Source organism: Vulpes lagopus, chromosome X (genome assembly GCF_018345385.1).
Source record: "Vulpes lagopus strain Blue_001 chromosome X, ASM1834538v1, whole genome shotgun sequence".
NCBI classification, from domain to species: Eukaryota; Metazoa; Chordata; class Mammalia; order Carnivora; family Canidae; genus Vulpes; species Vulpes lagopus.
This window is the reverse complement of record NC_054848.1, coordinates 4,332,755-4,621,112: the sequence shown is the minus strand read 5'-3', so window position 1 is coordinate 4,621,112 and position 288,358 is coordinate 4,332,755. Positions and strand designations below refer to the sequence as shown.

Below are 288,358 nucleotides of genomic sequence, written 5' to 3'. Positions count from 1 at the left end.
ACCGGAGACAGGAGTAGTCTGCTAGTGCACGACACATCTCCTTAATCAGAAACTGGACTGAAAAGCAGCTCAGGTCATAGGACCATAGGACGGCTCAGTTTTAGCTCGAGGAATAGACAAATCAAACTTTCAGCATCTGAGATCACCGTCACTGGATGGAGCTCTAGATCTGTCCCTCCCTCCGCTCACCGGTCTCTTTCAACCCGACTCCAGAGGAACCTGAAGCTGGAAGAAGCTTCACTCTGGAGAACAAGATCCAAGAAGGTAAGCGAGGCGGCCGGAGCACCCCTGAGCAGGACACAGGCTGAGTCTGGAAGTGGAGATTCATACTAATACACCAGAGAGGGGAACCCAGAGTAGTGGGGGAAAGGAACCCAGTTGGGTGTGTTTACACGATCCCACAGAATTTAGTGCACCACGACGACATTTTACTTTAATGGGACATGACCACACTTGGGATAGCCACTCAAATGCAGGCAACTCAGAATCATGTCGATACATTTGGCAAATGCTTAAGCCTTAATATCCCTGGCTTTTTAAAATAACTAGATAAACATTAAGTTTACAGTTTAAAGTAAACAAAAAACAAATTCTATTTCCCAGACTGCTTCCGTTTGAGAGCTTACCCCCAGCCATATCTCAGGAAGGCTTCCATGCGTTTCCTCGGGAGATCACAAACTGTTTAAATTTACTAGTGTTTCGGTATGTCTGAAGAATTTAAGAGTATAGAGCAGGGAGCGGGTAATAAACGTTTTCTCGGAAAATAATCCAACAACGCTTAATGTTCTCGCCTGCTGTGGACAGAGCCCAGAAATAGAATTATATTAGGCGCTCCACTGTGACCTGATTTTACGGAGGGAATGGGTATGCAAATACTCTTTTTTAAGGCATGATACCACTGTGAGTTCGTACCGTATATTTCCTTAAACAGAATCAAAATAGTTTATCCTCTCAAAGATCTTTCAAAGGAGATCCTTCATATATTTGGGATGGGTTGATTGATTGGAGAACCAATCAACTTCCCTCTCTCCCTCCTTTCTCATTGATTTTGCAACCTGAACTCTCTCCCATAAACATTTTGGCTTTCTTGTGAATGCACGGAAGGGAGTTGGAAAAAAAGCAAGATGAAGATCCGTGTTCTTTGAACAAAGCAGTTTAAAAACATATTGGGGATCCCTGGGTGGCGCAGCGGTTTGGCGCCTGCCTTCAGCCCAGGGCGCGATCCTGGAGACCCGGGATCGAATCCCACATCGGGCTCCCAGTGCATGGAGCCTGTTTCTCCCTCTGCCTGTGTCTCTGCCTCTCTCTCTCTCTCTCTGTGACTATCATAAATTAAAAAAAATTAAAAAAAAAATAAAGAAAAAAAAATAAATAAAAACATATTGGATCTCATCTCATTCAACTTGAAACAGAGTCACGAAACGTGCTCTCCATTTACAACTTCTGTGACATTTTGCTGGCATTAAACCATCTGAAACAGATGATCCCTCCCCATTCTTCATGAATCCAGTATACGAGAATTGCTCAGTTTCTTCCTCTGTATGTGGTGAGAAAGTCTAGAATCCCAGGAAACGAGAGCAGCGCATTCTCTCAGGTGGGTGACTCTGTTTCTCCTCCACTGGATCAGACCTAAGGTGAAAAACTTTGGTGATGCACACACGCAATCTGACGTTGGATTAAAAAGCCTAAGTACAGACAGAGGTATAGCTCGGGGTAAAGCACTTGACTGCAAAAACCCAAGTAGAAGAAGAAACAGGAGTTCTCAATCGTAAGTAATCACCCACTCCAGTTTCTCAGTTGGTAAGTCTTATTTCTGTTTTCATACCATGAACCAGCTTATACACTCTTGAATAACCTTCCACTAAACTGTCCATGCACAAGTATATAAAGATACTAGGCAAGACAAAAAAAAGGTGTGAATCTCCTTGACAGACTAAGCAGCAGTGTGTGATGACTTAAACAGATGCTCTATTTTAGCTCACAAGTGAATTTCCAACTTGCAAATCATTTCTGAATGTTAATGATCTCCATCCCTCACAGTGGGTTTCTGGGCAAACGACTCTCTTCTCACTGACCTGAATTCGCGTTGTCTTTGAATTCCAGAAACAGGAGATGATTTATTAAAATACAGCCATGGGGCGCCTGGGTGGCACAGTTGGTTAAGTGTCTGACTCTTGGTTTCGGTTCAGGTCAGGATCTCAAGGTCATGGGACCCAGCCCTGCTTCAGGCTCCAGGCTCAGCATGCAGACTGCACGAGATTCTCTCTCCATCTCTCTCTGCCTCTGCCCCTCTCATTCATGCTCTCTCTCAAATAAATCTTTAAAACAAATAAAACAAAAGGCAGCCTTTTGTAGACATTCCCAAGGACATATAGGATCTACTTTGTGAGACCGTGATCTCGGAACTACGCTTTGAGGGTGGGCACAAGAGGAAGAACGTACGGGATCCAGCAAGTGGAGGGGCAACATGAACAGGTGGGCTCCTTTGCCCACCAGGCAAGCATGATGTAATTTCTTTTCTCTGTAGGCTTTACTCTAAGGAGCTTTCTGCGTAAATACTGGAGGAATAGTTCAGGAGTAGCTTTATCCTCCTAAATGTCTCCTGAACAAAGAGTCTGGTTATGTCTGGGACTCCGCAACAGATAAGGGAAACTAATTTGCTTTCGATCTGTATTTTTGCTCTTCAAACTCACTCAGGAATGTGGGATCTTATGCCAATGTTGGATCAAAGGATCGCTGTAAAGGACAACTGGCTTCCAGGGGTCTCAGTCTGGTGCTTATAAAGTGGGGGAAGCAATGTCTATCCTGTGTTCCTTCACAAGAGATTACGAATACCAAATGAAATATTTTACTTTTTCTTAAATTTTCTTTCTTTTAAGTAATCTTTACAACAAATTTGGGGTTCGAACTCAGAACATTGAGATGATTTGGTCCATATCCTACTTGTTGACCTTATATGGAATCACCAACCAAGCGTCCAGCTTCACTTTCCTAAGACCCACAGGAAATATTTCTTTCCCTCAAGGAAATGAGAATCACGCAAACAGAAACCAAGAGGCCAGTGAGCAACACACTACTGAGGATTTGCAAGTCAGATGTGCCTCAGGATCATGGAAGTTTGAGGCCTTATATAGGTAGGCACTGCTTCCTTACATCTACACTTTCTCTCGATTTGAAAAGGTTTTCTGGTTTTGGGTTTTCAATAGGATATGACGTTGGCATCCATAAGTGCTGTTCCCGTTTGATAAATGAAAGCTTCAAAACATGAAGAGGATACCAGGAGGGGTTGGATCGCTTCTAGACGCTGGTGCCAGACTTGATGAGGAGGGTCTCCTTTGAGCGGGAACATGGGGTATGTGTGCAGAGGCACAGCGGAATAAGCAAATGCTTCCTTTAGAGAGATTTCAGCCAGGAGGGAGGGGTTGACAAAGCACTGAGCAGAGAAGATGGGAACACAAGATTGGAGGAGTCAGGAGGAAGGGAGAAGACGTGAGAGGTGCTTAAAGTCAACCATCCAAAGCACCACCAGTTCCACGTCTCATAGAAATACACGCAGGGCCCTTGTGAGAACGTTGCCATGCACGTCAGAAGTGATTCTGAGAAAATTACTCTAACACTGCATGCTTTGAATCCATATTTTTACACTTTATGCAAAACTACGAAAATGTGGAGGTTATCAGAAACACAGTATCGTTAGCTTTCAGAGGAGAAGAATCATTCATTGCCTACTCTTTGGGGTTTATATTTAAATCTCCCCAATTGCACAGGAGGTTACAGTTTATGAGGCTTTTAAAAATGAGTATTTCGAGGGCGCCTGGGGGAGCTCAGTGGGTTAAGTGTCTGCCTTCGGCTCAGGGCATGATCTAGGGGTCCTGGGATGGAGCCTCACATTGGGCTCCCTGCTCAGCAGGGCGCCCTCCCCCTCTCCCTCTGCTGCTGCTCCCCTGCTCATGCTTTTGCTGTCTCTCAAATAAATACACAAAATCTTAAAAACAACACTGAGGGAAGACCTGGGTTCTTACCATGATCGTAAGCATTCAACAGACCTTAGTTTTGCTGTCATTGCCACCGTACAAGTGGTTGTAGCTTTCGTTTTCAAGACATTTGCTTACCGGTATTACGATCTACTTGAGAAAATGTAAGCAGAGACGAACGTCCTGGGAGATATAGATAGTTACGTCTCCAGAAGGGATGTAAAAATAGAGCCACAGATATATTTGCATGAGAAACTCCTAGAACCACCATGAAGAATTAACTGGCCAGAGGCAGGAGCAGCTCCATTGTCTCAGCAGGAAACAGCTGCCAAAAGCCAACCTCAAAAACCACACCACCACCCAGGCCCACAGAAAACCCAGCTCGCACCTCAACCACGGGAGAGGCTACAAGGGGGTTTCCTTTGCATCGTTTGCTTATCAAGGTCTGGGACACAGAATCAGAACTTCCAACGGGAGGATGTGTAAAATGAAGAGATCATGCTTCAGAGGCTTTAAGCAACCCCGAATGTCACATGTGTTAATACTGCAGGTTAACAATCCGTCACTCACGGCCATTAACTTGATGGCTGTAGACTTAAAGCCAAACAATCGGTGTCTCTCCCCTTGGGGAACCTTCAAAGAGAAAAGATTGGCTGGGATAATCAGGACTGATGACCCTTATTTGTATGTTTGTTGGATAAATTACAGGTCTCAGGGAAGTTTGTGATTTTCGCTTTTGGTATTTGCCCTTGAGAGAAAACTGCTAGATTGATAGCTCAAATCTTAATTGCTAGCCGGGCAATTAAGCTATCCTCGGAAACTCAGACGAGTTTACAAGACAGAGAGGAATTAAAGATGTTTGCGTTGCTCACATAAATAAATTTAATGGGGGTGACCACAGCCATCCTATTGCAGAGAGAGACAAAGGAAGGAGGAGAAAAATGAGAAGGGAGAAAAGGAAAAGGCGGCTTCTTTCATTAACAACAATACAGAGCTTTTTTTTTCTTTTTAAGGAAAACAACTCATTTTGGTTATATAAGGTGCTCTTCTCTCCCAATATTAAGGAAGCAAATTTGCTGTTTTCATAGACAGAGCATGCATTTACCAGAAATCAGACAAAGATGTGCTGGACACAGCTGGAAGCCTGGCACCTTCCGCATTTGCTCCAGAGCACCGTGGCTACCTGGCGACTAGGACACTTGTTCTACTTGGCGACCGGGGAAGCACGGCCTACAGGGTCCGGCGCCAGGCATGTCCTTACACCCAGCACCTGGCATCCTTTTGTAGCCACGGCTGAAAGCAGGAGGCACCTCCTCTTGCTCTCCTGTTTGTCAAACGCGAGTACCCCTGGGTTGCGCTTTTGTTTGCTGTGCTTGGAGGGGAGTGACGTCCTGTGCCCACTTAGGAGGGTTAGGATGTCGCGCAGCACTAGATGCCAGTCACACCCCCTCCTCCTCCTGCAACTTGGAACAACCTGGAAGGTCTCCAGGGGTTGCCTGATGTCCCTCCAGGGGCAACACTGCCCTCCTGCGTGTCAGGATCTGTTTTCTAGACGTGAAGTCAAAGAGAAAATCCTTCATCTTGGTACTACTCTGTTACATCGGAAGAGAGAGAAAAATGAAGAGGTTTTATTTGTTGTTGTTCTTTTTTAGATTTCAAAATCATCACAAAATATCACAAAATATCAACTCATCCCTCTAAGACCTTCCCTTCAAACCGACGAAGACAGAGTCAGATTAATCGGTGGCTTTTCTGGCTGAAGGAGGATGGGGACATTGATATTTTCTCTGCCCTCTGCACCTTGACACGACTTCTTTCCCATTGACAGAGCAGGCAAGCAGCCATAGAGTGTTACCATCTGCTTGCATCTAATTCACACCATTTCCTTCTGTGAAAATTTTCTCCCACATTCAACAAATGTCTAATTTCATTTTTATGATTTTTTTTTTTTAAGGAAGATTGGACTCACTAAAAAATCAGAAGACACATCCACAGTGGCAGATTAGGTACTTTTTTTTTTTTTTTTTCCAAATGACTGTGCCAGATTTCTCATCAGGCAACCAAATTACATATCTCTAACACCCACACAGTTGTTGGGAACATCATGCCATATTACGCGTTATGACGCATAAATCACTAATGCATTTAAATTTTAAATAAACAGTTGCGCCAATGCTAGACGCCTTTGGTTCTGGACGGGTAAGTTTTCCTTCTAGGTCTTGGCTAGAACTGACGATCTGATGAGAGATACAGATTCGATCTGGCCCGAGTGAAACTGCCATTGGAAACAATGCATTTTGTTTGTGTGGCATCTGGAAGGCAAGTGGGACCGGGCAGATTTTATCAGGGAACCTTGTTTTTCCTTTTCCAAAGACTTCACTCCCAGCTCTCTGAAAAGAATGACTCCACACAATACACGACACCCCGGGGATTCCAGCGGCACGTAATTAATTTTCTTGCCCGTGTTATGAGACCATTTGCAAGCTGTTTGGAAGCCAAGTCTCTGTCCTCTGGAATCATTTTTTTAAGACTAGCTTCCAGTTGTCATTCAACATGATGTATACCATGGGAGATACCTATTTGATTTGAAGTATTGGCAGTCGGTTGCAGGGTGGATCAATTTCATGCGCTGCTAATAAGACACAAGACGTATTTGTGAGGGGGGCAATAGTCTCCTTGATTACGTGTAAGCCTTGCTGGGTTGCGCGCAAAGCCAGGACTGCAAGGGGCCCTGGCGATCGGTGGCTCAGCCTCTCAAGATTTCTGATCAGTCTTCACCGGAACACACACAGTTTGTCTTCTCCCACTGGTCAGACTTCAGTGTGTTCCGCCATAGTCCCCATGGTGTGCCTTTTCCTAAGGAGTGGGCCTTGATATCAGTGGAAAGAGGTGATCCTTAGAGCCCACGGTGACCCAACTTGATAGTTCTTGCTATGCTCCAGAGCTTTCTTACCTTGATGGATTTCTTTCCATTTTTTAATTTTTTTAAAAATTTTTTTGCTTTGTGGAATAGTCTAGCAGCCAGCAAAGTACTATATATGATTGAGAAACTGTAGAAAAGGGGCACCTGGGTGGCCCGGTGGTTGAGCGTCCGCCTTTGGCTCAGGTCGTGATCCTAGAGTCCTAAGATCGAGTCCCACATTGGGAAGAAGAAGCCTCTTCTTCTCTGTATCTCATGAATAAATGAATAAAATCTCAAAAAAAAAAAAAAAAGAAAGAAAGAAAGGAAGAAAGAAAGAAAGAAAGAAAGAAAGTGTAGAAGATCTCCAGATTATTGAGATGTTTAGGGCATTTCGCAGCACAAATCATGGATCATACGGTTACATATCATTACATACGCATACGAACCAAGTGTGATTTTGTTAAACTAGATTTTCTAACGTCTGGACCAGAAGAACTTCCTGAATTTTCTCATCCACACTGGAGATATTTCCTCTCAAGACCCACCCCCTTGATCCCAGGGGAAAGATGTTGTTCACATCAAAATCTGGGGCTTAGCCTACAAATCAAAGGAAAATAAAACAAAATACCCATCATCCCTTCATGTTGTTGCAAATTATTTCACTAGCTCTCATGGTTGATTTGTTTATATTTCCTTACATTTATCCATTCTTACACTACGGTTTAGGGGGGAAAATATCACAAAGCTAATGTCTTCCAAGAGAGAGGGTGAGTTCTCCCTTGGATCTATTATGTTGGGGAGAATACTTGTAGGTTCAGTTGTCTTCGTACAGTTAGAGACACAGGACAGGACACCAGCTCCACATCCCTCTGAGTAAGGGACGTGAATAAAGAGATTGAGACAGAAAAGCACAGAAGGGAGAAGGGAATTGCTAATGGGACAACATCCCCACGTGGCGGAACCAGTGTTAGAAACACAGATAATGTCTCTAAAACGATCATACAGTTCACTGGTGCCCCTGGACCCCATCACTAACTTCCCTCCACTACCACTCCCTCCACTTCCCTCCACTACCACTCCCTCCACTTCCCTCCACTCCAGGTTGACTCAACCTGGTATCTCCAGCTGCATATGCTCGTGGTTTCAAAATTATTTACTGAGTATCAACCGGATGTCAGAATCTGTGTGAGACCCAGGGTGAGCTGGACAGCTACAGACCAGGCTTCACACAGTGCAAAGTCTATTGGGTCTTTGCCTTCCATATTTTACCGGGAAGCTGAAAGAAGTTCTATCTACAGCCACGGGCCAATGTTCATTTGAAATGGTCAGCCTGGCTTTCCGGGCTGTCAAAACTCTCCATCCTCTTCCCTGCTCAGGACTCTTCCACTTTTGAACCTATTTTGAGCTACCATTTCTGTTCCTTCGGTCCTTTTTGTCCCCTCTCCCAGAACACCCTTCTGTTGTTATCACATATAGCCATGGATCTAGGCATGTTCCTCCAGCTGCTGGAGAGTGAGTGAGGAAGTGTCTACGGAAATTGTGGCTAAAGAAACTCTGAAAATGAACTGAATAAAGATGAATATGTGACTGGCTAGCCAAAGGTCCCTCTCCTACATTGAATCTTCACCCATCAACTTCAACCTAGACCTTCAGAGCATCCTTTTGTAATGTGAATCATCTGTTCACTTACAAAAAACAGATTTATTTATTTGACGGGGAACGAGCATGAGTGGGGGTGGTGGGAGGGGTAGAGGGACAGAAACCCAAGCAAACTCCATGTCGAGCATGGGGTCTGATGTGGGGCTCAATCCCACAACCCCAAGGTCAGGACCTGAGGCAAAATCAAGAGTCTGGACATCTAAGTGACAGAGCCACCCAGGCATCCTTCACTGCGGAAGGCAGCATGCTATTCATCAGGAGTACCAGGGCTGATGTCCTAAGTGCATGCAGGAAAAATCCGTTCCTACGGAATGGAAAGAACAGAGACTTGGTTCACTTCGATCAGCCTTGAGGGACGCCTGGGTGGCTCTGCCTATCAAGATACAGAAAGAACAAAAATGGTGACACTTCTTTTCAAGACTGATTTTTAAAAAATATATATTTTATTTATTTATTCATGAGAGACACAGAGAGGGAGGCAGAGACACAGAGGGAGAAGCAGGTTTCTCTCAGGGAACCTGATGTGGGACTCCTTCCCAGGACCCTGGGATCACACCATGAGCTGAATAAAATATTTTTTTAAAAAAAAATCAGTCTTGAAAAGAAGTGTTACCATTTGTGTTCTTTCTGTATCCTCAAAGATGGCTTACGTGTATTTCCGGAACTTTAGTGATAATATGGCTTATCAACACTTGGTTTTTTTTAAAAAAATGCCCTTCATTGCATTGGATGGACATTGCCATTACAGTACGGAAATGCCCAAGGTAAGGCGGGGTCTCGGTGGCCTGCTGCTGCCTCTCCTGAGGGGCAGATAAAATCATGGAGAAGGATGGGAGAAAGGAAGGAGAAGAAAGGAAAGGGAAGAGAAGGGGAGGGTGTAGCATTTAGTGATCCCCTCTGTAAGCAAGGCACCGTGCTAGGAAGGAGTCTGGGATACCCCATGCATTACCTAGAGTCCCTGCCTTTGAAGACCATGGTCAATTCTCCCCTGGAATCCAGTATAGTCCATTGATCCACTTGTCTGGAAAAGAAGACACCTAAGTGCATGTGCTTTTCCCATTATTCAAAAAATGTGAAATATTACTAAAGGATGGATCACTCGAAATACTACCTCCAATCAATTTGAGATCGTTGTGTTGGGTAAACCTCTGAACGCGTCTTCTTAGGCATTTTATTGGAAAATCGTGTTCGTATCATTAGATCATTATTGCTTATTCATGCACTCTCTCTGCTTGCAGAGGAGTCAATAATAACTCTACCATGTAGGGTTTATTTATAACGAGCTAGGCTTTTTACATTTCTCAGCTCCTTCTTCCTTAGAACAATTCCCTAGTGTGGTTGATATTATTTTCACCATTTTACAGATGAGAAAACTTAACCTGCTGAGACGTTCAATAAATCGTTCAGCTTGAGAGTGACAGAAGAGGACCCAACACAGGCCTGTGTGTCTACATTCACCGCCTCCATGAATTATTACAGCAAAACATGCCCATCAGTATAACTAGTTCTGCTACTTAGGCACTGGCCTGCTGTTTTATTTTTTTTTTTTTTTTTTTTTTTTGTTTTTAAATATTTTTAAGGTTTAAAAAGTGTTTAAAGTTTGTAATTCCTAGTAGGAAAACATTATCTGAATGAATACCCTAATGGCAAACCACTGTAGAATGTTTCAGTTGCATGTGGGGCAGAGGGGTAGGGATTCTCTTCACAGCACCCCAGCTTTCTTCTTGAGAAGGTCAGAGGTACACTGGTTTGTATTATTGCGACATCCATTAGGTGATCGAAGTTGCTTTTCTTTCAGCAAGGGCTTTGTCAGAAGGGCATTATGCTTGACCTCCAAATTTCGCTGACAATTTACTGATGAGATTCATAACCTTTGGGTTGCTCTGATATTTTGACATATTTGCTGGGTTCTGGGCTACATCCTGGAAGGCCACCATAACTTCTGGATCCTGCATGGCTGCAAGAACCTCTGGGTCACTAAGAATTTCATTGAGCCCAGGCATTCCTGCCATTCCAGGCATCCCCCCTGCCATTCCAGGCATTCCTCCAGGAAAATTACTAGGCATTCCCCCTGGAAAGCCACCTGGGAAAGAGCCATACTGAGCTCCTGATTGTCGTCTGGCTTCTTCCTCCCTCTGGGCTCTTTCATGTTCTTCCCGAGCCTTCTTAACCCTTTCTATTCTTTCTTTGATCTCTCGCTCTTCACGTTTTCGTTCATACTTCCTCCGATGTTCAGCAATTTTCTGGGCCCTGGGTTGAACTTCTTTCAGCATTGCACTAGCATCTTCATCATAATCCAGTTTACAAGCAAGGGCAAGATCATGTGCTGCTTCTTCCCAATGACCCAGAAGTCTATGTGCTTTCCCTCGCCACTTGTAAGGCTGCGCTGAATCAGGATTTATTTCGATAGCTCTGTCACAGTCTCGAATGGCAGCATTTGGCTTCTGTAATTTGATGAAGACACTGGCTCTCTTGGCATACAAAATGGCTAAGCGAGGATTTAGTTTGATGGCATCTGTGAACAAGTCAATGGCTTTCTGTAGTTCACCATCATTTAGGGCATCAATGGCAGCCACTTTTTTATCATTTGCCTGATCCATCATTTCCTCGGTTATCTCTACATTTTCATCTCCCATTTCTTGAGGGGCATCAGTATCTGGTTCAATTACACCTTCATTGTCAATTTCTAGATCACTTTCCTCACTTGATGGTTCGTCTGTCTTTATGTTTTCCTCCGCCTTCTTACTATCTGTTTTTTCTTCCTTGATATTGTCTTCTGATTTAGTTTTATGAGTAGCAGGTGGTATTTTACCCCCCATGCTCTCCACCCACTCCCGCAGGAAACGCATTTCCTCGGTGTGCAGAACGCTCGGATCCTGCTTACACATTTTCACGAAGGCCCGAAGCTCGCTCACTTTGCGGGGGTCCATGATCCAGAGGCGCTGGCGGGCGGCGGGCGGCAGGCGCGGTGAGGCTGCGGCCCAATTCCAGGCGCGGGTACTAGCCCAGCGTGACGGTGTGGAAGGGGGCTGGCCTGCTGTTTTAATTCCTTGGTTAACCAGGTAGTCTGGCAACAACTAGCAGCGATGATGATGATGAAAATGTAACAGGTCAGCCTATGCACCTGACATTCCTCATGCCTGTAATTACATCAAAGGCCAACTGTTTAATAAAAAAGAAAACCAACATTCAAAGAGTCTTCAAATTCCTAACAAGCAAAAACCTAGATCTCAGCCCTAAACATACGATGCATTCCATAAATGTTTGTGAAGAAAATAAAATTCTAGTTGCAAATCAGTCATTATTTCTATCCACCCTACAGAAGAAATCTTTCAGAGACTGAGTGATAACTTTCCCTGATTATTAGGATTCTTTTGAAAAATAAGTCTGTGCTTTTAGGTAGCTATTATTTTTTTTTAAAAAGGGATTTACTGAGTGGGAAATATCAGAGAGGGAGACAGAACATGAGAGACTCCTAACTCTGGGAAACGAACTAGGGGTCGTGGAAGGTGAGGTGGGCGGGGGGTGGGGGTGACTGGGTGACGGGCACTGAGGGGGGCACATGATAGGATGAGCACTGGGTGTTATATGTTGGCAAATTGAACACCAATTAAAAAATTAATTAATTTAAAAAATAAAATAAAAATTAAAAGGTATTTACTTATTAGAGCGTGAGAGAGGGAGCACACACGGGAGGAGCAAGGGGGAGAGGGAGAGAGAATTTCAAGCTGACTTCACGCTGAGCATGGAGCCTGACGTGGGACTCGAACTCATGACCCGAAGATAATGACTAGAGCCAAAACCAAAAGTGGGATGCTTAACCGACGGAGCTAGCCAGGCGCCCCTAGAGAGCTATTCTTTCTGCGTCAAGGTACAGATTCCAGGGTTCTTGTACTCAAATGTATGGTTTTCGTGGTTACGTCCATCATTTCTGTTCTTGCCAGCACCATACGGTGTAGCCCGATACTCATATATATAATGAGTTGAATAGGCATATATTCTGGCTCCAGAGAGATTTACAGATGCTCGTGGGCATACTCCAGGCCTCTTCTCGTATCTCTCCAATACAGGCCAAAGTGTAGGTACCCGGATAACGTGGGTGCGTTAGCATTGAGCCAGTGTGGAAGTACAGAAAGAGCCAATTATCTTGAAAAAGTCACGTAACAACAGCAGCAACAGACCTGAATAGTGGCTGAGGAATACAAGCAGCGCAACGGACAATGGTTTCCATTGTTGCCATTGGTTTTGTCGGCTCCACCCAAACCAAGTTTCCTGGACCAGGAGAGACCTCACGAAGTGCATTAAAGGATGCTGGCTGGAGTCCCTGAGGATGTGGCTTCACTCCTGTGCCCTGCACCTGCTAATTCTACAGACCTATGTGAACCACCAAGTCCTCTGGTCTTTGCCTCATCCCTCAAATCCAACCTGTACTGTCTTCAGTTAGAAAGCCTGATGTAAGTCCAATTCCCATTTAAAAGCCTCTGGCAATTTCTCAGTGCTTCTTGGATGGACCTAGAAATCCGTGACAGTACTGCCCACCTACATCTGGAGTTTGGGCCTTTGCACATGCACTAAGTGCCAGGGCCTTTGCACATGCAGTTTCCTCTGCTGTTACAACTGTCCAGCCGTCATCTCCCAACTAGACTATATGCTCCCAGAGGGCAGGGAGCAGATTGGTTTTCTCCTCAGCTTTGTAATCTTGGTCATTAGATCCTTAGGGCCTGGCACAAGGCAGGTGGGTGGACTTTACACACATACGCGTACAGTAGGAAGTAAGGCTGTGTTTATTTTTTTTCTACTCTGTTCATTTATCACCCACAACAGTGTCTCAGGCATAAGAGAGTTAGATATATGTGCGTGGAACAAACAGTAGCTGTAATTAACATAATTATTTTATTATCGGAGTAAATGGCAAAATCTTACCAAAGGAGTGTGATTGGGTGTCCTCCAAAGAGCCTGAGTGGCTTCCATCATCTATCACTTCACAGCCAAGTGGGACCTGCTATCTTTTTGTCCTCCTTGGACCCATTAATCATGCCAGATCTTGCCAGGGTACGTTGAATACTACAGAAGTGCAATTCCAATTCTGCTCAAAAACACGCAAACCACGGAAGATACTTCCTTGCCAAAGTGGGTCACCCAGCGGTGGCAAAAGTGATGCTCATCACTGTCTGTGTGACATTCGGTGCTGAAATAGCATCCGAAAGGCTCAAGGAGGGGTACTCCCAGCCTCCGCGGAGCCAGCGCCGGGGAAGGGGGTGAGGACCGTGTGGTGCCTGCCCTGTGCATGCAATTTCAGGAGGCACAAAAAAAAACTCAGTCAAAAAGATTTCAGAGTTTAAATCAAAATTCATGACATTAAAATCTTAAAAAATTATTTTTACAAGGAAATGCCTTGAGTAGGCATTCAAAGTACTACTCACGAAAGCAGGCTTCATGCCCGGAGGCCTGCGGAGGACGTATTTTACACACCCAGATGGGACAAATCCTGAGAATAATACAGTTGGAGAGGCAGACTCGAGTCATCTCATACCCTATTTTAATATTCCGTAATTGACTAAATCAGGGCAACCAAAGTTTAACAAAGCTCTCGGATTGCACCGTGTGCCGTCGATGCGATCGCCAACGTTGTACATGTTGAAACCTCGCCAAGTGTCTACCGTGAGATCACTGGCCAAGACCACGCTCCCCGACCGATTCTCAGATGTCCCTACACTTCACGTTTTCGCTTTGTGGGTCAAAGGGTCTTACTAGGGTTAAAGTCCCTCCTCTGACGCACATGATCTCGTCTACACTCCTCGAAACATTATGTTCATTGACGTCTGCAGGCCATAATCGCCATCTATTTTCATGTATGTTGGCCTTGACTCCACAATTAGCTTGAGAGCACTTTGTGCATTAGAACGTTTAAGTGCGTTCATAGCCAAATTACCAATTGGTAATTTGAAAATGAAGCGTTAGCCAAGTGTTTACTGGAATACTAGAGGATGATCCTTAAACATGTCCATTTACTTTCAAGCTGAGAAACCCAGGGGCAGCAGGTTGGCTCAGTTGCTGGCGCCTGTGACTTCTGACCTCGCAGTTGTGAGTTCAAATCCCATGTTGGGTGAAGAGACTAGAAACAAAATCTTAAAAAAACAAAACAAACCAAAACACTGAGAAACCCTGGGTGCAATATTAAAAGCCACGAATTAACAACATTTTGGTTCTCTGTCATCCCGGTTAATGCATAAATCATTCTCGTAGGAATTGTATTGAATCGGAGGAATTTTTTAAAAATCCACTGTGTGTGAAAATTTCACAGATTTTTAACAGAAGGTAAAAGTGAATTTTTTTTTCCCCTTGGCAGCTGAAAGGAATATAAAACAACAGATTGACTTTCTGGGCATGATTCTCAGGATGAGAAAAATATAGAGTCACATATTGTAGATGAGAAGGAAAAAAAAACCCCACAAAATCTCATGAATCATGTGTAATATCCAAATTCTAAACTATTGAGACTTCCTCACTGGAAAATATATAGTAAGTGGAAGTTGCACATTTGATTTTCATGAGTCTCTTTCCCTCGTTGAGCTCAGTAAACACTTTATGTGGAATATGCTGTGGCTTCTACCTGCTTTAATAATATATTTTGTCGTCTATTAGTTGGTTAAATACAACCGGTAATCTGAGCTGATCTGGAAAATGAGCTTCAGGCTGGCATGGTGTCATCTGCTCCTAATTTACGACTGGGACATCCAGTCCCCTTTTGATATACCCGACAATTTTTTGCAGTGATAGAAATTATGTGCACATAGAGAAACACACATTTATGCCGCTGGTGTTGTTTCCAGAGATATTGTCTGATTTATGGCTCAGTTAGGGCTTCCTGGTCTGTCTCTGTCCTTGTAAAGCCCCTGTTGTGTTTCGTGACACAAAGCATAGAACTTTCTTAATTTCACTTTGCTCACTCAAGCACTCAGCCGTTGTGCGTGGCCCACCCTGCACCCCATCTTTACGTGTCTTCACATGCACGACAAACTATGCTACAGCCTCATGAACGTTGCACCCGCATGGAGGTTCCTCTGGGGCAGGAGCAAGGGTGCTGGTGCTAACGCATTTCTGTCGTCTCGCCACATGGCTTCCCAATGTGCCCCGTGGTCCTGACCCTTAAGAGCTCGCCGCAGTGGACAGGTTTATCATCAGCAGATCGCACCCCGTGCGGCTACTCCAGGCAGTGACGGGCTCCGCTCTGATGTCACCAAAATGTATCCACCTTCACGGAGACTCATCGGTCATTGCTGAGGGCCCCTTGGTAGCTCAAGCACTGCCATTTGGGATGACCCAGCCAGAGCACACCGTGATGTCTAGCTGCCACCACGGTCTTCATGCACCGTGTCCACGCAGGCACAGTCATTCTTCGGATACTCGCCTGCACCACACTGCACGCAAGATGGCAGGACTTGCCTGTTCCCCTCGCCTTGCCAAAAGCGCGGCTCCAGCCTGGCTCATCTGGCGTCTTCAGCTACTTACAAGCTAAACCCACTGCCCCTTTGGACTAAGCTTCTGGGCCCCGAAAGTCATGGGCGGGAAGTAAAGCAGACTTTAAGCAACCGAGAACTTAAGGACAAAAGAGAACCTGCATCCCATTTTCCGACCTGTTTGAGACTCAGCCAGTGAGGGGTGAACAATTCATAGCAGGCAGATTAAAGACACAAACAAGTGTCTTGGGTTCTAGGCCGATCTTCCGTCCCGTTTATTCCCAGAATGACAAACAGCAGAAAAAGACAGTTCTGTAGAGAACACGTACAAGATTCATACTCCGCTGTCCTTCTGTGATCTTCTCTTATCTTGTTTCATTTTCCGTATCCTTAAGTTGGACAATTATTTCATTATGTTTAACCTCTTCTAAACGGTCCCTACACATAAATATTTTGAGTCATTCATTTCCCTCTGATTTCATTTTAGTAGAATTTCACATTTTTTCATACATAACACATTTGTTTAGTCCTATTTTCTCGTTTTCCTCTAACATTTCTTCTCTAAACCATTAATATTTAGAATTACATTTTGGGAAGGCCTCGGGGGCACAGTCGCTTAAGCATGTGACTCCAGTTTCGGCTCAGATCATGATCTTGGGGTCATGGGATTGAGCTCTGACTTGGGCTCCCCAGTAGGTACCAGTAGGCTGGAGATTTTTCTCTCCCTCAACTCTTACTCCCACTCACATTCAATCTTGCTCTCAAGTAAATAAATGTTTAAAAAAAGGAATTGCATTTTAATTGTGAAAAATATGGGATTCCAGTTATATTTTAACTTGATTTTCTTTTTTTTTTAAAAAGATTTTATTTATTTATTCATGAGAGACACACAGAGAGAGAGAGGCAGAGACACAGGCAGAGGGAGAAGCAGGCTCCATGCAGGGAGCCCGATGTGGGACTCGATTTCGGGACTCCAGGATCACGCCCTGAGCCGAAGGTGGCGCTAAACCGCCGGGCCACTAAGGCTGCCCTTAACTTGATTTTAAATCTAATTTCATCAAGAACAGGATCTGTATATGCTTCCTATCATATTGACATATGTCATGGCATGTAGCTATTTTTGTCCAGTTTTTTTTAAGATTTTATTTATTTATTCATGAGAGACACACAGAGAGAGGCACAGACGTAGGCAGAGGGAGAAGCAGGCTCCCCGCAGGGAGCTTGGGGTCACGACCTGAGCCAAAGGAAGATGCTCAACCACTGAGCCACTCAGGTGTCCCTTCAGCTTTCTATTCTAACCTTAGATCTATATCATATGCACACACACGCACACACACATAAAGCACGTAATACATTTAAGATTCCATTCTAATAATCTATGATTCGGTCTTAGTTGATTTATACGTATGGTTATTCAATGCAGTAAAACCCAACTATAATGCAATCAGGTAAAGAAACAGGTGTGTCAACAAAAAGAATGGATAATATGACCCAGGCAAGTGCGAGTGGCCCCTAAGCCAAGCTTTACCCCCTCCTGACTGTAGTTCACTCCACTGGGTAGGGATGATCTCCCCCGAATTAAATGACACCGCTCTAGCGATTGGTTGGGGTATTAGCATTTAGTCCAGGAGTGATGGGATTGTTTGTCACGTAGGGGGGACGCCTGGGTGGCTCAGTGGTTGAGCACAGCCTTCTGCTCAGGGCGTGACCCCCGGGGTCCCGGGATCGAGTCCCATGTCGGGCTCCCTGCGAGGGCCCTGCTTCTCCCTCTGCCTGTGTCTCTGCCTCTCTGTGTCTCTCATGAATAAATAAATAAAATTAAACAAACAAAAACAAAGTGGGATGATGGGACCAGGAGAATATTGGCACTTATGCACATTCTCCTATTAATTTTTTGTTCCCGAGTATCCCTGGCAAAGACGTATGTTACAAAATATGGTATATATTTATGTTTTGATATAATTAGTAAAACCCTAGTAACTCAGACAAAGGTGCCAGCATAGGAGTAACTATTGTTCTAGGAATAAAAGTCACCGTTCAGTTTGTACACAAATGTGGTCACTAAGCAAGGATATTGATACAATCAATATTAAAAAAAAATCTATTGTGTTGAGGATAAAATTCTTGGCACAGATGAAACACAAAATATTCATTCAAGAAAGAAAAAATAACAATGTGCATTTTTCAGTTGTTGAAGTGTTTACTTATATAGTTCTAAATGGATAATAGTTGTCAGACCACAATACCCAGATGTAATTGAAAACATTTATAAGAGCGATACACGATTTTTACTTTAATACGTCAACTTTCCACACACCCGAAAGCTGTGCTATTTTCAGATACTGAAATTCATTACGAAAGACTTTACGTTCTAAGTAGAAACGTATGTCAGCGACTCATGAAAAAATGTCAGGGTGATATCAGCTACGGATAGTCATGGTTAAATACTAAACAAAATTCTGTTTTGCAGAACCCACCGCCACATTGAAAAAAGGCCGTGACCAAGCAGGATTCACTAGGAATAAAAAAATGCAAGGACTCAAAATACGTCTCCTGATAGTCACCGTTATGTTAGAGGCGTTTGCTCACGGGAGGAGAAGGAAATAAGCCAATAAATTGGAAGCTTAGGGATTCGAAGAAGAATGAATAAGTTAATCCCAGTGGTTTGGCAGATAATACCTGCAAAAGGCAGAGAATCGATGATGTCACTAACTCAAACTATAGGATAATTCATCAAAGTACCTGTAAGCATCAACATGCAAAGTGACCAATATATCCCAAAACCTGAGTATTTAATGGAGGAGTGAACCAGACACACACAAGATCATATCCTCAGGAATAGGCCTAAAAGGGGATGTGCAAAAAGAAACTCCTAAGGAAAGACTTTATGGATTTCTGGAAAGTACATGGGAGAGACGGAAAGAGGTCAGGTGGGAAGATTCCAACCGTAGAGATTCGCGTGGAAGTCAGCAACCTGGTTTCGTTTCTTTCTTTCTTTTTTTCTTTCTTTCTTTTTTTCTTTCTTTTTTTCTTTCTTTCTTTTTTTCTTTCTTTCTTTTTTTCTTCTTTCTTTCTTTTTTTTCTTTCTTTCTTTTTTTCTTTCTTTTTTTCTTCTTTCTTTCTTTTTTTTCTTTTTTTTCTTCTTTCTTTCTTTCTTTTTTTCTTTCTTTCTTCTTTCTTTCTTTTTTCTTTCTTTCTTTTTTCTTTCTTTTTTTCTTCTTTCTTTCTTTCTTCTTTTCCTTCCTTCCTTCGTTTTCTTTTCCTTTTTTCTTTTCCTTCCTTCTTTCTTTCTTCCTTTCTTTCTTTTTTTTTTTTTCTTTTTTTGTGATGATCTCTGAAGTCCATGGTGGGACACTCCCAAACCAGTCCCGCAGCACGTCCCCAAGTCAGGTGCTGAGTGAGATGCGGGAGGAGGCGCAGCCCCCGAGCAGAGCCCCCGCAGCCCGCCAGCCCGCCCCGGGGGACAGTGGTGTCAGAGGACGGGCCACCCACGTCCACACGCAACCCCACACCCGTGATCCCGGAACCACCTGCAGCCTCCCGGGGCGCCAGACACTCGGGAGACACCGGGCCACGGAGGGAGGACACGGGGTGCAGAGCAACGGCCAGACCCACGGGGCAGCCCAGGACCCCGCACCCACCGCAAGCCGAGCCAAACCCAGGTGCGGGCGCAGCCGGCTTGCCCCGACCAGCACCTTGCGGTGAACACCAACAGTCGGCACCATCCTGGCCTGGGACACGCCCTGCGGGTGCTCGTGCTCAGGGGCGGGCTGGGACGACGCGACTGCGGAGGAACCGATGTGTGTGCCTGTGCATGTGTGTGCGACATACACATACACAGGTGCATGCGCACTGGCCCCAGGACCCTGCTCTCGGCGGCCAGAACCTGGTGCAGCCAGGAAAAGTAGCCGAGCTCAGAGGCGACCCAGGGCACTCTGGGGTAGGGTTGGGTAGGACAGAGTCATCCCAGGAAAAGTAGCCGAGCTCAGAGTCAACTGGGGGGGGGAGGGGAGGGGGGAGGCAGAGTCACTCCAGGAAAAGTAGCCAAGCTCAGAGTCCACTGGGGCACAGGGGTGGGGGGTGGGAGGCAGAGTCATCCCAGGAAAAGGAGCCGAGATCAGAGTTGAGCAGGGCACTGTTGGGGGAGGATAGAGTCACCCCAGGAAAAGTAGCAGAGCTCAGAGTGGACTGGGGCACTGCAGGTGCCAGCAGAATCATTCCAGGAAAAGTAGCCGAGCTTAGAGGTGGCCCAGGGCACTTGGGGGTGGGGTGGGGTGGGGCAGAGTCACCCCAGGAAAAGCAGCCGAGCTCAGAGGTGACAAAGGCATGGCAGGTATGCGGTGCCCCCAGAGTCTACAGGAAGCCTGGCGTGGCTGAGCCACCGCGCAGGGGCTGTCAAGAACTCAGGCGGGCAAAGACAGTCCATGACAGAGGCCGGATCGGGGAAAGAACGGGCGTCCCAGCCATTCCGGGAAGGCTGGCGGGTGACCAGAGTTCCAGGGAGCACAGTCGCCGACCGACCGAGCCACACTAGGAGAAACAGCCGGTCGCCAGGTCGTTCCAGGGAAGGCAGTCGATGACCGAGGCGTTCCAGGAAACACGGGTCAGGGCAGCCCCGGGACACTGATGACCTAGTGACGTCAGGAAGCGCCGAGGGTCACTGAGCCATTCCAGGAACAGCCGGTGACCCCGCCATTGCAGGGAAGACCGCATGGCCGAAACTTCCAGGAAGATGCGTGGATGGCAGAGTCGTTCCGGGAAAAACAGGCAACCACCGGGTTGTCCCAGGAATAACGGTGGATGCCTAAGGCGGCGAAGGATTGAGCCATTCTAGGAAAACCAGCTCAGGATGAAGCCATTCTAGGGAGAGCTGAGGACCGGTCACTCTAGGAAAAGCAGCGGATGACTGAGCCCTTCCAGGAACAGCGGATGACCGAGGCATCCAGGGACGACAAGTCGATGGCTGAGCCATTCCAGGAAAACTAGTCAACCACCAAGTCATTCCAGTAAAAGGAGTCAAAGACCGAACCAATCATTCAAGGAAAACCAGTCGATGACTGAGCCGTCCAAGAGAAGAGAACGAATAATCAAGCAACTCCGGGATACAGAGCGGAGAGCCAAGCCAGCCTAGGAACACTGCAGGCCACGTCACTCCGCACTGCACTCGAGGAAGCACAGGGGACCACCCAGCCCTTCCAGCAAAGGGTGATGACCGCTCATCCCAGGACACACAGTGGATGCCTGACTCACTCCAGGAAAAACAGTAGATGACCAAGTCATCGAGGGAAGACAATTGCATAAATGAGCCATTCCAGGAAAAAGAGCTGATGACAGACTCAGTCGCAGGAAAACAGTCCACGCCTGAGCCATTTTAGGAAAAACAGCTCCTGACTAAGCCATTCCGGGAATACTGATGACCAATCTTTTCAGGGAACACCCTGGAAAACACACTGGATGAGCAGCCAGTTCTAAGAAAACGTGACGACCAAGTCATTCCAGGAAAAGCAGTAGATGACTGAGCCATTCGAGGAAAATAGTGGATGAATGAGTCATCCAGGGAAAACAAGTCAAAAACCGAGTCATTCCAGGGAAAAGTAGTGGATGACTGAACCACTCCAGGAAACATAGGTGATGACCGAATCGTTTAGGGGGAAACAAGTCGATAATCCAGTAGCTCTAGGAAAAACAGTCGATGACTGAGACATTCCAGGAAAAAGAGTCGATGACCGAGTCATCCAGGGAAAACAAGTCACTAAGCCATTGCAGGAAAAATAGTGGATGACGGAGTCATCCAGGGAAACAAGTCAATAACTGAGCCATTCCAGGAAAAGTAGTGGATGACCCAGTCATCCAGGGAAAACAAGTCAATAACCAAGTCATCCCAGGAAAAATATGGCAGTTGATAGGAGTCAACCCAGGGAAAAGAGCTGAGGACTCGGTAGAGGCAGAGTCACCTCCCTAAGAATGGCGGAAACAGCCAAGGAAACCTAGTGTGTGAGCAAATCAGGCCAAAGAAGTAGATGCAAAGATAACGCAGTCACGGCAGGTAGCGAGTGGTCGCCTGAGGCTAAGCGTGATGCTCAAGTCATTGCAAGGCCCAGCGGAGCACTGGGTCAGGACAGAGCGTCCCGGAGCCCTTTAGGGGGAAAGAGTCCGGACACAGCGAGTGGAAGACAATCCCGAGGACTCACTCCAGGAAAAGCAGGGGATGACCGAGTCATGCCAGGAGAAACAGTGGGTGGCCCACTCCCTCCAGGAAAACCAGCCGATGGCCGATGGCCGTCATTCCAGGAGAAACAATGACTCCTTCCAGGAAAAACAGTCAACCACCGAGTCATTCCAGGAAAGCAAGTTGATGACCGAATCATCCCAGGAATGACAGCCCATGCCCATGTCGGCCCAGGGAAAAAGACGGCAGACGGCCAAGGTGGTCCCGGGGCACAATCGCTGAAACACTCCAGGGAGAAGGTCGAGTTGCCGGCATGACTGAAACCTAAACGAAGAAAAAGAGGCTGGTTAACAAAACACAGCAAGGAAAACACAAAACAATTGATGAAAACACGGCAGACAGATTCCTAGGGAATCTCCTAGGCCTGGAAACAGGTGAAGCTGGAGTTGCTGCACAGAAAACTGTCAATAAACATGTCAGGGGGAGAAGGACCCACTGCAAGGAAAACAGGTGAGGATCAAACCAGGTCAGGGAGGACTGTCGATGACCGAGCCACATCGCCCAGACGGATGCAGGCAGGGAGAGGAGTCGATGACCAAGTCCTTCCAGGGGAAAGGCTCTATGACCAAGCCAGGGGACGGGACGTCCTCCATGACTGAGTCCAGGAAAATCAGGCAATGACCTACTCACCGCACGAGGTAGGCCTGGTCACAGGCTCTAGAGAACAGCTGAGGACCGAGGTGGCCCTTTTAGGGGAAACAGTCGATGACCGAGCAAGCACAGGAATAACAGTCGATGACGGAGCAAGCACAGGGATAGCAGTCGATAACCGAACCACCCCAGGGGAAATAGTCGATGACTGAGCCAGCCCAGGGAAAGAAGTGGATAACCGATCCACTGTAAGGAACACCTTGACGACCAAATACTGCGAAAATTCCGTGAGTGAAGAAGGAGAAAATGGTGTGTCACCCCCAGAGAAGCCAGGGAGAAGCCACACCCTCGGGCCCCGCGGCCAGGGACGACTGGAGACACCCGCGCCCCTGCAGGGCACTCAGAGGAGGCGCGGGCATCAGGGCCACGGCGGGTCGGCACCCGGACGCAGCCTGGGAAACAGGGAAACAGCGGGAATGCGCGTCCTTCCGGGTGAGGACCCGGACGCGGCCCCGCCCCCAGGACCACCCGCGGACGCCAGGCAGGCTGGCCGAATGCAGCACAATCGAGTACTGAGCACCACGCCAGGAACAGCCGGTGATCATCGAGTGTGGCGAGCCAGGAGACACAATCGATTACCAGATGTACGGATCTGCCCACGCTCCAGGAAAACCAGTGGATTTCAGAGTAATCGCACAGGAAACACCTGCTCCAGTCGCAGGTGCCACTGCGTCCCTCCAGGGAACCATCTGAGGCTTGGGGAGAGAAGTATGACGTCACTGACCAGCGAGGACGTAGAGCGGCCGGGGGTGCACCACACTCCCGGAGGGGGAAGCGCAAGGGCAGAGCAGGTGGTGCCCAGGGCTCCCCGTGACCTCCCAGTGACCTCGGGGCACCCCTGGGGCAGGACCGCAGGAGGTCGGGGTCCTGCAGGTGCACCTGCCCCGGGGCTCCCCGTGACCTCCCAGTGACCCCGGGGCACCGCCTGGGGCAGGACCGGGGGAGGCCGGGGTCCTGCAGGTGCACTTCTGCCCCGGCTCCCCGCGTGCAGCCCAGGATTTATCAAATCCATCAAAATATGAGGTCTTTCTCCCTACCGAATAAATTCCGCTCTTGCCTCGATTACGTATATATACACACATTATTTGTTACAAAGTTAATATTTGCATGTATCATGCACTCAGATACACATGTATGGATCAGTAATATCTTACGCGATTTTCCCATGGTTCAGCTGTGGTCGTGTGAAAATACTATCTACTTTAATAATTGAAAATATTGAATAGTATCTACATTGATACTTAAAATATTAAATAGCCTCTATTATAATAATTAAAAATATTAAATGGTATGCACATTAAAAATATCTACTTTAATAATTAAAATATTATCTAATTGAGAGGAACTTTACGGTAAGTCTTGATTTCGGGTTAATTTTATTTTCGTGCGCACACAGACATCACTGCGCAAACACTGCTGTTTTTCACAATATCGTTGGCTCTTATTGGAATATGAAGAATGTTTAATCCTTTTCATTTGCTCTTCTCATTCACCTGGATTTTTTTAATCGGGATGCCTTCAATTTGCATATTTGTGTTTTTGTAAAATTAAATATTCAAATCCAAGTCAATGGACTATGTCTATAAACGCTCAGGGTTGGTTTTCTGTACCTAGGATGTTACAGATTTCTGCGTATGCGTTTTAAACCTTGCTTATCCAACTTATTTGTATGAACTGATCATTGTCAACATTATTAGAAGTTGGTAGCTTTTGTTTTGTTTTGTTTTTTTCAATGTTTTCTGGGAGATTATCACCATAGCAGAGAAACAAAAATATTGATTTACGGGGACAGCTGGGTGGCTCGATGGTCGATCATCTGCGTTTGGCCAGGGTGTGACCCTGGGGTCCTGGGATCGAGTCCTGCATCAGGCTCCCCGCAAGGAGCCTGCTTCTCCCTCTGCCTGTGTCTCTGCCTCTCTCTGGGTCTCTCATGAATAAATGAATACAATCTTTAAAAAAATTGATTTGTGTATTTAACTCGTATTGACATTATTTTAGCTGGTTAAGATTTACTTAATTTCAGATTGCTTGTACTCCTCTCAAGTAGACTGCAAATAGCAATAATTTTGTCTCATGCTCTCATATTAAAAGAAGATTTCAGCAACTTCTTTTGTGTTTTATTATCTAAAGTAGACAAAAGGAGTTTAACAAGAGCGATGAAAACTCATTTCATCATCCTGTACTAATTGGAATAGACATTTTCCAGAATCACTATTACACGTGATTGTTATTTTAGGTCAATAATATTTATCACTTATAAGCAGTTTCTTTCTCCATCTGTTTCATTTAGATTTTTTGGGTTTTGTTCGTTTGTTTTTTAAGTAGTCTCCATGCCCTGTGTGAAACCCAACATGGGGCTTCATTCAGATGTTTAACAGACTGAGCCACCCAGGTGCCCCTAGATTTTCTTATTTCTATGGTCTGTGATATTTGTCAACTATCTACATGACGTCAATACATATCCAATTACATCCACGTTGCTGCTCATTTTCAATTTTTATGGTCATTAAATATAGTGATACCATTCCCGAAGTTGAGACTTTGAAAAATGAAATTTTACTCAATTATATTATTCTTTGCAGCTATACCTATAAAATACCTGCCAACACTTTATATAAAATGTGGTCCATGAAGAAACGTGGTCCATAAAGGACACTTTTCTATTTTGTCGTTTTAAATTTCACGATCCACTTCTTTAGTGTTAAACTCGTGTGTAAAATGGAAGGGACAATTTGCATATTTTCTGTTGGAGGGTAGCATATTGGGCAACCCCAAAATACGCCACTTTGACATCAGGATCGTTTTAAATTGAAGGTGACTGAGAAGGAGCTCCCTTCGACCCCCTATTAGGGTAAAAGTAGGACATGAATATGCAAAGACAAAGGCTAATGATCCCTGTAGAGGCCACTGGCCTGAAGAAAGCACCAGAGGAGAAATCTCTAGAAGCTGAAGCCCTGACCGCGGCTTCTCCTTTGCCAGGCTGACCGGGTCCTCCACGAGACACGCTCTTTGTTGAAGATGCTACACGGCTGGAGTCCTAAGTGACCTGAGGGGGAACTCATTTTCCCTCGGTATCTCCCCTGTACACGGGAGCTGTACGTGTTAATAGACTTTTTTTTTTTTGGTTTTCCTCTTGTTGATCTGCCTTTTGTTTCAGGGGTGTCAGCCAAGAGGTCGGAAGGGGAGGCAGAGAGGAAATTATTTTTCCTCCCCTTACACTGCTGTCTACAATATTTTAAACGGGAGCCTCTCTAACTTGAACGTGGGTTAAAGCATCACTCGGAAGCCTTCTTAAATTATAGATTCCTCTTTGCCGCATCTCTGCACCAAATGTGTTCCGTTCGGTAAGACCGATGGGGACCCATTTCCATCAAGCTTCCAGGTGGAGCCCACAGAGCCCATCCCCACTCTTAGAAATGCCGTAGATGGCCCTGGGATTGTTACACGAATAAATATGAATTAGCCATTAAGCCCATTAACTGCAATTTTTAATAGATCAAACATTTTTTTTTAAATTCATGAAAGTTTCCTACATTGTCCACATTAATTTTGAAAGTTTACATCTTCTCAGAAATAATCCATTTCCCCTGTATTCTCCAGTAAGTGGCACTTAATCTGCAATTCACTGAACTCGTGAGATTTTCTTGAATTAACGCACATCTCTGCATTTCCATGATTTTCCAAATGCTTTGGAAGGTCTGTGCTACTTCAGACAGTTCAGAGAAAATTTGGAGGGTTCCTTTTTGTTCCATTTTGCCTTTTTCAATGATTAAAGGCCGTATTTCCCAATCAGTTAAGTCATCGGTTATTATAGAATTATTATTATTATCTGGATAGATGCCACATTCAAGAGTTGGGGAGAGATTTCTCACTGTTCATTAGTAAAAAGGGAATCCATTATTTCCGCAAAGCATGTTTTTGGTCCCAAGAATGGTGAGATACAAATAGATGCATTAAAACCAGAACACCACTGACTGGGAAATCACAACACGAGTTTTGTGCTACCAGAGTCCGATGTGGAATCTCCTGTCTGGATACTAGGATAGAACACCATCGAATCCTTCACGTCAGGAGCCATCAAACGCATCCTGGCGTCACCCCCACTGGCAGAGCTGACCCCCCAACGATCTTCTGCAGAGAGTAGGGACTGTGGCGGCCTGGTGCTCTGCAGCAACGCCACTCAGACGCCTGCTCAGGTTCTGAAATTGAGCATCAACCCGGCCACAGCAGGTGGATTTGCCAGACGTGGTTCGTAGCCTCATCATCGTGAACCGCGTCCCGCTATTTTCTTCCAGGTTAAAACTGGATGCAAACTGCTTCTGTGGATCTTGCCAACGTTCCATGAAATACGCTGTTCTGGGCTGTTCAATGAAATATGCTTCCATGACGAAATGTGGCAAGAGACCACACAGCTGGTCTCCATGAGAAGTTCACCATGAAAATATACTGCGGTTAATGCGCATTTTAAGACGACTCTGGAGCCATTCACGTCCGTCAACCTCACCCTGATTAACACCTACCTGCAAATGCATTTCCTGATTAGTCTGTGAGAAACCGCCAGTCAAGAGTTCCTTCGTTTGCTTCTAACTGGTGAGTGTTCCAAATCGTATGGAACACGTGGGTTCAGGAATTGACAATTCCTGCGTTGCAGCTTTAAAAAAACGATATGCCTCCAGAATCTGCTCCAATTTACCCAAGATGTCCACTGACTCTGCTTCTGTCTCTACAGAGAGGTCGCCAAGATGGCTTTTCGGTGCGATGCTGACTGTTGTCTTTGTCAAAAAAAAATAATAATAATTACATGGCAGGGTGTCTGGGTGGCTCAGTTGGCTGAGTGTCCCACTCTGGTTTGCAGCTCGGGTCACGCACACTCTCAGGGTCGTGGGATCGAGCCCGGAGTCTGGCTCCACGGTCAGCGAGGAGTCTGCTTGAGGATTTCCTCTCTCCCACTGCCCCTCTTCCCCTACCCTCCTCTCTCTCTAAAATAAATATATCTCTTTGAAAATCACAATGCCAATTTGACCCATTTCCTTCTCCTCTTCAGACCTAAAATCCCTCAAATCACTGCTGAAATGACATAACTTGTACCCTCTATTTGCTTTTGTTATTGAATGTGTGATACAACCCCCGATTTTTACCTCTTAATTTGTTTCTGTCACTAACTTCTCCTTGCCAGGACCCTTTGTTCTTAGTTCCCTGAGAAAATGCTACTTTATAATCAACATTTTATAGGACATTTCTAACTGTGCCTGTCTCCAGCTATCTGACCCTGGACTTGAACTTTTTGAAAAAATAAGAAAGCCGCAGTCTATACATCTTTTTGTCATAGTCGTGAGGCAGCTCAAAATTTTTTTTGAATCAAATTGAGCTTTGGTGGATTTTTTTTTTTCCAGGATGTATTTCTGTTTCTCAAAGATCCTTCATTACAAATATTTTCCTCTGGAATTATACCTGAATCATGCTACCAAGTTCTCACCCCACCACGATTCACCATTATTTCACAGCCTTTTTCTAGATTATGAAGCGGACTATCGGGATATGCTCACTTCTCAACTTTCACAGTTTCACGTTAAAGGCAAATAACATAGGAATTATAAAGGAATCATGTCTTTTAAACTGTATTCCATGTTTCCTTTAATTGAAATGACAGATTTTAACAAGCTGTTCTTGTTTACTTGCAACTAGTTTGGTAAATAAGAACATTTGTGTTTCACGCCTGGCTGAGTAAACTGAATGCAGACCAAAACAAGAAAAGAGAGAGAGAGAGAGAATAAAAAAGAAAGGCATTTTATATCCCGAGCATTTGATCCAAGCAACAGGATTGCAAGCCCACAGAAAACATGTGCCATAACATAAAAGACTGATTTCTACAGTTGAAAACATAACTTAGCAACCGAGACCCACGCAAGAGCAATGACCGGGCACATACAGGTTCCCAAAACACAACCATGCCCACTTCTATTTGTCAATCAAAAAACCAGTAGGGGTAGTAGAAAACAAATTGTCGCTTCATTTGAGATTTCAACACATGCCTGGTGCAGGATGTGATTTCAATTTTACCTGCAGAGTTGATCACACGAACCCTAGTTAACTCACTGACCATCACTGGAGTGAAGACCATGACCCAGAAGTAGAGTGTGGAGGAGATGTGGCCCCAGAGTCCATAGGCGTGAAACTCTCCAGCTGATTTTCATAAATATCTTACGTTTCAGGAACACCTCAAAGGGGCGGTTCTCAAACTCACGGCCCCAGGGTTCCTTTATTCTTAAGAGACTACGGAGGATCCCCAGGGAGTAGGCCTCTTGTCATTTCCCAGACTGGAAATTAAAACTGAGACCTTTTCCTACTATTGACTTAGTCATGAGGCTATGTCAAAACATCAGTGACAGATTTGCAGAAAATAAGCATATTTTAGAAAACAAAAAGGTAGAAGGGGGTCATTGTTTTTACAACTCTTGAAAATCCCTGTAATGCCTGTCCTTTGTAAATGGCTGGATTCTAGTATCTGCCCCCGTTTTCAATCCGTGGTCATATGTTGTTTTGGTTGGAGTGTCTGAAAAAATCTACTCTTGTATAGCTATGTGGCTGGAAAACAGAGGAGGTATTTTAATAGCTTTTTCAGATAACTGCGTACGTTTTTTCCTTGACGTATCATCCACATTCTATGAGGAGTAGTTTCTTAAGGATTACTTGAAATTTGGAAATTTGTAGTCAGTAAATGTTTCATATGCTGTTACATATGTTAAAATCCATGGGCATATCTTGCATTTTAAAAGGATCTTTTAGCCATGCATGATTTTGTAACATGATGCATTATTCATGTACAAAATATTGCTTCAGTACGTTTTGCACATCCTCTAAATATTTGTACATTGTACTATATAGCATTAAAAACCCCAATTGTTAAAATCACTACTGATGTCCTCAAAAGAGTGTGTAAGCACTGGAAAGCTGTCAAAGATTCTTGTCACTTGCTGTTCTTCTTGGGAGTGTCTAGGTCACTTTGGTCGCTTAAAAAAAGGAAAAAAAAAGTCGTCCAAACTGTGAACTCCAAAGTGTCTCTGGCAGTCATTCCTTCAAGTAGAAATGGCATTCCGCTTGAGAAAAGTGTCCCAATTAGCACAAAACTCACATAACGGGACGAGTGCTTCCCCTCACGAAAGCCACGACATTCTATTACCAGGAGAACCAGTTTACGCACGCTTCCCATTTTGTCACACTGACTATTGATAAGACCTAATACCCCAGTATTGAGATTTAGTGTCATTAAGACTGTTTCCTGCTTTGTCAAGGGCATCAAGGGAAACAGGATTGTCATAAACCAGCAACGTAGATCACAGGCGAACAACGTGACAATTCACCTGTTTAGCATCACTGCCATTATTTGCACCAAGGTGCCCGCAGTTTTGCCCTGCACTCCTTTTTGTATTATCAGTACAAGGTCGATCCAGCAAAAAAAGGCAAACAGCATTGTCAGTAGAGTAGTTCTGACAACCCTCTGAATTTGGAGATGCCCAGGGGTCTGAGCATCACACCTCAAGAGCCCACAGTTTAGTATCTTAGGGGCTGTTGGTTTCCACCAATATTTTTTCACTCTATTATATAAGGTGTGTGTGTGTATGTGGTTTTTTTTTTCTTTAAAATTACTACCAAATAATTGTTCTTGATTTAACAGATTCTTAAAGGTCCCTGTCTGATGTGTGGAAAGCTGTCTTCAGTTATGCCTGGTCTCCTACCATGTATGGAACATCTGTATTTGCAAAATGTGCTACAATCCCTTCAGGCCGAGAGGAATCTTGGGAAAGCAACACGGTGAGTGCAAAACTGTTGCAACGTATAATCATCTTCCACTCTCCAGAGTGAACAGTGGTAAGCCCTCATGAATTGTTGAGTCATGAATTATAACAAAATGATTGATCTAGAGGAGGTGCTAGGTAGAAAAATTGCTTGCCTGGTGAAATTGAATTAAGTTGGGTTCAGGAAAGCACAGAATGAAGAGAGGCAGCGTTCATGCCAATCCATCACTAGACGTCTGCAGGGAGGCCAATGGTGCCAGGAGAAAATCTTAGAATCAAGTCCTTAAGAGGAATTCAAAAGGCAAGAGAAAAGAGGTTCAGAAAAGAGAAAAATGCAAAGCTAATAACTTGATCTCAGATCACAGGTCAGAACAGCCAAATGACAACTTGCAAGACACACCTATGAAGGCAAGGGAAACAAAAGCAAAAATGAACTATCGGGACTTAAACAGGATAAAAAGCTTCTGCACAGCAAAAGAAACAGTCAACAAAACTAAAAGACAACCCATAGAATGGGAGAAGATATTTGCAAATGACGTATCAGATTTTTGCTGGTGGCAAGGAATACCTGAAAAGAACATTTCCTACTTCCCCATCCCAACGGGAATGTGAGTAGCCAGACTACATCCCTTTCACTTCCCCACTCTCTTGGGGAATAGACCCCACAGATGCTTCCCACCTCGAAACGTCATCCCGTATTGAAGACATAAGCTGGACTGCAAACAAACCTGTAGTGATTGCATGTGCTCTTGGGGGTCTTTTGTGCTGACCATACTATGCTGGTACCTTCTACCTCTAGAAGCCCCTTGGAATAAAAGATCTCATTGGAATAGGGGTGGGTTCTTCCTTCCAAAGAAATAAGTTCCTTTGAGAATTTTAGTGCATTGCTTCTTTATTTTTTATTTATTTATTTTTTTTAATTTTTATTTATGATAGTCAGAGAGAGAGAGAGAGGCAGAGACATAGGCAGAGGGAGAAGCAGGCTCCATGCACCGGGAGCCTGATGTGGGATTCGATCCCGGGTCTCCAGGATCGCGCCCTGGGCCAAAGGCAGGCGCCAAACCGCTGCGCCACCCAGGGATCCCTGCATTGCTTCTTTAAATGCACACCTACATGCACATAATTTTACACCTATCAAGGGATTCTTAGACCCTCTACAGTTTATCCATGATGTCAAGTTAAAAAAAATAAAACAAACAAACCCTATATAAGGGCTATCAGATTGATGTTTATTCCAAAGTTTGATGTCTGTAGAACATTTTCAAAGCATCTTTAATAGAATCATCCTTAACTGAATATGTCGAGATACCGCGGCCCTCTCTTGAGTGCATGAGGATGTTACTTTTAGCTCCTTAAGCTACAATACGTATCCTTCAACTTCTGGAAATTTCAACTTGGAATACCTAATGTAGTTGCTGTGAACTATAGTTTAATCAGAAGGGGCAGCCAAAGCAACTCCGAAGTAGCTCAGCACCTCATTTTCCCTGCCAGTCTTCAGCTCATAATTATGCAAATGAAACCTTGCCTTTTGCTAGAACTCATAATTCACATCCTAAGGGCTATTGGTCGACAACTGTTTATTGAAAAACTGCCACGCATCCAGAGCTCCGCCAGGCTCTCCCAATCCACGGCGTGGTGCACTATCGAGGAATGTGCAATGCAAATGAAAAGTCAAGGCTCATACCAGAAAGGATTAGGGAAAAGGAAAACAGTAGGTGTAATCAAGTCCTGAGCCAGGAATATCAGTTGGAAGTGCTACAGAGTTCAGGGAAGAGGGATGTTTGAGTAAGGCAGGTCACTCCCCTGCAGAAATTGGGTCTAGGGTAAATGGTTGGAGACAGAGTTATGTAACTGGCTAATTTCCATGTCCGGTCCTTTTGGGTGAGGTTGTGTGCCATCCTGGGCCTCTACATAGATACATCATCTGGGGTCTACAGATCATAAGCTTGGTAAATTCAAGGACGTTTGGCATTTCCCCCAAAGTGTGCGTTCTGATAAGGGCAACAGGAAATTCAAGATGAAAAAATAGCAGAATGGCAAGGAAGTTATCTTAAAACTAAGGAATTATCTTACAGATAGCTCTTTTTCTCTGCATCTTTCCCACTGCTCATCCGGACTCAACAAGAGATGGGGCATATTTACACACCTAGCTGGGCCTGTTACTGCTCTTATATCAGATCATAGATAAACATCCAGAGGAAGGGCCACACTCTCTGTCCCTGCCATCATCCAATGGATACTGGGTGTCTTCTACCAGTGGAGAAATGCAGTCAGTATGTATGCAGATCTGTGTATAGGGGCTTGGGGGAAAACAGATGGGAGCAGAAGATGCAAGAATAAATATCCTATGCTCCATTCCCACGCCTAGTTCGCAGGCTAGCCAACAGGGAGCTGCAGAGACGAACCATCATGAAACAGCATCCTTAGGCTACGACGGAGCCATGTGGAAAATGCTGAAGGACACGGATACGCCGTGCGGAAGTGGCAAGCACCCTACTGACACACTACAAATGAGAATTTAATGAAAAAGAAGTGCAGATTGAGAGCCAAAATGCATTCCTGCACTGCAGAAAGTCCCACATCAAGTGGAAATCAATATGGAAGACCATACTGACAAGTTGACGGTGATATAACACTTAACTGACCCTCCGACGCGTCCGACTGCTAATGAACGTGTGTGTGGCGTGTTCCAGGAACGCAGAGTGCTCTACTTTCTTCTTTAATGGCCTCTGTAATTTGGGGAGTACGATATGTCAGTCAATAGTAGAAAATAGGCAAAATACTGCATGTGCTAACAAAACAAGTATAAAATCTGTAAGGCTTTAAACTGACTGCAAGAACAAAACCTAACATATATGAAGTAAGTAAAGGGTTTCATTTATTTTTTTTTTAAGTTTTTATTTATTTATGATAGTCAGAGAGAGAGAGAGAGAGGCAGAGACACAGGCAGAGGGAGAAGCAGGCTCCATGCACCGGGAGCCCGATGTGGGATTCGATCCCAGGTCTCCAGGATCGCGCCCTGGGCCAAAGGTAGGCGCTAAACCGCTGCACCACCCAGGGATCCCAAAGGGTTTCATTTAAAAGGCAAATTAAGCCACACACAGCAAACCAACACACAAGTCTTTTAACTCATTACACACATAGGGTACAGCATTATCTTCCACAACTAGCAGTATGATCTCAAAAGTTGATTTCGCCTCCGCGCTATTGCACGGATATGCAGTCCGCCGTGTTGTTCCCATCTCTAGGTTTCTTGGTGGAAATGCCCTCACGATTACATACCTTGGTCAATACGTAATCCCACTGGAGAGATAATGACTAATGATTCCGTAGCTCTCCTGTACAGCTGACTTGTATTGCTGACCCCATATGCTTATTTAAGGACAATTTTAATGGGACAGTCACTGAAATCAACAGAACATGAAAATGTTCTTGGTGTACAGAAAGTGCTGGAAAAGTGTAGTGGCTAGTGGTTCTCTATACTGTCATTCTGTGAAAGACCAAAGGGCTGAGTTAGTAGAAAATTCCTTTGATCCAGGAAGTAAGTGGGGTTCATGCATTTTTTATTAGTGAATAACTAAAAACCAGCACTTTTTTCCCCCACAAAGCCACTTATGGAATAATGTAACCCAGTCAAAATAAATTCAGTCCACATCTGAGTTTTTAAACTTGTTAATTTCAGGGTTCTCATTAAGGCCCTTCTTACTCTCCAAGATCTGAGTCTGCCATAACCTCAATTTCCACTAAAATAGCATCCTTCTTTCTCCGTTCATTGTCGTCGTCTTTGCCTCTTTTCCTGCCTGGAATGACACAGGATGGCACAGCACGAGAGTGGCACAGTTGTGGCTAATTCGTAATGTTGACGGTTAGCATAATGCTTGTTCTCTTGTAGTACAGAATTCCTGTATTTTATGCCTCCTCATCTACAAAGTCCAGACTTTAGGACTCTGAAATCCAGGCTTCCCACAAGTTCATTGTGCTCATCTTAGGTCTTGGTTTTCATCCTCATGCATCCCGATTGACAAGCCGGATACCTAATTGGCTTAGGAGTGCTCTGCCTTAATGCCCTTCCTCATGACTTTCTCAAACACAGGATGCATTTATCTCGTAGACAGAATGAACCAAATGGGCCTTGTCACTCCCTGGGACCGACACCGCATCCCCTCTTCTCTCCGGATCTCCGGTAGTGGACAGCCCCACACCCGCCATCATCCTAGCCCGCTCTACGGTCTCACTCCACTCCAAGCACCGAGGTTCCTGCCACAAAGTCAACACCCCTCAAATACAGGACTGTGGGAATCACTGGGTCAAGTTCCCTCCACTTCAGATCCTGGTATACCAAAAAATTTTACCAGAAATGTCTCAATGAGCTCTTGTGAGAGGTTGAACAAGTGCCCCCCCCTTTTTTCTGTTCCACTTTTAATATGAAATGGTAATAAGATGGTTAGCTACATGGATACAGGCCTAATGTCCTACTGGCGTTTCTTTTTATAAAGAAACACGAGATTAGTGTGTTTCAGAGGTACCTTTTCTGTAAGCAGTGTTTCAAAGTCAATAGCTGAAGATTTGGGGTGACTTTACATCCAGAGACTGGTTAAATAGGAAAGCAAGCTCCACTATAATCTTGTCTGAAAAAGTGGTTGAAACAGAAATGGAAATTGCCATCAAATGCAGAAGATTGCTTTCGTGCAATTTCCCTGTTTTATGTTCAAACACATTTATTTTCAGAAACATTGTCTCTTCCTTTCCAAGGGATCAAATTCACAACTTATTCTTGAGTCTCTTTGCTTAAATGGCCTCAGAATTAAGCTGTACAATGCCTTGCTTTCTTCAAAGCACCCACATCCTGCTCCAGTGAAATTCCTGGAGAGACCACAGGGTGTCTCTTAGAACAGACAACACCAAAGAGGCTTCAGAGTTCCTCAGTGAAGCCTGGATGGCAGAGCAACATCACACATGTCTAACCGAAGTGCTTCATCTTCTATTCCCTTTCTTACAAACGCCCATAGGTAAGAAAAACCATATTATACAGAGAGAGCCTTCAGAGGTCTGTGCCTAGGATCACAGAATGCAGTAGGATAAAAACCCAGATCAAACAACCTCACAGAAAGAACTCCTGGAGTTAACTACGCTGGATCTTCCATTGGCTTCGCTTAGATGTAGCAAATTGCAGAGAAAAACGTCTATTCAGCTCTACCTACTTTCCCTGAATCTCATCCTTTCTCCAAAACCATCCGATAAATTGCCTTCCAATTGCTCCAATCTCCTCTGCTATCACAGATCACTCTCGGGGTTTGTTTCTACACAAAAATCAACCCTTAAAATGACGGATCATCCACTTCCTGCTTTCCCCTCCAATTCTCAGTATTCAGAACTTGTGTTTACTCTTTGCCTTGTTGACACCAGTTCGGATATGCCAGAGAAAAACAGCAACACTGAAAACCCACCATGATGGGCTTCCTGGGAAAGTGGCTCTCAATTATTAATAAGAAGCAAACAAAATGCAACATCACTCTACTGTTCTTTGAGAAGTTAGCATGGATTCTTCTCATTTTTCACCAAATAGAAACATCCACAGCACAAAACGGAAATAAACTTGCGTCAACTACAACGATGGGGATGTGTTCGGCTTGCACCCGCGGCATCTACCTATATTAGCAGCCGTTATCAAGCTGGTTGGAAATAAACAAAGACGTCCTCCCCTTCCTCGGGTGAAAGCAAGCAGAGGCTGTTTATGCACAACGTGCTATAGATAGGGAGTCAGTCACCACTACTTCTGACAGAGACCCCAAGGCAGGCTTCAGATGCGCAGTGCCTGCAGGCTATTGGCCGGGGGACCTAGGAGCACTCTAAATACAAGTCCTCAGTCTGGGGAGCATATTTCACTTCCTCTAGTTGGTCCTGAGCTAGAAGAGAGGCCAAAGCATTCTGAGGTGATTGCTAAAAAGCCTGGAGTTTGGACTCTAGAGGCAGTTGCTGAAGAGGTGAAGGTCTGGGTATTATGGCCATATATGGTCTGTCCACTGTCCATCTGTACATCCCGTCTCCCCAGTTCATTTGCACAGCCCCACTACTTAAAAAAAAATGTCCAGGGGCACCTGGGTGGCTCAGTTGGTTAAGCTTCTGCCTTCAGCTGAGGTCATGATCTCAGGATCCTGGGATCAAGCCCCAGGTTGGGCTCCCTGCTCAGCAGGATGTCTGTGTCTCCCTCTGCCTGTCCTTGTCCACCCCACAACCTCTTGTGACATCTCTCTCTCAAACAAATATTTTTTAAATGTCCAGTTAGGATTAGTCATGAAACATTTATTTATAAGAACAAAATAGATTTTAAGGAAATTATAAATTGCAAATCATTTGAGGGCCAAACCAACAGAATTTTTATAATGATCATGAATATAAGTTACTAACATGATTTTTATGTATTTTTTTATAAAGATTTTATTTATTCATGAGACACACAGAGAGGGAGGCAGAGACATAGAGGGAGAAGCAGGCTCCGGGCAGGGAGCCCAATGTGAGACTCGATCCCAGGAATCTGGGATCATAGCCTGAGCCGAAGGCAGGCACTCAACTGCTGAGCCACCTGGGTATCCCGATTTTTATGTATTTTTTAAAGATTTTATTTATTTATTTGCCAGAGAGACAGACTGAGTACATACAAGCAGGGGGAACGGCAGGAGAGGGAGAGGCAGGGAAAGTGCCTCAGGGCTCCATCCAAACCCTGGGATCATGACCTGAGCTGAAGGCAGATGCTTAAATGACTGAGCCACCCACGTGCACGCTAACATGATTTTTATTTTTTATTATAATTTTTTTTTTTTTTACTAAGATGATTTTTAAAGGCTTGTAGGCATTGGAAAGGATCCCAACAGTACTTGGGCCCATTCTTTTTCTAAATCAAGAAACCGAAGAATAGAATGACAACTTGTCCAAGGCCATACAGCTGATAAAAGTCATGGTCTGGACCAAGCATTTGATGCTCAGACTGCATCAATGACAATGCGACCTCGAAAGTATTTTCCTGCAGGGTTGTTCGGGGGTGCTTTTGCTTGGCACTTGTTCACTTCACATAAGCTACTTCACTCCTGAAGTAAAATGGCAATGTCCGGTTCTACACGAACCCGCGTTAGAATGGGCCGTTCAACAAATGCACAAACAGGACTTCTTATATGATCAATAACAACACATCTTGACAGGCGTATGGAATGTGCCTGCAAAGGCCCCGACATCAATATTCAATGAAGAGGCCAACAAAGAAAGTATGAATCTGTTATAGCTCATACTTTGAGAAAATTAAGGTGAGCCTGTCTTACAATTACAGACAAGAGCATCTTCAGGTAATTGTCTCTGTGAGGGCGATTCTGTGATTTTTGTCTTAAGCATGATTGCTGCACTGCAGTTTTTCCTTCCCCATCCTTTGATTTAGTGTGCATTTTCAAAGAAGTGAAGTCTATTTCTAGAGAGGGAATCTTGCAAACAATGATCAAAGTGTAAATGTATGCAAATTCAGTGTTTCACCTTAATTACCTCACTAGTGCCTGTCAGCAGCCACTTCCAAGGTTTTGCTGATTAGCAAACGATCCTAAATAATTATTATTTCATCTACAAGTACAATGATTCTGAGCCCTGGCTTCCAGCCCAGCAACTGTACTGCCTTCCCCTCCCCTCCGTCTGCTCCTCTGGAACTAAGCCACATCATATAGCCCAAATTAGCAGCGACCCTACCCCATTTTAAAATAAATGTCCACACACTCCTTCCTTTATGATATTGTAAGCCAGGATCTCTTAGGGAGCGCTACAGGTCACGATGGTGCGCAGAAGTGGCAAATGGGTTCCATGATGTGGTGATAAAGACCTTCTACGTCCCTGTTTGAATTCCACTCCCCACCAAATATACATTTTCCAAAATATAAATTTTTCCAATGCACGCACGTGCTGGCTTTCAAAACTCACATTTGCTGACGAAAACTGGAATTTTCAAAAAACACTCGACGCAGTGTTTCAAGAAAATAATTTCAACTTAATTACACGTTTGAAGTGGCTGGATACACATGATCCGTGTGCTGTTAGCTATGAGGAGGACTGCACTTCTATCTCATACTTGAGAGGAGTAATTCCTAATAGCAGAAACAATATGGCATGTGATTTAAGACCTCGGACACTAATATCAACTAATAATATCAACTAAACGCAGTGAGGTGTGCCACTGTAGCAGAAAATGGGACGTCTTCCATTTAAGGAAAATCTCCCTTTTTAAAAAAAATAGATTTATTTTTTCAAGAGAGACACAGAGAGACAGAGAGAGACAGAGAGAGAGGCAGAGACACAGGCAGAGGGAGAAGCAGGCTCCATGTAGGGAGTCCGACATGGGACTCGATCTCAGGTCTCCAGGACCCGGGCTTCTTCTGGGCTGAAGGCAGAGCCAAACCGCTGCACCACCCGGGATGCCCAGAAAAATCTCCATTTTTAAAAGAAATCCTTGGGGTACCTGGGTGGCTCCATTGGTTGAGCATCTTTGCTCTTTGGCTTTGGCTCAGGTCATGATCCCGGGGTCCTGGGATCCAGCCCCAAGTCAGGCTCCCTGCTCAGAGGGAAGTCTGCTTTTCCTTCTGCCTTTCCCCCTGCTCCGCGGTCTCCATCTCTCACTTACTCTCTCTCAAATAAACAAATAAAACATTTTTAAAAAATCAAAGAAATTGTTGTTTCTATTGCGCTGCAGAAAGACAAAGCTCCTGGGAAGTACACGTTACACACTTGTTGAATGAAGAATGAATGAAGGGTTCCATGAATGCATGAATGGCTCCAATGAGCCTGGAGAAGAAATTCATAAATACCAGACGAATGAGCAGGTCACCAAAAGGAAGGGGTATCTGCATTGGTAACTTCGGTCGGCCAGCTTGTGGCCAAACTTAGAAATCCTTCCACCAACTTTCAAGGATTCGAGTGGTCTATATCCACAACTGACCTTCCCTAAACCACGTCTCCCTGGACAAGGGTGCTTCATATAAGTGGCCACAGAAAACGCCAACAGATGATGTGCGGAGGGTCTTGGGTGAACACCTGCCACTTGCCAGCCCTCCAGCAAATGCCTTCTGTAACGTGAGCATCCATTTTCTTTTGTAAAATCATGTGGTTCAGATTCACCTTGCAGAATACCTGTTAAGGATTTACAGACAATTTTGGTTGAGTCTCTCAGACACAGAGGCTTGCCAACAAAAAAATGGCTATTGGCATTAACGCTGTAGGAATAAATGCCCTTTCTGTTGGCATAGGTGACTTCATGAATCTTGACATCTGGTCTAGGAATCTGCTCTATCTCCCCCACTTAAATGAATAAATGGTTGATAGATAGCACACTCTGAGTCTTGGTTTGCCTTATCCAATTATAGAGCTAAAATATTTTGAGTCACTCTTGAGAATGCACATGAAGCACTTTTTGAATGCGCGAAACATAAATTTTCTGCATTTAATACACCGCTCTATTTGTTCTATTGTTATATGGACAACTTACATGTTTATGAATAGAAAAGTACAAGAACTGTTTCATGTCTCCCCATGCAATTGTAGTTTTGGAAATGTTGAATGCTCGTCAGTATTCTTACATTTGTTTCCACGGAAGATTTTTTTTTTTTAAAGATTTTATTTATTTATTCATGAGAGAGACAGAGAGAGACAGAGACATAGGCAGAGAGAGAAGCAGGCCCCATGCAGGGAGGCCGACGGGGGACTCGATCCCAGGACTCTGGGATCATGCCCTGAGCCAAAGGCAGATGTTCAACCGCTGAGCCACCCAAGCGTCCCTCCATGAAAGAATTTATTAAGACAGAAAGTATCAAATAAACACAGAGTAGGAGATTTCAGGTCACGGAGCAACTTGATTTATAAAATAGACTTTCAGGAATTTCCTTTAAACATTTAAAAAATATTATTTAATGTAAAATTCCAGAGGTTAAATAAGATTATTGACCAAGAAAGTGGACTATGTCCTGGGATAATAGGAAATTATTGATTTCAAAATGATTAAACAAGATTTTTAACTAATTACTTGTGGAGCTGCTTAAAACAAATCGATCCCAGATACGTGCCTCGAGCAGGCTCTAAATGTGGTGCATGAGTCTACTGGAGCTAGCACCTAGGCACGGAAACATGTTTATATTAGCCAAAAATTTTTCTCAGTTCAGAGTTTGGGGGGAAAAAGAAAGTCGCTTGTAGTTTTCAATGCCTTAATTTTACAGATGAGGAGGTACGCTGAAGAGATCGTGTCTCGCCTGAGGTTCTAATAAGGAATGGAAGGCTCTAAATGAGAATCCAAATTATACGAGAAATCCAGGTTCACTTATGACTTGTGTGTCTTTTAATAAGCTATGAGTAGGAAGAAGAGGCACCATAATTAAAACCACTAGACATGAGAATAGGGTTTGGAATCTTTTTCCAACCAAGCTTCGGTGTGGAGCTTTGCTCCCCACCATATGGCATCAAACATTTTATTGTTGTTCCATGGGCTCTGAGCGCCAGCCTTGCTCTACTCAGAGCTGAATTTAGATGCAGGCAAGCTCCTAACCCATTAACTTCTGATCCAAATTATGCTCTTATTTCAGTTCAAAGTAGATTAGTTCCATTCTTTGCTAGATGAGGTATACTGAACTAATTCAAGAAAGTCATAATTTGGGTGAAATGCCTTTTCTGCTAGCACTACCCTTTGGCAAAAGGTACTTATAGTTGTTGAAGACCACCGGTGAGTACATCTCCAAGCGCTGACATCCCAGGTTAAATTAATTCAGAATATTCATCGATGATGGAATAGTTAATAAAGTATTTCTCTTATTGAAATAGTGCCATTTCTAAGAAACTACCATAGTTTCAATATAGTCTATATTTTGCTATTTTTGGGGAAATGCTCTTACTAAGTGGCCATTTACATAAAATGAGATGTGCTTTTAAAGCATTTTTATGAAGATGAATTTGCTTCCAGCTTCATGCCACCTCATAAATGTAATAGGAAAACCTCCTTATACTGTAAATGTCTGCCCTTTTATCTATTTCAAAGTTTCCTAACAAAACTAGGAAATCCAACTGTGAGAAATAGCTCAACATGACAAAGCCATGTTCTTCGTTAAGTGTGAGGAAGGGTAAGAACTTGCAAATGAAGTGATGTTTACGGCACCTTCATTAGTGGAAACAGAATCTGCCCGAACATAACACTTAGGCTTCCTGAGAAAGACAAGGTCGATCTGCTGCTAATAATAATCACACACACCCTGTGTGCATAGTTGGGCTGGTAAAAGAGAAAAAAAAATAGTGAGGTGGAAGGGAGAAAAAGAAATGACAGAGAAAGATTAGTAAAATATTTGAAAGCACAATCTCAGGGTCAGGAGGTCAAAGACTATATTCTAAAATCGAAGTCAGAATGGAATTGGATGAAGGTCAAACTGCTAAAGACGTAAAAAGCACCGAGAAACCTGGCCATTTTCCAATGTGGTCAAACGTGTTTGGGGGCCAACAGATACAAACATTGTTTGACCACATAGAAAATCACAAAACAATCTTTGTAAATCTGGGATATAAAATAAGCTCTGATCATCTAGTTAATGATAAACATTTTATAAAGGAAATTTTAAGAAGCTATATACCATCTGTTTGGCCAGTCTGGAAGTTAGCTAATAGCTTGCAGATGGAATTTCTAGTTCAATATAGTGTCTTAAGCCACACATTAGCCTGCCTCCCTCCTTACCCAGGATGCTACTGAAATGACAGTCAAGTCATAAAAGATATATGCTAACTCCATGATAGGGTCAGAAAGAAGACAGGGTATCTCTAACCCTTTGGAACATTTTTAAATGGAAATGAGACTATATGAGTCTAAAAAATGATAATTGGAGCTTAGAAATTGATGTGTGTTTGATCTGTAGATGGCATGCCTCAAAAATCACGGGGGTAACACACACACGTATATGCAGGTCTACCAGATAGCCCCTCACACCAATGTGGTTATGGATCGGCTGCTGAATCTGGGCCCGGCCAAAGGCCTCAAGGTCTTGCTTTCTAAATAGGGAGAGATTTTCATGGAAGAGCCCTACATATAGCCATGGAATTGAAAAGAGAGAAGATGGACAGAAACCAAGGAGATCTGAGGTCATTCTTTGATGGAAAAAACGAAATGAAAGGAAGGCCTGCCAAGGGACGAAAAGGTCAGGGTCCTCACTTTGCAGGATGAAGGCATCCCTTGCTTTGGTTTCATTGAGACCCCAAGAGTGCCATTGTGAACCCCACATGTCCTCTCAGAAAAACCCATCTGTGGACAGGACCTGTCATCCCCACATCTATGAAGAAAGCCGGTTAGCAACAGAGTCATGTGGCCGGAAGGCATTCGCTCCACCTACCTGAGTCTACTCACTCTTGTATTCAGCACTAGAAACAGTTGAACAAAGACAACCAGCTGGTAGAAAAACAAGCACATAAGCCAAATAAAAAACACCCATAAGTCATCACCAAGATGTCAAAGAACAACTAAAAATAGATGAGACAGGTAGAACAGAAGAAAGAAAATCCTCTTAAAGTCCAATTAGTATCTTAACAGACACTCAAGTGGATGTTCAGTAAGGAAAATGACTTTATGTCACCAAAAGGACAGTACAGGAAACGATAGCTACTAGAAATAAATAAAGTTCATGGAAAACCTCAGGACAGAATGAAGACAGCTGAAGAATAAATTTGTGATCTATAGGATAAAACTAAGCAAATCTTCCAGAACGTAGAACAAAAATTACAGAGAAACAGAAAGTAAATTGAAGAGGGACAGAGAGGTGAGTAAGGAAGTAAATTAATAAGCTCGGAGGATTTCTAGGAGGTGGGAACCCAGAGCAGAGAGAGGCAATATATTAGACGGAGTAATTTAATCATTTGTAGGAGAAATTATTGTACCTTCAGAGTGAATGGCAGTAAGGCAGCCTAATGAAGCCACAGCCACCCCACCCCACATGCCAGTGGATGCCCAGAACCACAGGAGGACAAGAAAAAATTCTGAAAGCGTAAAGAGAAGGAGGGGGTGGAGGTGGTGACCATATTTTTGAAAAACACAGATCTCATCACATCCTTGGAGACTGGAAGGCCTACAGCTAGGACTTCAAAGTTCTGAAAGAAACTGTGTTTGCACCAGGATCTTGTTTAAAGTAAGTTTTACGCCCACCTTGGGGCTGGAACTCATGACACCGAGATCAAGGGTCGTAGGCTCTACCGACCGAGCTGGCCAGGCGCCCCTGGCACCAGGATTTTACGTCCACAAACTACTGCACCGCATGAAGGCCTTTTTTTGAATAATCAAGGTCTCACAATGCTCATGGCACACATGCTTGTTCTTTGAAAAACAAATCCTTAGGATACATCAGGCCACAGAATTAAGGGGAGAGACAAAAGATCCAAAGAACTACGCAGTGGATATGCAGTGAAGCGCTTCACAGCAATAAAAGTGGATGGTCTGCAGGTGTGCTGACCACGGATGAAGCTCAGCCACACCAGGCCGCGTGGAAGCAGCCAGGCCCCTACACACCAGACACACCAAGACTCCTTCCCACCTGAGTCTGCTTTAATAGAAACACGCAGAAGGAATGCACTCGGAGAGACGTCAGCATCCGTTCCCTTGTGGGGGGCGCTGGTTCAGAGCGAGCTTCTCACCTTGGTGGTGGCGACCCACGTCGGTTCATTTTGTGAAAATCCACGAAGCCGGACACGGGCTGCTTGTGCTCCCTTCTGTGTGTTCTTCTCCGAGAAGCAGCTTCACTCCAAACAGCAGTGAGTAAAGTGATTGCCTCTTACGTGCCACGAAACCTCTGAGGCTGTCGGGGTTCACGCGCTCATTTTACAGGGAGAAGGCCAACCACCCAGGCGTGAAGGAAAAGGCGGGCCCAGCACGCACAGCAGCTTTCCCTTCCCTGGTCTACAGGCTGGAAGCCCGCTGGGGGTGGCCAAAGGCTACTGGCCAACACGCAACTGTGCCCCGGCAGCGGGGGAGGGCAAGCTACGTGGGCATCGTGCTGCTCTCTTAGGCCCACAGAAAACAACCCGAAATCGAAAACAAGCAAAGAAAGGGATGCACTGGCAAGAAGGCAGGCATCGAATCCCGCCGTCGGAGGAGATACCTGGCCGAGACCTGTTCCACGGGCTGGGGGGCCAGGGCACCGGGGGCTGGGTGCTGAGACAAGCGGGGGGCTCACCTCATTCCTGCCAGGCTTCAGCTCTGCTAGGACAGGGAACCTTCCTGATCTGCATGATGGCAAACGTTGGGCCAGACCCCAGATATGGGGTCTCCGGAGGCGGACCCCTCAGGAAGGCCGTCACAGGAGCTGGAGTCTGCCCTCCAGAGTCGGCGGGGCTGCATTCACCACCTTGTATTACCTGGACAGGGACGATGCTTTAGATCCGGAGTCTAGTCACTTGGTGATGAGAGTCTCGGACTTTCCTTTTTTTTTTTTTTCTTAAGATTTTATTTATTTATTAATGAGAGACAGAGAGAGAGAGAGAGAGAGAGAGAGAGAGAGAGGCAGAGACCCAGGCAGAGGGAGAAGCAGGCTTCATGCAGGGAGCCCGACGCGGGACTTGATCCCGGGTCTCCAGGATCATGCCCTGGACGGAAGGTGACGACAAACCGCTGAGCCACCCGGGGATCCCCAAGTCTCATACTCTTCCGATGGGCAGATGAGGAGAGAGCCTGTTGTTGTAGGTACGTCTGACACGTGGGCAAAGTGTGCCTGATGGAGTTGGAGTTGCTTAGAGCAGGTGTCTGACCCGGGCACGAGGACTCCAGAGCCCAGTGCCATGAAGGGTCATGATGTGCTGAGTCTGGATGAGAGAAAAGGAAGGGGGCGCGTGGCCGGTGTGCGGGTCTCTAGTTCTCTGCACTGAGGAACAGCCCTCATTCTATTCTACATTGCTCAGGTGAGGCCGTCAGATGTACGTATCCACCTGCCCTCCAGGATAGCCTATCAGCCCCTGCAGGACTCTTGAGCCAAGATATCCCCCCATCTGAGCCCTAACGGGGCTCTCGGGCACAGGTATGCATCTGTCTCCCCCTCATAAGGATGCTCCGAAGAGCTGGCCCTGGCCCATGCTAGTCTCAGTCATCAGATACGTTCATCTGTCCCAGGGGTGAACTGTCACCTAGCAGGTCTGGTCAGTGTCCTTCGGAGTTTTGTGTAAAGCTTGGTGATGGACTAAACCAGAATCCGCCAAAAAAATGGGCCTCTTTGGAATGAGGAATTTTTTGAGCTGATTATTCTGAGCAACAGCAGGCGCCGGAGCAGCTCTGAAAACACAGCGGAAGTTGCTTTGTTGAAAGGGAAATTTACATTTATAAAGGAAACTTCATTTGTGAAGGTGCATTCACCTCAGCACCAAGGAAAGCAGGTGAGCTAACAAGAGAGTCTCACTGTGGAGAAGACGCCTACTTAAATCTGCATTTAAAAAAAAAAAAAAAAGCATCCTGGGAAGCCTGGGTGGCTCACTGGTTGAGCAGCTACCTCTGGCTCAGGTCGGGATCCTGGGGTCCTGGGATCCAGTCTCCAGTCTCTTCTAACCTCTTTTGTTAGAATTAGAAAGTATCAGAGGGGGTACCTGTGACCTGCCAGTGGCCGTCTTTCCAACCAAGTGCAAGAGTTGTGTCTACCGGGGACAGACTGACCAACAGCCTGCAGGTGCAGGACGCAGAAGGGGAAGTCAACACCTGTCGGAGTAATCTGGCCCTGGGAGCACACCTCTCCGTTTCTGGGTAAGCCGCCTTGTGCTAGGTACCCATCCCTGCCCCCCCAACCCCCCCCACCCCCCCCCACCCCGCTGGCCAGGCCACGGTAATGTAAATATGACAAATGAGAACGGGCTACCGCTTGCTCCGTACCCTGGAGGCCTGTTGGACTAGCCGCGTCCTAATCCCGCTTTCGATCGCAGAAATCACGTTTCTCTCTCACAGGGGATACATCTTATTTACTAATCCCATGGAGATATGGAAATTTGAAACTAAAGAAAAACGGTAGAGCGAAAAGAAGATTCAAAGCAGATTCTGAAGCCTGAGCAGGAGTTAACACATGAAAGGAAGCTGTGGTTACCAGCGTCTACAAGCGTCCTGATGAACCCGGGTCAGGGCAGAGCCGCCAAGTAGCTACACACACACAAAAGTCATTTGTGATTATAATCTGTCCCTCTGCGAATAAGATCCTCCTCCACAAACACACAGCGGTATTGGGTCTGGGAGGGATTTTTATCTCCATGTGCGTGATGCACAGTCCCATGCATCTACTCACGTAGTAGGTGCTCAATAAAGGTCATGTCGATGGCATGAATCCTATAGGATTCTCCATGTATTCCGTTTCCCATCCAGTAATTCCCTCACTCTACTTACAAGCCCCCATACTTTGAGTTGTAGGGCCCTAGAACACCCAAATATTGTCATATAGATTATTTGCCACGACAGCAATTTCACCCCCCCCTTTTCTAAAGGAAATTGATAAAGGAAATCTCCATTTGTAAAGATGGAAATCATTCATCAGATATGTTCATCTGTCCCAAAAAGAGAGCCAGTCGGGGAGATACCAGGTGACCACCTGAGAGGCTTATCTGCATCACAAGGCAGCACGTACATACCTTGGATTTCCTCCCTTCCCGTGCCAGAAGCCCCAATCCCTTTCTTTCTTTAAGATGGGAAATAACTCACAAACACGTGGCCACTTCCTTGTGCTGCGTCCATGCTTATGCATGCAATTAAAACCAGACTTTGTCCTGTTAATCTGCTCCATGGACGGGAACCATGTGTCCTGAAGGGGTCTGCTCCACACACGGGCAACGAGGCACACGTCAGGGGCAGCATTTACGCATTTAATCATGCACGGGGTCACCTAGACAAGGCCTTAAAAGCAAGGAGGAAAAAAAAAAAAAAAGGCAAGGAGGGCCTGGTGTGATCCAGCACGGAAGGATTCAGTCTCCAGCCCAAAGAACCCTATGTGCTGTGTTCTCAGAGAGGATGGATTTACGCTGGGGGGGGGGGGGGGGCGAGGGGGGAGTGTAAAGTAAAGCCCTGGATGAAAATTTACAGTAACAGTAACAGAGAGGACATGACAAAGCAGGAAGGAGGGCAGGAGGAAGAAGCAGCAAGAGAAGGGAGAGGAGGAGGAGGAGAAAAGGAGGAAGGGGAGCCGGAGAAGCAGGGGCACTGAGGAAGGAGGTGTGGGAGGGTAAGATGTATTAGGGGAAGAGTGGGAGGAGGAGCAAGAAGAGAAAAAGGAGGAGGAGGAGGAAAAGAACAAAGGAGAAGGAAGAGGAGGAGGTGGAGATGCAGAAGGAGAGACGTGTAGGAGGAGGAAGAGGAGAAGCAGGAGGAAGAGGAGGGCAGGAGGGGAGAGGCAGGAGTTAGAAGACCAGGGGAGAAGAAGTAGATGAAGAAGAGGAGGAAGAAGAGAAGGAGGGGAGGAAGAGGAGAAGCAGGAGGTAGAAGATGAAGGAAGAAGAGGTAGAAGAAGAGGAGGGGAGAAGGAGGAGTAGGAGAGGAACTGAAGGGGAGAAGGAGTGGAAGAGGAAGAGGAGGAGTGGAAGAGGAAGAGGAGGAGGAGTGGAAGAGGAAGAGGAGGAGGAGTGCAAGAGGAGGAGGAGTGCAAGAGGAGGAGGAGTGCAAGAGGAGGAGGAGTGGAAGAGGAAGAGGAGGAGGAGTGCAAGAGGAAGAGGAGGAGGAGTGCAAGAGGAAGAGGAGAAGGAAGAGGAGTAAAAGGAGGAGGAAGGGAGGAGGAGGAGTGGAGGAGGAAGAGGAGAAGGAGTGGAAGAGGAAGAGGAGAAGGAGTGGAAGAGGAAGAGGAGGAGTGGAAGAGGAAGAGGAGAAGGAGTGGAAGAGGAAGAGGAGGAGGAGTGGAAGAGGAAGAGGAGGAGTAGAAGAGGAAGAGGAGGAGGAGTAGAAGAGGAAGAGGAGGAGGAGTGGAAGAGGAGGAGGAGGAGGAGTGGAAGAGGAAGAGGAGCAGGAGGAGTGGAAGAGGAAGAGGAGGAGGAGTGGAAGAGGAGGAGGAGGAGGAGTAAAAGAGGAGGAGGAAGGGAGGAGGAGGAATGGATGAGGCAGAGGAAGAGGAGGAGGAGGAGTGGAAGAGGAGGCGGAAGGGGAGGAGTGGAGGAGGAAGAGGAGGAGGAGTGGAGGAGGAAGAGGAAGTGCAGGAGGAGGCAGCGAGAAGGAAGCGGGGGGGGGGGGGGGGGGGGGGGGGGGGGGGACGAAGGCAGACTTGTAGGGGAGGGAACTGGGCTCCGTCGCCCGAGGGGGACAGCAGGGCACGCGGCCCGGCGTGTCGGGACACCCACCCAGGGCCGCAGGAACCCAAGGAGCGTGGCCCGCGGGCAGGGGCACCGGGTGTGACCGGGGAGGGCACCGTGGTACTTAGCACGCGGAGAGGCCTCCGTGTCCTGCACCCGGCTCCTGTCCTCAGGGCCCCCGGCGGCCAGGAGAGGGGGCTTGGGGCGCCGCGGGCCTGGATGAGGAACAGCCCCAAATATCCACAGCAGAGCTGCACACCGTCCTGTCACTAGGAGGTCACGCTGGGTGGCGGGTGGGCCGTGATGGAGCGCAGGGCCTGGCCGGCCCCCGGGAGCCCCGGCCGCTGCACCTGCCCGGGGTGGGCACCCTCGGGCCCGACCCGCTGGGAGGGCAGCTCGGGAGCAGCAGAGCCCAGGGCGCAGCCCTCCCAGGACGCCAGGCCAGCACCACCGGCCGCGGCCCCTCTGTGCGCCCTTGGTCCCCCGGGGTGAGCGCACCCCACACAGAACCAGCACGCTGCTGGGTGCACCTGCAGCGCCCAAGGGCTCCCCGGTGGACAGTGTGCTGGGTGCCACCTGTGCGCTGAGGCTGTCACCCGGGCCTGCGGCCTTCACTCCTCTGCGAGCTCGGTGACCCTTCTCGACGCTGTCAACGCACAGCTTAGACACGACCCAAAACAATGGAAAATTAATTTCCCTAACAGCCCTTTTGTTTTAGAAAGTTACTTCTACACTTGCCATCCTGGCCGCGTAGGGCAGAATCAATCTAGACCACGGATTATCTCGAGGGCTTCACAGACCTTGGGGAACGCACGGCTTTTAGTCACGTGTTTAGATCAGATATTCGTGTGTACGCGCACACACACAAGCATGGAAAGCATTATACGACGGGACGCCCGGCTGGTGATGCATGTGACCCCGACCCCGGGGTTGTGAGTTCGAGCCCCAATGTTTGATGTAGAGATTACTTAAAAATAAAAAAAATCTTGGGGCACCTGCGTGACTCAGTTGGTTGAGCATCTGCCTTCAGCTCAGGTGATGATCTCAGGGTCCTGGGATCAAGCTCCGCGTCGTGGAGTCTGCTTCTCCCCGTCCCTCTGCCTGTGCCTGCTGCTCCCCCTCCTTGTGCTCTCTCTTTGTGTCAAATAAATAAATAAATGAAATAATAAAAAAAAAAAATTTAGGGACGCCTGGGTGGCTCAGCGGTTGAGTGTCTGCCTTTCGTTCAGGGCATGACCCTGGGGTCCTGAGATCGAGTCCTGCACTGGGCTCCCTGCATGGAGTCAGCTTCTCCCTCTGCCTGTGCCTCTGCCTCTCTCTCTCCCCGTGTCTCTCATGAATAAATAGATAAAATCTTAAAAAAAAAAAAAAAGTTTGAGAATTTCTCTAAGCAGCTGAAAGAGGTTTACCTTCCATTATTCTCTGTACACAGAACCAGTATCTTGTTCTCAGCACTTTGCTAATGGAAGTCACAAAAATGAAGACAAAAATCTAATAAAAATGTCTTCTTTTTACTTTATTGTTTTGGTACTTCCACACTGCAGAAAACTTTAAATCCTCTCCGAAGCACAAGAAATGCTCTGCAGTGGCCTTCCCTGACCTCATCCCCGCCCCCCTTCCCCCCAGTGCTTTCCTTGTTGGATCTGAACAAGCAGAGTTGATACTCTGCACCAAGGGAAAAAAAAAAAGCAATTTATTCGTCTTCCTTGTTCTAAGGACATTCGATGAAATCTCTGGACAAGTTTTAAAAGATTCATATATCCTCGAGGAAGACCTGCTCCTGACAAAATGAAGCAGAGACTTTTTTTTTTTTTTAAGTGAGGAGAGAAGAAAACACAAGCCTGTAAAATTATGTAAATTATGCAAATATCTGTTAAGATTCAGGCAGAGTGAATTCACAGTGTGGATTACTGCGGCTGGAACGTCTAAGGTCTGTAGCCCAATGGGGAGGAAAACCGCTTTTCCTTCCAGGCTGCTAGTTTCGGAGCAGATCCCGAGGCCTTCCATCAGCGGGACTCTGCTGGGCAGCTCTTGGTAAGCTGAGAGATATCTGGACGGGAAGTTTCCACGGAAAGCCAAGGCCAGGGAGTGGCCGCCACATGCCTTTGTCGTGCTCCGTCCACAGCTCTAGGGGAAGTCTGCATCCTGAGTGTGCTTCCTCCAGACAGATGAGGGAGGCGCTGTATCTCCACCACTTCCCTGATGAGACCTGGCTCACCATTTCCCATGGACGAGATGGGAAGAGTAGCAGGCATTTTCAGTGGGGTCTTCTCCCCGGATGCCCCTGCGTAATTTCGTCATTAACGCTCAGATTTACCTGAAAGGATCATATTTGCTCGTCTGCTTGCCTATCAGCTAAAGTCAACTCCCCCCGTAGGACGAATCGGCTTTGGTTTCCGTGACCCAGTCTGACCCTCGCTCCGACGAGTGACCTCGACGTTGGCACCCCACCCGTTCTTTTCTCACCAGCAAGTCAGCTCTGGATTCCGATCCTGGCCACACGTACACTCCCTCTGTAAATCGAAAAACTAACACTTAGCGGGCTCTGGCCCCACGTCCAGGATCGTTCTGTCGGCCATACAACTCCTGTTGCGCGCTTCGGCATCCCCATGACACAGCTGCACCATTTTCACCGATGCCCAAGAGCAGAAACGCAGAGGTTGAGATGGTAAACTGAAGTTGTTGGCTGCTGCTAAATTTGTGATAATTTGGTCTCTCACGGAAGCAACAGAAATCGGACAATCTTAGACAAACTAGAAGCGGAATGATTGCTTGTTGACATGGAAGGTTGTCTGACCTGCCCTTGAAATTGAGAAACACTGAACTTGGCAGGATCACGGTACTCACCTCTCACCTCCTGTCTTTGCTGCAAACTCCCGGCCCTTCTGGGATTCACCCCCTCACCCTCACACACGTCCCCCTTCTACTTCCCGCCTTTCGTAAGGCCAACCCTTTCGGTTCAATGTTTGCAGAGCAAAAGGGAACGTATAAATTCCAAACCCGAGTTGCGATCTCGCTTCCCTTCATCAAGGTGAAGATTAAAACCCTGCACTCAATCATCTTGTCTTCCTGGCCTCTTTGTCCTTGATGTTACCAAAACTGATATATTCCACCGTGAATTTTTATGTTGGTCTTTCAACTGAATCATAACCCAGTGACTCCATTGTCTGAGCATCTCTCCCTTTCTCCGGTTGACGGTTTCCTCCAGTTTTGTGAACAAAACAGAAACACTGGAGATAAATACATAAAAAAAGTTGACAGGGGGATAAATGTATGTGGATCTTATTTCATAGCAGATTCTCCTTCAATTTGTACTAAAATTCAAGCTCCTCTCCATGACCCTAGGGCTCCCCAGAAACCTGCCCCTGCTAACGCCCACCACATCATTCTTGACCCTCTCCCCTTTATCCACCGTTTTCTACACAGAGGACTGGCTTTCCTGGTTAGCCAGTCAACAGCAGCACCCTATAATTACGGAATTAATTCACTAACATAGGAGGGGCACTCCTGGGAATTCCTCACCTCTCCCCCTGGGAATCTACTGGTCTTACAGGGTTCTTGTATTTTTCTAATAGGATCAAAGATGAAATGGGGCCATTATAATATGACACTACTGGGGCTAATACCATGGTCATCAGCATTTGAGCCACAGGCATGCAATATCTGTGCACTAGGAGAGTTTTAGTAGGGCTAGCTGGGTCATCTCCATTTATGTACACTCAATGTGGGAATTTTTTTGAAGATTCTATATTTATTTGAGAGAGAGAGAGAGAGAACGAGTGGGGGTGGGGGGCTGCCACCCCGCTAAGCAGGGAGCCCCATGTGGGGCTTGATTCCACAGCGCTGGGATCATGGCCTGAGCTGAAGGCACACGCTTAACCGACTGAGTCACCCAGGTGCCCCAACATGGGCATGTGTCAAGAAAAATTTTAAAATACCTGGGGAAGAAATCAGTCTGTGAACTGGGTGTAGCAGTTTAACAATGAAATTTTAAGAGTAAACCTACAGGCATACTTCAAGGAAACTATCAATGCCTTTTGACCAGCGTTCGGTCTTTATTCTGGGGACTTGGGCTCTCCCCCGCTCTGGATCCAGAGACCCAGTCATGTGAGTTTTCCGTGTAGGGCGAAGGTGAGGTGGTACCTGGATGATGATGTGAACTGCTATCAAAAGATCCCGCGTCCAAGTGCCCTGGCATGACACGGTTTGACATCTAATGAAATCTAAACGGTAATGGTTTCTACCTCTACATCATACCTTTTGTTACCTTTTCATCATATTTAGTATTCAGGCTAGGTTTACCATAGAATCTGTGAGAATTACAGTTAATATAATCAAATTAAATAATAGCTGTGATGTTCATTTGCAATTATCATTGCAGATTATTAGAACAAGGTCAGTTGTGGATAAAGTAGTTGTTCTTCAACCAACCTCCACTTATCTGGCTCCCCAGGGGTTGATTGTTGGCTCTTTTTCTCTGATAAACGTGCCAGTTTTAGATGCATTGACAAAATCTAGTCTCTGACCTGCTGGCTGAAGACCCCGGCAGGAGAGGGTAATTATATCATGAGATCACCAATCTCAAGGCCCCTTCTGAAGACCCAGACCACTGCATTTTTGTTTATCTTCACATTGGCCCTGTAGCTTACATATTCTACGGCGCCTATGCCACTAGTTCAGTGACAAATCAACCCTATATCCCAGTTAAGCGCTGACCACCAAATGCCAAGGAGCGTTAGTCAGAAAATAACTAGCTAAGGAAATGTTCCAGATAAAAGGAAATCTACATACAATGAGTCATCTTTGGGTGCTGATTGGGAAAGAGAAGTAACATTGGGGGAACTGACAAAAATACGAATGCAGAAGTAGATTAGGGAAGGGCATTGCACGAAGGTCAAATTTCTTTTTTTAAAAAAGATTTCATTTCAAAAATAAAAAAATAAAAAAAATTTAAAAAAGATTTTATTTCATTTTTGGGGAAAGGGAGGGAGACAAAGAGAGCAGAGGGAGGAGGAGAATCTCAAGCAGACCCTGTGCTGAGCACAGAGCCTGAGGTGGAGTTCAATGTCACAACCCTGAGATCACAACCTGAGCCAAAATCAAGAGTCAGATGCTTAACTGATGGAGCCACCCAGGTGCCCCGTGAAGGTCAAATTTCTTGATTGTGACCAAACCTAGTTACATAAGGGGAGGTCTTTGTGCTTAAAAAACATACAGTGAGGGAGCTCCAGGGTGTCTCAGTGGGTTAAGTGTCTGCCTTCAGCTCAACTCATGATCCCAAGGTCCTAGGATCAAATCCCGCATCGGGCTCCCTGCTCAGCGAGGAGCCTGCTTCTGCCTCTCCCTGTGCCCGCTGCTCTCCCTGCTTGTGCTCTGTCAAATAAATAAAACCTCACAAAAAAAAGAAAAAGAAACATACACTGAAATATTTAGGAGTAAGACAGCCTGTAACTTACTTTCAAATGGTCAGGTGAGAAGAGGCAGATAAAATGGAGGCAAATGCATAAAATTGATTATATGTACATAAAATGGATACAAAATTCCGTGTACTCATTTCCCAAGTTTTCTGTAAATTTAAAATAATGTTAAAATATTCCAAGGGATTAAATGGGGACACATATAAGCATTTACCAGCTCAGAAAAGGTGACTCCCAAGGAACAGGATATAAAACCTGGCAATGAGCGTATACAGCAAACATATGAAGTGTTGAGTTGCCATCTTTGAAGGCAGATATGAGCTATGGATCGAATGATGAATACATAAATATTGAATAGACTATACAAACCCATACATATGAGGCTGCAAGACTGCAATGAAAACAAATTTATTTCCATTGCATTTGTTTTAATCTCCAGCTGCCAGTTTTATGAGATTCACTACCCAATGTATTTTCAATTAATTCAACATCCAGAATGCATCTGTAGTGTGTTTACTGTAGTTTAAGACCCTAGTAATCTTCCTGATGGTTTCACCATCCAAAAGAAAAGAACAATAAAGCACAAAAAGCCTCCCTCGGTTGGCTTCGTTGTTTCCTTTTATATGGACACAGACCTCTTAAAAGATTTTTTCACTTAAAAAAATATGTGTTTGAAGAGGACATACACTTACATAAAAAGGGAATGAAATGATGGAATGCAGCATTGATTCTCGTGAAATCAAAAGTTCCGAATGATGGATTCTCAATTTGCACAAGCCCACCACCCCCCCCCCCCCTATTGCCGCACCCATGTCTTTCAATGAATAGAGATTTGGGAGAATCTCACATTTCGCAATCGCTGATAACCACTTTGGAATAAAAACTGTCCAAAGTTAGAAAATGATGCTGTAACTCCCAGCCCAGTGATCCCCCAGCCACGCATCACGTTTCGGGGATTATGTTAGACTCTTGCCTGTTCTCTTTCTTTGCTCCTACACCATGAGGCTGTGGATTAAGAATTATTTAAATTCAAAATCCACTGTCTTTGCTTTTGCTAGTTTATCTTACCGAAGTTCCGTGATGATGTTACATGTTCCCGAGAGTTCTATCTGCTATGTCCTGACTTACCAATGAATAACTAAAATATTGCTAGAAGAGTTTCCTCTGCCAGAGCCCTTTTCAATCTCCCATGCCCTCAGGATTCGCATTTAATGTTAAGATGCCTCTGTATGAACAATGCAATCAAATTGTCTCCGAGGTTAGATAGAAAGGCTCTTACACTCTTGCCTCAATTCCACAATTGCTAGACAGTAAGTAAACAATAAATGGTTTTGTAGTGCCAAGGCGATAAAGCAGCCAGTAGAAATGGGAAATGATTTTTATCATACCAAACTCCAAGCAAAAAAAAAAAAAAAAAAAAAAGGAACGAACTTCTATAGTTTAAAGAATGACTGGAGATATAAAAAGTCTCAAATGTTTCTCCTAAAATCTACCTGTACTTTAAAATGTTTTAGATAACAGATTCACAGGTTTGAAGCTTCCCTGGGAAAAGCATTACTGTCATGAATTAAAAGAATTCCTAGCTTTTTGTACATTGAGCCTTGCTTCGCCTCTATCTTGTGCTCCTGTTACAGAGTCCCTCCTATATTATGAAATAAATCAGATCCTGCAGACACAGTGGTTGACCAACACCTTACTAAGTTAAGTTGAAGTGACTCCATCATTAAGAGCAGAATTGCAAAAGAAAAAAAAAAGGGCAGAATTGCTAGCCAACAATAAACTTAGTCCTAAAGTGAGCCTGTGTCCTGGCAACAGATAGAACTGGGGTAAATGTTATGATCAAATTAGGGCCAGTTAGAGTTCTCCTTCTGGGGGTAGGAGCTCAGATCTAAAAATATGTCATGGAACTATGTGATAGTTTCTTCAAATAGGAGACATCAGCTCCAGAGCTATCTGGAGGAAGACAAAGTACAACAAAACAAGAATCCAGTACATGGGCTTGTCCAAAGACACATTTTCAGGAGAAGGTGGTGAAGTCATGCCTGTGATATAGATAGATTTAATTTTACTCTTGAAATAAGAGGGCAGCAGGCTTGGGACGCCTGGGTGGCTCAGTGGTTGGGCGCCTGCCATGGGCTCAGATTGTGGTCCTGGGATGGGGGATCGAGTTCCGCATCGGGCTCCCTGCATGGAGCCTACTTCTCCCTCTGCCTGTGTCTCTGCCTCTCTGTCTCTCATGAATAAATAAAATCTTTAAAAAAAGAGGGCAGCAGGCAGATGTTAGCATCTGTGGGAAGGCCATGTCAACAATGCACCCGAATTGCATATGGCGGCAAACTGTTCTTTCTGCTGGGAGGGGGAATGTCTACCTGAGTCTACAAAGTCTGCAGATCCATCAGTTAGCTACAGGGTAGAGACACAAAGCAGCTAAAAGACAATGAAGTGGGCTGGGACCAGACAGCCCAGAAGAGTGTGCTCTAGGAAATGCAGAGATTTCTACTGCAGAGCACCTGGTATGTTCCTACCTCTTCCCACCCACACCCCCACGTCACCACACCCCTACACCACTCACCACAAGCTCCAATCTGGTCTCTTATTCAGGTCCACATGGACTGCTAGGAGAGCAGAAAGCCATACTTAATTCCCTCAACCAGGATGTCATGGCAACGTCCTCCAGACTCCCAACAACTTTATCTGTCATTTTTTTCCAGTACTTATCACACACTAATTTGAATTACAGTCTGTTTTGCATCCCCTTGATCTAAACCAGAGCCCCTAGCAAGCAAGGGCTTTACATAACACACATAATTCAATGAAGTTTTATGACATGAATGAATGGATATTGCTCATCCTGGTTGAAGGTCCCCCCTCTCCCTTCCCACAGATACCCCAATTCTGTAAGGCATGTATGAGTCGCTTTTACAGCCATTACACCGACAGGACTCAACAACTTTGAATATCTGCTCTGGGCAAGAACCACTCCCAACCACCAAGAGTGCACAGCTGCACACACAGACACACACACTCTGTGTCTCACTCCTGAGAACTTCCCGACATTTCTAATACTGGGCCCATTAAACATGCGGGCAGTGGGAGGTCTCACCCTCCCGCCACACCTAACCGCACAAGGTGCCAGCTGAACACATACAAACACATCCTTCTCTATCAGGAATGTGTAATTGAGATTTAGAGGCACTGTCCCTTTGAACCGACATCATGCAAAAATCAGCATGGGATGAAACAGCCACGTTGCTGGCCGCATGCAGAATCAGAATCAGTAAAGGCAAGAGAGCAAAGAGGATTTATAAAAAAATAAAAAAAAAAAGGTGAAGCACAACTCATACAGATGAAAAATGAACACAGTGGGGGGCCTGGGTGATTCAGTCAGTGGAGCGTCTGCCTTCGGCTCGGATCATGATCTCTAGGTCCTGGGATGGAGCCTCGGAGCCAGGCTCCCTGCTCAGCGGGGTGTCTGCTTGTCCCTCTGCCCCTCCCCTCACTCATGCATTCCCTCTCCAATATATAAATAAAATCTTTAAAATTATATATATCTATAAATAAAAATGAACACATTAAAGATTTTATTGTACTCATTAATCAACAAGAGACCCAAACACACATTATATAGCTGGTTCAAAAAGGGAAAAGCACACATTCATATGGTGCAAAGGAACTGAACTGGGCAAAACTATTTTTTGATGGCCAGGGGGGTGGGGAGGGTCAGCCAAAAGTTTCTCGAAGGAGACAGCGTTTGCATCTCTGTTACTTCCCATTTGGAGAGACGTCCAGCACGGTTGAGAGCATGAACAGGCTGAGTAAGAAATCGGGGAGGGGGGCGGCACATGGGAGCCAACGCCAAGTGTTCCAGGGAAGTACAATTCCTTCTTATAAGGCCATGTAGTAAGAGGGAGAGAGCTACTGTCTGTGTTCCAGGGTCTTTGCTGTGCAGGGTTTCATCCCTCAAGAGGCCCAGCCATACATCCTCCCAGGGGGTTTCTAATCGATGTTACGCTGGCCCTGTAATAAATTCTGTTTGCTCATCCAGTTGAACTCCTACAAGCGGTTTTCTGTTGTTTGCCAACAAAAGTGCCTCTGATAAGATACTCAGATGATCAGGAAGAAAAAATAGGTCAAAACTTGCTGATGAAACTCTCTGAACAACCCTAATTTCCTTCCTTTTCTGGTACAGGGTTTCCAGAATCGTTTTGGTCTAAGCAAGACCTAGGGAGCCAGGGATGGAGACCCTCACACAGCTACACATAGCCTCAGAGGGTCTTGATGCTGCTCTGTGGTTCAGAAAAACATACAAAAAAAATAAACAATGGAAAGAAGGCAATGGTCTTCGATAATTGTACTCGGAACAAATGTAAGGGTTGTATCTCCAGAACCATTACTGAGGACATCTATCTCTTCTGGAAAAGGCGATGGTCGCGTACAACCAGCATTTCTACTCAGCAACCAAGGACTGAAGCCAGGTACGGCACACCTGCCTCGCCCCACCTGGAGTTGCCACCCCGCCAATCCTACCCAGTAGGGTTCCCTGCATGCTCCAAGCCCTGCCTCCAACCCCCACTCCACCCGCTGCAGGGTGTGGCCTGTAGGAAGACCCTCAGTACTTTATTACGCTTCCTTCCTAGGACACGGGCTGCCCCGGTCTATTTCCTAGTCCCTTTCAGGCCACATTACGAGTTTCTTGTCTTTCGTTCACCTGGGGTGAACTTGCACCTGCATGCAAGCTGGCACAGCTGCTGGGGTCCCCCAAAGCGTGCTCTGTGTGTGGATTAATGAATGACACCCAACAGATTCCTGTGAGATTGCCATGCAGGCTCAGTCTTTCTAAGAAACTCAATAAGGTCAAAAAAAAAAAAAAAAAGCTTTTTGTTTTATTTCTTAAGCTCCACAATAGACATGGAGCTCAATGGAGGGCTTGAACTCAAAACCCTGAGATCATGACCTCAACAGAAACCAAAATTCTGATGCTTAAACAACTGAGCCACCCAGGTGCTCCCAAAAAGCGTTATTTAAACATATTTTTACCCTACCACATACACAGATCACTACAGTAATTCCAGGTTAAATCCATTTCTCTCCCAACTGAAAACTTTTTTAAAAACATACTTCAAAACTAGAAAAATTTTTGAAAACTAGAAAACTCTTTTTAAAACACTTCAAAATTTAAACATCGGTTAATTCCATTTTGCCTTAGACTGATTTTAGTTGTTTTCACTTCTCAGTAATAATAATTCATTTGCTTTCAAAGAATGAGTTAGCTACGTTTATTCTTTTCTCATAGACATGCTTGATTAAAAAATGAATGACTAAAATAGATAAAACAGTCTTTTGTTAGGAAAATTATAAATGCTAAAGTCACCGTAATATTTGTATCTTCTCATTATAATCAGGAGCTCAGTGGAGAATACCGAACACAAAAGCCTCTCCTTTTGAGCTATATTAAATTTTTTGCTCAGTTCCCTGACAAATAAAATACTCCTATGGATCTTAAAGCTTTCACCATTCCTTAATTAGGGACACTTCTTTTCAAATAAATCTTATCCAAAAAAGTTTCACTATGATAAAGACAGACTACAAGATCAGCAGAACTCATTAGGATATAAAAGGGGGAAAAAAAGTCCACCTATAGCAAAGGAAGAAAATATTTTTAAAAATTTGTATCTTTTTTAAAAAGAGTTTTAAAAAGTAGTCACCTGGACCAAAAAAAAAATGTCTTTGTTTCAGCAAGTAGATCGACCAAAATGAAACGGAGTACTACCTACTGTCAGTATACGATAGGTGGAAAGACATCAAAATCTTAAATGTTCATGCCTTATCTATTCACCAGTTCCACCTAGGAACGTATCCCAGGAAGATCATCAGGCAAATGTGCAAACATGTACAAACATCCTTATCCCATTTTTATTTAAGAGAGAAAAGTTTAGAAATGCATTAAATATTCATCAAGAGGGTTGGTGATCCCAGATTATAGTACAATTTACACAACGAAATACCAGGGAGCTACTTCGAACGATCGAGACAGCTAATGGACAGATAAGACAAAATGTCCTTCATCTATTCTAATAGGGGAGGACAAGCAAATACAAATTTTATATTTATTAGAGCAGCCTTGTGGTCACGGGCAAAAATCATGAGTTACATTTTTTTTTTTTAATTCCAGGATCAGCTGATTTCTAAGCTGATAATCATCACCAGGGTTTGGAGCGATGAAGGGTCTATCATTCCTGGAAACGCTGGTGAAGCCAGATTCCTATCGGTCCCTGCAATTACGTAGATTTGATAATTTATCACCGTTCAGTGATGGGACTTTCCATTCAGTTAACAGGTAGGTCCGAGCTGGATAAAAGGAGAAGGTACTAATGGCATCTCCTACTTTTCTCCTGCTGTGGCTTGTACGCAGCTCAGGGAACTTGTATTTGATGCAGCCCAAGGAACAAGCCCGAGGAGAACTCTGAAAAGATTTTTCTCCTGTCTATTTGCACATTTAGGTGCCTTTCATTTGATGGGTCTATTATCCTCAGGACTTGGGACTCAAGAGCTGCTGCACAAAATGTAGAATTTATAATCCTAGGTCATTTTTCTGCACTGTGAGTTGGAAGGATCTTAGTCAATCCTCATTAGAATGATTTTTCCTCCTCTCTTTTCTTTCAGTGAACAGATGGACAGAGACAGACGTTTCCCCCTATAATATCAAATGGAGTTTGTTCAACATTTGTAAAACTTGCTGCCTCGGAAACTTGATCAGACAAGTCTGGAGTTAAACCAGATATATGACAACAGAGCAAAATCGGGCCTCTCTCATTCTAAATTCAAACCTGCAACAAAATTATTAGGAATAATAACTGCCCAGGATCAAATCAAACGAGTATTAATTAAAGGTTGAGGAGGTCTCATTCCCAAAATCCTTCATGCTCTTTCACGACTCCTACTAACTTAGAGGAAATAGAAGCAACAGAAGAATACCCAAATCAGAACTTATTAGTTTTATTATCACTTAAAGTTCTCTGAAATGACCTCGATGCAATTATCTGGTCAAACTAATCAACAGAGAGCCCATTCCTTCTGCAAAACGTTCTGGCAGATGTGCCTGCGTGCTGAATTCCTCGTGGCAAACGAGCCAGCCTCTAAGTCAGGGAAATACACGTACACATAAAACATGAAGACTGGAGCCCATGAGATGCTCCACAAAATGTAGAATTTAAAAACTTCGGTCGTTTTCCTGCGCTGGGGAGTTACAAATCTGTATATATTCATGTATTCATAGTGTTTAAAGTGTGCATACATCGTTTTATACAATTCCTTATTTTAATGGGCTGTTGATTAACTGAATGATGATAAGCCTTGGTCTTTCTGGATAATAAAAAAAAATGAGGAAGCTCATCGCAATCGTCTAAAAAATGCCCTAGGAAATACCTTAGCTCTGTTTCAAAGAGTCCCTGCAGTGCCAGTAAGTAGAACAAGACCCCCAGCTTTCTAGTAAAGGCTAAATGCAACACCAGTGGGGCTCCCAACAGTGCCCCCTGGACTTGAAGGTGGCCAAGGCCTCTCACCAAACCAAGGTGCATGAGAATACCCAGTCTGCGCGCTTGCCAGCAGGAGACCAAAGGTGAACAGGACGGCACTGGCCCCCCAAACACAGTACTCCTGCCCGGCGGCCAAGCAATTCTCCACTGGGGAGCAGCTGTGAACCAGGGCGGGGCGTGGAGAAGAAAGGCGGAAGAGGGGTACATACAGAATTATGGGGCCCTAAGTGGAGGCCTGAGCAAGTTATTTGCACGGCCCCGCTCTACGGTTCAAACTCGGGGTAGTCAGGGGGAACTGAAAATGCTATTAAGTCAATTAGATGCACGTAAATGAACTCAATGAGACTTAGAAACGCCATCAAGGTCTGAAAAAAATATTTATAGTATTTAGCTATGAACCAAAGTTTTTAAGATAATTTTCCCCAAAATAATGTTTAGTTTTTTTTTTTTTTTTTTTTTTTTTTTTTTTTTTGCATTTGAGAAAGAAGATCCAATATATTGGATAGCAGATGTCTCAAGAAATATTTGTCAGGCTCCACATACCCTTGAAGCTAGAGTTATTGATAAACATACCAAGAAGCGTCTTTGGTTGTCATATTATTTTTAAATCAGGCTGATATGTTGTTTACCAAACTATTCAAATGGATTAGTTCCACGAACACAGGCTCCCTTTCTTTTGCAAATTATAGGCACTATAGCAGGATGGATTCTTCTATCTAGATTCAACTATCTAGAACTGCACTCCCACTCTCTCCCAGACCTAGTGCTTTGGGGGTACAGAAGAGTGACAAAAACTTACTTTTTGTCCCTCATGCACTTGACCGAAGCCTTGACCTTCCTGTGAACCCCACTCCTCTTAACACACTGGACACAGAAAGTTAATCACTTTCCTATAAATGCAACACAACAGGCAACGGGTTTTCTGAAAACACTGTGTTCCTAGGAAATGAAACTCCCCCCCGCCTGCCCCTTCAGCGTGAAATCAATAATTAGCAAGTTCCAGCGTCGAGTGTGGTGAGCGAGATAACACCGCAGGAATTCCACACAGAAGCCTCACGTCTCCAGATTTAGTTCAGCTGCTTACCTGCACATGGCATGGACTTTTTGACTTTGGAAGGTCTTTCACTTGTGGACTCCTTCACCTCCGGATCGGGTGAGGCAGTGGCGAGCACACCCGGCTCGCACATGGAGAAAGCCTGGGGTGCACCAGCAAGGGGGGGGGGCCCGAGACCCACCACCCCTCTGCGGGCTCTGTGGCAGGGAGGTGTGTTTGCACCTGAGCCCAGGAGGTGCCTGACCCAAACCAGTGGTGGCCGCTCGCAACTTGGATCCTCATCCAAGACCGCCTTGCTCCCCACTGGACATGACATCAGAGGGCAGGCTTTCTTTATTTCCTTTGATTAGAGTATTTCCATCAACCTCCACGTCGGGTAAACCTGCACTGAACTCCCACCTCACTGCTGCCAACGCCGTCGGAGCAGGGCCCAGCAGGACAAAGGGGCCATATGTGATGCCCCTCACGGTGTAGGCCTGTCCCTATGTGCGTAGGCCTGTCCCCGTGTGGGTAGGTCTGTCCCGGTGTACGGGAACTCTAGACGGGGTGCGCTGGGCCTCATTCCTGTGTTTGCTCCCAACTCCAAGCCCCGCCCCGGGACACAGCAGGTGTTCAAGGAATACACCTGAGAAGAGGGGAGACAAGCTGTGCACCTTCTTATTTATACCTACATTCAGCCCCACATACACGCCTGCAACACCTCATTCTACTGGAGCATATCCTGCCGGGTAACAAGTGACCCCCTCGTGGCAATGTAGACATTTCCTGAAGCTCTCGGACTTCCTCTGTTTTTAGTTCTTCTCTCCAGTAGCTTCTCCCATTTGTGCGCAGGTGACTTAATTCAAGCTGCCTTCGGCCTGGTTTTCTGGCCACGCGGGGACTCGAGCCCATGATGGGCCGGGGCCAATCGCACCCCACGGCGTCCCCAGGGGCCCGCTGCATCCCCGGGACAGGCAGGCTGGGGTCGCGGCCGGAGTGGCAGGGAGGCGGGACAAGGGCTCCCGGGGGCCTACACTCGGCCCAGCCCACTGTTCCTGCGGTCCCCGCTGTCCCCGCCTGGCCCCCGGCGCATTCCCCGTGTCAGGGACGTGCTCCTCTCAGGTTTCTGTCACTGAAAGCTAGAAAACATCCCCAAGAGGCCTGAACACCCCACTCGTGAGCTGTCGTGACCTTTCTCCTCTTCCCTCGGGCCCTAAGAGCAGCCAAGCCAATAGACAGACATTGGGCCCACTCGGCCTGGTTGACCAGATGTTTGCAGAAATGCCCGATTCGAGGCAGTCGTAGGAGGCTATTTCACAGGGTGTCTTCCTCGGGCCACACTTCTTGGAGTCCCACAGTTGTGTGACAGGCCTCCAGGCCCTGGTATGCATTAGAACAGGGCAAACCCGGAGCCTCTGCAAATTCCCTGCCTCCCCAGCCCAGGGCTTCTCAACCTCGGCACGATTGGTACTTGCCCCTGGATCGCTCTTTGCCCAGGGGGCCATCCGGGGCACTGCACAATAGTTAGTGGCATCCCCGGCCCTGACCCACTGGATGACCATACACCGTACTACCCTCCTGTTGCAGCGATCAAAAAGGTCTTGCCAAAGCGCATCCCCAGAAAAAGCCGTATGTTACCACCCTGTCCTGAAAACGCACAAAGAACCACCACCCGGTAAACGCTCTGAAAAGTCCCGTGGTACAAAAACAAGTCGTATGGACAGCAGTCTCCAATGTATTTAGCCGTTTGCTAGAGGACACACCATTTTCTCTCACAAGAGGCAGACCTGAACAGAAGACTACTTTGGAACTACCGTCCTAGAAAATATTCTTCTTAACCCTATTCTAAGCACATGAGGCAAACACTTGACCTAATTTAGGCACTTGTGAAAATACACCCCACAATCAAACGTCTATTTAAAACCTCCAATTATTGACTTATGAATATGAAATCCCACCTAATAGACACCTTTATAACAGAGATGATTACTCTAAGGTTATTTAATTACCATATGATTATTTGTGAGCGTATTTATCTAGAAATACATATTTTTACCAATACATAGTGCCCCCAACAGGAGCGCCTTGTACTCTTGTCATATTGGTGACGCATTATTTACTTATTTGTACACACCTCATGTTTCAAATGCACTTAGTAGTTGATCATTTTTACAACTGGAATGCCACGGTCACCAGGAGCATTAAAGTCAGTTTGGACCCCAACTGCCTGACAACTCCCAGCTTGCCTGGGAAAATTAAACTCTTCCGATTTAAGAATGGGAGTTTTAATCCAGAAAACTAACATAAAAAAAATATATATATATATAAATAAAAAAAAAAAAGAAAACTAACATCATGTAAGATTCTGGTCACTACATTCAACGTGTGGGGTTTTCTTGCCCACACGGCAAGTCAATTCTCCAGCACCAGCTGGGCGGCCTACAGTTCAACCCAGTCTACCAACCTGGTGAGAGACTCCGATCGATTCTAAGGTAAGAGCTCAGTCCTACAAGACTGCCCCCACCCCCGCCCCCCGCCCCAAACACAGACTTCAGATGCCAATGGCAAGTCCACTCTTACCTGTGCTTCTGACCAAAGGGTCCCCACACCTGCTTCCTTCGGTTCCATTAATCTGCTTGAGCGACTCACCGACCTCAGAGACACCCGTTCCTTGCTAGATCTCCGGCTCACTGCGAAAGGCTAACTCAGGAACAGCCAGCTGGAAAAGACGCGTAGGGCCAGGTGGGGGGAAGGGCACGGGGCTTCCACGGTCTCTCCAGGTGCTCCTCTCTCCCCAAATCACCACGTGGTCACCATCCCGAAAGCTCTCCAAACCCAGCCCTTTTAGGTTTTTATGGAGGCTCCATCACTTAAGCCTGATTGATTAAATCACTGGCCAGTGGCAACTGACTCAACCTCCAGCCCCTCTCTCAAGTCAGGGTTGTTTTCCGGGTTAGCTGTGCCCACCCCCCCCCCCCCACTCAGGTGCATTCCAGAAGTCATTCGTTATCATTACAAAAGACACCCCTGCAGCTCTCTTTACAGGAAATTCCAAGAGTTTTAGGAGCTCTGAGCCAGAAACCATGACAAAGACCAAATACATATTTCTTACAGAAATCACAGCATCACACCATGCTTATACAGGAGACGTAAGATTATCTAAACGCGAAAATGCTCATTAAATGTTGTATGTCCAAGACCCAAATGTACCATCTCCTGACGGGGGCGGGGCGGGGGGTGGGGTGGAGTTCTCTGACAGCATTTACAAGTTTGTAGATTTGCCAAAAGAAATTTGTTTCCCTACCCGTGAAACTCATATGACAATGTATGTTAACTATACTACTATACTGAAATCAAAATAAAAATTGTGTTTTCTGGGCCCCCGGGGGGCTCAGTGGTTGAGCATCTGCCTTCAGCTCAGGGCATGATCCTGGAGTCCTGCATTGGGCTCCCTGCAGGGAGCCTGCTTCTCCCTCTGCCTGTGTCTCTGCCTCTCTCTCTCTCTCTCTGTGTCTCTCATGAATAAATAGAATCTTTTTTAAAAAAGAAAATATTCGATATTAGAACATGTTGTTTTTCTTGAGATCAATTCTGACCTTTCACACTCTCTGGGGATATTGGAAAACACAGCTGAGGAAGGAAACAAGGGCTGGGCATTTTGGAATTCCCCATACCCTAATGCAAAGGGACCAACAAACTTCTCCCAAAAAGGACCAGAGTAAATATTTGAGGCTTTGAGGCCATATGGTCTCTGTTGTAACTACACATCTCTGCTCTTGCAGCACCACAGACAACACTTAAAAGGATGGCCATTGCTCGATTCTAATAAAACTTTATTTACAAAAGCAGGTGGTGGGCAGAATTTGGCCCACGAGCTATAATTTGCCACCTCCTGTCCTGCAGTGTGAAATGCTGATAAGGAATGAACAGGTAACAGAACTTCAGAAAAACTGTCTCTAGCTGCTGGGACAGCTCCTCTTCCGTAATGACAAAAAAGAAAAGAAAAAAAAACCAGCGCCAAGGTGAAAACTCCATCCAAGTATGCCACTAAATGATCATTTGTTAAAACTTTTTATCGGGGAAAAATCGTGCACCTCTGAATTCTTTTCAAATCGAAGGTCTGTCATTGCTGTTGGACCGCGCTTCGCAGAATGTTGCTTTACTCCCAGGCAACCTGTTCACTGGAGTATTGATCACATTATAATCCCTCTGATTCAGCTTTTTCTGGCTGTTTTCCAAGTCATAACCATTTCTGCCACTACATAAATCTCCTCAATAATTTTCCCCAAATTAAGTCCCCTCTGTCTATTTTGATCAACCAATTTCCCTCCTACCAACTCCAGATTCGATCAGCCACACATGGCTGATGGAATCTGTTTTTAAAAGGACATTCTGTGATTAGGCAATTTTCTTCAAGGATGATTGCTGAGAAAAGCATCAACAGCAATATCATTTTCCAGGCAAGAAATATCTGAGCTGGAGATGGGTTTCCTTCCTTCCTTCCTTCCTTCCTTCCTTCCTTCCTTCCTTCCTTCCTTCCTCCTTTCTTCCTTCCTTCTTCCCTTTCTTTCCTTCCTTCTTCCCTCCTTCCCTCCTCCCTCCCTTTTTTGTCCCTGAAGTCTTCAATTTGCCACCGATTGAATTGCTGCAGAATCTACAGGCAGACAGATTTCCAATTCAACAAATCCTCAGTGTCCACGCTCGCCCATGCTGCTGTGGCTCTGCAGGTTGCCAGCACATCCTTTCCCACTTCTTTGTACCCGACATTCAGTTTTGGGGTGTCCTGCCTCCAGCAGCATCCTCAGGGGGCCGCCTGGGTTGGGATAATGGAACAGAGAAGGAGGACCAGGCGCCCAAATGCCCTCCTCGCTGTGCATCTCCATCACATCCTTCCCCCACATCCCAAATCGTCACCAGCACTTGCATACGGGGTAAAGATGAATGCCCATCTCCCAGACCTGAGAGGTGAAGGAAAAACAAAACCACTAAGTCACTGTTTCTGCTGCAGGGCCCTCCAGAAGCCGGGCTGAGGCTGGGATTTTGCAGAAGTCACATTCTCAGAAGTCCCTCTCTTCCTTCCTGTCCTGCGTTCTCACTCCTTGGCTGGCTTTCCCTCCCTGAACCCCAGGAATCCTAGCCCAGGGGCTGCCTGTGGTGGGGGAATCTGACCTGAGTCTTAGGCTGTAGGAGGCACTATGCCGGGTATCAGGAATGTTCCTTCTTCACCCCTAACTCCTAAGGGCCCCTGCTCACCTAGTTGGATACTGTCCTCTGGCACAAATATCTTAAGCCAATGCACCAAATATCTGCAGTAAGAAAACTGTATAAATAACATGCACAGAAAAAGTAGGTCTGTAGTCACTTACGTTCTCTCTAATCTTCCCAAGTGGCTATAGGCCATCTCATGTTTGGGGTAATGGGGGTGGGGGGGTCTCCTGCAAGACATCATAACAATTGCCGGACACCTAAACTAACCAAAGTGTTTCTTCAGCACAGGATATTTCTCTCTGGTTCCAACCGGTGATTGAGATAGCAAATGAGAGTAGGGCCTGATTGATTAATATGACCACCTCTGCTCTCAGATCAATACAGTCTGAACTGCCTCCAAAATACAATTTTTATCTATTTACCCGGCATCGATCAGACCCTGGTAAACTGATTCAGAATGATACAGAATAATTTATGAAACAAAATGTCAGCGTACATGACAGGCACGAGGAGGAAAGTCACAGGGGCCTGTTCAGCTCAGCCCACCTCGGCCACTGAGGGTGTACCTGGGAAGCCAGGCATTTTATCACATGGTAATTTCTGTTGGAATTAGCGAAAAGTGATTTCAGACAGGTCCCAGCTAGGCTTCAGCATAAACGTCCTAAACCCTTCTACAGGAGGGATTTGCATGTGGAATTAGCTGGAAGCTTTCCTCCCTTCTAGCTCGCTGCGGTGGAGCGCTAATTGCTTGCATAATGGCAAGTGGCTGATATCAAAATGCTTTCCTTGTATTAGACTTTGTTTCACATCTATGTGTGCTCCTGTTCAGGTTGTTAATGATACTTTAGAGTTACACTGATTATCTTCACTTTTATTAGCGATTAAGCCTGAGCCTGTTATGTATATTTTATTTTCCATTCTTCAACTCTGATGACACGTCTTGCAAACTAATTATCTCACTGGATGGGTATTAAATACTTCGGAAGCCAGATGGTTTTGAAGGAGTGCTACTTTGAAAGGAAATGTAATCCACTGTACCCACATGTGAAAAAAAACGACACTTTAAAGCTTCAACAAGAAAATATATTAAAATGCGGTTATGACTTTGAGTAGTAAAAGTTTTCTTAACTGGTACAAAGAATACAAATCAAGAAGGAAATGACTGATGTGTTGATAACCTCAAAATTATACAATAAATTCCGTAGCCTTAACTCTAACGACCAGTAATAAACAAAACACATAAAACACAGCTGATATTGTTTTTTTGTGCATAAAACGGATGAAACTTTTATATCGATAATATATAATTAAGATACATATTATATAACCACATATATCTTAGGACACATCTTATATAAGTATATACAATAGAAGATATTTGGCATCACTAATATATGCATATATCTGTGTACGTGTATAAGCTTCAATAAAAAACAAAAGCCACAGAAAACTGGCAAAGAATATAAACAGGAAATTCTCAGTAAAGGTTATCCGGATAGCTAATAAATACACAAAAAGATATCTGAATGCACCAAAGTCACAGGAATGTAAATGAAAACACCAGCGAGGTGTTCTTCACAACAAGATCAACAACTATTAAGAAGTCGGCCACAGTCCAATTGTCAGAAGCTGGTTCAAACTCTATACCGTAGGGCGATACAAGGACGTTCCTGCCCTCTGAGCCAACAGTTTCATTCCCAATTACATATTTTAAAGAACCACCCGGATCTGTGTTCAAAACAACCATGTATAGGCAGCTTCCTTGAGGCATTTCCTAGAACAGCAGAAAATTGGAAACAACTTGTCCAACAGACAAACCAAGTCGCATGTTGGATATTCTTTTTTTTTTTTTTTTTTTTGCATGTTGGATATTCAAGCGATGAAAGAATTGTCCAGCAGATCAAAGGAATCAACTAGAGATAGGCCAACATGCCAAAATCTCTAACACAAATGGGGGGACACAGATCATAAGTACCAGAAGGCTATGCTCACTATGATGCCATTGATGTAAAGCTTTAAATCACGCAAAACAAGTCAAAATATTATTTCTGAAAAGATGGCACCCACAGCAACATTTTAAAGACAAATAATGAAAAATATATACCAAATTTAGGATCCATATTTTTCTGGGGGAAAGGTAGGATGGGAATGAGTAGGGAAAGCATACAAAGACTATGTCAGCTCTGTTACTTTCTGTATATTTTTAAAATTTATTTATTTATTCATGAAAGACAGACAGACAGACAGAGAGAGAGAGAGAGGCAGAGACATAGGCAGAGGGAGAAGGAGGCTCCATGCAGGGAGCCTGATGTGGGACTCGATCCCGGGTCTCCAGGATCATGCCCTGGGCTGAAGGCGGCGCTAAACCACTGGGCCACCCGGGCTGCCCTGTTACTTTTTATAAATAAAGATGACAGACATTCATACATGAATGGATGGATGGATACACAGATAGATGATAGACAACCGATGTGAGTTTATCAATAATTCTCTGAGAAGTTATCCAACATATACATAAGTCATTACATATAATTGTATGCCAGACACTATTTATTTAGTGAAAATAAAAAAGCCTCATTATTTTCTCAAGGCAAATGATGTGTATCTAAACTACCCATGTCGGGCTCAGTGGTTGAGTATCTCCCTTCGGCTCAGGTTGTGATCCTGAGGCCCTGGAATCGAGTCCCACATTGGGCTCCCTGCATGGAGCCTGCTTCTCCTTCTGCCTGTGTCTCTGCCTCTCTTTCTGTGCCTCTCATGAATGAACAAATAAAATCTTAAGAAAAAAAAAAACTATGAACTGTCTACCAGCCCCCAAATTTTGCTCCATTTCTGTCCAGTTAAATGTGTTCTGAGTAATTAAACATTCATTTGAGGTCGCTTCAAGGTAGACATGAGTGGAATCTTGACTCTGATGCTAAAGATAAAGATGAAATCACAGTGCAACCAAAGACAGCATTTTCTTCTGAATCCTTGTGAGCCCTGCATCGCGCCATGAGTGCGGATGTGAGAGCGTTACATGAGGGTTTCACTTAGAACTCAAGTCCCTGGCTTTATTTCCATACACGTGGTCTGGAGTGTGGAGATGATCGCATGTCAGTATTGTCTTTCCTGTTTGGATTCACAAGGTCATCTCAAGTGACAGAAGTCCTATCGAGTTTTTAGTGAAGTAACTCCAACTTGGAAGGACACACATAGAAAGAAATATGTAGAAGAGCGGTTCTCAAAAGAGAAGAAGCAATTAACTTCCTGCTCTGTAAGAAAGTCTTTGCAAATCATTTTCAGGAATTGTAATAAGAAGGTCAGTTAAGTCTCAGGTATTAAGAGAATTCAAATCCTGTAATGTTTAACGTCTATGAATCTCATCAACAGTCACGGAATTATTAATCTGATAGTAAATATCCCAGAGTTTATAACAAGTTGATATTTTTGAACTCACACTTGCCTGATTTGAAACAGTTCCAAAAAGTGACTTCAACCAAAGCAGCACAGAGCTGCAGATTAGAGAGTTTATTCATAATCACAGCTGATTCTATTAAAGAAATTGTGCTTCCATCCAGAGCTAATGGCCTATGACCTCGTGGACACATAATTTGTGTGTCATGCCCTATTTAGATGACTGACATACACAATGCTTCATGTCACTCATGAAGGTTGATATCATTTACTCTTAATTCTAAGGCTTATTGAATCTTAAAGATGTGACTCATGCAGAATAAAGGTAGCAAAATGAAAACCAAGAACACAGCATCCAGGGTACGGCTTGGTGGACCGTGTTACACGGAAGGGAAAAGACACAAAGAACATTCCAGATGAAACACAAATGAGAGCTTCATGTCTGGCACCAGCACCAAGAATTGTTTTGCTGGATACCCTTTATAATACAAGCACCGGAGTATTAGGAATAGAACACACACATACCCAGTCCTCTTGCACACTACAGGTAATACGCACAGACGCCTATATCGTTTTATGGATGGAGACCTCACTGTTGTTCTGCTTCTACAGTAGTCACTAGAAGATTCTAAAGAAATACCATAAAACCAGAGCACTTCTTTGAGGGTCAAGGCATCCAATTAATAGCATCTGTCTGCCCCATCGAAGCTCTAAAGTAATTCAGAAAAAAAAAATGATTTATGGAGACCAAAGTGTCCACTTTATTAACATCAAAACAGCAGAGATTGGAGAAGGTTGTTTCTCTCAGGGGCCACCGTAGTGTTGACCCCAAAATCACAGTCATGCCTTCAGTTCCAGGCAGCACTGGATGGAAGTAGGCTTCCCTTTAAGGCTTTCCCTTCCACAACATGGAAAAGCAGACAGGATGGACTTTCCCCACAGGCTGCTGACTCCCAGAAGAAAGGGGAACAGCTGCAGCTGCTGGAAGCATGCCCCTTACAACCCAGATAAGGCACCGCACTTCCCACAGGGATTGGGTGGGAGCAGGCAATAAGGGAAAAGCAAGAGAAGTTCCAAGCTCTACAGCCACCATCAGAAGGACGTCGAGCATGGTGAAGCATTTCCTCCTTCCTCAAATTCGAAGGAAAAAAATTATTTATGCAAGGACCTGAAATCCACAGTTACTCAACATGACATCTCTCTGTCACACAGATGTTTGTTCAAACACCTACTATGCACCATGTGCATAAATGCAGAAAGCGTGCACTCCCGTGTTCACACTCACAGGAGTATGTGGGTCTCATTGACACGTGACGTAGCAAGGATTTCTTTATGCCCACGGTGTGCTCATAGAACAAGAAGAGTTGACAACCAATGAAACAGAGACTGTGGTAGCTACACAAGATTTAGATGTAGGTTTTACCCGTGAAATGAAGCGGAATGAACTAGTCTTGACAAAGCTGGCTGGGAGCCTTAGGCTCCTTCACATGGTCCCAGAACTACCACGGATTTAGAGCTACCCAGTGCATGGCCTCATGTTCTGGGGATGGGAGCAAGGGAGGAAAAGAGGAAGGAAACAGAATACCATAAAGGCTGGAATGTCCACCTTGCTGATAATGCCAACACAGGTGAAACGGATGTCTCCAGCGGTTTTCAAGTTTTACCGACCAAGGCCAACAGTTAACAGAGAAGCTGTGTAAGAGACACAGAGAAGTACTTACTCCAAGCCAGAAATATTTGAAGAGTTAGTGAATGGAAAATAAAAATATGAAAATATGATTTATAACACTGATATTACTCATTGAAGAGGTAATGTTCTGAGCGATCGGATTAATCACCACTATTACTGGAACACGGGGACTCACTGGGCTATAAAGATACCTTTGTCTATAGAGAATAATGCCGCTAAATTTTTGTAAAACATTAAATTAAAAATAACTTATGTGTATCTCTATGTATTTGCAATGTAATTTTAACGTCAGTAGGCTCTATAAATTTTAATTTGTTAGAGATGCATAGCCCTTTCTACAAGAATAATTTTATGAGATCTTTTCCACTTACCTCTAGTTACACAGGTAAGATAAAGTGATTTTCTTTTTTGTTATATACCTCAGTAAATTTAAATCCAAGCCAACTTCCTCTGAGAAGAAAATTCAGATGTTAATTTTTCTTCAGTTTTATAAATATCCTTCTGTAGCTTTGAGTACAACCACTTCTTTTCATTTAAAGCTCTAGTATTAAAGAAATAAAAAGAAATTATAGTGGGAAAATCCAGTAACTACACGGTATGCTGTTACCTAATAGATTATAAAACTTAGGAACATTAGTTAAAGAACATTTTTTAAACCCGAGAAGCTCCATTTCCAGCATTATGGCCGATTGGATGTTGCAGGAACCCCATCCAGTACAGAAACTAAGAAAATGACAGATAAAATGTAAACTTTTTTTTTTTTTTTTTTTAAGCTGATCTGTGCTGGTGACTGAGATTCAAGTACTCTGAAAGACAAGTCCCTGAGGTGAGCTAGCATGGAGGAGTGATAGCCCTGAAGATGCTTCTCACTGGCCACCACGAGCTGGTCATTTAAGGGGTCTATGTGCTGAAGACAGCAGTCCAAAGCTCTGGTCTGAAAAATGAAAGTGCTGCTTGAAACTCTTGCATGGATGGGAAGACTCAGGGTTACCAAGCTTTGTCCTGTCCCCGAACTGGTATATCAATTCAACTCAATCCCAATCAAAAAACAAAACAAAACAAAACACCAAGGAGACTTTTATGGAAAGTGAGAAGCTGGTTCTAAAGTTTATATGGAAAAAAAAAATAAAAATAAAGTTTATATGGAAATTCAAAAGAGCTAGCAGAGACAAGATGTCCTTGAAGAAGAGCAAAGTTGGAAGATGTGCACTACCACATTTGGGGACTTAGAATTGTGGAAATAAACAAAGACATCCCTCACTCTAAGTAAGAATAAGCCAAGGCTCTTCAGTCGGTTGAAGAAGCGGGAGGCATGCTCAGTAGAAGCAGGATATCTTAGGTGATTGGTCTGGGGAGCGTAGCTGTCTTTCCCAGGTTGGTCCTGAGTTGCAAGAAAGAAGAAAAATTAGGGCTACTGGGAGACACTGACCAGGTCGTGAGCATTCCAGACCAACTGCTGCAGAGCCTGGGGTTTAGCTTCTGCACTGGTCCAAGCTCTATTTTCATATTTGATCTGGACATTGGCCATCTGATACTCAGTCTCTCAATATAAAGCTCATACTCATTAACATGGTATGGTCATGGCTCAAAACTAGAACCACAATGAGAGTCCTCAAAGAAACCCACGCTTAATTTAGGGCGAGATTGTGAATGCGGCTCAAGTCTTTTTAATACATGGTGTGGGATCAGCTGGAGATTCTCACGGGGAAAAACTGATTAATATTAAACATTAAAAAGCTAAATATGCATATTAAAAGAATAAAAACTGGACAACTTCCAACTAGTTGCAGACACAATGGGAAGGGGATCAGAATATGGTACCCCAAAATACATCACTTTGGCATGAAGATCATTTTGAGCTGCAGGTATGGAGAAGTAACAAATGCAGGAAGAGTTACTTGCCACCCAGTTATCTACCTAAAAGCAGGGCGTACATGGCCCTCGGAGGACGTTCACCACACACCTGTCCACCCGGAAAAGAGTGGCATTCCTTATCATCACAGAGGGGAGTGGACACCAGGGTTAATTTGCACAAACAGACCTTACTAAAATAGCCTGTACCTTGCACTAGTGGCCCCCTGCCCATTTCCTAGTTCCTTTCACACCCCTGAGGCCCAAAGGGTATATAATCTTTCTTAAAAGGGTATATAAGTCCCTGAGTGAAATCATTTGTGTTTTCTTACCTTGCTGTGGACATAGAAATTAATAAAGATTCTGTGCCTTTTCTCTTGTTCATCTTTCTTTTGTTATTTTAACTCACACAGTCGCTTTGGCAGCACGTATGCTAATTCTCACACGCCCACGTAATGAACCTAAGAGGTGAGAGGAGACATTTTTCTTCCCTAGTAAATGAAGTCAGGAAAGAGAATTAAACCTGGGTCCCATCTGAGAGCAGTTCGGGTTTGCATTTTCTTTCCTGTGCATCAATGAATGCAAAACTCATGGTTATAAAAAAAAAAAAATTCTAAGGGACCCATGTTAATGAGCTGAATCTAATTATTAGTGGTGCAAAATAACAATAAGCAATCGCTAATGGAATACAATGGCCTGGCTTTTTAACGTGAGGCAATAAAAGAAGGTTAATCTGTGAATGGAGTCCGAGTTTGCAGGGGTGTCAACTGTTCTTTCAAATAATAACCTCAAAATGAGTTTGCTCTTCACCAAATTTACTCTACATAAGCATCCACATATGGGAGAGAGGGTAAGTTCTGAAGCTTGGATTCAGCAGTTAAAAGCTTGAAAGGGTTTGAATAAAGTGACGTGACTTAATGCGATAATTACTGCGGTGTGCTCCCCGCTACTGCAGCCTCAAAGCTTCCATGGCTGGCCACACATGCACCTGCCCAGAGCAGAGCCTCACAGAAGAAATGCTCCATGGTCTCCATTGAGTGGTGTGTAAGGGCCCAAATCAGGCGGAGGCCCCAGAAGGGTGCATTATGCAAGGGGACATTAAGAAATTAGTATCATTAAGAAATGACGGTCACAGGGTTGGCAGGTCAGAAGGAGAAGGATGATGGCTGTTTCTTTATCTGCAGGCAGACCCGGGCACACTTAGACATCCGGGAGGGTCAGATGCTCCAAATACCTAAATCCACTCATGCAAAAAAGGCACTGGGCACATACATTCACGAGCACTTCGCCAAGTCTCCGAGAGGAGGGCCCCAGGGTTCTCCAAGAGCCCATTCAGGCAAGTGGACCATGCCTGCTTTGACAGCGCTACGAGGAATCCGATGAACGTACTTGTTGTCATACCCAGGAAAGCCGAGCGAGAAACCATCCAAACCTGACAGAAGTGCAATCGTTGCTTCAGATGAAACACTTAGGCGCAAATGCAGGCCTCTACGTCCTGGGTCAAGTCTGCTCTAACTAGGGAGTCAGCGCCATCCTGTGTGTTTGGCAGAGACGTAGATTTCCAAGAGAGGAAAAGGATCTACGCTTTTCTGCAATAAATATTCTAAGCAGAGGGAAGAGAGAACATCTCAACCCTTATTTTTCTCGGGGACAATTAAGCCTCTTATTTTTTTATTTTGTATTTGCCCTTACAGCGCTGGGCAGGGGAGTCAACATGAACGTCAAAGAGGAAGCTTCTGACGGGCTTCATATCATCCTTAGAAGCCCTCCGTCATTCACAATGTCCTCACATTTTCCAAAATGAATTCAGTTGCGCTAAGTGCTGAGACCGTCTTTGGAAACCCAGTTGGACAAGGTAGAAAAAGATATTTTAACTCTGCAGCCAAATTTAATGGTGTTTTAAAAAAAAAATCCAGTCCGTTCTTTGGCTCTGTGTGTGGGTCACTGCTGCTAGGATGGAACGGGGTTAGGGGTGTAAGGGAGATGGACAGCGTTTGTGTCTGTCTGCTCCGTCTCCAAACCTCTAGAAGGATGTCAACAGAGACGCATCATCCAATGTGGCCCACACATTATAACGGTGTCAGGCTACAGGGATACCAATTAAGGAACTGATTTCAGAATTATTTTGACAACATGAGCACGTGAGAGAAATAAAAACTTATGGCTTCTCTTATGATTTAATGAGCACATCATTTATGCCGTGCTCTACCCAACACAATATTCTCCAAATTCCAATCCTGAGAGCTATAACCAGAGATGTAAAATCAGAGAAGTGCATGCTTCTTTCACCCAGCCTCCATCTGCGCTGTCATATAAAACACTTTATATTTTGTCACAAATAATCATCTGATTCAACCCGCACTTTGTAATCCTGACAGGAGAAGCTGCGCTGAGAAGTAGGGTCGGAGGCTCGCATGGGGCCTATGGCTTACTGAAAATCCGTAATAAGGAGAAAGAAGACCATCTCCTCAGATGTGTGGAGTCTCAAAGCCAACAAAGCCATGTGTGCTGACTGATGCCAATGCTGACCATTGGTTCCATTTCTTTCCTTTGTTTCTGGTTCTTACAGCCGTTACGTAGAGCTCTGGGGCTGGCTGCGTGGCATAGGACCTGTAGAGGCAGTCATACAGGACCCCATGCTGGTTTAATGCCCTGCTGTCCTCACTGAAATTCTTGATAATTTTTTTTTCTTTGTACTTGTGTCTTGTGAGGGAGGTGCAATGGGAGAATGGAGCATGCATGTGAGAAGAAATGCACACAGGATGCGTGTTCAGTGTTCCTCACTGGCCTGTTCACGTATAGCATGTGCAGTGTTCCAACAGCACAGGGTTCTGGGGGACCCCCCAACAGATGGGGATCCATGAGGCTCAAAGTGAGGACGAGGTGAGCATGTCACATCTATAAGGAATAAGTGTGAGTGTTGAGAGCTCCGAGAGGCCATGCCTTCCATCTGAACCACAGCGTGCTTCAAATGCAAAAAGAAGGGAAGCGAATGACGTTCCGCAGAAATACAACGACACTGGAACTCATCGTGGCCTTTCTCGTGGAACCTCGCAATCACTCGGGCTGAGATTGCTAACACTGAGGGAAAGACAAAGCTGGGTGTCAGCGCAGGATTCTTTTCCTACACCGTCCTTCCTCATCAGCAACCAGTGGTGGAGAGTACTGGCAGATTGTGCACACAGAAAGAAGCAAGATACAGTTGATGCAGTTTTGTGCAGGGTTTCCCCTTTTGTATTGTTCTGGTGAGAACAAAACACATAGGAATGTACCAGCGATGAAATATAAATTGGGTAATTTCAGTGGTTCTGTATATAAGTTAAATGCTCTTATATTTGCATTGAAAACTGACATTGCGCAACAGAAAGATGAATGGTAATCCCCAAGCTAATAATTTAAAATTTTAATTTCCTTTACTTAGAACAACGTTACACAGCGAATATAGAACACCATGACAAAGCAAGAGAGAGTATGGAAGAAAGGACACAGCTTTACACCTCATTCCTTTGATAGCGTGTTTTTCCTACTTTTTGAACATGGGGCCTCACATTTTCATTTTGTGCTAGGGCTCCACACATTATGTAGCCAATCCTGTCTGGATCTGTATTCTTTATTTATATATTCCACCCACCTTTCTATTTTTTAAAAACGATTTTATTTATTTATTCATGAGACACACACAGAGAGAGAGAGAGAGAGAGAGGCAGAGACACAGTCAGAGGGAGAAGCAGGCTCCATGCAGGGAGCCCGATGTGGGACTCCATCCCGGGTCTCCAGGATCATGCCCTGGGCTGAAGGTGGTGCTAAACCGCTGAGCTACTCGGGCTGCCCTCCACCCACCTTTCTAGAAGCTAGATGTTATAAAGAAAAATCTTCCATTCTCTTCATGGGCAGCTTTTTTTTTTTTTTTTTTTTTTTTTAGCTTTTGTTTTTTAAGTAACCCTCTACACCCAACATGGAGCTGGAACTCATGACCCGGAGATCGGGAGCCACATGCTCTACTGACTGAGGCAGCCAGGTGGCTCTTCATTGGCAGCTTTTATTTTTTTCACTTTGATATTCAAAAATATTCAGCATATGTATGCTGTACATACATTTACCTTTTGGGACATTTTACAATCAATCCCTTTATACAATCAATCCCTTTAACAAGTACACTTGAAAGATGAACTGACAATCTTGCTTTGAGGGAGTCAGTCTTGTAGGAAAGTACATTTCTGCTAGAACATTAATTGTCTCTATATCCCTTCCACACTGGAAAGCTAGCACGAACACTTGACAATCTTTGCCAGATGCTTGTGTTGACCTTACCCTAAGTCAGCAGTTCTCAATCCTGACTGTACATTAAAATGGCCTGGGTAAAAATAAATCAATTAATTAATAAATTAATAAATAAATAAAGTAATTAAAAATAATAAAATAAAATATAAAATTAAATAAAATTAAATAAAAATAAAATGAAATAAAATAAATAATAAAAAAATAAAATAAAGAAAGAAAGAAAAGAAAAGAAAAGAAAAGAAAAGAAAAGTAAAAAATGGCCTGGGTAGCATCTATTAAAAAAAATCCCGAAAACGAAACCAGTCCCAGGGCTTCACTGTAGACGAGGTACTCCAAATTCTCCAGAAGTCTAAAATACAATCAAAGTCAAGATAAGTTCCCTAAATCTGTGACATGTTTTGTAAGTCTGTCTGTGCACAAAAATATCATGAGCACCTTGCTGAAATCCCAGACTCCTAAACAAATTAATTGAGTCCTAAAGGGTAGAGACTGCGCACATTTCAAAAGCACTCCCAGGTGATTCTTATGAGTAGGATCATTTAGAAAGCACTGCTCTAAGAGAGGAGACGGAAAGAAGAACGTGAAAAATGATCAGCAATGGAATTGCCAGTGATAAAAGGCTTTGAGGATAATGCTGTTTTTCTTTCCTTTTTTTTTTTTTTCATGCTGTTTTTCTAAACATACAAATGCTCCTGCATTGTGTATATATTTGCAACAAATTACTGTCAGCCTATGGGCTTCCACCAGCACGATTATTACCTTGTGGTCACTGGGGGTCAGGAATCCAGGTGTGCTTTAGCTGGGTCTTCTACTTCAGGGCCCCTCACACGGCTGCCATTGAGGTGTGTCGGTCAGGGCAGTGGTCTCATCTGAGGCTCAACCGCTTCCGAGCTCCTACGGCTTGTTGGCAGAATGGAGTCCTTGTGAACAACTGGACTAATAAGGGCCTCAGCTTCCCGTTGGCTGAACAAGGCCCTCAGTTCTCAGGGCGTCTGCAACATGGGAGCCTCCCTCTGCAGAGCCGGCAAAGGAGACTGGCTCCAAGTGATACGGGAATTAGAGCCTCGTGCCGTATCATCGCAGAAGTGGCGCCAAACCTCCTCTCTTGTGTTCTGTTGGTGTGAAGTGAGTCTCAGGTCCTTCCCACACGCAACACAAGGCAATTACATGAGGGTGTGGATTCTAGCAGCGGAGAACATTAGGAGCCAGCTTAGAGTCTAATAAAAGGTTGACCAGTGAAGCCACTAAGAGTGTACATCGTCTATAGGGAGAGCCCCTAGGTTCACGTGCCTGGCATCCCATCGTACCATCATGTAACCTTCACACCCCCTTAGCGTCACCGGTCCTCAGTTTTACAGATCTGCACAAGGGGGTTAAAGTGATGTGTTCTTTATGGTTATTGTTGAAATGGTCACCTGAATTACTACGTGCAATGAGCCTGGCAAAATGGGCAGCACGTATTAACAGCTCCATGAATAAGAGGTTAGTATGGTAAGCATTTCCCCAAGACACTTGGGTCTGCCATATACAAGCCTCCTTCTCTCCTCTGTCCCGTATCAGCGACCGGGAAAATGTGATCTTGTACAGTGGGCCGATGATGCAGTGGTTTAGCAAGGAAAAGCGTGTTTGACCCTCTTAAATGTGTACTCATAAAAGCTTGGTGCAAAAAAAAACAACAACAAAAACAACACAGCGCTGTGCTTTTATCACATCTCTGCTACGGCGGCTCAGGACTGGGGTATAAATGCTTCAATGTGTACTTGTGCTTGGTGCAAAGTGAATAGCATTGTGCGTCCATCACACCCCTGCTACTGGGGTTCAAAGTCGCTTCATTCACACGTTCCCTGAACATGGATCGTGTCAGGCACTGTTTCCTAATGCGCAGATAACCCCGCTGGCCAAGCAAGGCAGCACACCCACACAGCTGTAATAGGAGGAAGAGCGAAAACAGCCGTTCAAGGCACCACAAGCACAACACTGTGGCAGTCCAGAGGGGAGAGAATCGCGTCAGGCCCCAAATTCCATGTACGTAGCATCTAAGGAAAGGGCAGTAAATAAAATACGTCACTCCTGGAAAGTCTACAGGAAGCCTGTTACTCAAAGAATGATGGGCGAGTGCATTTTTGGCTCAAAGAAGCGAAGCTTTAGTTGTTGCGCAGGATCCTGGCCTCTTCCGTGGTATTTTTATTGCTCACGGCTGAGACTCAGCATCTGTTGGAGTCTTTCCACGGGGGTGGGTTGGACTCCCTTTTACTCACAACTTGGTTTAGAGGTCAAGATTGGTCACAGCACAAGCACCAAGAATATATGAAAAGATTCATTACTCACGTGATGAGTAATCTTTCCGGGGGAGAGCAGGGCAGGCTCCCAAACTGGTAGAAAATGGCTCTAGAGAGGATGGAAAGAGGCAGCTGAGCTCCCCGGTGGGCAGGGCACGGGGTTGGCCTGCCGGTTCCTGACACAGGCTGGGGCTTGCACAGCGTAAACCTCCCACCCTTGCCCACGGAGGCTGCCCGTGCGGCATTCTCATCATCTTGCTTGCAGGTAGGACCAGGGGGAGGCCTTCTCCTTAAAAGCTGCCAGCAGGCAAATGTCAAAAATGGACACGGACCCTTTAGTACAGTATCTTATTTATGCACGTTCAGTGACCAGGTCAGAAGACTTCCTCCACTTGCCCAGGATCGGGAGCCACAGCAGGAATTCCAGAAATAGCACGAATCCAGGCTACTTGTGCTCCAGGTTAAGCTTATGCCTGCTTCCCATGCAGAACAAAGGCTCTTCCCCTGCATGTGACCTCCTGAAATGCATAATCCAGGGTGGGGGATCACAGCCCCTCCTGACCACGCCGGAGAAGAAGATGAGCAGAGAGACCAAAAGTCAAAGTCTGGGGACGAGGGCTCAGCTATGACAAGATATAAAGCATCACTCACTCCCTCTTTTTTTGGTTGTTATACCCAGGGATTAAATACAAAGATTCTACACAAGGATTTCTCAAAAAAAAAAAAAAAAAAAAAAAAAGAAAAAAGGCATTTTTATGCCTCAAATTAAACACAAGTATTCTTTGCAAAGATTCTTTTTAAAAAAAAAGGTATTTTTATGTCAGGGTTATGAATTCTGCCTCTCTAGAGGAGACAGCTTAAGGCTCTTTGTTATGACAGTATTATTATTTAAGAACCAGTGATCGGTATCATCCCCTCCTCTTCAGAGAGCTGGATTTCTTAGCAAACTGTGAAGAATAACACAAGTTTTCAGACAGGAGGGTCCTCCACTGAAGAGTCGGCCTCTTAGAAGATGTAAATAGAGGTCAAGAGGGATGGCCAAGGATGTAGCTATCTGGGGTGCCTCTTACCTCCAGTTAGCAATGTCTTTCATATGCGGATGAGAGAGTTTCAATTCCCGTTCTCCAGAACCCACTTCTCTTCCTCAGCAGCCAAACCCAAGTAGTCAACCTAAGTGACAGAAACATCACATAGCAGATATTCCCTCTTGTAATTAAATCTTCTTTTTAAAGTTTGTAAACGACCCTTTAAATAAACTTGAAAGGGGAAAATACCAGGCGATGCTTCCACTGTCTGAAAGGTTGTTTTGTCGGAGGTTTTTTTTTTTTTTCTTTTTTCTTTTCTAGCAGACAGGCACTCATTTTTTTTTTTAAGAAAGTTTCTTTCTTTCTTTTTTTTTTTTTTTTTAAGATTTTATTTATTTATTCCTGAGAGGCAGAGACACAGGCAGAGGGAGAAGCAGGCTCCATGCAGGGAGCCCGACGTGGGACTTGATCCTGGGACCCCAGGATCACACTCTGGGCCGAAGGCAGGCGCTAAACCGCTGAGCCACCCAGGCTGCCCTCCAGACATGCACTCATGTGTCTACAGGCATCTGTTCTGGACTGGGCCCTGGGGGTCAGGCATGGAAAATATACTGACAAATAGCCAGGAACATAAAGAAGTAAGTTCCGGGTGCTAAGACATACGGTGAACAAAAATAAAATGCATGGTGTAAATGAGCCGAAGCAATCTCAGACGGGATCGGGATGTAATTCAACACATTCTTCAATACTGAGCCCAAAGGACACTTGCTTTATCAAGACGTCTTCAACATTTTCCTCTTTAGTTTATTGTACATGGCCATTTGGGCTGTTCCCTGTGTGAGATGATTACATACAGTGCTGCTAAAAAAAAAAAAACAACAACAACCAAAAAACAAAAAAACAACAAAAAAACATTCTTTTCGGATACCTGGGTGGCTCAGCAGTTGAGCATCTGCCTTTGGCTCAGGGCATGATGCAGGGAGCCTGCTTCTCCCTCTGCCTGTGTCTCTCATGAATAAATAAATAAAATCTTTAAAAAAACACATTATTTTCTGCATGGACAGTAAACAAATGTGTGGTTTCTTAGACTGGAATTGCTAAGCCACAGGGCTGTGCATGCACTGCACTTTGGCAGGTGCTCTCCGTTTTACAAGCCAACCGGTGTGCACACCCATAAGAGTTCTAGTTGGTCCACATCTTCACCAACACTTAACATTGTCGGTCTTTTCCATTTTAGCAACTCCTGGAGGTTGTACAGTGACCATCCCGTGGGCTCACTTTGCATCCTGTGGGCTCAGTTTGCATCCTGTGGGCCAGGTGATAAATTCGAGAAGGTTTAAATATGCTTTTTGGTTGTTTAGATGGTATCCTCTCAAGGTGCTTATTCAGTCCATCTTTTCAACTGTGTTTTCTGCATATCTGGTATTTTTTTTTAAAGATTTTATTTATTTATTCATGAGAGACACAGAGAGAGAAGCAGAGACACGGACAGAGGGAGAAGCAGGCTCCATGTGGGGAGCCCGATGTGGGACTCGATCGTGGGACTCCAGGATCACACCCTGAGCCAAAGGCAGACGCTCAACCGCTGAGCCACCCAGGCGCCCCGCATATCTGGATTGAGTCCCGCATCGGACGCCCTGCATGGAGCCTGCTTCTCCCTCTGCCTGTGTCTCTGCTTCTCTCTCTCTCTCTCTCTGTGTGTGTCTCTCATGAATGAATGAATGAATAAATAAATAAATAAATAAAATATTTTTAAAAAATTCCCTGATAACTACACCTCCCACCCCAAGCACTCAAAGGCACACATTTTCTTTCTTTTCTTTTCTTTTCTTTTCTTTCTTTCTTTCTTTCTTTCTTTCTTTCTTTCTTTCTTTCTTTCTTTCTTTCTTTCTTTCAGCACACATTTTCATCCCAGTGTTTACTAAATGCATCCAGGACAGCTCCCGACAAGCTGCATCTTGAGTATTTGTTCATACACTTAAATCATCATCCACAGAGCATATAATCTTCACCACAACAGGACTATCCTCTTCATCACAGTAGGAGCATAACGACACTCCATTTCTGTTTCTATAAATGTGAAGATTTAAGCAACACCATTTGTTTACTGTAAGAAAAAAAATCAGCAGGCAGTTTATAACGTTTGAAATCGTAGAATAGTTTCGTATCCAATGAACACCTCTCGATGCATTAGAGGGGGTCTTTGTTCAATAGATTAATCCCCAATTTACCTGCGTTAGTCATTAGAGTTGCACGCAGTTGAGCCACATTCCGTTTATTTTCGTTCTGACATCCATCTGGGTTTGCCTCTGGGAAAGTGTAATTAGGAAAACGTTACGTCTTAGAAAGCTGGCTCAAAGCGGCATGTTAGCTTCATCCCTGACAATCACGGTGCTTGAAAGGCCAGTTCAAAAAAAAAAAAAGAAAGAAAGAAAGAAAGAAAGGCCAGTTCACCGGGAACCTGCCTGCTTGGTGCAGTGCTCAGCAGAGACAACAACTCAGGGCGGAGAAACATGGGCTGATGTTATGTCGAGTCGGACAACATCGGGGCCGAGGATACGGCCGGGCCGGAGATGAAGGATCCGGGGGGCAGAGAGGATGGACGGTCTTGTAACGACGAGACACCCCCGACTGGGGGGAAGACAGATGGATCACTAACGTGCCAGCGAGGCCCCAGGCCAGCTGTCAAAGACAACTGGTCACCCCGGGTTTAAGGGGTGGGATCCCGAGGCCAACGGAGGCCCGCGGCCTCTGTCCACGTTCTACAGACGTCTCAGCCCCGACTTCTGATGGTGGCGTAAGTCCTCGCCAGCAGCTGCTGCCCTGTGCTGCCCGGGTCAGCGTTCACACACAACACCGACTTTCGAACTGAATGAAAATGCCAGGATCCGGGCTGCAGTCGATCCGGTTCCCAGGCATGCTGCTGTCGGCATCGCGGTAACCCTAGACGTGCCAGCAGGGGAGGAGGCCTCGAGCATCACAGGCGTGTCCAGGGCTTCACACAGACGAAGGTTCCGGAACGTTGCACAGGCCGCTGTTTCCTTGGTGGGGTCGCTAAGAGATGCATTTTATCTGAATTTTGGAAACCTCTCATCATGTTGCTAAGTAAGAAATAAGTCGTTTTCCTTGGATTTCTGCATGGAGACAGGTAGCATTTGCGTGCGTGAGAAATTACCTGGCCACCCCGTCCGAACACAGATTTCGAATCAACACGTCTGCATGTGGCCCAAAGCTCTGCATTTCTAACAAACCCCCAGGACACACATGCAGCTGGGCCGCAGATCGTATTTTGTGTCACAAGGGGCAAAACCCCCCGAAGCCAATAGGCAGCGTGCCACCCTTACGGGACATGCACCTGCACCTGTTTTCTGTGGCTGCTGTAACAAAGCGCCAGAGGCTGAGCAGCTTCAAACGACACGCACTCACCAGCTCCCCGTTCTGCGTTTCCGGAGTGCAGTTCAGAAACGCCAAGGTGTCTGTTGGGGGTCTCCCAAGGCTGGAGGTACGCTGTCACCCAGGCTGGCTCGCTACGTGCAGGCTCTGGGAAGAATCCGTTTTCCAGGCATGCAGGTGCAGGGCAGGGTCCAGTGCCTGGAAGTTGCAGGGTGGAGGTCGCTGCCGCCCTTCTGGCCGCCAGCCGCAGGCTGCCCTTTGCTCCCGGGCCCTGCATGAAGTCCCCTAAGTCCCAGACCCAGAAGGGGACGTGCAATCCAATGCACCCTGCTGCATTGCCTTTCTGCTGCTGCTGCGTCTGCCTCCCTCCGGGACTTTATACAGGTGAACAAAGGGGGCCCATTCACACAATCCAGGATCGTCTCCCTAGTTCAAGATCCACAACTTTAATCAGATCTGCAAAGTCTCTTTGTGCCATGAGTGTGTCACCTTCATGGCATCTGGGGATGAGGGCATGGAAATCTCTGGGTGGCTATCTTCCCGCCTGTCCTAATGCCAGACATTATCATTGTGTGATCGCCTCGAGGTCTATATCCTCATTGCTTTAGGGGGCAGGTGTGAGATAGGTCTCTGGGTCGCTCTCGGAAAGACGGCTACACCCAAACACATGCGTGTGCATGCATACACACACGTGAGCACACGCATACGCAGTGTCCTTTCAGACTGCGTTCCTGCGCTCTAGTTGCCGTAACCAGGTACCACAGTCACTACAGAGCTTAAGTAACAGAATTTCATTTTCTGACACGCATTTTTTAAAAGATTTTATTCATTTATTTTAAAGGCAGAGAGCAGGCGCCAAGAGAGGGAGAAGCAGACTCCCCGCTGAGCAGGGAGCCTGACGTGGGGCTCGATCCCAGGACTCCGTGATCACGACCTGAGCTGAAGGCAGACGTGTCACCCAGGTGCCTCCTGACACACATTTTTTCCATCACCTGTGCACGTACCTATGTGCAAATGTCCTCTTCTCACCAGGACACCATGCATAGGACCTCCTTTTATATTAATTACCTCCGTAAACACGCCCGTCTGCAAATAACAGTCCACATTCTGAGGTGCTGGGGGCCAGAGCTCCAACACATGAATTTTGGGGGCACACAATTCAGCCATAATTCATCACACAGGAAGGGCCTAGTCATGGTCCCATTGCCAACACTCATTTTTGCCTGCTTTTGAGCAAATCTAAGCACTAATGAAACTGCCCCGGAAGCTGAGCTTCCATCCTCCGCTCTCTCTTACGCTCCAGGTATCTCAAATCTTTGCTCTTGCAAATGGACCCCCTCCTGCTGAGGGGACAGGGAGGCACTTAGAGAAAAGAGCTCGTCTGAGCAAGAAATAAAAAACAGACTAAACCTGCATTCCTCATAATAGCTTTGCAAAAGACCTGAACCGGTTTCAATTATACGGTCGTGCCTGTTTCTTATTTGTACTTGAGTTATGCTCTGATGTCAGATTTTAGTAAAGCAAAGCAATTAGCTGGAAAGGGCTTAGCAGAAAGCACAGAACAGAGGCAGGTATAAAGAGTGAGAACTCACTCGCCAGTATTCAAATGCAAAGTCCAATTGCAAGAATCAATAGTTTGCATCTTTGTCAACAATAGGCAGAGCTGCATCATTTTACCAGTGGGTTGTAGACTCTTGTGTCACCAGGTCGGCTTTGTTCATGAGGCTACTGACCCAGCAGGGACGGGCTGTTTCCTGCCAGGTAGAGCCAAATTGGCCTTATTCCACATATAGGCCCACCCTGGGCCCTGTAGCAAGGCCTGCTGTGCGCTGAAAGGGAGATTCCAGGGTTAGCGGTTGGACTGTGGGCAAGGACTCCAGCCAGCACTGCAGGGTTCTGACGCTCAAGCCTTGCTACTTCAGAAGACGGCTCTGGCCAGCTGTTCAAATCAGAAACAAGTGAAGGTCGCTTCAGACACCAAACCTATCCCCGGCTATCAAAATACCCTTGATCTCCACGTCTGTCACAACACACTGATTTTCTTTCTTCCTTAAGGTTAAATTAAGACTTCGCGCAGGATAAGGTCAGGCCTCTGTGAGATGCGCAGTGGAGCTGTGTCTCTAAAGGTAGCAGCCTTCTCCTTTAGGGAAACCAAGGAGTAGGGCTGACGGATGCTGAAAAGAGAGACTGTCTCACGAAATGCACCAACAAACAAGATCTTGGGTAAGGCAATGGTATTTTGAGGCAAGTGAGCAAAATGGAGGAGGTAGGCCATTGGAAATAACTTGGCGTCGAAATGAGTTAGAGTCACACATTCTGCCCACATTGGCTAAAAAAAGCACGTTACAACGGCATCTAGGCACAGGCAAGACTCCATGGATGACGCACAAGATGGCTCCAGGATGCCGGCAGGTGCATCTGTTTCCAGGTAACATGCATACCTGGTGCAAGGTGCCCGGGCTCTTCTTCACTCGGCCCAGGTGGCACCCACCTGCATGCACTGGAATGTCAAGGCCACACGCTAACGAATATGACCTTCATTCTTGGTCACGGCCTTTGCATCCCTGTCCTGTCTCTTGTTCTCCCCTAATTTCTCACCTCCGTGTTCATCTCCCTGCCTTCAGGTTTTCACAGAGCAGCACCTGCGCCAACAGAGACATTCTTCCAAGTAGCATCAAGGAGGAGACCTTCCACGATCATTTCACCACCTCCCCCCAAGATCCACTTCCCAGCAATGGGGACGTAGGTAGAGAGCATCGCTCTCCAGAGTTCCAGGTGGGTCCCAGTTCCTGGTCACGAGCCACAGCCCCTGTTAGACCTCAGAGCTCTGAGGACCAGCCAATTCCATCACTGTCCTGGAATCAGCAGACTGGCTTTTAGAGCAGGAATCTCGCCCAGCATCATCCTAATTGCACCAAGAAAGGGGGAAAGAAGAGAGAAGAAGCAAGACAGCAGGACATGGAAATGCAGCTTTGGGGGAACCCTGGACTGTTTAGGGCACAGACAATGGGGAGCACAATGAAAAGGAAGGGATGATAGAAAAAAGAAAATCTGCCTGAATTAAAATCTCAACCTCCCACACGGGATCATGAACCTAACCTCTCTCTCCGTTATGCAATCACTTAATTTTCATCACCCAAAGCTGTGAATCAGCTAAACTTTTTTTCTAAATTTGACACAAATAACATAAGCATTTCCAACTATCATTTCTATTCAAAGAAGTGATTAATTCTCCTTATGCAAAATCAGATTTTTTTTTTTAAGATTTTACTTATTCATTCATGAGAGACAGAGAGAGAGAGGCAGAGACACAGGAGGAGGGAGAAGCAAGCTGCATGCAGGGAGCCTGATGTGAGACTCGAACACGGGACTCCAGGATCATGCCCTGGGCCGAAGGCAGATGGTAAACCACCGAGCCACCCAGCGATCCCATAATATCATGTTTCTTGAACAAGAAAACCAGGTTCATCGTCCACACTAAATAATTCTGACTCGCTGTAGGCCCTCTTTGTCTCATGTTCCCTTAATTACTATTATTTTAATTCCATATTAGAGCGGTACAACATTGTGCTGTAAAACAAATGCTGTCAATAGGCTTTATTATCACCAAACAAGAAGTCAAGCAGAAGTGCATTGTGAAATCTCCGGCCTGCTTACATACAGCAGCAAAAAAGAAAAAAAAAAAAAAAAGAAAGAAAGAAAAGAAAAAAAAGGAAAAAAAAAGTGGCAACGCTTGCTTTGTGCATATTTCTGGATGTTTGAGGAAAAGGGGTTTTATCCGCCCCAAACTAGGCAGCTTGGGCTTCTTTCTATTGTGTCTGTTGTCAGACTTCGTCTGCTGAGTTTCTTATAATTGAAAAGACGATTAGACTACATTTATAATTGTATCTATAAATATAATGGTTGAAAGTTTCTCTCTCCCCATAGGGATAAGAGGAAGATTTGGAAGATATGCTCTGCATAAATTTGTATTTTCTCCTAAGATCAACTCTTTCCTCTTTCTGTCAAGCCTACCTTTTAATTTTTCCCCGTGGCCATGATCCTAAATTTGACTCAAGCCCTCAAAAACGTTAAACACTGAAGTGACAGCTGAGCTTAATATTACTGGAATTTAACAAGTCGAATAGGCCTACTCCAAAAGGATGACATTTCTGCATATTGGCTCCGGGTAGTCCTGAGTGCCATTTATTATTAATTGCCAGGGATATCAGGAGTGTTCGTGAATGCCCAAGATGTTTTTAAATTTTTTTTTTTTTAATTTATGATAGTCACACAGAGAGAGACAGAGAGGCAGAGACACAGGCAGAGGGAGAAGCAGGCTCCATGCACCGGGAGCCCGACGTGGGATTCGATCCCGGGTCTCCAGGATCGCGCCCCGGGCCAAAGGCAGGCGCCAAACCGCAGTGCCACCCAGGGAAGATGTTTTTAGTACAGTTCTCCATCGCTCCGACAAAACTAGGAACCGTGTACCACTCTGAAAACCGACATCCTACCCTCCCGAGGTTTCCGACTTAATGAAGTTTGTCAGAGCCATATATTAAGCTGGCAAGGATCCAACCACTTCCAACCTCATAATATCAGGAGTTTTGATAACCTCCCAGGAAAAGATGCTTCCAAATAGGACTTCTAGTGGGGTTGTAATCTCTGGGACCAGTCAGAGTTTTGGCAATGGCCATTTATACCCTCCCGTGATTAGCAGAGAGGCTTGCTCATCCTTGTCGCTCACGGACTGGCCGGTGGAAGCTCTGTCACCTTATGATGTCACCATGCCAACACGAGGTGTCAGGCTTTCTAGCAGCGGGGAATACACAACGGGAGAGGCAAGTCAAGGTGGCACCTCCACTCAGAAGTGACACACATCCCTTCTAGTTACGCCGCAAGGTGCAAAGTCATCTGACCACGTCAGCCTTCAGGGGCATGGCCTTTCCTCCGTGTTCCCAGAAGCAGAGGAGGACCAGCTGCAGGAGTGTAAAATGCATCCCCCAAGCGCATGGAGTACAGAGCATGCTTGACCCACGACGCCAAGCAAAACACAAGTCCCCCGACGTTCTCCAGGCCATCTTAAAGAACACCCAAGCGTTTCTCGGAGTTAATCCAATGCACCGGTTGAGCCATATTACGAACAAGCAAAATTGCCATGACTGAATAGTGCCTATTTCCGACCCCTCTACATATTAATATTTATGGCATGGCACAAACAGGTCTGAAATAGCATGGATTAAGTAGATGACTCTGACCATGTCTGCATCTGGGGCAGCAGGGGGTACATCAGGCTCTGTGTGGGACAATAGCGGACTTTATAAGGGAGACACCAGAAGTTGAGGCTAATTGTGTCTCTTTGAGGCATTGGGGATTTACTTGTATTTATCTTGTGAAAAGCTTAGTGTACAACTGTAGGGAAGCTAGAGGAGAGAGGAGGGAACTCTAGAAGCATGTTGATGTCTTATTCTGCTACAGTTTTGCCTCCCTCTCCTTCTGATTTTGTAGCTTACAACTGACCTGCAGAGCTCATGCAATCTGCTTTGTTTCACATGGAAAACCGCGTCCCAGCAGGATGTGTGTCCTGCCCAGGTAGGTGCCCACCAGCTAGGAGGGTGGCTGAAAATTACTCCTATGGAATACGCGCATACACAAGATCCCTCCGGGGAGGGGGGCGGGGAAGGGAGCCCCGCTGGACACAGGTCACAAGATCCATTTCCAAAAAATTAGTTGTTCAACGTCATACAATCTTCTTTCAAAAGGGCAGCACCAAATGTTTCCAGAACTTTTCAAATTCTAATAGCAATTACATTCCTTTACTAACACCATTAATCTCAGCATGGTTACCAAAAAAATAAAAATAAAAAATAAACTAGTAACGGGTTTTATTTAATTTTTTCACTAGCAAAGGATGGTAAGCAAAATTTGGTTTTCCTATTCTCTAAATGTTAGTATTTTGAGATGAAAGTATTCACATTCAGATGCTCAGTGGTTGAGCAGCTGCCTTTGACTCAGGTTGTGGTCCCGGGTCCTGGGATCGAGTCCCACGTCTGGCTTCTCACGGGGCGTCTGCTTCTCCCTCTGCCTGTGTCTCTGCCTCTCTGTCTCTGCGTGTCTCTCATGAGTAAATAAAATATTTTTAAAAAGAAAATATTCACATTCAAACACTTTGCACGGATCATGAGAATGTGAGCCGACAATGCCAACGAGATCGTCTAAGTTAATCCTGCAGGTATTTATAATCCTTTGGTCCAGAAGGCCAACATCATTCCGTTTTGCCTTCTGATGTGGAGTGTCCACGGCGGTGTTCTGGGCTGATGAATTATAAGTTTACAGTGTGCAGCACAGATGCCCAAAAATGTATACATTCACAGCCTTATTATGCAAGTTTTCCGCATATGTAAAGGCATGTGGCTGTGGTTACCAAGTAGGTGCCTCTGCAGATATTAGAGAGAAACAATAAAAAAAAAAAATATGTTCAAGGAAAAAAGGAAGCCACTACATCCACTTTACTTGTCCATATTTGGGAATGATTACACACAGATGGAAATGGGCATAAGAGTCTAATCACATCTTCCAGCCTCTGCCTTCCTGAGCTTGTAGATTAACGTTCACACTTGGCACATGTCCGTGTTTATTTTTACTTAATTCATATACAGCGTCATTTTATTTAGGGAGTGGCAAGAGAGGGACACCTGGGTGACTCAGTGGTTGAGCGTCTGCCTTCTGCTCGGGGCGTGACCCTGGAGTCCCGGGATCGAGTCCCACACCGGGGTCCCTGTGAGGAGCCTGCTTCTCCCTCTGCCTGTGTCTCTGCCTCTCATGAATAAATAAATAAAATCTTTAAAAAAAAAGTAGCAAGAGGAATCAAAACTCCTTGGGCCACACATAAAGGACAAACATACCTGATAGGTTCGGTGTCACACACTCACAGACCTGGCATGTTTTCCAACCTCTCAGCTCACGCGTCTCTTGGTAACGACGGAGTCCACCCTGCATTTCCATGACCAGACCAATGCTTCCTCATGCCCCGGCACAGTGGACATTTCTAAAATCACACGGATTCTTATCATATGGTTTCTAGCACCTCTCATTCTGCAAAAGCTGGAGCCATGCCTATACTTCGGGCAAGGAGAAAAATACTTATAAGGAACACTTCCTACTTTAGCTTTCTTGGGATAGTATTGTTTGAGACACCGGGCAACTGTTGAAATATTTCTCCAACTACCCATCTCTTTTTGGTCCATATGCTTACGACTTTCAATCATACTTTTTTTGTTGTTATTCACATGCATTTTTGAGTGTCTATGTTTCCTGATTGACCTGACTGCAAAATATCCTCTTTTTTATATGCATTTCTCAGTATATATGATCAAGGACTGATCTTTCTGCGGAAGCTTTTCAATGGAACGTTGGATGCACAGGTTCCTGCCTATATTTGCGAGGCAGCAGCTCGCAGGAGGTTAGCCTGCTGCATGAAATGATGCAATGTAGTCGGTGGCGTGGATGAAAACTACTTTTTCTAACATTCTTCCTCTTTCTCATCAGGAAACAAAGACATGAAATATCAATTATTCCTCTAATATTTATATCCCAGCTGTTGACGTATGTGTGTATATATAGGTGTGTGGACACCTGCACACAGAGAGAATCGACTATTTTATAGGAATTCTATTTTATAGAATATTTTATATTCTTTTCTTCCTGAATTCATGATACTACCAGGACTCCATTCTACATAAACCAACATATCCCTCATTACGCCATAAATATGTCGGAATGGCTGGCATTTGCTAAGCACGGTTCTAGCCACTGGGAATATAAAGCCCCGCCCTTACATATTATTTATTTGATCTTCTGGCCAAGGAAACAATCACGATCCATACAGGTAGAGACATACATGCAATGAAAGTAAGATGAAAGGAAGAGAGTGCCAAGCTGGAATTCGGGGCTGACACTTGATACCGATCGCCACCATATCCTGCCATTTTATATACTTCGGGAAAGCCTTGCCAAGGAGAGCATTTTTGAGAAGAAAAGCGAACACCACGACAGAGCCACACAGCTTTCTACCCACACGGAGCCAACAGCGAGCACGACTGGTGTATCTGAAGGCTGTGTGGATGGGGAGGAGCTGCTCCAGGTTGTTCGGGGGAAAATACACATGGAATCCGGGATGATGGCCAATGGGAAAGGAATCTGAAAAAGGCAGACCAAGACTCTTGGAGTAGAGGCTCCCCCGCAAAGGAAACATAGGATGTCATTGCTCAAGGTCAGTTATCCAAGACTAAAAGGATGACCATGAAACCAGCCCTGGAGCGTGGCAGGCAAGCTCTGCATGATAGACAAGCGCAGACAGGTGGTGGCAGTCAGCCCAGGCCCCCTCCGTTCCTAAAGGGGGGCTCTCCCACCAGGGAGACCCGGCTCCTTCCCGCCTCGGCAGTACCCATTCTCCCCTGATAAGTCCACACTGAAGCTTCTGGTAACGCTCCTAAGAACCATGGCTTACCCTTGGTCCCTCAAGTGTGCTTTCACCCTTTCTCTGGTTTCTTACACCACTCCCTCGAAGGGGACAAAGAGCACATGCTCACCATGCACGGCCAATTGCACAGCCCCTCCGTCCCTAATGCCCTCCACTTGTGCTTCCGTCTCAGCAATATCCCCCCCCCGCCCCCCGCCAATGCAGGTAACTCCCCCTTCATGACACTCACGTACCTCTGGGGCCTGCTGCACGAGCGTGCCGTTGCTGCTGCAACCCTCTGGCCCCAGATCGGCAGCTGAAGACAACACCGAGTTATTCCCTCACAGCCAGGTCGTTCAGAAGTCGAGCCCGGCTCAACTGGTGCTTCTGCTCACGTCCTCTTGGGCCAAAAGTAACCTGTGGGCCTCTAGGGACTTTCACCTGGAGACTCTGAGAAAGAGTCACTCCTAGGTTCATTCAGCTCATTGGCGGAATCCGGTTCCATGGAATTCTTGCACCGAGGTCCCAGCTTCCTCACTGGCTCACGCCCAGGTTGTTCTCAGCTCTAGAAGCTGTCTGATTTCTTTCTTTCTTTCTTTTTTTTTTAAGATTTTATTTATTTGAGAGAAAGAAATCTCAAATTTCTTTTGAAAGAGAAGAGAGAGACTGATTAGGAGCATGAGCAGGAAGGACAGAGGGAGAAGCAGGCCCCTTGCCGAGCAAGGAGCTCGATGTGGGACTCAGTCCCAGGACACTGAGATCATCACCTGAGCTGAAGGCAGATGCTTAACTGGCTGAGCCCCCCTGGCGCCCCAAAGCTGCCTGAATTCTTGATCACATCGTCACCTCCATCTTTACACCAGCAACAACACATCGTGTCCTTCTCAGGCTTTAGCTCCCAGGACACATCTGTTCCTCTCAGTCAGGAGTATCACCTGCTTTGAACGGGTCATGTGATTCCACTGGGCGCATCCCAATAAATCAGCAAGATTTCTGCATTTAAGGTCAGGCGATGAGTAACCTTCATTCTCTCCATAGAGTCCTCTTGCCATATGACCATTATGGGAGTTACGCCAGGGGCTGAAGGTCATGGGGGCCAGAATTATGCCCAGCACACCCACTGAACATCTCCATCTGAGCATCTATGTTGCTCCTCAAGCTCAACAAGTCCCAAATGCCTTCTCGTTCAAAGTTAACTGTCCTCTGATTTTCTTAATATCCGCAATGGCATCGCTACTCACCATTTCTGCCCATTCTGGTTTCTCCCTCTACTAGTAAATTTCTCAGTATCACACCTGCAAGATCCTGTGACAAGGTGCATGCCAAGCCTTTCCTTGTCCCAGCAAATACAGAAAATGAGCACATCTTTATGCCATACTGGTGTCAATACACATGGCGGCGGAGAACTCTAACCACTCCTGGCTCCGCTCAACCATCCCATGGTGGAGTAGATCGGTATCTCAGCATCACTTCTTTTTTTTTTTTTTTACTTTTAAATTTTATTCTTAAATTTTATTTATTTATTTATTTATTATTTATTTATTTATTTATTTAATTCCAGCATCACTTCTTAAATTACAGGGTTTTCATGGCCTGCAGACCACACCACTTACACCACCTTGGAGCTCATTAGAAATGAAGAGTCTCACATCCATCCCTGATAGACGGGATCCAAATCCAACATGGTCCCCAGTTGCTAGTAAGCCAGAGCTATAGAAAGAGGCCTTATATCTCAGGTCTCAGCATTTCCTTCGTCATCTTTAGGGTGTTGAAATATAATGAATGAAGCATGTAGATTCCTTATCTCTCTGAGTTTCAACCTCTTATCTCCTTGAGATATGAGCATCCTTGCATCCCTGACCCTTTTAGTTAATCTTATCCTGAATTTCTCCCACACTTGTTTACTGTCCATCACAAACACCAACTTCAGATGATCCTTCCTGAAGGTTCTTTGAGCACCATTGATACAGCTTATTTAATCTTGCTGGATAATCACGCATGTCTGGAGAGTTTCTCACGCATGCTCTTTCCCTAGATATGCTTCATGAGGTCTGAATAGCTGTCTACTTTGTAGGAACAGCAAGTGCACATAAATCATGCCAAATGATGTATCTCTGTGTGGTCTTGTTTTCTTTTCTTTCCATAATTCATATTGTTATCAGCGTTCATACTCATGTTCACAGATGGATTACTGCCTGGTTAAAATAAATATCTGTGATTGCTATTTGTTATTAAATGTTCAAGGTGCAATGGAGTTTGATTTTTTCTTCATTTTTGTAAGGCAAGGGAGAGACTGAATTTTAATCTCGGTAATATATCTTCCAGTCTGCTACATCTGTAGGGAAACATGAATCTTAGACTTAAGTTGTTTATGGTGATAAATAGTATATCATTCAACAGGCACCATGTTCCTTGTACATTTAAAAAATGGGATTTAATTGCAAGTGTCTAAAATTATGATATAGGTTGGTTTCTGGCAATGTCCTTTAGGCGATCAGGATTTTTAGACGATTCACATTTTTTTTGACTTTTAGAAATTAGAATTATTTCAAATCTTAAATTTCTTAAACGATGCACATTCCTCTTTTTTTATTTTTTATTTTTTTAGTAAATGTACTGGGCATAAAGAAGCCCAACACGGGGCTTGAACTCATGATCCTGACATGAAGACCTGAGCTGAGATCAAGAGTAGGACACTTAACCAATTGAGCCACTCAGGTGGCCCAATGATACACATTCTTATAACATTAACTAAATGTCACATTTAATGTAAGATATGTACTGCAATCCTATTATTAAAATGTATAACTGTGATATAATTTCTAAATATAGAAAGCAACTATAAAAGGACAAAACTGAATAAATACATGGACAGATTTCATTGTTACTCTAGACTTCCAAGCAGCTATGTTCCACATGGTTGGGAATTATTACAATTCAGTCAACGTGATACATTTTATTGAGCATTATGAGAATAAAAAATAAGGAAGAGGGGATCCCTGGGTGGCGCAGCGGTTTGGCGCCTGCCTTTGGCCCAGGGTGCGATCCTGGAGACCCGGGATCGAATCCCACGTCGGGCTCCCAGTGCATGGAGCCTGCTTCTCCCTCTGCCTGTGTCTCTGCCTCTCTCTCTCTCTCTCTCTCTCTGTGTGACTATCATAAATAAATTTAAAAAAAATTTAAAAAAAATAAGGAAGACACAGAGCCATCTTAAGACCTTATAATTGCCAAACACACTCATGAAAAGAGCAAGTACTCCTTTAGCACACCTGAGAGAAATTTCAGTAGACAGGAATGGCCAAGTGATGAATGGCTTTGTGCCTTAAAGCATAGCAGGATTTTGAACAAATGAAAGGCAGAGAGAATTTGGAAAGAAAACTCAGTAATGGGAATATGTGTGGCTGTCCCAAAGAAAGCCATGCTCTTCAAAGTCCTAATTATAATGCACCTCCTGATCTGGTTTTAAGTCTAGATAACCAAAATGGTGGTGGTGGTAGGGAGAGGGAATGAAGGAAAGATCTGCCTTAAATCCATTTCCTTAATAACAGCCATTTAATTTTGCTGTTAAACTATAAAATGCTTATAAAGCAAATAAGGTGTGCATAATACATAATCCACTGACATACCTCTGAAACATTTAATTATGGAATGAAGTTTAATGAAAAGACATTCATTAAATTCCCATGGAGTATTTTCTGCTTTGCTGCACTCATGATTTAATACCTTGAAGTTCTGGGGGGAAAAATCACGGAAAATTCAAATTCTGAACTTTCAGGGACAGAAGAAGTTTGGGAGGGAACAAATGATGTGTATTATCAATTTTCAAAGTTTGTTGCAAGAGGGGAACGTCCTCTCGGGGCCTTGAGAGATTCTTCCACAATTCACATGCCTTGCAAACGTATCACGTTCCTGATTTATTGCATCCTACAAACTGATGTCATTGGCCCATTTTCAGATCATGCACTATGATGACGTGTGATTTACAGAGGCGTGGGAAGAGATCTGGCCCTGGTGAGTTGCAATGTAGAATGGTCTTATTCTGTTCCCATTCGGTTTAGACATGATTTGTTTCCTGGCCTCCTGAATGAGTTTTATATCTATAGTTGCTAAGGCTTCTTGCCTTTTTACCTCTTTATATGGCTTTTTTGGGGGGCATCTGCCTAACAATGGCAGGATTGGTAGTTTTTGTATGTGTCTGCTTCTTTCACTAAATGGTAGCCTTTTTGGGGCCTGCCTTAATTCTGCATCACTCATTACCTTAACATGGCAGGTGTGTGTTGCTTGGAAAGGAGGTAGGAATTGCCAAAAAAAAAAAAAAGAAAGAAAAAAAAAGAAAAGAGCGAATGTAATTGAGTCCAAACAGAAACAGATCAAAGGCACGTGAGTCAAGAAACATTACATAACGAATATTTCCAACCTCATCCCACACGTGGTATCCAAATTCCCACCAAGCTCAGTAATGGAGCGTCTATGAATTTTGGTTTTCAAGGTGGTTTCCATGTGTCACCTTACAGCCACACTGATGTGGACATTTCCTAGTGTGGGTATTTTCTTTCACTACCTTTGGGGTCAATGAGTCCTGCTCAGTGGCTTACAAATGGGACATTATTAAACGTTTGAACTAGAAGAAACTGCCGCTCACAATTTAGGCCAGAACCTAGGAACACACAAACCATACACACCTCTGAAGGACCGGAAGTGGGCTCAATAAAATCACTATGGCAGTTGGAAGAAGAACCTTCTACTCTGTCACAGTCTCCCCTTTACCTAGAAATATTTATTATCATATATGTTGTTCCCTGTTCCTTGGAGCCTGGAACTCAAAGTTGGAAAACCTGGGAGCCTGTAAACCTCCCCCCTCACACCACTGATAGCTGAAGGTTGCAGGGAGAAACTCTTGATGCCTCTTGTCACAAAATCGATACTTTCAGAGAGTTCGGGAAGGCTCTGCAGCTGTGCGTGTGACTTCATTCTAAGCTAGTGTTGAAGAGAATTTTTACACTTGAGTAGCAACCCAGGAGCTATAAGAAAGACTTTACTAAAACAATAAACTTTATCACGCTGTGGCCCACAGAACTAGTTTTTCTCTCCTATTAGGCAAGCGCTTTATGTCTTGGTTTACGCCATTTTATTCAACGAAAACACACACATGCCTGACTTTTCCCAAGATCCTCCTTATAAAAATTTTTACTAGGAAGTGAAGAGTGCTGGAGGAGAGGCTACGTCTTGTCTCTACACGCTGTGTTCATCAGAACGACACCGACATTTTTGTTTTACTTAGTTTTTATTGTTTCTCTAAACTATCTGTCCTTCCATCCATTCTTTAATCCTTACTTTCACTGGATCCCTCCATCTAAAGGCCTCTCCCAGGAGCCCCCTTGGGAGCAAATCTCTAGTCTCTGGCACACCAAAGGATTCAAAAAACATTGAATATTATGATTAAGAAATAGCACGCATTTGCTGCGCGAGCATACGAGTTCCACGCGCTCTAAGGGGATGACCTCTCCAACAAATTTTATTTTATTTTATTTTTTTAATTTTTTTTTTATTTATGATAGTCATACAGAGAGAGAGAGAGAGAGAGAGAGAGAGAGGCAGAGACACAGGCAGAGGGAGAAGCAGGCTCCATGCACCAGGAGCCAGACGTGGGATTCGATCCCGGGTCTCCAGGATCACGCCCCGGGCCAAAGGCAGGCGCCAAACCGCTGCGCCACCCAGGGATCCCCTCCAACAAGTTTTATACCTTATAACTAAAAATAATCCTGTATCAAGGAGAGCTACCTTTGAAACTCACTTTTTACTCAGTATCCACTTTCAGAGCGAAAGGCCATCGATTCCTACCTAGCAATGTATGGCCCAAATTCTCTTCCCACAATGGACCCAAAGAGACATAAGCTTAAAACGTTTTCCCCTTATCGCTCAGTGTTTACCACGTTTTATTCTGCACAATGTGTATTGTGGATTTTTCTGAAGCTATTGTATCGAAGTCACTCTATCTCGGACTTCTATAAACGAACATGACAAATTGCTTCTACTATTTCTTTGTAATCCACAGCCCAACAAGCTTCCCTAGAAAGGTAACCAGAGCTTTCGATATATTCTCCATGACTCACTGTGATCACCCACCTTTGAGAGCAAGGCATGACGGTAGGCAAGTGAACAAAAGGATGTGGCTGTGTTTTACTCTCCAGGTTGATGTGCAGAAAAGTGTTCTCCACTCCCTTGTCCTGTGATACTTTTACTAGGGCATTGCTGCATAATTATCTCGACTCAGCTTCCAATATTTCCTTCCTTTGTCTGGGAACTGGTCTCCCTCCCATTTATTCTTTGAAGTTGAGAATAATTAAAAAGCCATTAGAGTTCTCTCTTTGCAATGACACTACATAAATTAAATCTTGGTGGTGTTGAAAACCTGTAACGTGACCTAACCCTTCCAAAGTGTCACTTTATCTACAATTCAAATTTCATTTGTGTGAACAGGTCTCCTTCAAGTGTTGTTAATTTGAAACTCAAGGATTTAGATGTAAATAATGAAAATATATTACTAATTATTAATGTGACAGCTTCTAGATTATCTTCAGTCTGGGGACGTGTATTAATCGGTAAAGAATAGTGTTTTCTAAAGGACCTACCACAGTAGGAAAGTCTCTATTGGTATTTTTAAAGCAAAGTAGATGATTCTCCTGCAGTTTTGGTAGAAGGAAGGTTATTAATCCTTACACTCTCTGTCAATGTTTATGTAGATAAAGAGGATTTTTTTTACTGGTTTTCAAGTAGAAAGAATTAAGGTCTGAATGAATTGAATTGAGGGTGATTATGGAAACAAGCTGCAAAGACATTCAAGAGAGACCAACACAGTGTTCTCATAAATGTGCATTCACTTTCCCACCCTCTCTAGCTGAGTAGCATGCAACACTTAATGAAGATTCAGAGTTGAACAAGAGATTATTTTTGAGCCACTGAATCACAAGGGCTCATACACACAACAGCCCCACGAACAGAATTACAATCTAAGGGCAAGTGTTCTTATCAAAACAGAAATACTGGGGCAGCTGGGTGGCTCAGAGGTTGAGCGTCTGCCTTTGGCTCAGGGCGTGATCCTGGAATCCCAGGATGGAGTCCCACATCGGGCTCCCTGCTGGGAGCCTGCTTCTCCCTCTGCCTGTGTCTCTGCCTCTCTCTGTCTCTCATCAATCAATAAATAAAATCTTTAAAAAACCCACAAATATTAGGGGTGGGGGAAAATTAATTTTACAGACAAAAGTATCTAAGCGTAAAATAGGAATGAGTTCATGGAAGAAATTCTAAGAAAGCAGATTAGTCTAGCTATAAAAGTTAAATAAAGAGTCAAGATTTTTAAAAGTATATATCAAAGTCATTGACTACTGATAGGCACATCATATTGAAATCTATCTTAAAAATACCCTTTCTTATTTATATTGTGAATTAGCTGCAGTTTACTTAATCATCTATAAATTGTACAGTTCAAATGATGAACAATATCTGGGGGAAGAACGTGTTTCACGGGAGAATAAATAGGGAATTTAGAGAGTGTTTTGGAGATGTATTAAACGAGCTTGGAGAGCATAAAAGTCACATGCAAACATAACACTCAGTATCAGGAATATCTGGTTTGGACCATTGGCAAAGTCAGCACAGGAGGCCTTGTAGGACAGCTGAAGTCACACATTTGTGACTCCACCTCTGGCCCCTTGAAGAGAAGTCAACTGCAAACTTACAACATAGGCTGCAGTCCATCACTGGACTGTTTCCATGAGCCCGGGGCTGTAAGAATCACAGAGATGCAAAGTCACTGGTATTGATGAGGTTTTCCTATGGACAATTGCAGAGGTGGATATGGAAAATTAAAGTCTTGCAAAAAAATCTGAAAAGAATGATGTGTCTACACTGGATTATAATAACAAAATGATCGTACGATCTGAAGATGACAGTACCAACAGGTAAGAGGGATTTGGAATTTAGATTAGCAAGAAAGAAAGGTGAATAGGAGGAGTATCTAGAGAAAATACTTATGAAATGGGACTCAAGACTCAAAAAGTCAATGCAAGGAACTAAGTAGAGCATAGAGTTGGGAGACCCTGAATGGGAAACATACATCCCACTTGACATTCTGAACATCGTGGTGACAGTGGGTGACAGGACGGGCTGAAAGTATAACCAAAATCTAGGACAAAACCTGTCTCCCTCCACACCACCTCCCATGTCTTTACTTTTTCAACACCCTGTTTTCCAGAGAGGGAAACACAGGATCTCCGTTCAAAACTTTAAAAAACAAAAACAAAAACAAAAAAAGGTGTGGGGGGGAGAGGCTCAAAAATGTTCTGAAATAAAATACTCCTAAACCGATAAAGTAACACTTTGTGTGCGGGGTCTACAAACGTACCCAAATGACTACCAATGAACATGGCGTGGAGACTGTCAAGGTTTTAGGGAGGAAATCTTCAGAGCCCAAACACATTGTGATCCAAAGGAAATGATCTGTTACGAGCATATCCCAACTACAAAATAAGCCAGAAAGAAGCTGCTTGGGTGAGTGGGGTGCACGTTATTCTTCACATTCTTGCTACTCAAGACGTATCTACTAGAATGCACGTGAGAGTTTTTTTTTTTTTTTTTTGGCAATCAGTATTTTATTTTATTTATTTATTTTAATAATAAATCTATTTTTTATTGGTGTTCAATTTGCCAACATACAGAATAACACCCAGTGCTCATCCCGTCAAGTGGAGAGAAGAGATTTTTGAAGGACAGGCCTAATGCACGTGACAATGGAATATGCAATGATTGTACACGTTGGGTGTATATCTCAATAATAAAATCTCTATGGAAGGCTGTTTCACATTTCACAAACAGAGCTTTTATTGTGTCTTACTCTTGCCTAAAGGTCTGTCCCTACTACTCACCCCATAAGATCCAAATTCCTCCATGTAGCAATCAAGATATTATAATAATAGGACCTCTACCATGAAATTAACCCTAATTCAGCCCATCTTCCAAGGTGGGCATAACCCTGAGTGCTGCCTGCGTCCATTTGCTCCTATCATCGCCTCCTCTTTGAGAAGATCAAAATCTCCCCACCCTACAAGGACCACTGCCAATGACTCCAGGGTCAGTGGACAGTAGTGAGGATGAATTGGCTCTATGCCATGTTCACAACACTAGTTAATAAAAGAAGCACTATTTGTGGCCTCAGGAAACTGCCGGGAAGACAGAGGTATCCAATACGTAAAAAAAAAAACAAACAAAAAAACCAAATAGAATCTCAAATTCTGAGCATTTCTGAACAAAACAGCAAGTGTTCTAACAGAATGATAGGAAGCTCACTGAGATTTGGGCATGGAAAATAAGTTAATGAAAGTGACCTCTGACAGGTTTTAAAGAGAACTGTATGACCTAATTTATTTTTTCCAAGTCATAATCCTTCTTTAATTTTTTTTTAAAGATTATATATATTTATTCATTAGAGACAGAGAGAGAGAGAGAGACAGAGGCGGAGACATAGGAAGAGACAGAAGCAGGCTCTCTGCAGGGAGCCCAATGTGGGACTCCATCCCAGGACTCCAGGATCACGCCCTGGGCCGAAGGCAGGCGCTAAACCACTGATCCACCCAGGGATCCCTTTCTCTAATTGTCTGAAACAGGTATTCTTTAACCAGTGACAGATTTTGCCAAACTATCCTGCTGCCCTGTGCATATTGGCTTCTTCTTCTTTTGTGTTGGCACGTGTTGGTGTGGCATATGATTAGGTTCTTCATGAATTAACACTATTATTTCTCTTTAATATTTTAACCCACTTGTTTGGAATAGTAGGTGGGAGAGCTATTGATATAGACTTCCCAACCTGAACCTGACAAATATTTGTTTTTAGCAGTCAAATTGGGCACAGGAAGAGAAATTGCTGGATGCTCCTGGGGTGGGGAATAGAGGTGACCGGGAACCACTATTATAAAGACATATCTTTCTCACCTATAAAAGGGAAAGCAACATTCAGGAATCAGAAGAATCGTTTCTGGATGCAAAAAATATTTGAATTGCATAAGATCATAAAATATATATTTATAAAATATAAAAATTCAGAATATATTACAAATTTCAGAAAATATTGGAAGTCAGAAGACATATTAGTACTGGCAGAAAAATAGGTGTAGAGGAATAAGTGATGAAAATATTGGTAATGTATTCTCTTAATATGATATGAAAAAAGAAATACAGATTAAAACATGAGGCACTCTCGCTCAGTCTCCAGTACAAACATAAAAATTCTTCCGATTTCTTCCAGTTCCCAATGATCAAGCCATAGTTTAGTCGTGGGTAACCTTTAGAGTTAATGGTCCTCACTCTCCTAAAATTAAGGGCATGAGAAATTTAATCCTATTGCACCGTGAAATCAGTTTCACAAACATTGTAAGCCCTGTCCCTAGATCATAAATCCCCCCACTTCCTGTAACTTTCTCAAAGATAAGCATATTTTATACCTAAAATTTCACCATGTGTAACAAAAATTACGTCTCTCCCTTTGAATCTGACATAGTGACTTGTACCTAAAAACAAACAAACAAAAAAGGGTATTTGTGATAATGGGATCTTTCTAGCCAGGTATTTTTGCTTGCCAGCATAATTTCTGGACTTGTCTTCAGGAAATAGTCAGCTTCTTCCGAGCTGTCCCGATTTAACTGACATTTAAAAATATTTGTATTCTGCAATGGCAGATAGATGACATTATGCATTTTTCAAAACCCAGACAATGGCACAACACAAAGAGTGAACACCAATGGAAACGATGAACTTTGGTGAATAAGAATGTATCCATGCTAGCTCATTAATTGTGACAAATGTAGTACACTAATGAGACATGTAAGGAACAGCAGAAACTGAGGACGCATGCAAGACAAGAGAATTCTGAAGGACAGGTCTAATAAACGTGACAAGGATATTATATTATTATTATATTATTATTATTATTATATTATTTATATTTCTATTAGAGGAACTCTCTATACTTCATGCTCATTTTTTCCACAAATATAAAATCATTCTTTTTTTAAAAAAATATTTATTTATTTGACAGAGAGGCAGAGAGCACACAAGCAGGGGGAGCAGGAGGCAGAGGGAGAAGGAGAAGTAGCCTCCCCACTGAGCAGGGAGCCCAATGTGGGGCTCGACCCCAGGACTTTGGGATCATGACCTGAGCCAAAGGCAGACGCTTCACCGACTGAGTCACCCAGGTGCCCCATAAAACTATTCTTTTTTTTTCCTCTTTTTTTCTTTTTTAAAAGATTTTATTTATTTATTCATGAGAGGCACAGAGAGAGGCAGAGACACAGGCAGAGGGAGAAGCAGGCTCCATGCAGGGAGCCCAATGTGGGACTCGATCCCAGGACCCCAGGACTATGCCCTGAGCCAAAGGCAGACGCTTCACCAACTGAGCCATCCGGGTGCCCCATAAAAGTATTCTTAAAGAGAAAATCTATTAATTAAGAGCATGTATACATGCCATAACATTCAAACTATTTAGAAAGGCACGTTTCTAAAAGACCGGTCAGATAATGGACCAAATGTAAATGGTAACTGGGGGCACCCGGCTGGCTCAGTCAGTGGAGTGACTCTTGATTCCAGGGTTGTGAGTTCGAGTCCTGTGTTGGGTGTAGAGATTACTTAAAAATAAATAAATAGATAAATATATTTTTTACAGTAAAAGTTAATCATGGAATGGGTTCTTCTCTCGAGTCACCCAAGGTAGAGCGTGAACAGTCTTCAGGAACTGGAAGTAGCTACAGATGGATGTGATGCTGTGAATCCTCGGGACTCGTCTGCAGCTGGCCACTAATTTAGATGCTTAGCTTCTTCATATGAGAGATGCCTCCAGGAGCTAGCCGAGCCTCTTGAGTATCATCCAGTAAGATGTGCTGCGTAGTGCAGGTCGATTAGGATTCAGCCCGATTTCTCGGTTCTTTCCACACCTTGAGCTCACGACTACAGAGCCCAGCAGAGCCTCCTATGGGCACTCTGGCCCAGGGCATGTCCATCAGGAACAGGATAGGTAGGTTCTAATGACTTGAGTTCTCTATTTCCCTTACTGTAACATGATTCGGTGGTGCTGGAAATAGAAATGTTTCTCTTGTATGACCACGATACACCGATCATTATGAAATAATCCCTTTGGGGAACGTTTTGGCCATTTCTTATAAAGTTAAGCTTTATTGTTTTTAAAGATTTATGTATTTATTTATGATAGACATAGAGAGAGAGAGAGAGAGAGGCAGAGACACAGGAGGAGGCAGAAGCAGGCTCCATGCCGGGAGCCCGACGTGAGATTTGACCCCGGGACTCCAGGATCGCACCCTGGGCCAAAGGCAGGCGCTAAACCGCTGCGCCACCCAGGGATCCCCCATTTCTTATAAAGTTAAACATGACCTAGCCATCCTACTCCTGCATATTTATCCAAGAGAAATAGAAATCTATGTCTACATAAAGACACGTACATGAATGCTCACAGCAGCTTGATTCAAAAAAGCCCCCAACAGGGAACAGCCTTAAAGCCCATCAAGAGGTGAAATAATTAAATATATTATGGTATTTTTATATCTGGAACAAAAATGCACAAAGAGGTTGAAGTAAATAGACGGAAGAATATAAATCTTGTAAACACCAAATAAACAAAAAGCAGTGCGGCTGTCTTATCAGACAAAATGTATTCTATGAATGAATCTCTGCTAGATAAACAAAATACACAGCCAGAGAGACTATAACAAAGCCTTAAAATACATAAAGGAAAAACGGAAAGAACCACAAGGAGTTATGAACAAATCTGTAGTTATCATGAGGGAATTTAATACATGTTTTCCAGGAACTAGTAGAGCCAGCAGACAAACACTAGTAAACAATTAAAATGTTTCAATTAGCACACCCAATAGACATATATTGCACTAAAATGAGAAAGCAGCATTCTCTGCAAGCGTACAGAAAACGTCCCCGTAAATGGATGCTCTACTGCACCAGAAAATAAGTCTCAATGTGTTTCAAAAGACTGAAAACAGTGCAGATCTCTGACCACTATGCAATTAACTTCGACATCCCCAGGTATTTGGAGATGTTTTTTTTTAAAAGGCTGCATTATCCACACGTAAATGCGGAAAGCGTAATGGAAAATGAAAAATATTTTTAAATAAATGATCTGAAAAATGCGTAGCAAACCTTTTTGGGTGCACCTAGAGCGATGTTCCTGGAAACAGTGTGCATTAGCAAAGACGAAGGGCTGGAAATTCATAAAGTCGTCACCATTCTAAAATGTTAAAAATTGGTAAATAATCGGGAAGGAGACAGAGAAGGAAATGGGGACCTAAGAGCAGAATTTAATTAAATAGAAAGCAAATGTGTAAGAGGGCACATGCATGAAAATAAAAATTGGTTCTTCAAAAGGCCCAATAAAATGAGCAGATTACCAAGTCTGATCATTCAATAGGCAGGGAGAGAAAGAAGGAAGGAAGAAATAACCAACATTGCAAAGGAAAGTGGGGGTACCCTAAGATATTACGGCATTAAAGAGATAATAGGAAAAAAACATTAAGGCAATAAATCCCTAAAAAGATGTCACTTAAAAACCAAGAGAATAAATAGAGAGCCTCAAGTCATATATGCCTTAAGAAAATTAAATTCGTAGTCAAATATTCCCAGAACGAAAATGCTAGGCTCACAGAGCTTCATCAGTGACTGTTATAAAGCACTCAGAGAACAAGTAATTCAAATTTTATTCAAACTCTTATGGAGAACAGAGAAGGGAAGGCTCAATAAATCATTTTATGATGCTAACATCATCTTCATTCCAATACCTGACAAAGCAGCATGAGAAAGAATACTTATGGGCCAATCTCCCTCAACAGATCCAATAAGAAAAAAAAAAAAAAAGAAAGAAAGAAAAGAAAAAAAGAAAGAAAAAAATTTTTTAGCACGTACCTCCAGCAGTGTGGTACAAATGACAATGCATCATAAGCAGGTGGCTTTACCCTGGGACTGCGAGGGCTGGTTTAAGATATTAGCATCCTTCTGGAAACCATTCCCTCGGGACGACGTTTTGGTTGCATGCATTTGCATTTCCATGTGAAATTAATGACTTTATTGGACTGCTCAAATCAAAAACGATGCGAAATGAAAGATACGGTTTGTTATGAAAGATCCAATCCTTTGGGACATAAGGTTGAAAATAGGTCATGTGTCAGTTGGTCGTGGTTAAAGGCCAGGCACACAGAGCTTCATGATTCCCACATCACCCTTAGACACACATTTTTTTAAATAAAGATTTTATTTATTTATTCATGAGACATAGAGAGAGAGAGAGAGAGAGAGAGGGAGAGACACAGGCAGAGGGAGAAACAGGCTTCACGCAGGGACCCCGACGCGGGACTCGATCCCGGGACCCCAGGATCACGCCCCGGGCCGAAGGCAGGTGCTCAACCGCTGAGCCACCCGGACCTCCCAAGACTTTATTTTCACTTATTTTTAAATTTGAGTATAGTTGACAGAGCAGCGCCCGTTTATAACTCCCTTTGGGAGAGCTGTGCTAGGAATGAGGCTGCTGAGGTCCGCAGGTGGATCAAGGCTGTGCTTCTCCTCGGCGTCCTCCACCGCCGAGCTCAGACAGGACAGCGCCCATCGCCAGGTGACACGAAGCTTAACCGGAGCGTCTTCCAGCGAACGCAGCCGAACCTTCCTTGTTATGAAACTCTTACCTGGGGATCCCCGGGTGGCTCAGCGGTTCAGCGCCTGCCTTCTGGAGCCCCGGGATCGAGTCCTGCGTCGGGCTCCTTGCATGGAGCCTGCTTGTCCCTCCTCCTGGGTCTCTGCCTCTCTCTCTCTCTCTCTCTATGTCTATCATAAATAAACAAATAAATCTAAAAAAAAAAAAGAAACTCTTACCCGAGAAAAAAGAACTGTGAACTGGAACTCCGGTGGCACCGTGGACAAGGCCGCGTCAACCTTTAGCCCTCGTGGCATGGGGGGGGCGGGGGGGTGTCGGTCTCATAAAAACAATCACCCTTAAAGCAGGGGGTTATATTCCAGTGAAAGAGAGGCCAGGAGGGCATATCCTCAGGACACGGGACGCTGTGACTATGTGACTTTAAAAGCAATCATAAAAGACGGGTCCAGTGTCAGGTAAAAGAAAAAAAACAAGAGCTCGGAGCGCTGTAATCCAGACTACCGGGAAGGCAGGCAGCTGAACGGGTTTGCAGAGCTGCGGCCCAGATTCCCAGGTGGTAGCTGCAGGCACCGACGGTCTGTTGTTCGTAAAGTTGACACAGACGCATATTTCAAAAGAAATTCCCACATCCTGGCTGCCCCTGGGCTTCGAAGGTCCCACCTGCGGAGAGGCAGGCCCTAGGCCGGAGCTCTGTGCGTTGCCCGGCATCCTGCATGCAGCTGGACCCACAGACAGGAAACTGGGGAAGACCACTGGGGGCCTGGACAGACGGCAAGGGGGGGCGGGTCCAGGCTGCGCCGTCTCGTTCATCCCCAAGTCTTGTGAACTGGCCAGCTGCCTTCTGTCGCTGTTCTTACCTTTTTTCACTCTGGGATGTAGGGAGTGAGTGAAGGCGGACTTCTGTAGAAGGCAGACTTCCAGCACGGCCCGTCCGTGAGCCCTGCTCCTGATACCCTAGCCCTTCTGTGACCCCCTCCTCTAGGGTGAGGGCTGGGCCCTATAAAGACTTCCTTGCATGGCACAGAGTTCTGGGTGCTGCTTCCGTGACTGGAAGGCCGGGGCTCCCACCTTGCTGGAAGAGTCTCTTCCCGCCCGTAATGGCACGAGAGGCCGTGTTGGAAAGACCCAACTGCACGTTGGCTGCTCCAGGGCAGGGAACTGACGGTGACCTCCTACCAACAGCTCGTAAGAAACAGGGTCGTGCCCATAACCGGTGGAGGAGCTTGAGAGCAGGGCCTCCCCCGTCAACCCCTGAGCTGAGAGTGCATTCCCAGCCGCCACCCTGACCAGGTGGTCTCATAAGAGATGCCAGCTTCACAGCCCAGTAAGCCAGGCCTGGACGCCCGACCCACAAAACCGTAACATGAGAAATGGGCATTGTTTTAAGCTACTCGGTGTCTCTACTCTGAAAATCTAGGCTGACAAGGGGCGCCCCTGGGATGGGATGGTGGCTCAGTCAGTGAAGTGTCTGCCTTCAGCTCAGGTCATGACCTCAGGGTCCTGGGATGGAGCCCCACCTCAGGCTTTCTGCTCACTCTGCTCCCACCCACCTCTTGCTCGCTTGTGAGCTCTGTCTCACTCTCAAATAAATAAATAAATATCTTTAAAAAATAAAATAAAAATCTAGGCTGACGAATCCAGTGTATTTCTAGCAACCCACTAGTATTTTTTACCCAAGAGATCTTTAAACCCCTAAAAATGAAAGTAGAAATAATATTATGATCTCACAAAAGGGTTTGCATACCTGCATCAAGATCGCATTATCTACTGCACCGACATCCTAGACAATGTACGGTATTTTTCAGGATTTATGATGATAACACACAGAATTGGAACTGCAACATGATTTTGGTAAAGCCCTTCTACTTTAAAACTTACAGATATGCCCTGTGTATCAGGGTGGAAGGAATTACTTTTATTTCTACTTCATAGGAAGAAATGAAATTGTCTTCGAGTCACGAGATCTGTGATGGTATGATCGTATCATCTGTCATCCAACAGTGATAATTCACGAAGCTAATTTTGTAACTTGCCAAGTCGTTAGCAAATATTCCATAAAGATCTAACAACCGAAGTAATTGGCAGTCATTTTTCCTTCTGGATGAGAAGATGCATGATAAAATTGAAATTTGCTTCACTGTTACTTTAATTGTTTACTGCTCATCTTTGTTCATTTGTAGTGTTTTTACTTCTCAGAGTTTTGTTTTTGTGGGGTTTTTTTTGTTGGTTTTTTTTGTTTGTTTGTTTGTTTGGTTTGGTTTGGTTTGGTTTGGGTTTTTTTCATTTGATACTTGATACCAGCACTTCATGGCAGTGGATGTGTATTATCATTGTCACTATCATATAAAGAGTGATTAAAGTTATTATGAGACTTTCTCAAAGTCAAACAATTGGGGGGAATGCTTGTCAATGTAGAACTGCCCTCAAAAATCTCCATCTCAGGGATGACTGGGTGGCACAGTGGTTGAGTGATGGCTTTCGGCTCGGGTCATGATCCGGGCGTCCTGGGTCCTCCCACAAGGAGCCTGCTTCTCCCTCTGCCTGTGTCTTTGCCTCTCTATGTGTCTCTCATGAATAAATAAATAAAATCTATTTTAAAAACCCCATCTCAAATCCAGAAATGTTAGATATCATTCCTCTGCCTGCCATGTTTTCATGACAGATTCCTATGCTTTGTATTATTCTGTCAATTTTTTAAAGTCTTTTTTTTTAAATTAAACTCTACCCCCAATGTGGGACCTGAACTCATGAGTCTGAGATCAAGAGTCACATGTTCTACGGACTGAGCCAGCCAGATGCCCCTTCTTCTACCATTTTTTCTCAACTAAAATCTACTTTCCCCAATTTGAGTACCACCAACAACTAAGCAGTATTTCCTAATCATTCAAGGTGACCTCACCAATGAATCCTACTCAATGCCTGTTCATAATATAGAGACAGGTTTTGCAAAACTAATATATAGGTTCGGTTTTGCTAAACCAAGGACCCATTAACAATAAGAGAAAAGATATAGCAATTCCTGGTTTCTAAATTTTACCCTGACATATAAAGTCTGAAATAATCAGAAAAAAGTAACATTCAGTCAGAACAAAACTGGAGGTATCCCAATCCCTGATTTCAAGATCTACTACAAAGCTGTGGTCATCAAAACAGTAGAGTAATGGCACAAATACCGAGACATAGATCAATGAAACAGAATAGAGACCAGAAATAAACCCACATTTTCATGGACAATTAATCCATGACAAAGAAGGCAAGAATATACAACGGGGAAAAGTCTCTTCAACAAATGGTGTTGGGAAAACTGGACCGCTGCATGCAAGTGAACGGCCCTGGACCACTTTCTTAAACCACACACAAGAATAAGCTCAAAATGGACCAAAGGCCTAAATTGTGAGACCTGAAGCCATAAAACTCCTAGAAGAAAACATAGGCACTCATCTCGTTGACATCAGCTGTAGCAACATCTTTCCAGATACGCCTCCAGAGGCAAGGGAAACGAAAACAAAATTAAACTATTGAGACGTATTCAAAATAAAAAGCTTTTGCACGGTGAGGGAAATGATCAACAGAATATAAAGATAACCCGTCAAATGGGAGAGTATCTTTGCAAATGATATATCTGATAGGAAGCTTCTATCCAAAATATAGAAAGATCTTACACAGAGGCACTTGGCTGACCTAGTAGAGCATGAAGTCTTGATCTTGGGCTTGTGAGCCTGAGCCCCACATCGGGTGTAGGGATTACTTAAAAATAAAAATCTTTAAAAACAGAAAGAACTTATATAATTCAACACCAAAAAAAAACCCCCAAAAATAAATAGCACAATTAAAAATGAGCAGAAGACACGGAGAGACAGACTGTTAACTATAGAGAACAAAGTGATGGTCTCCAGAGTGGAGCTAGAAGGGGAGATGGGTGGATGGGGATGAAGGGCTGCACTTGTCATGATGAGCACAGGGTGATATATGCAAGTCCTGATTCACTGTATTGTACGCCTGAAACTAATATAATACTGCACGTTAATTACACTGGAATTAAAAATAAATATATATTTTTTAAAGAGTTGACACAAAGATGTTTAAATAAATGGATTAAAATCTCAAAAGGAAATATTCAATTAAGGTGTTACTATTCTCTATTAAGTGGAAACTTAAACATTTAAAAAAAATGTCAGAAAAAAAAATGTCAGAATGCTAAAATCCTACTTCTAAAATCACTGTGCTATTTCCTCCGTAAAATCAGTTCTTGCATCACACTATTGATCAGAAAATTACTGGCAGCCACACTCGCACCCTTCAAAATGTGTACCTTTTCCATTTAAACACATGGTCCTTTAAAATAATTTTTTAGGGCAGCCCCAGTGGCTCAGTGGTTTAGTGCTACCTTTGGCCCAGGGTCTGATCCTGGAGACCTGGGATCGAGTCCCACATTGGGCTCCCTGCATGGAGCCTGCTTCTCCCTCTGCCTGGGTCTCTGCCCCCCGCCCCTCTATGTGTCTCATGAATAAATAAATAAATAAAATCTTTAAAAAAATAATTTTTTAAAAAGTAGGTTACACGCCCAGTGTGCTGACCAATGCAGGGCTCGAACTCACAACCCCGAGATCAAGACGTGAGCTGAGATCAAGAGCTAGACGCTCATCCTATTGAGCCAGCCAGGTGCCCCCCAGATTCTTAATAGTCCAGTAGGTACAAGATCATTGTAGGATGAACAGAGAGTATGACTGGAGATTTACCTGAAAGGTAAATTAGACGCCCCTAAACATAACCAAGAATAATCCTGAAATCTCACCATTAGCTCATAGCATGTCTGTGAGATCTGTTTTCTGAAATTATGCACTGCGTGGTGGTTGCCTCCGAATCGATAGCTGCGTCCCTCCAAAAATTCATACGTTGAAGCCCCGACATGGTGGCATCTGGAAAGGTAGGGGGGTTTGGGAGGTAATGAGTGGCAGAGGTGGTCATGAAAGGGCGCTCCCATGATGGGATTATTGCCCCCGTGAGAAGAGACCCCACTTTCTCTGATTCTCCCCTGTGGGGTCACAGAAGAAGGTGGCCATCCCAAAGCCAGAGGCGGGTCCCCAAACCTTTACGCACACAACTATTTCCTTTTATGCTAGTTGATTTAATACACCAACCCCAAACTCAATGACATTTTGTAGATATTGTCTCTTTCGCCCCAGAACCCAGCATGGTTTATAATATAAAGACAAACAAGCCCAAAGTCAGCAGAAATGGGTTTAGCTCCAGTTTTCCACCCAATAACTGATCTTCAATCACTTTTTAACTGCTATGGAAAAAAAAACAAAACAGGCACGATCTGGCTGTGAAGATCCATGTGTTTGTGTGTTTCCATGTAAAATCCTTTGGCAACTGTGGATGTGATTCAAGTACAAAGCCTTGTTGTTCAACACATTTATCCTACTGCTGTTATTACAGGTCTTCAGCTAGAATTTGCTCACATGGTGTCTAACATCTCAATTAATAACATCTCAACTGTCCCGAGATAGTCAACTTATTAAGCACATGGAATATAATTGCTTTTTTGATGTTTGGATAATTTTGGAAATCATTAAGAGACCATTGTAGTCCGGAGCTCTTTCTCCGCAATGCATTTCATCAAACGCTTGAGAGGATGCACATGAACTGACCATTTATGTCTCTTTGCCGGGGGAAGGGAGGCCTCGTCAAACTGCACTCCCTCGAATCCATTTGCAGCGACTAGTTATTAATCTTATAACCTTTTCTAATTAACAGAGTAAACTGTAAAATGAAGACAAATTGAATGTATCCAAGGGTAAAATACACTCAACCACTAAATGCATGCTTCTGCAGGAATAAAAAAATAATCCATGAACACTTCACCACAGAGGAAAGCTGCTCTCTGCTTATTTATAGACAAAATGCAAAGATGCAAACTCACTCTTTTGTCACTTGCTTCTCTGCGTCTTCTTTCATGATGCCCCTGAAATTGCTAGGGATAAGTACTGTAAACATCATCATTACTGTTATTTATTTTACAGAGCACCCCTTTGAAGGATCCCAGAGCTGCAGAAGACACAGCAAGACACAGAGGAACAACAAACACATTTGTAACTGCAAGACACCCACAGGGAAAATCATAAAGAGCCGAAAAGAAGTAAGAGGCATGGATGGTAAAAATGAACTGGATTCAATGTTACGGCCAACAACAGTGAGTATTCACGTCTAAAAAAGAACTCCAGAATGCAAAGGGGCGCGGTTTTTTTTTTTTTCTCTCTCTTTCTCTAAAAGCAATGCTTGAGAAACAGTCTATTAAGTCAAAATGCAGTGCAGGCTGTCCCAACCTCTATTGCTATTCTTATGCATTTATTTCTCTGCTGTCGGGGCGCTGTCCTGTCCATTGCAGGATGTTCCCCACAGGCTGTGGCTTCCTGACTTTCTTCTAAGTGTGGCTGAGGGAATGGGAGTGAAGTGGTTTAGTACATACAACTTAAGTCTACTTCATAGGTTGGCTTTGAGTTTATTAAAGGGCAGATTATCTCAGGTGGGCCTTGCCTAATCAGGGAAGCCTTTTAAAAGGAGATCTCTGGACAGAGCAGCAAAACCGCACCTCCTTGCAGCCAGTCAGTTGCTGGTTTTGAAGGAACAGGTTGCCACAAATGCCACGATCTCAAGGAAAGAATTTCTCCCAACGTGCTAAGAATCAGATTCCCCCTCGGGTGAGCCTCCAGATGAGAACACAGCTCAGCCAACATCCTGACAGCAGCCTTCGGAGCAGAGGACTCAGTGAAGTTGTTCTCAGATTCCCAATCCACGGAATGTGTGAGATAATTGACGGGTGTTGCTTTAAGCTGTTAAATTGGTGGCTACTTGTTACACAGCAACAGATAACTGCCACACTATCCACTCCCATGCTCTGTTCACAAATATTTATTTATTTATTTATTTATTTATTTTTTAATTTTTAAAATTTTTTAGATTTTATTTATTTATTCATGAGAGACACAGACAGGGAGAGAGGCAGAGACACAGGTAGAGAGAGAAGGAGGCTCCATGCAGGAAGCCCAATGTGGGACTCGGTCCTGGTGCTCCAGGATTACGCTCTGGGCCGAAGGCAAGCACTCAACCACTGAGCCACCCCAGCATCCCTGTTCATAAATATTTAAAAAAAAATTATTTATTTGAGGGTGGGGGTGGGGGATAGAGGGAGAAGCAGACTCCTTACTGAGCAGAGGCCAACGTGGGGCTCGATCCCAGGACCCTGAGATCACAACCCGAGCCAAAGGCAGATGATTAACGGACTGAGCCACCCAGGCGCCCCGACAAACACTCTCTCTTTAGAAATCACACTCCCCAAAGTCAACCCTGGCTGGACTCATCACAGTACAAGGCATGGACGTGCATTCACGTCCGGTGGCTAAACCTCACGCTGGAATCACCAACAGCTTCATTAAGAATGGAAACCTCCCGCTACGTCAATGCCAACGGAAAGTGTGCAGATCCACCTCTTCTTCTAAGTACTAGTCTAGAGCATTCGCTATGACCCTCAACCAAGAACCAAGAGAGTGTGCAGTACGGGGGCCTTGGTCACCGAGACCTTGCTCATAGTTCACCTCTTGGTGGAAAAGGGAAGTGGACCACCTACGGCATGGATTTGGGTGGAATTTATCCACATGCATCATGAAGAGCTAACCAAGCGGCTTATTGCCACTCCCCCCAGCACGCTTCATGCCTCCAAACTCTCCCGCATTCAACATTTTCTGATAAAATCTCCTATAAAACTGAAGGTGAATTTTTAACATGGAAACCAATATCTATCTTAATATTCTATGTGGTGTTTAAATACAAATGAAGGGATAGGAAAGCTGCAGTCCCTACAACATTTCTCAGCCCCTTGGGCAGCCTGAATAAACAGCGGATGCCGCAAGACATGGGGTAGAGCGTTCTGAGATGCGGCAAGCCTGGGAAGCATGGCCAGTGCGCCTGAATCCTGCTCACACCTGCCAATTCATTTTCTGCAGTCAGAAGAGATTTGCCCCGGGGCTGCCCCTGGGTTTTGAAAGTCCCTGACTTTCAGGAAAGCACAGATCGGTAGAGGGTCCTGGGTTTCGGTAAGGGCAAATTTGGGACAAAGCGGCGTGCTCTGCTGGAGCCCCCAGCGCAGCACATATAGTCCCATGTCCAAGGGTTAGAGCTCATATGTGCATTCCCTTCAAAGTCTGGCTTATGAGGTCCCTTCTGGGCCAAGAAAACAATCCCGAGGCATCTCACAGGGCATGTCTGGATTGAGTCCTAATTCGGATGCAGAAAGCAGCACGTCTTCCTTCCCACCCCCACCCTAAATGACTGGCCAATCCTCTGACACGCCAAGTGAGGTCCAGCAGCGAGGGTTACCATCAAATATTAAGAAGAGGACTTTTATCTTAACTAGAAGGGCTAGAAGCAAGGATAATCCTAATGATGGACAGAAATACTTTGCTTGAAAGGGTCTTTGAAAACCAGGAAAAATAACGTAGCAGGATTTCCCTACAGTTACTGGGAGAGATTAAAGGACCTCTTCCCCTATTCCGTTTGTGCAAAATTTTAAAAGTATGATTTCCAGAGGTTTCGGAACCCGAAGTACAGATAGAAACAAACAAACAAACCCCAATATAGTGCATTTGCTAGATGGACATGGCCGGACTCACAAATCACCGTCACAAATTGCAATTAAGGATAAAATTCAGGGATCCCTGTGTGGCGCAGCGGTTTGGCGCCTGCCTTCGGCCCAGGGCGCGATCCTGGAGACCCGGGATCGAATCCCACATCGGGCTCCCGGTGCATGGAGCCTGCTTCTCCCTCTGCCTATGTCTCTGCCTCTCTCTCTCTCTCTCTGTGACTATCATAAATAAATAAAAATAAATAAAAATTAAAAAAAAAAAGGATAAAATTCAGTGTGGCAAATTTGTGTAAAGAAAAAAGGGACATATATGTTGAAAATACGTAGACACACGCAGCATCACACGCGTGCACTGAGCGCGGGCAGTGGTGCACGACATTAGAGTTCGAAACCCACAGCCACAGAGTGTGGACGTACACGTATGACCTTGCAAGCCAGCTCGGCAGAGCGATCCTGGGACCAGACCTCCACGCTCACCCGGGCTTTCATACGGCAGAGCCTTCGGGAGGCGCGCACAGCTGTGAGCCGTCCGGGAATCCACGGCCTGTCAAGGGGGGTGACTGAGGTGCGGGTGGGGGAGGATGTCCTGCGTGTTCGGATGGCGATGACCTGGGGAAGCGCTTCCTGCCCCCCACCGTCTAAGGAGGAGGCCGGGAAGGGAGGGCGCGCAGTGCCGCGCAGAGGGTGGCAGCGTGGGGCCCGCAGCAGGCCCGGCGTGGGGACACCCTGCTCCCGACATCGCGGGCGGCGGGCCCACTGCAGGCACCCGTACAGGAAGGGCAGCTCGTGCTGAGGGCCACTGTAGCCGCGTCCTCGCAGGGACAGAGCGAGAGGGACGGAGGGATGGGGGGTTTGTGCAAGAGGCACCCCGGTCCCGTGACCCTCCCTCCCACTGATCTCCCACCGGCGTTCACCACGGGTCAAACCATCCTGAAGCCCGAGACACAGACTCCCCAGACTCGGTCCACACTGGCCGAGACACAGACTCCCCAGACTCGGTCCACACTGGCCGACACACAGACTCCCCAGACTCAGTCCACACTGGCCAACACACAGACTCCCCAGACTCGGTCCACACTGGCCGACACACAGACTCCCCAGACTCGGTCCACACTGGCCGACACACAGACTCCCCAGACTCGGTCCACACTGGCCGACACACAGACTCCCCAGACTCGGTCCACACTGGCCGACACACAGACTCCCCAGACTCGGTCCACACTGGCCGACACACAGAATCCCCAGACTCGGTTCACACTGGCCAGAGACACAGACTCCCCAGACACGGTCCACACTGGCCGACACAGAATCCTCAGACTCGGTCCACACTGGCCAGAGACACAGACTCCCCAGACTCGGTCCACACTGGCTGAGACACAGACTCCCCAGACTCGGTCCACACTGGCTGACACACAGACTCCCCAGCCTCGGTCCACACTGGCCGACACACAGACTCCCCAGACTCGGTCCACACCGGCCGACACACAGACTCCCCAGACTCGGTTCACACTGGCCAGAGACACAGACTCCCCAGACTCGGTTCACACTGGCCAGAGACACAGACTCCCCAGACACGGTCCACACTGGCCAACACAGAATCCTCAGACTCAGTCCACACTGGCCCAGACACAGACTCCCCAGACTCGGTCCACACCGGCCGAGACACAGACTCTCCAGACTCGGGTCACAGTGGCCAGCCTCCCGGGGCCCCGGGTGAGGAGGAGGGCAGGACTAGGGCATCCCGGGGGGAGCAGGCGACGGCCCAGGGTGGCCTGGAGACCCCGTCCCGCACGGGCAGTGCTCACGACAGCCGCAGGCCCTGAGGTGCGGGGCGCACGAGCCACAAGCACCCCGAGCCCGGCTGGGTGCTCACTGCCTCCTGGACCCCCTGGTCCCAGGGGGTGGGGGGTGAGTCGTGGGAGGAGCCGGGAGCCGGGGCCGCCGTCCATCCCCGCGCCGCCAGCCACGGCCACACGACACGGGCGGGGAGCGGACAAGCCGTCTGTTCGGTGCGCGCCCACGGCGTTCACGGGCAGGCTGGGCGTCAAACACGGGGGCACGAGCAGTCAAGTCACATATTCAACCGTGCTTGGGTACAAGAGGAAAAGCCGTTTGTCACTGTTTTCTCTGTCATCCCCAAATACCACTGACATGAGTAAAACCACGCCGACTCCGGACATCCAAACTGCTTGCTCCAAAGCAGCTTCCGGGTCCTTGTTGACCCAGCAGTTCAAGCACCGTCGACTGTGGCATCCCCAGACTTGGTTCTTTGCCGGGTCCTCCCAGAAGGGAGCATTTCCTCGCGTGGGCTTTGCGGGCACACTCCAGCCCTGCAGTTCCTGGCACCCACCGAGCAGGATCTCCAACACCAGCAGCCACGTGACCCTGGCATCGCCCTTGCCTCGGGCACCACAGCACCAGCCATCCGGGGCCCTGGACGGCTTTACCGCGCCTGAAGGAACACGTCCCCCTGACACCTTCCCTTCCAAGCTGGAGCTCACACGTGCCCTTGAGAGTCTTGCGTTTCATCCCATGTCGTAGTCCCCTTGCAATCACTTGCTAGAGTCTCAATGTTCCCTCCCAAATTCATATGCTGTATTCTGACCCCCAAAGGGATGGCATTTGGTGGTGGGGCCATTGGAAGGTAATCGGATCGCGAGGGTCCCCATGGATGAGATTAGTGTCATCATAAAGGAGACCCCAAACACAGCGTCACGTGTCCACCTTATGCCCACACAGTAAGAAGACAGTGTCCTAGGAACCAGGAGCAGGATCTCCTCAAGATCCCAAATCTGCCAGCGCCTTGATCTTGGACTCTTGGACTTCCAGCCTCGAGAACTATGAGGAACCAAAGTCTGTTTGCGTAGAAGCCGCCCAGTCTCTAGCTCTCTGTCACAGCCGCCCACGTAAACCAGGACATCGTATGATAAAATAACACACGGCATTTTTAGCACCAGCACCTGGGAAGTTCTGCTTTCTAGGCCAGGTTTGGGTCTCTAAATCCTGTCGTCTAAGTCGAACTTGCAGAGCCTCTGAACAAATGAAAACCAGGAGAACTACTTTTAATACGTGGACACTTGGTGATGTGTTCTAGACACCAGGGCACTTGTGTTCTAGGGCACTTGTTTCCCACCCGCACTGTCTTTGTAGATAATTACGACAGACAGAAGAGCAGAAAATTGAGCATTTACTCATTCTCACGTAGGCAGGCAAAACATTTCTCCACGGTCTTGGAAAAGAGGGATTCCGTTAGGTCAGAACTCACTCGTCCCTGCTGGGCTTTGAGGTGATGTAGAGATAGGACCATCTGAGTCTGGGGGTTTGATTTACGCCCCATGATCAAGGAGGCCCGACTGCATGAGGGCATCTGCAGTTCGTGTCCTAACGGAGCTCCTAGTTGCAGATCAGGAACCAACGCAAATACATCGTTGGGTGTTTGTGGGTTCACACAGGGCCGAAGATAAGAGGGAAAATGCTCACCCTTTCCATGAAATTCGGGATGCAGCTGGGTTTCTCTAGTTTCATAGAAATCTAAAGAATCTGTGATGCTTCCCACAGTCGACCACAGAACCTACCTGCGCAAATGTCATGAAACAACAAACTGCAGTACGTCATCTATGCATTCGTGCATTCTGCTGAATTCCTGAAGGTTATACGTTTGATGGTGAGTTTCTATCCCACTCAGAAAATGTCATAATTATTGATGATGATCTAAAAGAGTCATTTTTCATCACAGACACTGAAGAAAGATAAGAAGACAGATGCTGTCCTAGTCGCGAATGTCTTTCATATTTTGGGGGCAAACAATCCTGAGTTGCTCTGGGTAAATAGGAAAGAAGACATTAGCATGCCACAGGTTAACGGAATCAATGTAAATACCTGTGCATTTTAGACTGTCTCCTTCCAAATATTTGGAAGGCACGCTGAAATGATTTTCTGAGACTCTCACACGCTTCTGGAAAAAAATAATGTGCACATCTGTATTCCTGGAATGAAGATGACAAACAGCACATCTTCCTTGTAATATGTGAGCTGATGGTTTTGCCCTTAGGGGGGAAAAGAAGCATTTGGACCATTTTGTCTGGGCGCCATAGCAACAGGAGGCAAATGATCAAGTGTGGATTCACTTCAAAGGGCCGGCCTGCCACACGACACCTCAAACACCTGCTCACGTGGATGTCCACGGGCATCAGGACGCGGAGTTGAGAGCTGCAGAGCTACCAAGGTGGTTGTACTGTGCCGAGCAAGGACACTGGGGAGAGAAGGGCAGCTCGGTCCCAGAGCTTAGCTCGTTGCATTCGTTTCCTTTGGTTGCTGGAACAAATCTCTCCAGCTTCTAGAGGCTGCCCACGTTCCCTGGCTTAGCGTCACGTCATTCTGACTCTGCTTCTGTTGTCACATCTCTTGATCTCAGCTCAGACCTTGATCTCAGGCTTGTGAGTTCAAGCCGCATGTTGGGCTCCGTGCTGGGTGCATTTAAGCCACAAGATTCATTCCAGAAGCTGGAGAGAGCCAGGGAACACACTCCCTCCTCGACCTTCTGGAACATATGCCACTCGGTCAGCACCTGATTTTGCCCCGTGAACACTATCTCAGACTTAGGACTTCAAGAGCAGTGAGATAATAAACTCGTGTTGTTTGAAGCCACTAGATTTGTTCCAGCAACCACAGGAAAATGGAAACAACATTAAAAAAAATGATAAGGGCTCCTGGATGGCTCAGACAGTTAAGCACGTGACTTCAGTTCAGGTCATGATCTCCAGGTCTTGGAATCGAGCCCCGCTGCCCCCCCCCCAACTCATGCTTGCTCTCACTCTCTCTCTCTCTCAGATAAATAAAAAAATCTTTAAAATAATTTTAACAAACTGACCGCCAGCCTAAAGCCTTCTTGGCTTCCTTTGGAGCCCTGTCTCTAGAAGAGAAATTAGTTTGATGAACATCCTAATGTGACAAACATGGAAAGCAACCGTTTACACCATTAGGAAAAGTTTATCCACTTTATGTAAATTGCTGAGGGCAGAGCTCCTAGTGAGGAATGTCAGATATCATTGCTACGTCATCAGAGTTGTGACATAGGAGGGAGTTTCAAGAGTATTGCTCACTTGTCCTACCAGTAACGTGTAGGCTACACGGGATGTGGAGAATTCATTTATTTTTGCAATACTTTGGGATAATGAGTAATGCCAATATACCTCCTCAGTACAAACTCTGTGTGTGTGTGTGTGTGTGTGTGTACTACTTCTCCACCATAAGAAACATTTTTTTTTTCTCTTAGCGGCACTTGTATTCATTTCATTTCTCGAGCTTTTACGCAGCTGAAATCCCACTGAGAATTGCATTTATTTTTGAATGGCCTATCCAAAACCTTTGGAAAGATGTGAGCAAACAAATCCCTGGTTGTCTTGCAGCACGTTTCCTGTACTTGTAAAGGGTGTTGTTTTGTGCCAGACTCTTACACGAGGTCCTTGGGGGGGGAAAAAAAAGTCGCTTCTCTATTTTAAACTGAGAAAATGAATTTTACATTGATTCGAACACAGACGTTTAATAAGGATCTCTAATAGACTTCATCGACTCTGCATGCCTGAGATAATAGAAGGATTAAATGCAAAGAAATTATACTTGAAAAACATAAAATATAGAGTAATGGATTCCTTGATCTATTATTCCAATCACGATTTCATTCCCTTTTCTTTTCCCTTCTTGTTTTATTATCTCCTGATTTTGTCTTAGCAAAAGGCAGAACCTCTATTCACAACAAGCAATCTCTCTCCTCCTAGACTTTAATCAGCATGCTCACATGGGTGTTCTAGGGGTTTTCTCAATACAGTGCCTTTTTAAAAGATTTAATTTATTTATTTGAGAAAGAGAGGAAGAGCACAGGGAGAGAGGGAGAGGGAGAAGCAGACTCCCCACTGAGCAGGGAACATGATGCAGGACTAGATCCCAGGACCCCGGGATCAGGACCGGACCTGAAGGCAGAGGCTTCACCGACTGAGCCCCCCAGGGGCCCCAATATAGTGCTTTCTTATTTCATTTTAGAAAGGCTCTTGATTCCCAACACTTTCTGGAAACAAACCAATAATGCTTGAAACTGAAGAACACGATTAAAATGTACTTTCACCTACTACTTCTCCCTCTCCCTACCACCCCAGTCTCTCCGCAGATGCTGGAAAATGTAGATTTCTTCTGGCTTTGACTTTAAAAAGCAGTGAAAAAAAGTAAAAAAATCTCTTGCTTTTAATGAGTTGTCTTTAAAAACTGATGGCTGGGTTTGAGATTACCCATGATTTGAGGGGATTGTAGGGAGATGACAAAAAGGGATGGAGGATGGAGGGCCCCTGTAAGAGAGAAAGCTAACCTATACCGACTCACTGCCCCTCCCATCTCTGAAGGTTCTCCACACAGAGGAGTCCCTCAGGCAAAAGACACCTAGCAGCCTCACCACTCCCTATGCCATACTAAGGAGTCACGCCTGAGAAAGATCCAGCTCAACCTAAGATTGCTCGAATGATTTCAGTGTTTTTTGAGATCAACCATTGCTCTTCTGAGAAGATGCATTGGAATCCCTCCCTGCTGGGCACATCATACAATCAAAATATTGCTCTGCAACCGTCAGCATGAGAACAAGGCCTTAGACGGAGAAGACAGCTACTCACTCAAGTTGGTTGAACTCACCGTTGCGTGAAAAACAGACTGAATCCTGCATCTCGGGCCACAAGGGACATGCCAGGCACGTCCCAAATGCCTGCTCATCTTGGGGCTTGCCTGCCCAGGAATGACAGGTCAGAGAGATGTGACGTGCATCCATGTCCCACCCCAGTGTAGCCTCGAAACCTCAAAAGGGCCATTCTTGGATGGCCAAGAATCCAGACTGCTACCTCGCGTGTAGGCAGCCCTTCTATTTCCCTGTATTCCTGTCTTTGTGGTCGTTCTAAGCAATGTGCCAATTGCTGTCACTCTCCTGTCCACTGTCACGACAGCCTGACTCATAACGTGTGGAATTGATGCTACTAAATCCTGAAGCTGACTTGAAGAAACACTACCACTGAGCCAGTTATAGGCATCCAGTGAGGACAGGAGGATACACGAGATGATAAGCTGAATTAGAATAATGTCTCCTTCCAGCACAGAAAGCGATTAAGAAAATGTTTCTACCAAAAGAGACACAGATACAGACAAATGACATAGGACAACGTGCTTATGCCCGTAACTGAGATATTCACAAGGACGGGTGCGATTAATTTTTCTTGAGAAGGAAGGAAAAACAGAAGACACTGAAATCGCTCCTCAAGTCGGCGTTGTTCAAGAATGGAAGGAAACCATGCACAAAAGAAGAGATGGGATGACAGGAAAAAGAAACGTGAAATTAATAGAGAGCATGGAAGACATGTCTCTTATTGAAGTAGGTTTTGGAAATGATTCCTTTTTTTTTTTTAAGATTTTATTTATTCATGAGAGAGAGAGGCAGAGGGAGAAGCAGGCTCCATGCAGGGAGCCTGACGTGGGACTTGATTCCGGGACTCCAGGATCATGCCCTGGGCCAAAGGCAGGCACTAAACCACTGAGCCACCCAGGGATCCCTCGGAAATGATTCCTAATACATCTCCTCCTTCTTGAATTCTCACAACACATCAAAAATTAAAAGGCCCAAGAAAAAAATCCAGTAAAGAAACATATTTATAAAGACCAGAATTTCCCAGATGAGTTGGATACTGGACCCCCCCCTTTTTTTTTTCGCAAGGAATACCCCTTGGGACATACTGAGCCAAGGTACCACGTGTCTTGAGAAGACAGTTTGGGAAAAGACACTCCTGGAAAAGGGGCTTCTGTAGTTACAGCAAGCAGGGAGAGAAAGCCACCTTCCCATGGGCGCTCGAGCTGGAATCCCCATCCCCCTGCCCACCGGGGAGGTCTCTCCAAGCCAAGCGGTCGCTCAGGGGGTCTCCTCTTTAACGGGACGTGTACAGCAGAACACCAATGTGTACGTGTGCATCACAAATACAACTCCCGTGAAGACCAGCAGGACTGGACGGCCAGCCTGTGTCCTCCCTTCCTGGGCATCAGCATAAGAAACGCTAACCGAGCGGAGAGAGTTACTTGAGGAACACGTGTCTTGCTCTCTTAGGGCTGCCGTAACCCAATACTGTCTTCTCACAGGGCGCAAATATCCCATAAGAGGTAGGCTCACCCCATTAGAACCTTCACTCCTATGAATTCTGAGGCTGGTAGATTGTATCAAAGCTTACTGATGTGATCTCTATGAAATGCAAATATAAACCGCCTACGACACATCTCTATTAAAATGAGAAACCGACTCCTCAGAATGCCCCGTTCCCTGGGTGCCTTTCCAACTTCCTTTGTCCGCAGATCCCTGGAGACATCTCCAGGCTTCTGCCCCTTGCTCATGCCCCTGCCTAGAATCCTCTCCCCACGATCTTTATCTGGCTGGCTCCTTTAATACGTGCTCAGGATGCAATCCACTGGGGAGCATATCCATGTCTTGGCGGACAGATAGAAATGCTTGAAAAGTGCTGTTGAACGAATGAGGTAGTATCACTTTCATGCTTCAGCAGAATTAACTCTGTAGGCATGACCCAGGCTCAGTTTGCAAGTCTGGAAGTGAGTTGACAACAGTCGTACAAAGGGTATTGATTGGCCCTTGTCCTCAGGGGACGAGAGTGAATAAAAGTTTAATTTCACACTTGGTGCGCTCAAGGTAGTATATCAGAGACCCTGCATGTGAAGGGAGGGGCTGGAAAATGCTGGGGCAATCATCGGAAGGATTTACTGGCCATGGGCTCTGAGCCACATGGGTGGGAGATCATGAGCGTCACACAGGAGTGTGAGCAAAGGCCGTGCGTTTCCAGACAAGACCAGTGGAGGCCACTCATCTACCCCCAAATTGAACAGAAGTTCAAGAAATACTCCAAAGAGTGGACAAGGGGCCATGAAATGCAAAGGTCTTGACCCAAAAGGCTGTTGAGAAAAGCCAAGAAGGCTGAGCTGAAATGTAGGAACAAGCTCTGGGTTTGCCTTTAGGATAAAGCATGAGTTAGCAAGTGAGGACAAGATGCGTCTGGAGAGGGTCCAGAGCGCTCACATGGGTGCATCTATGCCACCCCATCATAGAGGCGGATGGCCCCACGCTGTGAGGTTCATGTGCTAGCTGCAAGACTGCTGCGTAACAAAGCCTCACACTACAAGAACCCATGTGTTGTTCGCGCAGCTGGAGTGGAACACGCTCATCCCCTGGGCCTGCTCACACATCGGGGGTTGGCTGGATGTTGGATGGGCCTAATGGGCCCAAGGCGGGTGACGAGGGTAAACCAGTGCTGGTGCACACCGTGCCCCACTCCCCTGGACCTGGCGGCAAGCCTGGGCTCATCTTGTCCTAGTGGAGGCAAGGAGAAGAACAAATGGAAGCACACCGGAGCTTTCTGCAGCCTCTGCCTCTGTCATATCTGCTCATGTCCCACTGTCTCGACATACAGGCAGGTCCATGCGATGGTGACAGGGGAAGGGACATGAATACAGGGTGGGGGAAGCGCAGGGACTGTCCGCACTATACGGCTGCTCTCAGCACATGCAGGAGGGTTTGGAGCAGCCCCGTCCAACCACAGTCCTCAATGCTTGTACCAGTTCTGCTTAAGGACAAACTGCTTCCCTTAACCCAACAAAGAGAGTTTTATACTGGAAGTCACTGGAAAGGTGGCAGAGTCCTGAAAAAGCAAACAGAGGCTGAGGTGATGGTGGTGGAAGTGGCTTTCATCCTGGGGCCGGACAGCAAGGGAAGAGATGATGCCAGACACCCAGGAGCATGGGGAGAGGAGCCCCAGGACCTGTGCTAGGACCTCTAAGGGATGACCCTGCCTAGCTCACATCTGAACCTCTGAGGGCCCCGGAAAATGGGTCTAGAAGGTCTGAAGAGATGAGGACCTTACGCCACGGCTGTGGCTGGAGCAGCAGCTGGGAATCCCTCTCCCACTTCTCACCCTGCTGTATCATCTCTCCAGCATCCCTGATGGACAGGCCCCAACACAAAGCCAACAGGCAAAGGAGAAAGTATATGGCCCTGCACCATGCGAATTGCCCATATTTCACTGGTTTTGACCCGTAAGGACGTGAATTTCACATGAACACACTAATACTTTCAGGAGTCCCAGCACCAGCGTCGTAGAGCAGGGCGCAGAAGGCGGGTTGGTGGCTAAGAACGAGCCAGGGGTCACCCTCAGCCTGGCGTCATGGTATTGGACGGCGGCCTCTGCCGGCACCGGCCCGGGCTCCTCTCGCGTCCGTAAGAACTTGATTCCGAGCCACCCGATGGAGCCCACGCTGCCCGGCGGACGGCCCCCGTGGGATGCCCTGCAGATGCCCAAGCCTCCAGCCCGGGGCTCGCCCTGCAGAGCCACGGCACAGGCCTCTGCCGCTAGGGAGGCACCAAGGCGTCGTCAGCTCAGGAGCCACGGTGAGGGTACGCGAGCATGTCAGACCGACGAGCATCCAAGAACAAGGCTCAAGTCGCGCTCTCAACGGGACTATTTGTCCTTTTGTAGAAGCTTCACGGAGGGAGGATCAAAAGGCTGTGAACGGAAGGCTCCCGGAGAGCCCCGGCCCGCCACTCCTGACCTCCCTCGCTGGCTGCTGCAGCAGGTGCCATTTATCGAGTCCGCACATGGAGTATTTTTCAGGGGCCGCGTGTAACATTTCAGCAGAACAGGCTGAGCAGCAGGGGGTCTGTGCACAGCTGTGGGGCCTGGCAGCCTCAGAAGGATCGGGCCAGCCACGCGAGAGGCCTCTGCCGCAAAGCGTCTCCGGCAAGGCCTACTATCTTTCTTCGGCTTCTGGTTGAAGATAGGACACCTCCAGGTACGCCACATGATGAATAAATGAAATTAGAAAGTGTTCTTCAAGGCTAACCAGGGATTCTGCGTCACTGTATCGCACTGACGGGAAAGCGGACGGCTGGGCATACATTAGCTGAATCCATTTGTTTTCTGTTGATAAAAGATACCTCTTTCAGATGTTTCTGTTCCTCCCTTTCCTCTTTCTCCTCCCCTACTTATCTCTCCTTCTCAATTATTCCCCTCTTTCTCTTTTTAAAATTTCTACTTATTTATTCATGAGAGACACAGAGAGCGGCAGAAACACAGGCAGAGGGAGAAGCAGGCTCCATGCAGGGAGCCCGATGCAGGACTTGATCCCAGGACCTCAGGATCACACCCTGAGCCAAAGGCAGATGGTCAACCACTGAGCCCCTCAGGCGTCCCTAAGATTTCATTCTTACATAACATCTACACCCAACGTGGGGCTTGAACTCACCACCCCAAGATCAAGAGTCACCAAGTCCCCCCGACTGAGCCAGCCAGGGGCCCTCCAAGAATTCTCTTTCAATCTTTGCCTTCAGCTGGGCCTCACCCCTGAAATGCCGACTCCTAGGTTCTACTCTGACACATACCCCTGAGCACAAAACCGACGCTACCGGCGGAAACTGCGTTTTGTTCGTGGATGTGGGCAAAACCGCCAAGGCATCTGAAGCCAGGAGGTAGGTGGATTTTTGCACACACGTAAAATGTTTCAACGCGCGCTGTGATCCCGCTCCTCTGGCATAGGCACGCCACGTTCCCCGCTGGGACCTCTCCAACTTCTAAGCAGATACAAGAGTTGGACTCAAAACCCTTCGTGCCCATCAAGGGGCAGCCTGTGAACCCATGTGATGTTCCCGTGACCTTTTTTTATGCCACACGGACAGAGCCAGGGCCGTTCCTGAGCGAGGGTGAGCGGGTCGGTGGATGCGCATCTTAGGGTCCATGGCGGGGCTGGGGGCTGGGGGCTGGGGGCGAGCCGTGCAAGACTACCGCTGTCACAGCCTGCACCCGCCGCCGCCACGCACACATCAAGGTGCCAATATTGTAGCCCAGCAGAAAGGCAGGGGGAGTAGGAGTCAGAGCAGAGGGGAATGAGGCCCGAACAGGGAGGTGCTGGGGTCCCCAGAGCCAGAGGTCCCAGGCTGCCCTCCCTCCACGGCCTCAGGGTGGGGCAACGAGGAAAGACTGGGTCTGTCTCTCTCTCCAAGGCTGATGAACCCAGCTGGCCCAATAACCCGCCGCCCGGAGGGAAGGGCCCTGCAGGAAGATCCGCCTTTGCCTGGAGGACTTGAGTCTGCCCGGAGCTATAACGCGGCTCTCTGCATTGTCTTTGAGGAAGTACTTGACAATTGCTGGTCTTTATATTCTCCTCACCCTCTGCAATCACTCTCCCCTTCAGAATATTAGAGCTGAAAATTGCTACTTATCCTAACTATAAATATGCAAAACTGGCTTATTTCAATAACTAGCTGTAGGCAGGGAATCAGTGATTGCATAGAAAATACACATATATTAATACATAAAGCTAATAGTCTACTTGAAGCATTAAGCCAAAATAGTTTTTATGCCCCAACGATGTTTCTGAGGCCCTGCCCAGCACACCAGGGAAGCAGCACAAGGCATGCTTCAGGAGGAGGCCCGTGTCCCCAGAACAGAGTAATGCAGGACCTCAGGGGGAGGCCCATGTCCCCAGAACAGAGCAATGCAGGACCTCAGGGGGAGGCCCGTGTCCCCAGAACAGAGCAATGCAGGACCTCAGGGGGAGGCCCGTGTCCCCAGAACAGAGCAATGCAGGACCTCAGGGGGAGGCCCGTGTCCCCAGAACAGAGCAATGCAGGACCTCAGGGGGAGGCCCGTGTCCCCAGAACAGAGCAATGCAGGACTTCAGGGGGAGGCCCGTGTCCCCAGAACAGAGCAATGCAGGACCTCAGGGGGAGGCCCGTGTCCCCAGAACAGAGCAATGCAGGACCTCAGGGGGAGGCCCGTGTCCCCAGAACAGAGCAATGCAGGACCTCAGGGGGAGGCCCGTGTCCCCAGAACAGAGCAATGCAGGACCTCAGGACGAGGCCCGTGTCCCCAGAACAGAGAACGCGTTGCTCCATCTTGGTTGCACGGTAGACGCGTTTCCATCTTTAGAGATACTTGTGTCCGTCATGCCGGGCATTGACGACCAACACAAAGGCTTTCGGAGCTCAAAAGGCTTTTTGTGGTCAACCGAGAGCGCGTCATCCAGAGGGCTGACCCTGGCCTATGCCAACTATGGACGGGAAGCAAGGACAGAAGGCAGGAAGAACACCCACGGGCCACTCCCCACCTCCCGAGAGGATGTAGAGGCTCCCCGTGAACCACCTCGACGCAAGGGTGGGAGGCAGGTTCTGAGTGGGGCGGAGGAGGATTCCAACCTGGTAGGGAGTCTGATTCTGAATATCTACCCAAAATACAAAACCGGAATTCACTGCGCCAGCCTGGACCACCAATGGAGCATTTGAGATATTTCTTCTCTTGTCCCGGCGCCAGTGCGCATGGACGTCTTGACTAGAAGATGAGCCCACAAACAAGATCATGAAAGTGACTCTCTGGCCCCCAACCCATGAAATGCAGTGCGAACCATTTTTTTTTTAAAGATTTTATTTATTTATTCATGATAGACATAGAAAGAAAGAGAGGGGCAGAGACACAGGCAAAAGGAGAAGCAGGCTCCATGCCAGGAGCCCGACGTGGGACTCGATCCCCGGGCTCCAGGATCACGCCCTGGGCCAAAGGCAGGCGCTTAAACCACTGAGCCACCCGGGGATCCCCCAGTGTGAACCGTCTTAACACATGTTTTGTTCTCTGGCTGCTGTGGCAAGCCATCCTTTCACTTTTGATGGTTGTTTGGTGATGCATCCAACAGCCTGAGTCCAGAGCCAGAGAGAAACAAAGACTTGTAAAACCAACCCACACCACTGCCAAGGATTCTCTCCTCTGCCTGGACTGGTTCTGGGAATTTCCCACAAGCTGATCTTGATGCAAAGTAACCTGCCAACCTTACACCAATGCTTAGCACCCATCGCCCTAAGTGCGGAGCTAGACACGTTTGGTGGTTCACGGGCTGCAGAGCTATGCACCTGCTGCTCACAACCGGCAGCGAAGAAACCTGACATATTCGAGGAGATTCCAGTCTTCCCAAGACGCCAGGCTGTATTTTCAGAGCTGGCACTGAGTGACATCCTGTGCATGTGTGCCCACACTAAACCAGGATTATTTTGGAAAGCTATGGCCTTCGTCTGCACCCACCATGCGTGTATGCATACACACGTGAAAAACACGAATGACCACGTATGCATCCGTATGGCAAACAGCAATAATAATACGAATTCATAACAGTAAGATCCGATTATCAAGATGTGGGTGTTACACTGTACGTTGGCAAATGGGATTTATTTATTTATTTATTATTTATTTATTTTTAAAGATTTTATTTATTTATTCATGAGAGACACAGAGAAAGAGAGAGGCAGAGACACAGGCAGAGGAAGCCCGATGTGGGAGTCAATCCCGGGACTCCAGGATCACGCCCTGGGCTGAAGGCAGGCACCAAACCTCTGAGCCACCCAGGGATCCCCAGCAAATTGGATTTAAATAAAAAAAAAATGATCATCAAGCTGCGCGTGACATTCTCGGGGTTGATCAACATGAACGCTTCATGTGGCGGAAGTGTCGGTTTCAGCATAGCTTCCCCTGGTGCACGCACAGCTTACCTTCAAGCTCCTTGGTGATCGACAGTCGGAACCTCAGGTATCAATACGGGGAGGTCCTTTGGTTTATTTTTATTTATTTATTTTTTTAAGATTTTATTTATTTATTTATTCCTGAAAGACAGAGAGAGAGAGAGAGAGAGAGAGGCAGAGACACAGGCAGAGGGAGAAGCAGGCTCCACGCAGGGAGCCCAACGCGGGACTCGATCCCGGATCTCCAGGATCACACCCCAGGCTGAAGGCGGCGCCAAACCACTGAGCCACCGGGCTGCCCAGGGTCCTTTGGTTTAATGTGAGAGCACAACAGCACAGAACAGCAGTGGGATCCATCCCACGTAATGCGTTCCAAATTCTGCACAGATCCCACGTGACATTCGTAATACGCGGCACTAAGAGCACACGTGGCTTGTGCTTAGGACTTTTAAGTGCCTTGCATGTAAGGACAATTTTGAGAGTCATTGCCGATGCAGACTTTGCCATGGTAGCATCCCACAGGCTTGCCTGCGCATAAATCTTTCCTGCCCGGAAACTCCTCAAAACACCCCGAGTCTACGGCTGTGTTCGTGTGACTGCTGAGTGCCAAGGTCATAAAATTCTCATCCAATACTTGTGTTCACTTCAGATCTATTTATTTAGCACCTACGGAGTAAATTACTCCATGTGAGAGCCATGTTTTGCCGATTAGTTTGAAGGACTGGATTCCGCTCCTCTCTTCGTTGTGTTTGTGACATGACTGAACTGACCACCTCTTTTCCCCCGGCAGCCGGATCCTGCGTGCTTTTTTACCCTACTCCTGAGAAATCTGAGAACCTGGCCTATGAAAAACACATTGTGATAAAAAGGTGCAACAAGGAATACCTTTATAAGAAAGAGGAAAAAAAAAAAAAACGTATTCAGGCTCATTCGTATGAAAAAAGAGCTCAATCATTTCATTAAAATTAGATTACGGAGTTTAACTATTTGACACATATTTATTCCAATTAATTTCAATTAGGAAAAACAAGTGCAAATGGATGTGTAGACATACAGTCACCAGGCAGCTTGTCTGAGATCATTAGCTGCGATATCCGTGCGTAACTATTAGTATAACTATCAGACAGTGACTCATTCCTTCTCATCATCAGTTCTACTGGGTGGAAGTCATGGCGTGACAATCCTTAAACTACATATCCATTAAGGATTCTAATCAATCTTGACAGGCACTTTTTTTTTTTTTTTTGGTTAAGAAAATTAATAATGCATCAGAATTACAGAAACCAACCAAAGCCGTCTTCCTGCCATCTCTTTCATCTGGTCCCGAGCGCTGTGCACAAAGCAAAGGCAAGGAGGGGCTGATACTTTTGAAGCCGACCTTCGTAATGAATATTCAAGACAGATTCCCAACGGGGTCAGCCAATCACGGCCCGTTTATCCTGGAACTCGAGATGTGCTATTACCAGTACAGATGAATAAATTACAGTAGCCATATTTGCAAGTGGTGTCCCTTTTGCTGAGGGTTCCACACCTGCACACCACAGAAGGTTGGCAAAAAAAAGACACCAGACACGTAGGGACTTTTCCTAGAAGTTTTTCAAGAAGCAGTACCTTCATGCACATGGAGCCCACACGATGCATGGAAAAACTCAGGGCATGTGAGCCAATGAGGTCAGGGCACAGGTGTGTGTGGCAGAGCGGGGCGGGGGGGTCTCTTAGTCTCACTCGTGATCAGAGAAATCCCCCTGAGGGATCCCTGGGTGGCGCAGCGGTTTGGCGCCTGCCTTTGGCCCAGGGCGCGATCCTGGAGACCCGGGATCGAATCCCACGTCGGGTTCCCGGTGCATGGAGCCTGCTTCTCCCTCTGCCTGTGTCTCTGCCTCTCTCTCTCTCACTGTGTGCCTATCATAAATAAAGAAAAATTAAAAAAAAAAAAAAAAAGAGAAATCCCCCTGAGAACGTGTCTTCAGCAGGTGAGTGATGGGGATAACTGAGTACTCTTTAAAACCCCCTCCTCAGAGAGCAGTGGATCGGAGGAATCATCACGTGAGCATTCCGAACGGGCCTTATGAGAACAAATCACACCCACTGCACAGATGCGCCAAGTGTCGGACGTACGCGATGCCTAACTTTGACCACGCGAATGAACAGCAGACGCTTTTGCTCCCATTTTGCAGCAAAGGGAACCGAGGCTCAGAGGGGTGTCAAGGCACTGCCCCCATGACCCATCAGTCTTGTTAACGGGATTCCAAAGCCGCCCCGACACCGCCAGGCTCAGAAGAAGACACACAGGTGGCTGCTTCGTGACCACAGGGCTCTCCGGGTTCCACGTGGGGCATCAGACACGCGGTGGTAACAGCAGGAATAGCGCGGGGTCCCCCATCAGGAATTTATACAAATCTCTCTCTGTGGCACACGAAGCGAGCTTGACAACGGGAAAGCCGCTGGGGCCCGAGCCTTAAGAGTCGCAGCTAAATGTTAAGATCGTTGCCTCATGCAGACTCGACTGATAAAAGGGCAACTGAAAAACACTTGCTTTTAGAGGTGCGCCGTGGTTCAGTCAATATTCATTTCAGCTCCTGTTTGTCTCTCCGAGCACGGCTCTGTTTGTAATCGCCCTGGTGGTGTGCGTTGCCTGGGGGGGTCTGTGTCTCTGAGCCTTTCAAGGTGAGCTTGAAGCAGAACAGAATGAAAAGATCGCCTCCGTTTCTTTTTCTGCCCAATCTGCTCTTCAGTTATTTCATAGCCACGGACAGCTGCATTCTCCACGGGGTCGATACGCTGAACTATATCGCTATTTTCTTGAGAGTCTGATTAGATGGTGCACATTTCTTTATCTAACAGCGGTCTTTGAGGGGTTTCCTATTTCCAAGTGCGGCCTACTTCGCCAGGAAAGGCAGAGAATCTGCAAAGAGCTATCGAGTCTAGTTGGACATTTGCAAAAACAAGCACACGAGTAAACAATACTCACATGAGTGGTGCTCTCAGTGGGTGAGTAAAAGCTGCAAGGGAAGACATGACAATGAGATTCATTAACAACCGCAACAAGGAGGACCCAGGAGGTCCTGAAGACCCCGGCTCTGGCTCTGGTCCAAATAGCCAGTAATGAGTTTCTTTCTCGGGTGAGAAGCTTCATTGTGTTCTGGGGACCAGAGAAGTGATGTCAGAGAAAGAGGGCGCCCGGCGGAGGCCTAGCCACAGAGCTGATGGCAGGGCGAGCAGGAGCTCCGTGGAAAGTCCAGCCTGACTTCCGGGGTCTCCCGACCCTCACTCAAGGGTGCCGCCTGCTAGATTCCGCTTGACTGGTTTTCAGAGTGTCAACCTCCGTCCCCTGGGAGCCTGGGAGACATTTGTCCCTGGGGCCCTGGGACACATCTTTCTAATAACACAGAAATGCACTGATCGTTTCCAGCGTGCAGACAACTCACTCGGGGAGCAGGAGCAGGGGCACGCGAAGGTGCTGTCACCTGATGCCTCATCGAGGCAGGGATGCCGGGCGGGCCAACATCCATCACCACGGCGCTCCCGATTAAAAGGAAGCCACTTTCACTTAACGGTGTTGGCTAAGCTGTAAGAATCATGAACATTCTCCACTATCTCTTGAGCACAGGCCTTTTTAATATTCTGCATGATAAAGTGGGGAGTGGTCACGGCATCGTTCCCCTGCACGAGGAAGTCTGATGGTTGTCTCCAGGTAAACAAAAAGAAAGAAATAACGGCATTGTTGGACTTAGCGACCTGACTTAGTCAACTACCATTTTCCCGTGATAGAACGGCTGACGCGTGTCTGTGGCGATTCAGACTTGGCTATTTTGGCAGACACGTCCTCAAAAATGAACAAAGTGACTGTCACTTAATGGAAAACAACTGACAAGCCTTTGCTGCCAATGACAAAATTCAAGATTTCAGGAAAGATTAGTTTTTTTTAGAAGTCTTCTATCTGCCACCATAAACTTGATGGCCTCCCCAAACTTAAATTCTCTTTTTTTTTTTCTTAAATTCTCTCCTAATAAAAATTGCTGGCGATGCTAATAAATGTGATTTTTCCGGGATCCCTGGGTGGCGCAGCGGTTTGGCGCCTGCCTTTGACCCAAGGCGCGATCCTGGAGACCCGGGATCGAATCCCACATCGGGCTCCCGGTGCATGGAGCCTGCTTCTCCCTCTGCCTGTATCTCTGCCTCTCTCTCTCTCTCTCTGTGACTATAATACATAAATAATAAATAAAAATTTAAAAAAAAATAAATGTGATTTTTCCAGGTCGTAAGGTGAAACGTGTGACCATGCGGAAGGCCTACACAACTTAGCGACCTGGTGTTTCCTGAATGAACTAATGCATAATGTCACAAAATCATGCACCGGTAAAATATGCAAACAATGAATTTTAATGTTACAGAGAACAAACATTTAGGGGGATATGGCTTCACAGGACATTTATTAACTTGTAAGAATCTACCAGTGTTCAGGTTTGCTGGAGTACCAGAAAAAGATATCTATAGCTATTAATTATCCCATTTTTTCCCCAACTACATAATGGTGGAGAGCCCGATTTTCTGAGTACACACCAACCAACACAATACACTGCAGCAGAATGAGTACATTAGCAGCCATGACAATCCACCTGTTGTTGAAATCAGGACATAAGAAAAGACTGGCAAAAATGGAAAAAAATGTCACGCTACAGAGTTCATCATTTTGTCTTACTTTAGAAAATGCATTTTTTTAAATAATTTTTTTAAAGATTATTTATCTATTTGATAGTCACAGAGAGAGGAGAGAGAGGCAGAGACACAGGCAGAGGGAGAAGCAGGCTCCACGCCGGGAGCCCGACGTGGGACTCGATCCTGTGACTCTGGGATCGTGCCCTGGGCCAAAGGCAGATGCTAAACTGCTGAGCCATCCAGGGATCCCAGAAAATGCATTTTTATATAAACATGAAATAAGTTCACTACTGTTACTTTTAAATATTTTTAACTGTCTTCATTTTTACTTCCGATTTAGCACACATCCATAGCTATAGCCTGTGTAAATATCTCCGTGGGATCCTCAACATTTTTTTAAGATCGAAAAGGTAGGTTCTGAGACCAAAGCGTCTGAGAACAATTGTCCTGGGAGCATCCTGGTTCTGACATGCAGATGTGTGCTCTACTGTGTTGCCCTATGCTTGGAAGTAGGCAGGCGGGGTTGTTAACTGCTAGACTATTTTTTTCTTATTTATTCAAGGCTATGAACTCTGCTCTTAACCTCCATTCATTTTCTCTCCATGTACCAAGTCACTTTCCTGGAAGTACCCGCTCCCCCATCACCAAGCTCTACCAGCAGCTGCTCTTGTTCTGTCCCCCTAGAACACCTGCTCATAAACCTACTGAGTGACTGCATGTGGTTCAACAGCCCTGTCTCTGTAAGGATGGACGTGGCCCACACACGCTTCACTGACCCCCAGCGATCCCACCTTCTGATAATCCACACCTTTGTGTTACCACCTGCCCCGGGGTGGTGGCTGACCTGCTTCTAGCAAATAGGTGGAAGGTTGCTTCCTTCATTAGCTTCCATCATTATAATTTCACCTTGCTTCTGGCCTCTCCTGCCTTCTCAGCTCAAACACGTACAAGAAGCAAGATGCCAGGATGGAGTTGCCCACATGGTAAAGAACTGAGAGAGGCCTCCCAGTTGGGAGGGAACTGGGAAGGAACTGAATCTGCCAACAACCACACAAGCTTAGAGGACACCCACTCCCCAGTCAAACCTTCAGATAAGACCCCAGCATGGGCTGACATGCGTATGGCAGTCATGTGAGACAGCCAGAGCTGTGGACCCACTTAGGCTGTGGCTGCATGGCTGATCCAAGGTGAGTGTGAGATGACGAACCTATTCCAAATCTCTGAGTCTATGATGCTTGCTTAGTCAGCAACACACAACTCAGACAACAAATATGGGGCATACTTCTCTTTCCACGTAAGCCAGAGTACACTGTGATGTGAGGAACACCAAGGATGATTTATGTAGCATGTATTTACCTCTGTACATTTTTTAAATAAAATTTTTTATAGATTATTTTATTTTTTTGTTTTTAAGATTTTATTTATTTGTTCGAGAGAGAGGCAGAGATGCAGGCTCCATGCAGGGAGCCCGATGCGGGACTTGATCCCAGGACACCGCTGAGCCACCCAGGGATCCCCAGATTTTTTTATTTGAGAGAGTATGTATGTATATGTGGGGGGACAGGCACAGGGAAGGAGGGAGAGAGAGAGAGAGATAGAGAGAGATTCTCAAGCAGACTCCCCAATGAGCACAGAGCCTGATGCCGAGCTCAATCTTATGACCTGAGCTGAGATCAAGAGTCAGATGCTCAACCGACGGAGCCACCCAGGTGCCCCAACATTTATTTACCTTTCTATTAATTGATGGCTTCAAATGGCTCATGACTGGGAGGTCAGTGTCTCAGACATGTCAAGTACTTCATACATATTTGCCAAATTATTCTAAACAAATCCATTTCATTTGACAAATGCATGTAACACAGTGTGCTGGATGCCGCACGTGAATATCAAGATGATCCAGGTGGATTTTCTGAACTCATGCAATTTATCACTGAGAGTGGGAGGCACACTTGTAACTTCCTGTAATAATATATTACATAAAGGAAGACAATGCACAAAGAGGATGTTTTAAAAAATTGATTAGAGAGAGAGAGAGAGAACACATGAATGGGGGGAGAAGCAGTGGGAGAGGGAGAAGCAGACTCCCCATTGAGCCTGGACCTCATTGCAGGGCTCAATCCCATAACCTATGAGATCATGACCTGACCCTAAGGCAGATGCTTCACCAACTAAGCCACCCAGGCACCCCATGGAGGACATTATTAAGTGCAACATAACCAAACAAAATCACTTTATGGAGAGTTTGCATAATATGCAAATGCATATGCAATATGGAGAGTTGCAGTTTATGGAGAGTTTTCCCATAATCAATGGGCTTTTGCATAAGTAGAATGCCTCCCCAAAAAAGAGTTCCACAGCCTAATCCCTTGAATTTGTGGTTATGTAAAGTCACATGATGACTATTGTGAAGATGTCATCAAGGTTATGGATCTCCAGATACAGACATCATCCTGAATTATACAGGTTGGCCCAATCCCATCACATGAACATAAAATGCAGGGAAATTTTTCTTCCTGGAATAGAAAAGATGCGCCACTAAAAGAAGTCAGAGAGATCTGAAGCATGATGCACGGAAGGACTTGGTGCATCTGCTGCTCGTCTAAAGGGCAGGGGGGCAGGGGGGCAACATGGCAGGGAATGCAGCTGGCCATGAGGAGTTGAGCATGGCCACTGGCTGAGCCACTGGGGCAAAGACGATGCACGTCCCTACAGCTGGAAGGAACTGAATTCTAACCACCTGACGGAGTCTAGTCTATAAGCAGATTCTCCCTCAGACTCTCCAGATAAGATCTCAGGCCAGCCACCACCTTGATTTTAGCCTTATGAACCCCGAAGCAGAGAAACCAACCAACCAGACCCATAGAAAGTTTCTGCCTGACATAACTGTGAGATAATAAATGTGGGATGTCCTATGCTGCTAAGTCTGTGATAATTTTCTTAAGGCAGCAATAGATCACTAAGCCAAGACATGCACGGGGGAGAGGGATGAAGGAAAGTCATTCCAGACAGCAGGGTCTGTTAGCGTGAGCCAAGATTCGTGGCCATGACCAAGGAGGGGAAATGGCAAGTTATCTGATGTACGTAGAACATAATAAATACGAAGAGATGAGCAAACGCAGGAAGGAAGATAAGGTTAGGGATCGGGCGTCCAGGAAGACAGTCGTGGTGTTTATCTGCAGAACAGATTAGAACGGGCACAAAACCGTAGTGGGAAAGATGATCAATCAGAAATAATCCAGATAAGAGATGACAAGACCCTAAACCCGGAGCGTGGCATTTGGAATCGATACGAGTGTACAAGTTCAAGAGACAGTTCTAAAGTGGAGTCAACAGAACTCGATAAAATTAAATGAAGAGTTGCCAAAGACGAAAAGGTGACTTCGGTGTTTCGAATGAACCAGAAGATGGGAATGTAATTAAGCAAGAGCAAGAGTGAGGCTACATTTTTTTTTTTTAATTACTGGGGGAAGGGGAGCGTTATTGATTCCGTGTGGGGTGTGCTGAGTTTCCAGTGTCTGGGGAGGAATTCATAACGTGGCCGGCAACTGGTCTGAGCCCTGGAGTCCAGAGGGTGGGCCTAGGGCGCACAGGGCTGGAGACGTGGGCGGGGGCCGCAGCTCAGCAGCCACGTGGGGACAGGTTCTGCAGAGGGGATGCCACCCTGCCAGACGGCGGCCAGCACTGCAGGGTGTCCGTGGATGGCCAACGAGTGCCGGGAAACGCGTGTTAGCCATACGGTCTACATACCGCGCACATGCTGACGCATCACAGCACACGACAGCCGTCCACGGTGACGGGGGTCTGCACGGCCACCCCCAGGATGGCGACTGAGTGCACGGGCACCCGGCCAGCCAACAAGGACTTCCAGAGTGGGTCTGGGAGCGAGCAAGCCCATGTTCTTGGCCAGGGCACGTGACAACATGCAAGGGGAGAGCCTGCCGCGGAAGCAGGACGCCTGTAGGGGAACGTGGCCACAAGGCCGGGCAGGATTCGGTGCTTACCCCCTCCCTCACCATCACCCTCGCTCAGCTCGCTCACGACCACCCGACGGATGGCTCCGCTCTACTCAGTGGAACAGCCTTCCTGGTGAGTCACCTAATAAGGCTCCGACTCTTGTAGCTGTTCACGGGGAAGGTCTAGTTTTTTTCTCCCCTTTTCCATCTAGAACTCCCCCTGCCTCCTCCCGATCCTCCAGGGGTCATCGGCCAAATCACTGGAAAGCCCTGGCTCGGCGTCAACGTACGTCGTCCTGAGATGTCAGTCCGAGGGCTGTCTCAGGACGATCGAGACTCTTCTGTCATATACAGACCAATGAACACGCGAAATATACTACGTATAAAATCCACATTTCTTGGGGTGCCTGGCTTGAGCATCTGACTCTTGGTTTCTGCATGGGTCACGCTGTCAGGGTTGTGGGATCAGGATGGAGCTGTGGGATGGGGTTGGAGCCCCGCATTGGGCCCTGCGTCACCGATGTCTGCCTTGGGCTCAGGTCATGATCCCGGGGTCCTGGGATGGAGCCCCACTTCGGGCTCCCTGCTCAATGGGGAACCTGCTTCTCCCTCTCCCTCAGCTCGTACTCTCTCTGCCCCTCAAATAAATAAAATATTTAGAAAGAATTCACAGAAAGCTCATGTAGCATACGAGAGAGGAAACCAAAAATAGCCAACCACCAGGGGTTCTGGTTGCATAAAAGACATCATTTCCCTCCCTCTGTCTCACATTGAGCTTTTCTTCCTTCTTCACCTCTCGGTTCTTATTGACTCCACCTTGTCTCTCAACCTAGACATTCCCCTATTTATCTGCTTCTCTCCATGACTCTGCCATCAGGTGGCTCCCAATGTCACCCTGTGGTAGACTCATCTCCCCCTATTTAATGCTTGTCTCCATGACTCCACCATCAGGTGGCTCCCAATGTCACCCAAGGTAAGACTCATGTCCCCCTATTTACCTGCTTCTCTCCATGACTCCCACCATCAGGTGGCTCTGAATTTCACCCCGAGATAAGACTCATCATCAGTGTGTTGGCTGGAGCTCTTCCAGACAGGTGCCTGTCTCCACGGTCACTGATTCATATTCTGGTAAGAAAATTGCCCCCACTGCCATCCTCACCTGCAGCTCCACTAGCTCATCCGTGTCTTACTGGCCAACAGATGCATTCATAATGTCTTGCCAGCTGGCTGTGTGCATGTCTGGGCGACACCGCAGTGAGCTAAGAAGGGGATTACCTAGTTCCGAAGCAGGCTTGGCCTCCTAGCAGGCAGGGGTTGCTCTAGAAGAGAGTTCTAGGTGGCCTCTTTACCTTGAAATACATCTAGTGCAGGCTGCTGTGCGTGGAATTTATAGCACCTACCTCCGCCCCTGGCCTGCCACTGTTTATCTGATGGTGAAGCATCTTATAGGGCACCTCACAGTCAGTAAGGAGAAGGGAGGAAGGGCTGTCTTCCCTCCGACACATACAGGCTGGCAGAGATGTCACCGCTGAAGACGGCAACCAGTTTGCTGCATCTGCCACTGCTCGAATTCATTTACAATCCTAATGTGATTTGACTTTGCCTGTGGCATGACATCGAGGCTCTTGCAAAGACACTCAGTGCAGAGGGCAGTTAAGGGAGAGGGGGCTCCGCAGGCACCGGGGGGACACCAGGGCCCAGCACCTGTGCATGACAGTCCTTTCCTGCTGCATCCCGAGGGGAGCATGAGACTGTAGAGACGACGCTGTCCCTCCTGCAGGGCCTTCCAAGCCCCGAGCCCAGCTCACAGAAACCCGAGGACTCGTCTGAGTGTGTGAGGGGGCTGCTCATGGCCATGTGTCCTGTCTGCTGCCGTCCAACAGCTTGGAGCCCGAGGCACAGGGCCCAACTTGCCACAAATACAAAACCTGGGATGCGTTCAACCGTCGCCCTTTGCCTGCCTGGCCCACGTGGGCTTGGAAGGTGCCATCGAGGCATGCGGACAGGCCCCTCTGTAGTCAGCTCTCAGGAACCCTGCAGCTGTCTTAAAACCTTGAATGCGTCCGTCTCTTTCAGCCCTCGTGATGAACGCACACACACAGACCTGAATACTGACGCACACACACACGCGGGAATTCAGACCCGCCCAGGTATGCATGCGCACAGACACGCAAGCACGAGCATATTCAAGGGCTCACGATCGCTAGAATGTAGAGCACCATGTCACCCTCCCTTCCCTGTCCCTGTCCCACCGTCTGCCTCAAATTCCTTACCTGCCCATGGGAAACTATGTCCTTCCCTGAAGCATCCTTTGTCACTTGTAAATTGAGAAAAGGCTTCCTCCCTCCTGGATACAGTGTGAGAATAAAACGACCAAATGTAGGCAGGAGTGATGACACGCGGGGATGCCCGTCATCCCGAAGGGCCAGCGGAATCTATTCTATTCTATTCTGCGCATCTTGCACACAATTACGGAATCACCCGAGCCCCTAGCTCTCTGCGAAGGACTACATCTCCCAGACTCCTCTGTGGCTCAGCTGGGTCCACTGACCATGTTGTAGCTAATGAGAGATAAGAGCCAGCCGCTGTCCAGCTTCCAGGGCAAAGTGCTGCACAGAAGAGGCTTGCTTCCCGGCTCCTCTTCCCTCTCCCCAGTGACTGTGGTATCACAGGTCAGCGAACCGTCTCGGAAAGCAGCACCCCGACGACAACAAAAGAACAAGCTGCAAGGACTATGAGCCCCTGACCAAGTCTGCACAGGAAGGCACCCAACTTTATGGGGCGGAGAAATAAAGTCCAGGATTGTGGAAGTCACATCGAATCGAGGTCTCTGCTACTAGTGCAAAGCCCTTGACCGTAATCACTATGAGTGGCCCTCAAAGCCCTCGATCCCAGCACTATCTGCAGTAATCATGGCTCACGTGAATGGCGAAAAAGCCAAAGTGCACTGAGAGTATCCATCTCTCTTCTCCGCACCCGCATCTTCCCGGCCCCGCTCTTCCCATCTGCTAACACCTCGCCCCGATGCTTGCTTGCATGAGATGGCGAAGCAGAGCTTGCACCCATCCCCTTCGACCCTCAGTTCGACCCTGAGACAATCCCGCACACCCGTCCTTCCCACAGAAGCCTTCCTTCAGACCCTGGAGATGGTCATGGGGGGCCCCAGCTACCCTCCACACATATTCATATTCCTGCTCTCCTGTTCTTCTATTTGTTAATGAATCTGCTTTATATGAAGTAGGCCTTGGTTATCATGCAGCCTGACTGGTGACCTTTTAGGCTCTGCTCTGTGCTCGGCACCAGGGATCAGCAGTGACTGTAACACAGCAAGTCCTTGATCACATGTAACTGGCATTCCAGCTTGGGGGCGGGCGGGACGGCGAGCCACCACCACCACCACCACCACCATCCAGGTGCTGACTAGCCCTAGGAAGGTGCTGGAGCCTCAATTTGAAGAAGAAACGTGGCTCAGTCAGCTCAGGGTTCTTGGAGCAGGCCACATTTGAGCAAAGACCTGAAGAGACAGAGCCAAGGACCTGGTTCTGCCAAGGCCCACACTCAGAGGGGCTGTGGGAACTCTAAGGTGGCTCCAATTTCCTAGGGAGTGTTGCCCACACTGGGAAGGGCAGAGGGGTTTGCTTCTGGTGCCCATCTCGGGAATCACAGACACCAGGCAGTGGGCAGCAGCGTTTCTACTGGAAGACTTAGGCACACCCGCTGTGTGGACCCTTCCTGGCCGCACTGTGCCCGCCTTGCCGCATCACCTCCAGGACACGGTCTCTGACTTAGTGCCACGTTCTGAGAGCTAGTGTCTTTGAGTATAGCGTTAGTATTCATCACCGCAAGAAAGAATCCTTCCTCCTCCTGACAACCCTCCTGGGTTGTGTTTGGTCTTGGAATATCAGTAAAATGATAAAGCGACATAAATACTTCTGTAGAGAACTCGCTCTCTGGCAATCCGTAGACTACAACTGGGAATCCTTGACCCAAAGTATATGGAAGATCTTTACAACTGTCCTCGGTCCCCGGCTAGGGATTATCCTTTCTTTTGCCTCAACTTCTATGTCGGGTCAACTGCCAACTCCTGTCCGCTTTGCCTTTTAAAGAACCCTTGAATATGCCCATTTTTGACATTCTACAATGCCACATCCAAGGCCAGGCCACCATCATCTCTCACTGAGACCATTGACCCAGAGAGCCCTCACCCCTCAACACGTGGCTCCGTTCTCCCCCACAAGGTGCTAACAGTGATCTTTCAAATGTGATCAGCACTCTCCCCTGCTTAAAATCCTCCAACATTCTTGACTACAGGCTGAGATCTCGAGTGAGAGTATCCACCCCTGGTGCCTGCCCTCTCCTAGCTCCATCTCCCTACGTGTTTCAAGAATGCTCATGAACTTGGCATGCTCTGTGATGGTTAATTTTATTATATGTCAACTTGACTGGGCCAGGAGGTGCCAAGATATTTAGCAAAACATCGTGTTCTGGGTGTGTCTTTGACGGTGTTTCCGGAGGAGATTAGCATGTGAATCAGTACACCTAGCAAAGCAGATTGTTCTCCCCAGTGTGAGTGGACCCCATGCAAAACGGGAGAGCAGGACTTCACCTGCTGTTGCCAGTTTAAACAAAGGGGAAGCTCTGCAGAAAGTGTGCGAAAGAAATTGATTCTGTGAATTACCATTGAGCTTGGAAGAGGCTCTGAAGCCCCAGGTGACAACTGTAGTCCATCCTAGCTGATACCCTGATTTCAGCCTGGTGAGACCTACAGTATAGAACCCAGCCGAGGGGGATCCCTGGGTGGCTTAGCTGTTTAGCGCCTGCCTTTGGCCCAGGGTGCGATCCTGGAGTCCCGAGATCAAGTCCCACATCAGGCTCCCTGCATGGAACCTGCTTCTCCCTCCTCCTGTGTCTCTGCCTCTCTCTCTCTCTCTATGTCTATAATAAATAAATAAATAAATAAATAAATAAATAAATAAATAAATAAATAAATCTTTAAAAAAAAATAGAACCCAGCCGATATGCACCAGGACTGCGGCTTACAGGAGCGTGAGACCACAAACAGGTTTCACTGTATGCTGCTAATTTTGTGTTATTCCTGACACAGTAATGCAAAGTATCTAACACAGTCCTCTCACCATCTGTGGGAGGCACAGACTTCCCCGCCACATGCACTGGCTAAAGAAATGTGGACAGAAATGGCAGTTATAGGCATAGATCTGAAGAGCAGCAGCTGTCTCTTCTTGACCTTTGGCGGCTTCTGTCCTCTACCCCTGGGTCCTGAATGCAAAACAGAGCAGAGCCACATCAGATAACCTGCAGACCCATAAAGCATACGAATAATTGCATATTTATGTGCCGTTGAGTTGGCGAGGCTTACACAGCATTACTATGGAAATAGCTAACGAATCCATGACCACTTCCAAGCCAAAGCCTGGGTCAGAGTGATATACTTTGCTGAAGGTCTAGAACCATGGTTTTCTTTTTAAGATTTTATTTATTTATTCATGATAGACATAGAGACAGAGAGGCAGAGACACAGGCAGAGGGAGAAGCAGGCTCCATGCAGGGAGCCCGACGTGGGACTCGATCCCAGGACCCTGGGGTCACGCCCTGAGCCAGAAGCAGATGCTCAACCGCTGAGCCCCCCCGGGCGCCCCTCCAAACATGGTTTTCTACTACACAGACTTATACAGAATGAGGCACTAGAGCTGAAGACCAAAGATCGTTACCAAACAGGCTCACAACCAAGAAACTGAGAACAAAAATAAACCCATGCAAGCACAGGCCTGTTCTGACCCAGATCCACTGGGTGCCACATTCTCTCAAAGCATATAAATGTTTATACAAATTAACCACGTCATAAATGGCTAAGACATTTTGCTATTTTAAGTCTCCGAATGACACACTTGATGCATTAACAATCTAGACAAAGTTGAGTCCTTCTGTGATTTTTCTGGACTGCAGTATGTGAGGCACTTAACTCTGGGTGCTAGCATCTGCGTGTTCAGTCAGATTCATTCCGTTTTGCCTTTGGAAAATCCACGCCATCTTCAAAACATCAGGATTTAGGAAAACCGTTTCATGTCTTTAATCCCCAAAATGCAGAAATTAATTTAGCAATCAATTTGATGGATAGGGTATAACAAACAACAGACAAGTTGTTTAACACTGTCTTAAGGTTTTAATTCCAAGACTAAAGTTTAATTCTCATCACCAAACCCTGAGTATGTGATCTCTCAGACTGCTGAATTGTTACCTATCATTAGGAATGATCTTAATCCCGGGCCATATTCCTCCTATTATCTTCAAACATCCATCCAAACTATTTTAAGTCTATATTATCTGTAAAAAAAATTAGTATTTGTTTCATGGCTCTGGTATTTTTATTCCTAGAGTTAGGTGAGTTTGCATTCTTATAGTTTATTGCTAAAAATTTAACTTTTCCAAATACACCACAGTATCATTGTGGATTTGACACCACCCAGAAAATGTTTGGAATCTGCCATTCTAGGACTATTTCATGAGATGTTCGGTTCATTTCAAAGTAGCCTAAAGTTGGGGATCTCCGGGTGGCTCAGCGGTTGAGCGCTTTTCGGCCCAGGGTGTGATCCCGGAGTCCCAGGATCGAGTCCCACATCAGGCTCCCTGCACGGAGCCTGCTTCTCCCTCTGCCTGTGTCTCTGCCTTTCTCTGTGTGTGTCTCATGAATAAATAAATAACGTCTTTTAAAAAACCCCCAAAACCAAAGTAGCCTAAAGAAAATGAAGAAGTTGTCCTCGAAAGGGATAAGAGCATCCAAATGACACAAAAGCAGTCACTGAGTTGAGATTTTTAGGCTAGTGAGAAATTAAATAAGTGCGTTGGATATATAAATTTAAATCATTACGATTCTCATGGGAACACTACTTGCAAGAGAGCCAATTGTCTTAGGGAATCTGGACGATCGTGAATGCAGCTGAGCCCATGTGGGTCTCTCAAGTGATCTGCACCTTCTGTGTGCCCCAGAGGTGGAGATGGTCCCAAAAGTGCGTGCTTCTTTGAAAGAGCATGCAAGCACCCCGATCTATGAAGGAACTTTCCAATGGCGTTGGATCACACGGAGGAAGCGCAAGAAAATACATACACTCCGGAGACAAATGTCGTCATAGCGATTTGTGCAGTGTATCTTGAAAGGTGAAAATGTCTATGTTCTACTCGTGGATGACGGATGCAAAAATCTTGAAATACTGTAAGACAAGTGTGTTTGAAGATGGACACAGCGGTGAGAACTTTTGAAGCGTGGGGGGCGAGGTCACGGAGGGCTCCATACTACAGTCTCTGCTTTTGTGTGTGTGTGTGAAATTTCCCACAATACGTCACTCTGTTTTGTTTTTAAATTATCCTTAGCGACTGCGAGGCGCTCTTTCTACCCTGCATTCTGATCTGGAAAAGTACAGACACGAGTGTATTTTTTATTTTTATTTTATTTTATTATTTTATTTTATTTTAATTTTATTTTATGTATTTTATTTTATTTATTTTATTTTATTTATTTTATTTTATTATTTTATTCTATTTCATTTTATTTATTTTATTTTATTATTTTATTCTATTTCATTTTATTTTATTTTATTTTATTATTTTATTTTATTTATTTTATTTTATTTATTTATTCTATTTTATTCTATTTTATTTTATTTATTTTATTTTATTTTATTATTTTATTCTATTTCATTTTATTTATTTTATTTTATTTTGCGAGTGGATGTTGAAATTAAAATTTTGATGTGTGCCTCTCTCACGAAATGCGAGGCCGTCATCGTATTCTAAGCTTTTGTTCCAAATTGCTGAGGCTACAATGGGCAGATTGAAAGCACGTTCCTTTCAGCATAAACACAACGCAACGCCGTGCAAATCGCAAACAGACGGTCTTCGCTATCGCCGCCTGCAATATGAAAATGCAACGTGCACGGAGTCGACTCTACAGGTTCACATCGTCTTTCAGGCTTTGATGAAGATGTGCTGCTTTCGTAACACCTACATTACTGGCAGCTAAAATGAACCACAAAGTAGTCAGACAGCCGAGTTCATGCTGGAAAGAAGTCTCTATTTCTCTGCCAAGATAAAAGAAAATCTGGGGCAACGTGATTAAGTCTCTCCATTGGCAAATCCCTGCTGTATGGCCGAGGAAAATATTCACCGACCGAATAGGAAACGGTTCAGAGTACTATTTCATTTTGCATTTGTCCTTAAATACTACAATTAAAACGGTAGGACACAAATACCCAAACAGGTCTTAATATGGTACAGATGAAAACATTTCCTAATCGGGTAATGGTCTCTTATTAGGATAATTAAAATATGTTCTATAAAGTAATCGTGTTGGGATCCCCGGGTGGCTCATTTGGCACCTGCCTTCGGCCTAGGGTGTGATCCTGGAGTCCCAGGATCGAGTCCCACATCGGGCTCCCTGCATGGAGCCTGCTTCTCCCTCTGCCTGTGTCTCTGCCTCTCTCATGAATAAATAAAATCTTAAAAAATTAAAAAAAAATAAAGTAATCATGTTTAATCACAATGATGCCTTACACTTCAGCTGCCTCTATCTTCACCCTCCTGCCTTTTCGGGCACTAGCATTACTCCCGTCACAGAGTTTGAATTACCTCATGTTGAAATCCAATCCTCAAAATTAGTGATGTGGGGTATTACTAAGTGGCTGGGTCAAATCCTTTTCCTTCCATAGTTTGCAACTTTCTGTGCTCGGATCACGAAAAAGGAGAAATGGGAAGGCTGGCTGGCCAAGGGGTCGGTCTGCGTGAGCAACAAATGGACGGAAGGCGGTGCGGCCAGCTCCGAGCCGTCGGGGAGCGTGTGCGGGCGGGTGGGCGATGCTCATCACCCGTGGCCCTCCCAGGCTGAGCGTGCTCGTAGCTGCCTCTGCGGTGCTGAAAGTAGTTTTGTCATTGCCATTAATTCTAGAAGGGGCAACACGCCATGCAGCTGGTAGGGGCACGGCTCGCGGCCAGATGTCATCGGGAGATAAGCCAAGAGCACGGTCAGTTGCTGGAGTCCAGGCCCGCCTCGTCTCCTGTGTCTCCAGGGAACGTGCGTGCGGACAGAGCCCGGAGGCCGCGTGTGCAAGCCACGTGTGCCTCCCGGCCCAGAAAGCTGACGTCCGGGGCGGCGCGGGCCCGGGGCTTCCAGTCTGGCTGCTCCTCGGCCTGAGACGGCAGGTGCACAAGCAGCCGCAGGTGCCGAGGGCGCGTCAGGGGAGCCCCGGGCCTCCCGCCTGCAGTTCCCGCGGGCAGCAGGGGACGCGGGGACACGGCCACACGTGGCTGCCCAGGGCTGTGGCTCGTCACCGTCCTCGACGGGCAGCGTCACGGCTCCCGAGGCTCTTGCACGCGGCCTCGCCGGGCCAGAGGTCACGCAAGGCGGGTTTCAGTTGCCACGGAGGACAACGGCGCTGTACTGTCTCGCTTTTGGTTTTGGTTTCTTCAGCTAGACATCGCTGGGGTGGGGGAAAGGGCAAAAGTAATTCAAATGATGAAAAGGCCGAAAGATGCTTTACGTGCGTTCAAAGGCTAAACGCAGGATGCAAATAAGTGTTCGTGTTCTTATTATTGTTTTTTACTTAAAATCTGTTGTCCCCAACTTTTAACAAATGGGATGGAACATTTTAAACACACTTAAAATGGCGTTAAAATGTAGGGTTTGGGCGCCTGGGTGGCTCAGTCCGCTGAGCGTCTGACGTTGGCTCAGGTCATGATCCCAGGGTCGTGGGATCGAGCCCCATGTCCGGTTCCAAGCTCAGTGGGGCGTCTGCTTCTCCCTCTCCCTCGGCCCCTCCCCTAACCCGTTCTTGCTCTCAAATAAATAAATAAAATCTTATTTATTTATTTTTTTAAACATAGGGTCTGTTGTTAAAGCAAAACCATGAAACTTGCAGAACGGCTCCTGAATTTCCGTGTGATGCAGTCTCCCCAGTTCCCACTCTGGGAAGGTTAGCAGATGGGTCTATTTCTGAAGATACGGTCACCCTAAACCCTCACTTCTGTTTCTTTGCTTCATTTTACACAGGCCCGAAGCCGTCCTCATCTTTCCTCTCCTCCAGCTACTTGTGATGTCTACGTCCGATGAAGCCTCCAATCTTCCAGCGTCCACAGCGTCGTAGGATGGCTTAGCAGAGATTCTCTAAATGGGAGAAAAAGGAGCGACAAAGTGTTTTCCAGATTTAATAATTATTCCCTAAGCAGGAAGAGGGTGGTAACACGAGCTCCCCGAGGTGAATGGGATGTGCTCGCTCTGCACGGACAACATGCAGATCGCACTCACTAAAGCCACAAAGGACTAGCTTGTGGTCACCCTGGTGCTCAGCAAGGGTCCTCGGGGGCTCTGTGTGGTGTCCCCTTCGCTCTGACACCAGCCTGGGCGAGGCGTCTCCACCTGGGGTGTTGGGAAGGTGCTGCGGGATTTTTATCCTGGCAACTGATAGCCCTAGGCCCGAAGTAGCAGGTGCCATGTCTCCTCACGGCTCGCTAGCAGCCAGAGTACCACCGTCCTACGTGCCTGGGCAGTCGAGCAAGCTGGACATCCGTAGCAATCCAGGGACGACACGGTGGAGGACGGTGAACAGACACACTCAAAAACAAGTGCCTTTTTCTTTTTAAATTTTATTTATTCATTCATGAAACACAGAAAGACACAGACAGAGACACAGGCAGAGGGAGAAGTAGGCTCCCCGAGGGGAGCCTGATGTGGGACCTGATCCCACGATCCCCTGGTCAAAACCTGAGCTGAAGGCAGATGCTCATTCGCTGAGCCACCCAGGGGCCCGCCTTTTACTTTGAATGAAATAAGTCAATTATTTTTTTTTAAATAAATCAACTATTAATGTGAACTGTATTTTCGTGATTGGGACGCTGAGATTGTTTCTTTCATTCTGAAAATACCTCAAATCTGTATGCTCGTGGGTTAAACACACGGTTTTAACTCACACACGACCCTTCTGTGCTCCTTGCCAGGCAAATCGATGTAACAAGTGCTATGGTCCCTATGACCATCTACTTATACAATGTCACAGTCTAATCCATACTACATACAGTGGCACGGGTTGTGCACTGAACAAATTTAGGAAGCACTCTTCCCACTCCAGTGTCCCCCAGAGTTGTGTGCTATACAACATGTGCAGTCATATATGGAGATCACGAAATTCCATCCACGTTTCTTTTTTTTTTTTTTAAGATTTTATTTTTGGGGTGCCTGGGGCAACTCAGTTGAGCATTTGTGTGTGTGTGTGTGTTTTTTCTAGTTGAGCATTTGGCTCTTGATCTCAGCTCTGGTCTTGATCTGAGGGTCCTGAGTTTGAGCCTCACACTGCGCTCCATGCTAGGCATGGAACCTACTTTGTTTATTTTTTTTAATAGATTTTATTTATTCATTCATGAGAGACACAAAAGGAGAGAGAGGCAGAGACACAGGCAGAGGGAGAAGCAGGCTCCAAGCAGGGAGCCCGATGCGGGACTCGATCCCCCGTCTCCAGGATCACACCCCAGGCCAAAGGTGGCGCTAAACCACTGAACCACCAGGGCTGCCCTGGAACCTACTTTAAAAAGAAGATTAAGGATTTTAAGTAATCTGTACACCCAACATGGAGCTCAGATATATAACCCTGAGGTCACGAGTCGTGTGCTCGGCAAAACTGAATTTAAATTTAAAAAAAGGAAAATAAAATAAAATAAAAATAAATTTAAAAAAAGGGAAAAAAGAGAATCATGTGCTCTACAGTCTGAGCCAGCCAAGTGCCCCATTTAACTTATTTTTCTAGATTATTTTTTTAGATTTTTTTTTTTACTTAAAAATTCTTTTTTTTTTTAGTTTTTTTTTTTTTTTAAACCAAGAGATCAGTACATAAATCTAAGACTAAAGCAACCTGTTTCCTGTACCTGTTTCTCCATCTGCAAGAGGACTATCATAACATCGATCCGGCTGGTGTGCAGTGAGGGTTAAGTAGATGAATGCATAGAAGTACTTGCAATCAAGCCGGGGACGAAGGAGCCTAACTGAACACTACCCCATATTCCAGCCTCTCCCAACGGGGTGGCTCCTGGGCCAGTTCCTGCCTCATTTGCAGGGCAGTGCAATGTGCAGTAGAAACTAGCTTTATCTCCGCTGCGGATACGGTGGCTGGGGCCAGGTCTCCCTGATATAAGCTCCAACAGATGGCCTGCCCGATCCCCCTCTCGCCCAGCGGTTCCGCACCCCGTGCATCTCCCTTGTCTGGCACAATGCCACACGTGTCCTTTCTTGAATTATCTTAAACCCTGACTTCTCCCAACCCCGTCGCATGTTGCCTTCAACCTGAGAGGCAACTACTTTCAGATCTTGCTGTAGAGCGTCCTGCGGCTTGCCAGTGACAGAACGTGTTCCACCCTGCCTTTTAAAGAAAAGCACAAAAATCATGAATCCCATGAATTAATTGTAAATATTAAACAGGAGTTATGCGGTGTTATTTCAAAGCGTGCTGAAAGAAGTTGGCTTTAAGGCATTACGTTGTCTTTTGATCTCTAAGACTACAATCTGATCAACAAAACTAACGCACCCCAGTCACCAAGAGCGCATTTACGTATGCCCAGGAAATGCGTTTTTAAGGATTTCGAAGGTTATAGAATTTATAGGGATTTCAAAGAATATTTTATAGAAATATGTTCTTTGGAAAAATGCGCTTTTATACAGACCATCAGCCCTCAATATGTGCAACATACTTTGAAATCTGCCATCCTCATCCAGCCAACGAAGCACAATTTACGATTCCATTTGGAGGAAGGAGGTCGACGTGGAAGACATCATCAATGTGTTGCTTGAGCAACGTAGTTGACGCTGCCCACTCACTCGCCCGCTCTACAGTGGGATCATTTACCCTCAATTCTGGGCCCCCGCCAATTGCTGGCCAACATCAGTGCTCAGGTTTATCTTTTTTTTTTTTTAATTTTTATTTATTTATGATAGTCACACAGAGAGGGAGAGAGGCAGAGACACAGGCAGAGGGAGAAGCAGGCTCCATGTACCGGGAGCCTGACGTGGGATTCGATCCCGGGTCTCCAGGATCGCGCCCTGGGCCAAAGGCAGGCGCTAAACCGCTGCGCCACCCAGGGATCCCAGTGCTCAGGTTTATCTGATCAGCATCTTCACATCGTAGGAAAAATTCAAGGACCACATTTCCTTTGTCCACCATCCACCCACTTATGTCGTTTCCACATCTTGGCCATTGTGACCAGTGCTGCGACGAACACAGGAGAGCACAGATGTCTTCAAGATCCTGACTGCAATTCTTCTGGATGAACACCTAGAAGTGGGATTGCTGGGTTGCAGGGTAATTCTGGTTTTAATTTGTTGAGGACCCTCCATACTGTTCTCCCCAGTGGCTGCACCATTTTGCATTTCCCCAGTGCATGAGGGTTCCCTTTTCCCTATGTCCTTGTCAACGCCTGCGTTGTTTTTGTTTTTCCAGATAGCAGCCACCACCCTTCAATCTTAAAAAGGGACGGAATCCCGCAACATGCAACAACACGTTGAACCTTAGGGATGCTATGTCACGTGAATGACGTCCATCACAAGAGGACAAATACTGCAAAATTCCATCCACAGGAGGCATCTAAAATAGTCTATCTTACAGAAGCAAACAGCCAAATGCTGGGGCTAGGGTCTGGGGGTTGCAAACCAATGGGTGTATATTGCCAGTTACGTCACGTGAATCTTGCAGGTATGCTGTGTAGTGTGGTGTCTGTGGTTACCAGTGTGCATCGCACACTTAAAAATCTAGCTCTCAGGTTAAGTGTTACGACAACAAAAACATGAAAATGAAAATATAAAAGAACAACACAGACACACAAGAATTAATGCATGGAGCTTCCGTTTAAAGCAGCACCAATCAGAACAAATCGTTTGCAATCCAAAGAGCTATCATGACCCGTCACGTGTATACAGAGGGGCCAACCTCCTGGACCAGTCAAGGTCGTCGGTCCAGCTGCTACGAGACGAACAACCTCTGAATCTCAGTGGCTCAGAAGAGCAAAGTTTGGATCTTGGTCAGGTGGCGATCACCGGGCGGCCACACAGCCCTCCGTGGCTGCTCCCAGGTGGTGATGTGCATGGCTCAGGGGTCCAGGCTCTTGTAACCAACCCCATTCTCCTTCCTCAGGGTCTTCCGCGAGTCCTCCTTACCTGCATGTTCTGCATTCGGAGGCCACAAGAAGAGGTGACGTGCAGGGACCTTTGTGAGCAGCCCTGAGCATCTCACAGTCCCAACACGACAATGAGAGCAGTGGGAAATGCCTCCCCGCCTGGTACGCATTCATGAAAAACCCTCCATTTGCTCCGGGAGAAAGTTTGGGCCTCAAAGAGACCCTGCCCACGAGGGAGCACGCCGTACCTTTGTAAATACGCCACTTTACGTAAATGTTGACCCCGTAATTAAATCCAGACAGTATGCAGTTTGATAGTCAACCCAAAGTGTATGGCCATAAAAATACATTCACTGGACATTTTTGCCTTCAGAAAAACACCACCGTAGACAATATGGTTTGTAACCCGAGACTCTCATGTGATCGATGAGGCCAATTTTTATTTTTGGAAGATTTTATTTATTTATTTATTTATTTATTTATTTATTTATTTATTTTCTTTTTAAAGATTTTACTTATTTATTCATGAGAGACACAGAGAGAGAGGCAGAGACACAGGCAGAGGGAGAAGCAGGCTCCCTGCAGGGAGCCCGATGTGGGACTCGATTCCGGGACCCCAGGATCACGTCCTGAGCCAAAGGTGGACGCTCAACCACTGAGCTACCTGGGTGCCCCAGTGAGGCCAATTTTATGTCCTAGAATTTAATACGACAGTGACGGTTTGCTTAGTGGGTAAAGCATATCTAGGCCTTGTGCAATCCGCCTCTATCAAGATGTGATGTGTCTGCCGAGTCACATACACAGCGCAACCCTGCAAAGCCATTCAGAACACTTGAACCTCATGAGTAGAAGCACTTTTAGGAGAAACATCTGAGGGTCTCCAGTGTGGTTTTCTTCTTAAAAAAAAAAAAAAAAAGGATGGATCCATCGCCCTGTGCACAATGTTTCCTCTGCGTGAACAGGTGGGTACGTTTCAAGGAATACCTAACACCTGTTCTAGGATCCTAATGAGGAGAAGCTGACATTTCCCTAATTGAAAAGGCTCCTCTGACATACTATTTGTCGCTGTTAAGTATTGGCAAATACGACGACTGCTTTACTGAGAGCCCGTGAAACAAAGCGCCTATGGGATTACGTGACGGTCCACTGGAGGCGGCGCTGGCAGGACAGGAGTTCGTGGTTCCAGGGCCGCTGGGGGGATGTGGGCAGGGGGAGTCTCGGTGCACACGGACCTCGCCCTCAGCACCTACTGTAGGGTTTGTGCAGAGGCGTTGGGTCACATGTGCGCCCCCCTAGCGCCCACTGTTCCTGCACCTCTCCCTCGACCTTGTTTCCGCGGCTCGGGTTTACTCTGACTCTGCTTGGGTTTTGCAAAGGAATCCAGCCTCAAGACCAGACCAGAGAGGTCGACGTTTTCCGTTTCGAAATTTGGACTTTGGGCAGCCTGGGTGGCTCAGCGGTTTAACGCTGCCTTTGGCCCAGGGCGTGATCCTGGAGACCCGAGATCGAGTCCCACGTTGGGCTCCCTGCATGGAGCCTCTCTCTATGTCTCTCATTGAGTAAATAAATAAAATCTTAAAAACCCACAAAATTTAAACGTTGCTCCCAAAGCCCGCCTGACGCTTAGGGATGCAATCGGTATTTGCCGAAGTGAACCCTGTAGTCCTCCTCTCCTAGCACAGCAAACCCTCCACAAGAAGAGGTGACATGCAGGGACCTTTGTGAGCAGCCCTGAGCATCTCACGGTCCCAACACGACACTGAGAACATTGCTGAAATGAGTCACTCGGCAAATGCGTTGCTGAAATGAGTCACTCGGCAAAGCACAAAGCACCAGCACACGTTTTGTCGCCAATGCAAGTTTTATTTCAGCTTTGCGTGGACTTTAGAACAAAATTTTGAGAAACCCGTATCGGGGCGTCACGTTGCAGACAGCGTTTTGCAGACGTGGACCAGGTACCTTCCCCGCATCTCTTCCCCACCCTTGTCTGTACGTCCCACGGCGATCTGACGTCTGCTCCCCTCCCTTGAATCCGGGACGATGTGGGCCGTGGTTCCGCTCTCCCACGCCGCGGTACCGACCCCGGAAAATGATGCCTGTGCACACGCGCCCGTTCGCTTGGCTTGTCACATGCTGCGAGTCCACAGGCTTCCTTTTAAAAGAATTTGTTCAAAGCTTCACAACGTACTAAAGTTTGGACGTGTAACCCAGGAGGTAGCACCCGTGAGACGTTTTGAAAACAAGCAGCCTGGCACAGCTTTGCAAAAATACATCGCTAAGCCAACTGGGTCATGACGAAGGTTGGCTGCGTGTCTTCTGAACAAAAGAATTCAAATTTCCTGCTGTGCGTCCCAGGCGAGACTTTCAGAAGACCTAGGAATTTTGCTTATTACGAATAAACCTGATTCCCAAATACCCTGATTCAAAACAGTCATCTCAGTTCTTTGGAGGCAAATATACTTTTTAAGATTTTATTTTATTTATTTATTTATTTTTAATTTTTTTTAATTATTATTTATGATAGTCATACAGAGAGAGAGAGAGGCAGAGACACAGGCAGAGGGAGAAGCAGGCTCCATGCACCGGGAGCCCGACGTGGGATTCGATCCCGGGTCTCCAGGATCGCGCCCTGGGCCAAAGGCAGGCGCCAAACCTCTGCGCCACCCAGGGATCCCCTTAAGATTTTATTTATGTACGTGAGAGGGACAGCGCGCACGAGCGGGGCGAGGGGCAGACGCAGAGGGAGAAGCAGGTTCCCCGCTTGAGGAGCGAGCCCCTTGCGGGACTCGATCCCAAGACCCCAGGGTCATGACCCGAGCCGAGGGCAGATGCTCTACTGAGTGAGCCCCGCAGGCGCCCCCGGAGGCAAATATATATATTTTTTTGGAGGCAAATATTTTAAAGCTGATTTTATTTCTAGAGGTATCTGTGTCCTTCGTTTGCAGCTGCCACTGTACACGCTGAACGACTGTCGATAGAAATATACATCGGTGTGACGTGTAAAAGCGCTTCCGTTTACTTAGTCCCCCAGCACACACTCCGCCCCGCCGCGTGGTCCGAAAGTCCAGCCGCAGTGAGTGCGTTAAACGGCGAGCGAACTGATCCGCTTCCCACCCAAGGTTGTAAGAGTGGTTTGCGATGTTTCCCGCGTGGCAGGACAGCCAGGCCTCACCCGCGATGGGCTCGCCGGCTCGCTCCCCCGCGGCTCCTGAAGCCACAGGACACGCTCTGCGCGATTTCTGGAGATATGCACGTGGAAAGGGACGCTTCTGTGCGCTTGCAGCCGTGCCCGGGGGTGGGGGGCGTGCAGAAACGGCACTTGCAGGTTTGCTGAGAGCGGGAACAAGGATGGAAGGTGTGAAGTCGCCCTGCTGGGTCCCCGAGGTCGCCTGCGGGGCACACGCCGGAGCACGTGCCTTCCCTGCACGCGGCCACGCGGGCCCGGCCGTGTCCTGCAACCCAGCGAGCAGCGGGCCAGCTGGGGACGTGCACACATGCAGCAAGACAGGCAGCACTGGGCCGTCCGTGTGGGGCCAGGAAGGGATCCAGACGCTGCCGCTGGGCGCTGAGCCGAGTCGGCAAGTGACAGGAGCAGCCTCCGCTCAGCTCGGTGCGTCCTGGGCGGGTCCGGGGCCACACCCCCTGATGCCGCCACAAGCACACGTAAAACGGTACATGTCGGCGAGGACGCAGGGCGCAGTGTCCCGTGGCCTCGGCCTACAAGTGTCTGCATGAGCTGCTGCGCTGCCATCGGTACATCCTGCAGGAACGATATGCGTCGTGGGGGGCGGGTGACAGGTCTCCCCACCAGGTCACTCTCTGCTCCGCGTGGGGAGGCATCCCCCGGGCTGTAGCATTCCCGGGCCCGGGGCAGCCTTTCTCTGACATCCATCCCCCCCGCCCCCCACCACAAAAAAAAAAAAAAAAAACCAGGAAAACCCAAATATAGTATATTCTGAGATGGAAATGTGTGGAAATGTGTTTGGGGGAGATTGGTCTCAGGAGTTCGGAGTGCCCAGAGGATTTCACATAGAGTCTGTTGCACAAAAAAAAAAACTACAGGTGAATCGCTTGCATTTGCCTAAATTGCAGAAAGCTTCTATTTTATGGTCTAAATCCCTGCGGCGTCTCGAGGGAAGAATTAAAGTGCGTTTGCAGGAATGCACGTCTCACGCCGAGCTTTCCGCGTGCGTCCTCAAGGACACCGGCCAGAACCGCCTTCCCACCCAACGCGCGACGTAGCGTCATCTGCCGTTGGCGAAGAAGATGCTCCTTTACTCGTCATCAGCTGTGGACGTTAAGATCTAGCGAATGCTTTTGAACGCTGTTTGCGCTCCCGCTGGCGTGCCGGGGATCCTGGCGGCGGGCACCGCAACACACGCTAATACGATGGCACGTCAGCCCGCGGCTCATGCGCATCTGCGGAGTGGTGCACGGGACCCGGCGCCCCTTCCGATCCGTGTGCCCTGGAGCCGCCCGTGCCCGCTGAGCCTCTCGTGTCACGTTTACAGGCCTCCACGAATTTGGGCCACGGAAGCCCCAAGTCTGGCTTTGACCCTGTGTGTCTTACCTGTCGTTTGTCCCCTGGGGTCACTGGGGGGTTCTCGATGGACCATTGGGGCGGTAAGAGGGACACAGGCTCCCAGTCTGAGATGCCCACAGGGCCGGCTTTGCCCGGTGCCCCCCACCCCACGCGCCCCGTGCACGTGTGCAATGCAGGAGGCGAGGCGGGCTCCGGGCCTGCGTCGTGTCCCCACCTGCACCGCTAGCGGCTCGCTCCCTTGGCCTGGTTTTCCCGGTCACACTGGCAGGAGAGGCCGGAGGACGAGCAACACATCTGAAGCCACGGCTTCCAGAGAACGTTGCCCAGCGACAACTGATTGGGGACGGCCTGCAGGGTCTCGGCGTGGCGGTCGGCCGCCTGCTGCATGACTGCGAGGATGTCGCGGAACCGGGGCTCGGTCGCCGGCGACAGCGGGCTCCTCTCCCCGGGGTCCTTGGCAACATCAAAGAGCAGCGGCGGGTGGTGGCGGCTGACGAAGTGCCCGTGGCAGAAGCACACGTGCGTGGAGAAGCAGCCGTTGGCACCCTCAGGGCTGAACTTGGGCGTGAAGAAGAACGCCTTCCAGACGGACGTGCCTGCGGTTCACAAGGACACAGGTTGGCGGGCTGGGGACACGTCAGCATGGGGGGGGGTAGGTGCGGCCGCAGGTGGGGTGCCAGGCCCTGGCGTCACCGAGCGCCCCGCAGGACAGGAGGCCCAGGGCTCACACACGCAGAGCGGGGCATGCACGAAGCGGGGCTGCGAGGAAGCGGTGCTCAAGCAGTGCTCCGCGGCACACCTGCGGGTGCCTGTGCATTGCCCTGTGGTGCTCACAATCTGCCCCCCTTGCATGTATCTCTCTGTCTCAGTCTCTCTCCTTCCTCGTCCTTTTCCCCCACCCCCGAAGTCTCAGGGATGCTGTGCAGACAAGAGGACGAGGAGCCTGTTTGTTCTGTGCCCGGGACCGCCGCTGTGGCGTGGAGCGGCATAGCGGCCACCCGGACAGCGTCCTCGGACCAACACATTCTGGGCTCCCAGCTCTGCTGCCTCCCCCTCTCTGAGCTTTTCAGCCTGCGGCCCGTGTTTCCCTCTAAGGCCTTCCAGACGACCGAGGTTCCCCGCTCATTGCAACAGGAGAAATGCTAAAAGTGCACGCACACGCATGCATGCACGCAGCCACACGACGGTCCTCCACACGCTAAGGCCTCAGATAACATCTTACGCCCTCTAAACCGAGAACGCCTAAAAGGAGCAACTCAAGAATGAAATGAGCCTGGTCGTGAGGATGGGGAGCGACCACAAATGGGCAGTAGCTGGAAATGTCCTGATACCCGACTGGGACTGCGATTGGCTGTGCTGAGCTGCACACGTTTGCTAAAAATCATGGAACTGGAATTTTACGGTAAGTGATGTCTTTTTTTTTTTTTAAGTTATTATTTATTCATGAGAGACACACAGAGAGAGAGAGGCAGAGACACAGGCAGAGGGAGAAGCAGGCTCCATGCAGGGAGCCCGACGTGAGACTCGATCTTGGGACTCTGGGGTCACAGCCTGAGCTAAAGGCAGATGCTCAACCGCTGAGCCACCCGGGCGCCCCGATTTTTTGATTTTGAACCTCACTTACCTCTCGTGCGGCTACGGGGATCAGAGAGGAGCTAACAAAGATCTGCCTATGCATCATGGAAATTCTAATAATAGCCAAGATTACGTCACCAAACAAGGAATAAAACCTTCCCTACCTCCTGTTTCGCAAAGAAGGCACCTTTGAAAAAGTCGGACACGAATACATTTCTTTGCAATGAATTCTATTATCCTACAGCTTTTTGTTCTGGTTTTGTTTTTTTTTAATTTTTTAATTAAAAAAAATTTTTTTAATGCTTTTTTTTTTTTTCTTCTTTAAATCACAGTAGAAAAGTTTCCGGCAAAGTCAAAGTGAAAACGTAGCCGGATTTGTGAGGCGGTCTGGGTTCAGCGTCAGGCGATAGCCGCGCGCCGTGGATTTTCGCGTGACCCGCTGGGCCGGGGGCTGTCGCCTTAACGCGAGCATTTACCTTACACGCTGTGTTCACAGGCTCGAAAATCGGTATCGGAATCCTAGAGCCAAGTATCCACCTGCTTTCTAAGACAGATTTTTATCCCCAGAATCAAGCTGCCGTCACGCTGAATTTTTAACAGCACCGCCTCATCGGCCCCAACGTGACGCCGAGGCTTCCGACGCACACTGCCCAGTCCGCTGAAGCTCAAGATTCCCACCGAAACGCGACACACCTTATGCGTGCGACCGTAACGTGATTCTGCGATTTCTCCCACAATGTAATGGGAGTGGTGATATTAGCTCCTGATTAGATTATGTCATTCAACTTGCTGAGACAACGCAAGTAGGTAATTATTATAATCACGGAATTATTAAATTATAGAGGAGACACTGCAGATTAACAGTTAAAAGGGATCTCGTGTTTCAGAAGGGCGGAAACAGCACCGGAGCTCCCACTGTTTGGACAATAAGTGTTTAATAAGGCTGGGATTGCGGGACGCGGGCCTGCCACTAATCAGAACAAGCGCGGTCAGTGCTAATTCCCTGGTGCCGGTGACCTGCTGCGGAGCCAGCTCGCTCTCACGGAGCAACACAGCCTGGATCTGCGGCGCCCGCGGACTCCCGTCACGTCAGCCACATTTTAATGGCACATGGGGCAGATTCCTGAGCAAGCAGGGGCGGCCTCCCTGCAACTACATCCTGACCCTAAATTTCTGTTTTTTTCTCTAATAAAGTATTGTGAGCTCGGGCTGCAGGCTCCTTATCTTTGAGCATTAAGGAGGGCAGCCCGGGTGGTTCAGTGGTTTAGTGCCGCCTTCAGCCCTCGAGACCCGGGATCGAGTCCCACATCGGGCTCCCTGCATGGAGCCTGCTTCTCCCTCTGCCTGAATTTCTGCCTCTCTCTCTCTCTCTCTCTGTGTCTCTCATGAATAAATAAATTAAATATTTTTTTAAAAAAGCATTAAGGAGGACACGTGACGTGACGAGCAATGGGTGTTGTGTACAACTGACAAATCGAGGAACGCTACATCGCAAACTGAATATGTGGGCTAACTGAATTTGCGTTAAAAAAAAATTATGGACAACGTCCCTGCACATAGTACAGCAATCAGTGGCAACCTCCTCTCAAAGTAGGTCTGCGATGAGGCAGCCCACCCACCCAACGAGTGCTGGCTGACACACAGCCCCACACGGATGACAGTCACGCTTCCCCACGCACCTCTGCATTCCCAGTCTTGGGCCCGTGCACCGTGGCCTAGGTCATAAGTAACGCCTGGGCACGGCGTTTGCGGTGTTTTGCTCACTGACAGGCACTCATCCTAGCACAGAGGGTGCCACCTACTAGGCGCTCAAACACATTTGTGGAATAAATGGATAGATGAAGTATTGGATAAGCAGCCACAAAACCATGGGCGCTGGCCAACGAGCACTGCTAACCAGTTCCAGCGACAACAATGAGGCAAGTCAATAATAAGCCATAAAACCCCTGGTGTGGAGACCCCTGAGCCAGGCCCCAAAATACTGCCCTGTCTCCTTTCCTGCTGCCGGGTCAAGGCCGCAGACGTTCGACAGTCGCACAGGACGGAATGTCACTTGTGTGCGCGTCAGAGAAGCAAATTTTACCCAAGGGCCAGCTGCCTATGGGAATCTGGGTCTTGCTTTTCTCACGTACTCCTATTTTCTCTCTCTCTGTTCCTTTTTGTGTTTTTTCCTCCACAGGGTGTGCCTCTCCAGCCCCTGATCCAATATGTTCCTTCCATCTTCTCTGAATGGGGTGGTGGTGGGGGGTGATGGCAGCGGTGGGTACAGTGGGGTGGGGGTAGGGGTGGAGGGTGGCTTTACAGAAATGCGATTCTGTGAGGTTCAGGACGTGATAATCACATTTCCTTCACTAGGCACGAGTCACAGACACCTCATTCTGGACGTTTCCAGCAGGCCCCGTATAAAAATAAGCACGAAGGGGGACGCTTCCCATTCTCTGGATGACTCAGACCTCACTGTGTCAATTAATCTGGAAAAAAACAAAAAACAAAAAAAAACCACGTCCCTACGGACATTTGGAATTACAAGACACACTGATGAGATACAGCAAATAGAACGCTTCCAGGTCCAGAATCCGAAACCCGTGCTTGTCTCCTATTTATCTTCCAGAAAACACTGCGGGCAAGCCGCCCGGATTTGAAGGAGCAGCTCTGAAGGGTACACCCGCTGTGATTTCGGTGGCTAATGGAAGAGTTGTGATTTTGCACTTGAAACATAATGGAGAGGCTGCTCCTTAAAGAAGCCTTTGGTAAACTGGCGGGGTGCGCGGGGTGGGGAGCGGGAGGTGTTGAAACCCAGTACGATCGCCACCCCGAGCTCAACAACGAGCCGTCAGGTGGGAGGCCCAGCAGAGCGTAGCCTCTAGGATCAAGACCCAAAGCATGACAGAGAGAGAGAGACAGAGAGAGAGAGACAGGGAGGTCTCCTTCACTGCTGAAGATGAAGCAGGAAATCCGTGCTCCGTATCCACCCGGCGGAGACGGTGCTCCACACACTCCCGTGCATCTTAGTCACCTCAACGTCGCTGCCCTTCTAAGTTCCAATACAAAGAACTCTGGAGCCTATCCCTAATACCTCGGATTATGGCTTGGTCGCACCTGTCCCTTTACACCTGTTACAAACACGGCTCCAAAACTGGCATCGGAAAACCCAAATTCTCTCCCCTTTGGGGCAGAGTGCACCACGGAAAGAACACCTGTTTTCAGACAAACGAGGACAGGGAAGCATCTGAACTGAGCTCGAAGGTCTGACTCTAGCCCACGACCCTGCCACCTCTGGGCTTTGGTGAGAAAGGCACACACACATCCTAGATGCCGTTCTGCGGGACAGCGCAAAGCTACAGGAGTGCAGAAAGCACTAGACAGCAGGCACGGGGGGAACATTTCAGGGGAACCTTGGCGGTGCTCATCAGCTGCTAAGCATGACCCAAAAGGCAAAAGAGGGAAAATCCTTTCAGGCAGAGGATGCTGCACACAGCAGGGGAGGCTGCTGTGGCTCCAAGTCATTATTGAGAAGGAGGCTGTGCCAGGGGCATGAAGCTGGGCAGCCAGCCTGCAGGGCACGAAGGAAGGAGGCTGCAACCTGGAGCTTCCTCTGCCTGGCAGGAAGGACTGCCAAGATCCAGTGATGTGCCAGCAACAGCACCAGAAGGAACAGGAAAAGACAGGACCAGGAGGAGCTCAAGACAAAGCACCGTGACCCTTGGAGGCACCCCTCGGCCTTTACAAAGCAAAGCCCACTTGCCGCTTCATCTCCTTGCAAGGCATTGGTTGCGAATGTACTACAAGCGTGGAGAGCTCTGTTTTACTCACTGTTCCGAGGATGCCAGCGCACAGCATTTAAGTAGAAGTTGCAGTAATGGAAGAGAAACTCGTGATCCGAGTGTTGGGTCTTCCCCTGAAGCAGCGGCATCAGGTCATGGCCATCTATGATTCTGTGGGACAAATCAAGCAGGCATCAGGTGGTGAACGGCCACACCATCCTTGGGCTAAATCATCCCAACCTTTGAGTCGTCCCTTCAGCAAATGAGACCGTGATGGAGCCACCTTGTTATCATTCAGCAACCAATGGAGAGAACACTCATGACCTCCTCGGGTCCACATGCAACTTCGCGGAGCCAGTTCTGCTCTTGTATGAACTCCTTTAACCCTATAAGCTGCACCATGAGTTGGGGCCATTATCATCCCATGGCGATGAGGTGGAGGACATCAACCAGAAAGCGTCAATGACTTACCCAAGGTCATGGGATGAGGACCAGCCCATGGGATGGAAACCCAGCTGATTACTAGGCATCGGTGCTCTCAACTGCTCTCCCTGCAGCTCGTCCTAGACTCAATTTCCGCCTATTACCTCAGCACGCAGGAAGCTTTATTCACAAAGTATAGCTCTATGAAAAACAAGAACATCTAACAATTTGGGTGACAAAAAGGTAAGACTTAGCGTGGGAGCATCTTGGATTGGAAAGACGTCAGCGGAACCACATTTCTCAATGAGAATTAATTTGTGAATAAATAGTAATGATGACGATAGTAAACACCCTCTGGTTGCATTGTTGCCAGATGCAAATATCTCTCCTAGGCCTGGGTGTGTACGCAGACCAAGGGGAACTTTCCGGACTGCAAACAACTGATAATATCCAATTGGTCATGAGCAAAAAAAGATGATCTGGCAGTTAAAGAATGAAAAAAAAAAAAAAAAGCCAAACATTGTTTTGATACCACACTTGATCTTAGCCAAAAGGCCGAGAAGCGATCAAACATTTTGTTTTGAGTTAAATATTCATTAACAGCCACTAGACCAATGGGAATCATTGATACCATTAGGCTCTGTTATCAAAAAGAGGGACAGAGACCCACTTTGAAAGAATTAGATGGTTTCCCCTGAAGATTATCTTTCTCTGATTAAAAACCCTCCATCCCTGTGATCCCTTATGATGAGGAATTTAGAAACTGGAAGTCAGACTTGGCTGTATAATTCGGGTTAGCGTTCTTGAGAGGTCCCCATCCCCTGAGCTTTGTGTGTGGTTTATTTTGGTGTCACTAAAAACCCCCGTCATGTAATTACAGCCCTGTTGCTTAGCACTGCTCCAGCCTCAACCCTCGTTATTAATCACGAGCTCTGCGGAAGCCTTTGGAATGGAAAATATTCTATTATTGTGAGTTAAAAATAAGAACAAAAGGCAGACTTGGCCCCCTTCCCAAGCCCATGTTCCCGTTGGCCATGAGAGGAGGAGAAGGGAGCGCGGTAGACAGGCGGTTCTATTGAGAAGTGGCGAGCGCTCTCTGAAACACGATTTCTGTGCTGAAATGGCAGTCATTGTGCCTTGGTCCTTTCAAATCCCTTTCGAGAAGGGCTCAGTCCTTACGAATATGCAAAGCTGCATGGGTGGAAAGAACGGAAGGATGTGCTAGAGTGGGTAGGCGTAAGAGCCGGAACAGGAGAAGCCCCCGCCGTGGTGACAAATGGCCTAGAGGTGGGGACAGAAGGACACACCTGTGCTCCCAGGACCCCCAACTCAAGTGCACAGCAGACCTTTCCAGGTAGCACTCAGGACGGAGAACGCGACTCCATTCCCAGGACACAATCTCTACCTACCTCTACTTGCTTGTGCTTTGGATGTAGACATAGAGGCGGGTTTTTTTTTCTTTTCTTTAATATCCTACACCTAATGTGCTCATTGCTAGAAGCGGGCAATAAATCACGCTGCTGTGGAAAGCTAACCGTTTAAGAGAGCGACAGAAATATGGCCTGTCAAGACGAGGCTCATTTCTGCCATGAAAAATTGACAGTGACCCTACTGCACTCAACTTTTAAACGGTGTCTAAGCTATCAAAATACCCGGGATTGTTCTAAACCGCGTGTGCGAGTCACACTTAGCGACGGCCATAACCCCGAGACAACATGTGTCCCCTGACGTGGCCCGTAGGGAAATGTTGCCATAACGTCACGACCTGGGGGACTGGGGCCGAGGCCCTCTGAAAATGACAGGAAGCACTGCTGTTTGGTATCCCGAGTCTCCTTAATCGGCCTTCGGTGTCGGCAAACTCAAGTTTTCATAGCAAGTGTGTGCACACAGCTGCTGCTATGACGCCGGATGGGTTGTTTCACAGCGTCCGCTTGATCCTGGGAGAACTGTGTTCATCGGGGGTCGTGTTTAATTTGGAGGGTGAGGTAGGAATATTCTCCATGGGTTCCTGCCCCACAACAAGGGTGACGATTTCACGCATTTGTTTCCAAGCATGGTGATTTCGGAATGTCCGGTCAGATCAAATCCCATAGGGATGACTCCCACATCGCGGCAAAGAGCATGTTTTTGGGAATGTTCCTTGGGTTAAAGTGAAGCTCGTTCCGCCCTGGACGTCCTGGCCTCTCTCTGAGCTCTGAGCCAGTGAACCAACTGCCTGGATGTTCCTTCCTCGGCCTGGCTGGCTCGCAAAAGGATTTGGGGATCATACAACAAGCGAAAGCTTTGCGGGTGAGAGAAGACACCATTTTTGACACAGAATCTTGGACCCGTGTTTGTAGAGTTAGGCTGCGCGGTATTCAAAATCCAGGGATTTCTTCAATGTAGAAAGGGGACAGTGAAGAAGACATTTTTAGCAGAAAGTACATGCATCCTTCATAACATAAAGGAAATCCTAAATTCTATCCCATTTTGGGTAGAGTGCACAATTTAAAGAACACCCAGTTTGGGGCATATGATGACATCGAGACGTTTGAGGTTTGAAGATCTAAATCTAGCTCATGATCTGCCGCCTGTGACCCTTTGGGAAGGAAGTCACATAAACATCTAATGTCTCCCCATGAAGAGTTTCACCTTTTATTCGGCAAAACACAAAGGAACTAGTTTTATTTGTTGGATTCTATAGAAATATTCTCCTGCGGTTGCCTAGCTATCGGGCAGCAAAATTAATTTATTAAATTAAATGTCTTCATTGGACAAAAATGGTATCAAGCATTCAAGTGTCTTCTTAAGTTGAAAAAAAAACCATGAATTTTTATTTTATTCTGTTTATGGGATCGGAGACCTAGGTATGTCACCTGTAAAATCTGATTCTCAAGGATGTCGGCGCCCCCTCTCCTTCCCACCCAGCGGAACGGCCGATGGCCAGAATTTAGATGGTTTCCAAAGGTTTAACCAATTAGGTCATGCTGCAATTCTTTATCACCAGCATCTGTGAACAAAGAGCACGGTCACAGACTTCCTATGGCAATATTCTATCCGCTTGCAAAAATGTGATGAAATGTTTTTCATTTTCGGGAATTAATACATTTCATCATACATCCTTCTTATGTATGTGCTTGTTCCTGATGTTTTATATCACACACACAAGAAGGTTGCCCTCCATTTATTTCCAGAATCAGCTCATTTGGAGACACAGGGGGAATGATTTTTCTGAACACGCCTTAGGGTAATGGCCACCACAAGTTCTTTTGATCAACCGTGCCGTTGAATGCAAATGGATCACTGAAGTACGTGTGAATGAGAAATTCACCGTGGAGAGGAATCTCATACGGGCACGCCACGGGGAGGAATTAGAGAATTATTCTCACAGTAGCGCTGCGACTCTGCAAAGCGAAAATCTCCTCTGTGTATCCCCGAAGCACTGCTCTTTTGACCTAAGTCGAAACCCTGCATGGAAGGGCTTCTCATCTCCCACCAAGCTCTGATTGGTCAGGACGGCCACCCACCAGACACCAAACGCTTCTTGGGAACAACAAGGTTGTACCTGAGGGCTACGGGTCTTCTGAACAGAAATCCTCCTGTTCCAACAAAACACACAGAAACACGTGAGGGCACCTCATTAAGTCCTCATCAGATAGCTTGCGTTCGACCCTTGAAATGAGTTTATTCTCCTGAGAAATGTAAATCTAATACTGCTCAAGCAAGAAATCGGGGAAGCTGATTTCCACCAATCTCTGGGGGGAGAGAGTAAAGACTATTTTCTGAAGAACAGATATTTGTGAATCGTTTATGGATGGATATACCTATGGAGATACGGTCCAGATGCTTTCGCTGAGGATTTCCGATGACATTAATCCACTGTAACAATATTTTTGGTAAAAGATCCATGATGAACCTCAGAGCAGAATTTGTCACAGCAGCACCACTAACATATTTCTGGGTTCTTTGTTCTGTGAAGCCATCTTGAGCCTTGTAGGAATGTTTAGTTGCATCCCTGGCCTTTGGATGCCACTAGATCCCAAAGGTACTTCTTCCCTGTACAGTGTGGCAGGATCACCAAAACCAGCCAGTATTCACTCATGTACTCGGCGTGCTCTCGTGCTGAGTCAAGACAATGAAAGTCAAGACAATGAAAAACATCTCCAGATATTGTTAAATGGCCCCGAGGGGAAAGAGTCAACCCAGTGAGAACGACTGCGTTAGATGATCCAAGTCTCCAGGGCAGATATATAAGGTTGTTCTCTGGATCTCATTGGTAACATGGTCTAAGTAAGACGTTGTGTGAGTAACTGTTATGTCCGTGAAGGATCTGGAAGTAGATTTCCGTTTTCTCATCGGCAGAGTCTCTAGGATGACGGTGGCATCTCATGGGGTCTTGCATCCCAACCCAGAGGCAGCGTCCTTGCATTGACCTTCGTCAACAAGCATCAGTGAGATCCATGCAAAGAATCCCCAATATTGCAAAGGGGGTCTTCCCAATGTCATGGCTCACACATGAAATACGTTGGGCCTGCCAAAGACAGAGGCTGCTTCCTTCTTCCGTGGGCACAAAGAACACAGGCTGGCCTCCATGAGCCTCAGATTGCGGTGGTCAGGAGATGCGAGCAGCAACATTTCCCTTAAAGGATCTTCCTCTTTGCTCTCATCTTTCCCTTCCTGTATTTTTCCCCGATTGCACGGAAGCCCATTGAAAGATGCCGTGAAAGCCAACGCACTGCTGATTTTCGTATGATGAGCCATGAGAGAAAAATGTAATTAATCAAATTACGTGAACACTGTGCATGAACTACTGAAGGAAAGACTAAGTTTTACTCCAAGTGTAAGAACAAAGACCGAGTAGATGAGACATGGAGTGAGATTTCCAGCTTCACATAAGGCAACTCTTCCCATGACTTTCTGTTACCACGTCTTCTCTCATCAAGGCGGCCAAGGAGTTGTTTGAGCAGAGTACATCTCACAAGTCCCCTTCAGCCCTGTCACCTGATGGTTCTATGATCCCGGATGAACAATAAATGTAGAAGAAGGAGCAGCCCTGAGGTACTTCTTCCCTGTACAGTGTGGCAGGATCACCAAGACCAGCCAGTATTCACTTATGTACTTGAAGTGCTCTCGTGCTTTCTCTCCTCCCATCGAGCCTCCAAGGGCAGCGCTGTTACTGAACTCGTGCTCCTGGTGAGGCATGAAGGCGCACGAAGTTAAACACTCACCTGGCACAGAAGCCAAGACTGGATCCCAAGCAGGATCCCTGCTCCTAGGCACAGCACCGGATGCTCTCAGAGTGTGGCTCAAAGAGCCATGAGGACCCCATTCAGGGGGTCCAGGAGGCCACGAATGTTCTCACGATAATACCAATGCTCTCCGCCTTTTGGCCACAGTGCACCGTGCCCGTGGATTCGTGGTGGGTGATGACACCATCACTGTCCACCAATGGAATGTGCGCTGGGGTGCTCTCGTGTGTTCCAAGTTGTTTCAGGCTTTATGGTTTCTGCGATAAACGTTGACAGACATAATCCACATATACAAAAGGTCTTTGGGTCCTCAGTCACTGAGGAGTGTACGTGGGTGTTGAGACCACAAAGTTTGTGAAGGGCTGAGCTGTCCAATGCTCTGGCGTGTGTGTATGTGTGCAGGGGGAGATACACCTAAAGAACAAACTTGAAAACAAGAAGGAAACAATAAACAAAGAAACAAGCCTAAAAGCAAGGGGAGATGAGCAAACCTATCCGGGACCCCGCTCGGGCTGAGCTGTGCTTGTCTGTCTGCTTTCCCGTTTCCTCTTCATTCTGCTGGCAGCTGAATTTAAACAAGATTTGCAGCCCGCCTGCATGACATTAGCCTGGCCTGCCACCAAACTAATGAAAACAATTAGTCAGCGTGCTTCACTTAAAACTCTTCAGATTGGTAATAACACTTAAGAAGAAACCATTGGCGATGTCATATGAAGTTGTATTTAAATTTAAGAGAAAGACGTTTCATTTAGAACTTGCTAAATGAAGACATGCTGGGAGGGAGGGCCGTTAACTGGGGAGCCAGCTGCCTTTCTCGCTGCTGCAGCGAAGAGCAGCTGAATGGGGCTGCAGGGAAACGGAAGGCAGCAAAACACGGTGGGTCAAAGAGGAGGCTGCCCAGCTGCCTGGTGACAAGCCCGTGGAGGGCACAGCCGGGAGAGGCAGGATCAGTGGGACATTGAGAGCAGAAGGCTCATGGAAGCCAAAGACCATGCATGCACACCACCCCACGGAGCTGAGTTCCCACTGGGATAATGGGATTGGTGGTGGTTCTATGTCTGCGGCCCCACCAGTAAGTCCCATAACCGGACCTGAATGACGAGTCCAGCTGGCGACAGCATGCCATCACGCAGGCAAAGCGGAGCACACTCACCTGTGAAATCCCAACGACACAATACCGAGCGCCCCTGAGTCGCCATACCTGTCCTCCGGCAATGGCGATCCCGCGAGTTTGGCCACCGTAGGAAAGATGTCCATGTTGCTTGTCGGCTCGTCTATCACTAGTCCAGCCTGGATCACTCCCGGCCACCAAAGAATACCCGGGATCCGGATACCTCCTTCCCAGTTGTTTGCTTTCCCCCCTAAAAGGCCCAGAAAAGAGGCAACAGGGAGATGTCTTTTCAAAGCTTGGTTCAAGGCTCATTTCAACACACTCATTAATAGTCAACATGGGGCGGGGGATTTGGAAGAACCATGTGTTCTAATGACACGGATTCAATGAAAATTTTGTAAGCAATATTGCATACATTGTTGTGAAAAAAATTATGACATGGTCACTACTATGCAGGACACACGCCAGCACTGCCTGGTGGTCATGGTCCATGGCTATGACCAGGGATACTCATTTCTCAGATCAATGAGTATGGAGTCACAAAGCTGAAATTCCATTTCCATTTCTCTCCAGCTGTAGTAGGCAAAGCAATGGCACCCCAAAACGTCCATGTCTGACTCCTCAAAATCTGGGGCTACAGTACCTAATGTGGCAGACAGGGATTATCTAAGTTGCTCCAATGTGATCACAAGCATCCTCGTGAGGGAAGGAGGGAAGCAGGAGGCTCAGAATCCAGGCAGACAGAGGCTGGCTCATGCTACGCTGCTGGCCCTGACGATGGAGGAAGTTGCCCCACGGCTGCCTCTGAATGTTGGAAAAGGCACGGAAACACATTCTCCCCAGGAGCCTTCGCAAAGGAATACAGCCGTGCCTGCCTTGACTTTAGTGCCCAGTTTGGATACCTGCCCTCCGGAAGTGTGAGATGTTCAATCTGTATTGTTCTGAGCAACTGGATTTGTGATAATTTGTTAGAAAAGGAAAACACCAGCTCTGTGGCTCAGTTATCTGAGCCTCGCACCCCCAACACATCCAGTTGAATATTAATGTGGAGTTATTCCAAGGGCCTGGGACAGAAGAGAACCAAAAATGGCTATGGCATATTTTCATCAATGCGAGACTTTACTAGCAGGACAGCTCTTACTGTTTAGTTGAAGAAATGAGCTTTGTCCACATGAGCTGACGTGACCATAACCAGGTAGAGCACGACAGGGGTGTGGGGAGTGGATGGTGTGTAAGGTAAGCTCCACTGCGAGTGGCTCTGCAGAGAAGATGCCGGCCAAGGTCTGCAACTAGTGTGTCTGGAGGGACACAGGCAGCGGCAATGCCAGCACGGGGCTCAGAGGAGTCAGGGCCGGATTCCCCAAGCCATGCAGGTCGCACGCAGAAAGATGCAAAACCAGATGCGTGGTTTCCCCTAAAGTAGCTCCCACAGCGTTAAAATGGGCTGGGCACAGCTCAGTACCACAGGAACAATAACCACTGGATGTCACAGGCAGGAAAGAAGGGAGGATGGATGTTCAGCTGCTTGAAAATACCTTTCCAGGGATCCCGGGTGGCTCAGCAGTTTAGCGCCTGCCTTTGGCCCAGGGTGTGATCCTGGGGTCCTGGGATCGAGTCCCACATCAGGCTCCCTCCATGTGCATGGAGCCTGCTTATCCCTCTGCCTATGTCTCTGCCTCTCTCTGTGTCTCTCATGAATAAATAAATAAAATTTTTTTAAAAATACCTTTTCAAACTTTAGAAGAAAAATTACAGAGTTGAAGAACGGAAAGAGAACCCTGATGCAAATGGCAGGTACAGAATGCATGCAAACGATGCCTGCTTAACAAAGGATGCAAATGCTTGTTTAAACTTTAAAAATGGATTGAGGGAGACAGAGGTTTAAGGGATCTTGCGGCAAAGCTTCACTTGGTCCTGCTGGTTTTTGATGACGGCACGCTGAATTCTGACCAAAATGGGAGCTGATGACTATAGACTGAACACCTCTCATAAGCAAGGTCTTTAAGCTTCAGGCAGTGAATATTTTGTGCGCACAGACACCAGGGAAAATCCACAAATAAATTCATATCATAGTTGGCGGTTTCTATAACGGCCTCCATGAGACGTTAGAAGTATCAGGGTACATCTTTTCAACATGATCTTAAGGTAATTATGTGACAAATACTGCTACCCTTGCATCACAGATACCACATCAAAGAATAGGGAAGTTCAAATCATCTGCCATAATTTATTCCAGCTGTCGATAGCTGAGTGAGCTACAGGGGGAATCTCAACATGTGAATTAGTCTGATTACCCTCCTGTGAGATCAATCACAGAACTTTCACCTGCTTATTCAAATCAGGCTCACGGCATTTCACCTGCTTAGCCTTCTACTCGATGAAACTTAGAATATGCACCTGTTTACCTTTCCACCAGAACAACATAATGGGATTTTCACCCGCTTATCCAAACTCATAGAATTTAAACTTGCTTATCCATCTGCTAGATCAAGCTCATACACTTTTCCTCTCTGTGTCCTTGTACTAGATCAAGCTCACAGAATTTAAACTTGCTTATCCATCTACGAGATCAAGCTCAAAGACTTCCATCTGTTTATTCTTCGAGATCAATCTCACAGATGATGCACATGCGAATCCTTCTACTAGATGAACCTCATACAATTTTCACTTGCTTATCCTTCCATTAGATGAACCTCAGAGTATTTTCACCTGCTTATCCTACTGCATTAAACTCAAAGATTTTTCATCTGTTTATCCTTCTGTAAGATTTAGCTCACAGGATATGCACATGCTCTCATTTTACATGAACCTCATAAAATTTTCACCTGTTATTCCATTAGATCAAGCTCATGGGATGTTTAAAAAAATCTATTCTTCTACTTGATCAAACTCCTAGGCTTCAATCTTATTCTTCTTCGAGTTCAAACTCATAGACTGTGCACCTGCTATCCTTCTAGATGAACCTCATAGGATTTTCGTTTGTTTATCCTTCTATGAGATCAAACTCAGATTTTCATTTGTTTTTCCTTCTATGAGATGAAGCTCATAGAATACGCACAGGACTATCCTTCTAGATGAACCTCATATAATTTTCACATTTATCCTTCTATGGAATCAAGCTCATAGAATATGCACATGACTATCCTACTAGATCAAGCTTATAGAGTCTTCATGGTTATCCTTCTAGATAAAAATTCAGGGTATTTGTATGTTTACCCTTCTACTAGATCAGTCTCCTATAATTTCACTCTAAACTTAAGAACAACAAAGTAGGGGCATCTGGGTGGCCCAGTTGGCTAAGCATCTGCCTTTGGTTCAGGTCATGATCCCAGGGTCCCCATGTTGGGCTCCCTGCTCAGTGGGGAGTCCGCTCCTCCCTCTCCTCCCCACTTTGGCTCTCTGTCGCTATCTCTGTCTCCGTCTCTCTCAGAAATGAATAAATATATATTTTTATAAGTTTGCTATGTAACAAAACATCTTATTTAATTAACGGGTGGTGTATGTATTTATTGTGCCACTGGTTAACATAAAATAAAATAAATCAGAAGGTAGATCAAAATACCACAAAAGAATCCTTTAAAAATGTATCTTCTACATGCAATGTGGCACTGCAGATTGGATCTTGAAATGAAAAAGTGCGTTAGTGGAAAATGTATATAGTTCAGTTACCAGTGGTGCACCGAGGTTAATTTCTTGACAAATAACTGGTTATGCAGAAAGTTAACACCAGAGGAGGCCGGGTGCAGGGAAAGCAATAACTATCTTTAATGCCTTTGTAATACTGTCTACGCTGATTCCAAAGTAAAAATTCTACTAAATACACACATGTAGATAAGTATATGTGTGTTCCCCCAGTTGACTAAGTACTTGGCATTGTCTAGATCACATCAGAGAAGACAATATGAATTACTGTACATGGTTTTATATGTACTGTTTTTAAAGTTTTTAAAAAATATTTATTTATTTGAGAGAGAGAAAATGTGCAAGTGGTGAGGATGAGTGGAGGGTGAGGGAGAAGCAGACTCCCCAGTGAGTAGAGAGCCTGATACGGGACTCAATTCCAGGACTCAGAGATCATGACCTGAGCCGAAGGCTGACGCTTAGCCAGCTGAGCCACCCAAGCGCCCTATAGGTACTGTTTCTGATGGGTAAATTTAATTGATCACGTACTATGTGATGTGGATGATGATATGCATTTCATCACTAAATCCTTATGTCTCACGAGGGTACTACTATGACTCCCCATCTACAGAAGCCAAATCTGATGGCCTATAATATGCATTTCATCTCATTGAACCTTTACACCTACCCACAGGGGTGGTACCATTGCTGTTCAGTTGACAGATGTGGGCTCTCTATAGCTACACCTGAAGGGGCTGAGCTAAGTTACACATGGAAGGTCACTGATCTAGTGTGACCTAGTGTGATCTAGTGTCACTGATCTAGCGAGCTAGAGCGCAGATACAAATGCAGCTCTGTGCAACACCAAAGCCGGTGAATGTGCACAATTCCTCAGTACCGCTTCATCTCTGGTGCAGGAGAGAGCTGGAGCTGGCTTGCCTGTAAACTGCTGGAAGAAGACCACAGGTGGGCTGGATTTAGTAACTCAGACAAATCCAAACCATGGGATTAGAAGAACTATGACAGTGGCCATGTTCCTTTATCTCCCCAGGACTTAACAGATGTATCTTTTTCAAGGAAAAAGGCAAGTCCAAAGTCTACTGGGGCTCACCTGGCTGAAAGTCCACATGTGAGTGGGACTGAGAAGTCCCAACCTTTCCATGTCTTGGCTAGAGTTTCCATGCCTTGGAAAAGCACTACAGTGAACATGGGGCATACATGTCTCTTCAAGATTCTGACTTCATTTCCTATGGATATGCACCCAGAAGTGCAGTTGCTGGATCACAGGGTAGTTATGTTTTTATTCTCATTCCTTCCCCATGAACCTTCTGCAAGGTAGGTGCCCTACATCACCGGGAGGACATCTCTGGCAAGACGACACCACAAGCAAGCGATAACACCAGGTGGAGCTCCAGAATCTGGGCTACTCAACGCTAGGTTTTCCTGATTCTCAGAATCCCAGAGGGAACACAGAAAGTCCAGGCGTCCAACGACAGCTCAGAGGACCCCACCGTTCCCTCTGACTGGGAATCAACAGCACAGGGTGGGTATCTGGGAACACCGGCCCTGACTCAACAGCATCTTGATTTGGGACACAAAGGAGAAGGAAGTGCAGAAAAGTTAGGGGTGGCTTCCAGGAGAAAAAACAAACATACGGTAAGAAACCTGCTTCTTTTCCCCTGAAAATATATGAGCAGAGAACAAAACACAAGGTCTCGGTTTAAAATTTGGTCAAGTAATTGTCAAAGTCACATGTTTAACGTCTAAGATGGTGCTTTGCCACGATGAGAAGTCAAAGACGAACGACGGCAGAGTTCGTCTAGGAAAGCGCAGAGAAAATTCGACCGTTTACTACGAGACTCTTGTCAGGAACAGCTGCTTCCAAGCCAGGATTCTAACTTTACCCCCTCGAATGCAGCCACCCGGCAGGTCAAGTCACTTTCAGTGGCAAGAGCTCATGCCAGCGTTTCTTATGCGTGATCCTGGCACACAGTTTTATGAAATACTCTCTTCACCATGTGTCTCCCCTTGGGCGTCTCCATGCCCACAAAACACGGGCTCCCCCGATCCGCGCAGACCACGGTGGTGCGTGCGAGGAGTGCAATTTGCACTCAGTACTTTCTTGTCCAACACTCTATATTTTGCGCTTTTCTTGATTTATTCATTCACGGCACTAAACCCTACAAATTACAGATGGGAGATATGACGGAAGGATCTGGGTTCTATTAGCCTAATGTGGGGCCAAAATAAAGAGCACCAGTCTGCTGATGTCAGGGCTCCAAAGAGGGGCAAAGCATAGGAAAACACTCTTAAAATGAACTGACACAGCTTGAGGAGTCTAGCGTAAGTCCTTAAGGACGACCTCAAACCCCTAACCCCTCTGCAAAGGGGTTGGCGGACAACTTCTCTCAAGTGCCATGTCGGGAACAGCTTAGTTTGGAGGTTGCTTTCCCAACACTCATCTCCGCTGTCCTGTGTTCAGACATCAAAGGATGAGTATCGCTGTGTTTCAATAAAACTTTATTTGTAAAATCAGGCATCGGGCTCCACTTGTGGAGTCCTCAAGCCACAGTTCACCAAGCTCTGCCCTGAGTTACCGAATTTAGATTGTGCAGTCCAGTGAGCGCAGCAACCAAATGTTATTCCACGATACTCACTCCTACACCATTGAGGGGAAATGTCGACGAGACTTCTACTAACAACATATTTTTTTCACTCAACTCAACACCGTCATATAATCTCTTGCGAGATGAAAAATTGAAATACGCGTCTTGGCCAAGAACATACAGCAAACTGCGTCCTGGGTCTGATCCACCTCTATAACATCACACCTTCGTAGAGCCAAGTCTCACTTAAGTATCCTCAGGAAACAGCTCATCCCCTCTTGCCTTCTAGAGAGTTCCGTGTCTGGATGTCTGCTTTGCCAGGGTTTTCCCGCATCGCCAAATGGCTTTACACATCCTTGAAAGCCTGGACAACATGATGTTCCTCCCTATTTAATGAAGCCTCCTGCCACCACCACCGCAGGCGATGTTTTCCTACCGTCCATTTCCTTGGTATGTTTCCAGTCCCTTGTTTATGGGATGCCTGACAATCAATTCTGTGCACATCGTATCATCCCAGCAGGACCACTGGTGCTTGAAACAAACTCTAATTCACTGCTTAATCAACTGACGGCCACAGCATAATCCTGTCCAAATTATAGTGGCCAATATATTTCTTGAATGAATGAAATTATGGATTTTTAAAAATTTATTTGAGATAGAGAAAGCATGAAGAGAGGGGTGGGGCTGAGGGAGAGGGAGAAGCAGATTCCCTGCCAAGTGGGGAGTCTGACGCAGGACCCTATTGCAGTTACCCTGGGACCATGACCCAAGCCGAGGGTGGATGCTTAACCCACTGAGCCACCCAGACTCCCCGAATAATGGATTAACCAATGAACAGTATGGGTGGGGAAAATAAAATACTATCCTGTAGATGAGCGTGCTCAGAAATTCGTATTTCCAACCTTCTTTTTGTCCTTTGACTTTGCTAGGACTTTTCATCTCCCTTGTCAACTGCATTCCTGAAGTTGTGTCCTCCAGAGTCTTACCAAACTCAGAGGAGACCCTCACCTTGCATGTCATCCAGGACAATGAGCTCATCAACGTGAAATACCTCAACTCTCCGCAGGCCCAGAGTTCAGGATGTGCACCACCACCACATCCTTCCCACTGTTCTCCCACTTTTCCGCCACGCAACCTCAGCCTCCCTCTGCACGGACCACACTACACCGCATCACTACCACTGGCTCTGACTCAAAAGTGGGTAAATCAAACACCTGTCATTCAATCACGAACCTTGCCCCCTGATACAGCTTTTGCAACCTTGTGTCCACACTGCGGTATTTAACGTTGTGGCATCACGGCCATAGATTCTGCCAAATGAAAGCAGAGCAATGAAATCCTTCCGTCTCGGCAGTGAGACTTTGCTCGTTCTGCAGCTCTCTTCTCTGCTCAGGTGGGTCGTCTCAATCATTCCGAATGGCACTGCAGTGTCCCGGGTGCTTAGTAATCTTACCCCATCTATGTGCTCCTGACTGGTTGACTCAGATGACGGACACACTATTGTCCATCACACTCTTGCCCACCTACTGGACCTGTGCAAACTCTGACGTGAGTTGACATCTCCCCAGGAAGACACCAGCCCTCAATGAGAAATGTATCTGTTTTCCATGAATCTTGATCTTCTCAGCAATTTGACCTTCTCACCCATGCCTTGATGCTAAGTTCTCCATGTAAGTTTACCCCATGTAAGATCATCACATCTGCTCCAACCTCTCCCATGACGAGGCCCTGCTTACTACAGCCTGCCTCCCTGCACAAATTTCTCAAAAGAACATGATACAGTTTCCTCCTTTCCCACCCTTCCGTCCATCTGGCCTCTACCCCTTGCCTCTCCACCAAAAACACACCTGTGAGCATCATGTGGGTGATAAATGCAATAGACTGTGTGTGCTCATCTTACTGGGCTTTTTAGCAGCACTCATGTCAGCTGACCATGCCCTTCCTGAATCTTTTCTTTTTCTGGTGTTTTCCTTATTTCACAGATCTCTCTGTCAACGTTGTCTTTATGATATCATCACTGTCCATCTCAAGTTCCTCGGAGCTTGGTCCTTGATCCTCTTCTCTTCCTACACCAAACGATCTCCTACACCTCTCCACAGCCCAACAAAACACAGCTCTCTGCCCATGAATCTAAATTCATAAAGACAATCTGTATCTATCTACACAACCATGCAAGCCAAAAGCACAAGACACATCTTGAATGTCTTCTCTTTTCTCTAACCCAATATCCAATCGGCAGCCAACACCACTGGATTTACCAACGTAGCCATGTTCTCCCATTCCTGTCTCCATGTACTCAAACTATATAACCTTCATATCCAAGCTCAAGTATTTTTCTTCCAGTTGTGGATTCAGTCAGAAAATATGAGGCAGTGTTGTAGGTCCTGTGGATAGAGAGTAAAACCACACCTGTGCCATCACAGATCTTGTGCTCTCATGGATGACAGTAATACCTTGCATGTACTAGGTGCACTTGCAAACACTCTGCATATGCACTGAGTTGTAATCCTTGCAACATTTCTTCATGATATTCTTCTAATAACAATCATATTATTCCAGCTCTAAACATGATGGAGCGGGTACGCAGTCTTGTTTGCATGCCTCTACCCTTTTCTTATACTGCATTTGGGCGATATTCACATGCAATTTTAAGCACTACCCGAACGGCAATGGTTATTTTTAACACATCCCTATTGCACATGTTAACTTGGATGCGGGATACCTCATCAGCCTCAGCACCTGAAATTCCTTGTTTACTCTTTCGTCTCCAGCAACACCGAGCTGCTTCTGTGCTCACTGTAAGCATCTCACTCCCACCTAAAATGAATTGCTCACTTTTCCTCTCCTCGCCAAGACTTACAAACATCAGCCTGCAAAAGGTCATCTGCCCCTGGGAGGCTCTCCCAAGTCCAGGTTGGGCTGACGACTTGTCACCGTCCATTCCTGAGCGTTCCCTTAGCAGTTCGTTATTCAGAAATTTTCTCTGTAGATCCACACGTCAACATCAGAATATGAGCTACAAGAGGTCAGAGACCCTAAACCTTGGCCTTTATGCCCAAGAAGCCAGCCCCATGTCTGGTATAATGTATGGAGTCAATACATGAGTGCTTATTGTCGGACATAACTGAACGAGGGCCCTCATAAATGAAGATACCACGCGATCTTCTTTCAAAGGCGAAAAGGCCACAGATGCCTCCCGGCACACTAAATCCCATACCAGCAAGGCCGGGCACCTGTGCCTACTCTGGGGAAGCTGAAGAAAACACCTGTCAAAATCTGAAGACAGAACCTGAACGTTAGAGCTCTGGTTAAACTGCCTTGATCCGAGTGGGCGTGTAGAATGAAGACGGCCTTTTCAGGACTCCTCCTCCTGTCTCATGTGAGCAGACCCGACACCTGCCCGGGGTCCAGTCACAGAAGCTGAGAGCCACAGTCTGTGCTTCCTGGAGACAGCTGAGGATTGCACGGAGACCCTAAACCCTCTGTTCCCCTAAAGCACTGATGCCTAATCCCCACTCTCAAATTAGCAACGTGCACAGTTTCAATATTTTAACAGCCCTGGTGAAATTTTTACACTTAACAGCTATAAGCGGTCACAGGCCAATGTAAACGTTATGGTATTTTGTTGTTCATTTATTTATCTTGCTCTTGGTGAAAATCCTAATACCTCAGTATGGGAACACTGTCAGGTTAACTAAACACGCTCGTGGAGCCCATGCTTCTTGAATTTTTATGTGCGAACACGGATTATTCCTTGGTAGACTAGTTGTATTAGGCTGACATGTGGTCAGTGGAACGAAAATTGATTTAGGAGGTTCTCAGAAGTAAATATTTCAGGAGCCGTGAGGATGAAGACACTGCCAAATTGCGACAAATTCACTAGAGTCATATTCAAAGTCCACGCCGGACCCTACTTCTATCTCTCCATTTCCTTTTATGCAACAGCCTTTTGACCGGCACAGTTTACCCACCTCTAGATCTAAACAAGAAATTCATGCTGCAAACACATTTCCTTTTTTTAAAAAAAATGAGAGACGGTATTAATGGTGTCACTATTCCCTCACCCCGGTAATCTTAAATCCTTGTTTTTTTCCAAATGAACACTACCGCAGGGATCTTCTGTCCCTGTGATTAAAAGGAAGATCGTGTGGAGTCCCGGATAAGGGTGATTTAACTGTAGCCATTCTATCACATTCACCCGCAGATTTCATTAGGGAAGCAGATTTGACTGGGTGACACGGCACAAGCACCAGCTTAGACGTGACACATCTATTCGAGAGGTTTTGATGGAGAGTAAAAATCATTAACTGCTCAGAAAAAGATGCTCTTTTTGATCAGGGAGTTTAAACAGCGTGATTCCTCTATGTGCCAGTGTGCTGGGAGTCTGCAGCTTTACAAAACGAGATGTGACATTGAGAAGAGTCTTGGGTCATTTCCTGCCGCTAGAAGGAAACCACATCTTTCTTTAGGGGCAGCGCATTTTAACGATGCTGCACCGTGAGCCTGATTTCAACTAAATCTGACAAAGGGATAATGCTCTGCAACAGAGTAGCGGCCGAGATATTAATACAGTGTCACACACTGGTGGTATTCCTAGCACTCAAGCAAAATAGTGAAACATCGCTAACACATCCAATATGTTTCTTTTAAAAAGGAAAATCACACGGTAGCTCCTGACATGCCGCTGGGACTGTAGGATGACCTCGGTTTGCGACCATCGTTTGGGACCCTTGACACGCTCTTTCTGACCCACACCGCTGATATCTTCGAGAGTCCACTGTCGAGGCAAAATGCTAACAGCACCTCCTCCTCTTGCTCATAAGGCACCCCGAGATCCCTCAGCAGGCGGTCATCTGGTCATGTCCCCGAACGAGGCCCCGCAGCACTCATAGGTGTGACTTTCTTAAATAACGTATCGCTTTGTAACCGCTTCCGTTACTGTGATTTACGAACGTGTCTGGTCGGCGGCTGCTGACCTACTTGGGGACGTCACAGGCCTTCAGCAGAAGAATAAATGAAAAGGTGACCGCGTGCATGCAATGCAACCTGTAACTCCGTCTTTAGAGACGTTGTCATCTCTACAATAAGATAAAAACAGCTCTCTCCGCACAGGCCATAACCTCCCTGAAATACAGCGGATACAACTAATCTGACTATATGGGACTGTAAGTTTTCTCCCTAGGCTAAAATAAGGCTGTAAGCAGAGGGAGGGCTGGCCGACAGGGCGGCTGCCCGGGACGGTTAACCCCACGCAGGTGACACGCTGGTTCCTTTGCCTGACCCGCGACAAACAGTATTCGTGTGCCCACCCCGCGAGGCAGCACATCCCTGGAGGGTCATCCGGGCCGCCGCGGGCCAGGAACCCTTCTGTCCTAGCTTCTGGGGAGCCAAAAGGGTAAGAAAGGTCCCTGCCCCGAGGTGCCCAGAAGTTACGAGCAGGCAGACATGCGTTGGAAGGTGTAAACCGAGGTCCAAGCTATGCCACCCTCGGGATAGAGAACGCGCTGCCCTCTCGGCCCCGCTGCCCTGTGACACGGTGTGACCCATGTGCTGCTTCTCAGTCCCAGCACTAACGTGGGGGAGTGTTGGTAGGGCATAAAGAGCTAGAGGCAGAGCAGGAGAGCAAGCAGGCACTGTGGCTGCCTGCTTCCAGCTGTGCCCACTTTGGAAACATTTCCGGGGCCCCCGGGGCCTCCAGGGGCTCTCCTTGCTGTATGCATCACTATGTCTTGTGCCTATAAATATTAAATTGCGTGGTCTAGGCTTCTGCTCCCACCCACTCACTCACCCACCCACCCACCCACCCACCGGTTGACCTTGAGTTTCATATTTATCGTATATTTATGAGACCATATTTTGTATTTATTTTTGCCTCAGGCCCAGGGCTCGATACACACCCCAATCAATATTTCTAAACCAGTTAACGGATGGAAATATCCCATTTATTATCCTTTCATATCTTTGGAGATAAGGTCGGATTCCCTGCAACCCTGGGAATCTCTGAAACATCCATATGAGAGACTATAAAGGGGCAATAAAGTACTTTATCACCTTATGCTAGGAAAATTTTAGAGTCACCTGCTTTTCTGTGTTTTATGCCTATCGTTGCCTTATGCAGGTGGCTCCCACCAGCTGGGACGCCATGGTTCACGATGGTCACCTCCACTCCTCCTGCCCCATGGTGCAAAAACCCACGCCCACTGCACATTTAGGTGGGTGGCCTAACCCTTAGCACTGATATGCCCCTTTGGCCCTCTCATCTAAGTCTCTGAAATGGGTCACATTCTATTATGATTAGTTACGTATGTCTTGTATTCACACTGCGTACGTGCTACGAGCAACCAGCGGTCAATCTACTTTTGATCATCTAATATCCTCAATGATTAGGCTGCTTGGTCATGGTGGTGGCTTTGCTGAGGCTGTGTCAGGAATGAAGCATGAGCCAAAAACATTGCTGCACACTGAGGTAGGCGGAATAACAGCCTCCCAAAGATGTGCACATCCTCATCCCCGAGAACCAGTGTCTATGGGACTATGCACACGGGATTAACAGCTCTGAAATGGGCAAATCTGGGTGGGGCAGATAAAATCATAGTAGTCCTTAGGGAGGCATATGTTAGAGTGAGTGGAGGACACAGGGTTACAGAAACAGAGGTCAGAGAGACAGAGGGAGGTCTGGAGAGTTTGCACTGTTGGCTTTAAAGATGCAAGAAGAGGTCATTAGCCAAAGAATGCAGGTGGCCTCCAGAAGCTGGAAAGACAAGGAAACCAATGCTTCCCCATAGCCTGCAGGAGGATGTAGCTGTGGTGTCACCCTGTTTTTATTTTTATTTTTATTATAAATTTTTTTTTTTTATTTATGATAGTCATACAGAGAGAAAGAGAGGCAGAGACACAGGCAGAGGGAGAAGCAGGCTCCATGCACCGGGAGCCTGATGTGGGATTCGATCCCGGGTCTCCAGGATCGCGCCCTGGGCCAAAGACAGGCGCCAAACCGCTGCGCCACCCAGGGATCCCTCACCCTGTTTTTAGACCAGTGTGAGACCCTTCTCAGAGTTTAGACCCCCAGAATAATATGTTAACAAACTGTGTTGATTGAAGCAGAAGTCGGTGTTATTTTGTTATAGCAGCAACAAGAAACTAATACATGTGGATTTACTGTTTTAACCAGCTATCCAATGTGAGGTTGCATTTACACTGGGTGAAAATGGCCTTATTCTAATATCTGCACATAGAATACATGCTTTTAATTTCCTCAGGAACCTAACAGAAATGACAACATGGTCATTCCCTGCTCAATGCCTGGGGCGCAGTGATGTCTTATATATCAGAAAGTGGCAGGAGGACAACATCAAAACTCAAAGGTCAAGGCCAAGGTGACCAACGGGTGAGCTGGGAGGCCAGAGCTTACTAATGTCGGCATTTCCCTGCTTCACAGATTCCTCACCTTTATAGATTCCATTACTTCCTCCATGAATTTCTCCTTTGGTGGTCACCTCTTCTACGTGTGCTCCTTGATCCGAGGTGAAGTAGACAAGGGTGTTATTAGCCAGTTTCAACTCATCTAGGACGTTCAGGATCTGCCCTGAAGGGGAGAAATGTTCAATTTTAATATAGGTCCGTATTTACAAAAGAAAGGGTGATCATTTGCTCTCCTCGACTTGTCATAAGATAGGAAAGAAATGGTCTCGTATGTCACAGCTTTCCCCACACTGATCCCAACAGGGGATGCAATGTAATCAGAAAGCCTAGAAGGTTTAGTCATTGAACCAAGTGTCATCTACAAGCATCCTTTGAAACTCTAGGCATCATGTAGTGATTCTGTACAGAGAGACACGAGAAGGCATTCTGGAAGAATCAGGCCCATAGATCATGAGCCACTTAGAGGAAGGCCCTATGGTCCTGAGGATATAGAGAAGCTTACCAGTTTCTCTTATTCAGTGCAAAACACCAAACCAGCGATGTTATTTAAAAAAAAAAAAAGATTCATGTATTTATTTGAGAGAGACAGAGAGAGAGCGCAAGCAGGTGGTGGGGACAGGGAGAGAGAAAATCCCAGCAGACTCCATGCTGAGCAGAGAGCCTGATGTGGCACTCAATCCGAGATCATGACCTGAGCCAAAACCAAGAGTCAGATGCTTAACCACCTGTGCCACCCAGGCGCCCTCGCTCTTCTTATGTGAACATGTCTACAAATATTTTACAATGAATGCCCTCTTTTAATACTTATAGTAGATACTAACAGATATAGTAGAGCTATCTGTTCTGAATAACAATCTTCGTTATTGTTTCCTTTTTCTTGTCCTTATCATATTCTCCATACTCAACACTGTATACCACCCCACATAGCAACATTTTAACATAATCCCAAGTTTTTTTAAAAAGATTTTTTATTTATTTACTCATGAGAGACACACAGAGAGAGAGAGAGACAGAGAGAGAGAGGGGCAGAGACACAGGCAGAGGGAGAAGCAGGCTCCATGCAGGAAGCCTGACATGGGACTCAATCCTGGGTCTCCAGGATCATGCCCTGGACTGAAGGAAGACGTGTTAACAGCTGAGCCACCCAGGCTGCCCCACAATCCCAGTTTCAACAAAGGAGTAAGAGTAACAGGTACCGTCTACTGAGCACTCTGCCTGCAAAGGAGTTTATTACACACTCTCTTATTTAGACCACACGGAACCCCATGAGTAAACAGGGTAGGCTTCGTTTCTCAGCTGGGAGCAACAGTGTAAGAATGGTCACCTGCTCAAACTCCCATATTAGGAAGTTGAAGGCCCAGGAAGTAAGGGTTAAACGTTATTCCAAATGCCATGCGTTTGGTGGACAGACTGAATGAGAATCACAGAGGAGTAAACAAGACATGGGGTGGTGGAACTAGATACATGCACTGAAATATTCCTGAACAAAACTGTACAATAACCGTTTGTCTTCAAATTAGTACGGGAAGAAAGAAAGAGAGGATGGAGGTACAGACCAAATAAGACTGGGCATGAGTTTGTGGCTGGTAATTGCACATCAACGACAAGTGCAATTTTATTGTGCTTTTCTGTCTACTTCGATTTATGCCTGAATTTTCCATTAGAAAAAAAAAATAGAAGTCGGTTGAAGACAGAAGAGGCTGAAATATAGACTGTCTGATTGGGAAGTTGTTGTCAGCTGTCAGATCAGAAGTAAATGACGGTTAATCCAGAAAAAAATACAATTTGTGATCTCCACAGAGACCCATATACTCGTATGCCGCTGGTTTAATTTCATCAGCTAAGGCGTACAGTTACACTCTGGTTGAAGTGCTAGGGTCTGACTCCGCTTTTCATGTTGGACTGCTAAGAGTTCTCAAGCCTCACCAGTCCTCAACTGACTTGTGCCCGACAAGCTAATAAGAAAGCCTGGGTGCTGCCCCCTGCAGCGCCTGTGGGAGGGAGATTCAAGCTATAGCAGCTTCCCCCTGAATGCTCCACCCAATTCCTGCCTCCTCCTACCATGAAAGGTCAGTCTCCTTTCCTGCTGCCCGCAAGCTATTTTCAGACCAGCCTGGGAGCTACTGTACTCCCCCTCAGAAAGCCTCATTATGTGAGTAATACACATTTTGCAGACTCTTGCTGTAGGTATGGCATCATTAGTTTGGACATGGGAACCCGATTTGGTGTGGGGTGGGAACCCACCTCATTATTGCAGGATAACCCCAGCAACTGACAATTTACAAGGATGCCAGGTATCCCTTGCAGCAGGAACGATATGTGGATATGGGAACATCCTACCAAGCACGTAAGTCACGTCCCAGTTGGGACAGGGCCTCTACTTTGGGGCTGCAACTTCACCAATGTGGTCCAGAAAAGGGGGAGTTGGGCTGCAGACTCAACCCTCCATGGAGGTGGCACAGATGATTTCCGGAGCAAAAGCAAAACCCAAGTCATTTGTTACAAGACATATTTTTGCTATTTGATTGCAAATGCCACCGGCTATGGTATGTTCAATCGTTCTCAGTTTTTTAACTCATATAATAAACATTCCAAGAAGCCACACCATATACATAAATGTCATACTCAGAACCAAGGAAAAAGATGCATGAGGGCCATTTTAGATTTGTCTCCCATGATAAATCATTATCAGGCAGACACTGATTGTGGTGTTACTCGGTACAGCAAAGCAAATCACCTGTGTGCTTGGGGATATTTGGCTCTAACACTAATTTCAGCTGTATCATTTTGAATATGGTAATTAGCTTAATGAGTTGAAATAGGGAGAAGAAATAAGACGATATAACCCGCACTTATACTTTGAAGGAAAAAATGCCCTTTTGACTCATACAAGTTCTAAGTAAAATGATACAGACTAAGCAGTTAGCAGACGATTGAAGGTTTTACTCCCTTGTGTTGTAATTAGTACTTTGCAATAGGGTGTGCAACCGTGCACCTTCACTTCAAATATAATTCACCTTTCATTTATTCAGAAGAAACTTTTTTTTTAATGTGCCATCCACGATGACTTTTGTGGACACAAGATCTGCACGCAAATATCTACGGCAGTTTTATTGATGATTGCCACAACCTTGGAAACAACCAAGGCGTCCCTTCAGGAGGTGATGGGATGAGGTATTAACACACCAGATAATGGAATGTTATCCACACTAATGAGAAACGAGCCATCCAGCCGTGAAAGACATGGGGGGAACTTGAGATGCATGTTGTCAAGTGGGAGAAGCCAATCTGAAAAGGTAGTTCCTATACGATTCCAACCAGATGATGTTCTGGAAAAGGCCGAGCTATGGAAATGGTAAACAGATCAGGGAACAGGCTGGGGCATGGCTGAGCACCCAAGCCCTCAGAGCCTCCTGGAGACCCGTCTTCTTTGTTCAAGCCAGCTGCAGCCCCTGCCTACCGATTCCCCAGCCGGCTCTTTCCATCTCCAGATGAGCCTGCAGGTGCACTTGCTACCCAGACTCCTTCTACTGAGATGCATGTTACGTCTTTCCCCATCTCAGCCTGCCACCCGCCCTGGGGATTTCCTCCAAATCCCGGCACTCCAAATGACCATGATAAGATACTCACTTAGTCCCCCTCAATTTTTCTCATTCGTTGCCTAGAGTCATGACTTCATCCTTTTGATCAAACGCTCCCCGTACAGCCAGGCTGGGATTGATACAAGGGAATCTAGCTGAGGCCGTTAGGCATGCACAAACTCTGGAATATTTGGCCAAATCTGTGCAGAAACTGTCAGGTTTCTGATTTCCTTTGAGTTCTTTCCTCCTTGGGAAAAAAAGCACTCTCTATCCCATACAGTTTAGGTCTTATGTCAGAATCTCATTTATAAGGCCTCAAGCCCATTAACTGTTTAAGTTTTCATAAGATTGATCCCAGGAAGGTCTAACCTATTTCTCTCCTAAAAATTCCGAACGGAAATCTCCCGAGAGAACAAATGCTGGTGTATTATTTCTTTTTTTTTTCTGCGCGGTACATCGCGAGTCAGAGGTCCACAAATATGATTTTTCCGGCAGGTTCTCAAGGTGTAATGATACCAATTCGTCCAGGATGATAGTTTCGAATTACCGACGGTGGGCTGCAGGAGAGCTTATAAATGAAATGTGTTCTTCCCAAAGCCTTCTCACATTGCTCCCTGAATGAAACAAATACAGGAAATAAGCCATTCCAAGAGCACTTTGTTATTTTAACTGTGGACAACAGAGGGGGCTTATCAAAAAGAAGAACTTCAGACTTTTGTCAGCGGAAAGGACACACCTTGGAAATGCAGAAACCTGGCCCCTTCCTTCTCCAGGTGTGAACGTGGCTTCCAGAGGAACCCTAGATCCAGCAGCGTCCCTTTGTTCCATTTATTCACTGCACAAACGAGTGTGAAACCACTGTTGGGAATCAGGCAGTGACCTTCCACGCAGGACACAGAAAACTTCCCAATGCACACGCCAGATTCCAGGTCTTGCCCCAGAGAGCAGCTCCCATGGAGAACTAAGTGCTCAGGCTCTGTCTCCTGGCTCCCAGTAGGAGCCAATTTGGTTCGAATCCTATTTTCCCAGCTTGCTCAGTGGCGTTTTTTGCTTCTATGTCCCAGATGATCATGTAAAATAGCGAACGTGTTGCCAGGAAGCACAAAGGAGGAGAACCGCATCCAACACAGCCCGGGACTGGCCACACTATGACGGCTCAATGCACCTTAGCTCTTAAAACGGAGTTTTAAAAAAATGGGCTTACCTAATTGAAGACTCGTGATTTCAGCTGCTTTGGCTTTCTCTTCCACAAGGTAGCTCAGCTCAGATGAAATACTGGAGAAAAAGCGCTGTGAACAAACTATTTTACCCTTTTGGAGGCATCGTGCTCATTAAGGAAAAAAATGGTCTCGAGCAGCCATACAACATGAATAATTAAAATTTCCACCTTCTCAACATGGCTCCAGGGAACATGAGGAAACCCTAAAGAGTCCCCATAAAACTACTGTAGTAAGTCTTTTATCTGATCAACAGGTTAATGGGACTCGATCGTCCCGCTGAGGTCAGAATCTGAAGATAAATGAGAGCACCTAATTGTAGCACCTGGTGGCGGCTAGGACTGCGCAATGGTTGGCGTCGTTCTAGAAAGCTAGCTTTAACCTGTGTCCTCGTGCTCTCCTGAACCTGTTCTTGGCTGGCACAGAGAAATCTGGCGGTCAGTGGCCGTAGAAAGACAATTCTTTGTTAGCTTATGTAAGATCAGAAGCACAGCCAGCATCCCATACGTCGGGACATGATCGGTCAATGTGCAAATAGATTTACTGTCTCCAACCGGAAGCAGTGCCCATCGAATGCAGGTAAACTTGACCTAGTACTTCCATCCAAAACAAATGGTCAAGGTTTCCAACACTTTGGGCCTCATCTTCTCCATGACATGGAGCTCAAGAGACCGCACAGATGAAGCATCTGAAGAACACCTATGGCTTACCTATAGTATAAAATCAACTTCAAAAACAAACAAACAAAAAACGTAAAAAAACAAACAAAAAAACAAAACAAAAAAAACAAACAAAAAACAATCGACTTCAAAAGCTTACCTATAAAAAACAGTATATGACCAAAAATAAAATTTCTGAGATTGGATTATTAATCTGCACTCCTTAACTCACCAGAGATACGAATATGGTGTGTTGGCTTTTGTGGACTGTGTGCGGGGCAGGGGTGGGGCGGGGGAGGACTCGATGTTTTTTCTTATGACCTATCACTTGTTAGTTGAGGGTATTTTTAGAGAGAAGCTAGCGAAATACTGTAACAGTTAAATAGAAGTTGTAGCATTTTGCCTTAGAATCAGATCTAACTTGGGTATTGCCTGAAATGCTGCCTGGGTCTCCATGACTCACATGGTGCCAGCACGTCGAGGTCCGAGGAGGTCCTGAAGGTGCAGGATGATTTCAGATACCGAGGAAATGGGAGCGAGCGGGTGAACTCGAGCCGGTGTTGTATACCCATGCCTGAGTGATGAGACAAGGCTGGCTCCTGTCTGTGCTACCAACGGGGCCAGAGAAAGGGGGCCCTCGCGTCATCCCCAGCAAGTGATGCTGCGGGCGAAGATGGAGGAGCCACGGAGCGATCCCTCTGGCGGCTTTTAATCCAAGGAGGATGCTCTCCCTGGCCACCGGTGAGATCTACACGGACGCATCCAATGCCAGATCTTGTCTGATTTCGATTCAATCTGATTCACCATATCCATTAAGTTGGGGATCACCCTTTAATTACCTCGCGGACTTTCACGTCTCCTAGGGTTACAAGAAGATTTCACTCCAGACATGTTTAGAAGACATGCCTACCCGTGTTGCAAAGAGCTTCGGCAAGGTAGGCCAACGTGAGACCAAGGCACTGGTTGGGCTGCTTCGGGCACGCACGTAGGTCTTTTGTTCTTCCTGCTTCTGGGTCATTGCCCACATAATCAAGACCTTCTATGCGGGACACAGGTTCCCTAGCACATTCATAGCACACGTCAGTGTTCTTCCAATTTTAATGAGTTGATTGATCACCCTGGGAACCACGCTAACAGGAAGCCTCCGATTCAGTATATCGGTGGGACTCGGAATTTCTAAAAAGCTCCTAAATGACACCAGTCCGAAGACCATACTTTTAGAAGAACGTGTATGTGTGACTGAACGTTAAATGAATGCCGATGCATCATAAAAGGACGTGCTTGGCATTTTATGGATTGCAAGAACTGCCAACAACAATGAGATTTGGGTACATTTTCAATTTAACACCTGACTTTTCCTCCCAGGAAATAAACTTAGTAACGTGGACTCAGGATGATCAGGGCAGCTCAGAAACGGAAAAGCCTTAGGATTTTAACGCTGCTTTTGCACAGGTGCCCCCTTCTCTGCCCGCGTTGCCGGCGCTTCTCGCTCCGGTTACTTCCTGCCTGAGCTCGCACCGTTTCCCGGAAACGCAGCCTTATTTTGAGCTGTACCTGGTTGTTGTGATAATGTTGTGATTCCCTCCATTAAACCTGTCCTTGCCCTCATCACAGTCGTCACGTGTGATTTATCCCCTGCACCTGCATCTGCTCCCACCATCTGGGGTGCCTTCACGGTTCTACTCCGCTATCTCCCCGGGTTAATAATAACCCGTGTTGCTGTTTTCTTTTCTTTTCTTTTTTTTTTTTTAATTTTTTCCCCAGGGTATCGCATTTGCTGGAAATGATCTGAATGATTCCAGCCAGTTCTCATTCTCAGAGAGCTCACCGGTGTTCTGCTGCATCGACGAGGCAAAGGCACGGTCGACGACGGTGTCGCTGCGTCCGTTCAGTGGAGTCACGCACGTCTGTGAGAGGAAACCCAAGGCCGGTGTGCCTGTGAGCCCAGAGGAGGCCACTCCGAGTGAGCGCCTGAGGTCACTGCTCCACGAGGGTGCTACGCAGTGCAGGTGCACGGGCTGACCTGGGCAGCCTCTGATGAGGGCTCCGCTCAAGGTGAAGCACACGGCCTTGCCCCTCTTGACCCAGCGATGCCATCGTCCTGCCTGCACTTTACCGACTGCTGCAAAATCAGCTTTGGGGATTCTGGGGAAGTCCTCTGCTCTACTGAACGGCCACCGGCTACCCGCTGAACCTGCCCTGGGGGGTCACCCAGGCTTTGCCATGGCATGCAAGCTTGCCCAGATGCCCCTGGGGCTGGGCCTCGGATCAAAGCCAACACGATGCTCCGGAAACACGGCAGCCAGGACTTCTCCTGCAACGTCTCACGGGAGGGGGCGCTGCCCTGAAACCCCTCTGTGAGCTGGGCTGTGTGCAGACAACGTGCAGAGCTGAAGGACAACTTTCAAGAAAACTAAACCTTTCAGAATTCTTATTTGTGATGCTCAACCACACCATCCACACTCACTTTTATTTTAGCACTAGGTTGTAGGTTGGTTGTTTTGTTTTGTTTTGTTTTGGGGGGGGGGAGGTGACACTGGGTTTCACCATCTATAAAAATGAAGGTGCAAAATTACAAATTATGTTTCCTTTCACTGATCCTGCACGTTAATCAGAGATTCAAGCCCTCCTAGGCTAATGCTGCACCACGCACCTCCTTATGGGGCCAGCTCAAGCTCTTAGGGGTAGCTCAACAGTTCCTACTGAGGCTCTGGGCCGACGGGCTCTTCTGGGGGGTGTGAGGTCCATCTCGAATATGAGGTAGAGCATCAATCATGACATTGAGAGAATACACAAGATGCTGTGAATTCATGTTTTTTTTCCATCACAGACCTTTTTCTCATCCGTGAGCTATTCCTAAAAGCTTGGGATCTATCTCCCCATCAAACCAACGCTTCACCCTGGAGTCACGCAGACATTGCAGGGGAGTTGCACCCAGGCAAACTGAAGGTCGCGTTGACTACGAGGCATCATATGCCCATTGCAAGAAAGATGTTTGACATATCTGGGAAATGATAATAATCATAGCAAGTAGTATTCGTGGAGCACTTTGGGCGTGCCAGGCACCAGGCTCCGTGCTCTAAACTCATGACTTCACAGAATCTGATTCATTAATCCCATTAATTCAAGCAGGTCGAAGGATCGACCCCTGCAGCGGGGCCATCGCACCTGATCTTCGGACGAGCCCTAACGGGGTCCTGACCTACAAGCAACAGGTGTTCAGATCTATTCCTGACCGGAATCCTGACCTCAGCTCTCAAATACACACATTGGTATTCAGCACAATCAGGTCTGAACACGGCTCTAACTCAACATCCTAAGTCCTGATACATCTCTTCTTTTCCTGCCAGGAAATATTTAAGGAGCAGATTAAATGTGTTAAACCGGTTAACCGAAGGCAGAGCAAGTACCACCCGCAACACTCCTGTACTGTCCACGTCGACATTCAGCTGCATATTTTCTGCATCTGGAGTCTTATTTCGAATAGAGGTGTCTTTACGGTATCAGAGGCCGACTCGGGAGCGTGGGATTTGGTGGCATCTTAGAGTCAAGGAGCTGGAAGTTACACCATCACGCGGGCCTTTCTCGTGGCCCATGTGCAGTAGAGGGGAGCGCACAGTCCACCGCCCGACTAATTCAGTGATACCTTTCCCTGCAGGCTCCGTGGCGGGGCTGCGGCATCCTGGCTGCTGGCAATCACACACCAAGCCACCCAACCTCCCCGAACCTCACTTTCTCACCTGTAAACGACACATCATAAAAATGCCTCCCGGCAAACTCATCCATCCGCGTAAAACATTTCAGTAAGTGACCAGAATATCACCAAATGATTTCACGGGTTAGCTGCCCTTGGCCGATCAAGGTTTCTCACTCGCCAGCTGGTGGCTGTGGCTATCATTCGTTTTATTAAAACGCACCCACATGTTTTATTAATCCTGTTTGAATTAATTGAGACTTGATTTCCTTGATAATGGATGATGTTATTTTCTTTATGAAAATGATTTATAAAACAGCGTTACAATCGATTCATTTTAATTCGAGATGTAAATTCAAGGTAAAATAATATCCGTCCAAGCCCGAGAACGTGAAATTAGGCTTTGGGCTCTCTAAAGACGGTAACGCTGCTACAGAGTTTATGAAACCCAGAGGTTAATGATTTATGAACTAAATTAATTTGGAGAACCAGAATCAATATTCTACACAATGCATTTCCAACTAAATATTACAGCAAAATGTTTGTTTGAATCACCAGACGTGCCTTGGTCCTGCTCTGGTCACCTCCCCCCACTAATGCTTCTCCATCCCCTACTCTGTAGTCTTTACACCTACGGGCTAAGGATGCAAAAACTCGTTTTTGCAGAAAATGGACTACTTTGTCACAATTTCGGTTTTACTGGAAACTCACATAGGAGCCAAAGAGAAGGGAAAACATGCATGGTGCACACTTTTCCTTTAGGCTTGCTGCCCCATCACTGGATTTTTCTGAAACGGTGATTTACATCAGGCTTTCCAGATGTGCACACCTGCAGCACACACATAAAATCAAGATCCGCTTAAGGGACAATTAAAAACGCATTGTTGAAGATAAGGGTGACTCTGTAAGAGCAAAGCAATGAAAAGGAAGACAGCCGAGAGCAGAGTCCAGGGCCGACCACAGCAACTGTGCAGCGTGTCCAACTGGTGGGCAAATGGGTCAGCTGGAGTCATGGAGGAACAGACAATAGGTAACTTTAATAGCGCCACGCACACAAGACAGGGGAAGCCGGGCGATTACAGGGTTCTGACTTCAAGTCCCCAGTGGCCATAAGGTGCCTGTGTCTTTAACCACACAGGAGTCCTCGTATTTGCTTGGTGTTAGGAATTCCAATCTTTACTCTTTAAAAATTACTGAGCCAGAAGCTTGATGGTCATGCTTGAGGGGCTCATGGCCAGTGGGCATGAGGGCCTCCACTCTCCAAAGCCAGAGGCTGCCCAAGGGCACAGATGTCTGATCTTGCCAGGCAGAGCTGACCTCCAGAGAGAGCCCATGGGACTTGCAGAGCTGACCTCCAAAGAGCTCATGGAAGTTGCAGGGCTGACTTCCAGAGGGCTCATGGGATTTGCAGAGCTGACCTCCAGAGAGAGCCCATGGGATTTGCAGAGCTGACCTCCAAAGAGCTCATGGGAGTTTCAGGGCTGACTTCCAGAGGGCTCATGGGATTTGCAGGGCTGACCCCCCAGAGGGCTCACGGGAGTTGCAGAGCTGACCCTTAGAGGGCTCATGGGAGTTGCAGAGCTGACCTCCAGAGAGCCCATGGAGTTTGCAGAGCTGACCTCCAGAGAGCCCATGCAATTTGCAGGGCAAATGCATTTGCCAATGGCATTTGCAGAGCTGACCATCCCAGACCTGGATGTCATGCTTCCTCCTAAAACAAGGGCAAGCCCTGTGACCTCTCCCATGGTTGCTCGCAGAGCAGAAAGACAAACCAATATCAAATAACAGGCAAATGGCATTTCAGACATTGAGCTTGAGAAGAGATGGCCCTGGCCAGTGACTTGCACTTCCAGTGCCACGGAGACCCGGGTAGCAGCAAAGTAAGAAGAGCCCACCTCCACATTAAGAAATACTTTAGGTGGGACTCTGAAGCAATTGCAGGGGGAGGGATAAAAGCTTCCTTCCAGGAGAATCAAGACCCAACTCCAGGAAATGGCCTTTCTGGGGACGGTCACCATGGCACATGCATGAAATGCAGAGTGAGGTCATGAAACACAAAGCCGTGGGCAAGAGCAAGGAGATCCCACCTGTGGAGCCACAACCAGCTAGGGGATTTCTGGGCTTTTGGTGAGACAGGCCGTACGTGTGCAGTATACTGCTCACAGTTCTGTGCAGGCATGCTCGTGCCAATCCACGAGTAGATGAGCACAGGCGCTCAAGCACGGGTCCTACCTTGAGCCTACTTTATACTGTTCTGGTCAAGGATTCCCTTTCTCTTCTCCCAATCCTAGACTGCAGCCCCTCCTTGGCCAACGGTGTACGAGCAACACTCGCTCCTCTCTCTCCAGGGTTTTGCAGAGAAGCATCCCCCTCCCGGGATGCCCTCCCAGAAGACCTCTGAGGATAAAAAGAAGAAGCATTGCTGAGATGGAAGCGTCCACTCCTCTTTGTGAATATGGTAATTCCTTCTGTTTCAAAATACATCGTAACGTCCTCTGACTTTTCTCTCCTTTGCTTGGCTGCCAGGCAGCATGAAACAAAACCACAATGTCAACCCGTGTCAACAAGGTGAAATGTTTTTTTTTTTTCTCGAACTCGGTCCTTGAAGCTTCACAAACCGTCAGAGAAGCTTATTGACTGCAGGCTTCCTTCTGCTGAAAGTACGGGCTTATTTACTTGCTAAAATTCAGATGCATAAATGCATTTATGAGACGGTTGTTACTGATGAAACTTGGCAGGAAACATACAGCCGTGCCGACAAAGGCATCTGACAGGCAATTGTACCTTCCATTGCGTAAAGTTAAAATACTTAAAATGCTGTAATTTGGTCATATTTGTTCTCTCCCGAGTATTGTCTTACTTCAGAATGAAAAAATATTATGACAACGGTGTTCTTTCGATAACCACTTGCTATGAACCAGAGATGTGAACGTGTGCAGAAGCTACACTTTGCCACAACCGACTCACCGGAGACTTTACAGGTGAATGTCACCGGGTATTTGCTTCACGACTTCAGGAGCTGGTAAAGGTCAGAAGCCAACGGGGGCACCTGCTGTTAGTGAGCTTAAATGAATGACATCGGGTGTGAGGCCCCAGTTAACTCCAGAAATGACAAACATTTGTTCCCATTCTTGCATCGACGGCGTCTGCGGTCCCCAGTGGATCTTTTTTGCATTGAGAAGGAGTCATTTTTGGAAATCTGATACTTTATAATCTGTCTTTACTTTTTTTTTTTTTTCCTATTGCTTGGGAGCAAATAGAACAGTGTACAGAGTCCTGCCATAAAGAAATGTTCCTTCCCAAATACTTGCAACCCTAAGTAAACACATGAGCCCTGAGCCATCATCATCTCCAACATAGAGCTCCGGCCGCCACGTTGAGAGACACGGCTCCAGTGGCTGAGCCCGGCCCTCAGCTCAGAACACAGACAGACTCTGGGTAGCAACCCGCAGACTCTGGGCAAACCTGATTTCCCACCCCACAAGGCTTCTTGGAGATGCAGCCCCAACAGACTGCAGGCAGACATTTATGCACCAGTGATCTCAGAGGAGAGTCCATGGAAAGGGGCCATTCAGTCCATTTTCTCACGGACAGATATCAAAGCAACAAAAGCTCACAAGACGCTAACCCATGAAACTGTGTTTTGGACATCTACGGCCACGTGCTTCCCATCTCCACCAAACAAGCACAGGGAAGTATACGGAGAGAAATGGCAAAGCAGAGACACATAATGACAGGAGTGAGTCGGTGGAAGGTGTGCGCGCGGCCATCGTGATATCAGCACGCTTTGTAGAGCTCTTCATGCATCCGGGAGCATGCTCCAAGACAGCCCAGCAACACAGGCAATGGTATGACCCCCATTTATGGATGAGGAAAGAGAGGCCCACTGAGAATGGTGACCTGCCCCAGCTTGGAAGATGGGGGGTGCTGGGAGTGCAGCTGAACCTCATGCATCTGGCCCCAAAGTCTACACCCTTCCCCAGCACCCCTACTGCCGCCAACATGCACAAGCCACATGTCATGGGGCCACCCTCTCCACTTAAGACCACATGGGGCATAGAGACGTGGTCTCGGGTCTGAATTCTGTTCCTGCAACGTAACTTGTTGAATATCCTGGAAACAAGGTGGGCATATGCTATTTCTGCCCCCCTCCCTATGCCTAACTCTCTTTGAAAGTGAAACAACAAATCCAGAAGAAATAAGATTCGAGACCATCAAGGGGAAGCAGAGCAGAGATCCCAGAAGCACACCTGGAGACTTGGGGTGCAGGTGGGATCGCCAATGAGGTCAGGATGCCACCTGGCATCAGCCACCTGGCTCCCTCCTTGCTGCCCAGGAGGAGGTTGGGGAGCAGAGCAGGAATGTCCCTTTGGGGGCATTTGGAGACAGCCTCTCCCCTACGTGGTCTCAAGGTTTTGTGCCCCTGGCCATGAGGAACAATAACACCCGAGAGGAACAGGTAGTTGCTGGGGGTGTGGACAGCCATCCCTGCACGCCCTAATATGCTTTAGCACCAAACCCACGGGTGACAACACAGGTATGAACCCATCACCAGCGCTCACTCACAGAGTAGACCTTGCCTGATGAATCATCTGGGGCTGCTCACTGTGGAACATGACCCCTGGACTACACCTACCCGAAACCAACAGCGATACTAACAACTAATGGCAACGGTCACACACACGTTCCTTCCCATAATTTAAGTATCTCACTGTAAAACAGGAGACCATAAACATATTTGGAAGAAACACGAGAGAAAAGGCACACAATTTGGTAGGTGAAGAGACCTTTTTCGAAGCACATCATGAATCCCCAAAGTCACAAAGGAATTTGTGACCACAAAAAGTCTATAAATAGAATACAAACACAAACAGGAAAACTCTGTAATATACAACAAACTATTAATATCTTTAATATGTAAAGAGCCCATTTAAATCAATAAGAATAAAGATGGACAATCCAACAGGAAAGAAGTCTAGGGATACAAAAATAAAGAGAGAAAGCACAACAGTGGATGAAAATGTATAGTTTCAACTGCAGGTGCAACAGGAAGTAAAACTGAAATAGTGAAATAGCATTTTTCACCTGAGAAATGTAAAAGTAAACATCTTTTCAGAATCGTAATATCTAGAGTTGTTGAGGTCGTGAAAAAATTAGCATTCGTACAAATCATCAATGAATGTCCCACCGTCCTGGGGGAAAATAAGATGTTTTAGAAAATATTTACTAATACTTAATTTTTAAAGATCCTTTGATTCAACATTTCAATTTCGGGAAACATTTCTTTCATGTATGTTCACACAAATTCAGAGTATTCACCTGTTCAAGCAGCACTGCTTGAAACAGAAAAACAAAGACGCAGTGGCAACCGAGCAGTCCCTCCCAGAGGTACGGTTCAGTACGCTGAAGTCTAAGAAACATGAAGTGGAAATCCAAATGCCACAATTGAAAAATATCCCAGAATTTACTTCTGTGAAACAAGGAAAACTGCAAAAACTGCGTGCAGAGTTTGCATAAAAAAATTACTCTTAATAATAAAAACCACGTCATAATATTATGACATAATATTGGCAACACAGAGGCAATGAAACCTATGTCTTAGGTCATCAGTGAGGCTGCCCATCGGGGGTAGGTCACCTGCGACACCTCCTTTCTCTCCCCTGTGTCTGTGTTCCTTGGTTTTGCTGGTGACTGATTGCTTTGCAATTAGCAAAACAATGAGACACAATGAGGAAAACTTTCAAATTAAACGAAAAATACAGATGGCAACGCCATCTTGCAAAGATGAGCTGTTGATGGATGGGTACCTCCAAGCTCTGCTCTTGAACTACGTGTACCCAGGACTCAGCTGTTGGCGTGTCCAGATGCAGGATAGCCCCTGCATGGCCGAAAACCACCCTGATGAAGAAGCACGGGAGGAAGCAAGACTCCAGTTCGGTCAGTGTCATCCCATGACTGCTGTGTCCTCCAAACCACGACGCACAAAGGGGTCCTCAGACATACATCTCAGAAAGCGACAATAATGGAAGATCTTGGCACCGGTGATCTTATTTTCATTTATCATAAATTCACTTGTTTTTTCTTCAAGGCTGGAAGTTGTATGAACCTAAATAAAAGGACATTCTAGGAACAACATCACACGTACGGTTTCGAGGAAGCCCTGTGTTTTGAACGTCTACAACAAGTGCTCCGACATGGCCTACTGAATTGTTTTGCAAGTGTCCTGAAGCTTCGTGTATACCTTTGCAGATCAAACATGTGATTTTTTTTATACCGTTTTTTGATTAAATCAGTCTGACAACCGTGAAGAGAGAAATTATATATACGTAAGTCTGTATTAGACATCCCTTTACAATTTATGGGTTCTCTCCACTTCTGAGACGTCTTCCTGAAGTTCCAACGACCTCGTTAATGTATGTCGCATGCAGGTAAACAGTGGTCTGGAAAGGAGAACTATTTCATTTCTCTCCTGCCTAGATCTGCTGGAATAAAAAATAAATCTGTCCATTAGGCAGAGGTAGTGTAATACCAGGTCCTGTCAAAAGTCCCTAGGAAGATACTGGGTGCCAGGCTCTATGTCATGATTATCTCGGTAAGAAGTGCTTGCGGAGACAAGACTAGAGGTCGTATTTTAGCTGATGCAGAGCCAAGGTGCCACTCTCAGCATATACCCAAGATTTGATAGTGTGGGATACACTGGGAGAGTTCCTTTTTTTTTTTAATTTTTTTTTTGGTTTTTTAAACATCAGTTTCCACTTTGGGGAATTAGCGTCACACTTAAGTTATTGAATTAAGCAGATTTTGCAAACTCTGCCAAAAAAAGTGTGCTATTTAGGATGCACTTGGAGAGAAACATTACGCCAAAGAACCCCATGTAAACACACACACACACACACACACACACACACACACACACACACACGAGGCTCCCAAGCAACTTCAAATCCTCTGAAAAATTCCAAAAGGGGATTTTCAATGAAGAGAAGCACCAGTGTGAAAATAAAATCCAATTTGTTGCTTGAGTTGAGTTTTAATAATTGTGTCATAGATGCCTTGGGATTCAGAAATAGCAAGTGCTGGATGAATATTTAAAATATACTTTGTAAGTTAACCGGGTGGTAGGTACGGCTGGTGGCAACGACTTGGAAGAGACCGGGAAGCCTTAGCTCTTCATCAGGTCATCCTGCGAGTAGGGGCTTAAGGAAATGAGCTGACCCTGCCGGATAAAGGGCAACAGATCGTTGTTGTTGTTGAATTAAAAAAAAAAAAAGGCCAAGAGAAATCTCTGCCCTTTTTAGCAATCAATATAATGTGGCATCTATCATCTTAACAGGTTTTGTGTGTCACTCATCATGTTACGCAAGATTTCTGGGGAGAGAAATTATTACTACTGTTATTATTATTATTATTTTAGAAATCATAATGCTCAATGCAACCAACTGCGTAGTGAACCAACACAGTACACTGGCACAACTAAGTCCCTCTTCCAGTATTTATCTTTTAATCAATTTCTTTGTATAAATTTCTTCTAAGCTAAGGGATTTTCTCTTTATTTTATGTGAACCATGCATGTGCTTTTAAAGTGGTTTGTCGCTGGTACTTTATCTTTTTTGACAACCGGAGATTTTAGATTTTATATACATCTATCAATCTTCTCATTTATTTCTTCACTTCTTAGAAAGAGCTTGCTCAAGGATATACTGGATAAATAAGGTCCAATTATACGTTCTTGCATTATTTTGTGGGTCAATTTCCCAAATTCAATCTGCATGCGGGATTCATTTAGATGAATGGGGAATAGCAGCATAGCACAGAACAAGATTAACATTGTAGGTGTCATACGCCACCTCAGTGAGCTTGGGTAGGTCACTCTAGTTTCCTAAACTACAGCTCCTCAAGAAACTGCTTTCTTTGTCTGTATTATCATCACTTCTTTTCTCTTCATCTTCATTATTTCCATCATTATCATCTTCATCATTTTTCATTCATCATCATTTTCTTCACCACAACCATCATCACCAACCCCATCATCATCACCATCAGCATTATCACCATCACCATCACCACCATCACCATCGCCATCATCACCAGCATCATCATGTTCATCACCAACCCCATCATCATCACCATCAGCATTATTACCATCACCATCGCCATCATCACCAACCCCATCATCATCACCAACCCCATCATCATCACCATCGGCAACATCAGCAAAATCATCACCATCATCACCAACCTCATCATCACCATCACCTCAATCATCATCATCATCACCCTCAGCCTGTTCTTCATCATCACCATCATCACTGTCATCATCACCATCACCATCATCAGCCTCATCTTATTCAAAATTATCACCTTCATCATCATCGTCACTGTCATCACCATCATTATTAACATTATCATCATTACTTCTGTGAAACTAGTAATATTTCATCTCCCTCATCTTCTTCAAAATCATCACCTTATCACCATCACCACCATCCTACTCTCCAAAATCATCAACACCTTCATCACTATCACCATCACTATCATCCTCATTATCATCAGCATCTTCATCATCACCATCACCTCCCATCATCACCGTCACCATCACTACCATGACCATCATCATCATCATCATCATTACAACCACCATCACTATCTCTTTTAAGTGCATGCAAAACACTTTCCACAGTGCCAGGGACCAGTAAGCTAATTATAATGTCTCCAAAAGTTTAATCATCCTAATGCAATTAACTATCATCTATTCTTAGCTGTCTGCCTTGGAAGGCCACCTTTACATTGACACGAGAGTCTCTTTCTGGGCTTCCTTCTCTTCTCCATCATTCTGTCTATTCTGGAGCCAGTGAGTCCTACCTGCATTTATTTGTATTTCAGCTCCACAGAGCACACTTTCAAACACAATGCAAATTAAAAACACATTTAAAAATTCACAACACATTCGATCTTGGCTGCACAAGACTGGAGGATATACTTGTTCTACTTGAGAAGTTTAAGAGTTTTACGACAAAATGCTTCCATGTTCCGCTTCCCACTGCCTCAGAGTAGGAACTGTCCCGAGCACAGTTCCCTGTGATGTGCACCACAACTGCAAGGGGACAATGAGTCATCTATTACTAGCATTTCCCTCTTAGTCCTGCCTTCATGCCATGGAGCTGACAGATGGGGCTCTGCTGTGCAGAGCTGGAAGCCAGCATGCTTTAGTGTGCAAAGACCACCTCCCTTATTCCCTGAAACCTACTAAAAACCTGTAACTTTGGCTGGTGACCAACTCTTGAAATAATTCTCAAGTCTCCATTGGGTGTTTGATAAAACCGGAGGCCCAGTTAATGAATGTGTGGTCCACGATCGCTCCCTATGAACTACACCATCACTCATCCCGTGTGCTGCCCAGCCATAAACGTCCACTCTGAAAGCGAATGAAGCTAATCAGCTATCCCAGCCATAGGGGAATGGAGCTTGGGGTCTTTCACGTGTGCACACTCACAACGAAGGAGCCAGCTGAGTGCCGTGGCTTTCCAGTCCCTTGATGTGCTTGACACAAGAGGCTTGACTTCTTGTCCTTTATCCAAACAGCTAAAAGCACTCCACATACGTGCACACACCCATCGTGATGCTACCTCGGCCATGTAAACGCTTTCACCTCCTCCCAGGCTTCCAATACCTTCCCTGCCATCTTGTTTGGACCTGCAACCCATCACCTCCCAAGCTACCAGCCCCCACCCTGCCGTGGTCAGATACTGCGGTCATTCCCTAATGCCCCAAACTCCAATGCCAAGTTGTCTTTTGTGATAATCCCGGTCAAAATTTCAATCATCAATCAATTCAATGACCCATCTCCCTGCCTCTGCATTGGACTGAAAATCACCCAATTCCACATCCTGAGCCAACACCTGACTCCTGGTCTCCCTCCAAGCAGAACAGAGCTCAGACACAGTCCAATAAGTCATCCCTCTGCCCACGTCCCTCCATGCTTCTCGAAGTAATATCCAGCCTCACTGACCCCAAGCTCCTCAAATATTGCTAGCTCAGCAATCTCCTACAACCGTAAAGTTTATAAATCGACTTGTGTCTTTTCACGTCTTCGTTTTTGGAACTGATTGTTCCAAGAGCATTTTGAAGTGTTCTTTACCCCTGAATTCTGATACCCCCACTTCTCCTCTTCTCAGTCCAGGGGTTCTTTTGCTTTCCTTTTGGGGACTGTTTCTATTTTGCCTTTCCCTCGAACGTTCTATCTGGCCATTCCATTTTCAGTATGCATCAGAAGCGAACATGTTATTTTCACGCTTTAGAGGAGGCCCCATTTATCAAGAAAAGGAGCATTTAAAAATTCAAGATAGAAAACTGATGTATTGAATCCCAGAGGGAATACACAGCCTTATGGCCCAGATTACATTCCTTAGACAACAAAAGAATCACAAAGAGAAAATTGCCATCACTTTTTTTTTTTTTAGACCCTGTGATGCCAGTGGATGAGAAGTAGAAGCATGGAACCTCACTTCTGAACTTTTTTCCGTAAAATTTTATTTATTTATTCATGAGAGACACAGAGTGAGAGAGAGAGGCAGAGACATAGGCAGAGGGAGAAGCAGGCTCCTCACCAGGAGCCTGATGCGGGACTTGATCCCGGATCCTGGAATCACGACCTGAGCTGAAAGCAGGCGCCCAACCACTGAGCCACCCAGGTGTCCCCACTTCTGAACTTTTACCTCAGAGTTCAATCCAAGAAAACCTAGACTCATGAGTTACTCAACCGCTTTCAAAATCCTCACAAAGCAGTGTGACCCGCAGGTAAAATCCCACAGGTGGACCATTATCCACCTCCCTTAGCAGTTTCAGCACGTCGGATAGGGCCTTGCAACTCTCCGCACCTCACCCCCATCATCTCGCCTCTAAATATGACTTACTGAGCCCCTGCTCTGCTCCTGGTCTGCAGCATCCTAGAAGCAAACGTCTTCTACGTGAACCCCACCAGAGCACTATGGCCCGGCCAAACGGACCTACCACGTGAGGGGTTATCCATTACACACTGCATTTCAGAGTCTCACAAGTCTCTGAGAAAGAGTCCCTTTTTAAATGGATAATCCATTAGACTCATGCCCAATAAGCCAAACCCTGGTTAGGATCCTTTCATAGGTTTGAGGGGGTGTTGACCGACATCCAAGGGCCCTCACTGCATGACTTCAGGTTCTTGTCCCTTCCTTGATCCACTAAATGAGATCTTGCAATGTATCCTCCATTCCTGACGATGGGTTTGATGCGTGGCCATCGATACTGCATGGCACGTGCTTAACTACATATCAGGCACGGAAGAGAGGAATTCACTCTGTACCATACCCCCACCTTGTCATGCATGAACCCGTCTGATATGTGTCCTTCTGGCTGGCTGTGTGTTCCATCCCTGCACCCACAGAAGGTGGCAGTGTTCAGCCCCACAGAGGCCAAGGCAGGGGCAAACTGAGGATCACTGTATCAGACACAGCCACTAGGGGAACCACATCACAGAGACCGAGCAACTAGGTGACTCCTGAAGACTCCTCCATGCCACCAGGATGGTTGGTAATTCTTCTACTAAAGAAAAAGGCTCACGTTTTTTGTTTAAAAGAAAAAAAAAAAAGTCCCATCTAAGCCACAGAATCCCAACCCTTGAAGTGGCACGGATTTTTTTTTTTTTTAATTGAAAGGTTTGACCGGAAGGCAGAGGATTATATTAGCGTTCACCTCATTGCTCTCAACGTGCATTTCTCTTTGTAGGATATAGAATTTGCTAGTTGAATCCTGAGCCAGTGCTGATTTATGATTCCGTCTTGTACCTCTATTAATAGCACAGGGCTCTAAATAAATGCTGAGTGCATGCAAATCCCACCCGACAGACTGGAGGTGTCGTCTGGAACGGTACAAGGCACAGGTAAGAAACCAGTGGCGGGAACCACCTCTGTCCCTCTACTGGCTCCCTGGGCCTCGTTCCCCTTCATAGCTCTCCAGTAAATATCACTCCATTTCTGGGGGGAAGAGAAACAGCTACAATGGCACAGCCCCAAGATACTCGGCACACACATGTGAACACACTGTGATTTTGCCCATTTGTTCCTCCCCAAAGCTCTGCAACTTCAGAATTACTTGGGATTGAGAACTGTGCTTTGCGACGGTGCCCTGACGGCCCACAGGATTCGACTGTGGGGGTATCCTGCTGAAATGAGATGATGGTCTGGCCCCATACGCCTACCCTTCTGCTCTCCAAACTCTCAAGCAATTTCTCCACATCTTTGTTGGGAAACTCGTTCATCAGTTTCCGCTCTGTGTTATTTTAAGATCTCCTAGAGGAATGTTAAATCCCTCAGTGGCTTTTAACTTCCCTTATGTCAAGGGACTTATCATTATTACACTCTCTAAGAAAGAAAAAAGAAAAAAAGGGCAGCCCAGGTGGCTGAGTGCTTTAGCACCGCCTTTCGCCCAGGGCGTGATCCTGGAGACCCGGGATCGAGTCCCATGTCGGGCTCCCTGCATGGAGCCTGCTTCTCCCTCTGCCTGTGTCTCTGCCTCTCTCTGGGTCTCATGAATAAATAAATAAAATCTTTAATAAAAAAAAAAAGGAAAAAAAATTAGGCACACAGCATTCAATAAATGTGAGTAATGAAGGAATGCGCCCTTTCCCTGTGATTTACTGTGCTTATGAGGCGGCCTTTCTCATTACAGGGAAGGCAGTGGAACCAGGTGCAAGGGACTTCATGCTCTGCTGGATTCCTGCTCATCTGTCATATTAATTCTGTAATTAATACAGCTGACGCAGCTATATTCGTCTCCACCAACCCTCACCTGCCTTACCTGCAGAATGGGGATGATGACCCTACCTCGTGGTGCACAGACGGCCCATGGCACAAAGGAGGGCACGTGGGCCAAGTCCAGGGCTGGGTGCAGAGCACGCCCAGAGCAGGCCGTAGCTGAGATGATTACAGAAGGCCAGCCACCCCTGGGGTTACTTAGAGGGATTCTAGGGTCAGGCTGTGAGCCAGCCACTGGGTATCTCAGCAGGGCCCCTTCTGTGGTCCTCACAGTGCATCTGTGAGCTCACGTGCATCGCTGACTATAACCATGCAGCACGGCACCATCACACAGCTAACAATAAGGCAATAAGCACGGTGAGGCGGCGTGCAAGTCGCCATGGAGCGTAATTAAGTAATAAAGGTGCTTTCGTTGTGTATGTGCCTTTCCAGGTATAAAGAACCCTGCAGTGGAGAAGGTGAGGCTCCATGCAGCTAGGCTGCACCCAAAAACGTTGGAAGAAAATGCTCTGGATGACAGATGTGCACCCTCTGCAGCTTTCTGGTCTTCTCTCAGAGAGCTCTTGTGCAGGATGCATCATCTTTAGGCAAATATTCCCATTTTATTTTACTCCATAATTATTCAGAGTGCTGCAGCCCCGTCAGCATCAAAAGGAAAGGCTTTTTTCTTGGGACGATGGAATGCTCCTCGAAACACTCGGGTGGACTGGATTGGTAAAACGGCAAAGACATCCCGAGTAATCAATGTCATGGCATAGCGAGACGATTTCACTCTTTGGCAAAAAGAAAAGAACAGGATCATCTACGAATGTGACGTCATGTTCTCACGCAGATCTCAGAAACCGAAACACTCTGTTTCATCCTAGACGGCACCAGTACTAGGGAAACACTGAAAGTCAGACTTCCTAATGAGTCAGGGGATGCAGATGTGGCCTTATAATGAGATAAAAATCAGTCCACTTGATGGTAAGCAGCATGAGCTCACCTGCTAGCCCACACATGGCTTAGAGTCACGTAAGAAACCCGATCCTCGCAACGTCACGGCCGGCAAAGAGATGAAATAGTCTGATTCACACGGCTAACGTGTGCAAAGTGCAAGCTGATTCACCTGCAACATTTAAAGAAGCAGCAATGAAAAAAGTCACTCTTGTCCCGCCATGTGGACAAGCCCTAGGACAATGGATTTGTCTCGTAAATCTCACAAAGGGCAGTGTTCGTTCCGCTTCGGGCTCTCAGCACACATCCTATGGGCTCTCTGTTACTTTATACGATCACAGACCCTCAGAGAAGCAACTGAGGACGTGTAAAGAGGAGACAGCTGAACCCTAGAAAGTTAAGACACGTCTCAAATTCCCAGAGACTGTAGATGGACAGCTAGAAGGGTCCGGTCCTCTTGTTTCTCAAGACCGTGCTCCTTGCGAGATTTAACAAAACAAGACAAACCAAGACTTGTTCTCGTGATCGGCACAGGAGGCAACCGACATCACGTTCCATGTGCTGCTGAAAACAAACCGATCAAAAAAAAACAAAACAAAACAAAAAACAAACCACCACGAAACACAAAGCTGTAGTCCTCGGCAATGTGCAGGGAGTCCGAAAACATCTACATGGAAGAGTCCAGGGCTGTCTGTTCCGTGCACAACGAGAAGGAGGAACAACGAGAGAAGGAGGGAAAAACGGGGGAAAGAAAACAAACACATGGGAATCCTAAGCAGCCTGCTGACTGGTGGCATTTGGACAACTGTGTCCCGTTGTGTCCACGGGGATTGTGCGACGTCCGCACCAGAGACGGCGTCACCGGAAAGGCCCAGCACTGAGTGCGGAGTTCAGGGCCCCCGGCTTCCCCTGCCTGCGACGGCGTAGATGCCGCCCGGCTCTGCAGAGAAAGCAAAGGCAGCGAGCGAGGTCGTGGTGATCTCACGAGGTGGAGGGCACACTTCCCTTTTTAAACTTTTTTTTTTTTTTTTTTTTTTAAATAAGGCGTCCTCCCAGCACCCGTGAAGAAAGCGGCAGGCTTTTCAGGACGAGAGTCCTGTGCTCAGGAGGAAGGAGAAGGGATGCCGAGGCCCCAGCGGCGTCCGGGTGCCCGCGGCCCGAGGGCCACCTGCCCGAGTGCAGGGGAGGTGGGAAGGGCACCTCGGGGCGCCCGCGGGGCTCAGGCTGCTGCTTGGCGTCCGCGGGCTCCCCGGCCTGCTGTCCCAGCCTTGAGAGCCTGGAGGCCCGTGCCCTGTGCCAGGGCAGGGGACGCGGGGGGGCGGCGCGCACGTACCCACGCTCCAGTCCAGCTCCTCGGCAGCATCCCCGTAGGCGCCGTGCTGGCTGCGGCCCGCGAAGTCCGGGGACGAGAACAGGGCCGTGTGCACGTGCAGGTAGGACAGCAGCAGCAGGAAGGGCGTCCCGGCGTTTCTGTGGGAGGAAGGGTCCAGGGCAAGTCAGCACCGGGCCTCGTGGGCACGTGGGCCGCCCAAGAGGCCGCAAAGCAGCCCCGACGTGGCCTCGAAGGTCCCGGCACCCCCGACGGCCTCGCAGGTGCAAGTGCGGCCTGCCCGGTGCAGCCCCAGCCCGGCTGTGCACGGGAGGCCGTGTGCCAGGCCCGCTGCGCCCTCTCCACCCAGTGACCACTACGAGCTCAGGGCCCTTGCGGACTGTGTCCCCCGGGCCAGGCCCACCCCCTGGGGCTGCCTCCTGGTGACAGCGTCTGCGGGCCTGCCCATGGCTCACGGCCATGCCACGTGCCCGTCTAACGCCAGCTGGGCTCTCCGATCCGCGTGTTGCCCGCCTCCCGCTGCTAAACAAGTGTCTGCGACAAATGCTCAAGGGTCAGCCCTGAAGTCTGGGAAGCTACATGGACCAGCCTTGGAAACTGGCCCAAATCGACAGTCTTGGGTCACTTCAAAAGCAGGTGTCAATTCAGAGTGGGTCAGGACCTTTGGCATTGGACCTGGTGGGAACACAGGGTTGCTGGAGACCTGTGAGTGGCTGTCAACAAGTGGCCCTGTGACAGCGCTCATGAGCCTGGGGAGGGTGCAAAGGGGGGCAGGGAGCTATGCCCAGCTCTGCTGAGAGGGGTCGAGGCATCCCAGCACCTGCTCTTGACAGCCCTCTGATCTCGGAGGAATGCACTTGCTTGATGCATTTTGGTTTTATGTAACCAGTTTAGATTTTACCCTTGTCCAGGAAAGTCACAGAAATTCCCTTCCGGCTAAAAGGGACTAGTGAATAAATGCTCTTTTGAAGGCTGTGCGGTCACAAATGGAGTGAATCAAGGAACAGATTCGTGGCCAAATGCAATTTCTACTAGAGCGTCCAGTGCACTCCCCAAGAAGCCCTCATGTGCTTCCTCGTCCCACCAGACCACGAGCTGGGGCGTGTCACGGAGAGCCCTGTGCCGCCGGCACCAGCATGGTGACTGGCAAGTAGCGTAAGCTCAGGACACCTGTGTTCGTGGATGAAATCCTACATGAGCACTCTGAGCTTCTGTGGGTCCGCCCAGGACCCCCGGGGACTGCAGGGGTGCATCAGTGCAGCATAGTTGGTGCAAAAGGTGCTCTAGACTAGGTACCGTTATAGACACCTACGTGATATATGTGTATATCTACATATAGATTACGTGCATCTCTATATACCTGTATTTATATATATATACCTAGATAGACTCACACACGTGTATACTACGTACCTACATGCATATTAGTATAGGGCTGTGTGTACATATTTACAGACATACACCTGTACACATTAGTCATATAGCTGTACATACACACACCTATGTATGTTATTAGTATGCATGTGTATATATGCATGTCCACACATATGCCTATACACATATTATTAGTATAGCTATAGACACACACATGTATATACTGTGCACCTGTGTATATATTATTAGCATATAGCTGTAGAGATAGACGTATATGCATATTATACCTGTACACACATGTACCTAAACACATACATATACTATGCACCTATGTATATATTATAATATATATACACATACACGTGTGTGTACATATTTTTTTTATAACATTGCATTACATTTTTTATTTCACTTTGGTAAAGAAGTGTACGCTACACTTTTTGTTCCAAGTATTCAAATAATATGTTCCTCCTGGAAATCAAAAGTGTAGCAGTCACCTGGACTACATAAGCAATGACCCTCAATAATTGGCAATGCTTTGAAGACTGCCAAATAGGTGTCAAAAACACTAATTTTAACTTCAAGATAATGTAGTGCATTTCTTTTTTTTATATACATATATAGCAGATACATACACATTTACTGATATATATTAATATAGGATTACACAGAAAAACATAAACATATACACCTATATATGTAATACTATGCGTGTATATATACATGTACATACATAGATCATTAGTATATATACATGTACACGCACGCCCATATGTTTTTGATAAAGTTATATATCTCTACAAATACATACACAGACACCTGTATGTGTTATTAGTATAAGCGTGTATATGTACATGTAGACACATGTATATACATATATTACACATATATGGATATACATATATTATATACACACATATATTATGCACCTATGTATACATTATTAGTGTAGGGCTGTGTGTATATATACATCTATTTGTATATACATACAGACATATACATACACATTTACCTACGTATGTTATTAACATAGGTGTGCACACAAATATGTACATATGTGTCTATATGTTATTACTGTGTATGTATATATACACACACATATATATATACCTGTACACACATACACCTACACACACACACACACACACATATATATAGTATGCACCTACGTATATATTATTAGTATAGGGCTGTGTGTATATATACACCTATCTATATATGTATACACATACAGACATATATACACATTTACCTACGAATGTTATTAACATAGGTGTGCATACAAATATGTACATATGTGTCTATATGTTATTACTGTGTATGTATATATACACACACATATATATATACCTGTACACACATACACCTACACACACACACACACACATATATATAGTATGCACCTACGTATATATTATTAGTATAGGGCTGTGTGTATATATACACCTATCTATATATGTATACACATACAGACATATACATACACATTTACCTACGTATGTTATTAACATAGGTGTGCATACAAATATGTACATATGTGTCTATATGTTATTACTGTGCATGTATATATACACACACATATATATATACCTGTACACACATACACCTACACACACACACACATATATATAGTATGCACCTACGTATATATTATTAGTATAGGGCTGTGTGTATATATACACCTATCTATATATGTATACACATACAGACATATATACACATTTACCTACGAATGTTATTAACATAGGTGTGCATACAAATAAGTACATATATACCTATATGCTATTACTGTGTACGTATACACACACACACACACACATATATATACCTATATGCACACACACACATATATATATATATATACTACGCACCTACATATTTGTTGTTAGGGCTCTGTGTTATATACATCTATATGTATATACATACAGACTTATATATACACATTTACCTACGTATGTTATTAACATAGGTGTACATACAAATAAGTACATATATACCTGTATGTTATTACTCTGTATGTATATGTACTCTGTATGTATATATATACACACACATATACCTATATGCACACACACACACACACATATATATACTATGCACCTACAAATGTATTATTAGTTAGGGCTGTGTGTATACATACATCTATATGTATATACATACAGACATATACATACACATTTACCTATGTACGTTATTAACATAGGTGTGCATACAAATATGTACATATATACCTACATGTTATTACTGTGTATGTATATATACACACACACATACATATATACCTGTACACACATACACCTATACACACACACACACATACACATACTATGCACCTACATATTGATATAGATATACACGTTCAAATATATACATATATACTTATGTGTGTTAATAGTATGTATATCTCTATATGTACACACATACACCTGAACGTTTATTATTAGTAGTATACACACACATACACACCCACATATACTGCACACCTATGTCTATTAGTATAGGGCTGTGTGTATACACACACACAGACACACATACCCGTATATGTGTTTTTTTAATTTTTATTTATTTATGATAGTCACACACACAGAGAGAGAGAGAGAGAGAGAGAGAGAGGTAGAGTGAGAAGCAGGCTCCATGCACCGGGAGCCCGACGTGGGATTCAATCCCAGGTCTGCAGGATCGCGCCCTGGGCCAAAGGCAGGCGCTAAACCGCTGCGCCACCCAGGGATCCCTGTATATGTTTTTAATATAGGTACATATATATAAATACATAGATATACACCTGTATCTGTTATCAGTATATGTGTGTGCACACACACTAATAGATATATTAGTGATATCGGTGCATAGATACCTATATACACACATGCAACCACACCTATGAATGTATATATGCTTTGTATAGCTGTGCATATATGCACATATGCATCTATATATATTAATATGCAGATGCATTATGCACCTACACACATATCAGTACAGGTGTACACACATGTACCTATGTACATTATTAGCATATGTACATACATGTATACAACTACACGTGTATCATGGGTATGGCTGTATATAGCCACACACACATAAACCCACACATGCACAGCAGTATAGCTGTATCAGCACACATACACACCTATATGTTATTAGTACAGGTGTATATACATACGTACAAATATACACCTACTGGTACAGGCATATACGTACCCAATATGTAAACTCTAACTCAGAAATCTCTGATGGCTTCGACGGGACGGTCCCTTCTTGTTCATCATCTCTGCCACCCAAAAGAGCGCTCAAGAAACACTGGTATTTAATGAAATCAATGAGGCTTGTGTATATTTATTTAGCACCTTGAGTCCTCATGGTAACCAAAAACATCTCAAATTTAGCACTGGGTATCACAATGCTCGCTAACCAGTTCACCTCTGATAAAGAAACGAATACACACTTTGCCAAATGCGTTTTTAAAATTTCCTCAGGTTGCAGAGAGCTTGGGGCCATCCAGCCCACACGGGGTGGGGGGGATCACCCCTCAGATCTGCTGCTTATCACACTTTACACTCATGTTCCTCTGGACTTTGGAAACCAAAGGAAGCATAAAACCTCGGACTCTGATGTCCCAGGGCCCTCCTGCCTCAAAATCAAATTGAGCCCGTTACTGTTAATCATCTGCATCGTGCTTTGGAGTTCTAGGGTTTGGGGTTGCAATCTATCTCTTTTCCTTTTTACGAGAGTATAAAATGAAGCAACAGTTACTATTTCACAACTTAGCTAACCAACTGACTAAATGAATAAATGACGACAACAACAAAAATCACAAAAACCCAAGCAGCAAACAAGCAAAAAGCTCCCAGGGGTCCCTGCCACCTGTGCCCACAAGTGGAACTAGCATGAGATTCCAAATCCATGGGGCGCCCGGGTGGCTTGGTCAGCTAACTGTCAGCTTTCGGCTTAGGGCATGATCCCAAGGTCCTGGGATCGAGTCCCACAACGGGCTCCACGCTCAGTGGAAAATCTGCTGCTCTTCTCGTCTGCCCGTCTGTCTGCTTATGCTCGAGCTCTCCTTGTGAAATAAATAAATAAAATCTTTAAAAAAATAATAGAGCCGAGGCAGCTTACAAAGCCAGCCCCCGAGCACGTACGTGGTCAGAGCTGGCGATACAGGATGTGGCTGGCACAACGTGCTGAGGACAGATCCGTGGCGTGTGCCCATCGGCTTCAGAAAGAGTAATAAATACATCAAACACGACGGAGAGCCGGCTGTCGGCATCACCGGCACAATGTCAAGGTGGGGGGCGTTTTGAAATGTGCGCCCAGAACAGACAAGCAGGTGACCACTGGGCCGCAGGCCAACTAGTGAGCCGGACCCAAGGCGCTGTCGCTCCGAGGAGGGGACACCAGAGACCGTGCCTACTGACAGCGGCCGCGCCCACCTGGCCAAGCCCGGCGACACGGCCCCCGGGCCGGGAGGGAACCCTCGCTGTGCAGAACCTTCCGGATGGAGGGGCCACGGCAGGCCCACGGGGGCGTCTGCGTCTCCCTTCCCCACGACCCTGACAACTCCAGGGCGCTCCATCACCTTTGTGGGCCTCAGTCCCGTGTCATTCGCGGGGCCACTCCAGTAAATAAAGTAAAACTTTTGAAAGTAAAAACTTTGAAAGTTTACTGCCAGTGTGTTGCTCGCTGGGTGAAAAGAAAGAATTTTCGGCGGCTACACGCCTTTGCTCTATTTGCAAAAGATACAGAAGGGGGCTCCGCGCCTTCCCAGCAGCCGGCGATCATTTCAATCCAAGAATCAAAAGGCTGATTTCTTATAAAGGCGGACTAAAATGCATCCAAGGGGATGGTGAAGGTGTTACTTTTTTTTTTTTTAATTTTTTTTATTGGAGTTCAATTTGCCAACTTATGGATGCTGGACTCTGAAGCCATCCATCGCCACCGGCGATGCTCCTCCCGGAGACCCGCTGTGACCTGAGTGCAAGTACCTAAAGTCACCCCCACGCCCCAGCAGACAACAGATGCAGGAAACATGCTTTGCTGATACAGGTTGTAAATTCCCTGGAATGCATCCTTCATTATCCTAACCCAGACAGTGCAAGAAAAACCTACAAAACCTACAAAACAACCACCTAAAAAGATAATTTCCCTGTAGTTTAGATAATATGAACTAAGAAACAATTGGAATGGTTGTAATAGGAAATGAGATTCGGAGGAAGGAGATGGATTTTCCCTTTGTAAAACCAATCACATTTCTTTGCAGCTACTAGAAGGAAGGAGAACGCCTCCTTAGATGGAGCCTCCAAGGGAAAAAAGGAGGACAGGAGAGTATATTCACCCCCTCAGGGTACGTCCGCCCTGCTAGGGGATAGCTGTTCTGATTCAGACAAGCCACATAAGACAGATCGATCGTCTGTTCCCCACGTTCACGCTCAGCCTGGGAACGAGGAGAGAAGTCCATGAAGGACATGGGGACATCAATGGATGACCCTGGGAACAGTAAAACTGGGGTCTACTCAGTGCTGCAGAGAATATAGCAATCCATTTATTCCACAGTGGTTCTCAGTGCTGAAAATGGAAAAAAAAAAAAAAAAAAAAAAAGCTAGTATCTAAAACATTGGGAAGTTTCCCATTAAAAAGAGAGAGAGAGAAAAAAAAAAGAACTTTCCCCCAGATAGTTCCACCTCAGAAATAGGCCCTTCTGCTTTCTCTGGATGAGCAAGAAGCTTGCAGCATGCTTGGCCTGGAGAGGGGGCTCATCCAAAGAGCCAAAGATCCCCTCCATCCCGAAAGCTGCCTCTCGGTGGCCCATGCAACGACAGACACCAATCAAGGGGCATCCACCCTTACCGAGGAGACAATTCTTTAATGACTCAATCTTTCCACTGGTGAACACGTATGTGCGTGTGTCTCCCTGTGTGTTGCCCTTACTCGTTAATCTGATGCACTTTTCTCACCATGAATCAAAGATCAGCATCACCGCTATTCCTTTCTGGCTTAATCTCTTATTTAGGCTAATAAAGTCACCCCATGATCCCTTTCTTCAGAAGATGCTCTGCGAAAAATAAATAAATTAATTAATTTTAAAAAATAAAAAAAAGAAGATGCTCTGTGCCAAATCACAGCCATTCGTTATGGCCACTTACACCCCGGTCTGGCTGGAAATGTCAAAGGCTGGGTCGAAGGTACCGTGTAAATGCATTTCAGGATTTCGACCGTGCCAGATATCGATGGCAGGAGAACGGGACAAAAGGTCAGGTCTTCCGACGATACATTTATCAGCCGTCCCAGTTTCAGGGCGTTGTGAGGACGCCGACAATGTTTGCAGGAGGAAGCCTCTACCTCCTGTAGGACTACAGACCACAGGAGATGGCGGGGGAAGCTCTTCCCCACGACCCTCCCGTAAGGCAATGCGACCTGCCCGGTCACACATACTTCCCATCATCCCGACGGCACGGTCGCTTCCCTTTGTGGACTGGTCAGGAATTGGGGTTCGTTAAAGGATCAAAAATGGGATCTTATCACTCCGGGAAATCAACAGATTAAAAACAAAACTCTTATCTTTTCCAAATTTTGGATTCGTTCTCCAGTAGACCCCAAGCCGAGGATACAACAGAGGTCCCCACACTAAACATAACTGGAAATCACTGGTATTTCACTTCTAACGACGGCCTTTAAGAGGCACGCACACGCCGACACTGAACGTGTTCCACCCGGATTCAATACGTCCTGAGCTGGTTCAGTATGTGTTCAACACGGGGGCCTGGACGCACAGCGCTCGCGGTCAATGTCATTTGAATTGATGAATCCGGGCCCTGGAGCTCATCAACTGTACAAGTCACGTGGGTGTGTATAAAGCCGTCGTCCTTCTCGAAAACATCCTGTTGAGCCTGGACATCTGTATGTTCGCAGAGAAAAACGGCCCTTTCCTTCAGCAGACGTGTCTTTCCTAGCAACGGCGCGCTGCTTTCAACATATCTGGGGGGCAAAGGGGCCGACGTATCTGGCCCCTCCCGCTGCAGAGTGACCAAGGTTCACCTCACTGTGTGGAGGACGATGAGAAACGCGGGTCTCCTTCTACCCACTGCCAGTAACCTTCTTAAATGTAGCCTTGACTTAACCAAACAAAACTACTTTGTGCATAAAATTAACTCACTGAATTCACCTGTCACGGTGCAGCCTCCGAAGCCTTTTCAGAACACGCAAATGCGTCTCCATCACCATGGTGATGACTGCGGGGGCATCGGAGCTCCTTTGAAAACCACCAGGATGCCTTCTACTTTCAGGGCGTGACGCGGACTCTTCGGTTGACATCTCTCAGATTCCCTGTTGCACGGGCTGAGCCGGTCTCTACCATGGCCCGGAGCGCTTTTGCTATCCACTCCAAAGCGCCCAGCGTCAAGCTCCTCCACGAGAGGACATCTCTTCTTCCCATCTCAGGTGGAAGTTTTGCAGCGTGAAAGACGGGACGTGCGTGAAATGTGCCCGGGGTGACGTGTGGATCCCCAGTGCTTGGCAGGTCGCAGACAACCGGCTTACAGCTGAACACAACCATTTGCACTGCACCACCATTTGCACTGTACACTCAACCCAACTGATTTATAGGGCCCTGAAGAGACCAACGGCCAAGGGAATGAGCCGGACGACTGCACGATCCTTTGCTCAGGGCACGAAAAGGGGCTTGCGAATGTCTAAGAAATCTACAGTTCATTCCTGCCTGCCTGTAAGAGCAACAGGGACTTCCTGCTAATTAGATTGCATTAAGGATGACCTGCCTCCTGCATTACTACAGAGCTTACAACATATGGTGTGTGGTGAGCCTGATTATCTAGTTTCCCAATAGAAGCAAATCCCCAAGAGGAATTCATCCCTCAGAGTAAATTAGGATGGGGCGCCATGGAGAGCACGGTTGTGTATTCCAAACCATCACTCTCCTCAACACAGAAGTGTGTGCTTTAATCCGGGGGCACGGTGGTCGCAAATCTGGCCGAGGGGACCTCATGTGAGAGCACCATAAACCAACACAGCATCTCCGCCTCACGCCCCTGCCATCCACAGCTCCACACCTCAAGTGAGCATCTTTAGTCTACATCGTTTCAGACACAAGGCTCAGAGATAGAGAATAAATTTTAGAAATGAGAGTTTTAAATCACTTTCTTCACTTCTTTTGACGTATTCATTGCATGGGAAGTATGCACCTGCCCAAACGGTCTTTTAGGTCAATACATCAAAAGTAGGCACTGGCTTCCATTGTGAAGTTCTCAAGTCACATGCGTTTGGACGAATTTCACCAACACCATCATTGCTTTGGATAATTTCCTTCTGCTCCTCCTAAGTCTGAATCCATTTCTCACACCAAGGTGGTAAAGGCCTGCCTACATTCTTCAGGATGTGCTGGCCAGTGAGATAACACATGTAAGTGTGTCTTCATATCCTTGTATATGTATATATAGAATATTTTTTATATATATAAATATTCAAGGATATTCAGATCCTTGAAATATATATATATAATATTTTTTCTTTACAAATACTGCTATGTAAAAAAAAAAAAAGAAGAAAAAACAAATACTGTTATGTTTCTTTGGTTACCTAGTGAGGTGATTCTCAAGATGCTCGGCCATCACACACGGTGAATCAGACATCACACATCACACACGAGGACAATTGTAGCCAGGTCTGGTTTTACCCAGACACCTTCCATCTCTGTCTTCAGGTGACGTATGGGGGAAGCTTTCTGTGAATAGCATCATGGTATACAAACGCCGTGTTTGCACTAACGCTGACCATGCGTGCACTGCGCCAACACGGGCAACAGGCCTTTCCACTGGACCCATCTTTTTTTTTTTTTTTTTTAATTTATAATAGTCACAGAGAGAGAGAGACAGACAGAGAGGCAGAGACATAGGCAGAGGAAGAAGCAGGCTCCATGCACCGGGAGCCCAATGTGGGATTCGATCCCAGGTGTCCAGGATCATGCCCTGGGCCAAAGGCAGGCGCTAAACCGCTGCTCCACACAGGGATCCCTCCACTGGACCCATCTGTCGTGAAGCATGAACCCTCTTGTACAAACCCAATAACCCCAACCCTCAACTGTGGAGTTGCTAGAGCATCTTAAATCTCTCATTCTGCCCCACAATTGCAGAAACCTGCATATCATCAAGATCAAATGCACAGGCTTCAATGCCTTTACGGTCAAATTGCTTTTGGTCGTCTCCCAAAGTGACGTGCCGAGGAGCCCATTTAAGATGCCTTGTAATCATCTGAATATTCATACTCTCTATAGATTCAATCATTCCTGTCAAAATAGCACATGTGGGAGAGAAGTGAATCATCTGGAAGCCGAGTATGATTCCCGAGCCCTGTGATTTTGCAGGGGGCACTGTATTATTAATCTCCTCCCATATGTTTCTGAGAGATTGCTCGTCGATGCAGACCGATAGGTGAGTGTTCAGCTGTTACAGCAAATTTGGCAAAACAGCACACTGCTGGGTTTTGAGCTTCAATGGCCAGGTCTGCAATCCAGCGGGGTGCCATCCTATCTCGGAACGGCTGTCCCCCTGCTTATGAACGCAGCGAGGCTAACCCGCGAGGTAAGAGCTTTGTCAACCACGCAGACTGTGCCTCATTGTTGAGGTATGACATTAATTTAGTGTCACAGCCAGAGAGCTTTTTAAATATAAAACACAACACAATAAGATGGAAAGTGTCAGAAGTGATCGCTCTGCTAAAAAAAAAAAAGAGAGAGAGAGAGAGAGAGATCATTTTAGGAGCCTTGTTTCTATTAATAATCTATGTGTATCTGGGGCGCCTGGGTGGCTCAGTCGGTTAGGTGTCAGCCTTCAGCTCAGGTTATGATCCCAGGGTTCTGGGATCAAGCCCCAAGTCTGGCTCTCGGCTCAGTGGGGAATCTTCTTGTCCCTCTTCCTCTGGTCCTTCCCTGTGCTCATGTGCTCATGCGCTCTCTCTCAAATAAAGAAAGAAAGAAAGAAAGTCTACTAAAAAACAAAATACATAGATCTTACTGGGCGATGATGCAAAATGTATACCTTATAAGGTTCTAAAACTGGTGCATCAGATCCCAAGTCAGCATCCCCTTCTGAAAATATGTACGGATCTAACAATGGCTGTGGATTCTTGTGGGAAACCCCATCTATGCTCCAGTATTCTTGGGGTGTGCTAGGCGACATCTGGGCTAGACTCTCTCGGGAGCTGGTTCAATGGCGATGTGCAGCTTGGCCTCGGCACTCCACAGTAAGAGGAGAAGACCGGTGATCTTCAGTTTTCAGAGCACACTAAGGTTCTGCAAACCAAAGCCTGAGCAGTCGCTACTCAGCTGTGTGGGCCAACCGTTAGGCTTACGTAGGCATCACTAACTCAACGGTACATCCACATGCAAGTGATGACAACAGATGCTCAGGAGCATGACCACCAGCTTAAAATCTTCCTCCTTCTGTCAAGAACCGCATTACATCTTTCCTCCTGCCATTTTAGCTGGGACCAACTGGTTTCTCCAGTCTTTGGTGCCTGAACAACACATGTTCTCAGCATGCTCATGGCAAGTGACCGCACAGACCAGATGTCTGGTTTTCACATGACATTTCCACTCTTCTCTAAAGTTCCGAATGGAACAAAATGGTTTTGTCTGGTTTTGATAGCAGGTGTTTAGAAAATAGTCTCTCTCCTAACTCTGGGAAACGAACAAGGGGTAGTGGAAGGGGAGGTGGGTGGGGGTGACTGGGTGACGGGCACTGAGGGGGGCACTTGACAGGATGAGCACTGGGTGTTATGCTATATGTTGGCAAACTGAACTTTAATAAAAAGAAATTTTAAAAAAAGGAATATAGTCTCTACTCAGACCCGCCATCAACCTGTCCATGGATGGTCATTCCCTTTGCTGACGGCAACCCTCAACACTATGCACTCAAGGCGTCCTAACAGACCTGCACAAAATAATACGCTTCACCCAGGTTCCTCACACAGTTGTTCTGCTCAGAAATTTGCATAGAATATCTTGGACTTCCCTGTGGCATTTCTGTTGCAAGGACGACACATGTGCTCTAGTCTACAAACAACACACACACGAAGAATAATGACCGTGGTGATACCTAAGGCCCCTTTTGTCACCTGGGAGACATTTTTTGGCAGGACTTCAGAAGCAGAGGACGTGAGGGACACTGGCAGAGCCACCTGATGAGAGCCCACTGGGCTGCACCTCCCCTCACGTGCCATTCCACTGTCCACCCCCCTCCTCCTCCCGAGAGCCTGGCTGGAGGAACCTCCTCAGCAGGGAAGGGGAAACGTGGCTAGAAGGACCACCTTGTTTCTCCAACCTCCATGGCAATAACCAAGCACAGGCTGCAACAGGCAGCATCTGGATAAGAGGCGATACCCACCGTCGTATGAACTGGGCCGCGTCCGCCGTCAGCCTCTGCGTGAGGCTGTCATAGGACAGGGGCTGCTGAGTGATCTCATAGTTCCGCATCAGGAAGCAGTTCAGGGGTCGGAAGTAATGCAGGAAGCACAGCAGAAGGCCGAGGATCATGGCGGCGAGACACAGCAGGCAGAAGAAGACCACAGGGGGCACGTGGAGCAGCCCCAAGCACTTGAGCACCACCAGGGTGAGGAGCGTGATGGCAATGATCTGAAGGGGGATGAAGACCAGCACCCTGATGCCCCTGGTGAAGACGCTGCCTTCTCCGGGCTTGCAATCCCTCAGGTTGGTCACGGGGATCCCGTGGAAATAGTCAAAGCCGTGGCTCAAGGGGTGGTGGCAAAAGTCTGTCTTGTTGTGACAGTTGGTCCCAAGGTGCCACTTGCCTGAGAAGACAGATGGGTGATACGTTGATACGCAATGAACACTGTGACCTGGATGTCAGCCTCTGATTCCCACACACTGAAAAGCGGGATCGCTCTGCACATTTGTTAGCCAAACTCCTCCTACTCTGGAGAACCCCACAGTGTCTCGCTGCCTTTTCCACAAACAACAGGGCATTAACTACTCACTCTACCAGAAAACAACAACTGCTTGAGCACCGAAAACAGCAAAATAAAACAAAACAAAAGACAACCACCTGACATATTTAATAGGTAGGTGACAAAAATACACAGAAAAACACAAGAATTTTTTAAGGACATTTCCTTAAGTCGTAGGACCAACTTGGTTTTTGTCCCTTAACTATTAAAAGTGAAAATGGATCCTTTCTCGGAAAACTACCCCTGAAGCAAGCATGAGGAAATCACGCTTATAGCTCAGCAATTGTTTTAAACATCTATGAACATTTCTTATAAAATGTACATTATACCACTAAATTAGTGAGTGGTCACAAAAGAAAAACATGATGATGATTTTATGACAAGAGGTGGGAGGAAAGAGAATGGTCATTTTGCTTCTGTGAGAGATTTTATGATTCATCTGATGACCTGGTAAGCATAGACCTATGCTTACCAAGTAAAAATGGAGAATGGATTATTCCTATCAATTGAACAAAAATCAATGGGAATGTCAACTGAGACAAACTCTGACACAATTTCACTATTAATATAAAAGATAAAATGTTCAATAGCATAATGTGTATATGTAGTTTTGTACCCTGTATGGCTGTGCATGATTATTTATCAATCTATTAGCTATCATGTGTCTCATTTACCTCATCTATCCATTCATCCATTATCCATTCATCCAACTACCCATCATCCATTCATCCATCCACCATCCATCCATCTACCCATCACACATCCATGCAGCCATCATCCATGCATCCATCATCCACCCATCATCCATCTACTCATTATTCATCCAGTCAACCACTCATTATTCATCCATTCCTCATGGATGTAACCATGATCCATTCATCCATCCATCCACCTATTATCCATCCATCCACCTACTATCCATTATCATCCATCCATCCACCATCTATTCATCCAACCATCATCCACCCTCCCACCCATTATCCATTCACCATCTACCTGTCCATCCAATCATCCATCCATCCACCCATTATCCATCTGTTATCCATCCATCCACCATCTGTGCATCCCACCATTAACAATCCATCCATCCATCCTTCCATCCATCCATCCATCCATCATCCATGCATCACCCATTTCATCTATTTACCTATCCATACGTGGCTCCATCAGCTATGTTATCTACCTTTCCATTTATTCATACATCCATCAGTCCATCCATCTGTCATTATCATCTATCAATCTCATCTATTTACCTGTCCAGACACACACACACACACACACACACACACACACACACACACACACTCAAATAGCCCAGATAGGTGCATTGTGTTTTAATTTACAATTGAAATTATTTCTTCATTATGTGAAATTGTGCAAACTGTATCAGTGATGTCATCCTTAAAAAGCCAGTTATCATGCCCTCCCCCACTCACCCTGCCCAGGCCCTCGACTCCCACTCCTCAGCTGCCCTTACCTATCAGACCTGTTGAATAGCCTTGATTCTTGAGAAGCTTGGCAAAGGTAATCTCACTGGTTGGAAGTCCTCCAGAAGAGGCCGAGAAGATAAACACTCCTATGAAGGACTGAGAGGCCATTCCTGAAACAGGAGAAATGAACCATTGAAAGAGGGGGTCAGGGATGCCCCTAGGAGGACAAGAGCCATGGCTATGGAGCCTGGGGGTTACCTGATCGGATGGGGTACCGGCCTGTCATGAAGGCTGCCCTACTTGGTGTGCACAGGGGCGACGCCGCCAGGTGCTGTGTGAGCTTCACTCCTTCTGCAGCCAACCGGTCAATATTGGGAGTTCTAGAATGGAAGACTCATGTCATTCATGATGACCTTGAAACATGCAGCTTCCACTGTGGCTTTTTACAGTGCATCACTTCTCAGCAATCTAGGGAAAGTTCCAGAAGTGTGGGTGATGCAGGACAAGCCATCCCGGTTGCTCTGGCAATGGACTTGCCAATCCTGTCAAGGAGTCATTCTACACTTGCTGGGCATTCAGAAATGAACCTTGTTCAGTTCTGGGCCATGCTGAGCTTTCATTCCACATCCTCCACTGGGAATGCAGCCCCTGCCTCTCTACCAGCCTGGCTACCTTCTATTCTTCAGGTCCTGGCAGAGACAGGATTCTCGTGAGCCTCCTAGGGCCATCCTTGTCCTGTGAGGGGGCCTGGCCCGTGTGTAGGACACAGATCCTATCACAGAAGCTTCCTCACTACAAAGGGACAGCACGGCCAACTGCCCTCTTACATGGGTGTACAGAGACAGGAGCATGCATCTTATTCTCGTGGCCCACAGTCTCATGCTCCTGTGCCCACACAGAGAGCCCTTGGTGATGCAGAGCTTGAAGGTGAAGGTCATTTCATCGCATTGCTCAACCTGCTCCCCCATCCATGAATTCAGTGTATGCACGTTACAGCCCACCTTTCCACTGTGCTTCTGCCTCCCATTGCAAGGTTTAGAAGGTTTAGAAGACGGAATCTGCATATCTGACTTAAACTTCCTCATACCTAGACTGTGCACTGAGACATCTATTTGGGGAGATGAGCTTATAAAATATAATGTGTTGGGCAGCCCAGGTGGCTCAGCGTTTGGCGCCGCCTTTGGCCCAGGGCGTGATCCTGGAGTCCTGGTATTGAGTCCCACGTCAGGCTCCCTGCATGGAGCCTGCTTCTCCCTCTGCCTGTGTCTCTGCCATTCTCTCTCTCTCTCTCTCTCTCTCTCTCTGTGTGTGTCTCATGAATAAGTAAATAAAATCTTAAAAAAATAAAATAGAATGTGAAAATATGTAATTCATAAAGAACTGGAATCCAATAAGGAAAACGACAGATGTAGGATACGCTGTGACATAGATTCTATATTGTGATTGTAGACACTTTTTCTTTCCTTTTGAGATCTGTTAGACATAGAACCTTAAGGCTTGATTGTAATTCTTTGATTAAAACCCCTGACTGGGTAAGGTTATCTGTTAGCTCAGTGAAGTTCAGGAATACACATAATATTAAAAATCATATGATGTTTGTCTTTCTCTGACTTATTTCACGTAGCATAATGCCATCCATCTAGTTCCATCCACGTCATTGCAGATGGCAAGATTCCGCTCTTTTTGATGGCTGATTAATAGTCCCTTATGGGATTTAAGAGACAAAATAGATGAACATAAAGGAAGGGAAGGAAAAATAAAATAAGATGAAAGCGAGGAGACAAACCTTAAGAGACTCTTAACTCTAGGAAACCAATAAGGCTGCTAGAGGGGAGGTGGGTGGGGGGTAGGGTAACTGGGTGATGGGCATTAGGGAGGGCATGTGATGTGACGAGCACTGGGTATTATGTGCGACTGATGAATCACTAAACTCTATCTCTGAAGCTAATAATACATGGTAAGTTACTCAGTTGACTTTAAATGACAATAAATAACAGTAATCTAAAAATAAAGAAAAAAAATGAGCTAAATTTAAGAAATGAGTAGACATTATGACTCTGATAAGAAAAACTAAATTAAAAAAAAAAGAAAAGAAAAACTAAATTACCAGCAATAGAGGTATGACAAGTGTCCAAAAGTAACATCTACATGTTATACAAAATGAGGCCAAACGTGGGGCAGAAAACACACGTGGTCAACTGAAATCTCATCCGTGTCCACGTGTTTAAGCTCTAACACATGTCGTAGGTAAGCACACACTTCACAAATGACAAGCAGCACGTGATGCAAAGGTTCAGAGGTGGAACTGACACACATCTGGATGCCGGGTTCTCCCCAAAAGAACCACTTAATGCCTAATTTTTGTTTGCTCTGACACAAAGCTATGAAACACTCTTCCAAGGTGCACTGTCGTGTTGAAAAGGAGACGAGGAGCCAGAGTGACGGCATGAAAGCCAATCAGCATCCCTCAGCCCTTAAGGTGTGTCCATCCCTCCCCCTCCTTCACGTAGTTATTACTATTCATAGATCTTATGAGAAACTTCTACTAAAAGCCAGTGATCTCTTTCCCACCTCATGTGATTCAGTTTGTACCGATCGTTGGTAAGAGGAAGCTGAGAAGCACAATATGTCATCGTCTCCTCATGATTATTAAGAGAAAATGCAGCGTTGATGCCAATATGCTGTTACGCAAGGACCTACTCTCCTTCAATCACGGGCCCTTACGAGACGTCTGACGTGAACCCAGGGTTAGGCAGTGGGGCTGAGAAACAGAATGTCCTCCTCTGTCCCCAAGTGTGGTTCCCAGTGTGCTTCTGCCATCACCAGCGCCCGTGGCCCCTGAGAGGTTCTGTGGTCACCCAAGCTGACGGTGGCTCGAGTAGCGGGGCCCACTGCAGTGCAGCCGGTACCAAACACAGGAGAGCTGCGGCCACGGGCAGAGCCAAGTGAGGATGCGGGAGACACGGCACAGTCGGCTCGGTAGGAAAGGGTCACCCTGATGATCTTTCTAGTGGTCCCTCTTGGTTTACCCTGTTCAATGAGATCGAGTCCCACCCGCCTTCCTGACGCCAGTCGGTCTGTATCCACGTAAAGTCCCAGGTGGACACGAGCGCTGTGAAGGGTTCTGACACCCGTCGGCGTTCTGTGCGTTCACGTCACCTGTGGCCGGGGCCTGCAAGGGGGGCCCCGGTGTTCACGCAGCAACTGTGTCACCGCACCTGAGCGTCGTGTTCCCGTAGCACCCGGGGTCTCCGATGCCAAGGTCGTCGGCCATCAGCAGGACAAAGTTGGGCCTGGGGGCCGCGTGGCCCTGGGCCTCGCACAGCAACAACAGGAGCAGCAGACGGAGCCGCATCTTCCTGCAGAGGGAAGCACACAGAGGGCAGTGAGGGGCGCCCGGGGCGCTGCAGCAGCCCCTTTGCTGGGACCTTCTTCCACCCCGTGTGCCCCGGCAATGCGAGCTCCGCATCCACGCAGACACATCGCCCGGCCGAGAACTTGGGCGGCGCCGCCACTTACAGGGGCCTTTGCAGCCCTGCACCCGTGGGTGCTACTCGGCGGGTGCTGCAGACGGCAGGCCCCGAGTGGCATCCTGGCCCGGCTTCAGCTGCTTCCTGCCACTGGAGTGGGTGCACGTGTGTGTGTGCGTGTGCAGTGCACCCCCCTCCCTGCTCCCGGGGAGCCCCCGCGCCCCCACTCCCCTGGCCCGCCCCATGCGCCCATGACCTGGGTGACCCACGCCTCCCCATGCTCGCCCACCTGCGCTCTCCCCTGTGGCATCCTCCCGCCCGACAGCCAGCGCTGCCGCCCCCCCACCCCCGCAGGACGACCAGGCCGGGCCGGTCGCTCGCTCACCCCTACGTGCCCTGCCTGCCCTCGTGGCGGCTGCTCCCTCCTGCCTGCAGGGACCAGGGCACGTGTGCGCAGTCACGGCTCGGCGCCAGCCACGGACCCTGGGGTGCAAGGCACGACCTGCTGCGCCGCACCGTGGCCCGTGACCCCGTCTCCGCCTCGGGCCTCGGCCACACAGTGGGCGTGATGAGCAGCCGCCAGTCGCGGCCTAGGGGGGAGCCGGAGGACACCAGGCCCCCGGCCGAGGCCGGATGCGGCGCCAGCTCGTTCGCGGGGAACCTGCAGCAAAACGCAGGAGCTGAACTCGCAGTCGCGGAAGGAACGCCGGCTCGGGCCGGGATCGGGGAGATGTTGGTCCCAGGGTACAGGCTTCCGGTTAGACGATGAACACGTCCTGGGACCCGCGGGATGGCACGGTCACGGCAGCTAACGACACTGTACGGAACTCGTGCTCCAGGCTTCACCGCTAGATCCTGAGCACTGTCTCCGCTCACCAAAAAATGGGCAATGATACGTGAGTTGATGACGCTAATGAGCTGCATTGTGACAGTCACTGCACAAGGTATACCATGAAATCATCACGCGGCCACCTTAGATACAGACGATTGTATTTGTCAGTTATACCTCAATGAAGCTGGGGGGTAGGTGGGGAGAAACATCGCCCTGCCTCCCCTCAAGGGAACGAAAAGGCAAAAGCCTCCGAAATGATAAAGTGCGAGACACACAACCCTTGTTAGGAGGACTTTAGTCCATCTACCTACACCCTTACAACCACAAGCAATTCACTGGCGGTTCCCGCAAATCCATGCCAATTCTACACACTTATTCGGGCAAAACCCGGATCATAGACATCGTGAGAGCCTGGGGATGGTTTCACGGTTGAACGAGCCACAGCACACCCCCGCATGCCCCCAGCTGGCCAAACGTGGGAATCCACAAGCACGGCGCCCACTCCAGCAAGCACTGGAGGGGCAAACGTGCCTTCTGCAGGTGTGGTGAGGTGAGGTGGAGAAACCCGGGACCGTGAATTCCACCTCCCTGTTGGCTTGGCACTTTCTCATGTAAAATGGGGACAATCATACTAACAATACGCTGTAGGTATCATGGAGGAGATAAATTATACATTTAGCACTATGAATGCATAAAGGACTCATCACTAGGGGCCAGCAGTTGTTGGTGGTGTCATCGTGACTTTGTGTAGACCTTAATAAGGACAGCAACAGAGTTTCAAGCAAACTGTGGCAGCCGACTACATGCTGGCCCCAGGCACACCCCTTTGGTATTCCCATCTTGTATCATCCCCTCCCCTTGGGCACAGCTGAGCCTCACAACCTGGTTCTCATGAACAGAATGTGGAAAACATGTGGCAGGTGATGTCTGTGGTTAGGCTGCAAACACAAAAAGTCTGGCCAGCAGACTCGTCCTCCTGCTGGATTTTAATGAAGTGAGATTCTATGCCGGAGAGAACCCGTCTGCCCCTGTGACGGGGAACTGAGCGAGACTTGCAGGCAACAGGCAGCAAGGACACGAGCCCCTCATGCTGACGGCCTACAAGAAACAGAATCCTGCCCACCGCCAGCTGAGTCAGCTTGGGAGTGGAGCCTTCAGATGAGACCACCGCCCTGGCCGGCACCTTGATTGCAACGCACCAGCTACATTGTGCCAGATTCCTGACCCACCGACACTCTGAGATAACAAATGCATGTTGCTTTGAGCTGCTAAGTTTTGCACTCGCCTGTTACACAGAAGCAAAGAACTAAAACAAAGTCCAAGAGCTTCCAATAGGAAGTTCCGTTGCATTAATAAGGGCCTGCAGAGACGTTCCATGGCAAGAGCTCAGAGGTCATGCTCAACTTATTTTAAGAACATGCTTCATTAGCAGTGAGGTGTCAGAATTTATGTAAGCCGTTTAAAGACACATTGCTCAGCTCAGCAAACGATGCGAAAAATGAATTTTTGTTTTACGATCGAAAATTGAAAACACCAGGAATGGAAAATGTACTTATGGTAGGCCAGAGGGATACGGTTCACTTAGAGATTAAATGAAGCAAAATCTAGGCTCCCTGTGACTCTTAGTAAAGTTTCACCCCAAATCTAGCTATTCTGAGAATTACTTTGCCTACCCTGCTTTTAACATACACAAAAACCATAATTTGTTTCTTTTTTTTCAAATGAACTTTGTCTCATTGTCTGTTCACTTTTATTCTCAATGTGCAGAAGGAAAATATATAAAGCCACAATGCAGAGAAGCACTCAGGTGGTAGCTTTCCCTCCTTGTCCTTTTTCCTGTGCTTCTTTTGCAAATGGCTGAAGGCACAGCATTCCTATGTGCGAGTGCCACTGTTTCTATGTTTTCTTTGTTTTTCCATGCAACACTCTCACTACGAGTTGGAGAAAAGGGCTCAGAGGTGGGAAGCACAAGCCAGCCCACTGGGGACAGGACGGGCAGGCAGTGAAGAATTTAATCCGGGGGTGATGTGCATCCTCCATCGTTCTGCTGCTCCATGGAGGATGCATGTGGCACAGGCCGGAGGGAATATGCGCACAGTGGCTGTGACGCCACAGAGATGCTGGTACCCACACTAGGTGGGGGCAGGCGGGACAGAACAGGATTGATCTGAGATGCAATTAATACAACCAGGTAATTAACTGGATGTGACGACTCAGACAGAGTGAGAGTGGTCAATGAGATTTCAACCTTGCTCTCCATTGAACTTTGCAGAGAACAATGAAGACGCAAAATGTCCGGGGCCTATATTATATCTGCTGCATGCCGGGATGTGGCCACCATAAGGATCCTTTGCACATGTGTTGTACATGTGTCCTCCATTGGAAAAATCCATGCCGATTTTCCGTGCATTTTGCTGAGAGGTTTAGTTCAGGTGCAGACTTTTTTTTTTTTTTTTAATTAAAATTAAACCCAATAGGATCAAAGCCCTTTAATAATTATTAATATCTACAGAGTATGAATTTCTGAATCTCAGAATGGGTTTGGTTGGCTCAATGTGACATTATGTCATTAATGGTACCTCCAAAATGTGCCCGTGGTACCTATCGTTAGGCGTCACGTGAGAAAGTAAAAAATGTTAGAAAATGTCAGTTTGCTAATAGCCATTTAAAATGTCACTGCATATAAATTATTATTGTCTGAAATAATCAGACCTGTTTTTCCTCCACACGCAGGGGCGTTTATAAAGATGTTTTAAACTATTAAAACACAGTTAGTTGATAAAAGTACTTAACAAATAAATGAAAGTGCTCTACTCTAACATATGAGCATGGCACATTAACTTCTGAAAAACTGTATAATTTCCCTCCTTAAAAATTAAATTATTTTTCTGAACAATCTTAATTTGGCAAAAAAGCAAGAGAACACTTTCATGAGGAAGTAGCTCTTCCTAAAACACAATTACGAAGGAGAGAGACAAAAGAACATTTTCGTAACTGGAGGTGTAATTACATTAAATTAGCTCATTAAAGAAAAATTAACACTGCGCTTACATAACAGAAACTTTACCATGGCAACAAAAACGTTCCTAATCTATTTGCTCAATGGGGAAAAAGGCACATGGAAAGTAGAGAAAACCCTACATTACTAACCATAAATGTTTAGAAGACACGTGGTCTTACTCAAACTATATATAAGAAATTTCTTGACCCATAAATTTGGTTAACAAAGTGTCACCTAAATAGATGTCCTGTTCTTAAACCATAGAAATTGTCTGACATGAAGACCGCAAAAACCTATCTGAATATCTGTTCAAAACAGGCGTTTCTATAGATTTAAATACCTGTTTACATTGTTTGTGATTTTTCTAGTGTGACATTGTGTGCCAAGCATACGTTAATAAAAAAAAATAAATTGCTTGCAATTTTTCTAAAATAAATATTCATGTTTTACTTATTTAGCGAATCCCTATTTTTTATTGTCTATGCCACCGTAGACGGTGCTCGGGTCTTTGCATTTCTCAACACACTCAAGTATGCAGAGCACCATTAAGTTAATCACATTAATTTAACAGTATTAATCAAGAAAGCAATTTGAAAAAATTAAGTCTTACTGAGCCCCTTTCTTTACAATTGAAATCTTTAGAAAGTTTGGGGAGACATTCAGTTTGGAAAGTTGGAAGACCCCCGTGGTGCTCATGGACTCCCGTGTCTCCTTTGGCGGTACGGCCTACGCTCCGGAAGCCGAAGAGGAGGGTAGCACGCGATGAGTCCAAGCGTGACGCTTCCCAAATTGCTGCTGACATTCCTTACCTGCCAACACGCGACTGAGCGGCTGGATGCTTGCACACGTCTGTCTACAGCTGTACAACACACGGGCTCCTACCATGACCAAGCTCCTGTAAGATTCATGTTCCCGTAAATACGGAGGAGACTAAGACTCCCTGGGACTGACTCTGTATTTTCTTTCAAGTTGATAAGACAGGGGTAGCCTCTGAAAGCATCGGCACAAAGCAAACTACCCCATGAAAGCTGTAAAAAAAAAAAAAAAAAAAAAAAAAAAGCAAGCCAGAGTCTGAGGAGCTTTCAACATTCCAGCACATTTGAGCTGCTGAAAGGCATTGCCCCCGTTGCTCAGGTAAATGCCTGACTGCCTCACCCTGTGTTAGGTTCCCTGGCTAACACCGGACATTGGGAAATGCTAAGAGGCAGGTAGATGCTCTATGGCACTGACGGGACTCACTCTGCCATATTAGACCCCCCACTCCCCAAGCCCCGTCTAGGAGGTGGGGAATTTCTCAGGCAAAGGTAGCAGTGGTCCTGTAGTCTGCTCCAGACCCAACAAGGCCAGCCAGTGATGGGGCGCCCCTCCCATGGAGTTCAGAGGACTACAAGCACAAACTCAACCCCAGCGGGAAAAGCAACGCCAAGACCACAAGGTTTCAGAATGAGACACGGTGGCCTCGGCAGGGGCAGGAGCGAATGGCCAAAGCAACAGGAACAACGCACACGCTTCGCTTTGTATCAGATCCTTAGCCTCCAGGTACCCGTGTTATAGAGACCACCATCCACTTCCAACTGCCCACCAGTGTGGCAGGCTCTGCGATGACTCCCAGTTTACAGATGGGGACAGTCAGCCTGACAGGTGACATTATGAGCTCAAAGGGTGTGGCAAGAGACTGATAGGAACAGGGTCGACAGACCAGTACTGCTGGACCCCAAATCCATTCAAAGAGAAACGTGATGAGAAGGGCCCGGCCATGAGGTGCCATCCAGGGGCCAGTTGCAGATGGAAGGAGAATTCTATTCTACTTTATACATGCCTGGGCTGTTTGAATATTTTGAGTAATTATGCTTTTTTTTTTTTTTAAAGATTTGATTTATTTACTTGAGAGAGAAAGAAGAAAAGTAAGAGAGAGCTCAGAGGGAGAAAGAGAAGCAGACTCCCCAGTGACCAGGGAGCCAGACGCAGGGGCTCCATCCCAGGACCCTGGGATCATGACCTGAGCCGAAAGCAAACGCGTCACCCACTGAGCCAGCCAGGTGCCCCTGATTGTGCAATTTTTATTCTTTTTTTTTAAAATTATGTGATTTTTTTTTTTTTTAAACACAAAATCTAGAGAAAAGTTAACCAGCATTAACTGCACTTGTGGATTCCTGACTCTGGTCGTGGAATCCACCTTCACAGCTATTTGCAGGATACAAATCTGTGAACATCTACGCATTTGGAAACGACTGCATCAGGTGCATGCTATCAACATGTATGTTGCTATCTGGACCCCCGCGTATAGGACATTTCATTAATGTACAACCCAAATGGACATTTTTATTCATCATACGGTTTCTCATTAAATTCTTAAATAACTTTGGGGTTAAATTCCTAAACGCATTTTTGGCATATCATATACGTGTATGTGCAGAGCACGTGTGCTGTATCCTCTATATACACATATATGTATATATACGTACATGGTCTGTGTATAAATATACACTATACACACACTCACACAACGACAAAAAGCGTGACAAAATATATACCTGTCTCTGGTGATAGATCCTCCACATCACATTCTATTAGTACATTGAAATGTCTACAGTGGGATCCCTGGGTGGCGCAGTGGTTTGGCGCCTGCCTTTGGCCCAGGGCGCGATCCTGGAGACCCGGGATCGAATCCCACGTCGGGCTCCCGGTGCATGGAGCCTGCTTCTCCCTCTGCCTGTGTCTCTGCCTCTCTCTCTCTCTGTCTCTCACTGTATGCCTATCATAAATAAATAAAATAAGAAAAAAATTAAAAAAAAAAAAAAAAGAAATGTCTACAGTATCAATGTCTTATAAAAGTCTCCATTCCAGTGTTACCTCAAGCGCTACAAGAGAAATTTTCATTGCTCCCGACTCATTATTTTCACTCTCGATGGCTGAATCTTTTGTTTCTGAATGTTTACACCTGATGGCTGGCTTTTAAGACAAAAGAGCATTATGCGCTCGCCCACGCTGCGCGCAGTAACTCGTAATTATCATAAGCAAACATTTTACTTATGGTATCACGGTCCCCAGAAAACATTTAATGCCGCAGAGCTTTGATATAGTGTCATTTCGTGAAAAGTGTGTTCTGTAATGAGTGGACTGCCCTTAAGATAAGAGGTTATCTTAACGGCGAACTGCGTTCCTGTCCAAATTAAGGAACAAAGCGCGTTGTGAGACGGAGCTGCGCCATCAACAACATGCAGCAGTCACAAAGGCAAATAACCCACGAGGAACGTCGCTGGCGGCACGGCATTTCCTACACTTCGGAAGAGTAGTCTGAGAACAGCTGTTCTTCAGGGGCCTCGGAGCTCTGTAATTAAGACCATACGCCAAGCCGCCGGCAATGAAGCGTGATGACGCCTGTCACGACGCCGCACGCCACCGCCAGGCTGGTGCGTTTCCACCTGGAAGACCTCTGGGTGACTTCACAAACGGGATACTCCCCTTGCCATTTCACTTGTAAGTGCTCCAGCGAGATGCCGGAGGTCCGTGATGTGGAAACCTTGCGCCTCGGCTGGGACAGTGATGTCAACGATGCTCAGGGTAAGGCAACTGTAGGGGACGCAGAAATCTGCTGCTCAGGCTTCTCATACTTCTCCGTGAGCTCCACACCTAAATGCTCTGCCATCATCCACTCGTGATCACGGCTCACCTGCTCATTTACGTAAAATGTACTGAATTTTAGGAACCAAAGGGGTCCTCAAAACTGCGGGCAAGATGAACATCCTACAAATTCGTCCCTGGCTTGTAGGGGTCACCACGGCTGGAGAGTTCTTGGTACCAGAGAGCAGTGAACAGAAGTGTCGTTAGGACTATGGTGGCAGGTGAGGGGGGGCACATTTAGGGGACCCGTTTATTGGCAATCGTGAATCACAGCAGGATTTTGTAATAAAAACATTAACTGAAACGGTCTTGGTCTCAATGATGCGTCCCCTTCTTGCACCGCAAAGAAATCAGATGTTGAAATCCTCACACATACACACACACACACACACACACATCCTAGGTGATGTTATCAGGAGGCAGGGCTTTGGGGAGAGGAGGCGATTTGCATCCTCATCAAGGAGGCTCCAGAGAGCCATGTGCCCTTGCCCCACGGGATGAGGGGATGTTGGTTGTCGGACTTGCTGACCCAGGACAGAAGCTCTGGGCGCATCCCAGTCTAACCTGCTGGCATGGTCTGGGGTTCGGCGCTCAAGCAGATAATAAAATGTAACCCTGGCCAACAAGGTCATTGCTGTCCACGGCGCTTTCTCGGAGACCCCATGGGAAGAGAGACAGAGCCTGGACCCACACAGACTGGGGACACCGGCGTGCTCCTGGATCCCCTGGCCAGGAAGCCTCCGACTCCTCCCACTTTGCTTTTCCAACCTCTATCATTTCTAATGTTCGGCATGAGCCATGACTCAAGATCACAAGCAAAAACGTGATCGTAGCTATTACGGATCGGGGCCGGGCATGACCACCTGAACCACAGAAGAAGACACAAGCTCCCAGTGCTCATGGCGTGCCGCTTTGCCTTCTCCAAAACCTCCTCCGCGTCTCAAGGTGGCTGACTCATATATGGGATAAAGTCTGGGGAGCATCGTTTGTGAGCACAGAGCACACATAAATGTTAGCAGTACATGAAGCGAGGGCCGGCCTTCCCGTGTCGTCGATCCTGCAGGCAGCACGTGGCTTTGGGGACCAGCTCACACACCCTTCTACTCCAGTGCCCCAAGAGCTCCTTGTTCACACCTGTTCCACCAGCTGCTGACTCTTGGGCTCTGAGTGTGAACCTGGTTTCCCAGAGTAGACCCTCAGGCCTCAGTATGCATCACCACGAATCTCTTGTGTGTCTTTTTGCCATCAGATCCTAAATACGCTGAAAGGGGACACCCCAGCGTGCAAATGTTGGCAGCCCATCTCTGTCCACTCAAGGAGGATGGAGACAGCTGAAAATGCTAACAGAGAAAAAAATAAGTGAAAAATATGAAAAAGGCAATCCACTTGTAGAGCTGGTTAAAATGCAGAAGTCAGGGAAGCTGGGTGGCTCAAGCAGTTAAGCATCCGACTCTTCATTTCGGCTCAGGTCATGACCTCGGGCTCACGGGTCGTCTGGCTTCTCTCATTGAGCACAAAGTTTTCAAGGTTTCCGCATCAGCACTCTGCTCCTTCACACGGCGGGACACTGTTCCTTTGTAGGGTGGCATCACGTCTGGCTCAGCCGTTCATCTGCTGAGGGACGTCTGTGTGGCTTCTACTTTGGGCGTACTTTTCTGACTAGTGTTGCCGTGCACATTCACGTACAGCGTCTTGTTTGGATGGGCCGTTTACAGATCTTGGGGTGTGTTCCTAGGAGTGCAATGGCTCCGTCACTTGGGGATTCTGTGTTTCGCTCAGTGGCGAACTGCCAGATGGTCATCCCCACCAGCTAGACCGTATGAGGTTCTCCATTAAAGTTGTAGTGGTGTCGTGCTTTTCTTTTTTAACGGTTTTTTTTTTTTTAACGGTTTTTTTTTTTTTAACGGTTTTATTTATTTGAGAGAGAGAGAGAGAGAGGGGGGACAAGCGGGGAGGGGGAGAGAAGCAGACTCCCATAGAGCAGGGAGCCCAACGTGGAGCCCAATCCCAGATTCTGAGATCATGACCTGAGCCGAAGCCAGATGCTTCACCGACTGAGCCACCCGGGTGCCCCAAAGTCAAAGCGGTTGTAAAAACCCATCAGACAGTGAAAGCCACATACACTAGAATCCAGAATGGGACGGCCCTTCCTACCCAAGTGACCCTCGGTTGCTTGATGGGTAGACACAGCCTCTAAAACATCCGTAATAATGAGTAAGCACGCTAAAGGATTCATAAAAGAATTCAACCACGTCCACCGTCTTCCACCAAAAGCTCGCACCGTGGTAGCGTTCGGATAAACAACATCTACAGACTCCGTCAAGCCTTTCACAAGATTCAATGGATGCCATTCAAAATCGCCTTCAGCTGAAACGTCGGTCTTGATATAAATACATAAATAAATCCGATCTTTGGAATACAAAGTTCAGACACACTCCGTGACGCAGAAGGGACGGCAAGCGTGCAGCAATTGTAAGCTGCAAGTCCTCCACTCAGGGCAGCGTCCTCTGCTCCCAGACGAGCAACACCGTGAAAGCCTTCGTACCCCTGGACACCTAAAGACGATAACTGTCTTTGGGTTCAACGCCATTTTGTACGAGACTCAAGATACCACGTGCAGCCCGGGGCACATGTCCCCCGTCTAGCAAATGTGTTGTGTCTGCTCAGACCCACCAGGTGAGGTCCACACTGAAGACCGTCTTCTCTACAGCAACACGCCCTTGGCCACGGTCTTCCCGTGTTGAGTGAGCTTACGCTGCAAGCTTATTTCCACTCTGGTGGAGGGGGATGACACAGGAAGCCAAGAAGATCCAAGCTCGAACACCAACATGATTCTCCTTGACAACAGGATACAAGTCTACGTAATTAATTAGCAAATACGACCACTTCCTGACTCCGTAGTGGTGTCCATGCAAACACAAACAAAGGACGCCCGGTGCAGTCCCACAGCACGCTGACCTCATTAGGTAAATGTCCACAGACATACATTTACTCATCAGAGGGCCATGCTGCCTAACCGAGTCCTGTCATAAACAACCACATCTGGCCTGTAAGGAGAACAAGGTGGAGGTGGGAAGCCAGACCCGAGCTACCCGGCTAACTCCAGGTGTCTCGGCCACAAGATTGCAGAATCAGTGTTTCTGCAGATGGTTTGTGTGCACTGAGGAAGCTACGTGGCGTTTGTCTGGTACCGTCCTGAGCCGGCTGGGAACGGGCCAGCTCTGTGCTCCTGTGACGTGATGCAACCAGACCTCTTCAGCCTCGGTAACACCAGCAGTGGCATGAAAAGTAACGCTAGCCAGGAATCTGGACATCGCACGTTGCGGGACCCCTGGGCGAAGAGCTATTGCAAAAGAGTGCTGGCCTGCAGAAGAGGCACGGCAGATGCGGAAGGTTCCCAGGACGTGCAGCACGAGTCCCTCCCGTTATCACTGGTACCAGTGATCTGTATGGCCGTGCCACGAGAACATGCATCCCACACGTAGAGGACAGCGTGCGCCTGGGAAGAGAAGGAAGTCTCAAGTCTCAGAAGGAGACTTGCTAGCGAAGCCTAACAAGACACAAACACCCGCAGGACCAAATCCACGGATGACACACAATGTGCTGAACGCGTCTCCTCAACGGCAGGAGGATGCCGATACCGGGCAGCTGTGATCTCACTGCGTGCGAGTCATGGGAAGAAGATTGTAGCCCATGAAAACATAAGGGTCCGCGAGGGAAGCGACGAGGGGACTCGGTCCCTAAGGCTAAAATCAACGCCCCTTTAGCGCACATCACATGAGGTGATGCATCCGAGACAAACAAGAGGAGTCCCGGCCAACTCTGCACGTGCCGCGCCATAGTCGAAATACCATTTTTCAGTCCGCATCTCTGCTATCGAAGAAGCAGACACAGGCTTATCGGGATGAGGGCAAATGACGGGCTCACGGGCACAGAAACGGTTCTGCAGGATGTTTCCACGGCTCAGGGATCGGTGACATTGCACCCGGCACACGGGAGGCAGTAGAAGCGCCTTTACGCTTGCTTGAGGACCCGTCTGCAAACGACGGAAAGGCTTTAGCTGCTGTCTCAGAGGCCAGAGCCAGGACTGTGTCCAAAACCAGGAGCACAGTCTTTAGAGCAGCCGCCAGACCACGAAATGACCAGCCTGTCACATGGCATCCTTCCCTGGCCGCGACCGGGCAGAGACTGAAACGCCCCATCTGGCGGGGACACTGTGCAAAGGCTGACATGGTGGAGGAGTAGGGGATTTGAACAGCGTGACCGCCGTAATCCTCCCCGACCCCGCTGGTCCTGTCCGTCCACACAGTGCTCATCGTCTCAGCTAGACGGCAGCGGAAACGGAACACACACGTCTACCCGTTGAGAAGGAACCCAAGCAAAGGAGCATTCCCATTGTTCTCTGCGAGGCATCCATCCGCACGATGCTCCTTGCTCTGCCCAGAGACTGTGCATGAGATCTCCTGATGGAGTGAACTCAATAGGAAGATGATAATTAAGAAATAATTTGGCAACATAATTTAATTACGGGTCATTTAAATGTTTGGAAACAGCCATAAAAGCGATTTGCATCTCACTAATTAGCCCCATTTATAACCCCTTCTAAACCTTCCCTGGCTAAGCATCACAGAAAATCATTATAATCAATGGAAATCACCAAGCAACAACGGATTTTAAACACCAGTGTGGACGATACGTGTTAAGAGAACATGCAATAGGGATCCCTGGGTGGCGCAGCGGTTTGGCGCCTGCCTTTGGCCCAGGGCGCGATCCTGGAGACCCGGGATCGAATCCCACGTCGGGCTCCCGGTGCATGGAGCCTGCTTCTCCCTCTGCCTGTGTCTCTGCTCCTCTCTCTCTCTCTCTGTGTGACTATCATAAAAAAAAAAAAAAAAAGAACACGCAATAGAAGCAGGTCGCCGCCGAGCACACCCCAGTGCCCCCCAGCGGGGTGGGCTTCGAGGGAAAGCCACAAGCGTGCCTGCCGGAGCCACCCGTGCTTCAGCCACCCGTGCCGCTGCTTCAGCCACCCGTGCCGCTGGGGACGGGGGCTGCTGCCCCCAGACACAGAGACGCCACGCACGGACCCTTCCCTACTGCTTCCTGCATGGGCAGAGGTTCCCCTACATGCCCAGGATGTTCCCCGGGGGAGCCCTGGCCTTGGCAACAGGCCGTGCCTGACCCAGCCTGGGTGTCCGTGTGAACACAGCTTGGCTCAGGACGCAGGCACGCCCCGGTACGCCTTCTCCTGCCGTACCCCTGGCACATTTCCTCCCTCGGAACTCAACCATGGCGGAGAGAACAAACGGCAGCTCAGGTCCAGCCCTGCCACCAAGGACGTTCATGTTCATGTGATCCCTGTGATCCGGGAAGACATGGCTGCGTAAGAAATAGCCCCGCTCTCTGTTTTGCAGTGACCTCAAGGAATGTCCCCTCCCTGAATGACTCACATAAGACTTCCAGGTGCTCCCAAGACAACCCTGCACAAGGCCAGTCATCACGGACCCTCCAAATCCCTTTCTTTGCCTCCAATGAGTCACAGAGGGCTCGCCTCCACTCATCCATCAGAAGGAAACGCGCGTCAAGACTTTGGTTCGGCCTCCGTCCTAGCCCCTGAGTCCTGCACTTGGGCCCACGCTCAGCCTGGGTCATCAGGCCGCCCCTCCCCAGGGAGCCTGGCCCCAGGGGACACCACTCTTGGATCTACGGTCCCCTCTCACCCTGCTTCCCACACCCGGTTCCCCGGCTTTGTTTACTTCTCCTTATAAAACAAAAATCCTTTTTGCCTAAGCTTTGAAATTATGCTGAGCCCATGGGTGGAGTCTTTTTCCTCTTGAAATAAGGGCAGCTTTGCATGAAAGTCTCTCCTCCCTGGGTGTGCAGTGATTCGGCTGCTTGTCCCACCATGCACACCAGGTTGTCCTGGGTGGAGCAGTCTTGGACTGGCCAGCCCGCAGCCCTTTCGGACTTTGCTTCTCACATCAAGCCAAGCTTCCCGTCTCGCGACAGATCGTGAAGAAGGCACCAAAGTCTCAGCCACCCCGTGGACCATCCTCGTTCTTCAGCATCTCCAGGAAGCACGCGATGGGTGAAGGCGACAAGCTGGCAGTGAGGGCCCGACACGGTGGCCCTGTCGTCTCCTGCTGCTGTGCCCCTGCCCCAGAGAACGCGAGCTGCCGGGGCTCTCCACGCCTGCCGGCAGTCCACGCGGTGACACGGGGCCCTCAGGCCTGGGGAGCCTGCCTGCACAACACCTGTTTCCCTCTTCACCACTACCCACTGACAGGTGAGCTGCCTTCACTCCACGAGCCAGGAGAACCCACGAGAGATGATCCGAGAACGACTGTACGGCCCGCATCTCCAGTACAGCATGCAGACGTCACGTCCTTTGTAGGCCGACGTTTCGACAACAGTCACCCGGAGACTGTAAGGCCGCAGGAGTTCATGGAGGATTTGGGGGCGGGGGGGCTGCTTCTCGGGAAAGATGAAGACAGTGAACATCTAGATAAGTCTTCCCGAGGCTCCAATGTTGCATCGCACACAATCCGTCAGAAGCGATGTGACTTGAAAAAGCGAACGTGCTCGGGTGCAAAGGATGTCAATAGGATTTATCGTGCACCTGCTGTACCAGGCACAGCCCTGCAGCTGCAGTTCAAGGACGGTGATATAGCCAAAGAGGAGCTGAGAGCGGGGCCAGTACCCTGTGGTGGCGTGGGTACCCCGCGCTTGTTACACACGCAACCCCAGTCCAAGTGCTGTGCTGCTTGTCCTCATCATCGACACCTCCTTTCCCTCTCTTTTTTTTTAAAAAAAGATTTTATTGATTTATTTCAGAGAGATTGACAGAATGAGTGGGAGGAAGGGCAGAGGGAGAAGCAGACTCCCCACTGAGCAGGGAGCCCAGTGTGGGGCTCGATCCCAGGACCCCAAGATCATGACTTGAGCAGAAGGGAGACGCTTAACCCACAGAGCCACCCAGCCGCGGTCCTTTCACTCTCAAAAACGCCCCGTGTGCAAACGAGTGTGGCAAGGTCGTCCCACATCTAATCCTCACCATGGACACCCCGGTCATCATCCGCCTTCTCTCAGATTAAAGAGCTAGGAGGGGGTCCCACCGCTAATCAATTCAGAAGCCATGACTGCAAGACAAGGCTGGTCCAGGGTGAGGGTCTGCATCAGACACAATAAAAGACTCGTTCCTCCCGGGCCCCTGGACTGCAGATACTAAGATCAGGGAATGTCTCGTTTGGATGGGAGACTGACCAGGGGAGAGCCTGGGGGGACTTTCCATGGTCTTGTGGACCTGCCTCCAGACACGCCCACCCGTGATAGAAAACATCCGCACAACGTGCTCTCTGTGGCTGCAGGTCTGGCACGAGTGCCCTCAGCGGTGACTGCAAAGGAGAATTTGCACTAAAGTCACAGACACAACCCCAGGCTGCAGGAAACAACCCTCCCAAATTCCAATGTGAGGCTGCCTACGAGACATTCCTATATACTTACACATTTATATATATTTTTATATGGGTTCCTCAGGGATGCAGAATGTTGAAAGAACATTTTTTGATAAAAAATAAAATTACTCCCGTAGGAAACTCAACCCATGGATACAGAAAATAAGGTGTTTTACTCTCACCATTTCCCGGGAAGGGGTTCAGAACAGGCCTTCCCAAAATGGGCCACTTTGGCGTGTGCATTATTATTTTGAGCTGAAGACAATGAACGCCCAAGAGACTCAGGAAGAGCTTTTTACCTCCCCCTTAATTGCCGGGGAGAATTTTGACAGAGCGGCTGGTCCAGGAAGATAGCAATCATCAGAGACAACCACAGAGTCTGGGCTGGCTGTGGGGGAGGCTGGGGGCGTGTGGCAGGACCGTTGATTTACATCCCCGTCGGCGACCCTTACCAAACACCTGCTCATCCCATCCACCTGTGAATTCCCTTCTTCACCCTCCAAACCCAGACCCTGACCCCCCTTTCTGTTTAGCTCAGGATGGCATAAAAGCTTCAACTGCCTGATGGTCTTGCAGCCCCTCATGTCTTTGTACATATGAGATTAAACGTTTCTCCTTTTCCTCGGTCTCACACCAATTTCATTAATAGACCAGCCAGAAGAACGTAGCCGGTTAAGAAGGGAAAGTGCTTCTGCTCCCCCCACCCCATAGGAAATGCAGAAAAACAAGTCTGCTTTTGGAACTAAAATCTAAAACATAATAAAGGTTCTAAAAAAGAAAAAAAAAAGCACCAAGTGTCCACTCAAAGATATGGAATATCCTAGAATTCAGGTCCCAAACCCTGGTGATCCTGTGGGAATAGAACGTGAGCCCAGAATGTTGGCTCGGCCACCCTAACCCGCCGGCTGGCCCTGACGAGTGCCCCCTCCGATTTATCCTAGATATGGAAGTCTCTGTCATGGGATGTCCCTTGAACTCGAAAAGACCAATATGGAAGACACGTGATGGGACACGCAAGCTGGAGTTGAGTCTGGCTCCCCAGGGCTGACAAGATAAGTCTACCAGGACCACCCTATTCCACAGCCTGAGTGCCCACCTCTGAAGCCAAGACCCCAACCACATCCCGTGTCCTGTGGTCAGTTCTGGGTTTCAGTGATGGGACATCCCATCAGTGATGGGATCCTATCTGCACACCTAACCCAGACAGACTGGACGCCCAGCAGTGAGTTTCCCATGTGGAGAGTCTGCATGCGGCTCTCTCAAAGCTCATCCACAGTATCTTCTGTGATGTAGGATTACAGGCAAGTCCTTTATGCTGGGAGGTCTACAAGAGCCCACGTAGTCTTCCAAGAAAAGCAGGTAACACTCTTTAGAGCAGATACACTGCGATGGGTTGGGCAAAGCAAAAATCCCAACGGGACACATAATAAAGCACATAGCTGGCCCGCGAGCATGGCTGTGTATGGTTCCTCTCCTGAAGTCAGAGATGGATAAAATTTTCACACGCAGAAAAGAAACGTGAGCAAACTTGCATGTTGATTTAGACTGCAGCATTCCCCACAGCAGGGAGGTGTGTGGATACTTAAATAGCGAGCACTACACTTAATGCTGATTACAATTATATCGTGCACATTCAGTAAAGCAGAGCCCTTGTCAGCAACACAACCATTTAGCGCAAGTCCCGATCACGTGCATCCAAAGGTAACAACGGTGGCTTACGTATGTGTACGTAAATCAGCAGGTATTCTAGTGAGGTCAGAGGGACTATGTTCGGGATCACTGGGAGAATTCTCTCTTTAAAACAACCCACTCCTGGGGCAAGAAGGCACAAACTCCAATGGAAGCAGGACACAAAATCCCCCCTACGAATAGCAGACTCCCAGTGAGATCGTCTGACAGACCGTCCAGTCCGTCTGTGTTAGGTGTGCAGATAGGATCCCATCACTGAAACCCAGAACTGCCCACAGGACATGGGATGTCCCATCACTGAAACCCAGAACTGACCACAGGACATGGGACGGAGACGGTCTATGTCTCCGTCTTGAGACATAATGCTCTTCTAAATACGTATCACCCCATGCCCCCCTCTCAATTGAAACCTTCCAGCTGTGATGTGAGTACACCTCTATCACACTTCTCTTGCAGTACTGAACGGTTCTGATGTGTGTGACGATGGGCAGACAGACAGGAACCTAAGTTTGCTAGATGGATCTGCATGGGGGAGGCCCCAAGAAGAGGCGGGGCAGGGGGAAAGGACATTGCAGATGTTTGGATTCAATGCCAACCTTGCTTTTAGACTCGGAGACATACCTTCTACCCATTTGGGGGCAGGGAAGCACCAGTTCAGCCCTGAGACTAAAAAAAAAAAAAAAGGCCAGCCAGTGTGAACAGTGCCCAAGAGCAGTCCAGCCTTCTCCCTGCACCGCACCAGCAGACACCTGCCGCAAACGAGGGGTGGCTCAGGCAGCTGGAGCGTGCCACACAATGGATATAAGGACGAGTGCCTGGAAAGAGAAGGACAGCTGTTTGCATGGAAGACGACCTTCTGTAGAGGGTTGAGGTCCACGTGACAGGAGCCAGAAAAATATGGGTGTGACAGATAGAACTCCGAGATGGCCAGCGATATTCCCGCATCCTATGCGTGCTCTCTACAGTTCCCTCTGCTTGAGGAGAGGACAGGACCTGTGAATATGACCGATGCCTTTCCTGTAACGAGATGGCCCATCTGTTGACTTTCAATTCATTCAAAGTGGTATTATCTTGGGTGAGTGGGTCTGACCCAATCGGATGATGCCTTGAAAGGTCCTGAGCTCTTTTGGAAGCCAGGTGAGCTCCAGGCGGCCTTGAAGAAGCACTACGGAGCTCTGACACCACTGCCTGTGGAGGCCGTGTGCCCAGGTCACCTCTAGGAGCTGAAAGCGGGCCAGGACCTGCAGCCAGCAAGGAAACAGGGAGCTCAGACCCAGAGTGCAAGGTGTTGAATCCTGCCAACGCCCTCTGACTCTAGACAAGGGTCCTGAGCCTCAGATGAGAAGGGAATCTCCCTGACACCTTGATGTCGGCTGGGTGACACCCTGAGCAGATAATCAATCTATGCCTGGCCTGGACTCAGGACCCACAGAGACAGGGAGATAATACAGGGCTGTTGCTTGAAGCTACTGTTTATTATGAACCAAGAGAAAGAAATACAATGGGAGCAGTGTTAAAGCAAATGTGCTCACATCAACACCTAGCAAGACCTCGGGCTAAGGGTATTTGGGTTACAAATGCATATACATGTCCCACTGAATGAAAAAAATAAAAAAAACAACTCTGTAGCCTTTATCTTTGCATCTGATTCTTTTTCTCTATTCTATCTTGAAATATACAGATATTCCTCAACTTGTGGTGGTGTGATGTCCCAATAAACACACTGTAAGTGAAAAAAAATCTCAAAAAGCCAAAAATGCACCGAATACACCTACCACCTAGAGCATCCCAGATGAGCCGAGTCTCCCCTTACATGTGCTCACACACTTCCATTAGCCTACAGTTGGGTAAAATCACCTTACGCAGGCGTTTTTTATGATAACATGTTGACTATGGCATGTCATCTCATGACTACTGGAAGTGACAAACAGAGGGCTGTCGGGGAATGGAATGGTGGTCACTGTGTCGGTTCTGGGTCCCCCGTGACAGGATGATTGACTGGGAGCAGCCGCTGCCCAGCGTCATGAGACAGGACGGGACAGCATGTCTCCAGTCTGGAAAAAGATCCAAATTCCCGATCCCAAGTACAGTTTCCACTGACTGCAGGCTGCTTTTGCACCATCGTAAAAAGTCACATGTGGGAAGCTCCTAAGTTGAACCGTCGTAAGCAGGGGACCATCTGTACTGAGCTGCAATGCTCTGCTATGCGCTCTTCCAGGTTTAGCACAGCCCGGGGCATCTGACCAAGACCCAGGATGCATGGTCTGCACGGACCGAGCTCAGACCAGAAAGAACAAAGGGAAACGATGGTGTGCAGGAGAACCAACCCCCAAAGATGTCCACGTGCTAATCCTCAGAACCTGTGACTATGTTACTTTAAAAAGCAAAGGACTTAAAAGCAAAGCACTTTAAAGCAAAGGACTTTGCAGGTGTGTTTAATTTAAAGATCTTGTGATAGGGAGAGAATCCTGACTTAACCGGGCGGGCCCAGTGTCATCACACAGGGTCTTATAAAAGTCCAATGGGGGAAAAAAAAAGTCCAATGGGGAGATACGGGAAGATGCTCATTCCACTGGCCCTGAAGACAAAAGAAGGAGTCAGGATCCAGGAAATGCAAGTGCCTCCAGATGCTGCAAATGGCACAGAAGCGGATTCTCCCCTAGAGCCTCCCAGAGGGACTGGCCATGCGGACATCCTGACTCCAGCCTGCTGATGCTTGCTTTGCACTTCTGACCTCCAGAACCCACCCTTTGATAATAAGTTTATATTGTGTAAAGTCACCAGGTTTGCAGCAATTTGCTATTGTGGCCTTAGAAAGTTAATTCAGAAGCTAAGGGAAAAAATAGAAGGAAGGAGGGAATTGGGACACCTGGGTGGCTCAGCGGTTTAGCGTCTGCCTTCGGCCCAGGGCGTGATCCTGGAGCCCCGGGATCGAGTCCCGCATTGGACTGTCTGCATGGAGCCTGCTTCTCCCTCTGCCTATGTCTCAGCCTCTCTCTGTGTGTCTCATAAATAAATAAATAGAATCTTTTTTTAAAAAAAAGGGGGGGGGGAATTGTAGGGAGGACATGAGAACATAAGGAAAGGAAGACAGGGAGGGGAAGGAGGGCAGGAGGTGGAAACAGCAATTCTTTTTATTATTCAGGAATATCCAGGTCTGGAAGCACAGAAAATATGTCCATCGGAAACAAGAGTCCTTTACCACTGAAAGGCTGAGCAAAGCGCACAAGACTCCTGTCTGCACTATTGTTTTGTATCTCTCTCTGAATCTATAATTGTTTTAAAATAAAATCTTACAAGATGGAAAGGACACAACGGAACAAATAGTACGTTGTCATTTCTATATATTACCCCTAAGAAATTCTGGAAGGACACACACGTATCCAATTACAATCCTTAGTGTGGGTGACGGAATTATGGAGCTTTTTTTAAAGGCTTTTCTGATTTTAGATTTTTTTTTTTTTTTTTTTTACAGTGAGCATGTCCTACTTTTATTTATTTATTTATTTATTTTTTAAGATTTTATTTATTTATTCAAGAGAGACCCACAGAGAGAGAGAGGTAGAGACACAGGCAGAGGGAGAAGCAGGCTCCATGCAGGGAGCCCGACATGGGACTCGATCCCAGGTCTCCAGGATCACGACCTGGACTGAAGGCGGAGCTAAACTGCTGAGCCACCTGGGCTGCCCCTACTTTTGTTTTAAAGATTTGTTTACTTATTTGAGAGAGCACGAGAGAAAGAGAGCATGCTCCAAGTGAGAGAGGGAGAGGGACAGAGACTCTCAAGCCGAGTCTGTGCTGAGTGCAGAGCTTGATCCCACGACCCCGAGATCACGACCTGAGCCAAAACCAAGAGCGGGATGCTTAACCAAGTGCACCACGTGCCCCAAGCACGTCCTCCCTTAATGACTGCGATGAAAACAAACAAAAACATCTAAAACAACAACAACAACAACACACAGGGCAGCCCGGGTGGCTCAGCAGTTTAGCGCCGCCTGCAGACCAGGGCGTGATCCTGGAGACCCGGGATCGAGTCCCACATCGGGCTCCCTGCATGGAGCCTGCTTCTCCCTCTGCCTGTGTCTCTGCCTCTCTCTCTCCTCTCTGTGTCTCTCATAAATAAATAAATAAATAAATAAATAAATAAATAAATACATAAATACATAAATACATAAATACATAATACATAAATAATAAATAAATAAATAAAACCCCACAAAGATGTGAAGAATCAGGAAAACTCAGGACGTCATGGAGACAAACAGCTAAATGCCCACATTCCTGTTTCAGCCCATTTATACTCTCTTGCAAGTAGAGCAGCACAGGCCGCTGCCTCCCATCGCGGCTTCAGAAGCAAAGAGCCGGCTTTCCTGTAACACAGAAGTGGGCAGTTGAAACTCTGTTGGCTCCCGCAGCCTCCAACCTAACGGCTGTTCTTCCCGTTGTCTTAGCGACGTCGAGACGCCGGGGGGCCATTCTCCTTCTGCCTCCTGGAATGGAGGGGGACTTAGAAACATTGGTCGTGCACTAATGTGAGCAAAGCTCACGATCTTTAACAGATACGCGCAACCCGGGAGCTGTCTCAAGTTACAATTCTTGAATTCAAGAATCATGTCAATGATTCTTTCCACCGAGTTCGAGAATAATTCTTCTGTTCTATGCAAGTTTACCTGTAGGTACCGATCGTTCTTTGGTTTAAAGCTCCAATTTGGAAGACTACGTTGAAATAAATACCTTGAGCTCTACGTTTTCCTGCCAACCACTAGATTGGTGTTATATGGTTAAACCTTAAATTGGGCTTTTTTTTTTCCAAGCATTAATCACAAAGCCTTTTTCTCACATCGTTTAGAAAAATGAAAATTTTTGATTAATTTTCATGAGCTCAAGCAATGGGGCGACTGTCAATTCAGTCCTTCCTCTGCCTGAAACTACAAAGACAGGCCTTCTTGACTAAATCGTTGGAGATGACCAATACTGCGCAACCTTCCACTTGTCAGGACTGCCTTAGTCCTAACGGCCTCCCCGGGTCGTGGAGACGCTTTTTTTTTTTTTTATAAATTTTTTAATTTTTATTTATTTATGATAGTCACAGAGAGAGAGAGAGGCAGAGACACAGGCGGAGGGAGAAGCAGGCTCCATGCACCAGGAGCCTGATGTGGGATTCGATCCCGGGTCTCCAGGATCGCGCCCTGGGCCAAAGGCAGGCGCCAAACCGCTGCGCCACCCAGGGATCCCCGTGGAGACGCTTGAAGGAAATGCCGACACAATCCATACGTGCAGCGCAAAGGGGGGATGACGACAGCGCCCTAGGTGTTTTCTGAATAAAAACGCGAAGCCCTGAGTAATGCAGAAAAATCAATCAGCACCCTCTTAAAAATGTGTTTCCTTTACATGAGGGGACAGAGGTGATTTTTAATAAAATTTGCAAGCTCTCGAAATAAATTACAGGAAACGAACATCACTTTGCTTGCCAAACCTAAACGAATAAATTATTTTCTCTGATAGCCACTGGGTCTGTGCGATCTATCAAATAATAAACGCGCAACATGATTTTTCAGCATAACTTTGGTTAGCTGTTCCTTCAGCGTAGGATATAGACTTTACTCAACGCGGAGGTACGCACGCCTTTTCTTTAATGCTTTGTGTTAAGCTATTATTATCATTGTCATGGAAAAGAAAAGCTTTAATTCTTGATAAATGGGACAAGGATTTTATTTATTTATTTATTTATTTATTTATTTATTCATTCTTGATAAATGGGACAAGCGTTTTATTTATCTATTTATTTATTTATTTATTCATTCATTCATTCTTGATAAATGGGACAAGAATTTTATTCATTCATTCATTCACTCTTGATAAATGGGACAAGGATTTTATTTACTTATTTATTCATTCGTTCATCCATTCATTCATTCAGACATAGACAGATTGAGAGTGTTTGCTCGCGGGAGTGGAAAGGGCAGAGGGAGAGAGAGAATCATAACCATGGTGAGCATGGAGCCCGGCACAGGGCTGGACAAGGGAGCTGATGCCATGATCCTCAGACCGTGATCTACAGCCGAAATCGAGAGCTGGATGCTTAACCGACTGAGCCACTCAGGCTCAATTAGCAATAAATGGACCAAGATCTTTTTTTTTTTTTTTAATTTTTATTTATTTATGATAGTCACACACAGAGAGAGAGAGAGGCAGAGACACAGGCAGAGGGAGAAGCAGGCTCCATGCACCAGGAGCCCGACGTGGGATTCGATCCCGGGTCTCCAGGATCGCGCCCTGGGCCAAAGGCAGGCGCCAAACCGCTGCGCCACCCAGGGATCCCGGACCAAGATCTTTTTGACCAACACATGAGGACAAAGCATTTGAAATGCCCATCCCTAGGAGTCACAAATGACCCTCAGCAGCGTCGTACGGGCTCAAACAGATACCACTAGGTGAAGATTACTGAACGTGAAGCTTGGCGCCAAAGGAAACGGGTTCCAGCCTCAGCTTTAACACAATACCTGCGCGGTTTTCGGGAAATTCCGTAACCGTTTTGAGTCCTCACTGTCAAGGACGTATGAATACTGCTGTTCTACAGAGCGGGTGGTGGCACAGGAGAGTTCTAAGGGTAAAATGGTATCACCGCGGATGGCCTCTAAATACCACTCAAAACTGCAATAAGGAAATGCTAAGTAACGACTAATACAGTCGGACGACAGCAGGTGGAAAGGAGGTGAGAGCCGATGGGTTTTTGCAGCGTGCCGGCTGGGGGGCCCGTGATACTGAAATGGGGTGAGCCACCCTGCCCGACACAGCCAGGGACCTCGTCCTGTGGGTCCTGCGGGTCCTGCAGGTCCTGTGGGTCCTGCTGATTGTCTGTGTCCCTCTCTGCAGAAAGTGGACATTCCCACACCGCAGCCCATGACAGCCACAGGTACCGGATGGAAAGGCCAGCTACCCGACAACCGAGAACCGGGGAAGCATGCCAACGAGCACAGAGCTTCGCCTCGGCGGTGCACAACCTCCCTGCTCTCTGTAAACTCAAGCAGAGGAGCCGAATATATCTGGAAGGACTCTGTAACGGGAGGATCACAGACAAAAGGACCCCCTCCAAAAAAAAGAAAATCTTTCTTTCTTTTTTTTTTTTTTTTTAAAATCTTTCAATCAATCCATCCATAAGTAGACCAATAAAAGATGCTTGGAGAAAAGCACATTTGGAGAACAAAACAGAAGTTTTGGAAATGCAGCACATGACAAGTGAAATAATTCAGCCGGGAAGAGTAAGCGGAGGGTGTCTCAAAGGAAGATGCAGCCGAACAGCAAGGCGATCGATAACTGGGGAGCAGCTACGGAATCGGCACATGACACGCAGAGATCCGACTGGAGGAAAGAAGAAACAGAAAAGCACGTACAGGGATAAGTCACCAAGCGGCAGCCCGAGACAAGACTTTTCAGGAGTTAAAGGATGAGCATCAGCACAGCGGAGAGATGACCGCGGGCCCGACACCATGACGGAGCACAGACCCAGAGGAACAGCCAGGATCACCCAATCCGAGGACATCGAGGCCAAAGGAAAGATCACACGTGCGTGCGAAGAGGAGATGCACGACATCCAGAAGGAGAAAGACCCGGAGTGGCTTTGGTGTTTCAATGGCCACCCTGAATTCTGTAAGATGAGGGTCTCCAGATGCAAAGGAAAAATGATTTCCAACCTGGAGATGTACCCCAGGCAAACCACGGGGCCCCCAGTCGGGCGGGCCCCGGAACTGAGCCTGTGCACACAGCCCGGGCCCACCGTTTGCAACTCTGGCCTCCGGCCTTGGTGTAGCTGAGAGCGTTCACGGCCACGGCCTGCCTCTCCGGCTGTCATGCGCTCCACTGACCTCCCCAAACAAGAGCTGGACAGCAACGTCACGTGCATCTTGGGGGGGTGGACAGTGACACAGGATTAATACACCGCCAATAATTACAGCTGCATTGCTTCTCTTTTACTGTGAAATCGGGGTGCTGCTGTTTCGGCGGTGAGAAATCGCTCTGTACGCCCAGTGGAATTCAAGGGGATGGGGCTCCCTCTGAGGGCTCAAAATCTACCCCGCCCCCTGTGCTGGGCTGCACGGTCTCATGCTTGGCGTGAGACCGTTTAATGGGAAAGCATGTGCTTTCCGTCTTCCCGTGAGGCCTGGGCACTAGACGCGTGCAAGCCCACGGCTGTGCCCTGTGACAGCGGGCAGCACAGCAGAGACCACTCTGCAGAGCAATGCAGGGTGCGAAGCACGGTGAGCGGACACAGCCGTTCAGAGGAAATAGGTCATTGTCGCCCATCCTGTTAGGATGCAGAAGGATGTTACAAGCCACTGCCTAAAAATAAAAAAAAATATAGGGGCACCAGGGTAGCTCAGCCGTTGAGCGTCTGCCTTTGGCTTATGTCGTGATCCCAGGGTTCTGGGATCGAGTCCCGCATAGGGCTCCCCGCAGGAAGCCTGCTTCTCCCTCTGCCTGTGTCTCTGCCTCTCTCTATCTCTCATGAATAAATAAATAAAATCTTTAAAAAGAAAGATTCACATTTCTACCTGGACACGTACATGTGACAGGTCGACGCATGTGCAGGCACACACGTACGTACTGGGAGGGAAAGACGGTGTGACTCCATCTATAACCGGTTTTGAGGGAGGGTGACGAACCTATTTTTACACATTCTTTCATTACTTTCTTGCATTTTATCAAATAGTTTACTTACTTTTCAAATCAGAAAAAGGAAAGCCAAAAAAAAAAAAAGAAAAAGAAAAGAAAAAGAAATTCCTGCTGAGCAGGACTTAACCACACCGCCTTTGTGCCGAGGGATATGACGTCACAATTAAATTCACAAAACTCCTCAAATATGGTAATTTCCACTAATGGGAACAAAAAGACCATGAACCTGTGCTCCCAGGTGGCCTAAAGAGACCCTAATTGAGACGACTTCAACGTGATGAGCTCTGATTTTTAAATCATGATGTTTTGTCAAATGCTGTGCAGCTGGCCCTTGTCATGCAGTCATAAAAAAAAAAAAAGATTCTCTTTTTAGAGACCTCGTTTTAAGCAGCGTATTCTTTTAGCACAAGCACATGGTAAATGCTTAATAAACAGTCATCGCAGAGAACTGAGTTTCCACAGATTTCTAATCTCTGGAGCTTTCCCGCTCGTGGAAGAAGCTGTGATAGTAGCAGGGCAGCGTGCGAGGGTGTCAAGGGCTGACACCGTGGCTCTAACCCGTTTCATCCGGGGCTTGGTGGCATTTGCTGCGGTTACTGCGCTTCTGCGTCGCAGTTTTGTTGGTTTGTTTAGCTGGAAAAGCAGAAAACCACCTCCACAGTGAGGACGACAGGGGGAGAGGAGAAAGGCACAGACGCTGTTGCAGATTTGGGGAGAGGGGGGCACTGAGGATTTGACCCGGGGCAGCCAAGAACAGGACACTGGTGGCCACGACGGGCCGGGCTTGTCCTCGCCTGCGAGCCACAAGCCCAGGGGCCCGCGGAGGCCTCGAACCACGTCTCAAGGCTCTTAGCCGCTCTCACATTATACCGTCGGTGGCTCCACGGCCCCACAAACCCACACGGTGGGACGGGAAGCGTCTATACCCACGAGCTGGGGCAAAGATGCCAGGTCTCCAGGGCAGCTCCCTCAAGTGGTGGGGGCCCAGGGACACACCTGCCATGGAGCACCGGCATCTCGGGGATGCCAGGACCAAGAAGCCCACACCTCCAGAGTGGCCCCGACGGGACCCAAGGGCAGGACGTAAAGTGGCTTCATTGCCAGTCTGTGGTGCCCCCTGTCTGAGCTGCAGCAATGGGCCCCTTAGCTCGGCCGCATGCATGTGCGTGGGACCAAGATGCAGGCTAAGTAAGACACATAACCGGGCGGCACCTAATGCCTCTGCCTGCGGCTCCAGTCCTCATCTTGGGGTCCCAGGACTGACCCCGCAGGGGCTCCCCGGTCAGCAGCCAGGCTGCTTCTCCCGCTCCACCTGCCCCTCCTCCAGCGTAGGCTCCATGTGTCTCTCAAAGAAATAAGTAAATCTTTTTTTTTTAAGATTTTATTTATTTATTCATGAGAGACACAGAGAGACACAGAGAGACACAGAGGCAGAGACACAGGCAGAGGGAGAAGCAGGGAGCCCGATGTGGGACTCGATCCCAGGTCTCCAGAATCACGCCCTGGGCCAGAGGCAGGCACTAAACCGCTGAGCCACCCTGGGATCCCTAAATAAATACAATCTTTAAAAAAAAAGCACGGACTCTGGGTTTTCACGTTGAGAACTTCTCGAAGGAGCATCCTTGTCATTGACTCGGAGCATGTCCCCGTCCAGGAGGTGCATGCTGCAGACAGGTGCATGTGAGGCTGCAGAGGCGGCCAGGACTCGCATCCCTTGGCCGGATCCATGGAAGGTCCCCCACGTCCTTCAGACGCGGCCCTAGGGAAAGGGGCTAACTAAGCACAGTGCTACGGATGCTTTTCATTCCTGCAGACTTGTTCCCATCACTACATTTAAAAAAAAGAAAAAAAAAAACAGACCAAATTTACCTTCCTTCTTCCCTCTCCTCATCCATTGTTTTCCACGTTGGACCCAAAAAACAACCACATAGAGAGGAGGAGAAAGAAGGGAACTCATTTACGTGCTTTTCAGATGCAGCCTGGCCCCACTGCACTCATCCTGCGTCTGGAAATCAGAGCGTGAGGGTGTTTATTACACTCATACGGCCGGGAAAGAACTGAAGCATTTCTTCTTCCAGGTCACATACATCATGCGAGGGCTCGAGATGCGAGCGTCTAGAGTCACGACATGCAACCTCGACATTTCCTGCACGCCTGACGTAGAATCCTCTTAGGGCATTTCCTCCTGGGTCCCGTGTGCTCTTCAATACGATGAAAAAGAACATGGACAACAAAACATGTCACTTTAATACTGTCTTCAAATTATTCACAGGAAAGCAAGACCGTGGGACCCCGTTTTCGACTTTTCTAATGAAGATGACCTAGAATCGTATGTCGAATCAAGACGAGTTACCGTTGAAAAAAGAAGTTGAAGTTCACAAAGTTCTCTGATATTTGAAATGTGAAGTCAATCCGAGTTGAAGATGACGTGCTTTTAGGCATCAGTATGATGTTCAGCATTATTACATCTGCTTAACACACTTATCTTTGCACTGGGATGGCGATGCCTCCAAAACCGAAGGATGCCGTGACGCCATTTCCCATCTTTATCAAGGAGAAACGTCCTTCAGAGGCCAATTTATCCTGGACTCAATGATTTTTCTTTCCCCCTCAGAAGAAACTACTCTGATGCTCATTTTTCTAAACCAAGAACATCCGTAAGTCATCAAGGAAGTGACTTCTGAGCCACTATCGTGAATATACACTAGCCGTGCACCCGATCAGCCCCTACCTCGAAGATGAGATCTTGAAATGCACAAACTTGACAGGTAATTGAAGTCAACTGGCTCCGCATTCACCTAGTATGAAACATAACGTGATTAAACACACGTGGAAAATCCCCTCAGGCCCTGGAAACAAGCTATAAAACTCTGAGGACCCCCACGGACTAAAGTACGGTGGTAAAGGTGAAGGATTGAAAGGAAGGATGCACGTCGTATGTCACAGAAGAACGATATGAGGGAAACATGATGCTCGATGGTAGATTTCCATCCTGTCGTCAGATTCGAGTTGACCTCAATAAAAATAGAAACACTAAGCAGCCCAGGCGAACAGCACAGATTGAACACAGACATCTACAGCAGCACAGCCTACAGGCTGAGATACTACCACGCTCACCACTCTTCATCAATTGTCTTAACATTAGAAGGCTGTGGCTCCACGTGATAAAATCAGTCTCATCGCAGGCATTTCATCGGTGTCTTCCAACATCTCATACGGAGAGATGACGACGGATCTGAAGTCACGGTGTGGATTATTTCCTGACTTCAAACAATCTCCCACGTCATACTCGGAACTCCGGAGCAGTCAACTATCTTTCTACAGAGCCCACTCCGATACTGAAGAGCCTAATATGAGTTTTATTTTTTATTTTTATTTTATTTTATTTTATTTTCTAATATGAGCTTTTTAAGGGAAGAAAACAATCCTGATCAACAGAACAGCCCACATGCAGTGCAGACGTAGGCAGTGTCATTCCTCTTCCATATTGCCAGCCACACAACCAAAGCACGTGCACTACAATGTGGCTAGAAGCGGGTGGGATCACCGCGGACCATGACCCCAGCCCTGATGAGGCTCCCAGTGGCCATGTGGGCAGCCCTTATGCTTCCAACAGGAACGGGCGAGCCGAGCACAGCCGATGGGCTCCAGCATCCCGCATGGTTTCAGGAGAACGGATGTCAGGGCCACAAGCTGAGTGTCTGGCTCGAGCGTATCTGTAGACGCCTTCTTATAACAGAATGGTTCATTCCTTAGTGGCTGTGATGTGTGGTTATAAGAAAAACATACAATGAAATGATTGCTCTGAGTTGCGAAGCGAGGCAAGCAGGGCTTTCACGCTCCTGCCCTGATGCGAACACCCACAGGCCCGCGGCAGGTGAGCTGAGCCGGCTTCGGCCAACCACGCACACACCGGTGCAGGATGGGAGGTCGACAACACAGCTCATTTGCATGCACCTGAGTCTACCCCCCGGGTACTAGGAGCTTGTGATCAAGCTCTCTGGTGCACCCTGTGTCAGGGACGAGGAAGCAGGACTCAGGGTGGCACCCGAATTTGCCAATGACACCTTGTGCGTGGAGCAGCCAACAAGAGCCCACCAAGCACTCCATACCATGGAGACAAGCCACACAGAAAAGCGAGATGACGGCATCTGCAGTTGTTCCCTAAACATCACCCAACAAAGAAACGGGGACTCACCACCTTCAGAGTCCCAGGCATGACATTTTGCCGCGTATAGCCCACAACCACGCAACGTGATGAGCCATCGCTCACAGTCGGGCCCAGGAGATGCTGAGCGCCGCGGCCACACAGGCACCCGTGCTTCCGACACCCGAGGGCTCCCAGCGCGCGTGCCTGCTGAACACTGGTCCTCTACGAGACCTGAAGCTACGCGATCAACGGTGGCAAGGCCCCTCCTCGCACAGGAGAACGAATATGCCCGGAAACTTATTTTCACCAACTTCCGAAATCACAGAACAAGTGAAAGTACAAATGAACGCACGTATACTCGTTCACCTACCTTTACTAACTGCTTACGCTTTGCAAAAATGGCTTGCTTCGCCTCTGTGTGGACACACGCACGTAGACACACGTGCACCTACATGCATACACTTTGGCTGCATCACAAGATTCAGAAAGCACACGACACGTGTTTGCCTATCATGATGCTTCACAGGGACGTGCAGAGATCATACCCGTGGTGCTCTAAACAGCCGCACGTCCACAATAGGGACGTTTCCTCCAGAGGCACAACGCGGTCAGAGCAACCTCACACACCAACACTCAATCCGTCGACTCACGAGGACACAGTCCCTGAATAGCTGTCCCACCTGGGATCCTTTACCCATCCAGGACCCGTTCCACATTCGGGTACCGCTGTTCTGTTCCTCCATCCTTGTAAATCTGGAGCAGCCCCTGACCTTTCTTGGCGTCCCATGACACTATTTTGGAAGAATCCAGGTCAATCGTGTTTTACAAGGTGCTACACTCGGGGTTCGTGGACGCATCTCCTTGTGCACAGATTCCGGCGGAAGGCTTTGGGCAGGGACACGACACACGGGCGATTTCGTGTCCCGGCAGCTGCTTATCAGAAGACACGTGACACGAAGGTGCCCAGGGCCGGTGATCCCTCTGTCAAAGGTGCCATCTCCACACCGCTTGATCTTCTCTCACGAAGGATCTGATGATGAACCATCTCTCATTCGCTTTTTCTGAGACACGCAGTCTCCATAATTTTTTTGGGGGGGGGGTGGAACGATCTTAACCCTCAACGCTGCTTATTATCACGAGTATTTGCTGCCACAAAATATCCTTCCTAAGGATGTACAGTCCCCTTGAAAAATCTTTTCATTGTCACCAAAGGATTAAAAAGAATGACTATCCTGGTATATATTTAAAGCAGAATAAATCAAGAGACTGCTGGCAGGTCTTGTCAAATAACGTGATGTCTCACGAAACGGAAATTTTTTTTTAGGGTTTCATAAGAAAAGTTTAATTTCACTCAGCCTTTTTTTAGAGGGAGGAGGAAAGAAAAATATCAGAGATAAGATGAAAGTATTTTGTTGATGATCAACAACCCACTTAAGGACAGGGGAAAGGTTTAATATGTTGTATTCAAGAGCCCTGGATTTTATTTTATTTATTTATTTTTTTGAGCCCTGGATTTTGAATTGTGAGGTACATTAAAGTACCCCGTGAGGATGGCTTTTCGTTGGTAAGATATAATGGATATTGTTATTAGGTATTTAGGCACAGATATTTTAGTCCCCACTGAAAGACTCCCACATCAGAACATTAAGAAAGAATAATGAATGTTGTATTAGTTTATCATGAATTAATCATGAGCCTTTTCAGCTGCATACTTCTAATTAGCTACTGAGTCTGTCAATTTTTTCTGAGCTCTTCTAGCTGGGTCCAAAGAATGTCCCCTCCAGACTAAAATGACACATGCACCACAAAAAAAAAAAAAAAAAAAAAAGGTACTCAAACTATCTCCCTGCAAAATGTACAGTTATTTTCTAGGGGAATAAAAATAAAACTCTTCTTAGCAGGTGCTTTCGGCTTTGAAAGCTATGTCGGAACTGGGAGCCAGCTCCTGCCTTAACAAGAAGTCGAGAAAATAAATGATTTTTCAAAGCCCCAGAAAAAGTTTGTTTCTGAAACAAAGAAAAGGAACAAACGAGCCTTTTAAGGAACAAATTACAGAAATCACAATAGAAAATGAATCTGTTAAGCCGCTAAGTATTAAGCATGAACCGCAAGCCAAGGCTTTAAGCCTCCTGGGACGTTTACTCCAATAGGAGAATCCTCTGCTGTGGGTTTCAATGTAATAGAAAAAAAAAATCCTAAAAGGTCTTTCTCTCTTTGTTCTCTTTAATTCTTATTCTAACGCAGATCCTTGAAAGTAAAACACCACTGAGTGTTGCAGGAAGAGAGAGATTAAGTGGGTGATGGGGGGTGGGGGTGGGGGTTCTGCACCTGAGGCCTGGGGCTAAGTGGAGCAGGGGCGGTGCAGAGCTGTGTGGGTGGGATGCAGGATGCAGCATGTGGAGCAGCACCTGGGCCTCCGCCCACCAGATGCCACCAGCAAAACTCCTCCAGGGTATGAGACCAAAAACGCCTCCCCACTTGCCAGACTGCCACCCCCCGAGGGCAAGGTCGCCCTGCTGGAGGGCTGCCTGCCTGCCATTAGCAACGCCACCGTCCACACTGCAGTTCTGGGCACGGTTACATCTCTCGGCCTCCGTCACCTTCGGTGCCGGGATCACCCTGGTCATCACCGGCTCTGTCTTCCCAACAACATCACCCTTTACTTTTCAGTCACCCTGGGCACCCCCATGTTACAGGAGGAACCGTGGACACAGAGCGCTTACTCAGCTTCCCGGGGATACGAGGCCAGCGGGACGAGAGCTGCGATCCCAATGCCAGGAACCTGTGAGCCCATGAGGTGGCTCTGTCTGTGGAGCCCTCCCAAGGCCACTGTGAGCCCATACCTTCTCTCAAAGCGTCTCTGTGCACATTTCTCCAAGCCCGGTGCCCCACGGGACAGTGACACGGTCTGAGTGTCTAACAGCACCCACCCTGCAGACGGAGCCACCCTGTCCTCCGCACGCACCCCCACCAGGGGGAGGTGCTCCTCCTGCAGGAAGGGAGCCGGCCTGTCCCTCCTTACTCACCCCCACCAGGGGGAGGCGCTCCTCCTGCAGGAAGGGAGCTGGCCCGTCCCTCCTCATGCACCTCTACCAAGGGGAGGCGCTCCTCCTGCAGGAAGGGAGCTGGCCCGTCCCTCCTCACTCACCGTCACCAGGGGGAGGTGCTCCTCCTGCAGGAAGGGAGCTGGCCCGTCCCTCCTCACTCACCCCCACCAGGGGGAGGCGCTCCTCCTGCAGGAGGGAAACCATCTGTCCCTCAGGTGTTGGAAGCAAAGTGGTTGAGATCAACAAGCAGAGCCATAAGCAGAACCGCTCCACCACTAGTTGTAGGGCTGGCACTTCTGGAGTCACCTAGAGGTCTCAAAAATGCCTTACTCCATTTATAAAACCCCCACCCCACATTGCTTGCGTGTCCCCCACACGTGCTATGTACTTCTGCTGTCAGAGAGCGTGCACGGCCGTCCTTCGGGGCACCCTGCTTGTCTAGAAAGCAAGTGTGCCCCACCCGATGCTCCTCTTGGGCAGACAGGACCTCTCATGGGAAAGTCCCTTCCGAACAAAAGGGACAGGCGGGCTCCACGTTCCCGTTGTCCCCACCACGCCAGATCCTCCACGACGCCACCCTAGTGCTCTCAGGTACTCCACGTGACTCAAGCAATGGTCACGGGGAGGTGAGCACCGGGGCCACAGGCAGTGGTAACACAGTGGAGGGACCTCGTGGTACTTGCTCTACTCACACTGGTACCGACTCAAGCTCGTCTCGGGCGGTCGTCCTCAAAGATCGTCACGTCCGAGGCCACCGCGTGCGGGCACAGTGGCGGGAGAGGCTCTCAGCAGACGCGATCGAGGGGCCCCGGGCTCAGCCTGTGAGTTCATTCAAAGGAAGAAGAATCAGACGCTGCAAGGGCACACGCTGAGATGCTTCCGTGCAACAAGCCCCTTCTTCCTGGAGGATGGAGGATGTCCCTTCCCGCACGGCTCGTTCCACTCTCCGCCTAATCACCGCTTGCCTCCAGGCCTCGGCTGACTAGCCACCACCCCTGAGAAGCCCCCCTGATTACAAACACCAAGCAAATGTATGCCCCCATGGCTAAGTGCCGCAGCACCTGGTTCCCCCTGGGGAGCCTTCGTCACTAGGTGCATAATGACGCACGTAGGTGGTTTCTTCTTATTTGCTATGTGTCCTTCCTGCAGGCTCTAAGGATCAAGAGCTCAGGGGCCACTTGTTCGCCGCAGCAGCTCTCAGCAAGTATATTCTGAACAGAGCTGGGCTTGCAAACGCTCACTCGCGGGACCATCCCTTCTCTGTTTTTATAACCAAGGGAGCACGTTTCTCACATTTTTAAATGGTTGAAAAAAAGCAAACTTTGTGGTGTGTGAGGAGTGGATGAAATCCGTATTTCAGTGTCCACAAAGACGGTGTGCTTGAACACGACCGCCCCACTCGGTGGCTTGATCATCACTGGCTGCTTCCACGCGGTCACGTCGGAGTTCACCAGCCGCACAAGAGCGTGTCTGGCTGCACAGCTGAAAATATTTACTGTCCGACTCTCCACGCAGAGTTCTTCGACGTGCTCTCGAGTCCTGCCCGTGAAGGCGGACTTGAATCTACCCAAGTCTATGTATTTTTAGTTCGTTGGCATTTGGCATATGCCTTGAAACAATTATAAATCCATTGTTCAAGCTTTAAAACGTGAAGTATGATCCCACCCGTTAAGTCATATTCACAAGAGAACAGCGCACTGGAAAAAAATTACTATTCTGTGGATTTTTGTAAATACCGATCGTGCTTTATGGAAGTTAAGCTTCCAACAACAATTTCTCAGGTTCAATCAGTGTCCCAGAAATGTTATCGCCCCGCCCCCCTCCCAGAGATGGCATTTGAAACCGTAATCAATCTTCCCCATGGCATTTCATGGTGGATTCTTGTTGAAACGGAATGCTGTGCTGTCAGCTCTGATCCTTAACCTCCCACTGCTGGGAGGACAGAGCCAACGGGTAGGGTCATCTCGTCAGCCCACTCACCATGACATTGTTCGGCAAGACTAAGATCGTATGGATGTGGGTTTGAACATTCGGGTGACTCCCCCTTGCGAGGCAGGAGAGATCCAAATCACCATTTTCCTTTCTCTTGCCCACTCCTTTTATTTACAGAAAATAGATTTCGAGATAACAGCATGGAAACCCTTTGACCCATGTTAGATACTTTGTGCTTACTACCCCTGGGGAGTGATGAAGAAGAAGAAACAGAGAGAAGGAGATTAAGTCACAATGCCTATCACAGCGGTATTACTGCAAGAAACCCCACCTGCAGAGGGGGACCAGCACAGGATATCTAACGGCCCAGGCTCAAAGGACAGTTTTCAAAACAGTAGTGGAATCGTTCTCACCCAGGGGTGATTCCGCCCCACGGGGGTCATTAGGCAATGTCTATAGACATTGTTGGTTCTCACGATTGGGTAGGTACTACTGGCATCCAGTGGGTAGAGACCAGAGATGTTCTTAAATATCATATGATGCACCGGACAGCCCCTCAACAGAGAGAATCACCCACCCAGCCTTCCACCACAAAGAGTGTGCTGGTCCCCAAAGCCATCAAGTCAAGGTTTGGAAACTGCACGACCACTGGTCCAATAATCACTAAAGTGGGTGTGATCACAGAGGTAGGAAAAGAAGCTGGGAGGGGAGCGACGGGTCACGTCCAGTTTCTGCCAACAATCACACGCAGCAACAAGGTATGTATCAATGATGGTCCCACTGTTGTTAGGGTAAGTCACACAAAAATACGTCTATTTAGACATAACTTACAATCCAAGTTATAGTCACAGAACAAAACACTGAAGACCAAGAGGTGACGTCTGCTTTATTATCAGGAACCCGTACGCTGATGAGCTGCTGAATTCACAAATCATAAGCATGCTTCACTACCCCTTCCTGTCTCTGTTGATCTATCACCATCGTAACTGTCATGTACTCGGTCATCGGTCCATCACTCTCCAGCCCCTCTCCATTCAGTTGTCTAAGACTGCAAACCACAACAGGGGTCTAAGGATGTAGTCGGCATCCACCAACCCCTGTCCTTGATTTTGAGATGTAAAAAGCCCTGGAAATTAGAAAATGTTTGAGAACTCCAAGTTGTATGGGGCAGCAAAACCCAACCTGAAGAGACTGGCGGTATCCGATTGTTATGTTAACCGCCCAGCCTCTGCTACCGGCTAGGACGAAGCTGCTTTATTGTGACACCAGGCTTAATTACACTGGGAAACCGTCCAGAAGAGTTCAAGACACCCCTCGAGTAGCAGTGAGGGGAAGGAGAGGAAGCGTCTCTCACCAGCGATGGTGGCCATGTAGACTACAGTCGTACTTTACACACACAAGCCAAGTGTGAATACTCAGAGGACCGACTGAAGGGGTTTAAGAAGCTAATGGAAACCCACAGTGAAAACCATCTTCTGAACACGAAGGTGTGGGATATGGTGCTGAGGACTCTGCAAGGAGAAGACCCTTGGGGATGCCACAGCAAGCATCCTGACACCAAGTGAAGACAGAGGTCACCTTCCCTGCCAGCCGCTCCTCGTGTTGGGAACGGATGGCTCTCAGCTAAGTGTGTCTTTGGGAACTGCTCTCAGCCAGAGAGAGCAGGGACCTTCTCCAAGGTGATGCCATTCCCCCACCTTCGACGTGGCTGGGCCCAAACGTGCACCCTCCTTTCTTCAAAGTGAGACAACTCTGAGGCCCGTACCAGCTCCAGAGCTCCCTCCCAAACAGGGTGAGGTCTCTGTCATGAGGGCATGACAACCCAACTTCTCCCTCTGCCTCATCTTCCTTACAAGTGTGGATCCTAAGAACTCCCACCATCACCACCAAAACTCGCCTTGTCCCATAATCTATTTCCTGGGTCTCAACACAAAACAAGAGCTGATGAGAGCTTTAGTCCTCAATACATGTACAATATGATGAAACCGCCCCAGCTTCCCGCCAACCTACAACCCTAGGCAAACCCTCAAAAGCGATGGGAGTGAGGTCTTCAAGCTCAGCCTGCTGGTCCCTAGGTGTGTCAATGCCTCAGGCAAAGGCAGGATAGAGCACTCATTGATTAGAAAAACCAACAGCCAAGATGATTGCTATGTGGACTCAATTTCTTGTCTCATCATCATGTGAAGAAGGACTTTCCAGAGAATATTTTCTGAGTAATCCAAGGACCAGCATACCAATAAGAAATATGCTGGGCTAGGTGCAAACCATGAAATAATAGAGTTTCTGGTGTTCCTGCTCACATAGTTCCTATGAAATGCAACGCTTTAGGTACTTATTTGCTCTTTAATGTGAAATCTATGCTATGGCCTTTTAAGCAAGGAATTTTGCAAATAAACATTTTCTACAACTGTTTGTTTGCTACACTAATAAGCACAAGGATAATAGTGGTGTTAATGATCATAAACTTCTCAACAAGAGTGAAAAAAAAATCCCACAGAACAAGTTTTGGCCAAGTATGACTTGTGGGCTAAACATAGCCCACTGCCTATTCTTGTAAATAAGGTGTTACTGGACACAGTCACGTCTATGCCTTCATATACCACCTAAGGCTACTTTTCCACTGCTAGCAAACGGGATCCTCAAAGCCGACAATACTTACCATGTGGCCCTATATGGGATGTGCTTGCCAACCCCTGACCTACCTACGGTTGAAATGTGACCTGTTGATTGTTGGCCTCAGGAACCAGAGATGATGGTAGTTTAACAAGAGAGATGACAGTGAAAGATGTCTTTTAGAGGCTTGTCTTTCACGATACATTCATCTCTGGAGACTCTTATCCCCTAGCCTTGATCACATGGCTACCTACCACCTAATGAGAGCCCTATGGTGGCCCTAGAGTACCCTCTTCATGAAAGGTAATCAAGCATCCAGAGATCATGAACATACATTACAGGGACACATACAGATAACTGACTTATTTTGACTTGGCTGTATCCGATGTTTTTCTTAGAAATAAAATTATTCAGGGTATTGAGACTCTATTATCATACAGTTTGATTTATTATTTCTATATTACTATAAAAATATAGTTTCAATGAACAATGACAGCACTTGTTGTCTTCATATACCGCATTTGGAGGGATAGTCATACATTTTTCTGCAGGAATACTAATGTGTTTGATTACTGAGTGCTGTCCCCACTTGATGAGGGTGTTCTGTGACATACGGCAAAGGCATGTACTATCCTCATAAAATATGCATAATTCTGATTTCTAACATACATCAGGCCCTCAGGGCTACAGATAAGAAATCGTAGATGTATATCGATATTCAGCATATGCTGAAAGCTTGTGTTACCTGGGATGGTGGAAATACTGGGAGTTAATCAGAGTATCAAGATATCACTCTATACATGAAGAACATCTGGATTATCCAACCAAATCAGACAGTTGCATTCCTAATTCAGAGGCCCCTTTCCTGCAGACACAAATTTTTAACTGGCAAAGTACAATGAAAAAGCAACAAAAACTATGTTGTATTTCCCATTTCACATGGTGGACACTCAGTCATATCGCTAGCAGGCTAGGTTTATTTCAAGTCCATAATCCAAAATACGATGATTTTTAGTACTTGAGTCAAACTATAAAGTAGCGTTTATGCCTGAAATAGGGCTGAGTTTTATAGATTTATGACACAAAACAAATTCCTTAAGTCAGATAAACATAATAATGGTGACCCAATGGGGGAAAATAATTATAATCACCGAATTGTCTCTTGTTGCCATGGGGATGGTTTTAAATTTGCCAACCAACTTGATTTGCCTTGCCTTAGTTTTAGTCAGGCCACCTTCGGGCCTGCTCTGGATGGGACAGTTGCTATTGTTTTCAATCTATACAAAGGGTATTAAAATTTTCACAGGCTTAGTTGGCAATTTGACATTTCTAAAAAATAAATGGGAGAATATTGGAATCGACTATTCTCATCCAGGCACTATATAAAGTAGCCAAAATCCACTGTAGATGCAATGAACAGGTCCTGTAATATGCTGTATACCACAGGTCGTAGAAAAACCTCAACTATGGAAACCAAGCCTAGCAAGATACCAATTCCAGGGCTATGACTTTATTAACTGTGGAATAACTCAACTGATCTTGGGTGAGTGATTTTGTCCCTCTGAGTCACAGCACTTGGTGGCAATGGGGGTGACGGTTACATCTCCTCTCCATAAACTGAGTATATGATTTTCCATATCTTTGTATTTGCATTGTTCTAAAGGTTGTGTATAGCAGCAGACAGAGGGGGTTTCATAAAATGTTTGCTGGATTTATATCTTAAATTCATTGTATAATGAGGTCTGGAGATTACTCTTTTTTTTTTTGCAGTTTTTCCATTTTCTTATTTATTTATTTATTTTTGATAAATTTATTTTTATTGGTGTTCAATTTGCCAACATACAGAATAACACCCAGTGCTCATCCCGTCAAGTGCCCCCCTCAGTGCCCGTCACCCATTCACCCCCACCCCCCGCCCTCCTCCCCTTCCACCACCCCTAGTTCGTTTCCCAGAGTTAGGAGTCTTTATGTTCTGTCTCCCTTTCTGATATTTCCCACACATTTCTTTGGAGATTACTCTTGAGGAACTATGAATGGTAGTCTTTGGGTAATCATAAGTTCAACACAGAACTGGAAATGAGGAGCTGTGAGAAAGGATTTCTTATAAATATCAGCATATTTTAAAAAGGCAGTAAGATAGCATATATACAGTTGTCAGCAATCCCTGCCATGCCTTGGCGTGGAGATGCATGACTCTAAATTCTGTCTCCATTGTCACATGGACTTCCTCCTATATGTCTGCACATCATCCTCCTTCCATAGATGTCTGTCTAGTAGTCTCATTATAAGGACACCAGTCATCTTGGATTGGAGCCCATCTCACTCCACTATGACCACACCATAACTTCACAAGTATTTATTTACATCTGCAATGACTCTATTTCCAAATAACGTCATATGCTGAGGTTCCAGCAATAACATGGTTTGGAGGAATCACTACTCAGCGTACTACAAGCAGCCTTCTTTAAGGATGGATGTGTGTCGGCAGCAGGCTGGGGGCAGATATCTGGTCTGACTGCAGGCCCTACCCACCAACGAAAGCTTCTCAGGACAACATGGGGAAAGCGTCCTGCAGTTTGGTGTTATTGCATATCTGAAAAATGCATGATCTGAGCTGCTCAAGTCCAAGGTGACCACAGATTGGCCCCTAACAACACAGGGATCAAACCCTGTCCAGATACAAAAGGAGCCATTGTAGACAATTGGCATGAAGGCAAACACAGCTCAGCCACAACAGTGGTGTGCACAGAAGACACGTAGGAGATACCCCTGAAGCACCAGGTTCTGGTGAGCAGGGCACACTGCACTACGGTGTGCTACAGGATCTCTTCTACATAAGGTGACTACTTTCGAGAGCAGGAGACACAGGTGACTTTTCTAACACACCAAGAAACGTGCAGAGAATTAGAGAAACCGAGGAGACAAATGAAGAAACAGCACAAAATCCTAGCAAGAAAGCTAAGCAAAACTGAGATAAGCAACATGCTTGGTAGAGAATTAAGTGATCTTGGTAGCACCCTCAACGAGACAGAAAATATAAAAATGAACCAATCAGAGGTAAAGAACTCAAGAACTGAAATTAGAAACACACAAGACGAAATAAATATTAGACTAGAGGAAGCAGAAGAATGAATCAGTGAGCTGGTGGACAGAGTAATGGAAAGCAATCAAAGTGAGCGAGTGAGAGAAAAATAATAAAAAATGAAAACAGACTAAGGCAAACAAAAGTTTAAGGAATTCATCACCACTAAACCAGCCATATGAGTGAGATATGTTAAAGGGGACTCTTTGAGCAGAAAGGAAAGGCCACAAGTAAGAAGAGTAGGAAGCACAAAAGCTGTAAAATTAAGTATATCCATAAAAGTCAGTCAAGGGATTCACAGAATAAAAGGATGTAAAGTATGACACCATATACCTAAAATGTGGCTGACAGAAGAGTAAAGAATAGATATAAACCTAAACATCCATCAATTTAATATATGCATAAGATGTTATATATAAACCTAATGATAACCACAAATCAAAACCAGAATAGATACACAAAAAATTAAGTACATCACTAAAGAGAGCCAGCAAGCCCTGAGAGGAACTCTCAGAAAGAAGGAGCAGACAAAAACTATAAAAAGAACTATAAAACAAGCAACAAATGGTAATTAGTACATACCTATCAATAATTACTTGCAATGTGAATGGACTGAATGCTGCAATCAAGACGTAGGGTGATGGAATGGATAAAAAAGCAAGACCTATCTATATGTTGCCTACAAGACTTACATCAGATCCAAAGATAGAAGCACATCAAAAGTGAAGGATGGAAAAGCATCTATCAAATGGAAGTGAAAGGAGAGCCAAGGTAGCAGTAGTTATACCAGAAAAAAAATACACTTTAAGACAAAGACTGTAACAAGAGATGAAGAAAGACAGTGCAATTGTAAAGCGAATAATCCAAGGAAAGGATAAAATAATTCTAAATATTCACGCACCCAACATGGGAGCACCCAAGTATATAAAGCAGCTATATAAAGCATATATATATATATAAATATAAATTTATATATATATAAAGTAACAAATATAAAGGAAGTAAGCCATAGTAATACAATAAGAATAGGGAACTTTAACATCCCACTTACATTAATGGATAGGTCATCCGAGTTGAGAATCAAGAAGGAAAGAGTAGCTTCGAATGACACGCTGAACCAGATAGACCTAAGAGACATATTCACAACATTTCACCCTAAAACAGCAGAACACACCTATCTTTCCAAGTGCACACAGAACATTCTCCAGAAGAAATCACAAATCATGCCACAAGAAAAGTCTCAACACGTTTATCAAAATAACGTCTCAACACCACATCAAAATAAAAAGCTTCTGCTCAGCAGAGGAAACCATCAACAGAACGAAAAGCAACCTCCTGAAAGGGAAAAGATTATTATAAATGATTTGTCCAATAAACGGTTAGTATCCAAAATATATAAAGAACTTATACAACTCAACACACAAATAAACAGAAAATCCAACTTTATAAAATGGGCACAAGACACAAATAGACATTTCTCCAAAGATGACACCCGGATGGCCAACACACACGCAGGAAGATGCTCAACATCATTCATCAGCGGGGAAGTGCGTATCAAAACCACAGCGAGGTATCAGCTCACACCTGATCAGGATGGCTAAAACCAGAAACGCATGAAAGGAGTGTCGGTGAAGATGTGGAGAAAAACTCTATGCACTGTTGGTGGGAATGCAACCTGGTGCGGCCACTGCGGAGGTTCCTCAAAAAATTAAAAACAGAATTACCATGTGATTTAGTGATTCCATTACTTGGTATTTACTCAAAAAATATTAAAACACTAATTTGAAAAGACAACATGCACCTCAATGTTTATTGTAGCATTATTCACAACAGCTAAATTACAGAAGCAACTCAACTACCCATTGGTAGATGAATGAGGGATAAAGAAGATGTAGTGTGTGTGCGTGCGTGTGCGTGCCTATGGTGGAATAAAAAACAGATTCTAGGGATGCCTGTGTAGCCTATGGTGGAATAAAAAACAGATTCTAGGGACGCCTGTGTAGCTCAGTGGTTGAGTGTCTGCCTTTTGGCTCAAGGTGTGATCCTGGCGTCCCGGGATCGAGTCCCGCATCGGGCTCCCTGCACGGAGCCTGCTTCTTTCTCTGTCTATGTCTCTGCCTCTGTCTCTGTGTATCTCTCATGAATAAATAAATAAAATCTTAAAAAAAAAAAGAAACAGATTCTAAACTCTCGAGAAGAAACTGATGGTCATCAGAGGGGAGGCGGGTGGGGGGGATGGGTGAAAGAGGTGATGGGGATGAAGGAGTGCACTTGTGATGAGCACTGGATGCTGGATGGGAGCGCTGAATCACTACACTCTATACCTGAAACTATTATAATGCTGTAGGTTAACTGCATTAAAATAATAATAATAAAAAAAAACAGAAGAAAAAGAAAAAAAGAATAGATGGGTATCCCTAGTTCTCCCTCCTACAGCCCAGCGAGGCAGGGAAAGGGAGGGCAAGTGGAGCTGACCCAGAATTTACCTATTTTTCTCATGCCCGCAGGCTGTCACATGTCTCATGGCCTCATTTCTACTGTTCGTCACACCAGCATCCACCAACACACCCCAGAGAGCTCATACAACCCACAGGCATTCATTATTGTTCCAACCACATTCCTATCCAGCATCCCACCCAGCCCTCTGGTAACAGGTGGTGCGACTGAGAAGACAATCTCTCCTGGTGACAGGTAAAAAGACCTGACGGGTCAAAGGCCAGAACTAACACTAGTCGTGACCGTAGTCATGTACACTGGTACAAAAGCTATCCCGCAGGCCTGCGGGGAGCTTCAGGTTGGAGTTACCCCATAGAAGGAATAGTCATCCTGTGGTGGGGTCAGGGAGGGGATGCCGGGCAATGGGCACTGGAGGGCACATTATCAATACTGGTCAACACGTCCTATGCGCGACAGTTGTCCTTGGCTTCCTTTCAGTTAGCTCCCGACGGTTTCTGCGGCCCGCTGGGGGATGCGCTGCTGAATACCTGCCTCATGCAAGGCAGGGTCAAACAGTCATCAACTTTACAGCTGGATAAAGCCAATGGGGCGAAATGTCAGCAGTTCCCAAATCTATGATCATCCGTGTATCCCTCCTTTCAGTTACAAAGGATACACCAATGCTCATTCTCTCATCTGACATATAAGTGGGGAAAATTCCGTACGCAACAGTCGAGTAGATCATCAAAACACAGAACCTACGTGCGACACAATTAATCATAATTGTTTCTTAAGAGGTCATCCGTCTGGCATCAACTCATAGGACAAACTTCATCTCAGCCATGACGGCGAGCTTCCGGACACCGCTGCTGGCTGGCTTGGAAGCCCGCTGATAACTCAACAAACCCGAAACGCCATGATGCTGGTGTGCGCTCATCTTCTACTGGGTGTCTGGTGGTGACGGTCAGGTGTGTGGCAGTGGACACCGGGCCATGGGTTAGGCAATTGCATCGGGGCACAGCAGGGCACATCTTTGCCAATTCCTGCCCTTTATCACATCACATCATGTGGCTGCCCACGTCAACGCCTCCTGGACAACTAGCTTCCCAGACGGCTCCCTAAAACAGTGCCTGTCATCCTTCATCCTTACCCTTCCCTGGCCTGACATCACCCTATTCACGGGCGTTTTCATGAGGAGAGCATCACCAGACAGGTTTCCGTTTTACCTTGAGGACCCAGCAGTTGGGAGACCGGTCTCTATAATCTTAATATTCGATGCTACACATGATGTTATACTGAATTAATACCTGTAGGACTTTGAACATATATAAATGGTTAAATACCATTTTTGCGCCTTTTACCATGGAATAGAGTCCCACATTCGTTGGTTGGTAGACATACTCGCCCCGCTGACTCACACAGGAAGGGTTTCCTTGGCGGACGTCAAACACCCCCTTGTCTACAGGCACAGGTGAATCAGGGCTTTGACAGACACGCCATCCATGACAAACGCCAGCGTTGGGCTGTGCTTGCTGGTACCGGGCTGATAAGTGGTGTCTGACTTATGAGGACAGTTTGTCAACTTTTGAGTGTGGGTTTTAAAAAGTGATTTAGAGGCAGATTCATAATTACTTGCTTTCAGTGTGAAATTATCAATCTTGGGTGGCTGGGGGGAATTTATGGCACATGCCAGCTCTTTCAGGTGAAGACTTTTATAAATTACCTAATACTTGATTTGCACCCCACCCCCCTAGAAGTGCGGGGCCATTCATTAAATTAACACCTGGATTTACGGCCAGCTGTAAACTCAGGACACTGGATCTCAGATTTTAGCCTGGGAGCTTTGGGGGACATGGGTGTTGTGGTTCGACCCCCAGGGACTGACTCTGCAACTGCAGTAACATTGGGAGTTAACACCCAAGGACCTGGATGGAGCCCATGGAGGGTGGGTGTCCCACCCAACGTCGCACATGCAGCAGCTGGAAGTACAGCACAACCCCACGTCTCTGCTATCCAACCAACACCACCTGCCTGGCCCTAAGGACCTGCTGAGCCTTGGCCAGTCATGACAGCACAAGGTGACTAATCTCTGGTACCATATGCTTGTCCAGAAGGGACTTTAACAGGTAGGAACATTGACATTTCCTGCTTCATCCTCCACTGGGTTTAGAAACCAGAGACTCCGGGTCGGAATGCCTGTGCCACCCGCGGAGATCCAGTGATCCCCGTAGGGCCGCGTGGCCGTCCCCGTTTGAGGACACCCTCCAGCTTGCGCCGTCCCTTTTTCAGAGTCGCTGGCCAGGGGACAACATCTCTATTTTTTTTTTTTTTTTATCGAAACGACGCTACACCCCAGGGCACCTGCCCAAGGACGCTGGTCATTGACTAATTACAGATTTTAGAGGAGGACGGTCCCTTCTTCCCAAGGATCGCATCCGTGGCCCCTCACCAGCCCATTCTTCCTTGTCTGTCACAGTTTCACAGCAATATTTGTACCCGGGGGATGAAGTTTCCGGAAAGAAAAGAGTTCAGCAGATACTCCGCTTTTCGCGGGGCAAGACTCCCCGCGGAGGTCCGACGGCTGCCGTCCCGGATCCCCGCAGGTCGGGCCTCTCTGCCAACTGCTAGCTCTAGGCAGGGACTCATTATTCGCCGTCCGGGGCAGGCCTGCTGCTCCTTTGGGCCCAAATCCCAGCACTTGGGACGTTTGCTCTCGAGAATCCCTACCCAAGCAATCCCCCGGCGGCCTCCCACGTGCACATCTAAAGTTTTGGGTTGTATTGACGAGGCTGCAATCTGCCTATGGGCACTGCATTTCCCTTATTCGGATTCTTAGCTCTGTCTCTGGGGAGAAAAATCATAGATTTGCTCAGATAGCAGCTGGAGATGTACAGTGACGGCGGATTCCTTGACGGGGGCGTTGACTTGCTTCAGGGAAAATCAGTCTTAAGGGCCCGCGTGTGGGAAAGAATGCCAGAGGCATTTTGCCGGGAAAGAACCAGAGAGGAGGACAAAGCAGGAGCCACGGTACAGGGAGGGCGACGTGACTGCGCAGGAAGGCAGACAACAGGCCGGCAGTGCAAGCAGGGCTCATGGAGACACACAGCTCGCAGAGCTTTCCTTGCCCCTTCCCCGAGCCACTGAGATCTGGGTCTTTCTAGGACAATGATTATAGGGTCCGGCCGTAGAGTGAGGTCACCCGATGGCCGTCAACAACCGGAGGGCAGTACTCATGCGCCGTCGGTTCAAAGAAACTGGGTGACCCCTCGAGAAATGTGCCTTCTTGAACGCCTGCTCAGGCAGGGGGACGTCACGGGGAAGAGGACGCGGCGTGAAGGCTCTCTGTGGGGTGATCAACGTGCTCTCGCGCTCACTTAGGGCGCTCCCAAGACTCTGTAACCTGATAAAAACCACCGGATCATACGAGCGGGTGAATTAAATGACGTGGAAAAACGTGCCTCCGCGCTGTAAACATGCCTTTTACCAACTCCGACTGCATTTTTTAAGACAAATATATTCCCTTCGACTAGAGTGCGTCCTCATGGGCCCCCGTCCACGGCATAAGGAGCTGCACCTTGTTTGATTCCTATTCTTTCTGCTGAATGTGAATGTGCAGACAGGACGGAATTTTCTCCCCAGGCCCCTGTGGGTCTACACTGTAGCATGTCACAGGCTTGCTGGGACCTGCTCTGGCAACGGGGATTCAGCAGGCCCTGCTGCCCTAACTAGCTTTGCCCTCACGACGGATGCGTCCACACAGGCTGCTTCGTGTGGTCTCCGTGGGCTGCGGGTGAAGGCGCCGAGGCTCTGCCCATCGGGCCGTCGAGCCGGGCAGGCAGCTTCCTGGGACACCAGCAGGACGGGGGGTGGCTCCGGGGCGCCTCGACTGGGAAGGAGCCTCACCAGGGTCTCTTTCGGCAGCGGAGCCAGGACAGGGAAGCAGCAGGCTGTGCAGACTCGGGGAGAGGGTGGCTTGGAGGGACTGCAGATTTCGGGGGGCGGGGACAGGATGCTGTTCATCACGCCTCTTTTATTTTTTTTTTTAAGATGTTGTTTATTTGCGAGAGACACAAAGACGCAGGTGGACGGAGAAGCCCGATGCGAGACTCGAACCCAGGACCCCGGGGTCACACCCTGAGCTGAATGCAGATGCTCAACCGCTGAGCACCCCCTGGCGCTGTGCATTGCCCCTGTTGGAAATGTGCACACCTGACGCTCTCAGAGTTCACGGATCCCCCGACGTCATGCCTATTAGTAAGATACCCAAAGAGAGAACAGTATCTTCAAGATTACTTCCTTGCGAGGGTGGAAGTTTTCAGATCACCGTATAATTTCTATTATCAAAAGGCTGCCAGCGGTGCCGATTCTCTCCAGTCAAATTGACTTAAATTCAATTTTTGCTATATTGTACACGGAGGCACGGACAGAGAGCGCTATTCCTAAGCAAGCTTCTCACGAACGCAGCCCGGAGCGGTCGGCTTTGGCTTCCAAGCACGTGGAGAGAAGGTCCATTGCAGGATCTGCGTTCTTGTGACGTGCCTGGAAGAAGCACCAACTGCGCGTCGTTGCCGGAAACGAGCTGTGTTTCCTGCACGCCACGATGATGGATGTGGGAATATAATAAATGATGTGCCACACGGAAAACTCTCTCGGGGAAGTATCCATGCATGGGGGAGGCTACAGGTCTGGTTAAAAAACACGAAATCCGGGCAGCCCAGGTGGCTCAGCAGTTTGGCCCCTGCCTTCAGCCCAGGGCCTGATCCTGGAATCCCCAGATCGAGTCCCACGTCGGGTTCCCTGCATGGAGCCTGCTTCTCCCTCTGCCTGTGTCTCCGCCTCTCTCTCTCTCTCTGTGTCTTTCATGAATAAATAAATAAATAATCTTAAAAAAAGTAAAATAAAAATAAAAAACACAAAATCCTAATTCTATGCATATAGTTACGTAACGGTTGGCACCACTGCAAGCAGGCTGCCGAACGACCGTGACGTTGGTAGCAAAATATAAAAAGGCCGCGCGAGTGATCCCAAATATCCCTAACGTTTAACTGTTACAGATCGAAGCGGCGTTCACCTCTCCACCTTAGGTCCCGACTTGAAGCAACACAAAACATTATTCTCCGAGTATAACTTTTTGCACAAGGTTCATTCGGCGTACAAGATGCAAATGCAAAAGGCGTGACCTAAACTAAAGTCACAGGAAGAGAGCTTCGGCTAGGAGACGTTCCCTGGCAGGTAGCTTGCAGGCAGCTGGGAGCGTGGGGACTTCTGTATGTCTTGACAGAAGGCCCCCAGGACTCGGCATTGTCGATCTGTGCAATGGATCCGATCAAATACATAATTAGGTGGCCCGTGGGTGCCGCGTCCCGCCCTGTACCAGGAGATGTGCCGCGGCCTGATGAATGGTTGCGCAGTGGCCAGGAGCACTCTTTGCTGAGGATAATTTGTAATTACTCACTCAGCCACTTCTCTGCTATTATGTCTAATAAAATCCCTAATCTCATAATTTGTCAGCTGGATGCAATTGTACCGAGGGCGAGGACACGGGCGTCGGAAGCGCGATGGAAAGCAGCACAGCAAAGCCACACGTAACGGCCCCTGAGAGGCCTGGACTTGGATACTACTAAGGCGACGGCGCACTGCTCCGCCCTCCAGACCTTGGAGCCCATGGTTCTGTCCCCGGACCCAGGCAGCGGTGACACACAGCAGGGGAAAAGCCAGGTGCCGAAAGATTCGGGGGTGACCCCCTGGGAGAGCTGCCGGCTGGGGATGGGTCCCGGCCAACCTGTTCGCTCCCAGCCCCAGGACCCAATTCAAACTCAGGAAGCAATTCGATTTCCCAAATTGCAGTCCTGGGAGGCCAGCTGGGATTTCCAGGCCTGGGAAGGGGGCTTTAAAAAAGACTTTATTTATTCCCGAGAGACCCAGAGAGAGAGAGAGAGAGAGGCAGAGACACAAGCAGAGGGAGAAGCAGGCTCCATGCAGGGAGCCTGACGTGGGACTTGATCCTGGGACCCCGGGGTCACGCCCTGGGCCCAAGGCAGATGCTGAACTGCTGAGCCACCCGGGCACCCCGAAAATGTGCAGGTATTAAAAGCTGTGGTGCAAAGCAGCTCGAAGAGTTGCAGAGCCCCAGGACGTGACCTGGCGATTGTGCCCGGGAGCAGATGCCCATGCACCCGCACACGGCTCCGTTCAGAGCCCCCAGCAGGTGGAAAGCACCCGAGGGTCCCGCAGTGCGTAAATGGATACACAAAATACAATCTATCCATGAAACAGAGTATGATTCAGCACAAAGTGGAACAAAATACCAACACGCGCTACACCAGGGCTGAACCTTGGACACGCTGTGCCCAGTGATAGGAGCCAGTCCCCAAGGCCACGGAGCACTGTTTACACGATGTCCAGAATCCAAGTGCCCAGACAGAAGTGACATTTGTGGTTACCATCGGCCGAGGGGAGGGAATGGGGGGAAAGGGCAGTGATTCAGCAAGATCTAGAGCTAGACAGCCAGTGGTTGAATGTGCTAATGCCTTTGAGTCCTGTTCTCCACGATGGTTAATCGTACTGTATGGAAATCGCACGCCAACAACAAAAAAAGCATTAAAGACACGCTGTTGCCCAAGCTGATTTTTTAAGTGTTCTTCCCACCTTCTGCCATCAATTCTAGTCACATGAACATACTACACCGGACATCGAGGTGTGCACAAGGGCCAACCCCCTAGTGTGACTGGAAGCAGGGCTCGCGGCCACAGCTGGTGGGGGTGGGAACCCCCGCTCTGTCTGGGGTGCAGGGACATGAGCCTGTGTTCTGGAACATGTTCAGGGTGAGCACCGAATCAGTGAGAGAGCCCATGCCGCTACGTGGCCTAGTAGGACAGCGCATAGGCTCCAGGGCGAACCCAACACCAGCATGGTGGGGGGCGCACACCCATGGGTGCACAAAGGGAGAGGCAGTCCCGGGTGACCTCATCAAGCCTGCCTGTCGGGAGGCGCACTTCTTGATCGCTGCCCGTTTTCAGAGGGGTCACCAGCCCCCCAGACGTGTACCCGGGCAAGACGAGGACAGGCTGTGAGGACTCCGAGCAGATGCTGGCCTCACACTGTGAGATATTCCCTCTGTGGTGGGTCCCCCATTCGCTCGTTATTAGCAAATGAAAATAAATGATGGTAACAGGAGGTAGTGAGCACCAGTGCCGACAACCTTGGCACAAATGTCACTTTCTCCAAATGTGTGTTGGTGACCAGGTCATTCGGTTCCTGGCACACGTTTTCTACATCCTATTTAGGCTCCCAGCTCCACCCACAAGAAGGCACCTGTGCAGCACACGTTTCTCAGAATAGCCTCTCGGCTTTCAGCCCCTGGTACCCACATCTTTGTGTGATCCTCTCGTCTTGAGAGCGAGGGGACCTGTGATGTGCTTCTCAGCAACAGGATATGGGAGACGCGAAGGGACGTTGCATGTGTGCTTGAGATCTCTGATCAGCTGACCTTGCTAACCAAATTGCGGGTGGGCCTGGCCTAATCAGGTGCATTGCCAAACGCAGATTCCAAACAGAAGAGATGCCGTCCCACAGGCGTTGATGACACAGTTACGATGTGAAATGTCTACAGGGTGGGTCAATCCCAGGGAACTAAAACCTCCGTGTTCCAATCACAAGGAACTAGACTTGCACACACCATGAGTGCATGAGGTTGGAAGAGGATCCCAAGGTCCACATGACCAAACAACCCGGGCCAACATTTTGATGCAGACGTGTAAGATCTTGAGCAGAGGGCCTAGTTAAGCCATGTCCACACACCTGACCTCCAGATCCTGCGAGGTAATCAGTGGGTGGTATTCGGAGCACTTACATTTGTGCTAATTTGCAACGGATAGCAACTACTACGGTATCGACTTCCAGCAAAATAGTGACAACACTACAGGCTTTTCCCCAGGATGCAAACCCCACTATTTTCAGATGCAGTGCTCTGCCCCCATCAGCAGCCAGAAACAGCAGCTACGGATCATGTCCATCTGCCTCACAAAGACCAGTCCTCGATCCTACAGCTTTTCCCATGATTCTGTGACCTTGGCACATGTGCAACTAGAAAATCCCTTTCTATCCATAAAATAGGATATCAACTGGCATAACGCAGAACAAAGTTGTGACACCTGTTACCACATGGATGAATCTTCAAAATATGAGACGGAGTAGAAGGCGGCAATCACAAAAGGCCACACGGTGTAGGACTCCATTTGCAGGAAATGTCCTGAATGAGCAAATATAACAACATCTGTGGTTACTGAGGGCTGAGGCCAGGTGGAATGGAGGCTTTGGGGGAATGATTTACAGAGTTCTGGAACTAGAGAGGCACTGGCTAGAAGGCACTAAATGCCTCTGACCTATACTCTTTCCAATGGTTATTTGTGTGCTATGTGAATTTCACCCCAATTAATAAAAGCATTAAAAAGAGAAAACAACACTGAAGTTTATTTATGAGTAAGGCCGCATTGAGTTTGTCACCATCAACCCCAAACCCCCTGAGTCATGCACCCAGCTCTAGACACCTGCCACTATAACCTCCTTGATGAATGAGCTTGTCACTTGGGACTACTTTGCAACCAGAAGCTCTAGGAATCCACTTCATGATGCCGACTATGGTGAGTTGGCCCTCGTGATATGGGAATTCTTTGATAGAGCCCAGAATGCCCATGAAGCAGATGGCTTCTGACACCCCCTGGATGAGTCACACATGCGGTGTGTGCTGGGGCACAAAAGCTCCTGACCCTGACACATCTATAGAACACAGGTTTGTTTTTCCCGTCTTTAAAATAGGGCTCATCACACAGTATCGCGTCAGGCAAACCAGTAATTGTCAACTGGGGGGTGACTCTGCCTTCCGGGGGACATTGGACAATATCTGCAGACATTTGTGGCTGTCACAGCTTGTGGACAGTGCTCCTGGCCTCCACTGGGAAGGGGCCAGGGATGCTACTAAATACCCAACGATGCACAAGACAGTCCGTGATGCCAGAGAATGATCTGGCCTGAACAAGAAGTCATGTTCAGGCAGAGAAGCCTGCTTTAGGTCAAAACTCTGCTACTAATTTTTCAGTGTTTTTCCATACCAGTGGTTGTGAACCAGGGTGACTCTACCCGCCCCCCCTTAAATATTTGGTAGTGTCTGGAGTGATTTTGCTTGTCACAATTGGGAGGGTGCTACTGGTGTCTCTTGGATAGTATCCAAGGATTCAGCTAAATATCCCACAATGTGCAAAACCCACCCAAAACAAAGAATAATCCAACCCTGAATATGGATCTGCTCAGGCTGAGAATCCCTGACCTATAGAACGTGTGCTCGCCGAAGAGCGACTAACTTCTTCGCTAACCCAACATCGACTTTGTATTTGCGCTTAATGGAACCCAACATCTGGCCTTTCAAAAGTCAAGACATGCTGTTCAGTTCAGTATCCCGGCCATAGAATCCCAGATTGGGCCATCGTGACCCCCCGTAGATTTAAGTAAGTGGTCCTTGCCTCCCAGGTGCACAGGCTGGGGAGTAGCTGGGGAGTAGCTGGGGAGCAGCGGTCGGAAGCTGCTTATCAATGGGCATGGCGACCAGAAGACACACAGGTTCAGCCCCGCTTTTCTGGCTGAAATTAAGCTTCTGACTATTCTCATCTTATTGCAAAGCTTGCAGAGCTTACAAAAGTCCTGAGGTTTGAAGTGGTGGAGGGTACCCCTGAGGGGATTGCGACATAGTTTGATACCATAAATGGGAAAACAAAACAAACAAACGCACATGGTGCAACTATCACATGATGGTTCAAAGTCACACACAGGCTCAAAATGAACCTTTCCATGCTTAAATTTAGAACTCTAGCTCCCCAGGCTCAAAACACAGACTCTTGGAGCCACGTGTTTTTCACAATTCACTGTTTTCTTTCTTTCTTTTTTTAGATTTTGGAAGGTAATTAAAAATATATATATATTAAAAGTATGCAAAGACAGCTGCAACGTTGAGCTACCCCCAGGACGCTTTCTGATGCTCCTAATGGGCCCTGTTTTGTATAGAACCGTGCTCATTGATTTACACCTCCTAACAATTCCAAGAAACAAAAATCTGTACCCACATGAGGTGGTGGATGTTATCGGAACTTACTTTGCAATATGGATTGAGTCATCACGATGTGTATCTAATCATCCATCTTATACTTTAAACCCACCTGACACTGTATGTCAGTTACATCTCAGTAAAACTTTGCCAAATACGTTCATCTGTTCTCTGGTTTTACTGAATGACAAATTTATACTCCGTTTTACTGCGATATAATTGACAGATGACGGAGAACTGGACTTCAAGGCACGCCACGAAATGATTTGATATCCATACATACTGCGCTGTGACGAGCGGCACGCAACATGCAGACACACATATATGGAAAGACACAATGGCAGAGCGGGCATGTGCCACGTAACACACCCTAAATGACGTCCTGGACACTCGCCTGCAGTCACACATATAAATACCTCTGCAGCAAAACAGGATGAGTATTTGCATTCCATGGGATGAATACAGACTGTTCAATTTTACATCAGTTTCCTGTTTGTTGCTGCAGAACTGACAAAAATAAGCTACCCCAAAACCTTAGTTTCCAATCCTCCCCTTTCCTTTGTTCTTGTTGGTTATGGACAAAGGGGCGTAGGTGTGTAACTCAGAAGGGAGCTCTTGGAAAGGATTCAAGGGGTGCCTGGGTGGCTCAGTGAGTTAAGCATCTGCCTTCAGCTCAGGTCACGACCTTGGGGTCCTGGGATCGAGCCCCAAGTCAGGCTCCCTTGCTTCTCTCTCTCCCTCTGCCCCTCCTCTTGCTCATGCTCTCTTTCTAACAAAGAAATAAAATCTTAAAAACAACAAAAAAGAAGTCAACACAGGAGACACTGGAAAGCCCGCCTATACTGAAAAGGATGCTGGCCAAGTCACTCCACCTTGTATAAGCCCACACGTCCCTTGCAACAGAGGAGGCAATCAGAGACACAGGACACCCGTGCCCAATGGCAACCCAGGTCAGACCAGCCGGGACAACCTCCAGCACAACCCAAGAGCTTCCTGGAACCCCAGGGAACATCTGAGAATCGTTGCAAGGCTGGTCTCCAGGCCTCTAAGCAAGCGACGGTGGCTCTTCCTCCCCAGGAAACACTTGGAATGTCTGTGGACAATTGCGGAGGGGGGGGTGGTGGCGTCCTACGGCATCTAGTGCCTAGAGTCTAAACATCCTGCAAGCACAGCTCGGTCTGCTGACTGCCACAGCTGAGAAACCCCAGGGCAGACAAGTCACTTGTGAAGGAGGACGTCCCAGTCCTGCGTCTATCTCTGCACATGACTTCCCCCCAGCCCTGGAACGACCAAGAGGAACAGCGGACCCGGGGCCCCCTCCGTCTTACCTCCGTGCTTTCTATCCGAGTGGAAAGTCAAGGGCGCTATAGTGAATTAGCCCGGTGTGACTCTCTGCCCTGCACTTCCTCCTCGTAATAAGCACCTAATTATTATTGACATTGGCACCTGCAGTATTTACACTGAGTGTTTGTTTTCCGTCTTGGACAACTCCAGAGGGAAGACTGGACTTCTGTGTCATCATTGCAAAATCTTTCATTACCTAAATCCCAAGGGTGCCAGGTAAGGGCTTGTTGACTCAGCCACCAAGTTTTACAGGGTTAATTTCCAAACAAGGTAGGAATGTTAATGAGAGGACAAGACACAAACAAAACAGCAGAGATGGAGAGTGGTCTGGAGGACAGGTCTTGAGGTTTTTACCCACAAACTTTTAATGCTTACTTCACATCAGCCTTTTAAGGGACGTCTGACATTTATTGCTCAGTTTTAAATGCAAATTAGAAGGAGTCCTTGTATCTGTTTTTTTTTCCCCCTTTCTTCCATGCACTGAAAGCTTTTACATTTCTGGATCCTGATATCACCAGTTGTTATGTTATAATCTCATTATAAATGAAAATGGGGCAATTTCTCAGTTGGTAAATATTAATGTCACTGTAGACACCAATTCCTGGGGAAAATCTGTCAGGTACTATCACGCGTTTGTCGAGGCACGCGCTGCCTATCGTAAATGACCACAGAATGGAATAATGTCTCAAGAAGAGTTTCACCATTTTTAGTGACATCACCTCCAAAGACAATTCTTTTTATCACCCCTCCAAGTCAATCCTCAAGGACTAGCTCAGAGGATGGAGTCAATGCACACACGACAAATATTGCAGGGCGCCTAGGTGGCACGGTCGGTTGAGCGTCTGACTCTGGGTTTCGGCTCAGGTCACGATCTCAGGGTCATGAGGTCAAACCCTTTGTCAGGCTCCGTGTCCGGCGGGGAGCCTGCTGGGGAGTCTCTCTCCCTCTCCCTCCATCCCTCCTGCCATGTGTCTCTCTCTCACTCTCAAATAAGTAAATAAATCTCCATAGAAAAATGCTGATTCCAGATAAGAACTAAGCAAGCACTCGAGGTCATGATTAACTAGGATCGTTCCCTTGCAGGAGGACAGCACGGAAGGTTTATCTGGAGCAGAGGGCAACACCGTCCGTGTGGCTGGCTCACATTCCCGGATTGCGGGTGGCATGCGTTACAAAGGTCAAGCTGTCCCGCATGCTTATCTCCTATATCTGATATGAATTTTCAGAATAAAGAGCGGTCGATTTCTGAGCCACTTATCACTGCTTCCTTAACCCTGCCCCTTCGTGAAGATGGTCTACGCAGCCAAACACGGCCTCCAACACCGGACTAAGGAACCCCGCACCCGACAACAAAACTGTTAAAAAAACAAAGAAAACACAACAAAAAACAAGCCTGTCGAGCCACGTATCTACCAACCGGGATCACTCGTGTTCTGCTTTTGTTTTCGAGAACACCTATTCAGTCATGACAGACTGTGTATCCGGACGCTTAAAATGAAAAATAAATATTTCAGAAAACATTTTGAAAAAGCTTACCAAAAAAAAAAAAAAAAAAAAAAGAGCAGAGCTGCTATAATTCTGTCTCAAGTTTCCTCTTTAGAAAAGCAGCGCGTCGTAAGCTTAGGATAACCCCAACGTTTCAGGGCAGATGCCCGACGGCAGGTACATCTCCCTCCCGCTCATCCTATCCGGATCGGAAGCGCTGATGCTCACATTTTGATAGACAAAGTTAATTCGATTTCTCTTTGGAGGAACCTACAGCACACGACGCACCTCTCCGTTTGCTCATTTCCTCTTGGGTCTCTCGCCTCTGGCCTTTCCATTATTCTCTGTATCAAGCCTGTGTTTTCAAACCACCACTTTAATCCATAAAGGAAGGAAGGAAAAGTGTTTGGCAATCGCTTGCTTTCTCCCCGAAGACCTCCCTGTCTCAGGGCAAAGGGACAAATGAAAACAGGTGAATTCTTGTAGGCGGTTCTACAGGTTTTAAAACCATAACACAACAGGCAGGAAGGGACAAAGTTTCACGATTCGCGCGGAAGATCACGGACAAGGCCATCTCCCGGGGCTCAGGCTTAGCTCTGCGACGTGTTTAATTGACGCTCACCCTGCATGCGGTTGGAGCATTCCAGAAAGGGGCCGACAGAGCGACTCTTAGATTTCATTTGAAGCAGCGACACCAAAGGAGCAGTAGCCCTTGGCTCAACGTCGTCTGTCGCAATGTGTGAGCGGCAGAGAAGCAGCGAGAGAGAATTGATGGGACTCACCAGCTGTGGCGCGGCCCGGGGGCAGGTCGCCGGCGAGGAGACCGAGGCCGCCGAGGCCACCGGGAGACAGAGGCCCTGTGCGCCTCGGCCCGGGGCCGCGCAGCTTTTCAAGGCCCCGGGGGCTGGCGCCCAGGCCCGGCGACCATAGGCGGCCGGCCCGGCCCGAGTCATCGCCGGCTAATTGGCCACCGATTGGCCGTCTCTCAGGAAGAAGCTACTGCACCGCCCGCCGGCCCCGCCGGGGCTGCCCTCACGGCCACATGCTTTTGCTGTGCATCAGAGGGCAGCGGCCCGGGCGGCATCGGCGGGGGCGGGCCGGGCGTCCCGGGGCCGGGGGTGCAGGCCCCGCAAGGCCGGCTGCCTGATCGGTGACCCACGGCCCGCGGGCCCCGAGGAAGCCACACTCCTGGGCGACACCGAGGCCGGGCGGTGAGCAAGGACACCCCGTGGGGGGCAGGCGGGCGGGCGACGCTGACCAAGCGGGCAGGCAAGTCCTTTGCTCCCAGGTCCTGGGGGGACAGACAGGGACTCAAACCCCAGGTGAGAAAGACAAAACTTCCCAGGAGAAGTAGTCTCTTTTGTCATCCCTCTGTTTTATTTGGAAGAAGAAAAGAAGAATCGCAAAACCACACGCTGGGGTTTGATTCCATTATTCCACCTCTATAAATAAAGCCTTGCTCAGCTGTAATTATTTCCCGTGCCTCGGGCTCTGGTCCGCACTGGAATAATTAATCCACGGTGTAGTGGGTGCTAACACAGCTCCCACTCTTCCCAGGAACCCAAGATGCCAGCGTACCGAGACCTGAAGAAATATTTTATCATGAACGAGCAGGACCCGGCTATCACCACCCCGCGGATGTCTGGTCTCCCGGGGTCTCTATAAAACTTACCTGTTGCAGAGATGTTTTACAAGCTAGTGGTCAGCGCTCTAGCATGCCCCGGGAGGCTTCCAGCCGCTGGATGCTTTAGAGCTCAGAACACAGGACGCCTGGGTGGCCCAGCGGTTGAGCACCCACCTTCGGCTCAGGGCGTGATCCTGGAGACCCCGGATCGAGTCCCGCATCGGGCTCCCTGCATGGAGCCTGCTTCTCCCTCTGTCTGTGTCTCTGCCCCTCTCTCTCTCTCATGAATAAATAAATCAAATCTTAAAAAAAATGAAAGAATGCAACACTGAAACTCTACTGGTGAGACATCCCCAGCGAAAGCATGGTTTTGGAGGTCCTGGGTGGGGTGGGTGCATGCGGGGAGCAGCTCCTGGCTTTCTCATCTATGGCCCCGCCCACCCATACCTGCTGCTATAGTCCCAGAGCATGCAGTGAGCATGGAAAGATGGGGCCAAAAGGGCAGAAAGTTCTCCTCTCAAGGGTCCTATTGGGAGATGGCTTCAGGCACGCTGGAGACTGCCTCTCCCTCTGAAGGATATCTTCATGGGTTCTTGGGTGCCGTCCAGCTGACTCCCGCCCATCCATAACTCCTGACACATGGGTGCTGGTATCTTCTCTGTTGGAGTCCCATCCTCCTCCTCCTCCTCCTCCTCCCCCTCCCCAGAATACCAATGAGGGCAAACCTTCCTCCGGGTTGGGCCTCCTCTGGTCCCCCTGCTGCAGGGCCTCCGATATCATGGGGATCCCTGCTACCGACATCAAAGATTCCCCTTCCCCACTTTATTTCTTTGCCCCTCTCCTGATGCTTTCAACGTACTACGTTACTGCAATACCCTCCCAGAATGATTTATTTTCATGCAAGAAAGACTTGGAGGCCGATGGATGTGAATTGAGTTCCGACTCTGGCACTGGCTAACGGTGTGACCCCAGAAGAGCACTTGAGCTCTCTGAGCACCAGGCCTCTTTTCTGTGTGGAAGGGAGGATTATGTTCCAGGTAGAAGCTTACTGATTAGGGACTACAGCCCAGGGCGTAAGGCCTGGCATTTTCACAGACGCTCCTTGTTGGAAGATTTTAGTGTGTGGAAGTGGAAACATCTCACCCTGTAAAGCACTGTGCTCTGGGGTCATGAAAAGAGGCTTTGTTGTATTAATTCACTCAGCCACTGAAGGACGTTGCTCAGCGTTGAACCTGGCTGGTTCCGGGCTGACCATCGGGGGCATTACCCAGGAAGCCTGGAGCCAAGGCTGGATGTGCCTTCTCACTCTGGCCTCCAAGAGGAAGATCCCACTGTTTGTTGCTGGAAATTCTCGAGTCCCACAGAACTAGTGCGCAATGCGGTGATTCAGGGGTTAGCAAGCAAAGACTCACTCTCTGAGACTGAGCACAAAGACCAAGGCTTGGTCCCTGTGACCTCGAATCAAGGAACAAGCATCTCAATGCAAATCAGACAACTGAGACAAGCAACACGGCGCTCACGGAAGGGCTCTTCTCTCAGCCGTGTGTGGGAAGAGAGGGCGTGGAGCTCCAGAATGCACCAGGCAGTCTCCCTATTGTGTTATCTACAGTGACACGGCACTAGGTGTGCGTAGCTCTGTGTATGTGAGCATGGGCCTGGCTGTTCTCCAGCAAGCCACACACCACCCTGGTGAAGCCCAGAAATGCTAAACCATCTTGCCTTGAGACCCTCCCTGGTGAGCACAATGAATGCTCCTGGGGGAGCAAAGAAACCCTCGTGGGCAAAGCCCCCCGTCCCAACGATTCTTACGTAACATGGCCAGGCACATGCAAATGCCTCAGTTGTGTCCAGGCAGGTGCTTTTGGTTGCGACGGGAAGCGTCATCATTAAACCCAAAAGCAAGTCCTGGTACATCACCTTCCCTAAAATGGCACGGTGGGCCACTCCAGGAGGAAGGATTGGGTCTGAGGCTCCTTCAGAGTACTTGAGATGGCCCTGGGGGACGCACTTGAAATACCCGCCTTTTAAATATTATTCATTCCACGTTAAATAGAGCGGCCGCTGACAAACACATTCAACTGAAATGTGCCAATGAAAGAACGAAACGCGCTTTCCTGAACCTGTTTGGTCCACCTGCTTCACTTAAACTAGTACACGACTCTCAAATCCGTACAATTATATAAAAACATGCCCACGCGTACGTTATACACAGAACACTGTTAAGTTTGCTGTAAGGCTTCACTCGCATCTATTTACAGACGTGATACACACGTACACGTTAATCAAGTCTGCTGAAATGATACGTGATGACGTCTATTCACAGGTCTCTGAAAACCACAAATGTACGTATGGCTTATACGTGATATAGGACACATAAATGTGTACGTGTCAGATCAACGTATTTAAATTTTACGTGCATATCCTCCAGTTTCTTAAAAACACACACAACTAAGGACGCCTGGCTGGCTCGGTCAGGAGAGCGTGAGACTCTTGATCTTGGGGTATGAGTTCAAGGCCCATGATGGACACAGAGATTAAACAGACAAACAAAACACCCCCCACCTCCACACACACTAGATTACTTACATACGTGACATAAATGTTGTCTGTATGTACATGTGCATACGCACACATCCCACTGCTCTTCAGATTCCCGCGATCTTCACTATCCGAGGTACTAAAGATGCTCATTCCATAGTTCGCTATGTAAATGTGCTCTGCTCTGTCAACGTGCTGGGTGTCACAATGACCTGCTCAGATCCCAAATTTCATATCAAATGATTGCTTTAGGACAGCTGAGATTGGATGGGATTTTTGAGTCTCGCTGGATTCTAAGCATAAGGGCCAGTGTGGCGTCTCTGAAAGCGTTCTGGGATGGACCCAATCTCATGGAAGTTAACAAATACTACTACTTATTTTTTTATTTTTTATTTTTAGATGGTGTGTGTGATGTGCTTGGGAAATGCTGTCCTAAAAGAAATAAAAATAAAAAATGAGAAGCCCAACAGAGCTTCCAGCAAATGGGTGGCTGGCGGATTTAGGGAGGATGGTCTGGCTCATGTCTTGCGGGGTCGGGACAGGAGGGGGCCAGCAGGCAGCTGTGTGCTCCCACCTGCTGTGCTTGCCCTAGGAGCGGGGTGGAGCTCGGCCAAGGGCAACGCCTGTCCTCCTGCGTCTCACTAGGGTTAAGAGCTGCTGCTTTAATACAGTCACAGTCAGACACTGCAGATGCTGCTCGAGGGGCTCAGAGCAAGCCTCCCCCAAATCAAGCACGTTGACACGTACACCATTTTGAGCTGAAGACAGTCAAGATCCTGCAGGCTCAAGAGAAACCGTGG

General features: G+C 47.0%; 2 protein-coding genes and 1 pseudogene across 7 annotated transcripts; all 3 read right to left on the bottom strand.

Annotated features, from left to right (window-relative positions):
- Positions 1-10,079: 10,079 nt before the first annotated feature.
- LOC121482305 (hsc70-interacting protein) lies at positions 10,080-11,561 on the bottom strand. Its single transcript, XM_041740169.1, has one exon. It carries the CDS (start codon positions 11,463-11,465, stop codon positions 10,356-10,358), a length of 1,110 nt encoding a protein of 369 aa, XP_041596103.1. The 5' UTR covers positions 11,466-11,561; the 3' UTR covers positions 10,080-10,355.
- Positions 11,562-154,156: 142,595 nt separating this feature from the next.
- Positions 154,157-281,952, bottom strand: STS (steroid sulfatase). 6 transcript variants are annotated; one of them, XM_041740106.1, is made up of 13 exons: positions 281,896-281,952; positions 261,009-261,227; positions 259,943-259,944; positions 227,687-227,827; positions 224,727-224,848; positions 224,516-224,638; positions 222,459-222,882; positions 209,698-209,834; positions 185,515-185,652; positions 171,931-172,090; positions 165,128-165,249; positions 159,954-160,335; positions 154,157-154,358 (listed from the first exon to the last, which is right to left on the bottom strand). In XM_041740106.1, coding segments are annotated over exons 3-12 (1,743 nt in total). In that variant the 5' UTR covers positions 261,009-261,227; positions 281,896-281,952; the 3' UTR covers positions 154,157-154,358; positions 159,954-159,961. The 6 variants fall into 6 exon arrangements, with proteins under 6 accessions (XP_041596040.1, XP_041596039.1, XP_041596041.1 ...); XM_041740105.1 differs by lacking the exon at positions 154,157-154,358 and having other exon boundaries at positions 157,772-160,335; XM_041740107.1 differs by lacking the exons at positions 154,157-154,358; positions 259,943-259,944 and having other exon boundaries at positions 157,772-160,335; positions 261,101-261,227.
- LOC121483717 lies at positions 165,897-166,068 on the bottom strand (annotated as a pseudogene).
- Positions 281,953-288,358: the final 6,406 nt, after the last annotated feature.

Excerpts from the sequence above, each read along its gene's own strand:
- LOC121482305 (XM_041740169.1), bottom strand. The coding sequence starts at position 11,465 with ATGGACCCCCGCAAAGTGAGCGAGCTTCGGGCCTTCGTGAAAATGTGT.
- STS (XM_041740106.1), bottom strand. Across the intron at positions 222,883-224,515 it reads CTATTCAACAGGTCTGATAG|GCAAGTGGCACCTTGGGACC; the intron begins GTAAGGGCAGCT and ends CTGTCTTCTCAG. Across the intron at positions 160,336-165,127 it reads GCGCTGGCATCCTCGGAACA|GCACGTCCGTCTGGAAGGCG; the intron begins GTGAGTAAAACA and ends TGTGAACCGCAG.